Here is a 288,358-nt window from a genome sequence, read left to right as displayed (position 1 = left end):
TAGGATAATATATCAGCACTCAATCTTGTGGATGTCAAGCCTAGCAATGGCCAATTCACTTGGAACAATAGAAGAGTGGGTGACAACTGCATTGTTGAACATCTTGATCGGTTCATGGTTTCCTATTTTTGGGTGGGTGGATTGTAGTCTTCCAGTTCTAAGATTTTAGATTGGAGAGGTTCAGATCATTGGTGCATTAAGCTTGTTATCCCTTCTGCCTGGTTGCCTCAGAAGCCACCTTTCAAATTCCAGCTAATGTGGTTGAGGGATCCGGACCTGTATGGGTGTGTGGCTGATTGGTGGAAGGATGGTAGACCTGCCTTTGGTACTGCAATGTATACTTTTGCTAAACTCCTCCAATATGTTAAGTATCAGCTCAAACAGTGGAATAGGCAATGCTTTGGAAATATTTTCCATGCAAAAAATGCAGCCCAAGCTAAGCTAAATGATATTACCAGGATGATTAGGGAGGATGGGGTGTCAGAATATTTGTTGCGAGAGGAAGCTAGGGCTTTAAAAACCTTGGAGGAATGGGAGCTGAGAGAGGAAATCTTTTGGAAACAAAAAGCTCAGATTGAATGGCTTCAAGAGGGGGATAAGAATACTACTTTCTTCTTCAATTTAGTGAAGGTCAGATGTCATGGTAATGTTATATCTACCTTGGTGACAGATAGGGGGGAGGTTCTCTCTTCTTCTCAGGATATCTCCAATGAAGCTGTGCAGTATTTTGTTTCTTTATTTAGGGAGGAGTCGAAGGGGGACTTGATTGCAGAAGCTCAAGTCCTTTCTTGTATTCCTTCTTTGGTTTCTTTGAAAATAAAAGAGCACCTTATGCGTGCCATAACTTTGGAGGAGCTAGAGAGGATAGTCTTCCAGATGAAAAAAGGTAAAGCTCCTGGTCTAGATGGCTTTTCGATTGAGTTCTTCCATGAATTTTGGGACATTATCAAAATTGATTTACTAGCAGTTGTGCAAGAATCTCAGAAGAATAAGAAGATGCTTCATGCCCTGAACTCTACCTTTATTGCTCTCATTCCCAAGGGGGATGGGGCTGATCAGTTTAGTCTCTTTTGCCTTATCTCTCTTTGCAATGTTATCTATAAAATTATATCTAAGTTGATTGCTGATAGGTTAAAAAAGTGGCTACCATTGTTAATTTTTGAAGAACAAAGTGGCTTTGTGGTGGGATGTCAGATCTTGGATGGGGTGGTGGTGGCTACTAAGACTATTCATTCCATGGCCAACTCTAAAGACAAGGCTATGTTCATCAAGCTAGACATGGCTAAGGCTTATGACAGAGTTCGTTGGTCATTCCTCCAAAAAGTTTTGGGGGCCTTTGGTTTTGGGGAGGAATGGATTAGATGGGTTTTGAGCTATGTGACTTTGATGTCTTTCTCAATTTTGATTGATGGAGAACACTCTGAGCTTTTTGGTGCCTCTCGAGATTTGCAGCAAGGCGATCCCCTTTCTCCTTACTTGTTTCTTCTTCTAGTAGACGGTTTGGGAAGATTGATTAAAAGGAATATAGAAGCGGGCTTCATTCAGGGCTGGCATTGGGGAGGGGGCCTTCCTGTTCAATCATTCCTATAGTTTTTGGATGATACAACTTTGATGGGCATGACTACCATTTAGGAGGCTTCTAATTTGCGCAGGGTGCTAGGCATCTATCTTGTTGCTTTAGGCCAGCTAATTAATGAAGGTAAGTCTTCCATTTTTTCTTCAACACTCTACCATCCATTAAAAGGAGAGTTGCTCATATTCTCATATTTCAAATTGGGAGTCTTCCATTGCTTTGCCTTGGGATTCCTATCTCATTGGGCAGACAGTCTAGAGATTCTTGGCAAATCATTCTGGACAAGTTCTGTGTTAAAGTCACTCATTGGACCCACTGATGGTTATCCTTTGTGGGTTCGGTCCAGTTGCTCCAATCTGTGATTCAGGCTCTTCCTCTCTATAGGTGTATGATTCAGGTGGCACTATTGATTTTTGTAAGGGACCTGGATTCCTTAGCAAGATAATTTTTATGGGCTGGTAGTTTATCTTCAACTAAGTGGAGCCTTATTAAATGGGAAGTTGTCTGTAGCCCAAAACAGTGTGGTGGTCTTGGATTACGGTAATCAATGCTAACTGGTACTGCTTTGGCAGCCAAATTGTATTGGTGATGGTGTGTGGAACATGATCAAGTATGGGCTATAATTTTGACTCAGAAGTACTTTCCATGGATCCCCCAGAAAGATATCCCCCAGTATAGCTTGTCTAGGAAGGGTTTGGTGATTTGGAATACCCTCAAGAAAGGGGTTGCGTTCATTAAAGGTGGCCTTTTCTAGATATGTAAGAGTGAGGCTAAGGCACATTTCTAGCATGATGCTTGGGATGGCTACCCTCTCATGGTTGAACAATATCCTCATTTACACATATTGGCCCAGAGGTTTTGTGAAGTTGGATGGTCAAAGGTGAGCGACTTTAAGTCCTTTTCCCTTCAAGGGAAGATGGTGGAGGCAAGATGGAAGAACCCAGAGGAATGGCTAGTTTTCAATTTGGAAAGGGAGTGTGTAGAGCTACATTACATTCTTTCTAGCTAAAACTATTGCACCCTTATAGATGACGATGTATTGGCCAGGTCCCCTAATCCCAAGGGTTCTTACACTATTTCTTCTGGGTATCAAGAATTGCTCTCCCAGCAACTTGTGGGGGGGAAGGTTCAATGGTGGAAGAAAGTTTGGAATAAGTTTTCTTAGCCAAAGTGTAACTGCTTTATTTGGAGTTTAGTTTGGAATAGATGCTTGACTTGGGACAATATTCAGAAGAGTGGTTTTTCTGGTCCTTCATGGTTTGTTCTCTGTAGTTGTGGAGAGGAAGACTCTAAGAATTTGTTCTTTTGTTGCTCTTTCACCTTACAGCTCTGGCATTTCTGGTGGGGGGTTTGGAGGCACCCATGCATTCATGCTTCCTCCATGGCAGAGTTTTGGATGAGTCTTGGGAGGCCCCCCTCCTTGGCTCCCTTCTTGTAAGATGTTTGGTATGTTGGACCTATATTTCTGCTATGGCAAGTCTAGTTGGAAAGAAATCGAAGAATCTTTCAAAGTGAAAAATTGGAGATTAAACAAGTTTGGCTTAGAATTATGGGAATGATCCAAGAGACTATTAAAGCTAAGAGTGAAATTGTGATGCCACTTGAGAAAAATGGTGTTGAGATGGTCGATAGGTTTGAAATACAGGGAATATCTCCAGTATCAGCATGTGTCAGGAGAGGTAGATGCGCGAAGCAAAAAGTTCAAAGGATGGGGAGATGGCTACCCCCTCCGGCTGGTTTTTTAAAAATTAATACGGATGGCTCTCCTAGGGGCAATCCAGGTCCAGCTGGGATTGGAGGGATTGGAAGGGATTCCTCTAGATTAGTGGTTTTTATCTTCTCAGCTAATAAATGAGTGCAGACTGTTAATAGGATGGAAGGTTTGGCTATCCTATATGCTTTCAAATAGGCCTATGCTCTTGGGTGGTGTAAGGTGATGTGTGAATCTGACTCTTAGATTCTAGTTAATCTTCTCCTTGAGAGGAAGATCTCAGATGTTAGCTGGCAGTTGTCTATGATAGTGCAGCAGATATTACAAGTTAGCTCTTTAATGGAATCAATGTCTTATGCCCATATTCCAAGGGAGTGGAATAGGGTGGCTGATAGTTTGGAAAAATGGGCATTTGAGAATTTAGATGGGGGGAAGATTGATGAGTGGTAGCAGATGCCTTGCGAGTTATGCCAAGAAGTGTAGAGGACTCTTGTGAAGGATCTAAGAGGAATTAAGGAGGGATGATCTAGTTCTTGTTTTTGTGTGGTCTTTGGTGGTTCTTGGGGCTTTGGCCCTTTGTTGTTCTGTAATTCTCTGTTCTAAAGTTTAACAAAGTTTTTACCCCTCTTTTTTCCAAAAATAAAATAAAACTCTTAAATAAATTATTATTAAATTAAATTAATATAAATAAGCCTAAATTAGAACTTTAATCAAATCTTTTAAATTTAATTATTTCGTGCACATTTAAATAACTTTTTAATTAAAATATTCTTTTATATTTTCATTACCTCCACTTATTAATTAGTGTAAGCACTATTATAGCATAGTTTATTATTTAAGTTAATAAGAATAATTAAAGCTCATTATTTAAATGTTACTCTAATTTAATAATTAATAATTAAATAATAATAATAAAATAATATTAAATCTTTAATCTTTTAATATTTTAATTCTATTTTTATCCAACTTCTCAAATTAGACTTTTTATCATATTGTGGGTCATCAGTTAGCAAGTAGTTAAACTTGCAACATGATATAAGCAATAAACATTTATCAACATAAAACTTGAACCTAAATAGTTTGAACAAAAAAATAGAAGTAGTGAAACTTTTGAATATGAAACTTGGAAACTCGTAACATTTATGTACTTTTCTTTTGATTTATGTTTATGCATTATAAATTTTATGTTTTTCTAATGGAATTAGAGATGTTGATCTTTTGTTTGGAGTGTTTTAGGAGATCTATTTCAGTATTTGTTAAAAATATGCATATTGGATCAATATGATTTTTGATTTATTATTAAACCAGAATCATATTGCTCTAAGTTACTGAAAGTTACACATAGTTAACATTTTTTTTATTAGTTTCTTAAATGATCCTTTTGTTTGACATGGTAGATAGTACTCTTTGACTTTTAGTTACCCTAGTAATTGCAGTAGGCTTCCAGGAGTAAGCCTAATTCTAGGGGGATGGATGTAGTGCCCACCTATAGTTTTCTTTTCCATTATATTTACCAAACTCTTTAATGTTTATTTCATGGATGTCTTAGTTTCAAGGATATTATTTCATAACTTGGACTAGAGATATATCAACGATGATCACTTAGTTGACTATATTTTATGTTTTGTTTAATAATTATGGTTACTGGTGCATTAATAATGCTTTAATGATTCATAGTTAATAAATATGATTTCTTTCATAGCAATGTCAGATGATGCTTTAATGATGATTAATTCATATTTGTAACAATGCATTATTTTATCTGAGCATTTGATGTTTGACTTATAATTATTATGGTACTTACCCATACTTGCATGTGTATGGTGTGTGTGTCTATTTTATTTCTTTTTGTCATGTTTGATGTGGTTAAGGGAGGGAGTCGTAGTCACCTACTAGTCAGGATCTACATGATGTACCACTCCTTGTCATTGTCTATTTGGTTTAGATATATTTATATACATGTACATGCTCATCTTTTATGCAGAATACAGGTATCGGGCATCGACTTCCCTAAATTGTCAGGATAAGTGTGCCCTATCACAATAACTCAATGATAAGAATGAAGAGATAATGTTCAGGTCCAATACAAGCCATACTCTAAATACGTGTCTTGCAAGGAGAACTCGTAACTGACTTTCCACCCTTTTTAAAACCCATGAGTTTATCTTATGTCTGTGTAGTTTAATTTTGAGTTTTGGTTTGTTTTGGTAATGTTTCTTTTATGTGGATTTTGCTATGTGATTTATTTGGTAAATGATTTAATTATAATATTTGAGTTAATCATATAATTAAATATTATTGAATTAAAAAGAAAATATTAAAGTATGAGAATATTTAATTAATTAAAAAATTAATTAAATATGTGCTTTAATTTAAAAGTTTTCATTATTTAGAAAATTGGTTAAAGAAAAATTAGAATATGATGATATTTAATTAATTATTAATTAAATTGTACTTCGGTTTAAAAGATTTAATTTAAAAGTCTAATATGAGAAATTGGACAAAAAGAGCATTAAAATATTAAAATATTAAAGATTTAATATTGTTTTATTATAATTATTTATTTAATAATAATTAGATTAGATTTGCATATAAACAATGAGCTTTAATTATTATTATTAATTTAAATAATAAACTATGCTTTGATATAAAGATTTAATATTGTTTTATTATAATTATTTATTTAATAATAATTAAATTAGATTTGCATATAAACAATGAGCTTTAATTATTATTATTAATTTAAATAATAAACTATGCTTTGATTAGTGTTTGCATTAATTAATAAATTGGAGAAAAAGAAAATATAAAAGAATGAAACTTAAAGATAAAGTTATGATTCTAATTAAGTGTAATTATACTTATTTAATTTAATAATTATTATTTAGGAGGTTTATTTGAAATAATAAACTCTAAATAATATTATTAGTTGAATTAATAAATATATTATCAAAACGTTTTATGAATTTATTTAAAGATAACGTCATAGTCTAATTTTGAGCGTGATAATATTTATTTAATTTAATAATACTATATTTAGGAGTTAATTTTTAAATAATTGTTAAATATTATTATTAATTAAGTTAATAAATATTATATTGAAAACGTTTCGAAAATTAACAAAAGAGAGTAAGCAATTATTTAATTAAGTTTATTTTAATTAAATTGCATAAAGTGTGTGCATGAAAATTAAAATATAGTGATTAAAGACAAAAGATTTTTGCATGATTGCATGATCAAAGCTTTGATTTGAGAGGAAAACTCTTTATTAAGAAAATTAGAGCTCATTTTTAAATATACAAGTTTTAGAGAGCAAAATTCAGAATTGGATTAAGAGAATTGTTGAAAGTTTCAAAAGGTTTGGATTTGCATGCATTCACAAATTGTCTCAGAATTTAGCTGTGGTTTTGAGGTAGGGTTTAAAAACTCATTGTAGAATTTTATTGAAAGATTTGTCTACTTCATGTCTTCCTGGGTGTTTGCATATTGCTTATTAATTTATTGTATTGGTTTTGAAATAAAGAATTATGTTGTAGATTTTTTTTTAAAAAGAAAACTTAACCAAAAAAAATTATAGAAAAACTATACAAAATTATTTTGATTGTATTCTTATAAACTCCTTTCTAATATAATAAAAATTTGATTATTGAAAATTGGAAGAAAAAATAATAAATTGAACAGTTAGAGTTTCAACTTTAAATTTGTCTTTAGAACTATGAGATTATTATGAATTTTTCAAATATAGATAAATATTATTTTTATATCTAAAATAATTTAATTGCCAAATTTATCGAAAAAAAGGGAAAAGATGAATTGAGAGAAAAATATATTGTAACTAAACTTATGCATGCATGCGAAAACAAACATGATAAAAATAGAAACTAAGTATAGTAAGGTTACATGCATATAAAAATAAATATTTTAAAAATAGAAAGCTAATTATAATATGGAACTTACATGCATGTGAAAATATATATGCTAAAAGCTAAGTATAATAGGGTTGCATGTGAAAACAAATATGCTAAAAAATAAAAAATCAAGTATAGTATGGTTGCATGATTTGAGAGATCGAAGACATGCAAAAATACAAATTGCATGTGTATTTTTATTTTATATAGTTTAATTTTCAGATTTATTTATTTTTTTAAAATTAATTAATTAAAATTAAATAATAATAATTTATTAATTTCAAAAATTAAATAAATATTATTCATTTAGTTTAAGTGGATGTTATCATTACTGATTCTTTAAGTCTAATTAAACTCTTAGTTGCATATAAATAATTTTATAATTATTAATGCAAAAGGGAAGTTAATAAATAAATATTTATAATTTTATTATATTTTAAGAGAAGTTGTGGTAGAATTCACTTTGTAATCACTTAATTAATAACTAGTTGATTTTATGAGAGAAATACTAAATAATTAAATTAAATTTATAATTTTATCTCTAGTTGCATTATGAATTAAAGGAAAAATAAATATTAATATTAGACTTAAATAAAAGTTATATTAATATTTTAGAAATTGAAATTAATATCAATATTTGAATATAATAATATACATTTATATTATTAATTAAATCATTTATGATTTAAGATTATTTAAATTAATAACATGATAATATTGTATGATATTTTATATGCACAATAAGATTGGATATTTAAATACTTATTATTTTAAATAAATATATCAACATAACAATTTATATTAACATATATATTTTTACTTTATTTCTAAACGCATTCTTATGACTCAAACAAAATTAAAAAAATTGATTGAATTAAATGATGTAGCTGAAAACTATGTGTTTTCTAATATTGTATTTATAATTTTGTGATGTTTATTTTCATGATTGTTTTTCTTTGTGGATTGTATAGTTGGCCAAGTTAGGATGTGAACTAAAAACGATTTTTAAGATTTTTTTTATGATTATTTGAGTGGATGTCATGATGATATTTATGATTTGAATTGAGATTTATGTTTTATGAGCTTTATGTTATTGAGTATTTATGAGAACTTAGGTTTTGAGAACCAATATTTATTTATTTTTTATTGCATGTTAATGAACTGAATTCGATCAATATTATTATTGATGAACTGTGAGCATCACCTAGATCCAATGAGTGCTAAGTGTTCCATTTATTCTCATGAGAGATGGATTCATGTTGAATCACTACTCATGAAACATGTGTCATCGAGTTTGACTCAAAATCACACAGTTAAATCCTGATATTCACATCACAATTTGACTAGCTGTGGAAATCATCTCCTACTTATCAATTGATGAGCTTAAGGGGCTTTCTAATGAATGGTTCATAAGGTACAACACTTGGTGAAGGTTTTGCAAATGGGGTTGCAAGCTTTGGGTTTAACTGTGGAGGAAACTCCGTAGTTAAGCGCGCTCAGGCTGGAGTAGTACTGGGATGGGTGACCTCCCAGGAAGTCTCGGTGCTTCACCCCTGTGAGCATCACCTAGATCCAATGAGTGCTAAGTGTTCCATTTATTCTCATGAGAGATGGATTCATGTTGAATCACTACTCATGAAACATGGGTCATCGAGTTTGACTCAAAATCACACAGTTAAATCCTGATATTCACATCACAATTTGACTAGCTGTGGAAATCATCTCCTACTTATCAATATTATTATTGTTGTATGGGGCACTATTGTGGTTTGTGATTTTTAAGAAGGTAGTCTAGGTGCATGTCTATGGGAGTGGCTTGCAATGAGGGCTAAGGCCCAAAGTAGTTGCCAGGGTAACTCATTGTAAGTTGTGTAACAAGTGATAACATAGTAATTAAAATATCTTGCCTAGCTGTTTTCCTTGAGATACATTAAAAAGATAAGTTAGAGATTTTTCCTCGTCCATGTCTTGAGTGTTTATATAGACTAAGGATGAGATGGAGACGATACCTTGAGAGGTATGACTAGTTTCCTTGTCATCATGAGAGGGTGTTCTAATTCTGCATAGAGTCACTAGGGGGGCGGGGTCTGGAGAGATTGCCAAGGTAACCCTAGAGTTGGCTTATGTGATGACACTCCATAGTATATAGCATGGGTCTCCTTCATAATTTTTTTATATCTGTCTCTAGTGGTGTACTTGTTGGATATTAATTTTGATGGTGTATTTATTGTGAGTTGTTACTCATTGATTATATGTCATTTATAGTCGATAGTTAACTTTTATTAATGAATGATCAGTTATTCATCAGTGGTGTTTTTGTTGATGGAGTTAGTGATTGGTAGTTTACTTTTATTGATGATAGTTGTTATCTGTTGGTCATTGTGTTTGTGACACTTGACATTGATTTTGAGGTGGTTTTATATTCTTGTTCTTGGTATTTGTATGTTAACTTGGTATGTGGTGTTGGTATTGGATGAGTGTCCTTTCAATTTTGATTATCTCTTCTTCTTGAGTAGTTTGTATTTTACCCTTGAGGTAGATTTGGCTATCAGGATTCCTCACCTAGGATTATTTTATGATTTGATTATCTATGTGTGGATCATACATTATCTCTCTTGTATGGTGGGAGTGGGAGCCTGATTAGGTGACCATGCAGTCGGGAGGTAGTGTATTCTTACCATTTGAGTCCCCCTCAGATTGACAGATGTTGGATGCTCCTTGATATAGTGGTACCATTATTATTCTTCCTCTTATCTTGATGACTTCTATTCATTTGATGTATCCATGTATCAGGTGTTTTGAGATCCTATGGAATATTGTATTGTATATTGATATACTTGTATCTATTTGCACATACCTTGTGACATGTGCAATGGATGTTATTCATTAGAAGTGCTTTCATATTATCAGCTATACTTATGCATTTGATTATATGACTATGTATGTGTTTATTCATTTTATGATTATGGATATTGTAATTGAGACTTAAATTTATTAATAAAACTTTCTTAAATGTGACTCAACATGAACGAACCCTTGAGGAATTGAAAATCTATTTGTAATTGATTACGTATATTTGATGTGTATGTATATATTGCTTCCGCATTATTGTTACTTTGATATTGTTTAAATTTTATTTTTTTTAAATTGTTCAATAAAATTTGTAACATATTAGATTATTTATTTTGGGTTCCCAAGCAAGGCATTACAATTGTAAATTTGCCAAAAGATCAGTTGTATTTCATATTCAGTTGATATATGTATGTATGTATGTATGTATGTATGTATGTATGTAGAGGTATTTAGTGCCAGTTATTGAATGATGTTAGTTAGACGAATGATTTTTATGTGGTTTCTAGGGATACTTACTCCATACTTGCATGTGTATGGTGTGTGTATATTTTTTTTTTTATGTTTGACATTTTTGATATGGTTGAGGAAGGGAGTCATAGTCACTTGCTAGTTGGGATCTACACGATGTACCACTCTCCGCCATCGCCTGTTTACTTTAGATATATATGCATATGTACATGCTCATCTTTTATGCAAGTTTGTAGGCAACTAGTATCGACTTGCCTGAATTGTCAAGATGAGTATGCCCTATCACAATAACTCTATGGTAAGAATGAGGAGATAATATTCAGGTTCAATCCAAACCATAGCCTAAATACTTGTCTTGCAAGGAGGACTTGTAACTGACTTTCCACCATTTTTAAAATTGTGAGTTTTTCTTTGTTTGTGTTGTTTGATTCTGAGTTTTGGTCTATTTTGGTAATGTTGTTTTTATGTGGATTTCACTATTTGATTTATTTAGTAAAAGATTTAATTATAATATTTGGGTTAATCATTAAATATTATTTGATTAAAAAGAAAATATTAATGTATGAGAATATTTAATTGATAAAAAAATTAATTAAATACGTGCTTTAATTTAAAAGTATTAATCTAAATTTAGAAGTCTAAATTTAAAAAAATTGGTTAAAGAGACATTAGAATATGATGATATTTAATTAATTATTAATTAATTAAATATGTACTTCAATTTAAAAGATTTAATTTAAAAGTTTAATTTAAGAAGTTGGACAAAAAGAGATAATTAAAATATTTAAATATTTAATATTTAATATTAGTGTATTATAATTATTTATTTAATAATAATTAAATTAGAGTTGCATTTAAACAATGAACTTTGATTATTATTATTAATTTAAATATTAAACTATGTTTTAATTAGTGCTTGTACTAATTAATAAACTAAAGAAAAATAAAATATAAAAGAATAAAATTTAAAGATAAAGTTATAGTTCTAATTGTAGCATAGTTATATTTATTTAATTTAATGATAATTATTTAAGATTTTTATTTTAATAATAAACTCTAAACAATGTTATTAATTAAATTAATAAATATATTATCAAAAATATTTCGAAAAATATTTAAAGAGAGTAAAAATAATTATTTAAATTAAAATATTTTGTAATTAAATATCTAAAAGAGTTGTGCATGAAAAGGTAAAAGGTAATAAAATAACAAATAGTAATTGATCAGTAAGTTTCCTCTCATAATTACACAATCAGAGCCCCAATATAAGGGAGAACTCTTTATCAAAGAGTTAGAGTTCATTATGCAATTACACTAGTTTTTGGGAGCAAAATTCGAAATTGAATCAAAAGAATTGTTGAAAATTTTGGAGGGTTTAGATTTGCATGCATTCACAAATTGTCTCAGATTTTAGCTGTGATTTTGAGGTAGGGTTTGAAAACTCATTGTAAAATTTTATTGAGAGATCTGTCTACTTTGTGTCTTCATGGGTGCTTGTATTATGCTCATTAATTTATTGAATTAATTCTAGATGAAGAATTATGTTGTAGATTTTGAAAAGCAAAATTTATTAATCAAGATGATTGTGAAAAATCTGTAGAAAATTATTATGACTATATTATTTTAAAACTCTTTCTAATATAGGGAAAATTTGATTATAGAAAAATTGGAAGAAAACAATAAATTGAATAGTAAGGGTTTCAACTTTAAATTTGTTATTAGAACTATGTGATTGTCATGAACTTTCTAAATATAGATAAATATTATTTTTATATCTAAAATAATTTAATTGCAAAATTTATTGGAAAAAAGAAAAAAAAAGATTAATTGAAAGGAAAATATGTTGTAATTAAACTTATGCATGCATGCTAAAAATAGAAGCTAAGTATATTATGGTTAAATAAATGTGAAAAAAATATGTTAAAAATAGAAAGCTTAGTATAGTAGGATTGCATGTGAAAATAAATATGCTAAAAATAAAAGCTAAGTATAGTATGGTTAAATGCATGTGAAAACAAATATGTGAAAAATAGAAAGTTAAGTATAGTAGGGTTGCATGTGAAAACAAATATGCTAAAAATAAAAAATAAGTATAGTATGGTTGCATGATTTGAGAGATCAAAGGCATGCTAAAATACTAATTGCATCTGTATTTTTATTTGATATAATTTAATTTTCAAATTTATTTATTTAAAAAATAATAATTAATTAATTAAAAATAAATAAATAAATAATTTATGAATTTCAAAAATTAAATAAATATTATTTATTTAGTTTAAGTGGATATTATCATTATTGATTCTTTAAGTCTAATTAAACTCTTAATTGCATATAAATGATTTTATATTTATTAATGCAAGAGGGAAGTTAATAAACAAATATTTATAATTTAATTATATTTTAAGAGAAGTTGTGATAGAGTTCACTTCGTAATCATTTAGTTAATAACTATTTAACTTTATGAGAAAATTGTAAATAATTAAATTAAATTTATAATTTTATCTCTAATTGCATTATGAATTAAAGAAAAAGTAAATATTAATATTGGACTTAAATAGAAGTCAAATTAATATCTTAGAAATGAAATTGATATTAATATTTAATCTAATAATATATATTTATATTATTAATTAAATCATTTATGATTTAAGATTATTTAAATTAATAACATGATAATATTGTATGATATTTTATATGCACAAAAATATTGGATATTTAAATACTTGTTGTTTTAAATAAGTATATTAGCATAGCAATTTATATTAACATATACATTCTTACTTTATTTCTAAACATGTTCTTATAACTTAAACTAAACAAGAGAAATTGATGGAATTAAATCATGTGGTTGACAATTATGTGTTTTTTAATATTCTATTTATAGTCTTGTGATGTTTATTTTCATGATTGTTTTTCTCTGTGAGTTGTTTAGTTGGCCAAATTAGGATGTGCACTAGAGACATTATTTTGAGATTTCTTTTATGATTATTTGATTGGATGTCATGATGAACTTTATGATTTGATTTGATATGATATTTATATTTTATGAGCTTTATGCTATTGAGCATTTATGAGAACTTGGGTTTTGAGAACCAATGTTATTTTTGGGTTGCTTATTAAGGAATCAAATTTGATCAATATTACTTTTGTCGTATGGGACACTATTGTGGTTTGTGATTTTCGAAAAGGTGGTCTAGGTGCATGTCTATGGGAGTGGCTTCCAATGGGGGTTGGGGCTCAAAGTGGCTGCCAGAGCAACTCATTGTAAGTTGTGTAACAAGTGATAACATAGTAATTAAAATATCTTACCTAGCCCTTTTTCCTTGAGATACATTAAAAAGATAAGTTAGATATTTTTCCTCATCCATGCCTTGAGTGCTTGTATAGACTACGGATGAGATGGAGATAATACCTTGAGGGGTATGACTAGTGTCCTCATCATCACAAGAGGGTATTCTAGTTCTGCATAAAATCACTCGAGGGTTGAGGTCCTAAGAGACTGCTAGGGTAACTCTAGAGTTGGCTCATGTGATGACACTCCATAGTATGTAGCCTGAGTCTCCTCCATGATTTTTTTTATATTTGCCTCTAGTGGTGTACTTGTTGGATATTACTTTTGATGTCATTTATTATTGACAATTGACTTTTATTAATGAATGATCAGTTATTCATTGGTGGTGTTTTTATTATTGAATTTAGTGATTGGTGGTTTACTTTTATTTATGACATTGTTATCTTTTGGTCATGGTGCTTGTGACACTTGATATTGATTTTGAGGTGGTTATATATTTTTGGTCTTGGTATTTATATGTTGACTTGGTATGAGATGTTAGTATTGGAATGAGTGTCCTTTCAATTTTGATTATCTCTTCTTCTTGAGTAGTTTGTTTTACCCTTGAAGTAGTTTTGTCTATCAGAATTCCTTGCCTAAGATTATTTTATGATTTGATTATCTGTGTGTGGATCGTACATTATCTGTCCTACATAATGGGAGTGGGAGCTTGATTAGGTGACTACACGGTAGGGAGGTGGTGTATTCTTACCATTTGGGTCCCCCTCAGATTGACTAATGTTGGATGCTCCCTGATACAGTGATACTATTATCATTCTTCCTCTTATCTTGAAGACTTCTATTCATTTGATGTATCTATGTATCATGTGTTTTGAGATCCTATGAGATATTGTATTGTATATTGATGTACTTGTATCTATTTTCATATACCCTGTGACATGTGCAGTGGATGTTGTTCATTAGTTGTGTTTTCATATTATTAGTTGTACTTATGCATTTGCTTATATGACTATGCATGTGTTTATTCATTTTATGATTATGGACATTGTAATTCAGACTTAAACTTATAAATAAAACTTTCTTAAATGTGACTCAAGGTGAAGGAACCCTTGAGGAATTAAAATTGTATTTGTAATTGATTACATTTCTTGATGTGTATGTATATATTGCTTCCGCATTAGTATTACTTTGATGTTGTTTAAACTTTTTTTTTAAATAATAGTTCAATAAACTTTGTAACATATTAGGTTTATTTCTTTTGGGTTCCCGAGCAAGGCATTACAACAAGGGTCAAAACTCATAGGCGGACTAAGTCACACCCAATCGACCAAGGAAACATCTACACCAAAAAGGGAAACACTCATAGTCTACACTTCACATTGCAGAAGTAGATTGGAGTCACACTAAGAATGCCAACCCAAGCACAGATCCCAATAAATGACCAAGTATATCATGGAGGAATAATTAATCATACTTTAAGACATAATATGAAGTTTTAAACATCTCTAATGGACATGGATTCAATATGTTATGATGGAATTAGGCTCTACTCAAAAAAGGGTATCTAGAACACCAATATTCACCTTTTGAACATGAGAGAAAGTGATCCATGTTTCCAAAACAATATTTCACATTTCCAACGTCCCATATGAGTAAATATTTATTCCTAGACAAGAATAAAGGGATTCCCAAATGAGATAAGAGTTTCCTTGTATGAGATTTCAGGGACAACACAAATTATCTTCACTCTGAAGGCCATAACTTTCACGTCTAGACTTTGATTGACTCTGTTTGAAATACATTGGAAAGCTCTTAATGATACCTACAAAATGGAGATTAGAGATCTCCAAGACTTAATAATTTGAGTCACCACTTAAAATAATACAACATATCCAATAACCTAGAATCTCAATTGCCAAGACATGCAACAAACAAAACATCCTAAACATAAGAGAGAAGGCATGCCACAACCAACATAAGATATGAAATGAAATATGGAATTACACATTTTATACCATTATTACTTCATTTACATGATTTAATTAATGTAACCATATCACAAGCATTTATGAACAATGAAACTGAAAGATTTCCAAAGCAAGGGATCAAGAGTCAATTACCATAAAATAAGTACATGTATTTTTGAATTTCCTTCAATAATAACATCACACTTAATCATCATCTAAACAAGTATATTTTCATTAACACATTTGCAACTATACACAAATACACTAGCATGTTCTCTGCAATATTATCCCTTGTACATACTACCAAAGGTTTGAGACGAACATGATAGAGTCACAACACAATAATAGAAAATCCCAAATGGAGGAATTTTCAATTCTAACAATAAATCACCCGAACATATTATTTCAACAATAAGTCAAGTGCAAAAACTATCACAAAGAGAGATAGAGAAATTGTATGACTAGTCCAAGCAAGGGAAATGACTGAAAACCAATTCTAGCTCAAAGAACATGTGGAAAAATCCACCAGCCAAATAAAATAAGACATCAATAAAGTCACATTACATGTGATGACTAAGAATAGTTACACAAGAGGGGTAAATAATGACACAATGCTAATGAATACATCATCCTAGTACATCAGATAGTACACCACCAATAACCTCATGCATATGCATAATTAAAATTTCCTTAATTATTTTTGATGCAATGCAACATTATGATGTGAAACAATATTGCTACAACTTTCATAAGCTTTAAAAAAAAGCAATTTGGGGCTGTAAGTCATTAACCCAAATGATCTATTGGAACATATTATCACTTTCATAAAGGTCTCACAATATACATTCATTTCTCAATAAAGGAAATATTTCATTACTATAATGAACTAAAATTAAGATTCATTTATTTAATTTCAATGATAATATCACAAGGAAAATAATGTACTCTACTCCATAAGGAGCAACACAAAAGGGCACTTAAGGCCAAAATCATGGACCACACAAGGGTCGCCAACCACTCAAACCCATGAGCAATGACCCACAACATGGTCTAGTATAATTGGATGAGGCTATAACCAAGGGGGTATCATCCATCCCTAAAAGGTGCACGAAACCAAAAGATTTGCTTCCTTCTCCTCACATTACTCAAGCCGCATCTACTAGATCAAAAAGTTCATCCCAAGTAGATATCCAAACAATAAGATATATCAAGCTCACAAGGAGATATGCACACTTGCACAACACAACAACAACAACCATATGAAAACATATACACAAAGATCCCAATGTTTGGACTTGGCTCTAATACTAGATGTAATGCCCCAACTAGAGATCCTTGGAAGCAAGGATGAACATAGACTAATATATGTACACACACAAACACACAAAAGCATGAACACAAGAAAAAAAGAATCACAAGATTGCAATAAAAGATAAAATGCCAACCACCAAAGATCCCTAAGCATTCATCACTTACAAAACATTCATTTAAAATACCCAAGGCATAGTTCCTAAATGATTAAAATATACAAGTTCATTCCAATTAACACAATGATAAACCAAAATACAACCTTCTCAAAAATAGTCAATAACCATTTTTTTATGATCTAAGAAGATGTCAGACACAAAAGGGTATCCAAAACCACAAATCAATTTTCCAATAACTATGGGTACATGTGCACTATTTTCCATATGACCAAACAATTCTTCAAGCTTGTACAAGTTAGGACTGGCTCTTGAATGAGCTTCCCCACAAGTTGTATGAGTTACCTTCTAGACTCGTATGATTCAGCAAAGGTTTGTATAAGCCTTTGAATCCCTATATGATTGAATTCTTATCTTGTACAAGGCTTTGCAATCCATACAACCTCAGGATGACAATAGTGCCAGAGTCAAAATGAAAAAAATAAATAAAGGAGAACTTCTACACTAGGGAGTATCACAATCACAATCAAGTCTAGATGCACAATATATAATAACTAAAGCAATAATTACATGTAATCACATAATAAAGCATCCAATTTAAATAATTTAAATAATTATTTGAATAACCCATTTACATAAATCTACTTAAAGGAACAAGGTAGATATTCATAGCACAACAATCCATGAATCCAAAATGGGTAACTCATTTTCTAATTATTTTAAGCATTTAATAATGGAGTTAGTACAATAAGTCAACAACATAAATGACACATCAACATATAAATCAACATGGTCAAACACATGAAAAACACTATTGAGGGAACCTAGTCAAGTGCAATAGGACAAGTAATACATAGTGAATCTATTGTTCATGGCTCAAGGTAATCACAGAACAACATCATGATACCATATCAATATAGGTAACCACTAACATAAACCTTAGTGAAACCCTCTAATACTTTAAACTCCCATAAATTAGGCATAAGCATAATCAATCTATTGATACAATAACATAATCGAATCACCCCAAGGGTGTAGACAACTCATGGGCCCTAAAGAGACCACTCACAAGGAAAGAGCATCAAAGTTGCATCCTTCTAGATAACTTACAAGAATCAAATGGGAGAAGCACTACAACCCTAAAATATATCATTATTCCTCAATTTCCAAATGTTCCAAAGAATGATAGAACAAAGAATAAACCAAAAAATATTGTGCTATTTGTTGTTATAACTTATAATCCCTAATATTATAATTAATGGACAAATTATTTTCAAGTATCAACCCAAACATGTTTAGAACTTCTTTAGCAAATAAAAAATCAAAAATAACATGGTAAAATAACTCAAATTACATGCAAATAGAAAAAATATTGGGCTTCCCTCCAGGTTTAAAAAGTAGTTTATGAATTAATAGTCTCCACAGGAAGCAGGTGATCTTAGGTTCAATAGGTTTGACCCAAAGGTTGGGATTTTTCTTTTTTTCTACAGATTAGGCTCAACACTCAGGTTCTAAATAGAATTAAGGTGGTCAAGTATGGATGAATCAACAATATTAACATTGTACATATATTTGGTTTTCACTAGATGCAATGGGGTGGAGTCAAGCTAGAAGACTTGGGCAACACACGACTCAAGAGAGAAACAATTAAGGTTGGGGGAAAGGTTATCAATAGCACCTTTGATTAAACACCATGTCTTCCAATGAGAAGGGAGGAAATTAAATTTTTCCTTTAAGTTCCAGCCATTGCATTAGATCTCCATATATGATGATGCCTTGAAAATTTGTAATGCTTCTTTTATTCCATTTTATTATAGAGAAACCTTGTACAAGATACAAAAATTTATCCCCATGTTTGAGATTCCACCATATTAAGTTCTAACCACAATGATATGATTTTGTTTAGTTCTAATTTTGGTCTAAACAGATGTCTTACATGCTTCCAACTTTTTCATATTGATTTAAATGCATTGGACCCTCCTACATTGACATTGATGTCCAAAGTAAGAAGATCATGAATTTTTCATCCCCTTTGAGCCATAGCTCTACAAGAATGTGCTCTAAGTATATTGTTCCTAACTAAGTTCTTTCAAGGTTCATTACCTTGAATAGTTATAGTAATCCATTTAACTACCAATACAATGGCTTGAGTTCTCAAGTCTTTCAAACCCATACCACCCAATTCCTTGCTCATTGAACACCATTAAACTAACAGTGTGGTGTTACTTGCAACTCTTTCTATCAAACTAAAGATAGTCTTTAATAAACTTTTGAATGAATTCAAATTGATTAACACCAAAAAGCCTATTAGGAGGAAAGTATGTTGAGTATGAGGATAGAATATTTTGGAAAATTTGAATTCTACTAGCCAATGTGAGGTAATTGGAGTTCCATTTACTTAACTTGACTATAGTTATTTCTTTAATCCAACAACACATATCGATAATATTTGGATTCATAGAAAATAGGATACCCAAGTACCTCACCACATGATTGGGTCCTCCCCACCTAGTACCAAACTTAGAGCATCAAGTTAGAGTTGACGATCCCATCCCAAAAGGATACATTTGGATATTGAAATTTTGTTATTTGAAGCTTAGTAGAATAAATCTATCTTGACCATCAATAATTCCATATTACTTTATTCTAGTATAAAAAGGACTATTGTGCCACCAACAAATTGAACATTGGATAACTCTTCAATGTTAGGAAGAGATGGGCCTCTAACTTTCAAGCACAGAGACTCATCTATAATGACATAATGAAGAGAGTATTCTATTATGAAAAATAGGGTAGGTTCTAAAGGAAATCCTTGTCTGATTGACCTAGTAAGATTTTAAAAAATTCGCTTGACTCCATTAACCTCCATTGTTAGCCCCAACTAAAAATATAATTGATGGTGGGAGATTGTTAGTTGATAAGTTCTATGAATATATGTAAAAGAGTCATATCAGTTGTTATATTTCCATTGATGTCAAAGTCTTAGTTGGCTAGACATTATGCTAACTCGAGAAAGTACCATATCATTTAGATTGATGAAGAGGATTTGAATAAAGTATCATGAAGACAGAAGTGATATGTAAGGTATTCAATGGGTACTTGAATGAATTGGAAAATGATAATGTATCATTCGTTTTATTTATTTTTATTTAAAATCATGTATTATTTCAATGAATTGAAGAACACAAGCTTAACTGAGTCACAAGGTTAATGAAGGGAAACTATTCATCGAGTGACTATAGTATACCTGAGTGATTGGTAAAAGAGAAAAACATAGTGTTTCCCAAGTAATTTAGTATAACCAAGTTATATCTTACCCGAGTAAGTGTAATGTTTACCAAGTGATAGTTGGAAGAATAAGTTTTGAAAATTGGAATCTGAAGCTAACTTTTGATGGAAATTTGGAAAGTTCAAGAAGGTCTAAAGTGAGAGTCAAATTTTGTTGCAAGATCTATAGCTAAGAAAAATCAAGAAGGATTTGATGAAATAAATTGAAGAAGGATAAGAATAGACACAAAGTTCCATGTAAAGTTATATTTTCTAAGTGTCTAAATTCATTGTATAAAGGAGTTGTGGTAACCCTAAGATCAATGATTTTGATTAAGCAACAAAAGATGGAAGGCTCTGGCAGCATTGAGAAACCTATTTTGTTAGATTGTGGTGACTGATCAGCAAATTACTATACATACTCCATAATTTTGTGGGGTTCAAAAAAATTTTTGGTACTATTCGTAGATTTGCCATTCGTAGATTCGCCACTAAAGTTATGGCTAATTTGTGGCCGACATGTTATAACCCTAAAGCAGTTTAATACTTGTATAAAAGGGCTTAGGGTTAGGGATTGTTTCATAGTATGATGCAAAATTGGTTCTTGCAGTGGTATTGAGTTATAAGGGATTACAGATTGTAATCAGGTTGTAATCATTGGATTGTAATAAGATTGGACTTGTTGTTTGGTGGACGTAGCCTAGGGATTAGGTGAACCATGTTAAATCTTGGTGTCTTGTGTTCATTTCTGTATGATCTATTATTTTTTGTTATTGGTTATATTTTCATGTAGTTTTTATTTATGTCTGTGGTTTTATCCTAACAAGTGGTATCAGAGCCTAGTTGTTTTTTCAATTATCCTCTACAAGAAAGTTTCATAGTTGAGTGGGAGTCTCACGGTTGAGTGGGAGCAATGGAAGATGAGGGTAAGCTTATGGTTGATAGGTTTAATGGGCAGAACTTCCAATTATGGAAGATGCAAATGGAAGACTATCTTTATCAAAAGGATTTATGGAAGCCATTGGAAGGCAAAGCCAAGAATCAAGGAACTATGTCAAATGATGAATGGGATCTTTTAGACAGAAAGGCACTTGGAAGCATTCAATTATGCCTAGCACCATCAGTGGCATTTAATATTACAAAAGCAAAGATGATAAAAGAATTGATGAAAACCCTAACGACACTATATGAAAAGCCCTTCGCTTCAAACAAGGTATTTCTCATGAAGCGTTTATTTAATATGAAAATGGCAAAAGGTGGATCTGTTGCAGATCATTTAAATGAGTTTAATACTATTACTGGTCAATTATCTTCTTTGGGTATCAATTTTGATCAAGAAATTAGGGCTCTCTTGATTTTATGTTCTTTGCCTGAAAGCTGGAATGGCTTGGTAATGGCTGTGAGTAATTCTATTCCTAGATCTAGTACCCTAAAATATGATGATGTGATCAGTATTGTTTTGAGTGAGGAAACTCGTAGGAAATCCTCAGGTGGATCTACATCAGGAAGTGCTTTGAATGCACAAAGCAGGGGCAGAACAACTGAGAGAGGAAGTAACTCTGGAAATCGTGGGAAATCAAGAGGAAAGTCAAAGGGGAAGAGGTCTCAATCGAGAGGACCAAATGACTGTTGGTACTATGGGAAACCAGGGCACAAAAAGAAAGATTGCTGGAATCGAAAGAAAAATGAAGGAGATAAATCAGATGGAGACAAGAAGGCAAATGTGGTAAGTAACAAATCTGAAGAGGATGCTTTTCTTTTGTCTTTAGAAAGTGTTGATGATTCATGGGTTTTAGATTCTGGTGCTTCATTTCATGCTACACCTCATAGAGGTTATTTCATTGATTATGTCCAAGGGGATTTTGGGCTTGTTTATTTGGGGGATAATGAACCCTATCAAATTTTTGGAAAGGGAAAAATTAAGATTAAGTTGCAGAATGGGAATCATTGGCCACTACATGAGGTAAGACATGTTCCAAGGCTGAGTAGGAATTTAATTTCAGCGGGGCAACTCGGTGATGAGGGTTGTGTAGTTACTTTTAATGATAAAAATTGGAAGTTTTCAAAAGGTTCCCTCATACTAGAAAAAGGTGTGAAAGTAGGCACCTTATATCTTTGTACAGGTCATATTGTTCCTTCTACTTTGATTGTTTCAAAGAAAAATGAATGTTCAGGAACAATTGTTGTAGTTGAGTAGGGAGAACAAATAGCTATTGTAGATCTTGATACAGCGCTGTGGCACAAAAAACTTGGGCACATGAGTGAGAAAGGTATGAAAGTACTTCATTCAAAGAAAGTTTTACCAGGTCTGAAATGTGTTAATATGGATTTCTGTGAAAGTTTTGTGTATGGAAAACAAAAGAGAGTGAGTTTTGTAAAGACTGGGAAGGAAAACAAAAAAGAGAAATTAGAGCTTGTGCATACAGATGTATGGGGACCAACTCAGGTATCTTCCCTTGGTGGCTCTCATTATTATGTTACATTTATTGATGACGCAACTAGAAAAGTATGGGTTTATTTCCTTAGACAGAAATCTAATGTATTTCAAATTTTTAAGAAATGGAAATGCTTGGTTGAAAATGAGACCATTAAGAAATTAAAATGTCTCAGATCTGATAATGGTGGTGAGTATTGTAGTCATGAATTTGAAGATTATTGCTCCACTAATGCTATTTGTAGATAAAAAATTGTTCCAAGGACTCCATAGGAAAATAGAGTGGCTGAACGCATGAATAGGACTATAATGGAGTGCACAAGGAGCATGAGGTTGCATGCTAGGTTGCCCTTACACATGTGGGCGGAGGCTATCAATATTGTAGTATATTTAATTAATAGAGGTCCCTTTACTCCTTTGGGCTATGGTATTCCAGAGGAGGCATGGACTGGTAAGAAGGTGAGTTATTCTTTTCTCAAGACCTTCAGTTGTGAAGCTTTTGCTCATATAGACTCTGAAAATAGAACCAAGCTAGAAGCTAAATCAAAGAAAGGTGTATTTGTTGGATATGGCATTAATGAATTTGGTCATAGGCTTTGGGATTTTGAAAATCATAAAATTGTAAGAAGCCGAGATGTCATATTCAATGAGAAAGTGTTGTACAAAGATCTGTTGCAGCAACATGAGAATAAAGAAAATGATTATGTAGTGTTGGATGATATTCCAAAAGCTGATGTTCCAGCCATTCCTCATGATGTGCAACAACCGCAACAACAAATACCACACACACCAGTGAATGTTAGACAGTCAATGAGGCAAATTAGACCTCCACAAAGATTTTCTCCCTCTTTGTATTCTATTTTACTTACTGATGCTGGTGAACCTAAAAGTTATGATGAAGCTGTGCAGGTGGATACTAAGATTCAGTGGGAGTCTGCAATGAAAGATGAAATAGAATCTTTGCTAAAGAATAAGACATGGGATTTGTGCAAGTTGCCTACAGGTAAAAAGGCTTTACAGAATAAGTGGGTTTACAGGTTGAAAGAAGAGGAAGGAGGTGAGAAAAGATTTAAGGCTAGGTTAGTTGTCAAAGGATTTGCATAGAAAAAAGGAATTGATTTTGATGAGATATTTTCTCCTGTTGTTAAAATGACTTCTATTCGTACTGTTTTAAGTCTCGTGGCTACTGAAGATTTGCATTTAGAGTAGCTAGATGTTAAAATAGTCTTCCCTCATGGTGATTTGGATGAAGAAATATATATGGCTTAGCCAGGGGGATTTAAGGTCAAAGGTAAGGAGAACTTATTGTGCAAATTGAAGAAAAGTTTATATGGCTTGAAGCAAGCACCTCGCCAATGGTATCTAAAATTTGATAGGTTTATGCATGAGCATGGCTATAACAAGTGTCATTCAGATTATTGTGTTTATTTTAAGAGGTTGGATGATGATAGCTACATTATTTTATGTTTATATGTTGATGATATGCTTGTAGTTGGGTCTAACATGGATCATATTAAGGGGTTGAAATGCTAGTTAGCACATGCATTTGCTATGAAGGATTTGGGGGCAGAAAAAAAAATCCTTGGTATGAAGATTTGCAGAGATAGGAAGAACAAAACATTGACGCCATCTCAGGCTGATTATGTTGAGAAGGTGTTGCAACGTTTCTCTATGGAAAATGCTAAAGCTGTCAGCACACCTTTACCTAGTCATTTGAAGTTGACTAAGGAGATGTGTCCCAAGACACAAGAAGAGGAGGATAAAATGTCTAAGTTACCCTATGCTTCAGTTGTAGGAAGCTTGATGTATGCTATGGTATACACTAGGCCAGATATTGCACATGTAGTGGGAGTCATTAGCAGGTATATGAGTCATCCAGGATTCGAGCATTAGAATGTTGTCAAGTGGATTCTCAAATATTTGAGAAGAACATCCAATAAGTGTATACACTTTGGGGGCTCTACTACTGATTTATAGGGTTATGCTGACTCAGATTTGGCAGGAGATATTGATACCAGGCAGAGTACTACAAGTTATGTCTTTACTGTTGGTGGGGCAGCTGTGAGCTGGATTTCTAGGTTACAAAAGATTAGTGCTCTATCCACTACAGAGGCAGAGTATGTTGCTGCTACAGAGGCAGCCAAGGAGATGATATGGCTTCAATTCTTCTTGGAAGAATTGGGACATCCTTAGAAGGATAATTATTTGTTCACAGATAGTCAGAGTTCCATTCATCTTGCCAAGAATTCAGCTCTGCATTCTAAGACCAAACACATACAATTCTGGTATCATTTCATTCGGTCAGTTTTGGAGGATGGACAATTAAAGCTAGAGAAGATACATACAAATGAAAATCTAGCAGATATGTTGACAAAGGTTGTAACAAGGGAGAAGCTGAACTCCTCTTTAGCTTCAGTTGATCTTCTAGACTGACCATGAATAAAAGAACAGTAGAGTCCAGGGTGGTTTGATCTAGTGGGAGCCCCATGTGGTAGTGGTATTGCTATAGGATCAATCTCCAAGTGGGAGATTGTTGTTTAATGTGGAGCCTGATCAGTCCCCAAGTGGGAGATTGTTAGATTGTGGTGACTGATCATGAAAGAACTGTACATACTCCATAATTTTGTGGGGTTCAGAGCATCGCCTCGAAAAAAAAAATTTGGTACTATTCGTAGATTTGCCACTAAAGTTATGGCTAATTTATTGCTAATATTTTATAACCATAAAGCGATTTAATACTTGTATAAAAGGGCTTAGGGCTAGGGATTGTTTCATAGTGTGATGCAAAATTGGTTCTTGCGGTGGTATTGAGCTGTAAGGTATTACAGATTGTAATCAGGTTGTAATCACTGGATTGTAATAAGATTGGACTTGCTATTTGGTGGACGTAGCCCAAGATTTGGGTGAACCACATTAAATCTTGGTGTCTTGTGTTCATTTCTATGTGATCTATTATTTTATGTTATTGGTTATATTTGCATGTAGTTTTATTTTTGTATGTGGTTTTATCCTAACATATTTAATGAGGAGAACGAGAAATCTTTAGGTTGTAGGATCAAAGTTGTTGCAAGATGATATTATTGAGTTTGCTATTGATCATATCTTTAAGAGAAGATCAAAGTACGAAGGAGAAGAAGATAAAAGAAGATTATTGAGGTAGGTGAACTGAGCAGTGAAAAGAGAAAGAGGAGTTATACAATAGAGTCAAAGTATAGAGTGAAGGAAGATCCAAGATTGAGATCAAACAATGAAAGACAAAGAAAAAAGATCTGAACAAGCAAAGGTAGTTTTTATTCTGACATATCTCTTTATACTATTGATGTTTAACCATTGTAGCAGAAAATCTCAAAAAATTGAGTGGACCTAACAAGTCTGTGAAATCCTATATGGTAACATTGATTAGTGGTGTTTATAAGTCCTTTAAATCAAGCCATTATTTTTAGTCAAGGACAAGGAGTGATAAGGTCTAGATGATCTTTTGGCGAAATCCTCTAACAAGGTCACTTTAACAAAGTGTATGTAACCTTTAACAAGGTTGTCTCCTAGTAAAGATCACTTCATAAAAGTAAAAAAATTGGGTAATCTGTCCCATGTGTTTTTTTTCTCTTTACATGGTTTCCACATTAAAATCTTGTTTCTAATTGTGTGATTGTTATTTGTGTTCCAATTTTTTTTATATGTTTTACAATTTACTGCAACTCAATAATAGTTAAGATATCACAAGGTAATTATTGAAATTTACAGACAATCAATAATGCAAGGAACAGTTTGATAAGAGTTTTGAAAGAAGTGAATGAATGTATTAAGTATTGAGGTGGATGATTATACCGAGTAATTAAAGTTATTGTTTTTCATGTTTATAATACTTTGACGATGTTGTGATGTGTAAAGAGACTATGAGATAACTAGACATAACTAATTCACCCCCCTCCCCCTCTCAATTAACTAATAATTTGGTATCATAGCTAAGTGCTTGAAGGAAGAAGTTAAAAGGAACTTGAGCTAAAGATCAAAGATTTATAATAAAGAGACACCAAAGTTGAACAAGGAGAAATTTTCTTATGGCAAGACCAAATGAAGTTGCATCTATCTGGGATTGGAGATAATGTCACACATTCATTGCAGAAAGAATACACTACCCCTACTAGTCCCCTGACTGTGGGAAAAATGAAGGAAAAGAGGAATCATAATAGTAGGATTATTGATATTTCATCTGCTCTCAATAATGCTAAATTTGATGACATTAAGAACTATGCCAATGCTAAGAAAAATTGGGATAATCTCAAACTTTTATGTGGAGGAGATGAAAATGTAAGGAGAGCCAAAGCTAAAAGCTTGGGAGGTAAGTATGAGACATGGGAATGAAATAAGGTAAAAATGTTGCACAATCTATGAACCAAATCAAAGATACTATGAGTGCAATTAGAGCTATGGGAGGAGCTATTAATGATTTTGAAATTGAAAGTAAAGTTTTAAGAACTCTTTTGCATGTTCATGATATCAAAATTTTTCTATTCAAGGAGTAAGAGCTATGCCTAAAAATGATCTGACACTTGATGGTCTAGTTAGTTAGTTGACTATATTTGAGTTGAGAAATTATGAAAACAATATGATCACAATGGGAAATGCTTATAAGTTTTCACTAACCATCAATAATTCAAAGAAATAGAAGAAAATGAAGAAGAAAGTAAATCTAAATTCAAAGATGATCTGGATGAGATTGGAGCATTTCTTGCAAGAAGGTTATCAAGAGGTAAAGGTAAATGCAAATGTAAACTTCCCTTGATCTATTTCAAATGTATTGAGGTTAATCACTTTTCTGCTAAATGTTCCAACCAAAGTAAATCTGGTAAAAATGATAAGAAATTTTTCAAGTACATTAAGAATAGGGATTACAAAGACAAAGGAAGAAATCATGCTATATTAAGAAATAAGAGCACACTGAGTCTAGTTCTATGGATGACAAGGAAGTAGTTGAAATGATCTATGTTGCAATCAAAGAAGAGCTAAATGGTGAAAGGTATGAGAATGAAATGGCTCTTACTTCACATTTTACAAAGAATGATTCATGGATTATTCGTAGTGGTTTTTCACATCACATGATAGGTGATCTTAGCAAGTTTGATAAATTTGAAGAAATAGATGATGATGGAACTGTTAAGTTTGGAAGTGATGTTCCATATTTGGTGAAAGGTATAGGATAACTAATGCCAAATGTTAAGATTAGATGTGATGATGCATATTGGATTCAAGGACTTAAATATAATCTTTGAGTTTTGCTCAGTTGAATAACTTGGGAGACAAGCTAAAATTTGAGAGAAGGAAGGTCAAGATATTTGATGATGAAGGAAATTTGATTGCAACGAGAATGCGAACAAAAGATAACTTATTCTACCTTGATCCTATAGTTGATACATGTTTATTTGCTAGAGTTAAGGATGTGTGGTTATGGCGTAAAAGGTTGTGTCATATAAACTTTGAAAATATGGTCAAAATCAGTAGAAAGAAAATAGTAAGAGGCTTACCAAATCCGCAACAACTTGAAAAATAATATGTGCAAAGAATGTCATCTCACTAAGATGAAAAAGTCTAGTTTTTCTAGTAAAGCACACACTTCAAATGATATTCTATAATTAGTGCATACTGATTAATGTGTTCTAATTGGAGTTGAAAGTTACTATGGTGATAGATACTTTACATTGTTTGTGGATGATTATTGAAGGATGATGACTAGAATGTTCATGAAAGTGAAATCACATGCTTTTGATATATATAAGTGGTACAAAGAAAGAGTTAAAAAGGAAACTAGTAAATCTTTTAAATGTTTAATATATGATAAAGGTGGTGAATTAATGTTTGTTGAACTCACTAACTTTTGTGCTGAGAATGGTATCAAAAGATAGTTATATGCACCAAGAACACCACAATATATTGATATTGATGAAAGGTGAAATAGATCTATAATGGATTGTGTGAAGATGCTGATAATTAAGAAAGAGGTCTCTCAGATATTCTGGAGAGAAGAAATCAGTATTGTTTTTTACACACTCAACCGAGTTTAATTGAAGAAAGGAACAGACAAGACACCTTATAAGCTATGGTATGGTTGTACAATGAAGGTAAGTTATTTAAAAATATTTGGAAGTCAGTGTTACATTCATTAAGATGTTAGGAATGGTAAACTTAATGTTATAGGTGATGAAGGTATATTCCTAGGATATCCATCTAAGAGAAAAGGTTACAAATATTGAAAGTGCAAATATAAGATTTGATGAGTTTGTAGAGAGGAATGATCTAGAAAGCAAGAAATAACCTAAAGATTATAATAATTTGTTTTATGTTTATGAAGAGGCGCATGATCCTCTACCCGAGTTACAATACACAGCTACCGAGAACTAGGTAGTGGCACCTAGGTCTCAAATAGTTACCTGAGAACCAAACAATATAACGTGAGCAGGAAGTTGAACTTCTACCTAGTGAAGAAAATGGCGAGAACCAGATAACTGAGCTTGTATTATAAAAATATGTGAGAAAGAACCATTCACCTAAACAAATAATTGGAGATTGAAGTTTTGGAGTGCAAAAAACAAGAAAAATAAGAGAATGTACACTTTTAATGGCTAATTTTGAGCCTAGAATAGTAAAAGTTGCATTGGATGATGAATGTTGGGTTAATTCTATGAATAAAGAGATTGATCAAATTGAAAAGAACAATACTTGGACACTAATACCAAGACCTTCCAACAATAATGTGATTGAAACAAAGTGGATTTTCATGAACAAGTTGAATAAGAATGGAGAAGTGGTAGGAAATAAGGCTAGATTGGTTTGCAAGGGATATGCACAAGAAGAAGGAATTGACTATGGTGAAAATTTTACACCTGTTGCAAGATTAGAATGTGATATTGTTGGCTTATACTACCTACAAGAAGTTTAAGGTCTATCAAATAGATGTAAAATCTACATTGTTGAATAGAATACTTGAAGAGGAAGTCTACATTGAACAGTCTGAAGGATTTGTTGAGCCTAGATAGTAGGACATGATCTGCAAGTTGAACAAAGCATTGTATAGACCAAAACAAGCCCCAAGAGCATGGTATGAAATGTTACACTCTTATTTGATTAAGATTGAATTTTCTAGAACAAGTGAAAATAGTAATCTATATTTGAAGAATGAATCTCAAGATATGGTGTTAATTGCTGAAATACTTATTGATGATATAATATTTGGTGAAAATGATATGTTGAGTAAGATATTTGCTAATTAAATGAGTACCAAAGTTGAAATGTCAATGATTAAAAAGATTAAAAAAATTCATTGGATTGTAAGTGTATCGAACACAAAAAGGTATATATGTCACTCAATCCAAGTATGTAAATAAAGTCTCAAAAAAATTATTGATGGATGAGTTTGAACTAGTCAATACACTCATGGTGACTAGAGTGAAACCATCAAAAGAAGACACTAGTGGCCAGGCTAATCAAACATAATGCAAATCTATGATCAGAAAACTATAGTATGTTTTACATAGTAGACTAGATATTTCCCTATCTATTGGAATTTTTGCAAGGTTTTCATCTAATACGAGGGAAACTCATATACCTACTATGAAAATGATATTTAGATATCTCAAAGGAAGTGAATATTATGATCTATGGTATAAAATAGAGGATGACTTTAATCTTAAAGTCTACCCTGATGTTGATTGGGTTGGAAATGTTGATGATAGTAAAAACACAAGATTTTAGGAGAAAGGCTGATTACATAGATAAGAAAGAAACAAAGTTGTATTTCATAATCTATTGTTGAAGCTAAATATGTTGTTGTTGTAATCAATTGTTCAAATATTCTATGGATCAAACAATTTTGAAAGGAATACAAGAGGAGGTAACCAAGCTTGACATCACCTACTATGATAATACAAGTGTTGTAAATATTTTTAAAAATCCAGTGATACATGCAAAGATAAAGCACATATCCATCAAGTATCATTACTTGAGGGAGAAAGTTCAAGAGAAACAAGTAAGGGTTGAGTATGTGAAATCTAAGGAGCAAATTGTTGATGTATTCACAAAGCCACTACCTAAGGATGTTGCTAAGTACCTAAGAGGTAAACTGGGGGTCCTACCCCTATTCAAAATTCACTAGGTGAAGATGCATGTTGCATTAATTCATGGATGATTTAAAATATATTTTGGAGTTAATGCAGAAGTGTTCACACTTTAAGAGAATTTTTTAAGTTGTGAAGTTAACTGTAAGGAAACTAATGTAAAATGTACATGCAAGGTACAAGGATAACTACAAGGTCTTATAAGTTTCATGACAAAATTTATAATGATGTTTGGCATTGTCATAAAAGGGGTACAATAGCCTAAATGGGGATAATATGTTGAATGGAAGAATACACTGCAAAAGGGGGAGGAGATAGTGTAAGGAAGAGTAGATTAAATGGAGGGAAAGAAAGTGTTATGTCTATCAAAGAGAGATAAAGCTATAGATAGATGAAGATGAGAAAGAATACTGAACCTAAAATGTAAGATCATATCCTAAGGGGGAGAAATGTTAGAAATGTTGAAGATTGTCAAGATCATTTCCGCTCAAGATACAAACCGAGTACTAGGTTGAAAAACCAAAATTGAAATTTTTTATTATTGTCAATGTGTACATTTTAGTATCCTGTGTAATAATTTTTTATGCAAAATCTTATATTATGTGTTTCCATCAATGCTTAAGGCGGAGATTGTTAGCCCCAACTAATAATGTAATTGATAGTGGGAGATTATTAGTTGATAAGTTCTATGAATATATGTAAAAGAATCATATTAGTTTTTATATTTGTTAAATAACTGAGAGGGGGGGTGAATCAATTATCTTTGGTTATCTCACAGCTCCTTCAAACTTTTCATCACCATAAAAGTAACATAAACATTAACAACATTAACTTCAATACATCCAATTACTAAATAGACATATCCAACTTAATACTTAACTCTTACATAAAATTCTTTCCAAACTGTAGTGAAATTGTTCCTTGCATTACCAATTTTCAATAAATTTCTAGTAATTACCTAGTGATATATTAGTTATTACCGAGTTGCAATAAACTATAAAACATGTAAATCAACATGCAACAAAATAAGATTCACACAATTAACACCATAATTTTTAATGTAGAAATCATGTTAAGAGAAATAACAATTGGGACTAGAAACCCAAAAATTTCACTCTTTTGAAGTGATCTATCTTAGAAGACTACCTTGTTAAAGATTACATACACTTTGTTAAAGTGACCTTGTTAGAGGATTTCACCAAAAGTTCATCTAGGCCTTATCACTTGTTGTCTAGGAGTAAAAAGAGTGGCCTGATTTAAAGGAATTACAAACACCACAATCAATGTTCCCATATAGGATTTGACAAACTTGTTAGGTCCACTTGGTGCTTCCAAGACTTTCCACAAAAATGGTTAAATAGTAATAGCATAAAGTGATCTATTAAGAATAATAACTACATTTTTTTGTTTAGGTATTTATTCTTGCTCCTTCTCTATCTTTTACTTACTTGATAAATTTTGTCATCCACAAACTCTTCTTATTCTCTTCTCTCTTCTTTGCTCAATTCACTTGGCTCAATACTTATTTCTTCTAATACTTTCTTTAACAGTTCACACTCATTGCTACTTTAACACTTCAACATAATTGCCTTCTAGCTAGCAACATTAGATCAACTCCATGACCTTTCAAAATAAGTTGAGTAGATCAACAACCTAAATTGTTTTGCTCTCCTTAAATATATTTCCCAATGCTTTCAAATCCTTCCATATTTTTCCACTTAATAAGAATAATTGATTTTAGGTTAACAATTGAATTCCTTCATATAATGAATTTAGACACATAAAAAATATAACTTTAGATGGAAGTTTGTGTCCATCCTTATCCTTCTTCAATTTCCTTCATCAGATCCTTCTTGATTTCTCTCCACCATTGATCTTGCAAGAAACTTTGACTCTCACAATATACCTTCTCATACTTTCCAAATTTCTATCAAAAGTTGGCCTCAAATTCCAATTTCTCAATCTTGTTCATTTAGTTGTCACTAAGTAAATATTACATTTACTTGGAAAACATATAACTTAGTTAGTACCAACTCTCTAAGGAAACATTGTGTTCTTCATCGTCTTTGCAATCACTCAGGAAATGTTGTAGTCACTCAGTGAATACAATCTCCCTTTATTAAGCTTGTGACTCAATTAGGCTTGTGAACTTCAATACTTCTCAACAATACATGATTGTAAAATAATCAAACCAATATTACATAATCATTGTCCATCTCTTTCAAGTACCCATTGAATACCTTACATATCAACTCTAACTTCATCATACTTTCTTCAAATCCTCTTCATCATCAAATGATATGGTACTTTCTTGATTTATCATAATGTCTAGCTAATTAATACTTTGACGTCAATAACAATTTAACAACTGATGTGACTCTTTTACATTTTTAGCATCATTACCTAGAAATCTATTACAATATCAGTTGGGGCTAATAATCACCCCCTTTAGCATTGATGGAAACACATAGCATAATATTTTACATTACAAAATATTATGTAAGATAATCAAATGTATGCATTGACAACAATACAACTTTGCAATTCTAATTCTTCAAACAAATACCCAGTTTGTGTCTTTAGTAGCAACAAAACTTCAACTTCTTTCAACATTACTCCCCCTATAACTATGATCTCTTGTTTAGGTTCAGTCTTATGTCTTCTTTATCTAATTATTTCTCCCCCTTACAATATATTATTACAATCTTTCAACTTAGTTACACTTCTCCCCCTTTGACAAAAATGCCAAAGGTCATTATAAATTTCAATGTGAAACTTATATAACCTTGTAATTACTTGTGTACCTTACATGTACAGATTACATCAAAGTCATCATAGTTAACTTCAAAACTTCAAAAATAGTCCTAAAGTGTGAACACTTTTGTATCAACTCCATAATATATTTCAATACATCCATGAATTGATGTAGCATTCAACTTCACTTAGTGAAATATAGATAGCGGTAGGACCCCCAATTTACCTCTTAGATACACAAAATAATCCTTAGGCAATGGCTTGGTAAATATATCAACAATTTTCTCCTTGGACTTTACATACTAAAGCCTTAGTTGATTTTCTTGACCTTGCTCCCTTAAGTAATGATACTTGATTGATATTTTCTTTTTCTTTGCATGCATCACAAGATTGTTTGAAATATTTATAGCACTTGAGATATCATAGCAAATAGTAACAAGCTAAGTTACTTCTTCTTGCATTCCTTTCAATAGTTGTTTGATCCATACAATATTTGCATAATTGATTACAACAACAACATATTTAGCTTCAACAATAGATTGTGAAATGCAACTTTATTTCTTGCTTATCCATGTGATTAACTTTTCTCCTAAAATTCTCCTTCACTTGTGCATTTTCTATCATCAACATTTCTAAACTAATTAGCATCTTTATAGACTTCAAGATTAAATTAATCATCTTGTTTATACCATAGGACATAATCTTTATTTCCTTTGAGATATTTGAATATCCTTTTCATGACAATCAAATGTGTTTCCCTTGGATTAGAGAAAAAGATTACAATAATTCCAAGAGCTAGGGAAATATCTAGTCTACTATGTACAACATACTATAGATTTTTTCAATCATAGATCTATATTGTGTTTGATCAATTTCACATGTAGTGTCTTCTTTTCACAATTTTATTCCAGTCACAGTAGGTGTACCAATTAGTTTAGGCTCATCCATCCCAAATGTTTTCAAGATTTCCTTTACATACTTGGATTGAGTAATATAGATGCCTTTTGGTATTTGATAGACTTGTAATAAAATGAAAAATGTTATTTCTCCAAACATTGACATTTCAAATGTAGTGCTCATTTGATCAGTAGATGACTTATTCAACATATCATTTCAACAAAAGATTATATCATCAAAAAATATTTTAGAAACTAACACCATATCTTGTGCTTCATTCTTCAAATATAGATTATTGTTTTCACTTGTTTTAGAAAATCATATCTTAATCAAATAAGAGTGTAACCTTTCATGCCATGCTCTTGGGGCTTGTTTTAGTCCATATAGTATTTTGTTCAACTTGTAGACCATGTCCTTCTTTCCAGGTTCAACAAATACTTTTGATTAGTCAATTTAGACTTCCTCTTCAATATTCCATTTAGAAATATAGATTTAACATCCATTTGATATACCTTGAATTTCTTGTATATAGTATCAGCCAATAGAGTCCTTACTCATTCAAATCTCGCAACAAGTGTAAAGGTATCACTATAGCCAATTCCTTCTTCTGGTGCATATCCTTCATAGACCAATCTAGCATTGTTTCTTACCAATATCCATTCCCCATTAATCCAATATTCATCATTCAATGTAGCTTTAATTGATCGAGGCTCAAAATCAGCTATTAAACATGTACCTTCTCTTATTTTTCTTCTTGTTTGTACTCTAGCATTTCTATCTCCAATTATTTGTTCATGCAATTGGTTCTTTTTCACATATTTGGCTAATACAAGTTTAGTTCTATGATTCTCTACATTTTCTTCACCTAGTGAAAGTTCAACTTCCTACTCGAGTTGTATTGTCTGGTGCTCAGGTATAAGATTCTGAGACTCGTTAACTACTATATGATACTTGGGTGTAACTATATGTGATTTGAGTACTACTATCTGATGCTTGGGTAGAGTATTTGGTGCATCATCATAGATATAAAGAAACTTGTTGTAATCTTTAGGTTTCTTCTTGCTTTCTAGATCGTTCTTCTCTACAAACTCATCAAATCTTACATTTGTGCTTTCAATCATCTTGTGGGTAGCCTTGTTCAAACATTTGTAATCTTTTCTCTTAGATGAATATGCTAGGAATATACCTTTATCTCCTTTAACATCAAATTTACCATTCCTAGCATATTTCCAAATATATTGAAATAACTTGCATTCAGTGTATGGCCATACTGTAGCTCATAAGGTGTCTTGTTTGTAACTTTCTTCAATTGAACTCGGTTGAGAGTGTAAATAGTAGTACCGATTGCTTCTCTCCAAAATATATGAGAGACCTGGTTCTCAATCATCAGTGTCCTTGCATAGTCCACAATAGACTTATTTCTCCTTTCAACAATGCCATTATGTTGTGGTGTCCTTAGTGCAGATAACTATCTTTTGATACCATTCTTAGTACAAAAGTTATTAAATTCACTAGACATAAATTTACCACCTCTAGCAGATCTTAAACATTTTAAAGATTTTCCAATTTCCTTTGCAACTCTTGCTGTATACCACTTAAACATATCAAAAGCGTGTGATTTTACTTTCATGAACATTAAAATCATCATCCTTGAGTAATCATCCACAAATAATATAAAGTATTTGTCACCACAATAACTATCAACTCCAAATGGACCACATTAATCAATATGCACTAATTTTAGAATATCATTGGAAGTGTGTATCTTGCTATAAAAACTAGACTTTGTCATCTTACCTAGCTAATATTCTTTACACATAACATTATCAAGTTTTTGTCAATTAGTAAGTCTCTCACTCTTTTCTTTCTACTAATTTTTACCATAATCTTAAAGTTTTCATGACACAACCTTTTATGTCATAACCACACATCCTCAATTCTAGCAAATAAACACGTCTCAATTGTAGGATTAAGGTAAAATAAGTTATCTTTGTTTTGCACTCTTGTTCCAATCATATTACCTTCATCATTAAATATTTTGACCTTCCTTTTCTCAAATTCTAACTTGTGACCTGATTTATTCAAGTGAGAAACACTCAATAGATTATATTTGAGTCCTTGAATCCAATATTTATTGTCGCATATGCTCGTCTCATTCAACATTAGTGATCCTTTACCTATTGAGTATGGAACATCACTGCCAAACTTAACAGGTCCACCATCATCAATTTCTTCAAATTTTTCAATTAGATCACCAGTTATATGATGTGAACAACCACTATTAATAATCCATGAGTCATTCTTTGTAACATGTGAAATAAGGTTAGTTTTATTCTCATACCTTTCATTATTTGACTCTTCCTTGATTGAAACATAGACCGTTTCAACTAATTCCTTGTCATCATCAAAGCTTATCTTGGTATGCTCTTCTAAAGAATTTTAGCATGACTTCTTTCCTTTGTCTTTGTAATCCCTATTCTTCCTTTACTTGTAATATTTTTTGTAATTTCTATCAAATTTTCCCCAGTTAGGACATTTAGCAACAAAGTGACAAACCTCATAACATTTTGAAATAGATCAAGGGTAGTTTACCTTTGTATTTACCTTTCCCTCTTGATAACATTCTTGTAAGAAATGCTTCAATCTCATCGAGAGCATCTTCATTTTCAAATTCACTTCCTTCTTTAGTTTTCTTCTCTTTCTTTGGATTATTGTTGGTTAGTGAAGACTTAAAAGCATTTCCAATCTTAACCATATTGTTATCATCATTGCTCAACTCAAATGCATTCAACCAACCAACTAGACCATAAAGTGTTAGATCATTACCAAGCATAGCTCTTACTTCTTGAATAGTAGAAACTTTGATAGCATAAATAGGTAAAAGAGTTCTCAAGACTTCACTTACAATTTTAGAATTCTGAATGACACTTCCAACAACTCTTATTGCACTCACAACATCTTTGATTTGGTTCACATATTGTGAAACATTTTCACCTTCTTTAATTCTCATTTCATCATACTTATCTCTCAAGCTTGCAACTTTAGCTCTTCTTACATTGTCATCTCCTCCATAGACAAGCTTCAGTATATCCCACATTTTCTTTGTATTAACACTTTTGTTGACATCAACAAATTCAACATCAATGAGAGAAGATACAATATCAATCATCATACTATTATGATTCCTCTTTTCATTCATTTGATTCACAGTTAAAGGACCAATAGGTGTGACATTCATTATCCAACTAATTTGTGACATCATCAATAATACCTAAAAGATGTAGCTTCATATGTCTTTCCATGAGGAAAAGTTCTCCTTATTCAGCTTTGGTGGATCTATTTTATGCATCTTGATTATTTACTTAAGTACCTTTAAACTCTTTCTCTAATACCAAATTGTTGGATAACTAAGAGAAGGGGTGGGGGGGTGTGGGTGGTTGAAACAACATTTCTCGAGTGATTGGTAAAAGAATAAAAATGTAGTGTTGCCCGAGCAAGTCAGTATTAACAGAGTTATATGTTGCCCTAGTAAATGTAATTTTTACCGAGTGACATCTCAAAGAATTTTTTTTTGGAATTTTGAATCTGAGGCCAACTTTTGATGGAAATTTGGAAAGTTTGGGAAGGTCTAAAGTGAGATTCAAAGTTTGTTGCAAGATCTATGGCTGAGAAAATTCAGGAAGGATTTGATGAAAGAAAATGAAGAAGGATAAAGATGGACACAAAGTTCTATGTAAAGTTATATTTTCTAAGTGTCTAAATTTATTGTATAAATAAATTATGTTTCAAACCTAATATCGATGATTTTGATTAAGAAAGAAAAGATGAAAGGATCTAGAAGCATTGAGAAAGCTATTTAAGGAGGAGAATGAGACAGTTTTAGGTTGTTGGTTCAAAGTTGTTGCCGGCTGATGTTATTGAGTTCTCTATTGATCATATTTTCAAGAGGAGATCAAAGTGAAAAGGAGAAGAAGGTAAAAGGATATTATTGAGCCAAGTGAAGTAAGCAATGAAAGGAGAAAGGGAAGGAGTTATAAAGCCAAGTCAAAGTACTGGGTGAAGGAAGATCCAAGTCTAAGATCAGATAGTAAAAAGAGAAAGATCATATATTTGAACAAGAAAAAGTAGTTGTTATTCTAACATATCACTTTATGTTATTACTATTTAACCATTATAGTAGAAATATTGGAAGAACTAAGTGGATCTAATAAGTTTGTAAAATTGTATATGGTAGCATCAATTAGTGGTGCCTGTAAGTCCTTTAAAACATGTCATTCTTTTCAGTTAAGGATGGGGAGTGATAAGGTCTAGATGATCTTTTAGTGAAAGACTCTAACAAGGCCAATTTAACAAAGTGTATATAACCTTTAACAAGGTTGTCTCCTAGAAGAGATCACTTCAGAAGAGTGAAATTTTTGAGTTTCCTTTCCCAGGTGGTTTTTCCCTTAACAGGGTCGCCACATTAAAATCTTGGTGTTAATTGTGTGATTGTTATTTGTGTTGTAAGTTATGTTACATGTTTTACAATTTGCTACAACTCGATGATAACTAAATTATCACTAGGTAATTACTTAAATTTATGAATGAATAGTCTCCATAGGAAGCAAGTGATCTTAGGTTCAATAGGTTTGGCCCAAAGGTTGGAAAGATTTTTTTTCTATAGATTAGGATCAACACTCAGGTTCCACACAAAATTAAGGTGGTCAAGTATGGTTAAATCAACAATATGAACATTGTAGATATATTTGGCTTTCACCAGATGCAATGGGTGTTAGAGTAAATTATTCTTTTTCATTTCTCTTCTATTAAGTTTACTTAGGTGAGCTCATAAATTAGGAGGAATTATATATTTTGGATATTATTATTAGGAGAATATTGTTGAGTCATCCTTTTGACACCAACTACTCTTAAAATGTGACATTTGGTTAATTCCAATTTTTTCACCACCCTTCTAGATTGTAGGTGGATGGTAGGTGGTTGAGTCCATGAGGACTCTACTTCCTCCAAGTTGAGACACTTGTCTCAATCTTGTCCAAGTTTCCTCCCAGCTCATGCCTATATAAACATGCTAGTTATGTGTATTTCATATCTCAAATATATATCAAATATATCATACAACACATTAGGAAATATTGATGCTATTATGCGCCTAAGCATTTACATCATAAATTGGTCTCATATAATTATTATGTCAATTTCATTTTCTATTGTTTAATTTATCTCTTTCAATAGATTCTGGCTTTTATTTATTTTGCACAAATTCTAACATGGCATCAGAGCAATTATTGAAAGATTAGATTATTTTTAGTGGTCTTGGAAAATATTTTATGCTCCTCTCTTGCATTTCTATATGAACTGGAGAATTAGAAAGGATTTATGAAGACACATTAATTTCTTTTGCATATATAATATTTTTATTGATTTGGTGATTGCAACACTTTGAAGGATTCAAATCTTGAGGACAGTGTGCAAAAATAGCATTTTTCTATCAGTGGAGCCCACCTATCTACAGGGCCCACACCAAGTAGGGTCCACATTCAGCGGGTCCCACATCAAGAAGGGCCCATCATCACCTAGCCCACATTGAGTGGGGCTCACCTCTAGCAATGATCACCTTCTTGTGGGGCCCTCTTACAATTTTTGATGATAGTCCCTATCCAATCCTGAATTTTGCAACTTCTGTGGCATCGATCGAGCTCATATGAACACTTTTTCAAGTGTTGTTTGTTAAAGTGCTTTTTTGTTGCTATCTACTTCTCAAATTTGGTATCAATTTTGAGATATTTTGGGTAGACACTGTACTTTAAGAATTTGATCAAAATTGGCCTAATTTGGCACTTGTACTCTATTAGATCCTTGAGTGATATAGTGTCCTAATTGTACGAGTCTCTTATTGCCTCATATTTGAAGTTGTAATTATCAAAAACAAAAGTCCACTTTGGTCCATTCTGGCAAGTGGCAATTGTATATGCACTAAGTTATAAAGTGCCAAATCATTGCATCTTGGGGGTGATTTCTAATCTAGTAAAATTGGGAAGGTGATCTTGTGTTGTTTTGGTTTCATTGGTACTTTCTTCCAGTACAAATGGGAAAATCAAAAATTGAACTCCTGACTCCATATAATTATGAATCATGGAAAAAATTAGTATGGAATTATCTAAAGGAAAAAGGTTACACATGATATGTAAATGAATCTATCACTACATCTATTGATGCTAATACTCATCAAGAATGAGAGATTAATCATTAGAAAGCTCTTGGATACATTTGTTCATTAGTCTCTTTTGATTTACAATTTCATTTGGAATCAGCTAAAGAGGCTTGGGATGTTGTCGCAACTTTGTTTGGTAAAATTGACAAGATTAAGGGTTATCAAATCGATAATGATTTGATGAATTTTAATCCAAAAAGTTTCAACAACATCCTAACTTACATCTCCAAGATTAAAAAATTAAGAACACAACTAAAGTACTACAAGATAATTAAGGAAGATATAAAATTGATTCTCAATGTGATATCCAAGCTTGATCCTGAGTATTCTCTATTTGTTTCTACCTTTCAAACCAATTGGATTTCTATGGGAGTTGCACATGTTGATCCTACTTTTGATACATTTTCAAATCTTCTAATCCAAGAGGGAGTAAAGCTAATTCAAATGGGTATCATCAAGACATCCAAGTCACAAGCATAAATTGCTAGTGAGCCTAAGGTAGAGAAAGAAGTAGGGAATCCTGAATAGAAAAAAAAGAATAAATAGAATAACTAACAAAGAAAACTTGAATCTTCTTCCTTAAATAAGGAATCATCTAAAATGGAAAATCCTACTTGTGCATATTGCATGAAGAAAAGACATGAAGAACATCAATGTTACAAGAAAGACATCGATGAACTCAAGAATATTCTTAAGAAAAATCAATTAAATCCTTCAAGAATGACTACTTGGTCCTCTTCTTCTCATTCCAATGTTACTAAAGGAAAAAATAACAAGGGAGAAATTTAAGCCTTAATTGCTACTCCAATTCATGATTCAAGGGGATGGCTTCTAGATTCAGGAGCTTCTCATCATATGACATCTTCAGAGTCATTATATTCTTCATTTGAGCCTTGTAATGCCTCAACTATTTTGATGGGAAATAATACTTGCATGAATGTGATTGGGAAAGGAACAATTGATAAAGGGGAGGGCACCTTCAAGGATGTATTATGTTTACCTCACTCAACCCATAATCTCCTTTCCATTTATCAACTCACTAATGGGCCAACAAGGAGAATTGTGGAATTCACTCCTAAATAAGTTCTCATCAGAGACTTAGAGAGTAGAGAGATCATTTCTATAGGAGTGGTTAATCATGGACCTTAGATAAACTAATTTGAAGACTTTTCTCTTGATGATGATAGTGATTCTTCAACATGTTATGATCACACTTATAGTGTTGATTCACATATTGAGGAGAACTTTTGCTACTTGAACTTGGGTATTCTCACATGTGATCAAGTTCTTGTGTCATACATTCCTTCTCATTATATTGATATTTTATCTACCAATATTCTTGATGATGCTTGCATTCATAAAACCATGTGTTCAAATGAATCAGTAGAACAATTGGAGGAGATCACTTTATCTTCACATGAATCAATACAACAACTAGAGGAGATCACTTTATCTTTAGAGAAGACTTTTGATTCTTTAAAAGATGTTCTAAATTTGTCCTTGATTCATCTTTTTCAATAGAGTGCCCAAGTACACATCCTCACATGGATCAAGTACCATTAGCTCCTTGTTTTTCACCTTCATCTATTGTGCTCAATCTTGATTGGTTCATGACATCTTTTTTTAGCCTTGACATGGGGACACGTGAGCACATTCCAGTGATCCCATACTTTCTATAGTAGAGAATAAAGTAACTATTGCACTTAACACTTATTAAAGCTTAAGTGGTCTAGGTAGTTAGGAGGTGAGGGAATGTGTCAGTTCATTTTCCCAACCAAACGAATCTTTTATAAGTACTTAGAATATTATTAATGTACTCATGATGTTTTTGGTATGAATAAATAAACCATTTCCTCGCTAGTTGGTGTTGTGGTATTAAGGTGCATTCTATGTTTTTCTCTCACTTTCTATGTCCATCACGTGAGTACACACATCCCCAAAGGTTGATGGTGGGACTGTTTTCATATTTTTCCTAAGGGACGGTGTTAATCCTTCAATGAACCATCTTTTATTTAGTCCATCCACAGGCTTATTGTCAAGTTTTCCTATCAACTCTTTTATACTTCTACTATAAACTTTGATGAGTTCACTCTTTCCTTGCCTTGGTTATAAATCCTCATTATGATTTCATCATTGTCCTTCAGGAGTCTGAATTCTTCCTCAAAGGATGTATGGATATTATTCCTTGTGTTTTTCTTCCTTGCCTCTAGATCAATATACCAGTCAAAGGCTATACCCCTTAGTATGGTAGGGAAGGCTTTTAGCCACTTGGTTGCATCATTTTCCTTGTTGGCTTTCCATATGGTTATGCATATTTTATAGTGGTGTGTAGGGTCCTCTGAACCGTCCCCCATAAACCTAGATAATTTGTGTTTGTCTATTGCCATTATGTTGGCCTTTCTCCCTCTTGGAAAAATACTTCCTCCTGGCAATTTTCTTTCGACACTCCCTCCTGGTGGAATACTTCCTCCTGAGAGTTCCACTAGTAATTTTAGGAGGAAGTATTCCACTAGGAGGGAATGTTGGAAGAAAACCACTAGGAGCAAGTATTCTACCAAGAGGGAAAAAGGCCAACATAATGGCAATAGATAAACAAAAATTGCCTAGGTTTATGGGGGATGATTTAGAGGACCTTGTGTGCCACTGTAAAACATGCATAACCATATGGAAAGCCAATGAGGAAAATGATGTAGTCGAGTGGCTAAAAGACTTCCTTGCTACACTAAGGGGTATAGGCATTGACTAGTATACCAATCTGGAGGTAAGGAAGAAAAACACATGGAATAATATCAGAACAACCCTTTAAGGAAGAATTCAGACTCTTGAGGGATGATGATGAAATAGCAATGGAGATTTATAATACAAGGCAAGGGAAGAGTGAATCTGTTAAAGCCTACAGTAGAAGGCTAAAAGAGCTCATAGGAAAACTTGACAACAAGCCCGTGGATGGACTAAAGAAAAGATGGTTCATTGAAGGATTAACAACATCCCTTAGGAAAAAGATGAAAATAGTCCCACCATCAACCTTTGGGGATGTGTGTACTAGAGCGATGGACATAGAAAGTGAGAGCAAAACATAGATAGTACCTTAATACCACAACACTAATTGGTGAAGAAATTGTTTATTTATTCATACCAAAAACATCATGAGTACATTTACATTAGTCCAAGTACTTATAGAAGGGTTAGTTGGTTGGGAAAACCAACTGACACATTCTCTCACCTCCTAACTACCCAACCCGCTTAAGCTTTAGCAAGTGCTAAGTACAATAGTTACTTTATTCTCTACTACACTTCCTAAGGTTTCTTCCTTCATATTGGGGAGGCTTCATTAATGCACCTTTGGTTTTCTTTCTTCCTAAAGAGAGGAATATTTTTATTCAGTCATGGCACAATTTCTACATCAAACCTAGAGCATCTATCATTGGTCAACTTTCTACATTGAAGAAGGGCTATTATGTTTCTCTCCTTCTCATACTTATTGATAGTATATGCATGATGTTATAATGAGGGGGTCTTGATTATACCTTCCATTCATGGATCTTTTTTTTTTCATCTCTCTTTTTGGGAGAGGGTTTTTCCCATGTGGTTTTCCCTCTTTCTCTTTTTTATGAGAGATTGCATATTTTTTAGTTGTACATGAGTACCTTACATGACTTTTTTTCCAAGACCCATTAGTTATATATTGCATAATAGTACTCCCTAAGTTGCACTTAAGGGGGGGTTTTAGAGTAAATGGTTCTTTTTCATTTTATTCTTCTATTAAGTTTACTTAGTTGAGCTCATAAATTAGGAGGAATTATATATTTTGGATATTATTATTAAGAGGATATTGTTGAGTCGTCCTTTTGACTTCAACTACTCCTAAAATTCACATGTGGTTAATTCCAATTTAACACTACCCTTCTAGATTGTAGGTGGATGGTAGGTGGCTGAGTCCATGAGGACTCTACTTCCTCCAAGTTGAGACACTTATCTCAATCTTGTCCAAGTTTCCTCCTAGACCATACCTATATAAAAGGCTAGCTCTTTGTATTTCATATCTCAAATATATATCAAATATATCATACAAAACATTAGGAATTATTGATGCTATTATGCCTTTGAACATTTACATCAAAAATTGGTTTCATATAATTATTATGTCAATTTCATTTCCTGTTGTTTAATTTATCTCTTTCAATAGAATCTAGTTTTTTATTTATTTTGCACATTCTAACAATGGGATGGAGTCAAGCTAGAAGAGTTAAATAACACAAGAGTCAAGAGAGAAACAATAAAGGTTGGGGGAAAGGTTATCAGGAGCACCTCTGATTAAATAGTATGTCCTCTAATGTGAAGGGGGAAATCAAATTTATGTGTAAGTTCTAGCCATTGCATTAGGTCACCATGTATGATGATGTCTTGAAAATCATTAATACCTCCTTTATTCCATTTTATTATAGAGTAACTGGTGTAGGAGCACACACATAAATAGTTTTTTTTTAATTTTAATTTCATTTCCACATGTACATATGTTCATCATGCATTAGATTGTTGTCAAGTTTTAGTCATTGCCAAGTTGCAGCAATTGCCAAGTACCAATAATTTTGCAGTTTAAACCAAGTTCAGGTTATCCCACATCATGTTAACACTAGTGTTCGTGTGTTATCCCATATTGCTCTATAGTGTGTGTCGAGTTCCACAATGTGTGTCAAGCTCTCTTTCATGTGCCAAGTTACCTAGTGTATGCTCAGTGACTCTTCATGTGCTGAGTTATCCTGTTGATGCTGAGCATCAGTATTTTGGATGTGATTACTGTGTTTTTGTGCAAGCCAACTTGTAGGATTTATTTCAATCATGACATTTATGATAAGATCTTGTCTTGGGATGTGTCTAGACCATTTTTGGGTTGGTTTTTCTATTTTATAATGACCTAGAATGTTTTGTATGTTGTTTTTGACAAGAGATCTTTTGAGTCGACTTTCCTATTATGTAATAATCTAGAATGTTTTGTAGGTCATTTTAGTAAGTATAAATAGAGACTTTGAGTTTATAGTTAGGCAAGTTTTCTCAAAGATTAGTAGAGAGCTTCTTAGATCTTAAATATATATTTTTTATCTGGTCGTAACCCAGAAGGCCTTACAGCTAGGCATGTATGCTCAAAATTTGATGAATCAATAGAAGAAAATTGTTCTCTCTCTCTCTTTGGTGTTGATATCTCTATGTGTATATTGTTGTTATTGTTGTTGTTGTTGTTGTTGCATTTAGTTCCTTCTCTACATCATTATTGGTATCAGAGCTTGGGAAAAACTTTTGAAGTAATTGGATTTTATGTCAGAATCAGAGTTTGAAGTCGAGACATCAAGCATGGTCACCAATGCTGAATTGGCAAAGAAGATGCAAGAACACAAGAAAACTAGTAAGTGGTTATTAGATGAATTTGCAAAGTTGAAGGGCTAGATGGAGAAAGGAGTAAAGGTTCCCTCAGAGCAAGAGGAAGAAGGGGAAGAAGAAAATACCCCTAAGCAGGAGGTGGTTAACTTGCCTACAGATCAACGATACTTCATAAAAGCCCTTGAAAGAGCTAGCAAGAAAGATGCCAAAGGTGACCTACCCATCTTTTCAAGAAAGATAGATGTTGATGCCATTGTGGATTGGATAGAAGCCTTGAAAAACCACTTTGAATGTGAAAATGTAGAAGAAAAAGATAAAGTAAGGATTGTCAAGTCAAAGTTGAAGGGATCAGCTCTCACTTGGTGGAATTTCACCCAAGGAGAAAGGGTCAAAGAAGGTAAGAACATGATAAATTCATGGGGCAAGATGAGTGCCAAGGTAAGAGAAACTTATCTACCCGAGGATTATGAAATCCAACTACATAGAAGGAGACAAAGTTTAAGACAAAAGCAAGCTAGAATGAATCAAGAGATAGAAAAGAAAATAAGATTCCTAATGAAGGAACTTTAAAAAGGGGAAGAAAATTTAGAGAGACTAAAAGAGGAGTTGAAGAAAAATATGGAAAAAGAAAATAGTGATCTAGAGAAAATATCCATTGAGATTTCAGAAGCTTGTGAAGATGGAATAGAGAACTTGGTTGCCAATGAAGAGAAGACTTGTCCATTGGAAGGACAAAATGAACAAATTGATGTTGATATTAAAAGTTTGCAGCAAATAGTTGTCGATGAAATATATGATAAAAAGGTTCTTGAAGATAGGAAAGAGGTTGAAGTGGTAATTGTTGGTGAGCCTTGTGATGAAAATGTTCATAAATATGGAAAAGAGATGGATGTGATGGTTCTTGATGGACCCAAGAGATGACATTTGAAGTTAAGAAAGAAGGTGGTATGCCTATCAAAAGGTCAATAATTACAACAAGGTAGAAGACTCATGATGTAGTTGAGAGAATAGAGAAGGCTCAAATAGTGATGAATTTGTCTCCAAGCATGGAGATATTGTAGCATAAAAACATTGTAAAAAAGGATGCAAAGGTTCCTAGAGTGAACCAAATTGATGAATTGATATTTGATGAAGTCCCATTTAATTTTTCTAATCCATTTATTGAAAGTTTGTAGGAGTTCTACTTGAATTCTTATATGGAAGAGGTTTATGAAAATATGAAAGTTGACTTGGGTACTTCACAAGAGTACAAACAACAAATACCAAGGAATTGGAAGACAAGAAAGATGAAGGACAATCCAAGGGACTTGGATTCTATTATCCCTAGGTGTATGGTGCAGGAGCACCCACATAAAGAGTTTTCTTAAATTTTTATTTCATTTTTTTACATGTACATATTTCCATCATGCATTAGGTTGTTGTCGAGTTTCATTCATTGCTAAGTTGCAACAATTGTCGAGTACTAGTAATTTTGCAATTTAAGTCAAGTTCAAGTTATTCCACGTCATGTTAACACTAGTGTTCACATGTTATCCCATATCACTTTGTAGTGTGTGTTGAGTTTGACAATGTGTGCTGATCTCTCTTTCATGTGCCGAGTTACCTAGTGTATGCTGATTGACTCTTCATGTGCCGAGTTATCCTGTTGATGTCGAGCATCAGTATTTTAGACGTGATTTTTGCATTTTTTTATGTGAGCCAACTTGCAAGATTTATTTTGATCATGGCATTTATAATAAGATCTTGTCTTGGGATGTGTCCAGACCATTTTTGGGTTGGTTTTTCTATTTTGTAATGACCTAGAATGTTCTATAAGCTGTTTTGGGTAAGAGATCTTTTGGGTCGGCTTTCCTATTATGTAATAATCTAGAATGTTCTGTAGGTCATTTTAGCAAGCATAAATAGAGTCTTTGAGCTTAGATTTAGGCAAGTTTTCTCAGAGATTAGTAGAGAGCTTCTTAGATCTTAAATATATATTTTTTGTATCTGGTCATAACCTAGAAGGTCTTACAACTGGGCATGTATGCTCGAAATTCGATGAATCAATAGAAGAATATTGTTCTCTCCCTCTTTGGTGTTGATATCACTCTATGTGTATTGTTGTTGTTGCTATTGTTGATGTTGTTGTTGCATTTTAGTACCTTCTCTGCATCAGTAACCTTGTACCAAATCCAAAAATTTATCCTAATGTTTAAGATTCCACCATATTGAGCTCTAATCATAATGATATGATCTTGTGTAGTTATGATTTTGGTCCAAATAGATGTCTTACATGCTTCCGACTTTTTCATATTGATTTAAATACATTGGACCATCTTGTATTGACATTGATGTCTAAAGTAAGAAGATCCTAAATATTCCATCCCCGTCATGCCATAGCTCTACAAGGATGTGCTCTAAGTAGATTGTTCCTAGCTAGGATCTTTTAGGGTTCATTACCTTGAATAGATCTAGTACTCCATTTAACTACCAATGCAATGCCTTGAGTTCTCAAGTCTTTTAGACCTAGAGCACCCAATTCCTTGATCGTTGAACACCATTAACAACTAACAACATGGTATTTCTTGAAACCCTTTCCATAAGACCAAAGATGGTCTTTAATAATCTTTTGAATGAATTTAAATTTATTAACATTGAAAAGCCTAGTATAAGGAAAGTATATTGAGTATGAGGATAGGATATTTTGGAAAATTTGAATTCTACTGACTAACATGAGGTAATTGGAGTTCCATTTACTTAAATTGGTCATAATTCTTTCTTTAATCCAACACCATATATCAATAATATTTGGATTCACAAAAATGGGATACCCAAGTACACCACCACATGATTGGGTCCTTCCTACCCAATACCAAACTTAAAGCACAAGTCAAGGTTGATTATCCCATCCCAAAAGTATAGATTTGGATATTATTATTTTTTGTCTAAGGTTGAGCAGAATAACTCTAGCTTGACCATCAATCAATTTATATTACTTTCTTCTAGTATAAAAAGGAGTGTTGTGTTGCCAAAAAATTGAACATTAGATAACTCTTCATTGTTAGGAAGAGAGGGGCCTCTAACTTTCAAGAATAGAGGCTTGTCTCTAAGGAGATAATGGAGAGAGTCTACTACTATGAAAAATAGGGTAGGTGCTAAAGGACATCCTTGTCTGATAGACCTAGTAAGATACATTAAAAAAATTTGATCTAACTCCATTAACCTCCATTGTTAGCCTCAACTGATATTGCAATTGATAGTGGGAGATTGTTAGCTGATAAGTGTTATGAATGTATGTAAAGGAGTCATATCAGTTGTTATATTGTCATTGATATCAAAGTCTTAGTTGGCTAGACATTATGCTAACTTAGGAAAGTACCATATCATTTAGATTGATGAAGAGGATTTTCAAAATGTATGGTGAAGATATAAGTGATATGTAAATTATTCAATGGGTACTTGAATGAACTGGACAATTGTAATGTATTACTGGTTTGATTTTACTAGAATCATGTATTATTGCAATGAATTTGAGAACACAAGCTTAACCAAGTCACAAGGTCAATGAAGGGAGACTTTATTGATCGAGAGACTATAGTGTTGCCCGAGCAATTGGTAAAAGAAGAAAAATAGATTGTTTCCTAAGAAAGTTAGCATTAATCAAGTTATATGTTGCTTGAGTAAAGGTAATGTTTACCAAGTGATAGTTGGAAGAAGAATTTTGGAAAATTGGAACATGAGGCTGAATTTAAATGGAAATTTGGAAAGTTCGAGAAGATCTAAAGTGAGAATCAAAGTTTTTTGAAAGATCTACGGCTGAGAAAATTAAAGAAGGATTTGATGAAGGAAATTGAAGAAGGATAAGAATGGACACAAAGTTATATGTAAAGTTATATTTTCTAAGTGTCTAAATTCATTGTATGAAGGAATTTTGTTGTAAACCTAAGATCGACGATTCTTATTAAGTAACACAAGATGGAAAGATCTGGAAGTATTGAGAAACCTATTTAAGGAGGAGAATGAGACATTTTTAGGTTGTTGGATCAAAGTTGTTGCACAATGGTATTATTGAGTTTTCTACTAATCATAGTTTCAAGATAAGATCAAAGTGTGATGGAGAAGAAGATAAAAGAAGATTGATGAGCCAGGTGAACCAAGAAGTGAAAAGAGAAAGAAGGAGTTATATAGTCAAGTTAGAGTATAAAGTTAAGGAATATCCAAGACTAAGATCAGACAATGAAAGAGAAAGAAAAAATATCTAAAAAAGCAAAGGTAGATATTCTAATAGATCACTTTATACTATTAATGTTTAACCATTGTAGCAGAAAATCTCATAATTACTGAGTGGACCTAATGAGTCTGTGAAATCCTATATAGTAACATCAATTAGTGGTGTTTGTAAGTCCTTTAAATCAAGCCATTCTTTTTAGTCAAGGATGGGGAGTGATAAGGTCTAGATGGTCTTTTGGTGAAATCCTCTAACAGGATCACTTTAAAAAAGTGTATGTAACCTTTAACAAGGTTGTCTCCTAGCAAAGATCACTTCATAAGAGTAAAATTTTTGGGTTACTAGTCCTAGGTGTTTTTTTCCCTTAACATGGTTTCCAAATTACAATCTTGTTTTTAGTTGTGTGATTTTTATTTGTGTTGCAAGTTATTTTACATATTCTATTGTTTACCGCAACTCAGTATTAACTAAGATATCGGTAAGTAATTACTAAAATTTAGTGACAGTTAGTAATGCAAAGGAATAGTTTGATAATAGTTTGGAAAGAAGTGAATGAATGTATTAAGTATTGAGTTAGATGATTATATTGAGTAATTAATGTTATTGTTGTTGATGTTTATGATACTTTGATGGTGTTGAAATATTTAAAGGGACTGTGAGATAGCTAGACATAATTGATTCACACCCCCCTCCCCCCCCGCCCCAATTATCTAACAATTTGGTATCAAAGCTAAGTGCTTGAAGGAAGAATTTAAAAGGAACTTGAGCTAAAGATCAAAGATTTATAAGTAAGAGTCACCAAAGCTAAACAAAGAGAACTTTTCCTTATGGAAAGATTGAATGAAGCCACATCTATCTGGTATTGGAGATAATGTCATACATTGGTTGGAGAGTGAATACATTACCCCTACTAGTCACCTAATTGTGGAATAAATGAATGAAACAAGGAATCATAATAGTAGGATGATTGATATTGCACCTATTCTCAATAATTCTGAATTTAATGACATCAAGAACTATGTCAACGTTAAGCAAATTTGGGATAAACTGAAACTTGTATGTGGATGAGATGTCAATGTAAAGAGAGCCAAAGATGAAAGCTTGAGAGGTAAGTATGATGACATGAGAATGAAATAAGGTAAAAATGTTGCACAATCTATGAACCAAATCAAAGATGTTGTGAGTGCAATCAAAGTTGTAGGAGGAACTATTGCTGATTCTAAAATTGTAAGTAAAGTTTTAAGAACTCTTCTACATGTTTATGCTATAAAAATTTTTGATATTCAAGGAGTAAGAGCTATGCTTGGAAATGATATGAAACTTGATGGTCTACTTAGTTAGTTGACTGAATTTGAGTTGAGAAATTATGAAAATAGTATGGTCACAATGGGAAATGCTTTTAAGTCCTTACTAACCATCAACAACTCAAAGAAAGAGAAGAAACCAAAGAAGAAATTGAGTCTAAATTCAAAGATGACCTAGACAAGATTGAAACATTGCTTGCAAGAAGGTTATCAAGAGGTAAAGGTAAATACAAATGTAAACTTCCCTTGATCTATTTCAAATTTAATGAGGTTAATCACTTTGTTGCTAAATGCCCCAACCAAAGTAAGTCTAGTAGAAATGATAGAAATAATAAGAAATATTTCAAGTAAATGAAGAATAGGGATGATAAAGACAAAGGAAGAAGTCACACTACATTAAGCAAGAATAACACATTGGGTCTAGTTCTGATGATGAAAAGGAAGTAGTTGAAATGGTCTACATTGAAATCAAGGAAGAGATAAATGGTGAAAGGTATGAGAATGAAACTGCCCTTACTTCACATGTTACAAAGAATGGTTCATGGATTATCAATAGTGGTTGTTCATATCACATGATTGGTGATCTAAGCAATGTTGATAAATTTGAATAAATAAATTGGGTTTAAGGACTTAAATATAATCTTTGAGTATTGCTCAATTGAAAGACTCGAGACACAAGCTAGACTTTGAGAGAAGGAAGGTCAAGATATTTGATAATGAAGGAAATTTTATAGCAACAAGAATGCAAGAAAAAGGTAATTGATTTTGCCTTGATCCTTCAGTTGAGACATGTTTATTTGCTAGAGTTGAGGATGTGTGATTATGGTATAAAAGGTTGTGTCATGTAAACTTTGAAAATATGGTCAAAATTTGTAGAAAAGAAAAAAGTAAGAGGCTTACCAAAATTGCAAAAAACTAAAAATGCTATGTGCAAAGAATGTCAACTCACTAAGATGACAAAGTCTACTTTTTCTAGTAAGGCACACACTTCAACTGATATTATGAATTAGTGCATATTAATTTATGTGGTCCAATTGGAGTTGACAATTACTATGGTGATAAATACTTTATATTGTTTGTGGATGATTATTGAAGGATGATGATTGTAATGTTCATGAAAGTGAAATCATATGCTTTTGATATATTTAAGTAGTACAAGACAAGAGTTAAAAAGGAAACTAGTAAATCTTTGAAATGTTTAAGATCTGATAGTGGTGGTGAATTTATGTTTGTTGAATTCACTAGCATTTGTGTTGAGAATGGTATCAAAAGATAGTTATTTGCACCAAGGACACCACAACAGAACAGTATTGTTGAAAGGAAAAATAAATCTATTATGGATTGTGCCAGGACACTAGTGATTGAGAAGGAGGTCTCTCAGATATTCTAGAGAGAAGCAATCAATACTGCTATTTACACACTCAACCGAGTTCAATTGAAGAAAAGAAAAAACAAGACACCCTATGAGCTATGGTATGGTCATACACTGAATGTAAGTTATTTAAAAATCTTTGGAAGTAGGTGTTACATTCATAAAGATGCTAGGAATGGTAAATTTGATGGTATAGGTGATGAAGGTATATTTCTAAGATATTCATCTCAGAGAAAGGATTACAAATGTTTAAAAAAATCTACTAACAAGATGATTGAAAGTGAAAATGTAAGATTTGATGAGTTTGCAGAGAGGAATGCTCTGGAAAGCAATAAAGAACCTGAAGATTGTAATAAGTTTGTTTATGTCTATGAAGAGGCACCTAATACTCCACTTGAGCTATGTTTTTCTTAGCTAGTTATTAGCAGTATGAGTTGTATATTTTTTAGTCTTATTTTGGTAACCCCATTGTATGTTATGGGGTTTATCATTTTCATTTATCCTCCTAGCAAGTTGTAGATTTTAGAACCACATGCTCTGCTAATATTTATAGTTTCTTAATGGTATCAGCATGATGTAAAAACTCTTTTATATTATTATAAATCTATATAGGCCTTGTCGCCTTTTGTTTTAATAAATAAAATACTCTACATGAGTTATAAAATAGAGCTACCAAGAACCAAATAGTGGCACCTAAGTCTTAGACAATTATTCTTGAGCCCTAGATATTACAACCCAAGTAGAAAGTTGAACTTCTACCTAGTGAAGAAAATGTTGAGGATCAAAGAACTGAACCTATATTAGCAAAATATGCGATGAAGAACCATTCGCCTGAACAAATATTTGAAGATAGATGTGTTGGAGTACAAACAAGGAGCAAAATAAGAGAAGGTACATTTTAATAGCTGATTTTGAACCTAGATCAATAAAAGTTGCATTGGATGATGAATTTAGGGTTAATGCTATGAATGAGGAGATTGATCAAATTGAGAAGAAAAATACATGGCCACTAGTAATGAGACCTACCGACAAGAATGTGATTGAAACAAAGTGGATTTTCATAAACAAGTTGAATGAGAATGGAGAAATGGTAAGAAACAAGGCTAGATTGGTTTGCAAGGGATATGCACAAGAAGAAGGAATTGACTATGATGAAAATTTTGCACCTGTTGCAAGATTGGAAGGTGTAAGAACATTGATGGCTTATGCTACCTACAAGAAGTTGAATATCTAAGAAATGGAAGTAAAATCAACATTTCTGAATGGAATACTTGAAGAGGAAGTCTACATTGAATGACCATAAGGATTTGTTGAACCTAGAAAGAAGGACATGGTCTGCAAGTTGAAAAAAAACATTGTATGGACTAAAACAAGCCCCAAGAGCATGGTATGAAATGTTACACACTCATTTTATTAAGATTGGATTTGCTAGAACAAGTGTAAATCCTATTCCATATTTGAAGAATGAATCTCAAGATATGGTGTTGATTAGTGAATTTTTTTTTGATGATATCATATTTGGTGGTAATGATATGTTGAGTAATATATTTGCTGAATAAATGAGTAATAAATTTGAAATGTCAACATTTGGAGAGATACAAAAAATTCATTGGATTGCAAGTATATCAAACATAGAAAGGTATCTATGTCACTCAAGCCAAGTACGTGAGGGAAATCTTGAAAACTTTTGGGATGAATGAGTCTAAACTAGTCGATACACCCATGGTGACTGGAGTGAAACTATCAACAAAAGATACTATTGGTGAGGTTAATCAAGCACAATATGGATCTATGATTCAAAATCTACAACATTTTGTACGTACTAGACTAGATATTGTCCTAGTTGTTGGAATTGTTGCAAGGTTTTCATCTAATCCAAGGGAAAATCATATGACTATTGTGAAAAGGTATTCAAATATCTCAAAGGAATTGAATATTATGGTCTATGGTATAAACATGAAGATGGCTTTATTCTTAAAGTCTACACTGATACTAATTGGGTTGAAAATGTTGATGACAAAAAAAAACATAAGTGGTGGAGCTTTCTTTTTAGGAGAAAGGTTGATTACATGGACAAGTAATAAGAAAATTTGTATTTCACAATCTACTAGTAAAGATGAATGTGTTTTTGTTGCAATCAATTGTTCAAATATTGTATGGATTATAAAATTGTTGGAAGGAATGCGAGAGGAGGGAACTGAGCTTGTCACTATCTACTATGATAATACAAGTGCTATAAATATTTCAAAACATCTAGTGATGCATGCAAGACAAAGCACATATCAATCAAGTATCATTACTTGAGGGAGAAAGTTCAAGAGAAACAAGTAAGGGTGGAGTGTGTGAAATATAAGGAACACATTGTTGATATATTTACAAAGCCACTACCTAAGGATGCTTTTGAGTACCTAAGAGGTAAATTGGGGGTCATGCTCCTATCCAAAATTTACTAGGAGAAGATGCATGTTGCATCAATTTATAGTTTAATTATAATATCTTTTGGAGTTGATGTAGAAGTGTTCACACTTTAGAAGCATTTCTGAAGTTGTGAGTTAACTGTGATGAAATTGATGTAATCTATACATGCAAGGTACAAAGATAGCTACAAGGTTTTATAAGTTTCATGATGAAATTTATAATGACCTTTGGCATTGCTATTAAAGGGAGAGAATAGCCTAAATAGGGAGAATTTGTTGAATGGAAGAATGCACTGCTAAAGGGGAAGAAGATACTGGAAGGAAGAGTAGATTGAATGGAGAGAAATAAAGTAAAGAGATAAATTTATAGATAGATGAAGATGAGAAATAATATTGAACCTACACTATAAGATCATATCTTAAGGGGGAGAAATGTTAGAAATGCTGAAGATTGTTAAGATTGTTGCTGTTGAAGATAGAGACCGAGTACCAGTTTGAAGAACTAGAACTGAAAAGTTGTATTGATGTCAATGCATACATTTGATTATCTTATGCAATTTTTTGTGATGAAAAATCATATGTTATGTATTGCCATGAATGTCAAAGGGGAAGATTTTTAGACCCAACTAATAATGTAATTGATAGTGGGAGATTGTTAGCTGATAAGTGTTATGAATGTATGTAAAAGAGTCATATCATTTGTTATATTTTAATTGATGTCAAAGTCTTAGTTGGCTAGAAATTATGCTAACTCAGGAAAATACCATATCATTTAGATTGATGAAGAGGATTCGAAGAAAGTATGATGAAGAGAAAAGTGATATGTAAGGTATTTAATGGGTACTTGAATGAACTTGACAGTGATCATGTATTATCGGTTTGATTGTTTTACAACCATGTATTGTTGCAATGAATTGAAGAACACAAGCTTAACTAAGTTACAAGGTTAATGAATGGAGACTGTATTCATCGAGTGACTATAGTGTTGCCCGAGTAGTTGGTAAAAGAAGAAAAACATAGCAATGCCTGAGAAAGTCAATACTAACTAAGTTATGTGTTTCCAAAGTAAATGTAATGTTTACCAAGTGATAGTTGGAAGAGCAAGTTTGGAAAATTGGAATCTAAGACCAACTTTTGATGGAAATTTGGAAAGTTTGAGAAGGTTGAAAGTGAGAGTCAAAGTTTCTTGTAAGATCTATGACTGAGAAAATTCAAGAAGGATCTTATGAATAAAATTGAAGAAGGATAACTATGGACACAAAGCTCTATGTAAAGTTATATTTTCTAAGTGTCTAAATTCATTGTATGAAGGAATTCTTTTGTAAACCTAAGATCGACAATTCTAATTAAACGATAAAAAGTGGAAGGATCTGGAAGCATTGAGAAACCTATTAAAGGAGGAGAACAAGATAGTTTTAGGTTGTTGCTTCAAATTTCTTGTTGGCTGATATTATTGAGTATGCTACTAATCATATTGTCAAGATGAAATCAAAGTGCGAAGGAGAAGAAGGTAAAAGGAGATTGTTGAGCTAGGTGAATCTAGTAATGAAAGGAGAAAGAGAAGGGGTTATACGACCCAGTTAAAGTACAGAGCGAAGGAAGATCCAAGACCAATATCAAACACTAAAAGAGCAAGAACATATATCTAAACAAGAAAAGGTAGTTTTTATTCTAATAGACCACTTTATATTGTTAATGTTTAATCATTGTAGTAGAAAATCTCAGAAGTACCAAGTGGACCTAACAAGTCTGTGAAATCCTATATGGTAACATCGATTAGCGATGTTTGTAAGTCATTAAAATTATGCCATTCTTTTTAGTCAAGGATGGGGAACGATAAGGGCTAGATGATCTTTTGGTGAAATCCTCTAACAAGTTCTCTTTACTAAAGTGTATGTAACCTTTAACAAGGTTGTCTCCTAGCAAAGATCACTTTTTGAAGAGTGAAGTTTTTGGGTTGCTAATCCTAGGTGGTTTTTCCCTTAACAAGGTTTCCATATTAAAATCTTGGTGTTAATTGTGTGATTGTTATTTGTGTTACAAGTTGTTTTACATGTTTTATAGTTTACTGCAACTCAAAAGACATCACTAGATAATTACTAAAGGTTACTAACAGTTGGTAATGCAAGGAACAATTTGATAATAGATTGGAAAGAAGTGAATGAATACATATTAATTATTGAGTTGGATGATTATTCTGAGTAATTAAATTTATTTTTGTTGATGTTTATGATACTTTGATGATGTTGAAATGTTTAAAGGGTGTATGAGATGATTGGAAATAACTTATTTAACCACCCTACCCCCCCCCCCCCCCCCTCTCAGTTATCTAACACATTGACCTCTACTGTAACCTTAACACCCACCATGAGAGCAGAAACCGTGTGGCAAAAGAAGGGGAGGAATCCCAAGGCCCACAACATTACTTGAATGAAGATCTATTCAAACATGTCATCAGCCTTTTCATAGTTTATCAATAACATCCCAACCTTTTGATATGATTCTTTGGCCCCGTCCAAAATTTACCGACATGTCAAGAGGTTTTCAAGAATGTATCTCCCCTTGAAAAATCCTGTCTAGGTGGGATTGATAATTTTAGGTAGAATTGTCTTCAACCTTATGGCCAAGATCTTGGCAAGAATCTTATATGAAACATTCAACAAAGTAATAGGCCTTCAATTTTTTATAAGGGTTTTGTCTCTTCCTTTTGGGATCAACTTGATAAGACCGACATTAATTTTTGATCCTAGTGATCCATTCTTGAAAGAAAATTGATATACTTCTAGATGCTCTTTGGAGATCCAATCTGTCTTCTTTATAGAATTCCACTAGAAGCCCATCTAGGCCTCAGGTCCTGTCACTGTTTATTTTCATAATGGAAAATCCTAACTTCCTCAAAGGATATAACATTTCTAAGATTCTCAACATTTGTAAGGAGAATTTTTTGGAACTATACTTCCAATCTTGGTTCTAGCTTCTTTCATGTTCATTACATCATCCTTCGATTTAAATAGCCTTCAATAGAATTGGGCAAACACCTTCAGAATGTCCTCCTATGAAGTAATATTGGTCCCCTCTTCTTGGATTAATCCAATATTATCATTTTCTTCCTTGGAGATCTTGATAGAAATAATTGGATCCTCTATCACCTAAATTCATCCAGTTCATTCTTGCTCTGACCTTGGCACCCTGTACTCTTTTAGTTTACAAGATTCTAAGGTTGTTCCAAACTTTAGAGATTGATTCCACAAAATCTACATTAGAGGGACACTATTGTAAGACTAACTCAACATTATGAAGGGAATTGATCAAACAGAGTTACTAGGTTCTGAAATCCTTGGCTTTCTTCTTCCTCACCACCTTAAATAGTGATGTAGGAGCATCTAGTAGCATAAGGGAAATCTTGTATCACCCAAAAAATATGCTTAGTGTTAATTTTCATTTAATGTGTTTATATTTCTAGATACCCATTTTGTCCAAATAGAGATTCAATTTCTCATAGTTCTATTATTAGTTTTTTGAGTTAGTGTTTTTGAGCACCTTGGGATATGTGTCAATATAGAAAATGGGTTATTTTGTAATTAAGTCATAATGATGATGATTTAGAGGTTGTAAGTTGGAGGGATGATTTTACTTGTAATTTCAAGCACTCCAAAAAAAGAATCAGGTCAAAAGGCTCTATGGTTTAAAAATTATTGCAGTTTTAAGTTGCCTAGAGACCTCTTAAGAATGCTTCAAAGTCACTCTTGAGACACTAAATGGCCTTGTGAAAGATCAAAAAATGGGGGAAAATAAAATATAGTCCATAGGAATATAGAGCACTTAGAGAGCTTTCCAAAAATGTAAATAGTTTGTCAATTAGAGCCCTCGATCAAAAGTAATGCCTCCTTGAAGTTGGACTACCATTTCTAGATTCTTCTAATTTTGTACCAATTTATGACATGTCTTCTAGAACCTTTTTCTTTGGTGGTGGATGCCAAATTACATATTCTAAAATGCATTCCTAACCCTAAATCTAATTCAGGTTACTTAAGGTCATTTCTTGCATTATAAAGGCAATTTTTTTGGGGCTTGGGAGAAGGTACTATGAGAAGGGTTTTTCTCCAACATCTAATTATATTGTAAACCCATAGGGAATATAGTTGAGGTTTTTTTTTCTGTAATGAATGTAATGGCATATCATTTCTAATAATAAAAGTTTCATTTCCTATTGTGGGTATTGTGATAAGGTTTTTTCTCCACAATCTGATTATGTTGTAAGCACATAGCACATATGATTGAGTCTATTTTTGTTGTAATGAATGTACTGGTATATGATTTCTAATAATAAAAGTCTCATGTCTTGTTGTGTTCATTTTTTCTTAGGTTTTTCCCTCATTAAATAGATTTTTTCAAGAGTAGGTAATTTGAATCAACATATCAGTTGGGTTGTTAAGTTTAGTAATGGGCTTATTATACCACTAGACAACCTAAGTGGCAATCAAGACTTCCTAGTCATGGAGGAGAGAGGTATTGAGAGAAAATATATTAGGCTTTGCACAATTTTTTTGATGTTGATCAATCTTAGAAAGTACTAAGAGTAGTGGATGATGGTCAAACAAAGAATAGGGAATAACCTTGACATGATTGTCATTAGTAGACATTTTAGGGTAGAAAAATTCCTTGTTGAAGTAGATTATGTCCAAACAAAAATATATTCTCTTTTATCCCTTTTGAAAGTTTAACCAGGTATACTAGATACCCTTTGAATTTCATTTCATCCCAACAAGTGGGTCCACTAGATTAAGATTTCCTAACATTTTATTCCAATAGCAGTGTTCATTCCCCTTCCACTCAAATGTAAGGTTACTTGTTTTGTCCTTGAGTCTTTCTATCATGTTAAAGTCTTCGACAATAACCCAAGGTATGTTGGGTAGATTAGAAAATTCACTTTCACAAATTAATTATTTCATTATGTTATTGGGAGCATAGATGAAAGAAGCAAAACACCAAATTCAAATTCACCTTGCTTGAGGAAGATCCGCACTACTCCATTGCAAGGAGAGCACCACAAATTGTATACATCTTTTTTCCAACTTTTTCTTATGAGTATAGAAGACCCAGCCCCCCCCCACTTACCTCTTTAATAACCGGTTGAAAAAGATACAACATATTTCCATATGCATTTAAGTGAGATGTCCAGAGCAGATATGATGGCCTCGACTTCTTCAAGAAGTAGTAAATCTAAAAATTTGTATGGATGAACCTTTTAACTATATATTTTATGTTAGAGGATTCAAGTCCTTTGACATTCTACGAAGCCATATTCATCTTCATTATAAAGATTTATTTATTACTCTCCATGGGGAGTTTGGAAACCCTTGGAGCAATTGGGAAGTTTTCCTTTATGGAGTTTGGATGGTTTATGATTGGCTGCTAAAAGTGAAGGTCTACTTATTTTCCTTTTAATTATTTCTCCAACTACAAGCACCAAGGAGTCAATCTTCTTTGGTTTTTTCTTTTTCTTATCATCTTTTGCATTGAACTAAAAAATGCCTTCCTTTGGGGGACCCTTACAAATGGCAAGACTCTCCTTCAGCCCCATGGGGGACCCTTGACATTGCACCATATCTTCACACTTTTCCTTAGAACCTCAAGATTCTATAATGACACTCCTAGATTTAGGAATATACTCCTACTGATTGGGGGGAGGTAGTAAGGGCAGGGAGGGGGGATGAATGGCCACCACTGCAAATCCATTGAGTTTCTCCTCAATACTTTACTTAGTGTTAGGAATAGAGTTAAAAGAGGCCTCTATAATAGAATATTCTTTCACTGGAGTGAAATCAGCTCGAGGGTCCTCCAAAGTTTTGGTTGAAGAGATGCTTTAGAGGTGAGCTTCCCTGTTGGGGGAAAGGAATAAGTCTTCCATTTTAGGGAGAGGACTGGTGCTTCTTGACCATGTTTGCCTTGCTTTTAATTCTCTAAAGTGCTAATTATTGTGTATTAAGCTGCTTTGGCACTAGTGTATCCTTCATAGGACCAAGTCCAAAGTCAATATTTTAGATAAACGATAAGGAATCAAGCTCTTCAAGGGGAGAGTAAATATTAAAAGGAGAGGGTGGGGATTTACCCATAAACTATGATTTCAAACAGTATGTATTGATATGATCCACATCTTTAAGCTAGAGACAATGAGAAGAAACATTAGGATTCTTTGCAAAGTTAGGTTCCAAGGATGGCTTCACAATAATATAAGAGAGATTGGGCATCAATTTATGTTTCTGATTGTGAACAGGGATGAGGGGAGCCCTTTTCAACAAAATAGGAAAATCCTTCCTCCCATGCCCTTGTTTCTTGCAAAGATGGCATGCAATCAACCTACCATATATGTGATAGGGCACAAAATAGGTTCATCTTTGAACTCAAGTTGAATATTTTTTGGTGCTTCCATTCCCAGGTATAAGAAAAGCCCTAATATCAGTGTTAGGGATTAGCATATTAGACTGGTCCACTTTGAGAGCCCGACCAAATGGGTTGAGTAATTGGGGGATACAAGTCCACAAGAATGGAGGAATGTTACTAATCATAACCCATCTAGGGCTATAAAGGGCAAGCACTTCCTCATTAGATACTTCTAAAGATTAGGGGAGAACTCTAAATTCTCCATTGAAACTTTACGAAATTGCTTTTCTATCACAACTTTTTGCAAATTAGGGTTGCAAAAGAATAAAATAAAGAGGCCCTTTTGTATCATGTGGTAGGAAGAATATTGATACCCTAATTTGTTTCCCCAAACTTAAAATTGCATCCATTCATTCTAAAAGTTTTTTGAGGGCATTTTATTAATGTCAAGGGAAGAAAATAAAATAACACAACTTTTAAGTCTACTTTTTTCTCTCTATCTAATTCTATCAATATTTGTTCATTCAATTTAATCACCACATAGGGAGAGCTAGACACTTTACCTAAATTTTTGTCTTCTTTTGTTTTGGGTTTGAATGAGCAACCACTGTTGATGAACTTGGCACATGGTGAGATGGTTTGATTTCCCTAAAGGGATTTCTTGAAGGTTGAAGGACTTTGTCCATCCACAATCCTCTCTTCTTGCTGACTTTTCCATAATCACCATGGGGAGGAAGAACCAAACCAGGGCTTTTTGAACAATTGTTAGAAACTAAAGTTTAGGGTTACCATGAATAGTTGGGAAGGAAATCATGGGTGTTTGGGTATTAAAGTAGGTAGTCCCAGGCAATAAGGATGCCATTAATGTTTGTCAGAGTGAGTAGATGAACGAAGGGCTTCGTAATGCCAACTTGTAGAGCCCTTTATGTGGTCTTCCTACGTCCACCTAGTTCATAATAGTTGATCTTTAATTTTAGGTTTACAATAATATTAGGTATAAGTTCATATTGAAAGCTTTCTTCACCTTGTTTTACAACACTCATAACGCAAAAAAAGTAAAAAGAATATAACATATGGAAATGCATTATTAGTACTATTAAAGCCATTAAAGATGTATTTTGCATGAAGAGTCGAAGAAATGCCATTACTATATAATACATCACAAAATAATGAATCATAAAAAATATCCATATAATATACATAAGATGCTATATAAATATCACTGCAGTGTAGTAAAGTATCACGTAAAGAAGAATATAAAAATATGCATGCATTAATATCCCTATGGCTTCCATGTAATGAAACACAAAAACAAAAAATTAAGAATGTATAATTAACATGATAACACGATGTAGGATAAGTAATATGACTAGACAGAAAAATTATGAACAATTAATATTGGTGTACATCATCATAGAAAACATCATCCCTAAATATATCAAGTGAACATAAGTTAGAAACAAGATCTAAGTCACTATCATAGGCCACAAAAGAAATTTTCACCACAAAACATAGTAGCATAGTATTTGAACTTCATTAAGTATGAGGAATCATATTCCTAAAAATGGAAGTGCATAAGGATGGAACCAAACCCTAACTAGTATAAATAAAACATATCTAATAAAAAAAAAGGAAAGATAACCAAAACAAATATCTGGGAGGTGTAAGATTGGTTAGTTGAACCAAAATAAGAGATAAGAAAATATAACACTATAAAATATCTAGGCTAGTTAATTTAACCTCTTCAATCTATTCAAAACTCAACCATAAAAGGAACTAAGTCTAGAGAATTGCTAAAGAGCACGCGAAACTTGACAAATAATTATCAATATTATTATCTTTGTGTGCAATAAAGAATGTTATGTTCTAATGCATGCTTTATAATTCAACTTAGGAGTTTTCCATCTATTCTACATTAATAGAGCTCCAACAAAAATCACGAACTTTTCTCTATTTCGGTTCAACAAATTACTTTAGTGGCCTTGATCCTTAATAATCATGTGATTCATGACCCTATTTTTTTGTTTTTACTTCTAAAAATTGTTCACTTTTAAACACAGAACATATGTAATACCTATAAGCACAACTAGAACTTGCTACAAGTGAGGGATTCCTCATTTTGTTTTGCTTGTAGTCAAGTCTTATGTATTGATTCAAGTGCCTTTGAAGACCATTCAAGAAATATTACATATATTGTAATATTTAGATATTTGTGTTTATGTAAGAATATGCTTTGTGATAATTTAGCCGATAGGCTATAAATTGAAATTTTGACTAGAAAAGTTGTCAATTCATTGGAAAAGTTGTTAGTTTGACTAAAAAATTGTAAATCCTTCCTTTTAATTATTTACCAACCAATTTTTATCTCACTCCACTTTTAACTCTTGTTTTGATATTTATTAGTTGTTATCTCCACTTTTAATTTTTCTTTTTTCTTTTTCTATTTATTTAAAAAATTAATTACTTGTGATCTCCAATTAGCTCATGTTGTGATCTCTATTTATTTAATTTTTGATTTTTTAAATTGATTTAGATTTTAGTTTTTAAATTATTTAATTTATTATTTATATTAGTTTAGTTATTTAAATATTACTTTTTAGTTTCTATGATTTATTTAGTCAATAGAATATTTGTTAGAGACATTACTATTTTTTCATATTTTTCTTATTAATTTTCGTAATTAATTTTTTGATGGAGTTTTTTAAATAATTATTTTTTTATATTTAATAAATTGAATTTAAATAAATAATATTTATTAATCTATTTAAAAGATTTTAGTAAATATTATGTTATTTAAACTGAAAATTATTAATAATCTAATATGTTCACATAAGATTATATTTTAAATCTTCACTTTTAACTATTCTTTTTCTTTTCCTATTTATTTAAAAAATAATTACTTGTGATCTCCACATTAACTCATGTTGTGATCTCTATTTATTTAACTTTTGCTTTTTAAAATTGATTTAGGTTTTAGTTTTTAAATTATTTTAATTTATTTTTATATTAGTTTACATTTAAAAAAAATAAAAAATTCTTTAATTTCTATAATTTATTTAGTCAAATATAATATTTGTCAGAGATGTCGTTATTTTTTCATATTATTATTTTTTATTTCTTTTATTTATTTTTCATAATAGTTTTTTTGATGCAATTTTTTTAAATGATTGTTTTTTCTTTTTTTTAAAAAATCGGTAAGAGGCCGAAGCCAAAGTTAATTATTATTTATTTTGATTAATTATTTCAATTATTAGTTAATCTTGAGTAGATTCGAACCCAAGGCCTCCCAATTAAGAGGCTCATTTTTTTTCATATTTGATAAATTGAATTTAAATAAATAAAATTTATTAATCTATTTAAAATATTTTAATAAATATTATTTTATTTAAATTTAAAATTATTAATAATCTAATTCACATAAGATTATATTTTTAAAATAATTATATTATCGAGTGCCTATCGACTTATCGTTGCAAGCACTGCTAGTTTATCTATATGTGAATAATGTTCTTGTAAGAAACTTTTAACATTTTGAATAGTCTAATTTTTTTTTTTCATTTTATATAACATCCTAACATTCAAATTTGAATATAATCTATTGAAGTTCTTCAATTACTTCTTCAATTCCTAACTTTAAAATCACAAGTATAAGACAATAGATTATAGTAATTTAAAACAAATTGACTTAAATCCTAATAATTTAAATAATCTAAATTTGATTTAAAATTTGAAATAACGATTAACCTAATCCAATTCACTATAGATTCAATCGAAATCAACTCTTTAGATGCAACTCCAATTAAACACTATAAAATTATTAAAAAACAATTGAAAAAGTTCAATTTGGCATCACTCTAGAATACCTTTTAAAAGCAACCAAGCAACCGAGGTCACATAAAGTTAAGTTCAAAGAGTTTAACACGTACCTATGAACGGGTTATAAAGTTAAATTCAAGAAGTTCACCTAGGGGAGAGGACCCGGTACTTGAACACCCTAACTTCACGCTTATCAAAACCTTATTTAAAAATTTCAAATCACTTTCAATTTTTTACAGCAGCTCACTTGGCGAGTTGTCTACTTATAATTAAGGTTTTAAGTCCACATCACTCGTTATGATGCCACATCAGCATGCTTTTTGCCAAATTGTCCAAAACAACTAAAAAAAAAGTGAGATCAATGGTCGTGCATAATGGATACCCGTAGTTGAACAACTGATGTGACATCACATCATTGATTACTTTTTAGATCAAAAGGTACATTTTCATTCATTTTTTGATAATCATCATTGTAAGTCACAAGTATTGGTGCAATGTTGTCAAAAAAAACTTGGACATTAAGTCAACAAGTGTAGGTGTAAAGTAAACAATTTCTATCACAACGATTGGAACCCGTTCAAGTACTGGATCCTCTCCCCTACAGATCTTCGGAAACGTTTCTTTAGGCAGATCGATAAGTAGCTCTCCTATATTTATAGCTCAGCTATCTTAACACAATTTTTTATTGCATGTCTTAAGTGGACGTACATTCTGGATGCACTGAACCGTGAAATAAAATCTCCTCGGTATTATACGCAACACAATTAGTCGCAATTGCTGTCATTCAAACTCTCGAAGCATTCCACAATATGAAGGTCAGTAGTTCCGGCTTCCTGCATTTTTAGGCTTATGTTAAGCCGTTCTTTCTGAACAATTCTGAGAGAAAACCATAAAGTTTGTTAATTTGTGAATATTTAGCATAATTCGTAAAAATTATGTAGAACGAAGGTTTGTTTAAACCGAAACATCAGTTCTAGTCACATCATACTTCATTTATTATCGGAATAAATAGAATTTTTCTTTACCGTCGAGAAATATATTGCGCTTTAATGAAAAATTCTCTCGAGCTGTGAGGACTCCATATTTTGCAATTATTTTGCTGCTCAAATTTTAAAAAAATTCCGCAGGCCTTCCTTTCCGTGTCTCTTTCTTGTGTTTGTTTCCAACCATCCACTCACAATATGAAAACTTAAAAGAACACAATGAAATAAAATTTGAAGAAACCATCATATTTTTTTTATAGGTAAAGGGCCGAATCCTAGATTATTTATCATTTAATTTTTATTATTTATTGAGATTAATTATTATTATGTGTTAAACTCTAGTAGATTCGAACCCAACACCTCCCAGATGAGAGACTCACAATTTACTGTTGTGTTGTAGGTTCTTGCCATTGGAGAAACCATCATTAGTCTTAACAATCGTAGAAAAATATTCTATCTAACGAATACGTTTTGATAGTACTAAAACCTAATCTGACCTAAAACACATAAAGAGAGAAATCCATTAAATCATTAGTCTTAACAGTCGTAGAAAAATATTCTATCTGACGAATACAATTTGATAGTACTAAAACTTAATCTGACCTAAAACACATAAAGAGAGAAATCCATTAATTTTTATAATCATATTTTCAGATTAGGTATTGGGGTTATTGTTAGAACAATATTCTATCAATCAAATACCCTTTGATAGGTACTACAGACTAATCTGATCTAAATACACTAAGAGAAATCTATTTATGGTCATATTTTTCAGCTTAGTGTACGAGGTCAAATCCCCAAATTGAAATATTTTATAAGGTAAATGGAAAGAAATCTGCTTTTGGAGTTGTAAGAGAGTATCTTATGCACATAGTTATCCTCTGGCTTGGTTGCAACCTAAAACATAATTTCAACCAATATTTATATACAAGGGGGCTCACTTTATGGAGAGTGACCTCAATTCAATTTTTGCATGGGTAGATTTGCAAGGCCTTGTTTCTTGATGTAGGGGCATGTCAAGAATTAAGCAATCTTGTGTCATTTCAAAATATCTTCCTTAGTGTTTGTTTGCCTTTAGTATATTTTGCTATGTTGCCATAGGTGTTTTATTCTTGCTGTGGATTCATTTTGTTATAATAATCTTCTAATAGAGTGCATAGAGTTATAGTTAGCTATTATATTGTTATGGTAAATCGATGTTGTTGTAGTTGTATTAAACAAAGGAGATGAAAGCTCCTTATATAGATTTACAAAGACGGTGTTTTTAAAAGAACAATTGTGAACTAAAGATGAAAATAGAAACTACCTAATAAACTAAAGACTAACTAAGATGACCATTATAAAAACATTATAATATTCTAATACCCTCCCTTAATGGTCATTTGTCTTACTACTGTCTTTTGGTCACAAATTCTTCAAAATATTTTGCTGCCGCTGAGACCCTCACTAGATCTGTAAAATGCTATTGACCAAGAAGCCAAAATTTGCCCATAAAAGAACAGGGAAGGGTGCCCCCTTCTTCAAAATGCTTTGCAACAAGAGACAAGAGCCTACCACTGACTTTGCCATTGAGATGAGTCTGCCACTGACCCTTCCAAAATCAGCAAAATATCTGACTAGAAATCATCACAAAATATCCAACCTAAGTTGCCGATTTGAGTTCGGGGACGGATTCGGGTTTGGGGTTCAGGTTCGTGGGTTTGGGCAAATTTTTTTTCCCCATTTGGGTTCGTGGGTGGGTTCGTGAGTGTGTGTATATATATATATATATTTATAAAAGCAAAAAATAAAATAAAAAACTCACATAGTTGTAAAAGTAAAACTAAGTCATTCCATAGTATGAATATATCAATGTTACTTGATTATTGATCAATGCCAAATGCCAAAGATAAACATTAAATACTCACTCATTAATCTATGTTAATGTTGTAAATAAAATCATACATTGAATTACTAAAATGCAAAATGAAATTTCAAAACATAGACTACTTCATCAGATTGATAGATAATAAATTATGACTTAATAAAGTTTGAAACATGGTGATAAATCATAAATGACTCAATGAGCCAATGACAAATGTTTAAACATAGTTTATCAAAGATGCAAATGCCCTTCAAGGGTCAAATGGGTCATCAAAATATAAGGGATCAATGGCTTCATCCTCATCTATATCATTGACATTTTCCTCATCATTGGAATCCAAACCAGTTCCACTAGCTCTAGATGCAGCTACATCCTCCTCCTCGTCCTCCTCAACATCTAGCAAGGCAATTCTAGATATATCTTGGACAGTCATATCCAAGTCAGAAGTCTTAGGTAGTACATCCCACAACTTCTCTAGTCCCTTCTTATATCCTGGATCCTTGCGTGATAGGAGGCACTAGTTGTTGTGAATAAATACCAAGTCCTCTGCTTTCTTTGAACCTAACCGGTTATGCTTCATTGAGTGGATAAAGGAGTATGTACTCCAATTCCGCTCAGCAGCAGAAGAGCTCGCAACTTAGAGAGACAACCAACAAATTTAAAAAAATTAGCTAAGTAATTTTACGATACAATAGGAATTTAAGAGTGCTAATTCAACAAGCTAAGTGGCCATAAGAAAAGGAAAAAAATTTAAATACATACTTGTGGCAAGATCTTAATGGCAAGAGTTTGGAGGTACATGTAACTTTCCCTATGTAAGTACCACTATCCAATGGCATCCAATCTACTTTGGTCATTGATTGCATCAGGTTTTGCATTTTTGCTTGAGACAAAATATACAAACTCTCTCCTAACATTTGATGCCACATCAGGATCATTAAAGAGCCTGTTAAGTGCCCTCTTATACCCAGTAGCAACTTCAAGATCTCTATATGGTGCCACTCTACTAGGAATAGCAAGTATCTCACTGCTATAATATCTAGGAGAAAGTGCATATGCTAGGAGGTGTAAAGGTGTAGTCATCTTGTTCCAATGATGTAGAACAATTTTCTCCACGTTACTGTACAAGGTATTAGGATCCTGCTCTCTCCTCTAAATGACCTAGGATGTCAAATGATGTACATGTAAGTTATCTTGATGTAGTGTTAATAACTTAATTAAAATAAAAAATAAAAATCTCTCAATAAACAAGGATAAAGTATTGTATAAAAATTTAAACTTACTTATTTCATTCTTTCTAGCATGGAATCCATGGCATCATATATGTTCCCCAAACAAGGCTCATCCGTGTCAGCATACCGAAGCATAGACATGATGGGCTCGGTGAGTTCTAATGCATATTCCACCCTATTCCAAAAATCATCATTCAAGATCAAATCCTTTACAGTTTTGGCCTTTTTTGTATCAGCTTGCTTCCATCCACCCCATTTTTTGCTAATAACCATTTGACATAGTGCCTCTTTCACCCTCACAAGTCGTCTAAGGATGATTGTGTGTGAAGCAAACCTTGTTTCAGCAACCTATTACCATATTAATTCAAATTGTAAGTTAATATGATAAGTTGATAACACAAAAATTTAAGAATATGTATTAAATTTTGTAAAGTATGACACAAAAATTAAAATGATAAATGAAGCTAAATAAAGTTTAAAATTTACCTTCAATACTTCCAAGCGGGAGAAAGTTCTGAAAATTGCTTGTGACATATGATGGTTTGTCACAAACATTTGGATTTGCTCACCCTCCTCATACACATCTTTCATCCATTCAATTTGGTTGCCAATTGTTTTCATCACCAAGTTCAAGGTGTGGATAGTGCATGGTGTCCAAAAGATATGCTCATATCATGCTTCTACCAAAGCACTTGCAGCCTTACAAACTTTGGCATTGTCCGTTATTACTTGGACAACATTGTCAGCTCCCACGGACTCTATGGATTCAATGAGAAGTTGGGCAATAAAATTTGCATCTTTTACTTGCCCTTCACAATCAACCGCCTTCAAAAACATTGCCCCCTTGGGGCAAACAACAATCACATTTATTAATGGATGGTTTTTGCAATCTTTCCATCCATCAGAGACAATACTCACCCCCGTTTGGATCCAAGAATCTCTTATTGGTTTGAAGAGGTTTTCTAAATTCTTTCTCTCCTTATGCAATATGGTGGTTCTCAACTTTTCATATCTAGGGGATCGGTAACCATGAGGTGCATCATTTATTGCTTTCACTATCTCTCTCCAATAAGGTGATCTCACTAGATTGAATGAAACACCATTTGTAATGAGGCAACGCCCAATCTTTATGTTAGCAATTTCTCTCTTGTCATTTTCAAATGCCGTATCTAATGGGCTTCTCTTGCGGGATGGTGGTGTTTCTATTTCATCTTCATCCACAGATGTGGTAGGTAGGAAGGGATGTGGTCTATTGGTTGTTTGAGAGGGCGGTGTTGGTGGTTTTTGCTTTGACTTATCTTTTTTTGCCTTGTTGTTCTTTTAACATGCCTGCTTTTTGAAGAGCCGACAACCCTTTTTTACCTCCCTCTGGGGGCCCCTCACACATGGAAATCCCTTGACCTGGTGGACCTATCAAATGATGTTTAACCTGGTAATAGGAGCTTCTATATTGGTTTTGGCAAAAATTGCATTTCCATATATACCCTCCCCCTCCAACACATTGCTCAATTCTTGTTGTATACTTCCACAAAGGAGAGCCTCTATTAATTTTAAATCTTTGGGATCCCACCCCACCCACTGAACCCTGACTACTCATTCTTGGATTCTTGCAATCTATAAAAACAAATTTTAAAAAATATTTCAGAACTTATACAAAACTTGATAAAAATTTAGAACAATAAATATTAAAAAAAAACTAAAAACAAACTATGAAAGAAGCAAAATGAAGGATCAAATGCATACCTGGAACACTCAACATTGATTATTTGAAAGATTTGAGACTCCACAAACAATCTCTACAACCTTCTCTTCAAACTTGCAAAATGGCCACACCAAAATGAGAGAGCAAAATGACAAAGCAAATGAGAAATTAGATGAATGAAATACATCTAATAGGCTTTACTTTAGCGTTTGGCAAAAAATAATAATAAAAAAACATAATTTTAGTGCTTTTTTGGGCCACTTTTTGGCCCCACCTGTCGCGGTTCCACTTGGATTCACCTGGATAACATAATTAATGCATGCGGTAAACATTCGGCATCGTTCCATGCAGTTTTGTGTGGGTTTTGGAGTGCTAATTTGGTCTTGGCGGCGAGGGGCGCTGCTCCTCGACCCCGCCCTATATTGCGATAGGGAGCACAACTAGGGCGCTGCCCCAGGACCCCGCAGGGGCGCTGCCTCTTGACCCCGCCAGTCGTTGCGGATATCAGTCGTGGGAAGTGTGACCAGTTGATGAGACCTGGAGCTGCTACAAGCATGGAGTGTTTGTGTACCAGAGGCACTTGGAGTAGGTGTTGGACGTAAGGCTGTCTTGGTGGATGCATAGAGAGCTCAGGAGGAGTTGATCATCCAGTTGAAGGCAGTTCAGCGACGCTTGACTTAGGGTACCCAGTAGTTGAAAGCAGAGAAAGTGGCACAGGTGGCTATCAAGGTTAGCTTGATTAATGAGATAGTATGGTGTTCACAGAGGCTGCAGATGCAACACATTTTGGGGACTAGTTAGTGTATTCTGTTTTGTTAATCTGTCCTGGATATGTTGTAATTGTATTTTGTAATTGTCATCCGGAGACGACTTTCTTCTTTTGGGGGGGATGATGTCGTTGGTAGAAACTGTAGCCGACAGGGTGTTGTTGTCGGTAAAATTTTTGTAGCCAACGGGTAGATTAGGATTGTTTTGTAGCCGACGGACCCTTCTAGAAGGTTCGGTGGAAAGTATTTATACACCCTCTGGGGTCATTGTAAAGCATCTTATCACGAGTTATATAATCTGTGCGCATATGTGAATGAAGGAGTACTGCTGTTCGTGTTCATTATCTGTGTGCGTTTCTTAATTAACCTATGCGGTAAACAGTTTGCAGACAATTGAGACATCTAATATTCAATTAAAATATCTCAGCATTATCTATTATTCATAGACATACACACACATATAGATATATCACAAATACTTGTAAATAGGCATATCTGATGTTATATCAATCTGCCATTCTACAGCTGAATTCTTATAAATAGGTGCTGAACAATCTTGTGAATTGCTTTAGTTCTTGAGCACTTGGCTGACTTACTTCTGTATTTCTGAAGATGGTGTTCACAGATATAATGATCCGCTGAGAGGTTTGATTGCTTGATTAATATAATCTGCTGAGTGTATTGAGTTCCTTCAAGGATGTTCAATGCTTGAATGATTAAATGCTGATGTGATGTACTGCTGTATGTTTCAGATTGCTGGATGGTGTTCTCTCTATCACAGCCCTCCTTTAATATTTTATAATTCCTTGGGTAGTGGTGTTCTTTGAGAAGGAACACACTCCTCATATTTCCATTTAATCATTTATTTCTTTTTTTCTGTTTGCACCCCTTCATATTTGTTAACAATTTATCTATTGACTATTTTGTCTTGATCGCCATTTTGTCCCAATTGTTGATTAATTATTGTCTAGATTGCTGATTAATTACTGCTATCTTAGTTACTGTTTATGCCTTGATCTCTATTTTCTTTTTGACCAATTGCTGCCTCAATTCCTTGCCAGCTGGTGATGAGTTCCTTCTCCAGATGTAGGGGCATGACTCAAAATCCATAGCATGTTACAAGCAGCTAAATATTAATTAAACATTCCCCAATGAGAAATAAATTGTACTGGCCCTCACAGCCCTGTTAAGCACATCTTCCCTCGAGTCAAGAACCACCATGACCATAATAGGAGGAGATGTGGACTCCAAACCAGCTAAGCAAATGCCATCAACAAATAGGTTGTGTCAATTTGTGAATAGCCATCTGTAACTTTCAATAGTTCATTATGTTGGAAAATCAACATGTGTTTTACTTTTATCATCTGCCAAACATGCTGATATAAATCCTTGAGAATACAAATTCCCCTACTAAGCATGTTGAATTCTGCCACATATACCTTGCCCTTACTCTGAACAAAAACAAACATACTGAGAGGGCATCATGGGGACATACTACAAGAAATCCTCATCATCAACCACACTAAATGATTAAAGCTTTGATATGCATTTTCTCACTTCTATATTACTATCCATTTCCTCCAACTTGTTACAGAAATCCATTATTATCATGGCCCTCAACCATATAATACTGGCATTGACCAACCTCATCTAGACCAATTACTGTCTTCATAAGAATGAGATCCTGCAGTTTTGATAGCAAAATATCTTCTTCAACCTCAAATCAGATACATGACCTTTCCTTCATAGTTTTTTAGTGATCTCAGCACTTTCACCTCCCTTGATGAAAAAGAAACAATAAATCCAGAGATATCCCATATAGTGCATCTCCACAAAAAACCACAAGAGCGAACCATACTTTTGAATACCACCATTGAAATAAATGCAACCAGCGGCATTTAAAACCCTTCCTTCTCATTACAACAAACACCTTGAAAATATTGCACAATTATATAATTGAGAAACAAGATATCAGTTAGCGATCACAAATAAGCATCTGGGACTATAACATACAAATAGAGCCTTAGGATGAATAATTAAAACTTGACCTTTCTCTCCATAGAAATGATACATAATAAACTTCCCACCCCTTTATTAATTCTTTCAATCATAGTTATTGACAACTTATTGACAACTTATCGACGAGGGCCAAAACAAATGGGCAAAAAATTGGGATTAATTGGCAAATTATCGCCAAAAAAATTGGCAAATTAAAAATTTGCTTAAATCTAATTAGAGATGCATTTTGTTTGCAAAATTCAATGAGGAGATGCATCTAAGGAGTCAGTAAATTAGTAAAAAAAAAAGCCTAGTCTAGATATATTTAAATGCAAATAGGGTACAAAATGCCATCCTCATGTTGAATGCTGATGGCTGGTAGCCATAGCTTGAGAGTTTGAACTCGAAACTTTTTGAAGCAAATTAAAAAAAGCAAATTGTCTTTGTAAAATTATAAGTAAATACAAGTACAACATCCAAATAGTCTACATATTCCTCATCCCATTCCTAGCAGCTCTAGTAAAAACTATTGGAGGGGTAGGGGGTCTGGTCCTAGAAGTTTGTTGTAGTTGTGCTTCCTCCTTGTGCACAACTGGCAGTTAACCACCATCCTGAGTGTAGATGATGCTGGCACTAGCAATGACTCCTCATGATCATCAACCTCCTCATCCTCATCATCTAGATGTCATCCAATTCCACTGTGAAGCTACTCCCCTTCACAGCTTGTAGATCTCATCCAAGTTGGTGTTTTCTTTACCTTCCTTCTGCGCAGGCGAAGGTTATATTGCACAGAGACAAGGTCATTGAGGCGTTTCTGCATATCTTGTTCCTCTTCTTCATGGGGATGGCCTCAAACAAGCTCCAATTGAGCTTACAACTGGATGAGCTAGAGGGCTGGGATAGGATTTGGAGGTCAAGTCTTTGCAAATTTGGGACATTTCCACCCCAATTTTGCCACTGAGCATCTGCAAGAATTGCTCTAGATCTCTGCAAATCACCTTTCAAGACATGGAAAGTTTTTTTTTGGCCAAAATAGCGACATGCAACTCAAACAATGCAAAATGAGATTTTGTTTTTCTGTCAATGCCCTATTATTCGGCTATGGGTGATGTTTTAACTGCCTATCGCCAATTTATCGAATATAAGCGGGCAACTTATCGCCAATAGAAATCGGCAATAAAATGTTGGAAATTATCATCGTCAACAAAATATCATGATAAGTTCACTTATTGCCAATAGATCAGTGATAAGTGCAACTATACAACTATGCTTTCAAAAGTAGTTAAACTTAATATTGAGCAATCTATTTTCATGTAGGCTAAAAGATTAGCTGCCTTATTTTGTTTGTGATAACAGCAATCTTCACTTACCAATTCGACCTTTCTTGTCCTTGAAAGCACTTATTCTAAATAGGCCTTCATTTTCTTTTTTGGCATATGTGTCTTTTTCGACATATTTATCATCACCTGAGAGTCATCTTCTATCTTAGTCTCTCATAATAGCCCACCTTATATACCATAGTTAAACCTGCAATTAAAGCCTCCTGTTCACGAGTGTTATTGGTTTTAGATCCAAGATGATGAGGCCTCCCTATCAAGAAAGCTCCTCCCTATTTTGTAGTAAGTACCTTGCACACTCTTAGCTAGGATTGCCCCTTGATGCACCATCAAAGTTCAATTTATTACCAGCCACTAGAATCTTTCAGCATTGTTTTCTTCCTAAATTTTTAGATTCTTTTAATGATTTAAAGGTTACAATATTGGATTTGTCAAGGTCTACAAGTTACTAATTTAATCAACAATTGTTCTTGATGATGAAAATGGTATAATTGTTCTCGATGAAGTGATATAGCATTTGAGAGAAAGGATTTCTGTGGAGACTTTAGTTGGTCAATGATATATGTGATTTTGTACTTGATACTTCCTCTTTTTATTTTGGTTGTATGAAAGAACTACAATTTTGGTTCCATCAAAGGATTCTAATAATATCACATCTGTTAAGGTCTAGAATGAATTCCTATTGCAGAAAAGTTTTGATTTGGAACAGTTCTTGAAAACTTTAACTTGGCTTGTACATATTAAAAGAATTAGTTGCAAAGAAAGTACATTTTAGTCACTAATTAATAGACAATTGTTCTTGATGATGTACATGATATACCATTTGAGAGAAATGTATGTTGTGTTAGACATTAGTGGTCAATGATTCATGACAGTTGTAATTGATATTCATTCTTTTTCTTTTGGTTGTAGGAAAGAATTAGAATTTCAAACAAGTATGGGGAGATGTTAGTAGGAATTTTGGATGGTGCTGAGTCGAAACAACTTGTTATCCTTTGCCATGGACTTCATTCGTCTAAGGTTAAAAGCATATGTAATCTTTGTAGTACTTTGTATTCATTTTTTCTACATCAAGTACTAAATATATGTTTATGCTCACACAACCCAGTATATATGACATTGCTTTTAAGAGTTATGATTTGTTGCAAGTTTACTGTAAAATTACTCTACTAATTCTAGTGGGGTGTTATTTATATTCAAACTTAAATTTTGATAAAACATATAGATGTATAATAAAATATAAATACAAAAAGGCGAGTCTGATTGTGCTTGTGTGAAGAAATATTTCACCAATTTATATATGATTTATTCTTACACATGACAATTATAGGCGATGAAACTATAATTTGACAATCATTCTAACGAAATCTACTTGACTTGTACTTCGAGGTTTCTTAAGTAGAGTTTTTAAGAACATAGCTTTTCTTGACTGCAATATATATAATTCATGGAAAAAATGATAAGAGTTATTATCCTCAATAAATGGGAATCCCCTACTATAATATTAGTGCCAATGGTTGGATGCCATTGTATTTGACCATTGATCTTTATAACTAGAGATAATGTGAAGAGATCGGACTAGCATTCACACACAGTTCATGCTTGAAATTATGTGGATAACACAACCTGGGTTTCATTCCATTGTCTTGTAATGGGGGAAGGAATTCTATAAAATCAAAGGTCATAAAATGTTTAAAATCGTGGGAAAACTTATACACATCAAAAGAATGATCATAGCATAAAATTTGAAGTGCATTTGGCATTATTTTCTATTGACTAGCTCAAACCCAAGAAACAAAGCAGGGACCCGGGTTATTTGAATTTTTTGTAATCTGTAATTAAGATCAATGGAAAATCTAGGAAGCTGTAGTGGTCCAAAATAGAGAATACTACTACGGAGTAGATCCAGGGAACGCTGAGTGCTCAATACAAGATTTTTTCCTAAATATGCTATGAGTAGGCAATACATAAACACAATTTAATTTCAAGCCATTGAATCAAACAAAAATATCATTTTGCAAAACAGTTTGGTCATCAAATTCTTTGTCACTATCCCAACTTTGAGTATCTGTTTTAAGTAAAATCCCTTTAACCGGGGACAAATTTAGGCCCAAAAACTTTCCTTATAAATTCCTTTAAGCTGATTGAACAAGTGGAAAATCAGGCGATAATGTATCTAGCAACTATAAAGGAAAGTCATTTGTTTGTGTTCTCTTTCCACAATGATAAAGCTCGGAGGCCAGATGATTTTCCTGTGGCGTTTAGTTTTCACCAATCATTGTGGGATTTAAAGGCCATAACCTGTCTGGCAACTATCAAGGAACTTTGTTTGCTTGTGTGTTCTCTTTCGACAAGGACAAAGCTCAGAGCCCAGATGATTTTCTTGTGGCTTTTTATCAGTCACTTTGGGATAAAGTTTCATGGAGGATCAAGGCACAAGAAGCATATGCTGAAGCAATAAATGCCATCAAACTTGTCTGCATACCCAAAAAGGCTCAGGCTGAATAATTGGATTAGAATAGGTCTGTAACTTTGTGCCATATGGTCTGTAACTCAAGTATTATTCCCTTACAACATAGGACAGGACTGTTGTCATTATGAAATTGGATATGCAAAAGCTTTATACAAGTGTAACTAGAATATGCTAGGAAAATTACTGGCAGCCTTTGGTTTCCGCTTGTAAAGTATCAGTTTGATTGACATTTGCATAAACTCATTGACCTTTGTTGTCTTTATGAATGGAAATACCAGCCACCGATTTCCTACTACAAGAGTACTATGACAAGGGGACTCCTGAGCCCATATTTATTTTATTGATGAGAGAACTCCTCAGCAGGTTGATCGTAATATATAAATAAGCCAGCGGAATTCATGAAATTCTTGCCATACAACTAGGGTAGTAGCATACAAGCTATTAATCTGCAGATAACATTATTTATTTCTCTCCATTCATCATGAATAAAATAAAGCAAACAAATAAAATGATCTGAATATTTAAGCTTGTCTCAGGTTATCACATCAGCAGATAGAAAACAAGTGTGATTTTTGCCAAATCAACAGTGCAGAAAAAATATCGTAACACCTTGGTTATTAGGTAAGAGACTACCACCAGGATATGTGGGACATTCCTTACAGTCACAACCAGAGTTACTATACTTAGTCTTGACATAGACTTGGCAATATGATTTTTCTCTGTGATTCAAACCCAGGAAACTGAAAATAACATGAAATGGAGAGGTTTTTTTGTAAGGATTCAAAGCTTTTTTTTTATTGATGATAAACTTGGGCCTTTTTATAATTTTATTGATAAAATTTTAATGTTAGACCCCATTCAAGTGCGGGCACAGGGGAAAAATAAAGGGGGAAAGAAAAGCCCTTGTGTTGCCCGGGACCAAAGGACCAAAGGCTCTGATTCTAAAAATAATAAATATACAGATTCCACATTATTATGCAGATATTACATATGAGGAGATAGGGAGCTCCAAACTCATTTATATTCTTGATTTGCTGTTACAACATTTCATCTCTTGGATGGATAATAGCCTGGGAAATCTATATGTAAAATTCTGAACTTATTCATGCATACGCCATTGCATTCAGATTTACATTTTTATTTGCCCTTGATCCTTTTGTACCTGCATGAAATCTTCCCTGCCTTTCACCTAAGATCATCTGTTAGTCTTATCTAGAAGATAACGAAAATTGTTCATGAGCACAAAGCATTTCAAAACATAGCAAGTTGATGACAAATCCTCTAAAATATCTGTAAAACGGGTTAGAGATAAATGCTACTTAAAATTGACTTGCTCTCTATGTGCTATTCTATATTTGTGAGTATAAGCTTTAATAAGACAGTTCCCTGATAATATTTCTAAAAAATCCTCCACTGTATTCTATGGGTAAAAGAGACTCATATAATACCCATCCTTATCTGAGAGAGTCGTAAACCAGGATAGATGAGACCCCATTTTTCATGTACCATACTCTGACAGGAGGTACCAGGAGGTAAGTGATTAAAAGAGTGATATAATTTTTTTTTATGCACCCTCCACTAAATTAACTTCAAAAGCAGAATAAACTAATCAATTAGAAGCTAATATGATCACATTGTTAAATATATGGTTACAAGAATGAATTTGTGCTGCAGGAAATGATATTTTAAAAGATAAAAATTTTAACTATTCAAGTGTTTTAGGTATACAAAATTCATGGATTCTGAGAATATCCATGTTATCAAAACCAAAAGTTCAGAAGTACAACTATAATTGAGAGAGCCTACATCACTTGATCCAATGTCACTAGCTCTATGGTGGGTCCTACACTTGCATCCTAATAGGTCCTTGATGTCGATATAGCCATGATATGTCCTATGTGTGAGTGACAACAATTTCCAAGAGATTTGCTTATGTTAACTCCTCTACCATCATGGCTATTGCCTTTGTCCCAAGATCAACCTAACTGACCTGATTATGATCATCCTTAGTGAAGATGAGGTCCTCAATTGGATGATTCTATTTGATTGTGCATCAACCTTTAATAGAGTGAGACATAGGTTAGAGTCTGGGATTTTGTTGAGAAAGAGATAAAGGTTGCAATGAACATTGACAACATTATTCAATCTCTGCATTGACAGTTTGTTGCACCTCTTGGAATGTATGTGCTCAAATATATTCCAGTTGTGATTGCTTTTTGAAGCATTGTATGGCTGGCTTAAAAAATTTACACAAACCCTTGAAAGAGTTGGCAGTTTAGCACCAAACATCTTCCACTAGCATCCAAAATGAGAATACAAAATGAAATGAACACAATGTCATTGTTGAACATTAACACAAGAAATGTATAAAAGTTCCAACTTTAAAATACATTCTTGATCAACTTTTACTAGTTGCCTTTAGCAATTTTTGAATATACTAATCTTAGAGGCAATCTCTACTCGAATGTTAGTCCGAGTCACATGGAAGAACAATTTGGCTAGGGTTTAGTAATTTGTGTGAAGATAGCTTTAACACAGTTGATGATTTGTTTTGTTCGCTAAAGAAGATTAGAGACACCATTCTATAGTCTATTGAAATGGAGTGTTCTATGATAGTATGGTAGCATGTATCAATGTTTTTATCAGCCTTGAACCTAGGGAGTTTTGGTTTGTTAATGAGATCATGAGACTAAAAGTAAGTGCTAATATAGAAAGTGATGAAATTCCAAAGGTGAGAGCCAATTGTCAAGTACTGTTTGAATTGCAAGAGTTTTCTATATAGAAAATTAAATAAAACATAAGGAATTTATTATTTTAAGATTGCTGAACAAGAAGATGCGATGAAAAGCAATCTTGAACAATTAATCTTGACTTAATGAGGAGGACCAACCTTAGATATTGATTCTATAAACAAATTCATGAGAGTTGTATTGAGAATCACAACATACAGGCACCAGTTATCTATTACGAAGTAATTGGTAAATATTTGTTTAATATTAACAATGATCAATAGATTAATATATACAAGAAGAATGAATGATGTTTCCTTAGGAAACGATTGTAAAGAATAGAAACATTCTATTTTAGCTAATAGAAAACTAACAGTTGTCTACAGGCTAACTAAATATTAGAGACATTCGAATATTTATAATAGATTACAAATAGATAACCATTATCTAATAATAGAAGCTATCTATTATTGTAATACCCTCTCTTAATGGTTAATCTATCCACAACACCAAGTTGTTCATTGAATTTGACAAACTTATCAGGACCAAGAGGCTTGGTGAGAATGTATCCAGTTTGATCCACTATAGGAACATACTGCATGTCTATTGTCTCGTCTTCAACCAATTGTAGTATGTAGTGATAGTGAACATCCACATGCTTGGTTCGTTCATGAAAGACTGGATTCTGTGCTAATTTGATAACGCCTTTGTTGTCACCAAAAAAAGTGGTCTGTCCTACTGGTGACATTTGCATATCCCCAAGCATCCGACGAAGCCAAACAACTTCGCATCCTACATTAACAGTCCCTCTATATTCAACCTCTATGGAGGAGAGAGAAACTGCTTGCTGCTTCGTACTAGTCCATGTGATGACATCAGATCCCAAGCTAAACACATATCTAGAAGTTGACTTTTTATCGTCAACATAGCTTGCCCAATTTGAATTTGTGAAACCACTGAGTCTAGGATTAGAACTCCGAGAGTAAAGAAGTCCATAATCTATAGTGCCTGTCAGTCGACTGGATGGTCCCGGCGATGTTTTTGTAGCTGATGGAATGATTGTTGTCGGTGTTTTGTATTTTGTAGCCGACGGGTAAATAGTTTGTAGCAGACAAAATGTTTGTGGCCGACGGACTCCTCTGGGAAGGTTCGGCGGATAGTATTTATATCCCGTCTGGGATCATTGTAAATCAGCTTTTATCACAGATATTATGAAGCGTAATGCATGTCTGGTATATGCGAATATGATTCTGCTCCATGATGTCAGCCGACTGGATGGTCTCGGCAGTGTTTTTGTTGCCGACGGAATGATTGTTGTTGGTGTTTTGTATTTTGTAGCTGATGGGTAAATAGTTTGTAGCGGACATAATGTTTGTGGCCGACGGACTCCTCCGAGAAGGTTCAACGGATAGTATTTATATCCCATCTAAGATCATTGTAAATCATCTTTTATCACAGATATTATGAAGCGTAATGTATGTCTGGTATATGCGAATATAATTGTGCTATTCTGTTCTATTGTTTGTATTCGTTGATTTCTTTACCAGTACGGTAAACATTTGGCGCCGTTGCCTTATGAATCTGGAAGGTGGGAGGAATGAAGATTAATGCCAAATCAGCTTAGCAAGGTTTGGAATAAGATGGAACCCGTACTGCGCAAGAGAATTTAATTCTGGCACAGCAAGATGAACATCGACGGAGATTTCAGAAGATTGCCGACGGAAACCGGAGCACCGAAGAATTGTTGGAGGAGACTCGGCAATGGGTGGAATTGGTGGAAGAAGCACGGGAGGAGTTCTTGAATTTGTGTTTGCTGAGGGAAGAAAATTCAGACGGAAGAGCATCAACTCGCACGGCTCGCAGTGCCGAGGGAGCACGAGCGTGGAGTGACCTCTTCGTCCGGGATACACTTCTACGGGAGACAACTTCAGAAGATCCTTCTTCTTCACCAAGGTTCGCAGCTGTTGAGACTTCCGGTGTGGGAGTTCAGACCTCCGGTGTGGGAGTTCAGACCACCGGTGTGGGAGTGCAGACCTCCGGTGTAGGAGTTCAAACCGCCAGTGTGGGAGTGCAGACCTCCAGTGTGGGAGTTCAGACCTCCGGTGGGGGAATGCAGACCGCCAGTGCAGGAGTGCAGACCTCCGGTGTGGGAGTTCAGACCTCCGGTGTGGGAGTGCAGACAGTCGGTGCGAGAGTACAGACCTCCGGTGTTGGAGTAAACAGAGCCAGTGTCACAGGACCCAGTAACGCCTCTCTACCAAATTTAGTTGTGATGGCGGGACCCAAAGAAAAGTTGCCGAAGTTTGAGGGCGATGGTACAGCCGACCCCATCTGACATTGTAAGGCATGTGAGATGATCTGGCGGGCAAATGCAATCACAGATGCCAATGAATGGGTCAGGCAATTTCCAGCAACCCTACGGGGGGTGGCGATTGATTGGTTTTCGGATACGGATCCACAAAAGCTAAATACCTGGGATAACATTAAAAAGGAGTTCCTGGCAGAATTTAAACTCTTGCGGGATGATAATGAAATCGTAGCAGAGATTTTCAATACCAAACAGGGGAAGCACGAAACTGTCCGCGTCTACGCCAGGAGATTAAAAGACTTAATAAACAAAATGGAAAGCAAGCCGGTGGATGGATTGCAGAAAAGATGGTTCGTAGACGGCCTACGCTCAAAGTTGCAGAGGAAAATGAAAATTGTGCCATCGTCGTCATATGTGGACGCATATAACAGAGCACTGGACCTTGAAAGTGAACAGAAGACAAAGAAGAAGAAAACTAGCTCCTCTAATTCTGATGATGACAAGCCTGCCAAAGATGATAGCAGCGACGACGAAGGCAACAACAAGAAGATTCGTGCCCTACAGAAGGATATGGTTCGCATGATGGAGTTTAAAAACATGCACAAGGAGCCAAAAGGCAGTGAATTATGGTGCACAGAGTGTAAGACTGACGGTCATACTAAAGGATCGTGTCCAAAGAACCAATTTTGTGACATTTGTCAGATCATAGGCCATTCCACAAAAGAGTGCCCCTTTAACATGAAGACAAGAGGATCTCCACAGGTGTTTCTTACACAAGAGGCTTCCCCATTGGGCAGTAGCGGAAATACGAATAGTGCAGGTGCCACATCCGGAGGATACAGGAATAATAGCAGAGGGCAAAATAACAATAAAAATAATAACAATAATAATGGGAGCCGAAGTCAAACTCAGTATGATGCAAATGGACGGCCGATCGTTCAATGCCGAGCATGTAATTTGTGGGGTCATTTTGTGCGGGATTGTACAACGGCAAACACATCGAAATTGTTATGCAGATGGTGCGGACCTGGTGATCACGAAGATTTCAAGTGTCCAAAGTCTAGAGTAAACTTGATCATTGTCGGCACAGATATAGAAGAGTTTCTGGCAATTACAGGGAGGCAAGCGGAGGAAAAGAGAAAATTGGGGGAAGCGCAGTCGAAAATTGCAAAGGCATCGTCGGCGGGGACATCTCAGTTGAAGGACATCACTGGCACCTTGGCAAGGAACTTCGCAGAACAAAACATTGTACGACAGATCTTACAAACAGAGATATCGGTCAAGATAAGTGACCTTCTCACAATGCCCTAGTTACGGACGGCCATTCTAAATCATGCACCATTTTCGAAAGCAACGGAGGACACAGGAAGGGATAGTAGTGCAACGGCGGCAACAGACCCAATGCTTCTGGCTCTCACGACAGGAAGGCATCCGGCGATCGTCGAGATGGGAATTTTGGGAAAGGTTCTGATAGACACAATTGTCGATGGAGGGTCCGGCATGAATGTGTTACCAGAGGATACCTGGAAGAAGTTGGGAAAGCCGACCTTATGGCCACCTACATTCTAGTTGCTCACGGCAGACCAACACGGAATCAAACCGTTGGGAATCTTGAAGGCGCAACCGGTAACTATTGGAACGCAACCATTTTTATTGGATTTTGTGGTTATTCCATTGAAAAGAAAAGGATATGATGCTATTCTGGGACGGGATTGGTTGGTGCAAGAAAAAGTAAAACATGATTGGAAACGAAATACCCTATCAATAGAGGGTGGAGGCAAAAGATTTACAATTGACCTGCACACGCAAATGGTCGGCGAGGAGGCAACATCGTCAGATTTTGAAAGTGAAGGCGAGAGTGATGACGAAGGAAAGAGGAGAATGGAACTGGACGAAGCAGGAGTATTGAGACTTGACGGAGGATCAAATGACGACGACCTGGACTCGGTGAATGGCCTTAACCATTGGCAGATAGAAGACTACGAATTGTTTTCGAGTTGCAATATGCTAAGGGTCGACGAAGGTGAGAAAACAGAGGAAAATGAGTGTCTGAAGGAATACAGAGCAGCGGAAGAAGGAAAGGCGGTTACGTTTGAAGCTGAGGGGAAGAACATACAGTCCAAACCCAGAAAAAAGAAAGATCCCACCATTTGGTACACGGTGAACGGACTGCACAGGAGGAAGAGAACGCATCGCACCATAAAATTACTTGAAGGGTACTGACAGCAAGGAGAGAAGCTAGATGCGCGACGATCGGAGGCACAGTGGGCAATGGAGGTAACACGGAATAGACATAAGGTGTGGCATGAAAAACTTAGTAGGTTTCAGCCGGGGTAGTTGGTACTCAAGTACGACGGTCAGGATGAAATCAAACAGGAAAGGTTTAAGGCAAGATGGGTTGGGCCATATCAGACCCGGGAGGTCGGCGACAATCGGGTGATAAAATTGGAGACATTAGACGAGCAAGAGGTGCCTCCGGCAGTCAACGGATTTAAATTGCAAATATATGGTGCCAGGAAGACTCCGTCGCTGTCACAGAATGGCCAGCTGACTTTGTCGTTGTTGTAGAATGGCGACGCCTGAAGGCAAAATTAAGGTGCTATCTTTCTATTTGAAAAGCTTGTATCTATTTGTTTCAGATATTTTATAATTGTCGTCCAGAGACGATTTTTCTTTTTGGGGGGGATGGTGTCAGCTGTTTGGATGGTCTCGGTGGTGTTTCTGTAGCCGATGGAATGATTGTCGTCGGTGTTTTGTATTTTGTAGCCGACGGGTAAATAGTTTGTAGCGGACATAATGTTTGTGGCCGACGGACTCCTCCGGGAAGGTTTGGCGGATAGTATTTATATCCTGTCTGGCATCATTGTAAATCATCTTTTATCACAGATATTATGAAGCATAATGTATGTCTGGTATATGCGAATATAATTCTGCTATTCTGTTCCATTGTCTGTATGCGTTGATTTCTTTACCAGTACGGTAAACAGTGCCCTTCACATAACGAAGTACACACTTTGCTACCATCCAATGATTAGCCTTGGGAGTTGTCATAAAGTGTGAGAAGTAGTTGATTGTGAAACTGATATTAGGCCTATTAGCAGAGGTAGATGAGGTTGCCTACTAGTTGCATGTATGTAGTATCATCAATGGGAGGAGAATCAAAACTGGCTGATAATTTGAGACCTTTCTCCATGGGTGTAGATGCAGGCTTGTAATCCTGCATACGAAATTTGTCTAACAAAGCCCTGACATATTTGGACTAAGAGATGAATATACTAGAAGATTGTTGCCAAACCTCAACACCTAGGCAATAATGCATGAACCCAAGGTCAATCATATTAAAAGATTGGCATAAATTTAGTTTGATTCCCTGAATTAAAGACGTTGAACTACTAGTGATGATCAAATCATCCACAAATAACTAGAAGGATGATGTCACAGTCAGTAGTCTTGACGTACAAATTTGAGTCTGAAGAACTCCTCTATAAGCCTTGATCATTGAGGTACTTATCAATTTTCATGTGCCATGCTCGAGGGGCCTGCTTCAAGCCATAAAGAGCTTTCACTATTCTAAGAACCTGATGTTCTTTGCCAACAACCTTGAAACCAGGAAGTTGCGACATGTAGATCTCTTCTCGTAGGTCACCATTTAGGAAAGCACCCTTGACGTCCATTTGATGGACCTTCCAACCAAATTGTGCTGCCATCGCTAGGACTAATCTGATTGTGCTCATGTTTGCAGTAGGAGCAAAGGTCTCCTCATAATCAATGCCCTAACACTGAGAAAAGCCCTTTGCAAATAAATGAGCTTTGTACTTATCCAAAGTATGATTAGATTTGCATTTGATTTTGTAAACCCATTTGTAGCCAATGAGTTTCTTCTGTGAAAGACGATCAAAAGAGAGATAGGTGTTATTCTTTAGCAGGCTCTGGTGTTCAAATGTCATGGCTTGTCTTGCTCTAGAATTCCTTTAGCCTCAGAATATGTTTGAGTTTCAAACACATTGTGAATGTTAGCCATGAGAGAAAAGTTAACAAACTCTTAAGGTTTTCTCTTTTTCTGGACAATTCTCCCATCAATGAGCTCATCATCATAAAGATCAGCAAGTCTCTTAGCCCACCACTTAGGTCAGAGAGGAGAATGATCAACATTAGTATCCTGAGATGCTCTATGATTAGGTTCCTCATCAGAAGAATTTGGATCAAACTTAGGTGAAGTATCTACAAATCTGGGTGATCCTACAAGAGAAGTTGGAGGTGTCTATATAGGGATCATTGGTATAACTAGAGCTGTAGGAGCTATTGGAGCCCTCCCATCAAGTGGACCTAATGGAAGCCTAACTCCCTGAATAGGAGGAAATATGAATAGAAAGAAATGTGTTGTGAGGGGAATATAGGACCTATCCTTAACCCAAATTCCCAAAAGGAATGATCCAATTTGATCAACCACAAGAAACTGATCAATACACAAATGAATCAAACTATGGAGAATATGAAGAAAGGAGGAAATCCTATAATCTACTATAGAAAGTATATATTTGAAATCTTTAATAAATAGAAGACAAATACTAACCTCAAAGTAGGGTGAATCTGGAAAATGCTCATTTCTGATGTCTATGCACAATTTCGGGGAATTCTGTAATTAGCTTCGGACTGGAAATGTTGAGACAGAGAAAACCCAAAAAACTTTTGTCCTTTCGAAGGTAGGTCGACCTTGACCTAGATCGCAAGGCACAATCTTGCCTTGGGGCACAATTGTAACCCAAAAAGTCGACCTTGACCTGCACTACTCTAACATAATTTCTGTTCGCGGATACCACAAGTTTGGCAAAAAGGGTATCCAAATCTGCACTTTAATTTGTTGTTCCACACCTGTATCTGCAAGAAGAATGGTTTTGTTGTTTGGATGAGGGGTTTGCCTTGGTCAAACCTTGGTTCGGAATCAACCTTAAAAATAGAATTGAAATAGAGAAAGCTAGCAAGTAGTAGAAGTAAATCTAACAATGAAGCTATGATGTTCAATAGATATGCAATTGTATTTGAAATGTAAACAAGTATGTTGATATGAAAGCTTGAACGTAACATTAGCAAATGTAAATCAAAATCTCCATGATTATATGCTTGGAATCCACCTTGAGAGAAGAATGAATATATCTAGAAGATGAACAAAGGATCTTGAAAGAAGATCACACCACCATGATGGTTATATCTAGGGTTTTGAATGATGAATCTTGAATGCTTCAATCCTTGTTCTTCAATGGAAAACTTGAATGCTTGAATGATAAAATGCTTGCTCACTTGAAAATGGATGCATGATAATGGATCGTTCGATATAATATCTCCTTATGAAAAGTAGTAGTCGCTCATAGTAAGTGGATGATGGATCATGGATGTCAAAATGAGAGAAGGCTATCTTATATAGAGATTTATGACACAAACTTCTAGAGAAGGCTAACATGGGAGCATTAAATCCCAATTAACCGTAACCACTAGAAATGGACCTAGATTAAATGCAATTTAAGAGTACCATTTTGAAAACTCGAAACAACCAACTTGGAAGTGGGAAAATGTAACTTTCTGAAGCTCGATATCTCAAAACTCCCGGAACTTAAAAATTGGACATGGGGTTAGGGACGAGGTCGACCTTGCTGGTCAGGGTCGAGGTCGACCTTGACCCTTCAGGTCGTCCTTGACCTAGAAAGTCAAAGTCCGCAGTTTCACAGAGAAAGTTGTCAGAAAGAGGCTGGAAATAGAGAGAGAGAAGTAGAACAGGGGGAAAACAACCAAAACCATGCAAAGACCCATTCAAGGCACTTGACATGACTCTAGACCACTTACTCAGAGGGCTAAATACTCTTAACATGGATGTGCTTCCATTTTAAGACGATACACTCCCAAATCATAAGCCTTCATAGGCTAGTCTACTGGATTAGGAACAAGAGAAACATCCGTGAATGGTCCTCGCTGCTCATCAAAGACTACATTACGACTGTACAGGAGATGTGATGTCTTAGTGTGGATCAAGTAGTAGGCTTTGTGAAGGCTATTGTATCTAACATGCATGAGCTCTAACTCTTGGCATCCAACTTGGTGCGTGACGCATCAGGGATTTAAACAAAAGCAAGAGAGCCAAAAATCTTTAGGTGACTGATTCTAGGCTTGCGACTTGACCAGGCCTCTTCCAGAGTCTTACCTTTGACCACCACTGTGGGTGACCGATTCAAAAGATAAACTGCAGTGTTAACTACTTTTGCCCAGAACTTCTTCGAAACATTTCTATGTTCGAACATGGGTCGAGTCATATTGGTGATCGTTCTGTTTCGATGTTCAACTACATTGTTCTATTGTGGTGTGTGGTTAATTGCCGTTTGAAGCCATGAGTATCCAAGAAGCTAGAGAACGCATTAGAACAAAATTCCCCCCATTGTCTGACCTATGAGTAATAATAGATTTCCTACTCTTTTTCAACTAAAGGTATAAGCTCCTGAAATATAGTAAATGCATGTGATTTCTCTTTAAGAGAATTTTCCCACATTTTTCTACTAAAATCATCAACAAACAACAAAAAATATATGGATCCAAGAACAGGAGTGGTCATAGGGTCCCAAATATCGACATGAACAAGCTGAAGTACCTGAGAAGCTTGCCCTGAATCACCACTTGTGAAAGGTATGGGATGTTGCTCCCCACTCTAGCATGCATCACAAACTCCAAGCTATTGGGAATGAATTTCTGGCAATCCGAGGGAAAGCTCTTCCCGAGCAAGCTGAGAGAGATAATGCACATATAAGTGCTCGTACCGTTGATGCCGAAGTGTGTTGACAGAAGATCGTTGAGCAGCCATAGCTAAGTTCCGAGAATCACTAGAATTAGTATATTAGAAAAGACCATGATCCTCAAGACCCACTGCAACAATAGATTGAGTCGCCCTATCAGAGATGGTACACTGATGTGAACTGAAGGTGACATCTAACTGTGGAGAGTGTCACAACAACTGACTAACTGAGAGTAGATTTAGTTCCATCCTTGGAACATACTACACATCGAGGAAAATGAGATTCCTCCCAGCAAACTAAATCTAAATGTTTCCTTTGCTGACAACAATAGACTCTTCTCCACCAAAAATAACAGAATCTGAATAAGGTTGGTAGTCAATAAACTAGTCTCTGCGGTGGGTGAAATGACGAGAGGCACTTGAATCAATGTACCAGGCATACAACTTCACATGATCTATAGGTCTTTTAGCCATGAAGGTGTAAAAGGAAAATTCCATTTGGTTAGGGTGCGTTGCACAGTTTACTTTGGGCTGCAAACCGAATTGCTTAGATTGAGTAGGTAAGCATTTCCAACATTCAACCTTCATGTGACCATACTTGTGGCAATAGTTGCATTGGATGTTCGTTTTCTTGGAGCCTCTTGAAGTAGCAAATGACTTTTGTTGTCTTTCCATTATCCTTCTAAAAGGATTTAACAACAAAGGCTTGCTCTATGGAGGTGGAGCTGAAACTGCTACCGAATTGTTGTTTCCATCGATTTTGTTGCGCAAAAGTGTGCAGAGATCTGTGAACTTTAGATCAACACAAGTAGAAGTGATGTTGAGAGTCTTGATAAAATGCTTGTAGGACTTGGGTAAACTTTTGAGGGTTATGATCACAATGTCCTCTTTCTCCATCTTGTGTTCAATGACAAGCAACTAATCACGAACTTCTTGAATCCTCTTCAGGCATTCTTGGAGCGATTTCTGCTCATCCATGATGATAGAAAACGGAGTGTTCTTGAAAAAGAAGGCTCTGCTTTTGTCCAATGTCTCATGAAGTTTCTTCAAATGCTCCCATATCTTGGCAGTTGTTTTGGCGGATGGAATCTAAGGGAGCTGATCATCAACTACAGATAATTTGAGAAGCATCACCGCCTCCCGATCATTTAGATCCCATGTATCCTGATTAGTACAAGTTGCAGTTGGACATTGTAAAATCTAGAACAATCTGATGAGTATTTCGATATTCAAAGATTGCTAGTATTTGCTACTTCTATGTGCTATAATTTCAACCATTGAATTTTGAATTGCCCTTGAGCAAAATATTAGTTAAAGATGCCATAGCACATTTTTTAGTGAAATAATGTGAAAATCTGTGAAGGCATGTACTTTTAGGTAACAAGATGGAAGACCTAGAAATTTTGAAGGGGTACCTAGAAGAGTTTGAAAAACTCAGAAAGAATATGTTGTCGATTTTTGGATCTGCTGGCTCGAAAATCGAGGTACCTAGAAAAATATGATAACCCAATTGAACTCTCAAAAAATCCATCAAGAATCTATGATAAAAAAATTGGGCCAATAAATGTGGGTTTTCGAACAAAACCCTAGTTGGCAGTCATGGAAGGAAAAACTTGCTGAAAAAATTGGAGATTGCTAGTAAAAAATGTTTGCTTTTGTTTTAGAGATGAGCGTGCATGGATAGATGTTTTTGGAGATGGCAAAAACAACACAAAAATGGTGTATCAGGTGTGCAATTAAGAAGTATCGACTGCAAGAGACATCTGGAAAAAATGTCTAATTGCAAAAAGAAGGCAAAAAACGCATCTAGAAAACACGCAGAAGTACTTCCTCTCACGATTTGTAGATGAATTTTCCAATCACAATTTGCAGACACTCGTATCAAAATCCTAGCCAAATCTAGGTGTCATGAAGCAAATAAGCTATGGAAAAAATAATTTCGAAAGTAAGGGTCGGATAATTTCAACAAGAAATTATTATTATTTTCGAAAAAAATTGCCCTTGCTCTGATACCATATTACGAAGTATTGTTAAATATTTGCTTGATATTAACAATGATCAACTTAGTTACTCGGGTTTGCTGTTTTGGCCCAAGAACCCTGCCTAGGTTCGAACCCGTTTGAAATACTAATCTGGTTCGACCTAGGTTCGATCAAGGTTTGATTTTCCCTGGGCTAGTTTGAAGCCGCAATCCAGAATTCAAACCCGGGCAAATTTTGGCTGCCCAGATCAAATTTGGGACGAAGTTGGGCAAATTTCAGCGGACGGATGACTTTCAAGTTGCTTTTTATAACAAATTATATATTTTTTGAGTTTCGGTTGCCCTAAAAAGTGAATGTAAGTAGGTTATTTTGGCTTCTAACATCATTTCTGGTTTACAAATAGATGATTGTGCAAAAGAAGTTTGTGCAAGGTGGAGTTGGAAGACTGGATTGTTAGCTATATTGAAGTGTTTATGTCTCATTGCTACATTTTTGCAATCTTACAATGGTAGGAAGAGGTAAGTTCTTGTTCTATTTTGCTTTTGTTTCAATGTTTCATAAAGGCTGAAATTTTATTCTCAATAACAATATGTCAATATGTACACAATTTCTCATCATAGGAAAAGGAGCTTCAAAGGGATCTACATCTTCCTCAGTAGGCAATGCCAATATCCTACAAAGAATAGAAACCCCATTTGATTTTCCTTTGTGGACGTATGTGGATATTCTAGAACTTCTTCTAGGAGGTGGTGGCTTCCATTGGAAATGTCGGCGTTGTGATGTAGAAAGAAATAGTTCATATTATCGTGTGGTGGGTCATTTGTGTGGACACCTTGGTAGAGGAATGAAGAAGTGTCTTGGAAAACAAAATGCACCTGTGCCAAAATCAGTAGTATTAAAATATATTGAAGAGCATGAGCAAGTTGAAGAGAGATATGAACTTAGACAAAATGCCATTGATGGTAATAAGAATAAGAAAAGAACAAAAGGAATGAAATCCACCCCAGATGTTGTGATAGAAAATCACCCCTTCTATATTACCTCAACTGCCCCTGATTCTCAAAATGAAGCACCCATTCGACACAAAAGAGAGGGATCACTTGAATCTACATTTCAAAATCAAAGTAGGGGAATTGCCGACATTGATGCGGCAAGATGCTTGTATGTAAATGGGTTATCTTTTAATCTTGTTTGCTCTCCATATTCCAAGCAGATGTTGAGGAGTGCTAATAAAACACCTGTAGGGTATTCAGGTCCCTGTTTTGAGAGAGTACGAACCACCTTTTTGGATGACAAGCTCAAGTTGATTGATGAGCAATTGAAGCCCATGAAGGATTTGTGGATTGAGATAGGGGTGACAATTTTTTCAGATGGGTAGAAAGATGCTAGAAATCGTCCATTGATCAATGTTTTGGCGGTGTCCGTTAAAGGAGCAATGTTTTTAAAATTAGTGGATTGTGAGGGACAAGTAAAAGATGTCATTCATTGCTAATATCCTAATTGAGGCCATTGAACAAGTGGGTGCAAGAAACATTGTCCAAGTCATAATAGACAACGCAAAGAATTGTAGAGCTGCTGGTTTGTTGGTTGAAGAGAGATGCCAACATATTTTTTGGACATCTTGTGCAGCTCATTCATTCAATCTTATGCTACAAAAGATTGGAAAGAGCATTTAGTGGATCAAGGAGATGTATGCAAAAGTTGAGGACATCCAGAGGTTCATCACAAACCACCACATGACTCAAGGGATATTCAGAATGTTCTCACGTTTGGAGTTGCTGAGGGTAAGTAAACTTGAACTCAAGTTAGTTAATTTTAAAAAAAAATAGTATCTTACAATTTCTGATTTTTTGATTATGTAATGATGTGTATTCTTTTATCAAGTATGCATCTAACAATTAGTATTATTTTTGCTCTAGTTTATGTTATAGGTTGTTGAGACACATTTTGCATCAAATGTAATCGTCTTGAGACGACTTATGAAAGTGAAAGAGGCACTTTCCAATATGGTAATCAACAACAATTGGGCTATATGGAGGCAAAGCAATACTGAGAGGGAAACCAAAATAAGGAAGAGGATATTGGATGAAAATTGGTGGGAACATGTGGAATATCTCATTAATCTCACCGCCCCCAACATGATCATGCTTAGGTATGTAGACATGGATAGGCCTTGCCTTCGAGAGATCTATGATGGCATAGACTCAGTGCTTGAGAAGATCAAACAAATTGTAAATGAAAAGGAACAAGATCCTCAAGAGACCTTCTTCAAACAATTGCGAGCAATTGTTATAAAAAGATGGAACAAACAGACCACTCCTCTACATTTGCTTGCTTATGCATTGACTCCCAAATACTATAGCACCCAGTATACTAATCTACCAGGAAGGATACCACCCTATAGAGACATAGAAGTGTCTAATGGATACAAGGCAGCATTTGAAAGACTCTTTCGTGATGATGAAATGCGAGATTTGATTACAATTTGTGGATGCAAAAAATTTAAGTAATGATGCTCTTCGTCATCGGTTTAGGAAGGATGCTCATAGTTGGTGGTACCTCCATGGCCAAAGATGTCAAACATTGTAGCCCCTTGCAATAAAAATGATATGACAAGTAAGTTTAATTTTAAAAAAATTGTTATTAGTCTCCTTTGTCTTCATAAATTGTTAGAAATTCTAAGATTCAAGTTACATAATTTAAATTTTATTTTAATTATTTACATGTCATGTCTTCATAGATTGCTAGTTCATCTGCTTCATAGAGAAATTGGAGCACATATTCTTTCATCCATTTAGTGAAGCGCAATAGGTTGCAATCAAAAAGAGTGGAGAACTTGGTGTTTGTGCATTACAACTTGTGTCTCCTCTCGCACAAGACTAAAGAATACAAAAAAGGGGAGACAAAGAGGTTGGATGTAGATGCAAAGTTGGTGGACTTGGATATTTTTGTTTCTCAGCTTACAATTGAAGACTTTGAAGATTTTGATGCCCATACTATTGTTGTTGGTGCTGATCCCATTGGCCTTAGCTCTATTGGTGAGTCAGCGAATGTGGAAGGACTACGAGGAGGAGGAGAAGAAGAAGAAGAAGAAGATGAATATTAAAATTTTATACATGATGATTAGTTGACTTGAAGTTGACACAATGATACTTGAACTCGTTGTTATGATTCATGGATCATGATTTACTTTTAATGTTTTGAATCTTTGATGTTGAACTTGAAAATTGAAAAATATGATTATATGATCTTTATTCATGATGCTATGATTACAAATGTGTTTAAAGTTTATGCCTATGGTGTTTTTGTTGTTTAAATGATTAACTTAGTTTACATCATATGATTTTATGATACTCTATGCTTCTAGGCTTCATAAATATATATATATATATATATATATATATATATATATAATTTTTATAATTTTTACATGTTTTTGTATGAACAAACCCAAACGAATCTAAAACCCTTTCCAAAATTTTGCCGTACCGGCAAAGTGGTTCTTCGAACCCATATTTCAACCGAACTTGAATCAGTAACTAAGATGATCAATATATTCAAGAAGAATGAATGATGTTTCCTTAGGAAACGATCGTAAAGAATAGAAACATTCTATTCTAGCTAATAGAAAACTAACAGTTATCTACAGGCTAACTAAATATTAGAAACATTCTAATATTTACAATAGATTACAAGTAGATAACCATTAACTAATAATAGAAGCTATCTATTATCATAATATTATCATGGTACCATATATTGTTAATGAACAATAGATGCTTTTTGTAAAGGCAAATGGATACCGATAATTCATCTTGAAAACCCTTAATAATTGAATAAATGAATTCTTGGATAGAATTCAATTAATAAAAGAGAAAGTACAACTTGAGTAGAATATCATGATCCTTAGTATACTTCAAATTAAAATAAAGAGATAGAAGAAGATGATTCAATTTTTACCCATAATTATTTTGAGAAAAGATGAGTGCTTGCTTATTTATTTTTAAAAATAGAATGGACTTTCAATTGTTAAAATTTTCTCATCTTAGAAAGATAGGGATACTAGTTGTTTTTAAATAGTTTGAAAGCAATATTTTGTTATAAGTTTTACCTAGAATCTTTTCGTAACAAAGCGTCGCAATGCTTTGAGCACATTAAATGTAATGAGATTTTGGGTGAAGCTTGGGTTGAAATTTTCATTCAAGTTTCACAGATGAGAGTTCTATGTTGCAATTGTGCAAGTTTAGAAAGTCAAGTAGCAAAGAACATATTTGTTAACTTTGTTGGACGCGACTAATGCTGATGAAAGAAAAGGAGAGATTGTTGGCTATAAGTAATGCTGATGAGGAACAAGGTCAGAATTGAGCTATGAAGTGTATGTAGAAGAGTTAGATCAGTTGTTATGTTGTCATTGATGTCAAGCTTCTTGACAGTGCTAATTCATGTAAGTTGCTAGTCATCTTAATGATAAGATGTTGAATAGAGAAGTGGAAGGTAAAGATAGAAGATGAGATGTAGAAGTAGTGTTGAGTATGTGAACTTAATTGGGCAACTAATGAGTTAGTCTATGGCAGTATAATATTGGTTTGATTATTTTACATGATTTTATGAAGTGTTAAGATGATGTACAAGCAAGTTGTTTTGGTTGGAAAGAAAGGAATGAAGTTGCAAAGTGAAAAGACAAGTAGTTAGTAAGTTGCACTAAGTTAGAAAAGGTGGTCAGTAAATGAAGAGAAAGAGGAAGGTTAAGTTAGAACAGTATTAACCAAGCAAGTTTAGTGATAACCAAGTGCAATATTAATTGAGTAATGGAGATGTTCAACGAAGGAAGAACACAATTCGGTAGAAGAAGAACAATTTATGAAAGATCATGTAAAGGACGATATCAAGTGAAGATTTGGATTATTCTAGAAGATTCTAAGACAAAAGATGAAGTTACTCAGCAAGATCAATGACTGGAATAATTAAGGAAAGATTTGATGGTGAAGATCTAAGACGTGTTTTTAGATCTAAGAAAAGTTGAAGTTCCAAGGTGGAAATGCAGCTGGCAAGGTTCGAAAAACGTTTTACATAGCATGAGGTTTAGTGTATCTAAGTTGGTTGATGATTGTGTGGATGAGATTAATTCATAGAAACCCTAATGATTGAGATGAAGCGGCAAAAATCTGTCTATATAAAGAAGAGACAAGAAGGAGAATGTTGTTGGTCCATTTGCTAGTCAAGTTGGTGCAAAGTTGTTGAAAGAGATCATACTGAGAAGACCTGGAGTGCGAGTTGAAGTGGAGTGAAGAGTTGATGTAATGGCTAGTCAGTAAGCAAAGATATTAGCAAAATGAAGATCTGAACAAGCAAAGTGAGTTGCATATTTATTAGATCATTTCACTGTTACCTCTAACCATTGTAGCAAAAAATCTCTTAACTTAGTGGACTTAATAGTCTTCATTTGTAAATCCTTTTGTAAGGTGACATTCCATTGAATGTTTGTAAGTCCTTTAGATAGGCCACTCATTGAAGGTCAACAAGGTCTAGACGATCTTTGGTGAAAATCCCCTAGATAGCACACCTAGAAAGTGTTCTTGTAACTGTTGATAAGGTTGGCTCTTAGCCGAGCTCACTTTAGAAGAGTGAATTATTTTTGGGTTACAATTCCCAAGTGGTTTTTACCCTATCTGGGTTTCCACGTTAAACATATTGGTGTTAATGTGTGCATGAATGTTTTACATGTTATTTTTTGTTTATGTGTTAAAACTATCATTGTTATTGTAATATGGTTAATGACGTTGATACCTGGTATAGGAAGTATAGGAAGTTTACTGCATAAGGTTGATTAAGTTTACTGCGTTTACCGAGTGGAATTGCTGATAAGTTTAAGTTGGTACAAGTGTGGTGAACTGTTTAAAAGGGCCTGAGGATAAGCACCCCTCTCAGTTATCTAACATACTTTGTGTAACATTGAGATACTACCTCACGGAGTAGCTTTGTTTACTTTAAAATTCATTCTTGCTTTCAATCTTGGTCTTCATTTGAGTGGTTTTTACCCTATCTGGGTTTCCACGTTAAACATATTGGTGTTAATGTGTGCATGAATGTTTTACATGTTATTTTTTGTTTATGTGTTAAAACGATCATTGTTATTGTAATATGGTTAATGACGTTGATACCTGGTATAGGAAGTATAGGAAGTTTACTGCATAAGGTTGATTAAGTTTACTGCGTTTACCGAGTGGAATTGCTGATAAGTTTAAGTTGGTACAAGTGTGGTGAACTGTTTAAAAGGGCCTGAGGATAAGCACCCCTCTCAGTTATCTAACATACTTTGTGTAACATTGAGATACTACCTCACGGAGTAGCTTTGTTTACTTTAAAATTCATTCTTGCTTTCAATCTTGGTCTTCATTTGATGCTGTTAGAAGTACTGTGTTTCCTGATTACATAAATCCATATGTTGATGTATATGTATGGATCTCTGCTTTAATCATGTAACATGCTATTTTCCCGCAGCCATTAAAGAATTATATTTTAAGGTAAACCATATTCATAACACTATGACAAAGTGACAATTATAACAGTTGCTTCACATGAAAAAGAAATTTAACAAACTTATTCAGATGTTACAATTCATCAAGGAAACTAATAAGGAACAAATCTAGTTCACAAGAAATACAGTTATAAACTAATCTAATTCACATGAGATACAGTTTTAACTTCCATTATTATTATCTTTCCACATCTATTATAAACTTTTAGGATAGCATGACGAAAAATTCAAATTGAATAACCTGCCTGACATATATATATATATGAGACAATGATAAAGAAAAGTACAAAAGAATCAAGTAACATATATGTAGCAGATGCCTGATATTATGTTGAGCAAGCCTCGACATTTGGTGGAGAGGATAAGCATTGCCATGGGCTTAACTTCCCAACCATGGACCTTTACTTATACCCATACAATCTCTTTTGAGAAAGGCCCTCTCTACCTGAGGTATAGGCTTGGAGCACCACAGTCCTGCCTCCTGAGCATTCCGATGTTAAGAGTGTCGGCTAAGTAGCAGACAAGGCTATGGATATCCTCCATCAACCTCCCCTTTGTCAGCTAACACTCTGACCTTTGGTAATCACTCTGACAAGCATGCCACTAAGCTACCTTGGCCAAGGATTTTAGTGGGCTACTAATTATGCCCGATCACCCACCTCTCGACTTGACAACAAGAGTTTATATATTGGACAACCATGAGCTGACTCAGTTTTCTTTGTGCATATTTATATTTGGATAACTTTCATTGCTGATTCTGTTTTGTTCTTTCAGGGATATTCTCTTCTCCCACCCCTTTGACTTGACCATTCCGGTCTTATGGGTGCTTCCTAGGAGATCCCGAGATGATATTTAATTTTAGAATAAATTGGAGTGTTCTATATTCAATGTTATTTCATGGCACCACATGCTGATCTTATTTGAGAGGCATATTGCAAACACTGCTGTTTAAGTCAGGATGGATAAAATGCATAATAAGTATTTTGGTGCTTGCATATAAAACACATCATACACAAAATCTGTCAATGGAAATATAAATGCGGATCACTTGCAGTGGTCATGAAAACATCTTATGATTTACGTAACAATAGTATCAGCAAGCAATTTTTATTTGACTGTCTTAAACCCTTTTTTGGCTGATTTTGTTCTCTTGGTATTATTATATTAACTTTTATCTCCTTCCTTGTGATAGTAAGAATGTATATTTTATCATCATTAGTATTTTTTATCATAACCTGTTTATGGAATATTTTGTGATATTACTTCTTGAATCTACAATTTTATTCTTGTAAACTGAACCGAATAAATTTTGTGTGAGATTGTTATGTGTTCGATCCAATTTTCATCTTTGCAAGTGTAACTATTGTAAAATGTTTGATCCAATTTATTTTTTCAGGATGATAACATTTTAGTAAATTTGGCATCTGCAATCGCAAATAAAGGAATCAGTGTGTTTCGCTTTGACTTTGCTGGAAACGGGTAAACTTTAGATTTACTTCTGTTAGGTATCATTTATTTTACAAATTCATTCCTTTCTGTGATTGATTTTTTCTTGTAATCTGTACCGACATTTTTTCAATATCAAAGCAGGTGGTGAAATTTACACATTATATTCATCCATTGCTGATTACTTTTTGTTATATCAGTATGTTTCATTTTTTTAAGAGAATTGCTCCTAAAATTCAATCTATAAATCTATTTATAAATTTGTTTTTTTCCATCCTGAGTGATCCATGTCAGAATTGGGAAGATATGAGCTGATAATATTTGAGAATATGCCATCGATTTTCTCAATTTTGTTTTTTGTTTTTTTGTTTTTTTATTTCTAATAGCTCACTGGGACCCAATTCTTAGTTTGAAATCCCATGGAAATTACTAGCTCCATGAAAATGATATATAGTTTGCAGTCCAATAGCTGTTTGTTGAGGAGCTCGGTAGTTACTAGAAGTCCTTTTGGTAGCACATAGCCTGAACATTATTTGATTCCACAGAGTTGATTAGAGTCCAAGCATATCATATTAATAACAAATTAAAAGTATGTTCTTTGTTGAGAAAAGACTTGAACTTCTTTGCCCTTTACTTTTAAGCTGAATTATATTCCACATGGATCCAGAATAGCCGTTATCATGTCCATAATTAAAAAAGTGAATAACAGGATTATTGAATACAAAAGAGAAACTTTAATTAATAATATCAGTGTTATAAGACATGATTGTGAAACATATTCCTTGTAAGTGGAAATGAGTGTAGTCACATTTTAAAGAGAGAAAGTTCTCCAGCGATCAAGGATAATTGAAAACACTTCAATGGATGGATGAGGAGTGTGTTTATTTATTATTAAAAAACAGCCTCCCTAGGTTTGGAAGTCTATAATTGACCTTGAGAGAAAGACATTCATTATTACTAGTCAAAAGTATAGCATGTAATGTTCTAACGTTTTTCAATGCCAAAAATAATGTAATGTCCTTTTTTTGGGACATTAGAAATATTAAAGATAACATTTATATGATATTAAAATTGACTATGAAAGTGTGGACTCTTATTATAAAGGGTCAACTTAATATTCAAAGTGGGCTAAAGATGACAAGGAAAGATAAGACGAAAAGCCAGGAGGGAAGTCGAAGAGTCATAGCTGTGAGAATAAAAGGAGAAGAGACTCTTTCATTTGTATGCTTGATTTATTATTCAGATTTCAGTTTCTCTCTTGCAAGAGTATTCGGAAAGCTTCAACTTTCAGCCAGTGTGAGGCGTAACCCCTCGTGCCGACAGATAGTGGACGCAAACCCATTATCTGTGGAGAGGTCACTTCAGGTGTCTCGTATGCGCTTTTAGGTTCTTATCTTAGTGTTCCAATCTGACTTTAAATTTTGTGTTTAAGATTGGATTTTGAATGCTGGTTATTGTATTGCTGTTGTATAATGCAATAACGTTGTTTCAAGGAGTTTTATGAGAGTTTACTGGTTTCATTTTGCCGATTTGTAATGCATTTCCATATGCTTGAATCGTGAATCTTATTTTGAGGACGAACGGATTAATAACTATTTTAGAATCTACTGGTTTCTATATTGATGTTTCGTAATACATTTGCTTATGTTAAGTTCTGAATATATTGTTTGAGGAAAAATCAAGTAAATATCCGGTTTGGGATATTTCAATGGCATCAGAGCTTCAAACCTGCCATCCTATTGGGTACAGTTAGAGGTTTCATGTGAGACGAAGTTACAGATTTAGGAATGATTTTCTCTTTTGATCACTGGTAGTTGTGAAGAAACAAAGATTTTCTATTCTGAAATACAACCCATTTATTTCTCAGTGCTACGCAAATATAACATAGCTTTTGTTTGAAGTGTATGATATTGGAGGCTATCAATGGCTCATGGAGATTTGTCAGAAGTGATATTTTTGGCTGTGATTTCTGAGGGTTGCGTGAAGTTTATAAGTAAATGCGTACAACAGGAGAAAAGAATTGGTGACTTGAAGATACCCGACTGGGCTAGCAATGTACGGGTCAATAAGAACAGATGTGAGCCAATGAGCAGATAGGAGAACAATCACTCCATAGCCGTGGTTGTAGAGGAATGCCTTACGTGGTGTAAGCTTCCCTTAGTGGGGGTTTATGGTCCAAGTCAGAATCCTACTAACAGCGAATAGTCACCTGGATTAAGCGTGGAGTTGGAAGTAACTGGCTGACACTATACTCATCTCCATAGTGGACTCACGCAGTAGCAATCATCTACAGTCATCAGCTACAAGTGTAGAAGAATAACGATGAGGCCGAGACACGCAAGTTGGGAATGTTTGTGGGAGATTCTCTGGTGGTATAATGGGACTTCACACGGCAGCAACATTAGTAATATCTTTTCCCAGCAACATGGGTGCCCTCTCATTCAGCAACATGGGTAGTCTCTTTTCAGTAGACGGTTTCATTTATTGATGTTAGACTGTATGTTATTCTACCCATATATTACATATTAGTTACGCTGGTCTTTGCATGATTTTCCTTGATGCGTTGAAGTTTGACTGTCAAAGCAGTGTGGGAAATATTGTTGATTAATTTCCATAACTCGGGTTTTGTAGTTCTGATAAATACTGACATACCAACATTGTAATAGCTTGCAAACAAATAAATCCAATTTGTGGAACAGTTTTTGCAATTTGGTTACTATCATTAGCAATGTTATAGTGACATCAATAGTTGATAATAGACAAGTATGCCAACTATTTGTTAAAATTCCTTGATTAGAAGTCCAACTGCTTTTAATATTTAAGGGGGATTCTTACAGAAATTATAAGAAAGATTATTATACTGGTAAGTCTGTGTAGTATCAACTTATTCTTGAACATCACTGTGTCATTATCTTGAAAACGTTATCATATCTGGGTAGTCGCGGATAACATTGGGCTGGGAAAGATTGTATTTCATTGATGCTCCTTGCGGAAACGTTACTTGGAAGCAATCTTTCCCGTAATGATTGAGCAGATACAAGTTTATGGTCCACGTGTCTCTAGTAGCTAAGTGTAATGTCATGGGAATTGTTGTATTGGGTTCAACAACATTACATTAACCGCTGGTGGACCACCATTACAACACTCAATTATGTAATGCCTCCACTCGTGTAATAACACCAACAGAGGAAGAAGAGGCAGTGTTTTCTAGAAGACACGTATTTCATCAAGCCTAGGATATTTTACAAGGAACCACGTAATAACATCGTTTGGAACCAAGAAGGCAGTTTGAGGAATCACGAAGTAGAGTAGTTTGCGGGTTGAGAATAATAACATCACTGGAGGACGTGGACATTGTGTGACTATTCAAGGACAGTCAGAAGGTAACATATAGTAGAGCAAGTGGCCATTGGGTTTATCAATCTTAGGTTGGAACGTCACCCATATTACTCACTAGACTTTTGACATTCTTCTTCTCTCACCTTCGAATTTTGGGGTGAATGAAGTTGATGTAGCACTATCAGTGCATGAAAAGGCATGCCACTGGTTGAAGACAGAGAAAACATAAGCAAACAAGCAGGAGAGAGTATCGTGAGCTAAAGAAGTTGTAGAATCATATAAGTTTCAAAAAGTGTTATGGAGATACAGCTCATATCCAAATTCTTTACAAAACTATGGCTTGGTTATACCTAGAACAGGCATAATCTCTCATTGAACCATTGAATTCAAATCATTTATCAAAGGCTTAAGGTTCATAGAATCTTATTGAGTTAATCCGTAGACTGTTGAGTTAAATGTGACAAAGAAATCATGCTAATCCAGTGACAGGCAAGCCACTGAAATCTCAAAAAAAGTTCAACGACTGTCAATCATTGTCTACCAAACAGGGTGAATGCAAGTATGAATCTTCAATAAGTTCAAAGCAATAGCTGGTGGGTTCCTTTTCCTCAATCTCATCATTGACTGTGAAAAAACAATCAGATGAAATGTCAACTAAGCGAATTGAATAGTCTACATTTACAGACTTCACAGGGTAGCTTTTTGAGGTGTCAGTTATGGATTCGCACCATTGGTCAGAGCAGCATTGATGGGGTTTGCGCTTAAGGCAAAATAAAAAGTTTAGGTTGTAAGACTTGATGTCCCATAAAATAAGAGAGTAAGTCTCAAGCACTCCTAACAGTGTTACATTAAGGGCCTGGTAGAAAGTTATCAAAGGTAAAAGGTCCATAGACTGCAGATTTGATGTTGTAACATCCCATCCAATGAAGTATAACTCCAAAGGGTTAAAGGAAAATATTTATTAAATACAAAGAGATGGTGGCAAAAAAATGAAATGTCCTGCAATACCACAATACAGGCAACCATCAATATGAAAGTAAAATAAAGTTATAAAGGCACATAAAAGCATGTGTAAAGAATCCAGATCAAAACAAAGACTTATACAATTATATCAATGGAAGAAATCGAGGATTCACTACTACCTAGGAGCAACCAATAGATGTAGTAGCAACAGTTTACTAAAGATCATTTTTTTCTATGCTCTTGCATGCTTTTTTGATAGTTCAAAGTGGAAGATTCATTTCTATGCAGTTAAGGAAAGGTTCCTAGAAACTTTTTAAACATATAAACCTAGAGCTCATTGTAAATAATCATAAATTCTATAATTTGTAATAGTGTTTGGCATGAGAGCAGAAACTCATAGTACAGGATTCACTTCTATGCCCTTCAATGTATCACTTTCCTTGGAATTGGTAAACGTGATTCCAAGTTTTACGAACATGGCAACACAACTTGGTCAAAATACTCACAAGGAGCACTAGGAGAATAATGGAAATTGTGAGTTTGGGAGCAGAAATGTCGATGATCAATCTGAAATAAGGGCAGAAATACTCTACATTTATAGAGAGTATAAAAAAATTTCCACCCGAGTTCAGAACGAAATAACCTTTCAGCGATTACATGGATTTTCATGTAGGGCAGCAAAATGAGACTGATATGACAAAAAGGAAGTATTTGAAACTGGTCCAGGATCTCCTTGCAAAGGACCAGTGCAAAAATGTGTATGAAGAAGTTCCAGTAGACCCAAGACATCTAATTTGAGGGTCTTGAAAAAGAAGAGCAATCAACTACTATTGATTTGCAGCCCTCTCGGGATCACGTAGAAGATGTTACACAAGGTATGTAATAACCCCAACAAGTTATAACTTCTTCAAACACTAAAATCTTCTCTAGTTTAGTGTTCGACATTTTGTCAAACTTTTCAAGCAAGCTCTAATACCAATGTAATATCCTCTTACAAGGAACTAATATGCAAGTGCAATTCTTTTGGTATTTTCAATGCAAATACATGGAAACTAGATATGAAATGCAAAACAATTGACATACAATAATGACTATAGTAATGTCAAAATTTGATTCTGAATTATCACAGCAAAATCATATGCTTATGTAGTACAATGATGACTACTCATAGTTACAAGAGGAACCTGATAATAGTGATGCCCAAGAATGGAAATGAATCAAACATAGATACTACAACACGACATCATGCATGTGTACTGTAGCAGCCAAAATCTATTCTCCAATTTAAGCACAAATAGAACTCCTGAATTGAAGCTCTCCTGAATGCCAAGTTCAATAGATATTTCACCACCTCAAATGTTTGCAACACTGAAGAGTTGACGTTCTCCAATGGTTGACTGAAATCGGAAACCTTAGTTTCTTCTCTCAACTTAATAGCAACTGCAATTCACAATAATCGGATGATAAACAATGAAGCTCTTACCTCTATTTATACTTTTCCTTCACCCTTCTAGAAGGAAATAAAATATTTAATAATTGCATTCTCTAGAAGTTTCTCCCTTTCCAATAATTAATGTGCTTTTAAGAAATTAAATTACTAGAAGTTTCCCCCTTCCAATAATTAATGCACTCGCTAGAAGCTTCTCTCTTGCAATACAATAATTAATTGTGCTTCTAGAAAATTAAATTACTAGAAGTTTCCTCCTTCCAATATTTAATGCACTCTCAATTAATTAAATTAATTAAATATAGTCACCTTTTTATTTTAATTTATTTAATCACTTTATAAGAAATTAATTTAATCATTTTCTCTTTATTTCTCTACTTAGCCTTCGGAGAATGTCAAGGCTAAGAACTCCACTAAGATGCTAAAAAGATGGGGACATTACAGGGTACAAGTTTCTACGTTGGTGATTTGGAAGTTAGCTTTGACAAGTAGGTTGATGAGGTTGGTTGCACATGAGGTAATAGCAGGTTGGAACCTTTGTATGATGAACTATATATTTCTGATGCCTGTGACATGAATTTCGAGGAACAATCTAAGATGGCATTGCAAGATGATGAACCACTTCAACATGACAATAATGAAATGCATACCTTAAAGAACTAGCTAAAGGTTAGTGAAGACATGTTTGTGGCATCTTTGGTACATTATGACAGCACTCACAAGTTGAAGATCTCTATAGGAAGATTCAAAGGGAAGTGGAAGGAGAATGGCTTGTTACTTATTGGCAGATCATCAAAACAACTTTTGAAACTATAAAATTAGATTATTTGCTTTTTGATAGGGATTATATTCTTAAGGTTGCTGAAATACATATTGATCAATCAAATAAAGGAGGGAATGAGATTGTGGAGCTCAATAGAGAGCTTAAGTATACTCATGAGGCGTTAGATGAGGCTCGGATTTCTCTTCAGGAAGTAGAAAATTAGATTAGGATCACAAATCACTCTCGGAAACATGAGGGTAAAGCAAGGCAGGAGTTTTTCCAAGAAGTTATTGATGAACTTGATAGCATTCAACAGACGTATGACCTGGATAGCTGCTCCAAATAACCAAGTACTAAAACTTAAGATCACAATTAGCTTGTAGAGAACTATTTGTTTGAAGTAGATCCTGATTGGACTTCTAATGATCCCCTTTTTGAGATAGATGAGGGAACTCCTTTTGATTGTCATAAAGAAGATGATTCTAATTTCAGAATATGGAATCTTGGCACAGTTCCTAGCAGCGAATCTTGGTCACATGATGAGAGTAATGAATTGACTACTATCGCTTGTCATTGGATCAGTCCAAATATGGTTTCTGATTTCACCCCATATAGGAGTTGGATGCATTTCCTACATCAACCATTGAATAGATCTTGGTGGAGTATTGATGAGAATTACGTTTCAATCACAAGGAACGGTTTTTCAGTTTCACTCTTATTCATAGTAGCTATGTACCCGGAGGTTCTCTAGATTGATGACGATAGTATGGTATTTGATGCACCCATGGTGTTATTCTCAATTTTTGAGTGGCTTGTTTCTTACATCCTCTATTTAGGTTGGGTCGTCACCATCTACTGGGTTATGCATAGTTCATTGATATATTTCTACCTCATCATATCAGCTGGTTATGACAACAGGGTTTGGGATCCAGGTGTTGATAGTATGTATCTATGTCTGGTTGAGGATTTTGTTGTAGTTCTACTCAATTTGAGGCTAGATGCGATGATGATCAGAGTTGTATAGTTTACAGGTGCAACGTTTCTTTGTAGAGTTAAATGGGATCCAGGTATCCAGTTGACGGATGGATTGCAGAGTGACACCTTGCTTCACAGTATAACAGGATTTGTTTTCAGTTTGGGTTGTAGAGCAACCTATAGATTCATATGGGATCCTGACACTAATTGCTTGAGGACAAGCAATTTCAAGGAGGGGAGATTTGTAACGTCCCCTTTTTGGGACATTAGAATTTTTTTTTTTGATAGGTAATATTTATTTTGTATTGATATTGATAAAGAGAGTACATTATGGCAATATGGCTAAGAGCCTTATAGTCTAAACTACCCTTACCCTGCCCTTACAGATACGATTAGATAAACAAAAGACAAAGTATAAACACTCTGAAAGTACAAATCATCCACCCATACATTAAACCAATCTACAAAGACAAAAAAGAGCCACCACCACCCTCGTTTCCGGCTACTTCTTGAACCAATTTGCCACTTCCTCATGAGTAAAAGTTGGGGTTGAGCGGTCATCCATCACCGAGAACCCCTGACTCACCTTGCAGCGCTTTCCATTGCCCTTCTTCCCCTCATCGATAAGCAGAGAGGCATTGACCTAAACTCCCTTTGTTGTGGACGTGCCCTCATGCAAGTGAGATTTTCTTCGCAATCTGATGGTGAATTTGTTGTCCAGGGGCTAGTGTGCTCTTCCTCGGCGTGGTCTTCATAAAGCCTCGTTCATCCTCCTCCGTCACCCAAATGTGCTTAGTTAGGTATTCCATGATCATTTTCCAACCCTATTTTGCTTTGGGGATATGAGCGCCTTGCAGATTTGAAGAAGGCCACACCACCATTGGTTGAATGGAAGAGTCCCGAGACATTAGAAATATTAAAGGACACATTTATATGATATTAAAATTGACTATGAAAGCATGGACTCTTATCATAAAGGGTCAATTTAATATTCAAAGTGGGCTAAAGATGACAAAGAAAGATAAGACGAAAAGCCAGGAGGGAAGTCGAAGAGTCACAACTGTGAGAATAAAAGGAGTCATTTGTATGCTTGATTTATTATTTAGTTTTCAGTTTCTCTCTTGCAAGAGTATTCGGAAAGCTTCAGCTTTTAGCCAATGTGAGGATGTAACCCCTCGTGCCGACAGACAGTGTATGCAAACCCATTGTCTGTGGAGACATCACTTCAGGTGTCTGGTATGCACTTTCAAGTTCTTATCTTAGTGTTCCAATTTGACTGTAAATTTTGTGTTTAAGATTGGATTTTGAATGTTGGTTATTGTATTGTTGTTGTATAATGCAATAACATTGTTTTAAGGAGTTTTATGAGAGTTTATTGGTTTCATTTTGTCGGTTTGTAACGCATTTCCATATGCTTGAATCCTGAATCTTATTTTGAGGACGAACGGGTTAATAACTATTTGAGAATCTATTGGTTTCTATATTGATGTTTCATAATATATTTGCCTATGTTAAGTTTTGAATATATTGTTTGAGAAAAAATCAAGTAAATATCCGGTTTGGGATATTTCAAATAAGAAGACAATATTGGTCACCCATTTATTTGAAGTAGTTATAATGAACCTTGATTAAAGATAAGATAAATTTATTAATGTCCAACAAGAGACCACAAGGGTCTAAGGGACTAAAAAACGTACAACAAGACAACAGCCTGTAGTAGGAGCACCAAACAATGATTGTGAAAAGCGCAAGCAAGAAAAAAAATAGAACTAGAAAGAACTAAATACTCCTCACAAACGAGAAGTAGGCCAGAACTAAGGGATAGGGTCCAGGTGAGGTTGTATCGTAGAATGTTTGAAGGGGCCATTGGAAGAACGCTGAAGCTCTTGAGTGTGTCCTCTGCACAGCCTCATAGATCTGATGTGATATGAAGAAACATGCTCAGGAGGCCACTTCTTCACTCGGGTAGGAGACCTAGGCACGAAGAAAGCGATGGTGAGCTGGTTAGAGGTATGCCTCAACAGAAACAAGGACATCAAGGTATGATCAAAAAGCCGTAAGGTGTCCTGGAGATACAGGGGAAGGCAGTATTTGTCAATGTAGATGAAGAAAGAAGACACAACCCTGTACTCTTTGAATAAGTAGTGAAACCTCCCTCCGATCTCATGATAAGTAGGGCATCGAAAGATAAAATGGGTCTTAGACTCCGTCCCCAAGGGGGTAGAGAAGACAAGGCTTATCCTTCTTATCAATCTCATGGTTAATCTGAATACGTAGTTGATGAAAGCCCATCCTAAAGGATCCTAGAGAGATACAAAGGGCATGAGTCCAACAACGAGTGAGATACTAGGGGCTTACAATAATCCCGTCTTGAATAATCATGTAGTGCTCAACATAGAAGGCCATCTTCGGGGGGAGTCCCCTTGGAGGGTTACTCCATGTCGTGATAATATACTGCCTATAGATATCAAGCCTAACCTGCTCATTTAGCTCCTACCAGGAGGGAAGGAGGTGAGTGGGGCCATCCAAAGAGAATTGAAAGGGGGGAAGTGGTCCATCACAATCCCAATCGAGCCCGAAAGAGAAGAGTCTTGGGCGAACCAACAATGAGCCCTACCAGCAGGATCAGTTCCAACAACCATCTTGGAAGAGCAGTAGGCACAATAAGAACATCTATGATAAACCTCAGTAGAGTTTGTGAAGCCTCAAAGCAGATGGAGAAACCAAACTAAATCAAAGATAGTCCCAAGTCTGAAAGGATGAGCCCCATACTCAACCAAGATATACTGTGGGGAGTAGAACGATGAGATCTAATAATACACTTGATGGAGCCTAAAATTTAATCTCCATTATTGATCATGATAATTGAAACATGAGGTTTGAAGGTATAGAAACAGTCCCTTTAGAAAGTTGTGTTGCCTTTAAGAAAGACATGCCAATACAGTCAGAGATTGAAAATGACAAGGAAGTTTTCCCCAGCATGGACGGGCAAAGATGTAACAAATATAGGATTTGAGAAGGAACCTTTGTGGACCTGGAAGGCGTGAGAGTTGTTGGACATGTGTACCAGTATATAGCATTTGTTATAATTAAAGAAATTAAATCTGTGCACAATAAGAGAGATCGCTGGTGTTTACTGAGTCCAGTGTTGAGTTTTAGCGGCAAATAAAAACAAAAGTATAAGACTCAGATCAGTGGTGTATTAGAAATAAACACATTGTGTCATCATAGACTCCATGGTACCTTCACATATATATGCAGTGCCAGCTATGTCCAGGAGTAATCAAATTTTTATGAGGAACGATGTTCTCAGCAAAAGTAAAACACAAGATACTATATGAAACAGAACCATCAGTTATTCAGCAAAATTCTGGAATGATACGCTGTCTCATTATGGATATCAACAATGTTAAAAAGAAACAAGTGCTTCTATAAACCGGATACAGCAATATATACATATATATGTTCACATAACCCTGTCCATCAGTTTTAGCAAATTGAAATCAAATATTTGAAGCATAGACGTCAGTGCTTATAGGGAGACTTGGTCAATAAGGTGTTAATAAAGGATTTCAATGTCAGGCTTATTGCAGTACAAACAGTATCATATAAATGACCCAGAAATTTATAGTAGTCAGACAAATCGAAGCTGTATGTACCAGAACGGAGATATGCAAAGGCAGAGATACCTTCATTACTTTGATAGGGATTGAAGATTGAAAATATGCAGTTATATTTATAAGACATGGTGTCCAAATCAGAGCATTTTGTAATTGAGGAATAAGACACGTGGATGATTATCAAGGGAAAACATTTGTTCTTTTCTTTAACGAGAGCAAACCGATATTGGGTGATGCCGAGAACTAGTGAAACATGGAAGAGGAGGAACTTCATTGATTGATTATTAAACAAGAAGCATTACCCATGATATTCAACTCTACAGCCTCAGATATTGTGAACGTAGGGAAGGACAATATTATCGGGGGTATATATATATATATATATATATATCATAACATTTATGGAAATAATGTGCGCATGAACCAAGTAAGATTAAGAAGTATTTCAAAGACAATCTCGACAAGTTTTGCAAAGGAATACAACTTCATAGATGTCGAAGCAAAAGACAGGGATGATTTCCTATGTGGAACGATTTTTGAAGTAGTTTACAAATTATAATTACAAAGTCTGTGGTCCCGATATGATTAAAGAATAATGATCATTAAACCATATGATTATTAACCATCTAAAAGATGCAACCATTCATATTCGTGTTTTTTCACCCATGTATAAGTATATGATGTAAATCACAACATATTCATGATTTAAAAATTCAATTTTCGGACATTCAGATATATATTCTCTGAGGAGAAAGTATTTCATATTTTTATTGTATGGAAGGATAAGGAGCTCATTATGACTTTGTCATAAAAATTCTATTATTTTATTTTAATAATAAAATAAAATGTTCTTTGTTTATTATTAAAGATGTGGAGATTTCAATTGTAGGTGAATCATCCTTTGTAATTATTTTCTGGAATTCTGTATACAATTGAAATGTTAGATAAGTGGACATGGTCATTTAGCATTTTAAATTTGATCATCGTAGGTATTGTGAAATATTAAATTGTTTCCATATCTGTGTCCAGTTTGTCTCCCCACTAGAGGAGTTAAAACTCAATTTGGACAAATTTGAGATTGCGTAATATTTTGTTTGTTGCATCTTGATGATTTAATTGTTAGCAGTGTAAGTGCATATGAACTTTATGAAGTTGTACGTAAAAATTCACTGAAGTTGACTCTATTGCCCGGATGAGCAAAGGCACTGGTCTTTCTATTATTGAAGTCAGAAAATCTATATATTCCTTCTACAAGCATCAGATCTATTATTAAAACCTTATACAATTCATTCAATTCACACTTAGTATCCAGTTTCATTTTGATCAAGTTCGAGGACCTTGCCAGTCGAAGAACTCCAGAAGCTTATATTCGCTTTAGAAAAGCCCTGAACCAAGTGATCAGGTTCGAGGAGAAGGTCTACCCGCCTAGGTGTAGCGGAGCCTGAAGTGCAAGGGAATCGAGAAGTATTCCCGTTCATTGGCCAGAATTGATTGAGAAGTCCTATTGGAGAAGTGGCAGGCTCTTGGATTTCCAATCTGTGGTTTTGAGAACCAACAACACCGAAGCTCAGTCAAACTCAAGGAGAGAGGGCCCCCACACAATAGAGTTGTAGAGGACAGTGGGCTAGAGGAAGGAGTCTAGGAGGGACATCTTGGTTGTGGTGTCTAGAAAGTAATGTCTAAAGCTTTGTCTCCCAAGCATAGCAATGGAGCTAAGACCCTTAATCACCTAGGGCTACATATTGGTTCTCATACCGAGGCGGGGACCGAAGAACTTAACCCCCAAGTAAATATAGGAGGATGTGATCTTGACCTCCTCACCCTAAAAGTAGAAATGGAAACGCAAGGTCTTTGAGTAGTTGAAGACCAACACCTGGGTCTTACCCAGGTCACAACCAATTCCCACAAGTCACAAAAGGAAGCCAAATCATCAAGAAGCCATTTGAGCCCCTCTGGAGAAGAAGCCAAAAGAACCACATGATTAATAAATAGTAAAATGGAAATCAAAACTTGGTGTTAGTAGCCGCCATCACGAGGGAGCGAGATGTTCCGGGAAAGCCTCGAGCTCGTCAATGTAGATACCAAAGAGAGTAAGGGAGAGAGGAACATCCTGCTTTATCCCAGTGGTGCTAAAAATAGAGTCAGAGAACCCCTGTGGAGTCCTGAATCTTCCCACAACAGTCTCATAAAGCTTCATGATAGCTGCCAAAAGAGTCTTTGAGATCCCAATGTCTCTAATTTGCCGGAAGACAGCCATCTGAGGAGAAGTGTCAAAAGCTTTGCTAAAGTCAATGAAGTAGCAGTAGACTTTTGCAGAGCAGTGTCGAGCCTCCTAAGTGATAGTCCAAAGAGTCAAAATATGGTCCATGGTCTAAAAATCAGTATGGAAACCAGCTTGGCCCTAGCCCAATAGTGTTGTCAATCAAGCTCTCTACATAAGATATTGTTCAATATAGTGGCATAGAGTTTGGCAGACATATGCCCAATCATTATGGTCCTGTAATTGATGGGATTCAAAGCCGACCCAGACTTGAAGGAAATAATAATTTCCCAAGCAATCAAGACATATCAATGCAACCCATTGAAGGAAATTATGAGCAAAATAAACAATCACAACAACCGTATAAGGTGTGATGATTATGTCTAAAAGAAAATATGTATTCACTATGGTACATATATCGGAATTGCAAATCGGCCATGAATTGGAATTGAATCGGTCACGAATCGACAAATTAAAAAACCCTTGAAATTTAGTGAGTAACTTATTTCATAAACCTTTTATCTCTGATTCGATCCACCGATTCACAAAAAATCGTTTGCTTTGAATCGAATCGCCGAATCGCGTGAATCGTGTGAATTGTCATGATTCTCGTTACTATATGCAAATCGTTGTTCTATATTTTGTCACCACAAAATGTTAGTAACAACACGAAACTTTTTTAAGTTAGTTTCGCGTTTCTCTAAGTTGAATTTGATATTCAATTGTTCATTATTGATTCATCAATCAATTTCAATTTGTATATCAAATTCTTTTACTGAAGGCTTTTGTCAAGTCTTTTTCGTTTTGCTTTCTGTCGAGCCTTTGCTTGATTTTTGAGGCCTTCATCGTCCTTTGTTTTGCTTTTGAGTTTGCGTTTGTTGGTTTTTAATTTTTTGGTTATGCTCATGTCATGGCTTTTGGTTTTCCCTTCGATTCAGTCTAACCTAGAGTTCAATCGGAGTTGTCAGTCAAGAGATATGCCCATTTTAGTGCCTCAAAAGTGGACCTTTTTTGTGCAACAACACAATTAAAAATATGATGTTATATTTCTAATTTGACTTTTCACTTTTTGATAAATATAACTTAAATTCACTTTTTGTTATGTCTTTAAGTTGCTTTATCTTCAAATTTTTAACTTAAAGTGACTATAGTGCACTTTATGTTATAATTTTAAGTTGAGTTACTTTTTAATTATTCACTTAAAGTGACTATATAACTATATAGTTTCAATTCAATTTTTTTATTTTTAAATCAAATGCTCATTTAAATGTTACTTTTAAAATGATATTTATGTATTGTATTTTTAATATGATATATTAATATTGTTTATGTCCCATTTAGTAACATTTCTATGAAATTAAATTGAATAAATAGTTTCCAGTTATTAAAAGTGGACATTTTATATGCAATTACATGTAAAATCCATCAAAAGTGGACATTTTACATGTCTTTGCATATAAAGTTCAACTTGTTATCAAAAGTGGACCTTTTTGATGTCATTACATCAAAAGGTTATCATGTAAGTGGACCTTTTTGATGTAATTGCATCAAAAGTGAAGTTTTCATGTCTTTGCATCTAAAAAGTGAGATGTAACTTAAAATGTGTAGTAGCACCCAAAAAGTGCGATTTTGATGAGATGCATTTTAAAACATGTTTCCTCCCCCAAAAGGTCTGATTTTGCCTATGAGCATATTTTAAAACATGTAATGGCACCCAAAAAGTGCGATTTTGATGAGATGCACATTTTAAAATATGTAAGTGATCCAAAAAGGTCCGTTTTTAATAAAAAAATACGTTTTAATATATGCAATGATACTCAAAAAGTTCGTTCTTGAAGAAGAACATGTTTTTTCCTTCCAAGAACCCGATTTTGATCATAAGTTGAGATTTTCTCAATGGATTTGCATGAGATTTCTTCTATTGGAAGCATTTTTGGTTGGCAATGATTTATCTTGCATTTAAAATGGATTCAATAAGATGATAAACGTTTTTGAAAGCTTCATTCTAGGGCATGTTTTTGGAGAATCAACAAATAAATCCATTTTTAATACATGTTTTAGCTCCCAAGCAAATTGATTTGGCCTCTTTTTCGGATTGCATTACATTTTGGTTCATGTTTGGGTGTTTAATAATCAAAACGTTTTGATCTTGCATCATGGAGAAATACTTCTTTTGCTAAAAACGTCCCAAGCATGTGTTATTCCAAAACGTTGGATCTTGAAGTGTTTTTAGGGCACGTTTTGGTATCTTCTACCAACTTCTCCTTGTTTTCTGCCTTCTCTCATTCAAATTTGTGAGAGATTGAAAGTTTCAAACATTGGAGCATCTTTTCCCTTTAGTTTTGGCACATGTAAGTGGGCTCTTTCTTTCTTGCTTCTAATTCATGCTTATCTTGCTGATTTTATGCATGTAATTACTTGATGGTTGCCACTTTTTAAAATCTTTGCTATGGAAAGTGCATTTTTTCTTTAAAAATTTAGTTTTTATTCATTTTCATGTTTTTGGTTCTTTCCCAAGTCCCAATTTCGAATTTGAGTGTTGAAGTGTATTGCATCTTGGTATGTTTTGAGTCACTTTCCAAAGGTATGTTTTTTCTTTTGTGTTTTGTGCTTTGTGCTTGCTTGCTGGTTTTCTCCACTTAGAGAAATTGCAAGTTCTTTTCCAAGAACTTGAGCACGTTTAACTTCACTCCACTTTCCATTTTATGCAGGAGCATTGTCACATTCCATTTCCATCTTTCCATGTCACAACACTTCACATCTCATCCGACAAATGCAATTACATGTTTTCCATCTCATTTACTATCCGCACATGCATATAATCCCATTTTTCGCTTCCATTTTCACTCATCTCACTTTTTGCATCCACTCGCACAACATGATTACATGAAAAAACTTTATGTGCAATTGCATTTTGAAAACCCATTTTTGACTAAAATACACTGTTTAAAAGGTCAAAAATGTCATGTGCATGTTTTCCCATGTACCTTGACCTTACTTTTCCTCAAAGGTGTCTATAAAGTTCATTTTCCTTCAAACTTCATTCCATTTTTGTCTCACCATATGCATTCGCGCCTTCATGAGCAAATACATGTTTCCAAATCTTTCCATGCTTTGCGCCTCATCCTATCACCCGCACTTACATGTAAAGCGCATCCTCCATCTGCATTCGCATGTCATATCACTTTACATTCCTCATCACATGTAATCCATTTCTGTGTAATGACATCTTGAAAGCTCAAGTCACTTTTTTAAAAATCAGCAATCTCCATTTGCATGCATTCCCATGCGCCAAGCACTTTACTTTTTAAAAAAAAAGGTGCTAATGGAAAGTTATTCCGAGTTTACATTTGAACATCGTCAAAAAGGTTTTCAAAGTGTCCGAGACTCCAGTTTGTGCTGATCTACAAAGGAGAATTCACGACAACTTGAGCAAAAAAAGCGGGATCACATCAAGTTTTCAAATGACAATGGACAATTCAACAAAGAGAGTCAAGCTATCAAAAGACATAACACTGTGATTATCAAGGTGAATGCAGTGGCACAAAATATAGGAACTCCCAATCCCGTGATCATCCGGGATAGCATCATCAAGTACAAGGCCTTTCAGGACAATCCCTAGGATTGTTTCAATTATTTTTTGTCTTTCTTCTTCTTCTTTCATGTTTGTAATTGAAGAGAATGTATTACATGGAAACGTGTAATTACATGTAATACGACTTACATGTGTAATTACATGTAATGTGAGTTGCATGTGTATGTAAAGGATGTAATGCAAGTTGCATGTGTAGTTGCATGTAACCCTATAATTTCTCTTCTAGTTAGACTAGGTCAAAGTTGGTTGAGTTGCTCCCACTTTTTCCTCCACCTTTTTTTCAAATCCTATGCCTGTATAAAGGAGTGCCCCCTCATTGTAAAAATCATCTTTTGTTGTATGCAAGAAAGCTCTGCCACATTTGTGCAAGCATAACTTTGATTGTGTAGTACGAGTTTGGGAGAAAAGTGAATAAAAGAAGCAATTGGATTCAAAGCTTTGATTGGAAGCAACTGTGATAGAGCAAATTAAAAGCTTTGACTATAATTTGTGCCTATTTTCTTGATTCATGTTATTATTGTGTTCAATAAAAGAGCATAGTGATTTAAGAAGCAATCGGAGCTGAAGCTTTGACTAGGAGTGGTTGTGAAAATATATAGCTAGAAACTTTGTTTGTAGCTTATACTTTTTTCTTAATTCGCAAAATAGTCAAGTATTGTTACTTTGAGGAGTCTTTATGCCCTAATAGTAAAGCTTTTCATATAGAAGTACAATCGGACTTAGAGCTAAACCGGCACATTTTCAGCTAGCCTTTGAGTTAGTGAAGGTTTATCGGTATCACTGTTTCCAACTCTTGATAGAAGTGTAGTTAGCGATTCACCTTGCCCATTACTCGCTCCATGAGTAAGTGGATTCTTTCTTGAAAGTTAGGAAAATGGATATTGGTAACACCCTTTTTACAAAATCTCTCGACTTCTTGCTTACCTTGAGTTGATCCAAGGAATGGTGAGAAGGGGGAACCTTCCCTTTAAGGTAGGAGAGACTTTGTCTCACATGCTGTGGATGGTCATCCTATTTTGCGATTGGATTTTTACCCAAAACTGTCAGTTACAAAATATCCACCCAACACAAATCGAGTTAGCTATTAAGGAAAGCATCCATTGATATTTAGGTTATATCTATTTGGGATAGAGAACTCTTATTAGAATTATTATAAAGAAGATTAATCAATTACTTGCCATGTTCTAAAATAAACAACAAATAATGACCACTCCATGTGCATCATCTGTTAAGTCAACATGCAATGTATTGCTATCATATACGGGAAAGTCCTCAATCCAACTGAGAACCTCACTCCAGCTGTAACTACATACACCAAAAATATGAAGAGGTGGTGGGAGCTCAACAATATACGAATTTCCATCAGGAAAGGAATGCAATAAGTCACTCTTCTCAACTCCCTGATACATAACCACCCATGTGAATGCTCCACTTGGATCCTAAGTGAAGACTTTAGTATTGTCCTTGATATCACAAACTAGCTCTTGTTACAGTGACACAATCACTGAGCCACCATGCTGGAAATGGTGGGGCAACCAAACAGTATGTGTCATGAGAGTGAACATCTTAGTAGAGAGCAACTCAAAAAGCTAACTTGCCACACCTCCGTCAACTGAGCAAGTATATATACCGTACCATCCAAATCAGACACATGAGGAGTCCATAAAAATCAAAATAGGCCCAAGAAGATCATCAGACTCCTTTTACTCAAATCTAACCTCATCTTCACCACGCAAGAAGTGCTGAAGCCTATTAGTAGAACTCACCCAAGCTATATTGCTAACTTTGTCAATACTCAGGTCCCAAAACAAACTGGTCTCATATGCATTGGCCATAAGGAGATACAAACCACTGAAGGAATCTGTAACCTCACAACTACATCCAACCTTTGCAAGATCCCTGTAGATGTGTTGACTTTGCAAGTAACTCAACTGGTAGCAACTTACACCATAACCACTTTGTAAACTTGTATTTACGTGAGACCTCGACTACATAGAAATAACCAACCCTTTTGGATACATATCACTATAGTGGAAAATTGACTGGTGCTCTCATAAATAGTCTCCCATAATCACCTGATTTGGATACTTCCAAGTTTGCTACCTCTAATCCCATCTTCTAGAGATGGTAGACCTCCATCCCACAATGGATGATACAAACTTTGAGCCAATCCACACATGCGCCCATCAAATCCTCCACATGTGGATCAGACGAAAAGTGATGAGCACTCCTCATTGTATAGTCACAATGCATAACCTCAACCTCAGTCAATGACTTATCATACGATACTATGTGTCCACTGAATGTGGATGAAACATGCCAATGCTGATCAACCCTCTCGCTATCATCACTGTCAACCTCCTCAATTGTCACATCTGAATGTTGAGCTAAGGTAGAACATGCTAAATTTAATTCCTGATCAAGCTCCGACATTTGTTTTTCTGCCTCAAGAAATGCCTCTAGGATGTCCTTAGTATTCGTGAGCTCGCAAGAAAGGATGTCCACTTCTTCTTCCATCTTCCTTAATGCTTCGGAATAGATTTCTGTGAGATTTAGAAGATGATCATGATCTAGAAGAAGATTCTTCCTTAATCACCTACAAATGCGAGTACTCCTCTTGAGTCCTTTTTGTCTTTTCTCTAATTATTCCCTCCAAAAATCTTTTTCAACTATTTCAAATGTTATCAAAATGTAATAGAGTTGCAACAATTTGATTTCAAATAATTTGAACTAGTAGGTGTATGAGATAAGTTAAAAAATAAGTTTGAAACAGCAAAAACATAGAAAACCACCAAATTCTGCAGAATGTAAGGGACAAAATAAACCTCAGGTTTGCTCGAGTCAGTTTGGGATGGACCCACCCATAGCACACTTGGCATAGGACCTGGTTACTCGTACGGATACCTATGGACCGATAACATAGATAATAATCATGAATGTCCTTTGCTTTAATAATTATCTATTATTAGGCTACTGGAGAGTGGATCAATCATGTTTCAGGTTTAATTAGTTGATCACTTTATATATAGAGATAACGAAGACCTCATCAGTCCATTCTTAGATTTATTTAATCATAAACAATCCTAATAAATTGATATTTTAATAGAAATATTATACACCTACATAAGTTATTCATTTTAATTCTAACATGACTTAATGAATGAAATTAAGATTTAAAACCCTACCAAGGTTCATTTAGATATACAAATATGTATATTTTGGCACAATATCTAGGCATGGTTCTATGAATGAAGGATTAAGCTTGCAAGCTGACACAATCAACTAGTGTGGTGTCTTTGTAAGGTAGTTTTCTAAAGTTTCTGCAAAATTTTGTTATGAATCAGACTTAGATTGTACCTTCTTTATGCTTCTTGTAGATAATCCTCAATATACAGTCTTGAATGAATGGAGGAATATAATCCTAGAAATGCTTTTAACTTCTGCAAGTCGTATTAGGGCAGTATTGATTAAGGAGCAGACTTGTTGTTTCTTGTATGTCCTTAAACTTCAACCACACCCTTATTAAATATAGAGATCAAGGGACATGTCCTTACAAAGGACATGTCCCTTCCAAAGTTTGCTTTGACTCATCTCTCAAAATCAACGACTTTCCATGCAATTATTAGTTTAGTACCTAAACTAACCAAGGTGATTAGTTAGTCCTTAAACTAGTACTTCAAGATAGGCGCTGATATCTATTAAGAGGATAAGACAATGGCTTCAGACCAATTTAATGCAAGATCAGATCAGTACGATCTGTAAATTAGATCAGCATGATTGAAAATTACGAAATTAACACTCCCTCTTAACTTGATAATCTTACTAAGAGAAATCATATCTAGCAACATCAGTTAAGATGAACAAGTAATGATTGATACTCTATATCTATCTGAATCTTCTTAGCATGTGGTATCATTGAACACATGATACAATGTCATATTACTAAATCTGTGATATGACATATCACTAATACTAGTGATAACAGTATTGCAAAGAACACAATATACATGATAAATCCGGAGAACAATTAAATTCTTCATTTATCCAAGTTGTGACTCATAGGTACTGGTATTCCTATATCACAACATGATTCTGAGTTAAGATCTACCAGAACACAAGATAACCTCCGGAGAATAATAAAATTCTTCCTTTATCCAAATTGTGACTTATAGACATAGCAATGTCTACGTCACAATGTGATCTTAAACTCATCTAGATCTTACAGTAGAACTCTATTGTTTAGCACATTATCTAAGAGATTGTTGTCTTTCATAATGTAGTTCATACAATTGTTCATTATCTTAGAGATCGTCACCTCTAAAATAATGAATACAAATGGTGGAGCCCATAACAATCAGTAGCTTGACAATAAAATTATTTTATTAATAATTTAAAGAATACAAATGAATTACAATTCAACCATACCAAGTCTTTTCCTGAAGTGATCTATCTTCACTCAAGAGAGAGGTTTGGTGAGAATATCTGCTGTTTGATTTGCAGTGCAAATGTATTCTAATTTTATAGTATTCCTGTCTACCATATCTCTTACATAATGGTAAGGAATTTCTATATGCTTGGACCTGTCATGGAAAACTGGATTCACAGAAAGCTTGATGGAACTCTGATTATCACAATGAATAATTGTAAGATTCATGGCTTGACCAAATAATCCCACAAGTAACTTTCTAAGCCAAACTGCTTTCCGAGAGGCCATTGTTGCTACAATGTATTCGGCTTCTGTGGAACTTTGTATTACTGAAGACTGCTTTCTGCATATCCATGATATCATTGCTGATCCTAAACTGAAACAACATCCTGAAGTACTTTTTTCTATCCTTAAAACTTCCACTCCAATCCGAGTCTGTGAATCCATATAAATTTAAATCAACTTTCTCATATTTGAGCCCAAGGTTAAGAGTGCCTTGTAAGTATCTCATAATGTGTTTGATTGCAACTAGGTGAATGTCCTTTTGCTCACACATAAACTGACTTGAGGCATTAACAACATAGCAAATATCAGGTCTTATATTTACCAAGTACATAACGGACCCAATCATCTGTCTGTAGAGAGTAGAATCTATGGAAGGTGATTTTGCTGCTGCTTCTTTAAGTTTATGTAGATTAGTCTCCATTGGAGAAGACATAGACTTGCAATTCCACATTCCAAATCTCTTCAAGATATCTAATGTATACTTCTCTTGATTAAGTATAATGATCTCAAAATTTTGTCGTACTTCCAGTCTTAGGAAGTAATGAAGGAGTCCCAAATCTTTCATCTTGAATTCTCTGATTAGATCTTTCTTGCATTGATCTATGAGATGATCATCACCTGTTATTAGTAAATTATCAACATACAGTATCAAAATTACCATATCATCTTTATCCCTTTTATAATATAGATTTGGATCAGCTTCATTTTTGAAGAATCCTAAGTCGGTGAGATTCTTATCAATTATTTCATGCCAAGCCCTTGGAACCTATTTAAGCCCATAGAAAGGTTTCTTGAGCCTGCAAACAAAAAGTTTAGGATCATGAGTTTCAAATCCTTTAGGTTGCTCCAAATATACCTCTTCTGTAATCTTTCCATTGAGAAATGTTGTTTTTACATCCATCTGATGTACTTTCCATCTCTTCGATGCTGGAATAGCTAGGATTGCTCTTATAGAGGTGTATCTGGCAATAGGGGCAAATGTTTCTTCATAATCAATCCCTTCTTTCTGAGAGAATCCCCTGGCTACAAATTTGGCTTATATTTTTCAATGCTACTGTCAGCAACATGCTTTATTTTAAATATCCACTTGGAAGAAACAACAGATTTTCCTTTAGGTCTTGGAACAATTTCCCAATCATCATTCTTCATAATGGATTGGTATTTTTCTGTCGTAACACCCTTCCAAGCTGTATGTTTAATAGCATTTGAAACATTGGTTGGTTTTGATTTAGACAAATCATTCATGTTTGTTGCATAACTAGAAAATCTTTTGGGTCTTTTGCTTTCTCTGACTATTTCGGATGGTGCAACAAACTCTTGTGCTTCCTCTACTGTCTTTGATGTAGGAGCAACTTGGGTTGCCTTGTTATCCTACTCATTTTGTTCATTTTGCATGTTGGTACCGAGTTACCCAGTGTATGCCAAGTGACTCTTCATTAACCTAGTTACCCAGTGTTCGCCAAGTGATTCTTCATTAACCAAGTTACCTAGTGTACGCCAAGTGACTCTTCATTAACCGAGTTATCTAGTGTATGCCAAGTGACTTTTCATTAACCTAGTTACCCAGTGTTCACCAAGTGACTCTTCATTAACCAAGTTACCCAATGTATGCCGAGTGACTCTTCATTAACCTAGTTACCCAATGTTTGTCTAGTGACTCTTCATTAACCAAGTTACCCAGTGTATGCCAAATGACTCTTCATTAATCGAGTTACCCAGTGCATGCCAGTGACTCTTCATTAACCTAGTTACCCAGTGTTCGCCAAGTGACTCTTCATTAACCAAGTTACCCAGTGTACGCCAAGTGACTCTTTATTAATCGAGTTACCCAGTGTATGCCAAGTGACTCTTCATTAACCTAGTTACCCAGTGTTCGCCAAGTGACTCTTCATTAACCGAGTTACCTAGTGTATGCCAAGTGACTCTTCATTAACCAAGTTACCCAGTGTATGCCAAACGGCTCTTCATTTGCCAAGTTACCCAATGTAGGCCGAGTGTTAGCATTTGGATGTGATTTCTGCGAGCCGACTTGCAGGATTTATTTTGTTTGCGACATTTATGTTAAGATATTTTCTTGGGATGCGTCCAGACCGTTGTTGGGTCGTCTTTCCTCTTATGTAATGTTCTAGAATAATCTGTAAGCCATTTTGGCAAGTATATATAGTGTTTAGGCTTAGAGTTAGGTAAGTTTTTGAGAAGAAGATTACAGAGCAGAACTGAAAGTACGAATTTGCAGTTGGATCTTTGAATGTGAATGTATTTGTAATTGAAGATATTTTGATGAATCAATAAAAGTATTTCACTCTACTTCCTCCTGTGGTTGCTATTCTTTGTGTTCGCTTCCATTGTGTTAACTCTTGCAGGGTGGTTTGGATAGCTGGGTGAGCCTTTGGCCCTAATTTTTCACTCTTTGCCTGCGTCAGTCTTAATGGCCCAAAGTGGTCTTTTCTTAGAATTTTGAGTTTCTTCAAGATTGAGATTTTAAATTTCATCTTCAATTTCTTCAATGTTCTCCCTCTGAGACTCAGATTCAATGTTTCCTTCAAATCTAGGTAAGGGAGAGGGTTCTTCAGAACTTAGGGCCCTTTTGAATGCTAAATCTTCTTCAAAATTTACATCCCTACTAAGTTCAATATTTTTTTGATCAGGTGTGAAAATCCTATATGCTTTAGATGTTTCACTGTATCATACAAAAATACCTTTCCTCCCTGAGGGTTTTAACTTAGTTCTCTTTTCTTTTGGAACGTGTATATATACTGAGCACCCAAAAATCCTAAGATGACTTACATTAGGTTTAACCTTACTAAAGACTTCTTTAGGAGTTTTATCTCTAAGGTGGGAGTGAGGACTTCTATTTTGAATATAGACAGCAGTACAAGAGGCTTCTGCTCAAAGATAATATTCTAGATTTTGATCAAATATCATAGCTCTTGCAACTTTTATAATTGTCCTATTCTTCCTTTCTGCCACTCGATTTTGTTGTGGATTATAAGGAATGATATACTCCCTCTTAATTCTCGTTTCTTTTAAAAACTCTTTAAGCAAATCAGAGGTATATTCCCCTTCATTATCAGTCTTAAGAGTTTTAATTTTATGTCTTGATAGGTTTTCAGTTAAGGTTTTAAATTCTTTAAATCTCTTGAGGATTTCTTCTGATTCCTTACATTTTAAGAAGTAAATTCAAGTTTTCCTAGAGAAGTCATCTATAAAAAGTATATAGTACTAGAATCCTCCAAGAGAAGGAACAAACATAGCTCCACATAAATCCGAGTGGATTAATTCCAAAACGTTGTTAGTTTTTCTAGTGCTATCATGAAATGGACTTTTGGTGTTTTTACCTAGAGCGCATTCTTTGCATATGCTTGAGTGATCTTTATTTAGTTTAGGTAAATCAGTAACCATCTTCTCTATAGTTGATAAGGTTTTGAAATTTAGATGTCCTAAACTTCTGTGCCATATTTCGTTTATATTAGCAGCTTCATGAATTAAGGTTTGAATAGGTCGACTAGGTTCTGAATTTAATTCATACAAGTACCCTTTTCTTTGACCAATCAATTTTGCTTTCTTTAATGAGAAGTTCTTAGCCTAGGTCATTACTTTACTGTCCATGAATGCAACATTATGTCCATCATCTTCAAGTGTTGTAACTGAAATTAGATATCTTTTTATTCCTAGTACGTAGAGTACTCCTTTGAGAAGAAGAGAATTACCCGACTTTAGTTTCAAGGTGCAATTTCCAATTCCTTTGACAGAATGTGTTGAATTATCACCGATGGTGACTTCGCCATTAACCTTTTCTAATATGGATTCTAGTGCTTCTTTGTATCCTGTAATGTGTTGAGACGATCCACTATCAATCACCCATGCCGTACTTGAGACTTCATTTGATAGTGTTGAATACAATACACGATTCTCAGGATCATAGTTATCTTCTTCCCTAGTAATATTTGTATAGTTCACTTGCTGTTTAGAATTCTTAGGGCAATTAGATCTGTAGTGTCCAAACTTTTCGCATCTAAAGTATTTTATTTTGGATAGATCTTTCTTAGGTTTGTCATTATTTTGATTACCCTTTTTCTTCTTGAAGTGCTTCTTCTTGCCTTTATAGGAATTTGTGTTAAGAACATGAAGTTCTTCATTTTCAGTTTTCAACTTTCCCCCTTTCTTAAGTTTTCTAGATTCTTTTTGAAGATAATCTCCCTTAAGTCTATTGAAGTCAGGAAGATTGTCTGTAACACTTGCTCCTTGTGCGAATGTTTCCCATGAATCTGGTAATCCATCTATAGCCATCAATATTAGTTCCGTGTCATTAATGATGGTTCCTATACTTGCAAGTTCATCTCATAGAATGACAACCCTTAGGAAGTAAGAATTCGTCGATTCTCCCTTCTTTATTTGTATATGATTTAGTGGCCTTTTTAGTGCGAGAACTCTAGTTGCATTGTTAACTTAATATGTATTTAATAATGCATTCATCATATCAAATGTTGTTTGATCTTTTGTTAGCATGGGTACTATTTCATTTTTCACTCCATCTAATATGATCTGTATGGATTTCCTTTTTCCTTTACTCCAGATAGTTTTATGAGGTTCAATAGTAGGTTGTTTGGATGTTGAATCAACAAATTGTTTTACATCATTTTCTTCAAGAATCATCATGATTCTGAATTTCCAAGCATCAAAGTGTTCTTTCCCATCAAACTTGTTCTCGGGTCTGATTGTGTATGCCATTGAAGATAGGAGAATGATGCTAGATATATATCAAGTCTGATTATTTGACTTGCAAAGCCTAGGTTCGACTACCAGAGCTTTGATACCATGTAAAGTTTTTGCAAAATTCTGTTATGAATCAGACTTATATTGTACCTTCTTTATGCTTGCTGTAGATAATCTTCAATATACAGTCTTGAATGAATGGAGGAATATAATTCTGGAAATGCTTTTAACTTCTGCAAGTCATATTAGGGCAGTATTGATCAAGGAGCAGACTTGTTGTTTCTTGTGTGTCCTTAAACTTTAACCACACCCTTATTAAATATAGAGATCAAGGGACATGTCCTTACAAAGGACATGTCCCTTCCAAAGTCTGCTTTGACTCATCTCTCAAAATTCCAAAGTCTGCTTTGACTCATCTCTCAAAATCGGCGACTTTCCATTCAATAATTAGTTTAGTACCTAAACTAACCAAGGTGATTAGTTAGTCCTTAAACTAGTACTTGAAGATAGGCGCCGATATCTATTAAGAGGATAAGACAATGACTTCAGACCAATTTAATGCAAGATCAGATCAGTACAATCTGTAATCAGATCAGCATGATTGAAAGTTATGGAATTAACAAGTTTTACTCACAAAGAAATCTAGTGCTGCCTTAAATTTCTAAATTATATGCATTTCTGTTCACATTTGCCCTTCTTTCTTCAGTCTATTCTTAAATGATTCCAAAACTGTAAGAAGAATGTATTGTTAACTTCGACTTAAAAGTATGAATCTCAGGTAACAGATGTCATTACTATGTGATTTTGAAAATATTTATTATCACCGTTAATATTCCTCTGCAAAATCATGTTTATGGTGAAGCACCATTTCAATAGAATATATTTATCTTTTCATACCCTAGTGAGGCAAGTGATGATATATATTTTTAATCTGCCTCAATGAGATGCTCAGACATTACATTAATATTCTTTTGTAGTATGTTCGTTCATTGGTCTTTGCTGATTCTGCATTTTACATGAAATCCGGATTTTCTCATTGAGCAAACTGATTTACCTGGGTTAGATTTCAGGGAAAGTGAAGGCCAGTTTCTATATGGAAATTATTGGAAGGAGGCTGAAGATTTGCGATCTGTAATTATATATTTTAGAGGGAAGGAGTTCAAAGTAAACACTATCATTGGGCACAGTAAAGGTAATATCTTATAGCTGAAATCTGGGTATCTTATATTTTGATTATATTAGTTGGCAATTTTGATTACAATTTCGAAGGTGTGTTTCTTTTTGGTCATCATACTCAAAGAAAATGCTATTAGATTCCACAATATTCAAAGACTACATTATCTTTAGAATTTTACAAATTTGATTCAAATTAGAGTCCCTATAAAAATGGTATAATTAGTTGGAGCTAAACTGTGAATTAAAGATGTCATGAGTGTCAAAGACTACCAATAATGTCCCAGTATTTCTCCAAGTTAATGGGATGGGGACAAGTCAATACAGTTTTGGTGACTACATTTTTCTCTTGAGACTTTTGAGAAAATGGCGGGAAAGCTTTTAAAATAACTTACAAAACCAAAAAAGGCCACAATTTTAAAAAGTAAATTCATTATGCTGAATGTGCAGTGACAAAAAAGGGAATATCACATACCGATCTCTATTCCCCTTGGAATCACATGAACCCCCAGGGATTTGTTCCTATGAAACACTGCAAAATCCTTTTTGGAAACTATTTCTGCCTCACCTGAACATCATGAACATTCATTTTCCACGAGTGTTGCTGTTAACTTCTTAACTAAGATGCTTGTGGCTTTGGAAATAAGTAGATTTATAATTAGTGCCTTTGCTTCAATTTTCATGCAGAAGAAAAAGTATTAATTAGAGTAGAGCATCCTTACTGCTGGTGGTGTGAGCTCAAGAATCTCCTCCCTAAATGATCTACTTCTGGAAATGTACTTTGGACAGGTCATTTATCTTACAGTTCAAGTTTTCTGAATTCTTTGCAACTATGAGGGAACCAATTCTATTGTTTGCCATGTATCAGTTTATCTTGATGCATGCATAAATATTTCTATTGTTTGCTGAAGTTTTGGTTTCCTACACATGCAGGATAAAATTTTATTGAATTGAGAAATTGGACCCTAATTTCTAATGTCCTCACCAAAATGATTAAATGGCATGCATCCAACTATTTCCCAATTTTTGTTTTCTTTAAAGATAAAAAACTTTATCTTGATCTGGATTTAAAAATTTACAAAAGAATATGATGTATAATACGATGAGATCTATGCATCAATAGAATTTTATCAGTAGCCTGTTTAAAAACATCCAGCGTCCTTTGAGCATAGTATTCTTCAACTGAAGGGCACTGCAAAGAAATATACCACCCTTAATATCTATGTCTGCAGATGCTTGAAACTATAGTTTTTTCAGTTTTACTCCCATAAATGAAATTATGACACACAAAAAAAAATAGTTGCCATTTAATTGGAGCAATTGCTTGTGTATCCAGTTCAGATGCAACTATTGTTGCCGTGAACTAATCTAGTGAACTCTTTCTGTTCTATCTAGCTTCTGGAATTGCCCAAGGACAATGAAACCAGTGGCAATTTCTGACCTCTTGACAATCGCCATACTACTTACAAAGCTACAAATTTTGGGACATAACTTATGGCTGCAAGATAAGATATTTTTTCAAGAGAAAAATCCCCCATACGGTGCTTTTGCACTCCAGTGGAATATCACTTCTTATTTACTGTTTTAAATGGTATTATGAAATTGGAAATTGTAAATTTATATAAGCACTGTCTTTTCTTCTTAAAGTTCTGCAAGTCATTTAGGTTCTTTCACGGATAGGTACTAGTTAAACTTTTTCATTAATGAAAATATGCATAAATATTAGAAATAAAATTGGGAATGTACTTAAGGATATCTAGCTTAAGAATATATTGCCTTCAATCCCAAATTGTCTCACTTTAATATCTTGATCATTTCACAATTCTATGCATTATAGTTACTTGTTTTGGCCTAAAGGAGATCTTCACATTTGAGGAAATACTAATCTATGTGTTTAAAATTTGAACTGTTAGGGAAAAACTTAGAACTGAATGCATGAAATGAAACATGAAGTAGACTAAGAAAGAACTTTTGACATCATTTACATTATCATTCAAAATTTGACTTTAGTATATGATATCATCACACTGTCTATCAGATTTTCTTACTCTTTGCAGCATTACATCCTTTGCTTTTATGCCCCAGCCAACCTGTAATTTTTAACTGCATTAGGCCCATCCCTAATGCGGATTGGTCCAACGTCACCGAGTACAAATTTGAAGATCAAAAGAGAACTACAGGTAGCATAACAGACAGCTGATGCCCACTGATTCTGTACTGACATTTGGTGTCCTTATGTTGACTAATGAACTTTGGTTGACTGCTCCTTTGCATGAGCTCATTAAAGGCAATATTGCTTTTTTGTTGACCAAGAAGACTATTTTGTTGACCAAGAAAGTTGCTCCTTTGACTATAGTCTGTGATTTGACAAGAAATCGTAGGTATGTCGAGTGTCTGACTCAGCTGGATCTGCTGTTCTTTGTATGACTTCAGTAAATACACTAAATTATAACTGTTGTAAACAGGTGAGTTAATTAACGCTAGAAATCTGTTATACAGTTATAAATGTCGTGTGCCTGTTATATAAATGACTGCTGTTGTGATTCCTTGTTGTGAGAAATGGTTATAGAATTGGTATATTCCCTATCCTGTGATGTGGAACAGTTCTTTCATTGTCAATCTCTGAAATAGAAACTTACTCTTGTTTATTGCATTATCAGAATATCTATATGACCTAAGTATTCGTTGCAATGTAATACACCAAAATTTTGGTATGAAGTTATAGCAAAATAGAAAAATAAATCCTTGTTGAACATGGCTATTTATCCTTCTGTCTTTGTGCCTTTCTTTGTCAATCTTCAAAATTACTGCAGTGTAGTCAAGATTTTGGATTTTATTTCTTTTGGACATTCTTATAGTCTCACCATTATTTTATAAAATTATGAAAAATGTTTAGGTATGTGGTTAACCACTAAGATGTATTTTAATTTCAGGTGGCAATGCAGTGTTGCTTTATGCTTCCAAGTACAAAGATATTGACACTGTTATCAATATTAGTGCACGATATGCATTAGATAGAGGTATAAGGGGCCGCCTGGGCAAAGATTATGAAGATAGGCTTAAGCAATATGGATTTATTGATGTCAAGGATAGATCTGGTATGGTTTTTATAAACTATTCCTTGCAACCAAAAATGTTTTTGAAAATGAACACAGCTTTTAGTTAGATATATATGATGATCTGGTACTAAGGTTACACTCTTTGTCTTTTCTTATTTTCTTCCAGTATGCATCATGTTATTTAGCTTTTGAAATTTCTACATCATTGCTACTTCTCTTGAATTTGTGGATGGTTTTCAAATTTCAGTCTATGTTAAACCCTCAGCAATAAGTATATGGTGTGTGAGTATGATAATATAGGGTGATATAGCATGTGTGCAGTTATGCAGAGAAATAAATCTTCAGGAGTTATTAAAGGTTATAGCGTTGAATATGGTAGGGTAATACCTGCTATGCATAAAATAGCATTTCAAAATATTAAATTCTTGATTTGTACAATTAGCGATCAAATGTTCATTGGAATGTTAGGTAAGATATTTAAAGGATTAGGTTGGTGTTGTGCCAATGTAGCATCCCATCATTTTGGATCCCATGTTCTAATGTCCCCTTTTCAAATTGAGTTGAAGTGGAGATCCTGAAGGCTATCTTTATTCCCCATACGTTGAAAGGAAGATTTGTAAGAGAATAATCTAATAATAGGTTATTGTATCCACATGCACCTAAATTATAATGTTGCAAAATGACAATTTATTATTGTCGTGCTGAGCCAAAAAGCGAATAAAAAAATGTAAGTACAAAATTTTAAATATTCAAATAAAAGGAGTATTAATTACCTAAAAGATAATTAATAATTAAAGGAGAAAAATGAATATTCAAAATAAAAATAAAAATCTAAACTTTCGTTACTTTTTAGTGTTGGCTGAATAAAGTATAGAAAAAGTAAATATTGGAAAAGGAAAATTGATTCTATCATTACTGTAATATCCCCTATGGATATTTTCCCCAAAGTGTCTTTCACAGTAATTTTCAGAATAGAAATAGATGGTTCGTGCAATAAACTTTCAGATTTAAACAACAAATGCTCATACAGAAAACTTCAGAATTTTCTATTATATTATAATATTCAGCAATACAATAGTATGACCAGCAAAGCTCATATAGACTTTTCAGAATATGTTATTGCATTATACATCAGCAATACAATAACTAACATTCAAAATCCAATCTTAAACACAGTTTTACAGTTAGATTGGAAAACTAAGAAAGGAACCTATAAGTATATGTGAGACACCTAGTGTGACGTCTCCATAGACAATGGGGTTGCATCCACTGTCTACCAGCACGAGCGTTTCCGTCCTCAAGCTGGATGAAAGCTGAAGCCTTCCAAAAAACTCTCCAAGAGAGAAATTGAAGTCTAAATCATAACCCAAGTATAGTTGAAATGAGCTCCATCTTCCCTTTTAAGAACAAACAGGTGATTCCTATTTTTGTTTCTTTATTTCCTTTTTAAATAAAAGCCTTTTTCCCCACTTAAGGAAATAAAGTGCACATAGATAACAAAGTGACATCAACAATATCAGAGTAAGTTATAAAGTCTCTTTATAATAAATCCGTTAAATCTTCAGATGTTAAAATCTCCCATCAGATGGACTTGGATATGCACGATTGATAGCTCACCAGAAAGCTCTCGACAAGACGCTCCTAGTCCCACCCTGAAATACCAAGAATGGCGAGTCTGCCAACTTACTAAAAATAGCAAGTGCTTGGATACCCTACTAAGACAATTCAAATTAGCCTGCAACTGAAATTGCTTAGGCCATAAACTGCTTTGACCATATAGAAAACCTAGTTTGCCCATGGGACCAAGGCAAAACGGGCTAATGGCACAACAAAACTCACTAGCTAGAAAAGGGGACATGACAATTACACAATTTTCAAAAACCCTTGTGGAGAAATTTCATTTGACAATTCTTTGAGTATGAAAATTTTCTTGGATCTTTAAGAATCAGAAGATGATAATCTTTTGGTTTTTTACTAATTGGCTTCATTCAATAGAAAAATTTGAGCTTCAACAAAATCACTATAATGAGCCCTACTGGCTCACTCTGAATTTGTGCTAAAGAAGTCTCCTTTTTTGTGTTTGAGGTTTTATAATTATTTTGTGTTTTGAGAATATATGCTTCTATTTTGTTTTTGTTTTTTCAAATATATAGAAATGACAAACTTGAAATGCAAAGTAAATATCCAAAATTCAAATGCTAACTTTATTTGCCATTATTCATTTTGCAAATACTTACAAAACCAATTAAGTCCAAAAAATTATTGAATTAAAGAACCTGGCAATGGAACTACTCGATGTTGATGTTGAAAACTAGTGTTTTTTTTTATCAGCAACATTTCACTTTTGACTGGAGCTACGAACCAGTGAGGCCACAAATCTGGGGGATTTCATCCCTGAATCCAACACCAAGACATGTGAGCATAGAAGCCTAGTAGGGACACCAAGCCTGAGGGCACAACCAACACACCCAACATGGGTCTGACACAAGGTCCATGAGCACTCCTAGCCCAACGACGATCTTGAGAGTTGACCACTGTTATCTCAGTCTCCATCAACGATTGGCTTGAACACCAAAATCTCCATCACCATTAATTCGCCATACACGTGCACCTAACCACCATTACGCACAACAACCAAGGTGGGCTTAACTAACATTTACACTGTTTGGGTCAAGTGGGGATTTGAACCTTGTTTGCACCATTAATAATGCAACCACAACACCACTACACCACAAGATGATCCCCGATGCTGAAAGCTTAACTCTATTCATCAATGAAACCTCTAATTATTCTACGCTGCCATCTGAATGTGGATCGCAGCCCTATGAAATGGAATGCTGCCTCTGATATCTTGATCAGATGCAGAAGACTAACGCTGCTTTTGAAAATTAGATTGCAGCCTTTTATTTGCTTCCAAATGGCTTTAAAATTTGTATGTTCTTGCAGTTTACTTGGACGCCTATGTGTACCTGTCCCTTCTTCCAACAATATGCAGCAGTAGTAATTAATTCTCAACCAAATAGAAAACCTTCTTACTCCAGATCGAACAACAGACCAATATTCAGGAGTGAAACACAATTCATTGGCAATCAAGGCCAATTCAAAGTACCGATTGCATTGGAAGAAATCCCCAATTTCTCCAAACTCCAACGCCAAAAGCCTTGAGCTCACAATTCGTGAAAATGTATGCAATAATAAGATGTTTGATCCTTTCTAAGGAATGCATTTATAACTTTTTAATAACCAAAAGCTTCTTCTACACGCTCAATGCCATGAGTGTTATTGTTGTCATGTCCCCTTTTCAAATAATTAAAAAATAATAATCTTTGCTAAGGCAGGCAGGCCCAAGAAAGTGAAGTTTCGGAAAAAGGGGGTTAATCTTTGGAAACCGTTGGACTAATAAATGAAAATTATTATTAAAATATGTTTCATTAACCTCTCTTGGACGTGAGTGACAGTTATGCCCTCTTTTAAGAGGTTTGGAGGCATTTTGGAGGGATTCCAGAACTTGATTTTGCTCATTTTCTTTGTTATTCTTCAGAGGCTGCTAAACCTGTGGAGAAGGAGACCCAAGAACGGGAGTTTACAGGTTTCCAGGGAGACCCAAGAACGGGAGTTTGCAGGTTTCCAGGAAGGCTAAGGACGGGAGTTTGAAGCCATTCCATGTGCATGCTCATACAGAGTTTCCCTTTGTGCTGAACAGTGCAGATTTGTGGGTTTTGGGGTGTGTTTTTTGTATGAGTTTGGTGTTTTCAGTTGAGTATTTCATATTAGTTTGGGTTGTTGTTGTATTTCAGACTTTAAGGTGTTAAAATAGAGCTGAATATATGTATTGGGACGTGATTAAACTTCTGAGATAGATTATTAGTGTTTTTGTGGTGTTTCCGAGCATTTTTGTGTTAATTTCGGGAGCCCGATGAGCATAGTTTTTGTCCTACATTTGAGAACTGTTGTGTAAAGGCTATATGGATCTGGAAATGTCATTTTGTAGGCTGTTATGCTGTTGAAATTTCTGTAAAAATGTCCACTTTCAGATTTATTAATAATAGGTGAAGCTGTGAAGCTTTTGGCACAATTTCTGGCATACCCGATTTGGGATTTCTTGAGAAATTTGGTGGATCTTTGTGATATTAGTTGTTTGATCTTGAAAATCTGATTAGAGGTTGGAAATATCATGTAAAATCAGAAAAGGGACATTTCAGTGGTATCAGAGCCATGATCTTGCCAGCCTGAGGGTTTGTAGAAGCTTCCATGTTAGTTTTGACAACTACCCAGATCTTGCATGTCATAATTTATGATTGCATGTTGCTTCTAATCAGCTGCATGTCAAAATTTATGGTTGCATGCTACTTCTAATCATTTTCATGTTAGTTCTTAGTGAATTTGGTGGTTGTAGAAGTTTGCATGTCAGTTTTGACAACTACCCAGATCTTGCATGTTAGTTTTGACAACTACCCAGATCTTGCATGTCATAATTTATGATTGCATGTTGCTTCTAATCAGCTGCATGTCAAAATTTATAGTTGCATGCTACTTCTAATCATTTGCATGTTAGTTCTTGGTGAATTTGGTGGTTGCATGTTGCTTCTAATCAGTTGCATGTCAAAATCTATGGTTGCATGCTACTTCTAATCATTTGCATGTTAGTTCTTGGTGTTTGAAGAAGTTATATCCTATTGGGGTTACACTCTACTTTATCCAGAATGGACAGGTATAGTACAGAGTCTCAGAGGACACGATCTTGGACAATTGATATCCAGAGTCAAAATAGTAGAAAGGATGGTTATTTAGACATTCGAGATAAACTTATGAAAATAAGCCATGACATGTCTGAATAGTTGATTGAGCACCACCGTATAATGAATGACATGTTGTCCGACCTAGCTAAGGTGGATAAGTTGACTGGATTTCTATTTGGCAGATTTTCTCATAGGACAGATGACACAATTCCCAAGAACTTGCATGAGGAGTTTGAGAAACTAGCTGATAGCCAGGTAGAGGTCTCAGATTCTACTCTGCCACAGGAGGTGGTGGGAAAGGATATTACACAGATTGATAGTAACAGTCAACTTGATACTCAAATTGAGACAATTGTTTACAGGTCGTCAAAGGGTGATGCCACAGTTATTCAGGATGGTATAGTTACAATAGGCAGTGACTACAGTGTAGTGGGTTCAGATGATGATTATGAGGATGTTGTTGTGCAGGATGGTGAGATACCTGGTAGAGATGAGCAGACATTGAGCATTCATGACTTTGCTGAGAAAGAGTACCAGGCACAGTTAGATGCTTCATCACATGAGGTTGAGGCTGGTAGTACTTCACATGATTTGTCTAGCCAGCCGAAGGTGAACAAAGATAGTATTGTGACTTCATTATCTCATCATGACAGGTATGTGGAGTTAGTTGGTATTGGTCATATTACTCAGGTGAGGAGTTTGCTTGAGTTACTAGTTGATTCTAGTTTACGGATATGGACTCGAGATTGTTATATTGGTGTTTGGGATTCAGTTGACTGGAGATCTTTAACACTTTTTGGTAGCAGTGTTTGTTTGGGTGCTATCATGGATTTGATTAGCAGATTACACGGTGTTGTCTTTTCTTGTGCCAATATCTTGTCTGATGTTGGTATTAGTTTTTATACACCAATGTTGGGCTTTGTTCATATATCCAGTCGGCCATACTTGCTGGAATGTGTTGATGATATTTCATATTTGGCAGTGTGTATAGATGAGCCCCAGGATCATATTGGCATTGATGACATCCAGAAGGATGCAGTGGGCAGTTTTGAAGACTTAGTTTCCTTGGGTATAGAGGAGTTGGACAACAATGCTAATGTTTTTGATACTCCGTATGTTGATATGAGCTTTAGATTTGATTCACAGGATATGGATGGTAATACTCTAGAGACTAGTAACTTTGAGGATACTCCTTCAGACAGTGCATCAGAGGAGGTTTGTAGGAGACAGTCAAGCCAGTGCCACCATGTGTCTAATCAGTTGAGAGTTAGTGACCGAGACATTGCTATCACTTGCCAACATTTCGATGCTGCTCGTCAGTTGTTAGCAGTTTATGGATGGGGTTCTCCTACTAGTGATGAGCAGGGAGGCAGTTATCTTTCCTTGACAGAGTTCCACTCTTTATGGGAGGCTATTCGGATTTTGAGACAGAATTATATGCAATTGGTAGCCGACAAAGATTATCTTATGGAGTGGGGCAGTACAGCATATGATGCATTGTTGGCCAAGGAAGATGAGGTGAGTGAGCTTATTGAGCAGCTTGAGGTGACTTCTGAGATTCTTGAGAGTACACAGTTGGCTTTCAAGGAGTCACAGTTTCATTTGGCTAAGGTGACCATGGAGTTAGAGCGACTACAATCTTTACCTAATTCTATACAGTCACAAGCTGTGGTGTTTGGTGATCCGAGGATGTCCATGGCCGAGATTGTCAGAGCCAGTGGAGATGGGGATGCATCCATCCTTGATACTAACATTGGCATATCAGGTTCATTCCCACTAGAGTCAGGTTCAGTTGAGTTGGGTGTTGTAGTAGATTGTTGTATGCCTGACATGGTGGTGGCCTCTAGTACTGATGGCACAAAGACTAGAGATGTATCAAAGATCATGTGTGATGTTGGTGAGTCGGCAGTTGGCATGGTTCCTGCTAGCAATACTACTCCCTTGGTGATATCTTCGGAGGTAGTAGTCAGTTCCAACATGGTTAATGATCAATTGCAGTTAGTTTCCTTTAGATTACAGTCTGAGCCACTGACTGAGATTGGCGAATTCTATCGGCATTACACTGTGAGGTACGCTCATCAATTTACCTTTGATGACCATGTTGATGAGATGATGATACAAAGATGTACTTTGGTTCCTAGTGCTTATCATCAGTTATGGGATAGTTTGATGCCTCAATATGAGATTTGTGATAGGCATGACATGGTGATAGGTTCTGCAGTTGATAGCTTGATAATATGTGACTTAGAGCAGGAGTTTGGGAGTGATGCTTCAGTGGGTGTTGTTATTGATTCTACTCCTTTGGCTATGACATCTCCTGACTTAGCTAGTGATCAGTCACAGTGGGTTGTATCACTTGTTCATGGTGAGCTGTTGACTGAGGTTGGTTTTTTTAATCAACATTATATTGCAGGGTATGTACATCAGTTAGCATTTGATCCTTTTTTTGAGGAGTTGATGGCAGGCAAATTTGGTTTGGATTCCATTTCTTACTCTTTATCTTGTAATGTCTTTTCACCATCAGTAGTGCATGGGAGTTATGGTTATGAGATAGTGGCCGGTGATTTGCAGAGTTGTGTTGACTATAGGAGTTGTACAGTGTGTGGATTCTCCATACTTGGTACAGTTTCATTCGAGAGCGTTCACCATTGTTGCAGAGTTGGATTGTACATTCCGTATAAGCCAGTGAGATGCGTTGATGGTATTTACTATGTTGGTAGTTTGATTTGTCCACTTTACTTGGGTTCTGATGTTCTAAGAGTTTGTGTCTCATGGGTTTTTGATTGTGGTAGTGGTGATTTTGGAGTTTGGTTGAGCTATAATTGCCAGTTTGATTATGGATTCCTCTTGGTCATATTGCAGAGGATATTGTAGGAGTCTGTGTTAATTGGTAGTAGTATAGTTCATGACTACATTTGGGATCCAGGTGGATTGATTGGTTTATTGTTCAGCCATTGCTTGAGGACAAGCAATGTTTGGGAGGGGAGGACTTGTCATGTCCCCTTTTCAAATAATTAAAAAATAATAATCTTTGCTAAGGCAGGCATGCCCAAGAAAGTGAAGTTTCGGAAAAAGGGGGTTAATCTTTTGAAACCGTTGGACTAATAAATAAAAATTATTATTAAAATATGTTTCATTAACCTCTCTTGGATGTGAGTTACAGTTATGCCCTCTTTTAAGAGGTTTGGAGGCATTTTGGGGGGATTTCAGAATTTGATTTTGCTCATTTTCTTTGTTATTCTTCAGAGGCTGCTAAACCTGTGGAGAAGGAGACCCAAGAATGGGAGTTTACAGGTTTCCAGGGAGACCCAAGAACGGGAGTTTGCAGGTTTCCAGGAAGGCTAAGGACGGGAGTTTGAAGCCATTCCATGTGCATGCTCATACAGAGTTTGCCTTTGTGCTGAACAGTGCAGATTTGTGGGTTTTGGGGTGTGTTTTTGGTATGAGTTTGGTGTTTTCAGTTGAGTATTTCATATCAGTTTGGGTTGCTGCTGTATTTCAGACTTTAAGGTGTTAAAATAGAGCTGAATATATGTATTGGGACGTGATTAAACTTCTGAGATAGATTATTAGTGTTTTTGTGATGTTTCCGAGCATTTTTGTGTTAATTTCGGGAGCCCGATGAGCATAGTTTTTGTCCTACATTTGAGAACTGTTGTGTAAAGGCTATATGGATCTGAAAATGTCATTTTGTAGGCTGTTATGTTGCTGAAATTTCTGTAAAAATGTCCACTTTCAGATTTATTAATAATAGGTGAAGCTGTGAAGCTTTTGGCACAATTTCTGGCATACCCGATTTGGGATTTCTTGAGAAATTTGGTGGATCTTTGTGATATTAGTTGTTTGATCTTGAAAATCTGATTAGAGGTTGGAAATATCATACAAAATCAGAAAAGGGACATTTCAATTGTCCACACTTTTCTCTTAAGACTTTTCGTCAACACAACATCCAATTAGAACCAATAACTTATAAAGTCATTTATTAAGTTGGACTTAATAACTAACTTCCGATATGTGTCATGTTATAGGTGCAAGAGGTCTACATGGAGGTGTTTGAAGAACATAGATTATTTGGTGTGATTAGTTGCACCCTTTATAAACTCTTAAGACACCTCTGTATTGAAGATGACACTTGCTTTACGTTGGAAATATTGTTTTCATTAGTGTCAAATAGAGTTGAACATGATCATTGCCATCATATTGTTGACGTCAAAGAAGGATCAATATAGACAATATTTTTGTCATGATTTGTGTGCATCTTAAATGACCTCCATGGTAGTTCAATGTTATGTTTTTTATGTCCATATTTTTTATCGCTCCTCATGGGTTTTGTCACTCACATCCTATGGAAGTTAAAATAAAATAATAATTTTTGAGGGCCCTTGGCTAGCTGACCAAGCATGATGGATTGCCCCTTCTGGGGATTGAAAACTTAATTTGATTGCATTTAAATGCGCTGACTTCCATAGCATGACCACCACTCTTGGGTAAATAAAAGTTAAAACAATTCTATTTATCTTTGCACTTGACGGACCCCTTTGATGAGTCATCCTTCTTGGGTGAAGAGGTGCATTTGTGTAATTACTCAACAATCGTAGTATTTGCCGATTTCCCCCCCGATTAATCAGGTAAAATTGGTCAGAATAAGTCAATGATTTAATAGATAGATTAATCAGAATAAAACATGTCTAAATTGTGATTAATTGGGATTAATCGAGTCTACCAATTGGTGCCAAAAAACCTAAATGGTGGTAAAAAAGCACGTTGTTTCCTTATTTAGCATCACGCAAACTTGTAAAGGAACCATTCAACTATTCCATGAATTGTCTAAGCATTCAATTTTGGAATCCAACTAATGGGAGCATCATTTGAGCATTTGTGTCTACAGTTGACCATTTTGGAATCTGACGACTGTGAGCATTGTCTAAGCATCTACTGAGCATCGTCGGAGCATAGTGTGAGCATCGTCTATGTTTTCAAGTATTTTGTTTTTTCTAGAATCAAAAGTCTTTCTTTCCTACAAAATTCTTTCTTTCATATCGTAGTCATTAATGAACAACAATTCCATTGCATTTTGCATCTCCTAGCTAAACTAAATCCATAAGATTCCATTTCAATGCTACTATTTTCCTACTATATGTTCCTCCACAGTAAATCTTGGTGTTCATGTGCAGAATAATTATGGATGATCTTTATTTATGTTGATTGTTTACACCCATCATATTGGTTTGACTTTGATTGTTTACGCCCATCGTAATGGTTTTTCAATTTAAAATCCCTAGAACTGTGACAAAACCATGATTTATGGGCTTCCTGGGATTCCCAGGATTCTATCTGAGAGGGGAAGAGTCCATAGTTCTAAGTACTTTGAAAAAACCGAGAGGTCATTTACTAGCTAAGAATTTTATATGAGCTAATGTTTGTCATCTGAGATCTTCACACATCTATACGACGGTTCTAAAAAAATTTAAGAGAATGTGCATCAAATTTATAGGGAGAAAACAACAGCTGAAGTTGATAATGGAGGTTGGGGTGGTGGGTATTGAAATTATTGTTGTTTAAAAGCTATATGCAATGCTTTTGCCTTAAAAGTTGTAAGTTCAAGGCTGACAAAGTGCATTGCAAAATTGATGTGGACTGAATCAAAGCTTATCCATGTGATGAAAGAAAGATCCTTATTTCTTTACTTTATTTGAAGGTTTTGAAATTTAAGTGCAATGCCTAGTCTCTGTAAATACTGATTTCTATTTTGAACATCTCTTTTGCGGCTTATGTGGTTGCCTACATGGTAAATTCCTTCCTGGAACCATGAACTTTGTAATTGAGTGATTTGCAAATTTGCTTTTTTTAGGTTGTGGGTGGTTAAATTGGGTATTGGAAAATGATTTTGGGGTCCATAAATGGTATTTTAGTAATATGGGCTTGCTTATTAATTCATGTAGGAGGTATTGAATTATTTGGATATATTTTATGGGATTTAAATTTATGATTTTCTTTTAAGAATATAAGTTTTTTATTATTAATTTATTATTAAGGTTCAAATCTTGTTTGCATGTTTAAAGGGGTATTTGTAAGTCTTGTATTTCTAGAAGGTCAAGTTACTTGCAAGCTTGGAGTCAATATGCTTACAAGTTTAGGCTCTCGCTTAATCAATATACTCCCTAGGATTTGTTTTTTTGTTGGGTTCTCTTTAGACCATTGTGCTAGTGGACTTAATGTCCTTGTTTAACGAAGCTTAGAGTCGACATGCTTACAAGTCTATAGACGCTTGCTTAATTAGTATACCTATAGGGTTTGTATTTTTGTTAGGTCCTCGTTGAATCATACTTAATGTCTTTGTAATGTCCCCACTTCTAGGGTCAATGAAAACCTGCAAAATAATTGTTAGAACCATAATAATAATAATATAACTCACTATAATTCTCTACCTCCTATCTTGACCCCAACCTTAAAGACATCTCTAGATTAGGTTTCCTAATCCTTAGTCAACCATATTTTGTAGAGTACACCCATTAAGGTTCACATATGCATATGTTGACATTATCAAAATATTCTGACCATTATCTAATTCTCACCTAGCCATTCATACAAGGTTACTCATCTCTCACATTGGCACGATGGCCATTCATGTGAGGATCTCACTTCCTGCACTGGCACTATGAGGTTTCATTCGTCTTAGCCATTCATACAAGGTTACTCATCTCTCGCACCAGCACAATAGCGATTCATACGAGGTTACTCATCTCTCGCACTGGCATGATAGCCATTCATACGAGGATCTCACTTTTGTACTGGCACTATGACATCATGTCTAGTCATTTAAACAGAGACAACTTCATACTCTACACTGGCACATAGCCATTCATATAGTATGGATGCAATTTCTGCACTAGCACTATAGGAAACATAAAAATTATTCTCACATAAAACCTTATAATATCTATCTTTAAATATTATTTGCGTTAAAATAATTTTCCAATATTTAATAAGATCAAACCTCAATCATAAGTGTATGCTTATATATGGAAAAATCATATAATAATATTATAAACTAACAAACATAGCTTTTCCTATTTAATAAAGTGCATAACTTATAATACATTTTACTTTACATGCTCTTCCCCTATATTTTCGGGATTTTTGTCCCTTATTATGAGATGGCCTTATACTTACAATTTTATAGAAGTTCAATACCAACGTAGTATCTTTGAAGGTTTTCTCATGGGTAAGTGAATTGCTTATTACGTTCTCTTTCCAAAGTCTTTATATGTGTTGACCTAGCTCCATGTTTGATCTACTTCTTGGCAACACCCTCATCGTGTAGGTTGGTCATGCTAATTTCTTCTTGTCCCTTCCCTTTTTTTGTTCTTTCTAAATGTGCCCCACTTTATATGTAGACGTAGAAATTAATAAGGAGGTGCGACCTTACCGACCTTTTTAATTAAAGGTCATAATATATGTTGAGTGATAAATATATTTTAATATTATTAATTCAATATTGTGGATCTTTTAGATCTATTTATATTAAGATATTTATTAATTAAGAATATTATTATTTAGATAATATAATTAGAAATATATTCAATACTGTTTAATGAATAATATTTACAAGGGTAGATGAATTGAAGATATATATTTATATATTTTCAGGTATTTATAAGAGCCATATGTCAATATGGGGTTATAACAGCCTTTGTTGGACCAAGCTTAGAGCCAACATGCTTACAAGATCAAAATCTTAATCAATATACTTACAAGATTTGTATTCATGTTATGGTGATTGAGTAAATAGCTAGGTAGTTATGTGATGGTTGTGTGTTTAACTAACCCCACTTGAACATACAATGCTAAAGGCTGAAATAAAATGCTTCCATAGATTTGTCTCTCAATCATAATGCCATGTGAGAAAGACTTCACATGGACTCATTGTACACCAATTGTCGGTAGCACAACAAAGGTTAAGTGTTGTTGGTGTCTGAATGATGTCAATGGTGGAATTTACTGCTTCAAATGGAATTTATCAAAAGAAAAGGGAAATAATAGTACAATATGCAGTCAATGTCGTGCAAATGTTACATGCTAGACCAAAAGAGCTCTCGATGGAATTGTTGAGAACAAGGCAAAAAAAGCAAGAACAAGGATTTAATTAGGTTCTTGTTCTACATGCATTAGGAGGAATCAATTGAATGAAGAAGATGATAAGGTAGAGGGTTTTAGGGAATCTAAGATCAGTGGGAGAACATCTACTATGACATGTGGCCCAAATGGGGTGGAGGGAACATCAATGATTTCTTCGCACCTCATACTATGCTAGGATCACAAATCACTTTGGAAAGTATGGGGTGGAAGAATGCTGTTTATGATTTCAAGATCCTACTATATACTATAAAAGATGTGTGGGAAGAGAATAAGGCAAGCATTAAAAGACATTCTTGCTAAATTAAATCAGATCTATTTAAAGAATTATTGAGCAGATTTAGAGGAGACTTATTAGAAGATCCACAAATAGTTTATGAAGGAGATTGACATTATTATCATGCTTTGAAGAGGCGATACTCAAGACGCAAATTTTGTTCATTTAGAAGTTGGTACCTCCCAAAAAAGACATTTGTGTTTCTTGCTAGTTGGTGCTTAGTGGTGGACATTGGTGTCTACGAAATTTCTAAAGAGAAATTTATTGTTGGTTGGACTTGGGCAATAGATCCAAGAAATCATTTCTCTATGTTTTCCTCTTAGAAAGCATTTCCACATAAATCTTGTGTTTCTTGGTAAATCTTGTGTAATCGCTATGTCATGGCTATTGAATTTTAAATAAGTAAAAGAGTATCCTATACATGGAAAGTCGAGAAGGATTTTGTTCAAACAGAGCTCCATTATTTGACAAAACAAACTATGCCTTTTAGAGCGTAAGAATGGGGACTTATCTAATGGTTGTTGGCTTTGACTTTTGATAATCAGTGTTGAATGGTTATGTAGCTCCATCAACCCCACCAATAGAACCTGCCGGAAAGAATGCTAGCAAAAATAATGCAAAAGTGGTGAATGTCTTTTTGTGCAGTTTATTCAAATTAGAGTTTGTCAAAGTAATGCATTGTGACTTCAGTGAAGGAACTCTGGACAAACTTAAGGCCAAGTTCCAAACCCATTGGAGAAAAATCAAGAGCTTGAAGATGAAAGAAGAGAGCATTTCAGCTACTCCTTCCATGGATGAAATTTTTTAACAACATTTGTGGACTTGATGAAAAGATAGAAGACTGCCCAGTCGTGCAAAAGGCGCTTGAGCCTCTTCCCTAAGATTTTATGCAAAAAATTTAGCCATCGAACAAATGAAGAATCTAGACAAATCATGGACGAGTTATACGGGATCCTCATGTCATATAAGGTGAGGACTGAAAAGGAGAGTTGATCAAAGGGTGAAGCAACCTTTAAAACCTCAGAGAAGAAGAAGAATAAAAGAACTTGGATGAAGCGATAGCTCTAGCAATGAATTTGATGCAAGGAAAGCCCACTTTGTGAGAAAGGCCAAGAAAGAATCTCACAAATACAAAAGTAAGTTAGCCTTCAAGTGTTCTAAATATTTTTAGATAGGTCATTTTGCTACAAAGTTCCCTCAAGTAGAAGATGATAAAATTCTTTCATTGCAAGTGATAAAAACCTTACTTGCAATGACACACATACCATCCGAACATATAAAAATACTTTATTTATTGTTGTGTTTTTAATTTGAGTGGGTTTCAAAGGTCACATTACAAGTCAAAACAAATTTCAAATGACAAAAAAATCAATGCGTGTATTTCAACTTATAAAAGTTGATTTACAATTTATTTCTTTTTAAAAAAGAAAATATAAAGAATAAAGGGTTGTTCTTATAGGTATTATTTTAAGTGTTTGCTTTTAAAACACTACCTCTTACTTGTAATCTAGTATATAAAATCCGATTACAAGTAAACTACATATTACTTAACTTTTAATAGTAACTCCAAAACCCAAAAATTGTTCAAACTTTAAGTAATTCAACTTCAAAACATAACAAAAACATAAAAAACAGTGTAAAATCGGGTATTGGGAAAGCGATTGCAAGTGCAAGTAATGTTAACTTGCATTTTAACTTGTAATGACAATTACTTACAATTACATGCCAAAGATTTTACATTGAAGACAAATTTGCAATGCAACCTTTAAACTCCGAATTCGAAAGAAAAACCAACTTTTAGACACTATAACTTGACAAACATGGAGGTGTAGGACTTAGGGTTGATAATAGATGCCAAGGTGATTGAAATACCCCTTGGAAAGTGTGTTTGGAGCCTAAAAATCTCAAAATCTTGATAGGTTATCTGTAATTTCATAAGTTAAAATTAGGGACAACAGAGATAATAGCTGAAACAAATGTTTGAATTCAATCAAAACCTATAGAATATTTTTTGACAAGCTTGGATGCCTTTATCATCTTTAGCACTGTGTGATGCTATTAGTGATTTAAAATGTAGACAAGCATTTTTATAGTTTTCAAAGGCAGGGGTTTGTAGGCCCTCCCTCTAAGTTAGGTCTAGCTCTAATGTTTTATATATATTTTATTTATCCTAAAAACATTTTCTTTTCTTTTCAAGGGGCATTAGGATGTCCTTTCATCCCCAAGGAAGTTAGAGACTTATTCTATTTGTTTTGTCCCATTAAACTCGTTCATGTTTTCTCTAACTACCAGTTTAACTTATGTATTCCTTGCTATGACATTTAAACCAACTTGCATTATGAATTGTAGACACAATCACCAAATTTTAATCCTTTATGTTGTACTGTCCTCAAAGTGGAAATCTAGCAAAGCAAGTTAAATTGTAAAATTGTAAGATAGACTTTTTGACTATAGTCAACCAATTCTAGTAGATCTACATTGATGTTAGGGGCTATAGCTTATTGTTGGTGCAACTGAAAAATTGTCTTGTTAGGATTTTTTAGGTTGTTGATCGTTTGTTGATGGTAAGGCTACTATTTGGTCTTTCTCTATTTCGTTGTAGTTATTTATTTGAGGATTCAGAATCCCTTTTAAAATCTGTTTCTACAGGGTTTCAAGGCCAATTTATAGCTTGTTTGATCCTTGATAAAAAAATTTAATTCAATTAGCTTAATTCTTTGGGATTTTCCTCTTGGACATCTCATACCACATGTCGTGAGGTTTTCACACCATTGTCCCATTGTAAATGGGGACACACTCTTTTTCGTTTGGCAGTGGGGTAGTTTTCCCAAGTAGTCTTAGTTCAGTCACAATTTTTAAGTCTCCAAGTTGAAGAGATGGGATTGAGCAACTTTGGCTCGCTAGGGAGTCAAGTTAATCAGGAATATGGGTGACAATTGGGCCAAGCTAGTCAAGAACGTGGAAATGAAATAAAAAATATTCTTGGAAAATCCTTGTTCTAGTATCAAATTCATCTTTTAAAGTTAGGAAAGGTTACAGAAAAGAATACTTTTGGAAGTGTGTTGTTAAACAGATTGACCTTTTGATTTAACTCTCAAATGCCCAAATTTGTGAACATCTAGTTACAACAGTTGGAAAGTTGTTTTGAAATGACTAACTTCCCTCTAAATTCCTAGGTATAGCTCCCTATTGCATTGTGATTTGCAATAAATTATGTTTACTTCTAAATCTAAAATGGGGTGTGTTCTTAACCCGAGAACAGGAGAGGTAAACCAAGCTAGGTCTAAACAGGAACTAACTTAGGCAAGAGTTGATATTTTAAGATTGGTTAAGTCTATGAATTCACACATCTTATGAACCCGTAAGGCTTAACGATTCAATAATGCATGCTAACTAAAACTAAATTGATATCAGCAGGAAACTAACCATAGAGATTGAAAGACTGACTTGAAAGAAAAGACAGAAGAGATTTCTCTTGAACCTATGATAACAATACTATTATCTTCGGTTTGCTGCTTCGAAACAAGGGAGTGAAAATCTGTTCATTCCTTGATTAAATTCAGACAAAAGAGAAAGCATAAAACTAACATAAATCAAAATGGAACAGAAAATAATTGACATAAAATACCATTCAATTGTCTTTGCAATATTTAGTATTTCACACCAAAAATTAGCCGACCTTTTATTAATCTTTCAATCTAGTACATATAGGATTACGAGATGACCGTTACAAAAGGCACTTAACTCGGTTCATCTCCTCAGAAATGACAAATGGCAAGGAGCCAATTTGTCCATTACAATTATTACATTAAAATATGAAAGGGGCGGAATATGAATCACTTCGCCTTCTTTCCCTTTTCTGACCTTTGCCTTATAGGCCTTGGCGGTGACAATGATTGGAATTAATTCTTCATGCCTATGAACATGTACATTAGTGTATCTTAAGAGCCACTTAGAATGCTCTCTGTCTAAATCTTTGACAGCATTTAACCGATCCTGTATCTCCTCCATGGCCACGTGTACACACCCGCCAAGTTTTTGAAGCTCGGAAACTCTGTTCCTGTAAAGTTTCTTAAAATTCTGTAACCTTTTATTCAGACTTTTATTTCAGTCCTTGATTGCTGAGAATGGTCTTATAATTTTATAAATATTGAGGAAGTTGACACCTATCTTTAATGCTGATACAATAATGAATATTCAACCTTTGATTGAATGGGAGTATTATTGAATTAATTGCAGGATATAGATGCTTAGAGGAGCAGACTTGATTGTAATTGTGTGTCCTCAAACTGCACCGATAACCTTTCTATATATAATTGCTAAAGGGTATGTCCCTCAAAGGGACATGTCCCTTTCTAAGTTAACATAATTAATCTTCCTATAAGTCGGTGATCAGAAAGATAAACATAATAACATCTAACACACACAATGTGTTAGATTAGTTAAGGATTATCAATCTACTTCTTGAGAAGTCACCAACTCCTAAGGAAAATAATCTAATGCCAACTTAATGATATATAAGGGTAAGAAGAAGAAGTACGGTCTGCACTTTCAAACCTGTAGGTTTTCTGGTTAAATATACTTAACACTCCCTCTTAACTCGATAATCCTATAGAGAGATATTATATCTAGAAACACCAATACAGATGACTAAGCAAGAATTAATACTCTATATCTGTCTGACTCTTCTTACTACGAGGTATCATAGAACACATGATACAAAGTCATATTACTAAACTTGTGATATGACAAATCACTGCTGCTAGTGATAATATACAGGATAAATCTGAAGAGTAATTTAATTCCTTCATTTATCCAAGTTGTGACTCATAGAAACTAGTATTTCTATATCACAACAAGACCCTGAGTTTAAGATCTACCAGAATATAGGATAAATCCGGAGAATACTAAAATTTTCCTTTATCCAAATTGTGATTGATAGACATAGCAATGTCTACATCACAATATGATCTTGAACTCATCTAGATCTTATAGTAGAACTCTACTATTTAGCACATTATCTAAGAGATCGTCATCTCTCATAATGCCTTTTATACAAGTGTTCATTATCTCAGAGATCGTCACCTCTTAAATAATGAATACAAATGGTGAAGCCCATAACAGTCAATAGCCTGACAAATAAAATTATCATAAGAATACAAAAACAATTGAATCATACCTGGATCTTTCTTAAGATGATCACTCTCAGAGAGGTTTGATAAGAATACCTGCTTTCTAATTTCTAGTACTTAAGGATAATGTCTAGAGAATAATTAAATTCTCTCTTTATTCAAGTTGTGGTTTATAGACATCAAAATGTCTCTTTCACAACACAATCTTGAATCTATTCAAGATTTGCCAGTAGTCCTCTACTGATTTAAAACACCAAAAGATCATTTGCTATCACTGCAAATTCGTGCTGGAAGATTGTTTTCTACTACTACAAACTGATGTTGCAAGACTGTTTGCTAAGAAATGCTTCCACACCATGATGTTTATAAAGGTAGGCCCATCAGATGGTTGCTCACTTTAGATTTTCCAGACTCCTATTGGATATCAAATCCTCCGAGCTCCTTATTCAAGGTTGCCTTGATGAGATGTCAGACTCCCTCTGAATCCAAAAATTCTTTCCTACAAGAACATTCTTCAGAAAAGAAAAAAAAATCAAGGCATATACTCTTCTTATAAAAAATACAAATGAAAGATATCATAGACATAAGGTAAAAGAAGAGCTCTAGATACTTATCTTTCCATCATAGCCTTGATGAAAGCTTTTGTACTTTACGAGTATACACCATCTTGACATGGTACACTCAGTTTGAGTTTGTATGACCTAGATCTTGGGCAGTCAACTTGATCTTCTAGTTACTCTCTCTGACATATAACCTTCTTATAAGACGATACTTATGATTTTTTGCTACAAATTCTTTATTACTCGGGAATCGATAAAGCATGGTCTACTCCCTCTGAGTCAAGATTCACCATTGCAGATCATTTAGCTTCTCCTTTTGTCAGGAAGGCATACCATGCTAATATCCATGATCTTAGTGTCACAGCATGATGTCACTTTATTCCCTCTTTTCTAAGAGAACCATTACTAATAATCTGAATGGTCATAAGGTTGTATAGAATGCATCTTTTCTAAGTCCACAATCATTAACACTCCCTCTTGGACTTGAGGGAAGAACAAAAATGCCTTGAGTAAAATGTTTATCTTAATGATCTATAGTCTCATGATGTAATCTTTATCCATGTGCATCTCATCAGTGATTCTATCCATGAGTTATCTTCATTGATGAACTCCCTCTCAAACAAAATAATTGAGTTTGTCTAAGATGATAGAATCATTTGTTCTTATTCCAAGGTTCCCTTTTATAGTGGATCAAACTTATTTTGAATGGGAGTTTCCTTTCAGTAGAGCGACATTTGCCTTACTCACTATAAATTCTCCAAATGTCTCTATATCCTATGATTAATAAAAAATCAGAGTCTCTTATTCTAAGTCTTGACGGGTGCCAAGAAAACTTTCTAACTTGTTGCCATCTCCCATTCTAGAAGAACACGTAAGCAATTACCAGGAACTTGACAAACAATTCCATATACTACTGATGACAGAATGGAATTCATCAATCAACCTAGTAATTCCAATCACTGATTAAAAACACCAAAGCACTGTGTTTGCATCCCAACAACTGCAGATTTTTTTTTATCCTTATATGATAGCAAGGAATTTGAATCTATCCTGCAAATGTTCCTTTCCTGGCACCTGCTATAGGAAGTCTTAGGGTCTGTGATTAAGAGCAGCAGATCCGTTACACCCAGTTGATAATCTTAATACTTATTTAGTTTTCAAGGCAACGAGCTCATATAACTCAGGTTGGCTATTAGGGTATATTATTGGTACGCAAGACTTCCAATTTGCAAAACATCCCTTGCGTACCCATTCAAGTCGAACATGGTCCTCAAGACTTCGTTCATCTCCAATTTATACTTCATTTCAAACACCCTCAACATGTTCTTGGCATCTGAATAGGTGTCACAATTGAAAGCCCCCACCTTCATGGGGAATTCATACCATTTCTTCTTAAGACTCCCACTCAACACATTCACTTGAATGGCTTGCCACACGATCTCAATCAGCACAATCATATCACTAGGATATCGTGGTAGCTTCAAGGGGAAACCATCGAAAGTTGCAAGACGCAAATAAGAAAAGGATGAGAATTGGATGAAATAACTTCCAAATTGGTTGATGGTTGCCATGGCTTCAAGACTGAATCTCCTTTCTAGACATCCCTGTAGCTCCCTACAAATCCTCATAGTGAATGCATCATTAACATTTACATACTCTACATAGCTATTTTCCAACTATAAACATGGATAAAACTCATAAGATTTCATATCATTAGGAAATTTTTCCACTCTTGGGAGGCCTGGCCATAGTTGTAATGAGGCCAACGTATAGATGAGGAAAGATGACATATAGAATGTATTGTAAAATTTTGAGGCACGAAGAGCATTGGATAGAATTTCGCTTACCTCATGAGCTCAATCAATATATTGGGTGTCAAAGCAAATGACTTGCACTAAAAAGAAATATTGCTCAACGAAATTCAAATCTTCTACCTCACCTTGCAATCTGTGTAGGAGGACCACGATATCAATGATCTTTGGTTTGGGGTTGGTCCCAAACAAAGGTCTTAGGAACCTTACTCTTGGCACTTCGTGGTTTTTGGAACCATGTCTGCATGTTTTCTTTCCTCCATATAATCTTCTTTGCGGAGAACTCAGAAATGACTCCTCCAAAGGTCAAGTCCAAGAATTCCTCTTGTTCCGGTACTCGTAGGCAATTCACCACAGTGTTCCTGTCGATTGAAATCAACACTGTGTTATCTGGTAGTACAATCTGCCTTGTCTTTGGGTTGTAATGGTGTATACATTCGTAGATCAACTCCAGAGCTTGAACCACAACCGAAAAACCAACTACCTTTGACCAACCCACATCCTCGGAGCTTCTTAGTGATGGGATGAATCCGCTCAGACTTCACTCTCTTTTGAAAATCCTCCATGTCATAGAAACGGAGAGAGGTATCTGTGAAATTCTGCAATTGGGATTTGATTCCATTCAACCCGTCAAAACCCGCAAATCTGGTTGCCATGGCCTTGAGAATGAAATTTGAATTAAGAAGGTGAAAGGAACAGCTAATGCAACAAATATTGACTTCTTGAAAAAGTTATGCACATTAACAGAATAACAGTTCAAAGAAAAAGTGGTAGTTATTCAATTGTTTATGTTTCCATATATATAGGAGCCTCGATTCATCCGTTGATCTTTAGAATTTGAGCCACATGAATGAATTGAAGGAGATATCCGTTGAAATAGTAAGTGCGAGGGTTTAATGGATATCTAGGGGTCTTTTCATTGTTCCGTTGGCTCAAAGGTAACTTTCTATCTTCCCATAACTTACTTTCCCGTTTTCCTTTAAGTTTCGAGAAGTTACCAATAGAGTACTCCGTGAGAAAATGTCCTCTAAGTTGAATTATGATCATTAACTCTTTTCCATAATGGTTAGATTCTTTCTATTATCATTCTGAGACATTTTATGCACAAATTGCAGATCCAACCTAATCAACGACTTGATTTTCTTTGGAATTCATGAAATTGTCTTCATGGGTTGAAAACCCGCAAAGGAGAAGACAATTTATGTTTCTTCGCCAACGTTTCCTTTCCTAATTGAACTTTAGACCATTTTCCTTTTTGGGATCGGAAATGTCTAAATGAGGTGCAAAGATTCTATAGGAGCCCACTTATCGTTTCTTTTCACTCTCTAAACTGCCTTTTCAGAAAACAAACTTCATGGGTTGAAAACCCACTGAGGAGAAGTTCATTCTGAGTTTTTGGTCGGGGACAATTATGAGAGCCATAACGGATCTTAACATTTTTTGAAGTCATAATTGCAAAGTGAATATTGATTCGCCATAGGATACCTTGCTATTTTTTAGTTTTCGATCCATGTGTATCATTTAGTGCCTTTTGCAGGAAATCATCTTCATGGGTTGGAAACCCGTTGAGGAGAAGTTGATTTCCAAATTTCCACAAGCTTCTATTTCTATTGAAAAAGTGATAGGCCGAAAACAGATATAACTTGTAATTGATCACTGAATGAGTAACATGAATCTCCATCGGACCAGGCACTAACCTACCCATAAGATCACTTCGACAAAAAGAAAAACCACCTGGTTGAGAAATGGGGAAAGGGGGAAAAGGAGAAACCTGATGGAGACTTGTTCCACCTAAAAGGGATTAAACCTAGACTCAATCACACCTAAGAACTCACTCATCTCACTATAACACAAGTATTCACTTTTGCTAATTGACTAGAGAATGAAAAGTGGGGCAACAAAGTGCAATGATTACTGAAATTTGGCTAAGTTTGAAATTTTTTAGGAACATCTAGAATGTAGGATCTCCATTATAGCTTCTAGAGATTTAAAACTACTCTCAAACTCCTGACAGTATATACGTAAAATATAACTTGAAGTATAAGAAAGCAAATATCCATAAATGTTATACTATGTTCTGCCTTGCCGCTTGATCCTGTCATTTCTAACCAGCTCTCAATGAGTTACATAACAACACAATTAAACAATTTTTTTACCTTGAGAGTAGTCCTAAGAGAAGTTTGGAATCCGATCTAGTCTCAGGACACCAGTCTTGACAGCTAGCGAAATTCAACCCTCTCCTTGATTAATTCCAAGACCCTCCAAATTTCCACCCAAGATAAGATGGTTTCCAATCAAGCATGAGGGTTAAATTCAAGTTTACAATTGGTGAAAGAAACCAAGAGGAGTGAATAAATGAATGAAGTGAAGTTTTAGGATTTGCAATCAGATTGAAAGATGCAGATCCTTGGAAAAATCCACTGGAATCAGATCAAGAATGAAAGAAAGTCATGAGAATGAAGTCCAAGATATGAAAATTAAGGAGGCAATAGCTTGATGATCTTGGGAGTTAATTTTTCTAAGTGGAAGTAGTTCTGAGACAACGTCAGACTGCGACTACTTCTTACGACTTTAGTCTCGAGGGACCCCAAAAATCTGCCCCTCCATGCAAAAATCTGGACAGAGTCGAATTCGCTCAAATTTAGGGTCATTTCTTAGCAAAATTTCAATTTCCAATATGGTGGAGTTTGAGGATGAAGTACAAAGATCAACCAAAAGCTGGAGAAAAGTGATCTGATTTCTAAACAAAATGTGGAAGAAAATTAGACTTTTGATGAGTTTGAATAAATAAGTGATGCAAATCAGATTGAGGAATATTGAAGTGAGTCCAAGAGTCGAGTGGAAAACATGAAATTCATGTACAATGGACTGAATTGACAAATGGAAACCAAGCTAATGAGTAGGTAGTCCAGACACTAGGTTGAAATCCTACTGTGTTAGGATTCCAGTCTTGGTTGAAATCCTACTATGTGTTAGGATTTCGACCTTCTATTTTAATTTCCAATATGGTGGAATTTGAGGATGAAGTACGAAGATCAATCAAAAGCTGGAGAAAAGTGATCTGATTTTTAAACAAAATGTGGAAGAAAATTAGACTTTGATGAGTTTGAATAAATAAGTGATGCAAATCAGAGTGAAGGATATTGAAGTGAGTCCAAGAGTCAAGTGGAAAACATGAAATTCATGTACAATGGACTGAATTGACAAATGGAGACCAAGTGAATGAGTAGGTATTCCAGACACTAGGTTGAAATCCTACTATGTGTTAGGATTCCAATCTTGGTTGAAATCCTACTATGTGTTAGGATTCCAACCTTCTATCAGGACGTTAGTCCTGACAATCCCCTAATTTCCACCAGCCCATAAGCGTCCATTTTGACTTTGAAATCAATTTTCCAGTGGATATCCTTAATCAAATTGGCCTTGAGAGGGGTTAGATGAGAGGTAAATCAATTGAAATCAATCAATTATGAAAAGGAAATAAGGGCAGATCAGTGAAAAAATGCAGATCAGAGGTTCATGCCAGGAATTAGGCAAACATTTGTTGGACATGTTGTAACAAGGGTTGTCAACTTAGAAAGTCGTGACTTGAATCCGAAATTCAGTTTTTGATATCAATGCTCGGTTGCTGTTAAGATTGTTTACAAGTAAAGTTTCTTTCATCCAAGTATCACACTAAAATAATGTAGTAGGAAAGGGCAGTTTTATCTTAACATTTCAATCTTGTCCATATCTATCACTATGTAAACTTAATTCATTTATCTTCTTTTATTTTCTAGGTGAGATGGAGGAAGAAGATGCTCGTGGAAAAAGAAAGATTGTGGCAAGATCAAAGGGAGATGAATATGAGAAGGTTCAAGTAAAACAAGGTTTTCATTTTGAAGATTTTGAGTCGATACAACATGAGGGACTTCATCACTTCAAGAATATCAAGGTCAAGAAGCCGAATTGAGAAAATTTCCAAGAACACGGATGAAATGTTCATGAACATGAAACAATTTACGTGACATCACCATCAAACTAAGGCAGGAAAATCTTGTGTCAAGAGATTTTCTCATTACCAAGAGATTGATGTAATGTCCCCATTTTTGCTAGGATCAGAGTATGAGGGATTAGCCTATTATTGTGATCCTTGTAGGCCAATTATATGTGGATAGAGTCTTCTGAAGGAGAGGCTTGGCTATGGGAGGGTCTTGTCTTCTTCACAATTCAGTATGTTCCAGTTCGGTGTTCATTTGACTCAGATTGGACTTCGTTTGGGCTTAGTTTCATGCACCTTCTATTTATGACAAGTTTGGTGATGATTGAGAGGGACCCTTTCTATTTTAGGAAAGTGCATTTGGTCACATGGGGAAATAATAGGTGTGACTCTTGTTTCAGACGACATATTTAAAGGATAAGAATTTTGGGATTTATTTTATATTAGTGGTCAAATTAGTATTAAATTATTAAATGAGAGCTTCTAATTGATAGGTGTATTGATGAAAGCTCTTTAGTGAAAAGTGTGAGGAAAAAGCCAAGTTGCATAATAAAAGAGAATCCTATTGATTTTATAGCTTGGTGAATTTGATGAAGGTTCTCTACAAGGGTTTTGTGAGGACTGATTCCCCTCTCTGATTCACAGTTTGAACTATTAAAAGACATGGTGAATTATGCTTTGTTTACTGTGATTTAATTCTGCAATCAGGACTGATAATTTTGTGTTGTTGTATACCAAATTATCCTTTTATTCGCTGCAATACTTTACCAGTTTGAACGCCATACTTCCAACCTTCAAAGTCTGTTATATATTGTTGTTTTTTGGGGCAATTGTTTGCTGCAATTGCACATTAGAAATCTGCAGGTATACATATTATCCTGGGCAGCCAAATTCCTATCAAGGGCGTGGTTTTTAAGGACTGTGCATTCCTGTATAAGGCAACATTTGCATTTATCAACAGGCCTGTGATTTATTTGTGGGATTCATCATTTTGGTGCTGGCAGGAACATCACTGTCAGGCGTTCATTGTGGCTGCGGTCTACTATTTTGGAGCAGCATTTAACTGTAAGGCTGCATTTGAATTTGACTGCCATTAATGAAGAGAAGGTAGCTGTGGTTGAGAACTAGCAGCATTTGTTTTGGGATAGAATAATAGTACTTTGGTGGCGGGGAATTCATTCACTGCTGCAAGTTGCTACACGCCATTCAAGGTTGCAGGTGCAAATTGTAATTTGGTTTATATGGTAATTGAATTTCAGAATTGCAACCATTATTAGTTGTCATTGTAAACAATTTATATTGAAATAAGGAGTTATAAAGTTGCACCACAACTATTTGATGAAATGCCAAGATTATAGTTATGTGTTTCAGTCATTAGTATCATGCCAAGTGTTTGTAGAAATGCTTAGTGGCTCTAGGTGCATATTGGGATGTGTTGCAAGTGTTTGTCATTATGTCTATTGGCTGTGATGGTTAATTTCAGTCATGTAAATGTTTGCCAAAGGGTGAAAAGTTGGAAACAACTAGTATACCATTTCTATAACAACATTGCATTGTCAAAGCATTCAATAACTTTATTTGCAGCCTACAAACAGAAAGAACATAATTTGAAAAATAAAGTACAGTAAGATAAAGCTTTCATGCAAAGTGTTTGACAAAATGTCAAACATCTAAACGTGTAGCAAATAGGTGTTTGTCAAAGATAGAACCAACAAGGCTTCTTTACAATTGATCAAGTTTAAAAGATAAGCATGTTGAGGTGACACTCATTCATCTTCTGCCAATCACAAAAGGCTCCAACTGCTCGTATCCTAGCACATTCAATTAGATCATGCCAAGTGTACATGTAGAGTCCCACTTCATGTCTCTACCTAACCTATTTTCTCATTGGCTCTCAAAAACATTGTAATTTTCAAATTGGCCCAAAAGGTGGCACCTTCACGTAATTAGATAAGCATTTAACGTTTGTTGCAACTAATTGGATTAAGGTTTTGTTAGATAGATCTTGGCCTTTGATCTTGAATTGATCTTGGTCATCCTTTGTATTTGAACAACTATATAAGGCCAAGATTTCTCATTTGTAACTCATTAATTAGAGAAAAGGAGAGATGGGAGATTTCTTGGAAAATTGTTACAAATATACTATCGAAGTTACTCAATAGTCATTGTTGTGTTGTGCATGGTGAATACTTGTAGGCTTTTGGAGTATTGCATGGTGATCTGCATGTCCTCACTTAGATTAGAATTTTATTTCATGTTGATTATAAATAGTGCCAAGTTGGATGGAAGATATTTTGGATGCATATTTGTTGAACTTGCATAGACCAACCACTAGTTGCTTGCTGATTGTAAGTTTGACTTGCATGGTCAAATGGCATATTTAGGATCTTTAGTTCGATTATTGCTTGCATATTTATATGCATTGATGGATAATGTTAGTGAAATGATAATAATTTGAACAATTTACATCTATGTTTGGAGATCACGCTAGTCTAGTTGATGTTGATGGCTAAACTAAGTCTGGTAGAGTCGCGAAGGCATTCATCATCTTTCACATTCTAGGAGAAGAATAGCTTTCTAAACCCTTTCCCTTTGCAGTTTGTTTAGTTGGAGGAAGTTGAAGTAGTTGATATCTAATGAATAAACAACGTAAGTCCCTTTGTGATTACTAACAGTTCACATCATTATAATTGAGTGCAAGTCCACAATTAAGAAGGAACCTTGGGTTTGTCTCATCTGATCACATGGTCCATAAAAACTCTTTAGCATATGGGCTTCCTTGTTCAAAAGAGGGTTAGATATTTGGTGTATCATTCTAGAATATCAAGTATTTGATTATGCATCTTGTAGTGGCATAAAACTCACACCAACACCACCCACCTTAAAGATTTGTACAATCTTTTGTTGACTCATTGGCTACGAAACCTAATGGCCTTGTGTTCATGTTTGAAGATTCAACATTGTCCATTTGTAAATAACCCGAAAATACTATGCATTGCAAATGTCTGATCAAAGATAAAATGAAAACCATATCTGGTGGACAATTTTCAGTAGCAGAAAATGTAAATTCTTAGAGGATCCGCAGTCAGTATAGCATAGGGAACATAAGTCTGTTGTGACAAGAGGAAAATAAACTATATAAGCCACTTCCAGGTACTAGAGTAGTAGTTGAGGCTACTAAATATAAATTGTTCACTAACTTTCTATGAAATCACTTATATAGAGTAGAAAATTTCAATACCATGGAAGGAATAATGCCTGTGGAAAAAGGACAATAGACTGGTGAATAGAAGAATATTGTGATTTTCCTATGTTCAAACGAGGGATGGCCTCATTTTGTTTGACTTCACAAGGTACAAGAAGTTGGATGTTTGCCTAGAATTAACATGATAAACAACAATAAGGAAAACATAAAACAGATACAAGAGACACACAAAATTACTGTGGGAAAACCATTCTAGAATGAAGGGAAAAACCCAGTCACACAGCAGAAGATTTCCTTTATTGGTCATAAATGTTCAAGTGTACAATGCCTTTCACTTGATGTGAAATATATAACTAAAGAGAGACTCTTCACATTCCAACCGAAGGTCTCTTCAATTTCCAAAACATAACTCTTTATAGTCAAATATGACTCTTCATATTTCCATGTCTTGATGCATGCTGTATGACATGTCTTTATATTTAATATTACAATTTATCATAAATGCCCTTTTCAGCTGAAGGTGACTATAATGGTAATAACGCCCAGAGATAAAGATTTCTATTGCAGCTATAATTTCCAACACATGATAGATGAATGGCTGAATGATATTAAGCTTTTAACAGAAGTGTATAATATGGACTGAACTAAATAGTGACGTAAAATTAACAAGACTCTTAACTTCAACGAACATGGTACTAAAATAAACTGAGAAGGCACGTAATATAGACCAAGCTATATAGGGACAAATAATAACAAAGACTATTTTAGATTGAAGGAACGCACTACTACTCATGCTTTCAATCAAACTTTTACAAGCTAAAAATTTGAACTTTATCCTCTTTGATGGCATGCATTGGTTGTGAAAATGTGTGCATGCTTGCTCATTTTAATGGAAAGAATTGACAAACACGTATCATATTTGTCACAATCTATCAAAAGATGTGAGGTGTTTGAATTGTTTTTAGTAGAGGATAGTATGAAATAAATGAGCACTGCAATTCTTAAATTTAATTAGAAATTGAGTGTCCAGTCCAGCTCTAATGTTTGAGTTATTGAAGAATATGGGACTCCATGTTACTCTGGCGAGTCAGACTATTGAAGATATGAGTTAACGAATCATTTTAGTTGTATGGATCCCAATTGATGTTAGTTCCACTCAATTTATTCTTCAGGCAAACAAGAATTATATAAATTAGAGATATAAATGAATGAAAACCTTATTCATTTAATTAGTCATACGAGATGAGATTGTTTGCTTCATTCTGCATTTGTGATGAAGTGAAGAAAGCTTTGGTCATCTTAATCTCCTCAAATGTACATAACTTAGATACTTTAGTAGTAGTTATATTTTATCCCTTAAAATATATTTGAAAAAATAATCTGTGTAAACAAGCATTAGGTTCATGCTACTTCTTGGTGATGGGTCAAGGGCAGAGATCCAAAACATCGAGAAAGCTTTGGCTCAATCTAATTCGTGATAGCAGATCCAATAGATTGATCTGAAATGTTGGAAAATGTAATGACACCATTTTCATGAGCATCAGAGTTTGAAGGATTAGCCTATCATATGACCCTCGTAGACTATTGTGGTGAAGCAGAGGGTCTAGTTTGGGCAATCTGGAGCTCTTCAAGTGGCAGATGGGAGTGTTTCGCCCTCTAGACTGTTTGTATATTCTGAGGCAGAGCTATTTAGAAGTTTCTAGTTCCATTTTGAGGGACTTACTATTTATAGTATGTCAATGATTGTTGGAGAGGGACCCTTACGATTTGTAGTAAGGAATTGGGATGCACAATGGATATTTTGGTTAACCCCTGGGTTCATAGTGATTAATGACAAAACTCTAATGTTATTATTATTAAAGTTATACTTTAATATTAATTAAATGTATTAAGTGCATATCATTAAGAAATTATAGTAGATTTTATTTAAAAAGGGAGTTATAAGTGAATAATGAAGTATACTTCATATTTTAATATTGTGCATGAAAAAAGGTATAAAAAGAAATTGAAGTAAAGTAAATTAAAGCAGATGAAGAAAAATGAAAATTAAACATTACAAAAGGGCATTTGGTTGTCATTTCATTCATTATGGAATCATTTCAACATTTGTCTATCTTGAAGAAGCATTGGCTTTGAAGAAGAAACCTAGGGTTTCACTATAGATTCAACCTTGGAGAGTGTAGCTCCTTTTTGATTGTGCAAACTCTGATGGCTTAATTCAGAGGACATGTTTATGCTTTATTGGTGAAGAAGTTCAAAAATTTATAAGGGTTTCATTGGAGATTAGAATATTAAAGAGCTAACTATTTGTATATAAAAATTATCCTTTTGCCACAGTAGCTGTGAATAGTGTTTTGGTACAGGAGTCATGAATAATGATTTTGCTGCAGTAGCCGTCAATAATGATTTTGCTACAATACCCATGAATAATGAGATGGCTATAGTACCACCAAGATTCAAAAGTTCTATGAGATTGGGAATTGAGTTGCACTTGTTGTGTGTGGGCTTTGTGGAGAATTGTATTATTTAGTACTGCTGCTATCTATCTCTAGGTTCATCATATTGCATTTGTTCTACATTAGGTGTTATAGATATTACTTAGTTGTAATCAGAATTATGAATGCATCTAATTCAGAAGTTTAAATAACAGCTTTGTTTACTCATATCAGCCTTCTTAGCCTATATGTCATAATTTCCGGTTGTTGCAAGTGCAAGTTGGATTAACTTGGATGCATGGAAAGTGTTTGATAGTATGTTGACTAGCTGTACAAGTCAATTTCAGTCACATTTATGCATGTCAAAAGTCAAGAACATTTATCACATTGATAATCACATTTATCACATTAATAACCCATCTTGCATCATTAGAAGCATTAAAAAAACATCATTTGCAGCATACAAACTCATAGCAAGGTAAACCAAAAGTCATAATCAGCAAGATCAGATATAGTGTGCAAAGTATTCGACTATTTTCCTTGAGCCTCTAATCAACAGTGTGAGGTCAGAACTAGCAAGAGATATTATAGTGGTATCAGAGTGCTTTCCTGCCATCCTATTCGGGTTTGAATTAAATATTCAGAGAGTTCACATTACATCATTGGAATGACCAATGCTCATAAGTGTTTCTACAGCATTGTAGGAAAATCCAGAGAAGAGGTTGACCAAGATGCCATCAAGATAAAAGATGTGAACAGGAAGCTCTTCGACTCTTTGAGGGCTATCAAGGTTTTCCAGATAAATTTAAAGGACAATACTCTCTTCATGATTATCTGAACTTGTTCGTCACCTGCAGGATTGAAGAGATTCGGTTGGTAAGGTATATTCAGAGGGTATATAAGGAGAAAAAATCATCTAAAGGGACTCACTTCAGTCATGGGCATAGTGTGAGCAGGTATGGTAGAACTATTAAATCAACTTATGAGGATCGTTCTACATCTAAATTCTATGAGTGAGTTATAGATACTTCCATAATGAGAAAGAGCGAAATGAGAAGACAGGTGTCAGCTGACTGGATGGTTCTGGCGGTGTTTCTGTAGCCGACAGAATGATGTCCGACGATGTTTCTATATTCTGTAGCCGACAGGGTGATGTCCGGCGGTGTTTCTGTATTCTGTAGCCGACGTCGTCAGTAAATAGTTTGTAGCAGATAGAATATTTGTGGCCAACGGACTCCTTCGGGAAGGTTCGGCAGTAGTATTTATATCCCGTCTGGGATCATTGTAAATCATCATTCATCTACTATTGCGAATATAATTCTGCTATTCGTGTTCATTGTCTGTATGCGTTCATTTTCTTTACCTGTACGGTAAACATTTGGCGCCGTTGCCTTATGAATCTGGAAGGTGGGAGGAATGAAGATTAATGCCAAATCAGCTTAACAAGGATCGAAATAAGGCGAAGGGAAAAGATGGAATCCGTATTGCGTAAGAGAATTTAATTCTGGCACAGCAAGCTGAACGTCGACGAAGATTTCAAAAGATTGCCGACGGAAACCGAAGCATGGAGGAATTGTTGGAGGAGACTCGGCAGCGGGTGGAATTGGTGGAAGAAGCACGGGAGGAATTCTTGAATTTGTGTTCGCCGAGGGAAGAAAATTCAGACGGAAGAGCATCAACTTGCACGGCTCGTAGTGCCGAGGGAGCACGAGCGTGGAGTGACCTCTTCGTCCGGGATAGACTTCCGCGGGAAACAACTTCAGAAGATCCTTCTTCTTCACCAAGGTTCGCAACTATCGAGACCTCCAGTGTGGGAGAGCAGTCCGCCGGTGTGGGAGAGTAGTCCGCTGGTGTGGGAGTGCAGACCGCCGGTGTGGGAGTGCAGACCGCCAGTGTGGGAGTGCAGACCTCCGGTGTGGGAGACCAGTCCGCCGGTGTGGGAGTGCAGACCGCCGGTGTGGGAGACTAGTCCGCTAGTGTGGGAGTGCAGATCGCCAGTGTGGGAGTGCAGACCTCCAGTGTGGGAGACCAGTCCGCCGGTGTGGGAGTGCAGACCGCCGGTGTGGGAGACCAGTCCGCCGGTGTGGGAGTACAGACTATCGGTGTGAGAGTGCAAACCGCCAGTGTGCGAGTGCAGACTGTCGGTGTGGGACTGCAGACCTCTGGTGCGGGAGTGCAGACCTCCAATGTTGTGATGGCGGGACCCAAAGAAAAGCTGCCAAAATTTGAAGGCGATGGTACAGTCGACCCCATCCGACATTGTAAGACATGTGAGACGATCTGGCGGGCAAATGGAATCACAAATGTCGACGAATGGGCCAGGTAATTTCCGGCAACCCTACGGGGTGTCACGATTGATTGGTTTTTGGATATGGATCCACAGAAGCTGGATACATGGGATAAGATTAAAAAGGAGTTTTTAGCGGAGTTTAAACTCTTGCGGGATGATAATGAAATCGTAGCGAAAATTTTCAATGCCAAGCAAGGGAAGCACGAAACTGTCCGTGTCTATGCCAGGAGATTAAAAGACTTAATAAACAAAATGGAAAGCAAGCCGGCGGACGGATTGCAGAAAAGGTGGTTTGTGGACGGCCTACGTTCACAGTTGCGGAGGAAAATGAAAATTGTGCCACCGTCATCATATGCTGATGCTTATAACAGAGCACTGGACCTTGAAAGTGCGCACAAGACAAAGAAGAAGAAAACTAGCTCCTCTGACTCTGATGACGACAAATCTGCTGGAGATGCTAGCAGGGACGACGAAGGTAGTAGCAAAAAGGTTCGTGCCTTACAGAAGGATATGGTTTGAATGATGGAGTTTAAAAATATGCAGAAAGAGCCAAAAGGTAGTGAACTGTGGTGCACGGAATGTAAGACCGATGTTCGTACTAAAGGATCGTGTCCGAAGAACCAATTCTGTGACATCTGTCAGATCATGGGACATTTGACAAAAGACTGCCCCTTTAACATGAAAACAAGAGGATCTCCGCAAGTGCTTCTCACACAGGAGGCTTCCTCATCAGGTGGTAACGGAAACACGAATGTCATGGGCGCTACATTTGGAGGATATAGGAATAATCGGCGTGGACAGAATAACAACAATAACAATACCACTACAAGCAGAAGCCGGATCCAGTATGATGCAAACGGACGACCGATTATTCAGTGTCGAGCATGTAACTTGTGGGGGCATTTTGCGCAGGAATGTCCAACAGCAAATACACCTCAACTATTGTGCCGATGGTGCGGACCCGACGATCACAACGACTCAAAATGTGCAAAATCCGGAGTGAACTTGATCACTGTTGGAGCGGAGGAGGAAGAAGTTCTGGCAATTACGCGGCAACAAGCAAAAGAATACCCGGACCCCGCCGAAGAAAAAAAGAAATTTGTGGCAACACGGGCAGAGGTTGGAAAAGTATCTCAATCAGTAACACCTCCGGACACCACCGGCACTTCAGCAAGGAATTCCGCAGAACAAAACATAGTACGACAAATTTTGCAAACGGAGGTGCAAGTAAAGGTAAGTGATTTGCTTCTCACCATGCCCCAACTTCGATTTGCTCTTTCAAATATGGCAGGAGAATCAAGCCTCGAGAAGGAAAAGTCATCGGGAGAACCGAGTCGACGAAAAGAAAAGGAAATTGTTATGGGAGGAGAAGATCACATGTTGCTGGCGCTGACATCCGGACGGCACCTGGCAGTCGTTGAGATGGGGATTTTCGGAAATGTTTTGACGGACACAATTGTCGACGGAGGGTCCGACGTGAATGTGTTGCCGGAGGATACTTGGAAGAAGTTGGGAAAGCCGACATTGTGGCCACCTGCATTTCAGTTGCTCACGGCAGACCAACATGGAATCAAACTGTTGGGAATCTTGAAAGCGCAACCGGTAACAATTGTTACACAACCATTTTTATTGGATTTTGTGGACATTCCATTAAAAAGAAAAGGATATGATGCTATTCTGGGACGGGATTGGTTGGTGCAAGAAAAAGTAAAACATGATTGGAAACGAAATACCCTATCAATGGAGCGCGGAGGCAAAAGATTCACAATTGACCTGCATACACAAATGGTCGGTGAGGAGGCAGCATCGTCAGATTCAGAAAGTGACAGCAAAAGTGACGACGAAGCAAAGAGGAGAATGGAACCAGATGAAGGAGTATTAAGACTTGACAAAGGATCGAATGATGACGACCTGGACTCGGTGAATGGTTTGTTCCACTGGCAGATAGAAGACTACGAACTGTTTCCGAGTTGCAATATGTTAACGGTCGACGAACGTGACAAAACACAGAAAAATGAATGTCCGGAGGAATGCAGGGAAGTGGAAGAAGGAAAAGCTGCCATGGCTGAAGCTGAGGGGAAGAATATACAATCTGAACACAGAAAAACGAAAGATCCCACTATCTAGTACATGGTGAATGGACTGCGCAGAAAGAAAAGTTTACACCGCAGCATAAAATTAGTGGAAGGGCACCGACAGCAAGGAAATAATCCAGTTGCGCGACGATCGCAGGCACAGTGGGCGACGAAGGTGGCACAGAACAGACGTAAGGCATACAACGGTCGGAATGAAATCAAAGTGGAAAAGTTTAAGGCCAGATGGGTTGGACCATATCAGATTCGGAAGGTCGGTGACAATGGAGCGATCAGATTATCAACTTTGGACGGGCAAAAGGTACCTTCGGTAGTCAACGGATCCAAATTCAAAATATATGATGCCAGGAAGACTCCATCGCTATCACAGAATGGCCAGCTGACTTCGTCGTCGTTGCCGAATGGCGACGGTCAGAGGCAAAATTGAGGTACTGTTCTTTTAAAAAAAAAACAAAAAAGAAAACAAAGGAAAAAAAATTTAAAAAATTTAAAAAAAAAAAAAGCAAGTAGAGGGTTGTCCGTAGGCTCTCCTCGCGGATTGTGCTCCACGGGCAAGATGTTCCACGGACACCTGTCCGCAAGCATTGTCCCCGCAGACACCTGTCCCGCGGGCAGTGTCCCCCTGGACTGTGCTCCACGGGTAGATGTCCCGCGGGCAATGTCCCCGCGGACACCTGTCCCGCAGACTGTGCTCCGCGGGCAGATGTCCCACGGACTGTGCTCCACGGGCAGGATGTCCCATGGACACCTGTCCCCCGGGCATTGTCCCCGCGGACTTCTTCCGCTTGATGTCCCCACGGACTTCATTCTGCGGAGACCCCTTTTCTTCTCTCCACGGGTTTGTCCTCGGTCCGTTGCAAACTCTCCTCCACGGGCTTATAACTCTTTTTTGCGGGCATACAACAGGGTTTCCTTGCATACTTTGTGCCTTCGGTAATAATCCTTAGCAGCAGTGACATCCGTTGTGCAATGGTCGACTTGGCATGATGGATACGAGGTGACGGCGGACTTAGATCTCCACCGCTTGGTGTTCCTTGAAAGGCTTGTCTGTATATTGGTTTTCATTGTTGGAGGAGACGTTTCACCGGAAGTTTGTTGGAGTTCTGTTTCTCATTGAGTTCGTGTAGAAGATGGGTGTGAGTGTTTTTTTTAGCAAGCCAAAAAAAAAAACGACTACAGATTCAAGTTGTTCAGAATAAGTTACAGATGGTGCCAAAGGGAAGGGGACGCATCAGTGGTTGCCAGAAATAGTGTAGAATTGACAGAAAATGACAGAAATGGTGTGTTCCGTGCATTTCTGTGTGGGTTGCGAAGTGCTAATTTGGTCTTGACGGCGAGGGGCGCTACCTCTCGACCTCGCCCTGTACCCGGGGCGCTGCCCCTCGACCCCGCAGGGGGCAACCCCCAGTCGTGGCAAATATCAGTCGTGGGAGTCTGATCAGTGGAGAAGAGTTGAAGTTGTTGCAGGCATGGACTATCTGTGTACCAGAGGCACTTGGAGTCGGTGTTGGCTGGGAGGCTGTCTTGGTGGATGCGTAGAGAGCTCGGGAGGAGCTAGTCATCCAGTTGGAGGCAGTGCAGCGACACTTGGCTCAGGGTACCATGGAATTGAAAACAGAGAAAGCAGCACAGGTGGCGATCAAGGTCAGCTTGAGGAGACAGTATTGTGTTAGTAGAGGCTATAGATGTAACGGGATGAATGTGGAAGTGATGTGACAGAAGCAGATTTTTCTTGTTGTAGTCACTCTGATGATATATTTTGTTTGTTAATTTGTCTCAGATATGTTGTAATTGTCGTCCGGAGACGACTTTTCTTTTTGGGGGGGATGGTGTTAGCCGACTGGATGGTTCCGGCGGTGTTTCTGTAGCCGACGGAATGATGTCCGGCGGTGTTTCTGTAGCCGACGGAATCATGTCCGGCGGTGTTTCTGTAGCCGACGGAATGATGTCCGGCGGTGTTTCTGTATTCTGTAGCCGACGGGGTGATGTTCGGCAGTGTTTCTGTATTCTGTAGCCGACGTCGTCAGTAAATAGTTTGTAGCGGATAGAATATTTGTGGCCGACAGACTCCTTCGGGAAGGTTCGGCAGTAGTATTTATATCCCGTCTGGGATCATTGTAAATCATCATTCATCTACTATTGCGAATATAATTCTGCTATTCGTGTTCATTGTCTGTATGCGTTCATTTTCTTTACCTGTACGGTAAACAACATGGTCTATGCTTCACTTGCAAAAGTTATCAGGGTCTTAACCACCAATGCATAGAAAACGAGTTAAAGAAGCTTGAGGAAGACCTCATTTTGACACATGAATGCATTGAAGAAGTAGCCACAAAGGAGGTTTGTACACACACATATTTACCTTGCAGCCGTGGGCAGAAACCATGGCACATGATACACTCCTCTCCTATTAAGATGCCGCTTGAAGCAGTGCTTGGCAATGGATAGGTAGCAAAGGATGAAGTTTTGGTTGAGTCTCTTGAGGATACTATAGATAGTTATGTTGTAGCTCCTAATTTTCTGTATTAATGACTGCAGTCATAATGTTGAGCTTACTCATGACATAACAGCTACTCGTCGTTAAGGTGTTGGATGTATGGTGTCCCATAACATTGACACTTAAGAATTGGGTGTAAAAAATGAATTATGTGATGCGGATTCAAGTTACTGCAAGTCCGATTTTGCAAATTAGATCTTATAAGATTTACTTGTTGATGATAAAGCTGGAATTTCTAAGGCAGATGTATGGCAAAAGTACTTTAGTCCTTTTGAAGATGAAGAATACGTAGAACAAGAGGGTGATGGGCCTAAACAAAATGCTGAAAATAACTTTCATGTTTTCGATAATCCACGTTTTGAGATAGATGCTGAGATATCCTATGTTAAACCACTTTTTGAAGTAGAGTTGTTGGATGATCATGTTGAGTGACATTCATATGAGGTAGGGGTCCCATATGAAACCAATGAGGGTTTTGAGCTCCCTGAATTTTTTTATCAGCAATTGCTAATGAATGTTTTGATCATTCTATAGATGCCAATTCAGTTTATGTGCTAGGTTTTTCAATTCATGGATCACCCAAGTCTGATTTACAGGATCAGAGGCATGAGCCATCTACTAATTCCATTGATGGGTTAGTGGGAGTGATGAGGAGTGCATTGCCCAAGACTATGACGGTCAACCATTGACGAAGGTTGATGCATTTTATCTTGACTCCATAGTAAGTAGTGCTCATCTCTTCTCCTTTGGTCCACAAAAAAAGGGTTTGATGATGTTTCGGTATAGAGTGGCTCAAGGTTTATACCGTCCATTGTGGGATAGAGAGTTTGCACCTTTAGAAGATAGAATTGAAGGTTGCAAGTACCAGACTTTGTTGTTAGCAAGAGATTACTTGCAAGGACAACAATCAGTTATCCCTCATGTTGTCATGTATCCAACAGGGTTTGCTACTTCTGAATTACAAAGATTTCATACTGATACATGGTTACAAGGTGTTTGCGATGTTAGTAGGCATGATAGTTAGGTTAGCTATCACATCCATGCGGCTTTACTAGGACATTGAGAGATGTGGTGTAGATGATGCTTCTATATGTTCTTATCTCTGCATGATAGGTGGATGTGAGCTAAGACCAGCTAAGACATGTAATTGGGAAACAAGTTATAATTGCAAGTGACCTTTTCACCTGTAACGTAATTTCACATAATCTAATGACAAGTTAAGTGCATTAGGACTTGTAGTTTGAGTAAGTAAAAATTAATTAGGCAATAGGTCAAAGTTTGTTGGGTCTCTCCCGCCTTTCTCTCTCAGCCCCTCACCTACATATAGGAGGGAAACTCATTGTAGTTTTTATCTATTGGCAATACAAGAAAATTCTGGCAATTTGTATATGAACCCTAAGAGTTTCAGCTTGGATGTAAATTAAATTGCTGTTAATATAATAGACAAGTTGGTCTGAGACTTTGTGCTAATCCAAACAGTGATGTGACGATATTTTCTTGAGTTGATTGTGAGTTTTGGTGCTTTGTTCAAAAGGGATTTGAACTCAATTTTGCAGACTTTGAGCTGCATTTTATGTTCAGAGTTATAGTTTGTTTCTAAGTTTCGTCTTGCAGACATTGAGTTGCTTGTCAAATTTGAAGCTATTATAGTACACACAAACAAGGAGGTAACTTATAGACTTTGTGCTGATTTTACTTTCCCAGTTTGTGCATTCAAGGCTGAGTTGCACATGTGCTTCATTGTTGTTCTCAAAATCTCGCAAGAAGCTGCAAAATGACTTTGAGCTTTCATGAGTTTCTTTTTTACATATAATACTGGTATGCTGAAGATCATTCTTACATCTAATTTTATGTTTATCGGAATTATTGCTCCAAAAGATACTTTGTAAGTGAAATACAGTATTTCTTAAAGATTGTATTATAATAGTATACATCTATTTTGAAATAAGTAGTTACGTGTAGTGTTGATTCCAGTAGCAATAAGAGGATGGAGCCTTCCTTGAGAAGCAGGAGAGACTGTCTCACATGCTGTGGCTGGAACTACTATCTTGCAATTGATTATAAAAGTTGTTGGTTGCAAAATATCCGCAATTTTGTAAGTTTTGGTTACAATGACTTACAAAATTTCCACCCTACTAACTGTTGGTTAGACATCCATTTTTGTGAATTCATGGTTGCTCGTGCTATAGGAGTTGGTTGTAAATATAAGGGACACTTCATAGTTCTCTTTTGAGGCCTCCTGAGGAGTGAACTTTCTTTGCAATGGAGATTGCTTGGGGACAAGCAATTTCGGGGATGGTGGACTCTAATGTCCCCTTTTTGTAATGTCCCCCTTATTAGGGTTAGTTTGGGACAATAATGATTGCAAAGAAATTGGTAAGTTCATAATAATTATAATTGAATATTGTGTATCTTTAATAAACTGTCTAATTTGAAATGATTAACATTCATATTAAATATTCTCTATCAAGTTATTGGATCACACTATGACATTCATAATGAGTGCCCTCCACCAAGTTATACTTGGATCATTCCATGAAATTCAACATGAATGCCCTCCACCAAGTGCACTTGGATCATATCATGACATTCATAATGAACGTCCTCCACCAAGCTATGCTTGGATTGTATGCTGACATTCACAACGAATGCCCTCCACCAAGCTATACTTAGATCATATCATGACATTTGTAACAAATGTCCTCCACCAAATATTATTTGGATCATAAAGATTATATTCATTTAATATTCCAAATATCTATTATGATCTAAAACATTAAATTAATTATTTATTCCATAAAACTATATTGATATCTACTAATATATTAGTTACTCTTATAATATCAAATCATTAATTATCATTGTTTCAATTAAAATCATATTTCTAATATTAATAAGATTCAAACTTGAATATTTTTTATAATTTTCTATGTATAAATATGTTCATATACATAAATATATAATAATATGGAAAAATGTTATATAACAAATATATCTAACATATAAAACAACTTTTGTACTCAATAAAATATCTTACCTTTATCTTACATACCTCCCAAGTTCTACCCCCTATGATTTTGGGATTGATTGTTCCTTCTTTCATTTTCGATGGCCTATGATATATGACTTCTTTAAAATGTGTTTTTCCTTGAATAATTTCCATTCTTTTCCATCGGGGAGATCTGATATTTACTTCCAAGCCACTTGCCTTATTTAATCATAATCGCTAAGAGACGTGATGTGTGGGGGTGTCGGAAGTATGACCCTGAGTTAGGGTAGTAATTCATTATTACTTTACTATTTATTTCTTGCATTTTTAGTGTTTTTTTTGTATTTTATATATTCAATCAATACATAATATTTATTTATCGATAGTTATTTAAAATAATATTGTTTTTACTATATAATTTATAACATAATTAATATATATTACTTTATTCTTAATAATTTAGTCATTTCATTGTATATTTCTATTAGCTACATCGATTGAATATTTAATGGTAGATTTCATCATTAGAGGGGGATATTACACTTTTTCATGAGCATCAAAGCTTGAGGGATTAGCCTAGCATTTGACCCTGTAGGCTAGTATGGTGGATTAGAGGGTCTAGTTTGGGCAATCTAGAGCTCTTCAGGTGGCAAATGGCAATGTTGCCCCCTCCGGATTGTTGGTATATTTTGATGCTAGTCTATTCAAAGGTTCTTGTTTCCATATAGTAAGTTAGTGGTTGTTGGAGAGGGACCCTTACTATTTTTAGTACCCGAGTTCAAACGGAATTGAGAGATAATGACTAATGATGAAATTCTAATGGTATAATTAATTTAAAGTAATACTTTAATAATAACTAATTATTAAATGCATATCATTGATAAATTAAGTGGACTTTTGAAAAAAAAAGGGAGTTGTGAAGGATTAATGAAGTATACTTTATATTTTAATATTGTGAGCCAAAAGGGAGGGAAAAGAAATGAAATTAAAGTAAATTAAAGTAGATGAAGAAAAATGCAAAATTAAACATTATAAAAGGGCATTTAGTTCTCATTTCATTCATTCTGGAATCATTTCAACATTTGCCTATTCCGAAGAAGCATTGGCTTTGAAGAAGAAACCTAGGGTTTTTCTGTAGATTCAATCTTGGAGAGCGTAGCCTCTCTTTGATTATGCAAACACTGATGGCTTAATTCAAAGGTCACATCTACGCTTTATTTATGAAGTTCAGAAATTTATAAGGGTTTCATTGGAGATTAGAATATTAAAAAGCTAATCATTTACATATAAAACTTTGTGCTTCTGCTACAGTGGCCGTAAATAGTGATTTTGCTACAGTAGTCGTGAATAGTGATTGTGCTATAGAAGCCATGAATAGTGATTGTCCTATAGAAGCTGTGAATAGTGATTTTTCTACAATACCCATGAATAGTGAAATTGCTACAGTACCCCCAAGGTCCTGAGTCATATGAGATTGGGAATTATGAGCCACACTTGTTATGTGTGGCTTTTATGGAGAATTGAATTATTTAGTACTGCTCAGTCTATGTCCAGGTTCATCATATTGCATTTGTTCAGCATTAGGTGTTATAGTTATTACTTCAGTTGTAATCAGATTTATGAATGCATGTAACTCAGAAGTTTAAATGACAGTGTTGTTTACTCTCATATCAGCCTTCTTAGCATGTATGTCAAGTGTTTGTTATAATTTCCAGTTGCTATAAGTGCATGTTGGATCAGCTTGGATGCATGAAAATTGTTTGACAATATTCCAACTAGCTTTACAAGTTAATTTCGGTCACATATGTGCATGTGAAAGGTCAAGAACAATTAGCACATCATTTCTCTTACATTAATAATCCATCTTGCATTGTTAGAACCATAGATGTGAGTATCGCCGATTAATCGGCGATACGAGATAAAATCGCGATTTTTTGGGGCCGGCGATTTAGTCGCCCCAAAAATCGCGATTTTTTTTTGCAGATTTTTTCCAAAAAATCGCAGATTAATCGCCTAAAAAATCGCCTAAAAATCGCGATTTTTTTGCAAAAAATCGCTCGCGCCCGGCAGTCACATAAAGTGACGAAAAAACATGTTTTTTTCATTATGTTTTTACATTGCTTAGGGTGTTTTGGAGAGGAGAGGATAGAGAAGGAGTTCTTGGCAAGAAATAGGCAGAATCAAGTGCATTTGGAGGCCTTTTGATTCGATTTCTTCGTTACTAGGTAAGTGATTTGAATCTTTGTTTTTTGTTTTTGCAAGAGATTGTATTTTTTTTTCTTGCATGTAAATGGATAAAAATACATTCCTAATTAGTTAGGAATGCATTTGATGAATGTAAGCAAGATTAAATGCATTCATTTGCATTTTTTTCCATTCTAGATCGAATTTATGCTAAAAATTTGCCCTTTCTAAAAAAATTTGAAACCCTAGCAGCTAGTTTGTTTGAATGTTATTTGGATTTCAATTTATTGGTGCTGTTATTGGAATGTTGCTTGAATTCTTTGTTTAACTGTTAATTTTGATCTTGTTATAATTTATTTATAGTTTTTTTTAAAAATTTGTATGTGTAGGCAGCCCGCAGCAGTTTTAAATGGCAGACAAATGGCCATTGACTCCATGCCCCTCAGGCTACATTGGCACCAGGCCAAAGAATGCGAGAGATCAAGCATGGAAATATGCCTATGAAGCACCTGATGAACCAACCAAAGTGATTTGCATTCGATGTGAAAAAGTAATATCCGGGGGCATTTACCGGTTCAAATATCACATCGCAGGGATCTCAAAACATGATACAAATCCTTGTGAGAATACAACAGAAGAAATAAAAAGGTTTGCAAATGCCTTGCTCGCAGCTGGAGAGCAAAAAAAATTGCAAAGAGAGCGGAATAAATTGCATGTCATGGCAGCCATAGCAGAGACCCAGGGCAGTTTCGTTGTCCCAAAAGAGGATGAATGACATGGTCTATGTGCAATATAATCTTAAATTGCGCATGAAAAAGGCGCAACAAGATCCGCCTAGGCCAATCGATTTGGATGAGATAGATCCTTATTATGATTGGACGGCACAAGAGCAGGCTCCCTTATTTACACAGGAGGACATCTCCAATTTGGAGAGGGAGGCCGCGGAGGAGGCTGCGAAGGAGGAAGGGGGTGGAACTGGATATGACATCGATTTGGATGACATCGAGGAGGGCGATGATGAGGATGATGACATTGAGCTTACTGCAGAGGACCTTGACATCTTGCGCGCAGCGAATGTGGAGATACCGACATCTAGTTCTATAGCTACACCATCTCCTGCATTGGCACAGACACAGACACGGGCACAAACCCTGCGGGGTTCTAGTTCTAGAGCTTTACCCTCTCCCGCACTTGCTAGTAAAGTGACTGGGAAGAGGAAGATGTAGTCCTGTATTTGACATTTGTACTTATTTGTAGTCATGTTGATGTGCTTATTTGAACTCTTTACATTTGACACTTTATTTATGAGAATACTTCTCATGTGTTGTGAACTTGTTAGTTGTTAGTAATTTACAACTTGTCACTACTTACTTGTTAGTAATTTACCAATTAATAACTCTTTTTGCATTGATATATATCTAAACATGATTGTTTCTTATGTATTGTTAGTAATTAAGTCATTAGATGCAAAAAAACATTGAATTCTATAAAAAAATCGCATTTTTTTATTAAAATTTAGTGGTTTTTTAGTTCCCGATTTTTTCCCCGATTTTTCCCGATTAAACTTTTTCAGGCCTAGGCGATTAATCTCCTCAGGCGATTTTTACATCTATGGTTAGAACCATTCAGAAAAAATAAAATAAAAATCATTTGCAGAATACAAACTCATAGCAAGGTAAACTGGTCATAACCAGCAAAATTAGACATTATGTGCCAAATGTTCAGCAATATTCCTTGAGCCTCTAATCAGCAGTTTGACGTCAGAACTAGCAAGGGATAATTACAGAAAATAATTTGTCCCTGCAACCATTGGCTTCAAGCTTCTTCTTGATAATTTATCTAGTAGAGAGACCCAGGTTGCCAGAAAACTATTTTCCTATCTAGTTGAATCCACCAAAAACTCCCGTCATTTATTATACTGTGAACTATCTCGCAGAAGCAACATCCCATTTACTTATCAATGCTTGGCCGAACATGTAGACTACTCATATCATGATTTTCTGAAAGAGCATTTTCTATCAAAATACTGTCTGGTCATTTTAATGCTATCCATTCCTTTTTCCTTTTTAAGGGCATGCTAGAGTCAACAATATGAGCTATAACAAACATATGTTGAGTAAATGATGGTGCTCCTAATCCTTTTTTCCTTCATAGGGAACATGTTATATCGTGTGACAAAAGAGAGTTTGATGGATCGGCTTCGTACTGATATGAAAGCAGCAGCTCTGTCTATTGGTAAAGATTGCAGGTAGATTGTATCACATATTTTATCATGCTACTTTTATTAACTTGATTTAACAATGTGCAAAGTGAAGATCCATGTAATAATTGTAAATATATGTATGGTCACATTGTTTTAATCTCTATAGCTCCAAACTATAATATTTTCACATCCAAACCGCTTCTATTTGATGGTAATTAGATTGAAACCAAGTTTCATTGATCATGTCACCGTGCATACAAGTCTGTTATAATTGTTGGTTTGAAAATCTTTCAAATGATGCACATTATCTATTTGAAAGCATTGTTTATATTCAATAAAATAAAATATGTAGCTCTATTATCTATAGGAGGATTAAATTTTAGTATAGCCACACTAGAGTTGGTGATTATAGGCCATCCACTATTTTGGATATATTAGGCCACCCATGGCTACACAATGGTAGACGAGTTACAATTTTATCTCTTTCATCAGCACTTTAACACATAGCCACCTGATTTATTTCATCATATGAACTCATGGGAGCATGGTATGAATTCTACAGCTAATACACAAGGATTTGCAAAATGGAATAACTTAACTTCGTATTCACTAAAATTAAAGATATGGCACATGAGAAAGTATTGGATTCTTTACAGAGGAATGTGTAACCTCCTCTTCTACCTGTTGCCACCTTTAGTAACTAAAGCTATCCAATAAAGAGGAACTGTGATATCGAAGTGTGCTATATATGTTAATAGTTATGAATTTTACTAGACATTTACACTGACATACAGGGCAACTTATAATAGAAGTAAATTGCCCGCAGTTTGTACCGTTTTGGAAATTCCCACATAAATTTGGACTAGCATAGTTGTTTGGCTTGCAAAGGTAAGCTTCTTTTTATGCCTAAGAGATGTGTTGTATTTATTTAATTTGGGTTATCCTAGTCCTGGTCGTTCTCTAAATTATTGTCTTTCAAAACAGAAAAGCAAGTGGAGCCTCTAATGGAATCTTCATTAGCAAGGCTCTTTAATGATTTTGATATCTGCTTTCATAATAATGAGTTGACTTTATAATATATCATTGGTAGAGTGCACTTATTGATTGAGTGTTAATTACTCATCACCCTCAACATGGCCCCTGCTTTATTATAAAGTCAATTTATAACTTTAAAATATAACTTAAATAATTAAACATTATTAGAGGCCTTTAAAATATTAATATCTCATAAAGTACTCATTATTTTGATGAGCTGTTTGAACAAGGGAGTCAATTACTGCATGCCTGTCCACATGATTGCCTTACTAAAAATAGATAGGTCCCATCTTTATCAATCTCAAACTTAATAGAAATAGTAAATATATGAAACTGAGCCCAAACAAAGTCCAATCTGAGGCAAAGGAAGGTGAAATTGGAACATACTGAATTCTGGTGAAGACAAAAACCTTCATTAACCAAGCCTCTGCCTCTGCCTTAGAAGAGCCTCTATCCACAATAATTAGCCTATGAGGGACACAATACTAGGCGGATCTCTCAAATTTTGATGCTCACAGAAATGGGGACATTACAAAAATGTGTCCAGAAACAACGGAAAACCTATGAAGAACTGATCAAGTGGATTTCAGAGATGTAGAGGCATTTCAACATTGAATCTATTGAAAATGACAAGAAAGTGAAGTTCACCCATAGCAAGTTACGAGGACATGCATCCCTCGGTGAGAACATCTACAAACATAGATGAAAACAGAGGCAAGACAAGATTAAATCATGGGATAGAATAATGATCAAGCTAAAGGCCGAGTCTGTTTAAAACATCACAAAGCCTGAAACAAAAATGATCCAATGTAAAAGAATATAAAGAAGACTTCCATAGATTAAGGCAAGAATGATGATGTTGAGAAAGTGTCAAGGTATGTGAATGGTTTAGAGTTATCTATTCAAGTTGAGAGTAGCATGGTCAAGGTGCAAATTGTTGAAGAAGCCTACGAAAATGTCTTGAAGGCAAAGGAGAAACTGACCAAGAAACAGTAGAGTAACCTAAGAGGTAAAAGAAGGTTCTCAAGTGGAAGAGGACAATCTAGTGGTGGAAGAGGATGCAGAGATAAACAAGAAGCCAACACCCCCCAAACAAGTTCCTACACTTGAGAAACTGTGTGAGGTAGAAATCATTGATCAAGAGAGAACAAAATTTTCTCAAAAGAAGAGGCAAGGAATTCAATGGTGCATGTTGCGAATGTGGAGAAATTGGATATAGGACATTAAAATGTCCTTAGATACAATCTAGCATTAGTAAAGGCAAGGAGGCCAAAATTTGTGTGCCCAAAGCAAAGGAAGAAAGTGTACACTCAGCCAAGCATGAAGAAGATTTGGAAGATGGAGAGTCCTTAATGTTAGATGAATTCAATTAAATCAGAAAAGGAGAAAGAATAATCAACACAAAGGAGAAGTTTGTTCAGAATAAAATGAAATCAGGAGGTAAATGTTGTTCAGTCATCATTGATAGGGCATTGCTAACAATTGGGTGTCAAAGGAAATGGTGAAGTAGCTGAGAAGGATGAAACATCGTGGTCCCTAAAAGGTTTCTTGGCTGCAAAGGGAATACCGATTATGAATACGTGAATAGTGCCTAGTAAATTTTCATATACAATATGATAAGAAAGCCATTGGTGAGCCTAACTGCTCTAAGGTAACAAAGAACAAGGAGTATACCTTGAATCCCATGAAGGATAAGGATGAGGAAGTAGAAAAGAGTCCCAAGATTACTTGGTGACTTGGAAACAAATTTTTGAAAGACTTGAAGAAGGAGAAGGCATGCTATGATTTTATTCCTAAGCATGTAGAGGGTAGGACAATAGAGAGGACAATGGAGAAGGAAGAGCTTCCCATGGAGGAACATGAGATTTTAGATTAAATTTCAAGCAAACTAATGGAGTTAGTTGATGCATTGACACTGATGAGGAGCATCATTCATTGTACGAATATGATGCTAGGGATTAAATTACCAAATAAAGCACAATTAAAAAGGACTTCAATGGAGAGTTAGTAGATAAACACCAAAAGTATAGGAGTTGCTATAGAAGGGTTTAATTAGAGAAAGTTTAAGCCCATGTGTTGTGCCTATAGTATTCGCACCAAATAAGGATGGAGAATTCACAAATTCAAAGCCATCAACAAGATAACTAAATGTATATGGTCAGAATTTTAGTTATTAAATGCAAACAAACATAAAACAATGCACAAAGCTAACAAATCCTAATCATACTTTCGATTGAGTGGAAAGGAAGAACTCTACTGCATTGATTTTCTATTTTGATGGTTTTATGTGGGTATTTTTTCTCCAAACATATCTATATTTATCCCTAAATGATTCTAAATGCTAGATGGATTGAATGATAATGCTAATATGCAATCTAGATTGAAAACTAGATGAAAACTAATGGATTTGTATGCAAAAACTAAACTAAATATGTAAACTAAACATGGTATAGCCTTAAACTGTGAAATGAAATGCTATATGAATGCTAAGCTTGCAACTAGAAGCACTAAAAACTCTAGAATTATTTTAGCATGATAACAATGTGATTGGGGAATGGTAAAAAATGCATGGGGAGAGGCTCCTATTTATAGGTTTTAGAGGGAAATGGATAGTTGGGATTCAAAGTTAAAATGAAGGGCTAGGATGAATTAGGATTGATGATGTGGAGGGCATGTAGAAGCCATGTAGGTAAGAAAAGTTGGCCATGCAAGAGGGATATGTTGTTCACACGTGTGAGAAAACTTGGAAGGGATAGGTCATAAATGGCAAGTGGGCAACAGGAGTGGCTCAAGGTGACCACACATGTATGAGTGGCTCAAGAAGATTTTGGGGACAAATGTGTAAGAGGTAAGTGGCTCATTATGGAAGTTTGGTGTTTCAGATTTGGGGGATGCCCTCACACACGAGAGACAATTTTTAGTTGAGTAGAAATTTTAAGTATTGTAGGAATTAGGAAATTAGTTTAATTAATCCAAGATTAATTCATGGGTAGATTCTAGGGTCACATGATGGGTTTTAGGCTAGGATTAAATTAACCTAAAATTGATTAAATTTGGGGTTAGGGTAGGAAAAGAATAATATCCAAATAATAATAAATTTATTTGAATTTAGGCCTGGGAGGAATAATGTAATTAATTATTGGTCTAAAGGGGGAATAATACAAATAATTAATTAAAATTAATTATATTATATGGCTTAGGTATTAATAAAATAAAGATTCAATTAATTACAAGGGTATATTAATATGAATTTAATAAATTCATAAAGGGTAATTTGGACATTTACACTATCGAGTACAAATTTCCATTGCCTCGATTGGATAACATGGTGGAGTTTTGTGATGTCCCCGATAGAGCCCTCACTTCAACTTGCACTAACTGTCATAGTGGTGGTTGTATGACCCTACCACCCGTATGGTCTAATGGCTACCTCCTCATACAATCAAGTAGCTTCTACAACTATATGGTGGTGTCGTATGGTATTTCTTGGCATCATACAATCAAGTTGCTCTTGCACATGGACATGGGTCCTACTTAGCTTTTGCTTCTCACCTGTCCATGTTGGTGTATGACCATTGCTTTCGTATGGTGTGTATGCAACCAACCAATGCCCCTTACTTGTACAATATACATGTACTACCTTGAACCATGTCGTATTATCAAATGCCAAGGTTGTTGATTCCGTATAGAACCATACAACTGTTAGAATCTGAAAAGATTAATAATCTAGAAAACTAGTGCAAAGAGTAAATATCTAAACTATGAATGCAAATGATACAAAATCAAAATAGCATCATAGAGTTAGTCTCCAAGAGAGTAATGCAAATGCTGAAAGCAAAATAGCATTAAGAGGATGCAAAAATAAGAGATCCAAATACAAGTCAGGTAGCATGCTTATATAGGCTAGGAAGAGGGAGGAGGTGGCAACACCAACCAATGAGGAGCAACCATCTATTGGACTAAAGATAGCAAAGTATCTTCCCAAGATAGCTAATGGATGCTCACATGTAGGAAGGTGACACCTCACAACCATTCACCTAATAAGACATGCTTTATTAACCTAAGCGAGATTATTAAAAGTGTAGGAAAAACCTATCAAAATAGGAAAAATAAAAAACTACACTAACAACAACAATGACCCAATCTTCGAATATAGATAATGATTAACTAGAATACTATGCTTTTTGTATTAAAAAACAATGACATCAATCAACACAATATGATGCAAATTGTGAAATTGGATCGTTAATGATAGTGAGATAGACCTCAAATTATAGCACTTTAGATTTCACAAACAAATATTGATGTCAAATACAAATGGTGGAATGATGACCATTACTTGCAACTACTATAGACACAAGGATAAGAAAACACGTGACTGCAGGAAACTGAAGGATGTCATTCAGGACCTAATTGATACTGGCAAAATCGAAGTAGATGGTCACAAGAACAGTGTTGATCATAAGGTTCACAAAGAGCTTCTTCCTAAGTATGAATAGGGGGAAGGGACCAAATTGAAGGGCGGGAATGCCAAAGCAAACTATACATACACAAGCAGTGACAATGTCATTAACATGTTGGAACTCGTCTATGACTCAATTAACATGATCAGGATCAAAGGAAAGAAAGAGTCGTCCACCTCTAGTTCACATGGTCCACCTCCAAAGAAGGTTGTCCTCAAGGGTGTAAATCCATTTGCTACACATCTGCAGTCTTACAGATCAAAATTTGAAAACTCAAATGCAACGACCCAAAATCCACCCAAGGTCGTTATTAAGGGAGTAGGTTCCTCCAAACAAATGATTGAACACCTAAATGCAGTGACTCGCAGCGAAGCCAAGGTCACTAACAAGGGAGTTGACCCTTCTAAACAATCAACTGCTAAAAACATGAGAGCCTCATCTTCCAAAAACACATCCACCATTGCTTTGGCTACCTATAGCCTCGTGGACCAAATGAAACGAACTATGCCCCATACATTTGGAGATTCTAGAGAAGACCCTTCTTGCAGAAAACATCCCTAAGGAAATTGATGTCGATAGGTTCCAAACATGGTAAGTCACATGAATTCACATTACCTATCCTTTTTTGAGGAAGATGACAAATCAATCAACCATCCTCATAATCTGCCTCCATATTGGAGTTGTCATTCACAAACACCATGTCAAGCACATTTTGATAGATGGTGGTGCAAGTTTAAACATCTGTACATATAATTTGATACAATAGTTGGGATGCTTTGAGCATGCCATTAATCAAGAAAAATAACAATTAAGCCATACAATGAAGAGGAGAGATCGTCTAAAGGTCTTGTGGTACTTCCTATCAGAGTGGGACTTATTGAGCGAGATTTTCTTTGTCAAGTATTGGACTTGCCTTTGGCATACAATACCCCACTACGCAAACCATGGATCCACGAAATGTAGGCAATACCCTCAATGTACCACCAATGCATCAAGTTTCCATATAACGAAATTAAGGCCACTATCCTTGGTGACAATACAATCTCCTACAATGCTCTTCGGCAAATGACATATACACTTGTCCCACATAACAGAGCACCTGAGGACTCTAGAGCCACACTAGCAGAGTCTGAAAAGGAATTGAAATTGTTGAACACTGACATGGGGAATATCGACTTGACTCTATCATGTCCCTCCCCATTTCACCGAGGTCTTATGGAAAGCCTTTTGAGGTTATGAGATCAACATCATCAACAATGACCATTCAACAAAGGTCATTTATCCAATCCTCCATTCCTATTTCAGAGGAAAGCAAAGAGAGCTATTTGAGAATGGATTTATAGAAGAGAAGAAACAAAAAAATCGACAAACGTGAAGATCACCTTAGAATAGTATGGGAAATGTTATGAATTCCTTTAGAAAATTGGTTACTCTGGACAAGGACCCATAGGTGATCATAAAGATGCTCTTGTAGAACCATTAAGCACCACTGAAGACCGCAAAACAAAAGGCAAGACTGGTGTGGACTTCTCCACAGCTAGGTTTCAAACGACGACTCACACTAGTCTGAGCTTCTATGAAGAGCCAAATGAATCAGAGGAATTGGAAGAAGTTGAATCTTGTTAGCAATAGATCATGCACCCCCCATTTTAAAACTTTGCAAATCCCAAGGTCGCTCGGTCATTGGTTCCTCCAAAGTCATTACTTATGATGTCGTCATTGCAAATTCCATAAAGCCCACAAGCCACGACCATGCTTTTTGCTTTTCTATTCTTGCGACCTGACACATTGTCACTCTTTCTCTAAATTGATAGCTTTTGACTAAAGCTTCGAAACATCGGGAAGCAAGTGCCTACTTGATGGTGGGTTTCTCAGAGCACACTCATCATGATCTTACCTTGCATTTAATGAAGCAATCCTAGTGTAATCTTGTAAAGGGACATATTCTTGATTTGGGTGTATAATAAATCTTGTCATGGGGTGGTGAAGTACAAGGTTTAAATTTCTCATGTGCCACCCTTTTTAATTAGCTAATTGAAGCGGTTATAAATAAAGTACAAATCCATTCTTTGGCCACCTTGTTCCCTGACTATCATCTTGCAAGTTATGCTAGCTGCTAATTCTCTCCTGTCAAGATGGGAATTCCCGTTCTAGAGGGATACAATAATGAAGAACCTGAGCTCGTGCTCCAGACTGATCTCGCAAAAGCAAAAATGGAACATTTGACATCATCTCCAATATGTTTAGTGCTGCCTAGGATTTGAGAACCAACCATGCCCATTATGAGTGCAACATTTTTGAGCTGGAGGGAGAAAGCGATTGCGTTGAATTAAGTTTTATACTGGCTGAAATGGAAGAAGAAAGGGCCTTGGATTTCATGGTGGACCTTCTCAACCTGCTACATGTGAATGTGGACAAAGGGGTGGAAGATGAAGAAAACACAGAAATGGACCTAGATGGAATCTAGGATGTTACATTTTTTGATAATGTGTAGTGATCCCATTTTGGCAAGTCTATGCAGTTGATGGAGTTAGCTCATCATAGCAACCCTCGTGAGCTGACAGGGTGTTTTGGGGGTCCCAGTTGTGAACTTACTATTTTTAGTAAGTTAATTTTTGGTAGTTGCTATTTATGGCAGTGTAGTTGGTGACTTTGGCAGTTGGTTGTTACCTACAAATTGATTGGGTTAATAATTACATGAGCTCTTATTTAGTTATTTTTCATCAAGTTGCATTATTATAATAATGTTTATAGTTTGGAATATCTACAACGACTTTTACACAATACGTAAACTGAAGTGGCTGAGAATTTTCTTTGTGTGTTGTCTATTACTATTGCTTTTTGGCTATGTTCCTTAGTCTCTTCGGGATTTCACTTAATTAGACACTAGGGGCATGTGGCATGATATTTTCTTAGACTTCTATTTGTGGGTGTGCTTTCGATGATCTTATATGTTTGATACATCAGGTGTTTATAGTAAGAGCCTCTACCACAATTGGAATGCCACATATACCTCTACCTGGTTCATTTGGACACTAAGGTGAGTTTGGAGCTATCTCCTTGACTCTTATCAATGTGTTTGTTCACGCAAGACTGCACTCATGGTTATCTCAGTGCTTATGCCTCAATGTTGTAATCTTGCAACATCAACTAAAAAATTAACCAAGGTCATCTCGGCATCTATGCCTCGATGCATAAGTTAGTTTCCCACATCCTATCTAATAAAGATCATATGCATAACTTCATGGTTACAGTGGCACCAATGACAGTTGTGTGATCCCATGATATCCCAACAATAAAGCTCAATGATGATACTAAAACAGCAATGAGACAAGTCTTGGAGTCTTCATATGCATTTTATCCTAGGCTTGCATTTTAGTCTTTGCATTTTGCATGAACCAAGGTATGCCTTTATCTTGCAATTAATCGAACAAATATGATTCTCATCATTTCTTGGCGGTCGACTGGACATATCATCTTTGATCATCAAATCATCAAGCTCAATCTTCTTCATCCTGCAATCAAGGGGATAATCATGTTCATCACATCTATCTGCTCAAACATTAAGCTTTCAAATCATTTGAACATCAAAGAAAAGCTCATTAAATGCCATAAGTACAGTAATACGTTGCACAATACTAAAAGGAAAAGAAACTACATACATCGGCATCACATATGTAGAAAAGGAAAGTATAAAAATTAAAAGCCATCCATGATATATATTATGCATCAAGCAAAGAAGGCACATGATACACAAATATCATCGCGAATCCAGTAATCTCATATATATAAGAATGTAATTAGTACAAGGTACAATGAGATCCAAAATCTAGATATGTCAAAGCTCAACAAAAAAATTTGAAGTACATCATATATATCAAGAGTACATCATGATCAAAATCTGGATATGCATTTCTATTCCTAAATACAATCTACAAGTGAGGCCTCATGATTGGTTCCCTCCCTCATGCATTGGAGGTCAAGGAGGAGGGACTTGTCCTCGCGTCGATGCTAGCATTGCACCTATTGACTGTGTTGTCTACTGTGAATATGTAGGAACTCTTTGTCCTTGGGGCACCATTGCAATATAAGCTCCATAATAGTAAATTGCTCGAGCGCCATGTGCTCGGCCTCCTAGCGAGCTTGGTCTTTCTCCTGCGTCAGCAACTCCTCTCGCTTGTCCCTCTCTCATGTGAGGTCCTCAATCCACTAATTGCGAAGAGCAATCGTGATCCTAGCTTGTTGTAGCTCTGCCTAGAGAGCTCTCACCTCTGCCCTAAGCTAGGCCACTGTGTCATTTGCATGCTTCTCCTACGCTCTCTACTTTGGCTGCCCTCTAGAATTCTCAACCCTTCGCTGTCGCAGACCCCTATCCACCTGACATTGCACTTGACGCTCCTCTTAGGGTCATCCTCCTCCATTTCCACAACTATACCCATAGACCGCAAAGTTCTCTTCACAACTCCTTTGTTGCCTTGACACTGGAGCCCTACTACTATTGGCTCCGAAAGCCCCTCCTACTCGTGGTGCGGGTGCTCTCCCTCCACCTCCTTCACCACCACTACCTCCACCACCTCCCCACCTCCACCCTCTACAACATCCTCCACCTGGGGCACCTACTCTACCGGATCGATAAATCGAGCAAAGGGATCTACCTGCAAATATCGATGATACTTCCTCGTCATCCCGACATCTGAGACACTTGGTAGCAAATCCCACTAAATGGGTTACATCTCCTACATCTCCCTACGGCAGTCATCGAATGATAGCATAGGACCCCAAACTAAGTCCTCCCTTGGATATCGGGCATAATCCGCAAAATCTACACTCAACCCCTGTTGACAACCAAACTGTCTTCAGACTCGAGTGATACAGAATCTCTTGACCACACTCGAATTTCAACCCAACAATGGGCCGTTGCAAAACATGTAGAAGAGCTCTTCTCGAACCCCTCCCCATCTCTCACACTGCACATTTAGTCGCCACACAATGGAAGTGAGATTATCGAAGCGTTGTCTCCAATAGAATGTCTTCCCCAAGTAGGGCTAGTGCAAGTAACCTGTATAACAGTACACATAAGGTGTGCTCGTTAGTCATTGCATGCTCAAAACCGGTTGTGTAAGTGGGATATGCTCCTAGACCCATATTTCCATCTCTCACATTGCACATTCAATCGCTACACAATGGAAGTGAGATTATCGAAGCATTGTCTCCAATAGAATGTCTTCCCCAAGTAGGGCTGGTGCAAGTAATCTGTATAATAGTACACATAAGGCATCCTCGTTAGTCGTTGCATGCTCAAAACCTGTTGTGTAAGTGGGATATGCTCCTAGACACATATTTTCGATACTAGCACACCGACAGACCAACTCTTACCTTCCTAGTAAGCTACATCATGAAAATTGTTTTACCGCATAGGTTAAATGATTAATGCACATAGACAATGAACAAGAACAGCAGAACTCCTATTATTCACTTATGCCAAGACATTACATTATGCTACATAAGATGATTTACAATGATCCCAGACAGGGTATAAATACTTCCTGCCGAACCTTCCCGAAGGGATTTGTCGGCTACATAACAATACTAATCTATTCGTCGGCTACAAATCTTTACCGATGACATGAACCCGTTGGCTACACAGTATCTACCGATGACATGAACCCGTCGGCCACACAGTTTCTACTGACAACATCATCTCCCCCAAAAGAAAAAGTTGTCTTCGGACGAGAATTACAAAATATCTGAGACAAATTAACAAACAAAATATAGTAACTAACGAACTACACCACATTCGTCCCGTGTCTGCACCTAACAAGTCTCCAACCCACGATGCATTTGTAGCCTCTGCTAACACAATACTATCTCCTTAGTCAAGTTGACCTTGATAGCCACCTGTTGTTGTTTCTCTGCTTCCAACTTCTGGGTACCCTGAGCCAATTGTCGTCGTACTATCTTCAATTGGATGATCAGCTCCTCTCGAGCTCTCTATGCATCCACCAAAACAACTTCACGTTCAACACCTACTCCGAATGCCTCAAAGTGTAACATCCCTTTCGAAAGGCTTGCTCCAGTGCTCTCTCCACCTCTGGCACACTATGCCTGCAGCAGCTCCAGATCTCATCAACCGGTCACACTTCCCATGAGTGATAATCACACTGGGGTCTAGGGGGCATCGCGATAATTTGTCTTTCTCCTTTTCTCTGTTGTCTTTCATGGCAAAGGTTCGGAAAATTTCCACTTTGCTAATTCCCACTTAGAACTTCCTGGAAGTATCCCTTTCTTACCTTAAGACTTCTATTTCTCCCATGGCATGAGAAATTTCTCCCACGGCTTCTTTTTCGGAAACTTCTCCCACGGCTTCTTTTTCTCCCGCAGTGTGGGAAACTTCTCCCATGGCTTCATTTTCTCTCCCACGAGACAATTGTCCACGGAACTGTCAGCAGGACACCCTATCTGCGGGACAACTTTTCTTTTCTTTTCTTTTCTTTTTTTCCAATGTTTTTTATTTTTTTTATTTTTAAATATTATTTTTTACTTTTTCTTTTTTTCAACACCTCAATTTTGCCTCCAAACTTCGCCATTCTGCAACGACAAAGGGAGTCATTCGGACTTGGCCATTCTGGAACAACGACGGAGTCTTCCTGGCATGGTACATCTTCAGCTTCGACCCGTTGGCTGCCTGAGGCACTTCTTGCCCATCCAAGGTCCACAATTTAATTGTTCCATTGTCACCTACCTCCCGGATCTGGTATGGCCCGACCCACATGACCTTAAACTTTCCTGGTTTATTTCGTCTGTCATACTTCAACACCAACTGCCCCTGCTGAAACCTGTTCAGTTCCAGGTGCTTATCACACTGCGCTTTGCATCTATTCTGTGTCACCTCCGTGGCCCATTGTGCTTGTAATTTCGTCGGCGGCCATCCCTTGCTGTCAATAACTGTATTCTTGATTTCAGAACCTTCACTCTGTATTGGTAAAGTTTTTATTAAGCCTGTTCTCTTTGTTTCTTGTGCAAACCGTACGATGTGTTTTTCCTATTGCCGGCACCCTTCTAATATATCAGTGGTTTGTCATAACCTTTTCTTCCCGCGCAGTCGTACGGTGGGATCTTCCCTTTTTTTGGGTTCATACTATATGTTCTTCCCTTCAGCTTCAGCCGTAACCACCTTTCCTTCTTCTACTTCCCTGTATTCCTTCGGGCATTCATTTTCCTCTTCTTTCTCACCTTCATCCACCCTTAACATATTATAGCTCGAAAAGAGTTCGTAGTCCTCTATTTGCCAATGGTAAAGACCGTTGACAGAATCCAAATCGTCATCTGTTGCTCCTTCCAACGACAAGACTCCCTCCTGATCTGGTTCCATACGCTGCCTCCCTTCATCCTCTTCTTCAGAATCTGATGACAGAGCTTCTTCCCCCACCATCTGGGTGTGCAGATCAATGACGAATTTCCACCCTTTGCTTTTAAATGATAAAGTGTTTTTCTTCTAGTCATGTTTAACTTTGGCCTGAATAAACCATCGACAGCCGAGAATGGCGTCGTATCCTTTTCTCTTTAGTGGGATCATGACGAAGTCAAGCAGGAACGACTGTGTGCCAATCGTCACCGGTTGTGCCATCAGGACGTCGAGAGGCTTCATGCTGTGTTGGTCTGCTATCAGCAACTGGAATGTAGGCGACCACAACGTCGGCTGTCCCAACCTCTTCTAGGTATCCTCGAGTAAGACATTCACGCCGGACCCTACATCGACAATTGTGTCCGTCAACACACTTCCAAGAATCCCCATCTCGACGACCGTCGAATGCCGTCCGGATGTGAGGGCTAACAACATTGGGTCTTCTCCACCGGTGACAATTTCCTTCCCTCTTCTTGGTTCTCCTGTTAACTTGGCAGCTGGCGCAATATTTGTGAGTGCCGATCGGAGTTGAGACATTGTGAGCAACAGATCACCTATTTTGACGGGTACCTCAATTTGTAATATTTGGCGTATGATGTTTTGTTCCGCGCAATTCCTTGGTGAGGTGCCCGTGGTGTCCTTCAACTAAGATGTCTCCTCGTGTGTTGCTTTCTCAACTTTCTTTTGTACTTCTTCCAGCCTCTTCTTTTCCTCTGCAGGGTCGGGGTATAATTTTGCTTGTTTACGTGTGATTGTCAACACCTCTTCATCCGTCCCGATAGTGATCAAATTTACTCCAAACTTCGGGCACTTGGCATCTTCATGATCATCGGGTCTGCACCATCTACATAATAATTTTGTTGTGTTCGCCGTTGTACAATCCCTGGCAAAGTGGCCCCACAAATTATAGGCCCGATATTGAACGATCGGCCACCCATTCGCATCGTACTGAATTCAACTTTGGCTGCCATTGTTATTGTTATTGTTTGCATTGTTGTTGTTTTGCCCTCTGCTATTATTTTTGTACCCACCTGAAGTGGCACCATCAATGTTTGTGTTTCCGTTCCCTCCCGACGTGGAAGCTGCCTATGTCAGGAGCACTTGTTGAGGCCCTCTAGTTTTCATATTGAAGGGTCATTCTTTTGTGGAATGTCCCATGATTTGGTAGATGTCGCAAAACTGGTTCTTTGGATAGGAGCCCATTGTGTGACCTTCTGCCTTACATTCCGTGCACCATAGTTCGCTTCCCTTTGTTTCTTTCTGCATGTTCTTGAATTCCTTCATCATTCAGATCATATCCTTCTGGAGGGCTCGGACCTTCTTGCTGCTGCTTTCATCATCGCTGTTGTCTTCTTCGGAAGATGCATCGTCGTCTGACTTAGAGGAGCTACTCTTCTTCTTTTTCGTCTTCTGCTCACTTCCTAGGTTCATTTCTCGATTGTACGCTTTAATGTATGACGATGGCGGCACAATCTTCATCTTCTTCCACAGCTTCGGGTGCAGGCCTTCAATGAACCATCTTTTTTGTAGTCTGTCAGCGGCGTATTTTCCATTTTATTTATCAAGTCTTTTACTTTCCTGGCGTAGACTCGGATAGTTTCGTTCTTCCCCTGCTTAGTATTGTATATCTCTGCTACAATCTCATTGTCATCCCGCAATAGTTGAAATTTCATGATAAACTCCTTCTTGATGTTGTCCCAACTGTTTAACTTTTGTGGATCTGCATCGACGAACCAATCAATTGCGACACCTCATAGGGTTGCCGGAAACTGCCGAAACCCATTCGTTTGTATCAGTTATGCCATTCGCCCTCCAAATCGTTTCACATGTTTTACAGTGTCAGATCAAATTGGCCGTACCATCGCCATCAAACTTCAGCAGCTTTTCCTTTGGTCCTGCCATCACTATTGGGTTTTGTGCACAAGTCTTATTTGGTCCTGCAACACTGGCATTGTTCACTCCCACACCGTGGCTTTGCACTCCCACACTAGCGATCTGCAATCCCACACCGGCAGTCTGTACTCCCACACTAGCGATCTGCTCTCCCACACCAACGATCTGCACTCCCACACCGGCAGTCAGCTCTCCCACACCGGCGGTCTGCTCTTCCACACCAGTGCTCTGCACTCCCACACCGGCGCTCTGCACTCCCACACCGGCAGTCTCAACAGCTGCGAACCTTGGTGAAGAAGGATCTTCTGAAGTTGTCCCTTCCGGAAGTGTATCCCGGACGAAGAGTTCACTCCGCGCTCGTGCTCCCTTGGCACTTCGAGCCGTGCGAGTCGATTCCCTTCCATCTGGATTCTCTTCCCTCAGTGAATATAGGCTCAAAAATTCCTCCCTTGCTTCCTCCACCAATTCCACCCACTGTCGAGTCTCCTCCAACAATTCTTTTTCACTTCTGTGTCCATCGACAATCATCTAGAACCTTCTTCTGCGTTCGACTTGTTGTGCCAAAATTAAATTTTCTTGCACAATACGTATTCCATCTTTTCCCCTTATCTTATTTCGATCCTTGTTAAGCTAATTTGGCATTAAGCTTCATTCCTCCCTCCTTCCCGGTTCATAGGGCAATGGTGCCAAATGTTTTACCGCATAGATTAAATGATTAATGCACACAAACAATGAACAAGAACAACAGAACTCCTATTATTCGCATATGCCAAGACATTACATTATGCTACATAAGATGATTTACAATGATCCCAGACGGGGTATAAATACTTCCCGCCGAACCTTCCTGAAGGGGTCCATCGGCTACATAACAATACTAATCTATCCGTCGGCTACAAATCTTTACTGACGACATGAACTCGTCGGCTACACAGTATCTACCGACGACATGAACCCATCCGCCACACAATTTCTACCGACAACAAAAATCTCGATAAAGGTCACAAAGAAGACTAGGGCCCCAAGCAAAATGGTGTGTTCGTGCCAACATATCCCACAATAATCTGCCCCACCCACACAAAAATCCCTATTGACTTTGGTCAACTCCCAAAACGCAATCAATCAATGAGGCCAATACACAATGAATGGGGTAATCCAGCTCGTAATGAGTCATCATATACTCCCAGGTAATACACTCTAGGATGGTGTGATCTCCAAATATCTCCCTCATCGTTGTAATACCCTCTGTGAGAGTTTGATCAAACTACACCAACAAACATCAGTACAATACATGATATCAATAACAAGACAACGACTTTGCATCAGAGCTACTACTTACCAAATCACCAGCATAGGGGATCCAAAGAATACGATACACATCCTCCAATGTGATAGTAACCTTTCTTTTGGGAAAATGGAAGGTATATGCTCAAAGTGGAAGTGCTCTGCCAACACTATCGTACTAGCTCCAATCCTACTAGATAGGGGCATCAAATGTGCAAATTAGGAAAGTGTCTTTGCATCCACAAAGAACAAACAAAAAATGCATAAGATTTCAAGAAACTATGTATCCAAAAGTGTCATATCATATCTACGAAGCACTGATATTAGACAAGCAATGAATTTGACAAGACGATGAAGCGTAAAACTATATAAAAAGACCATGTGATACAACTATTGACATAGATGTATCATATGATAAACTTCATAAAAGGTTAAGTTACAATCTGCTCTTGTGATACATTGTACTAGCTAGTGCGATATATGGGTATGTATCGCACACTAAACTGCAAGTCTACCATATAATACAACAGGGTTTGGATTTATATCATATGATGGAAGCCTCAAAGCCTTGTGATACAACTCAAATATTGCATGACAAAATGCTCAAAACTGCCCTAAATTGCTAAAAAATGCTTGGAAATCGACAAAATTTGGCTTAATCTTGGTTTACTTACCAGTGAGTCGTACTTTTAAGGCCAATTATGCCTCCTCGAGTGCTCAAATCGGTGTGACTAGATAGGAATCTGTGTGTTTCTCTCTAAATGGGATTCTGAACTCACAAATGACAAATGAACAAATGATTTGAAAATGACCATTGGGCCCCTCATATAGAATTTGACCTAATTTTCAACTATCTCTGATTGACATGAAATTCACAACCCTACCTAATTTTTGACGTTCTGGATCCATTTTGGGGATCAAAATTTAAATCTGACATCATCTAGTCAAAATCATTGGTCAACCCTTCTAGTCAAACACAATTGATCGCTTTTCTACGTCTCACCTAATGATGCAAAATTGATCAAATTTCTTTTGAATCATTTAATTTGACTAAATATTGTTTCTAAATAATTTCGATCAACCTTGGTCAACTCTGGTCAAACTTAATCAAACTAGGGCAATTTCTCATCACCAGGTGGTTAAACTTGGTTCAAATGCTCTTCAAATCTCTCTGAATCAATTCTTAATGATCTTGGACCCTGCCTAATCTCAATTTGATCAACTCAATTTATTTTTGCACCTCGAATTCATTTCAATTTCAATCTTGAGGGGTTAGGAATATTCTATTACCAATCTTTTGAAACTGTAAAACAATCAAGACACTATCGCTAGGGGTATATCAGCTTCATTGAACCACATCAAGTTGAGATTCTTCTATCTTCCGCATGAGTGATTTCATTGCTTCACATCAAATTGCTTAGGGCAGCTGCTTAACCTAAACATGGGCATATTAGTCTCATCGCACCACATTAGTCTGGTAAAGCCTAGTCAATCAAAATCAGTCCTAATGTTCAAGTTCATCACTTCACATCAAGCTGTACATTCAAGTTTCTCTCTGTTGATTCTAGTTCAATCAAGTCCAGAATTGGTGTAATTGATCTTTCTTTGATAAAGTTTGGAATCAGTTTTGCATCGAGCTTGCTAACCTTCGTTTGATCAAGTTTGGAGTTAGTATCTTTCAAATCAAGCTCGCTAATCTTCGTTTGATCAAGTTTGGAGTTAGTATCTTTCAAATCAAGCTCATTGCTCTTTGTTCGATCAAGTTCGAAGTCAATTCATCTAAGGATAGTTCATCACTTCAAAATAACTATTCGACATCGACACTAGACCCTACTATGCATAATAATCCATATTGCATAATTAAAATCCTCATTTAATCATTAAATCAATTTTATCCTAAAGTTTGATCACTCTGTCCTAAGTCTTATTTAATTAAAAGAACCTTCTCCTTTTAATTGAATAATTAAAAAATCCCTTTTAATGTGCACACATGATTCTAATTTCTAAAATCAAATAAAAGAAACTAACTCAACTTTAAGTGCATAATTTTAGGAAACTTCTAAAACAAAGAACACATGGATCATGAATGAAAACATCTCCACCGTTGATCATCTTTGCATCTCATCCATCCATCCAATTTTCTAAAATCTGAGGCTTCTGCCTTAGTTCAAAGGATATCCAAGTCTTTTGCTATCATTATGCTATTATTTTGATTCTTGCATTCTAACTTTGTTAATCATTTAGATTATTTATCACTTGCATGTTAGATTAGCTCACCTAGATTAATCTAAATGGCTGTAATCAATCATCTTTTCTAGTTTTATCTTTCATTCTAGCTTAGTCTTATTTGCATTCATGCAGTTTTAGAGGGTTTTGCATGTCCATTGCATCACCCCGCTTTGAGTCTTCCATTTCATGGTGCACCTTGCAATAGTCTCATTGCTTAATCTGAGAGCAAAAATCAATAGTATAGACTTTGTACGTTAGGAATAGAAAGTTGTAAATCAATTTTTAAAGATTTAGCATATTTAATCTTTGAATGTAATGATTTACAAGAGTATCAGTAGTTTAATTTAGCTAGCACAATTTTACTGATACAGAATGAACACCCACACTTAGCTTCAATAGCATACACAAACTACTCCCAAGACTTCAATTACAGCATCGACTATTCGGTATTGATTCCACCAGTTAAGACGGACGACTCAGAGGTTATGCTAACTATGACTGCATCCCTCAGCAAGTCTCAGAAACAACTCTTTTCCCAATATGCGCTCGAACTCCCTTCAAGCGGAGGATTTCTCCATTTACGTTAGGCTTAGTAACGTAGACCAATTTGACTTTTCCAACCTGTTTTGCTCCACATATGATTCCTTGTTCTGTATTCACTTTGTCCAACCAAGGCTCAAGGCCAACTCGAAGTCAACGTCAAACCTATTAGCAAAATTCATCTCTACAAGCTTCTTCTCCAAAATCACTCACTCAAAATTGACTGCATCAATACTTTCCAAAATCATTAAATGTACCCTCCAGTCTCCTCCCTCTTCCCGAATATTTGTTCCTTCTTCCATTGCCATAACACACAACCCCTTCAGCTCCTGTCATTACCAACCCTCATGGCCCATAGAGCCAATGAGTAACATGTTTTTGGCTGTCTACGTGGACATACCAGTTGGCTAGGCAAAAGAATAGAAACTAGAAATCTCATTAATATTTTAAAATGACCCAGATGATTAGAACTTTTACTACTATTTTAATTTGGGCAATTTTACGTAAGTAATGTCACCAATATACCAATAATGCCATGATCCCCTTTAAGTCCTAAATTAGCACCCTCAAGATAAAAAATATGAGCTTATGACTAATTCCTACTGACAATTACGCAGGGGACATTACATGGCTCCTATCCATCTAATCTATCCCAAATGATTCAAGATTTTCTATTTCATCCCAAACAACATTCCTATATTCTTTCAACGTTTTGTTTTTAGATGCATACTTGGACCTTATTTGGGATATAACAAGTTTTTAATCTCTAATAACATTGAGATCCTTTATACCATGCTTCTCTGCTAATTTCAGACCTATCATCAAAGCCTCATATTGTGCAACATTATTAGTACAAGCAGATAACAGAGTAAAAGAAAATTTATGTCTTCCCAGTAGGTGTGACTAATAACACCCCTCCACCTGATCCTCCTTTAGAACTAGGAGCTTCAAAGTACATAGTCCATAAACGGTGTTCATCAGATAAGTTTTCCTTTTTTCAGACAAAGGTTCAGGTTTTATCTCATCCAATACTAGCTTCTCAACTCTAAATGCATTAATGTCAGTATCTAAGAAATATGTCATATTCTCATCAGGACCAACCTCAATCATATGGGGAACCCTTGACTTTATTAATTTTCACATTTTCTCCGTCTATGTAAAAGGTAGCATATGGCAAATCCACTGCAGATTCCCCCCCTGGATGTACTCCATTTCCTTGACAATAAAACTCCATAATGAGGAGGAATATCCACAACTAACACACTCATTGTCAAGTCTTTGTTAGGATAGGCAGCTAGCTTGTAAGGCAGAGCCTTAATAGTACCTATAATTGGCACTTCCTTGATTCCATTGCTTGACACCTCCGATGTGGAGTATCCACCTTTAAGCCCATAGCTTTAATTATCTTGACAGCCATCACAGTATTTGATGCTCTGGAATCAATCATGTAGTTCTTCAATACCTTCTCATTTATAATCACAGTCAGGAAAAATGGTTCAACACTCCCCAACATGCATTCTCAGTATTGTCTAAATACATCTGAGCAATTTGAGAAGTTAATCCCTCAGATGCATTTCTTTTCTTTTCTTTCTCACTTTCCCCTTTCTTTGCTATAGTCAATTCATCAATTTGTTCAATCTTAACAGATGAAACACCCTTTGCCTAAGCCATAGCTTTCTCCTTGTGTTCATCTATTCTCATTATCTTGAGAAAAGGAACTTTTACAGTCATTTGGGAAAGTAATTACAGCATATCAATAGGGGTATAATGGTAAAATAATTTGTTTACCTGATTTGTCATTTTCTAGTGTCACCTTGCTGCATTCAATTTTCTGTTTCTGATTGGGTTCCTCTTCAGCAGGTGCAGCAAACCTTTCATTAACTTTCATTTTCAATTTTGAAGCAGGGACTGCATCATTTGCTTAAGGACTTCAACCTTCTTGGCCCATACCTTGGTTTTTACTTCTTTGATATTATCTACGTCTTTATTCTTTTCCTCTTTAATATCTTTACCTTTTGGCTTATACTCCTTAATGAACATTCCTGAAACCTTGCCACTCTCATCACCAACTGCTATGTTTCTTAGATTATAGTTACTCCTAGCTTGAGTAACCATATTTGTTGTGATTTGGTCAATTTCTTCATCAGCAGGTCTTCTCAATGAAAGGACACATCACTGTGCTCAACATATAAAAACTTCTCATCTAGTTTGTCTTCACTATCATGAGAAATTTGCTGGCGATACCTCTTAGTCCTTTGCCTTGCTTCTATGACATCCAAGTCGATAGTATCTCCATCTGAATTATCCTCAATCCATAAACATGCAGTAGTAAGGCAATCAGCCTCATCATGTACTTCATCTTCATTTTCACCTTGGGTTTCCCCTGCAGATATCATTTGTGCAACTACACATTCTAAACTATGAGATGATTGATATGCCACATACCAAGGAGCATTTTTATTAACATTTATTGAACTTCTTTGCAAAGGATTAGAGGTAGCCATATATGGCTTTCTCTTCAGTGTCGGTTGAATGGGTTTCCATCCTTCCATTGAGTATTGTATAGATACTTTTGTAGTCTAGGCTGCCTAGTAAAATTAATTAAACACTGGTTTATCTCCACCACAAGCCTCATCATTCTTGGCGTGTCTAAGTTTAATGTCCTTCAAGGCGCTCAATACCTTATCCAACTTATCATCCTCTTTAAGTTTTACAGTAGAGGATTTTTCATTTCTTTCTTGCCTCTATTGAAAAACTTTGGATCATCTCTTCTTCCAAATTTTCCCAAGGCCCTTCTATTACTTTCTATATTAATGGGTACTCTAAATGAATCCCTCAAAGTGTGAGGATCTTTATCTCTCAAGAGTCAAGCCATATTTGCATCAAAAGCATTGAAATAAGTAAACCAACATTTTCTTCTAACCTCAATTCTTGGAACAGCTTGTGCATTGCCTTTTGGAATCCAATGTTGAATCCTGTCACATCATTGTTGGGCATTTCATTTATGTTGTTGAATTCATTCAACATAATGTTTTCAATTTTTCTTATCATTGTATTGCTCCTTACATTACTTTTCAAACTCCTCCCATGAGCCAATACTATCTTTAATTAGACCTCTGAATCAATCCCTAGCATCCTCTACAAGTGAGCGAACAAAAAGCTTCATCACTACATCCTCAATTTCAACCTCATAATCATTCAACGTATCAGTAAACGATCTCAAATGTTCTTCACTAGTAACAACATTGTTACCAGAAAACTTAGTCAATTTATCTCTTAATTCATTTGGAACAACATTTGGGTACTGAGGGATCCCATAAAAAAATAACTGTCTATACCTGTCAATATTGATGGGCCTGCTTTGAAGTTGTCCTTAAGTAGTCTGGATACTGGTACTAGTTCCTTGTCCAGAATTTGTATTTTGTTGCACCACTAGGATTTGGATATTAGTTCCTTGGGAATTAGATGAAGTCACACTAGTAGAATGCGCATTATTAGACTGCCTCAGGAAATGAATGTTTCTCTTCATCTCTGCTGCTGCAACCCACATCTGTGTTTTATGTAACTCTTTTGCAAGAGTTTCACTCTCCTTAGCTCTCTCCAACTCAGTGTCCAGAGACAAACCTTCAACTAGAAGACCTTTATCAGTGGGCTCCTTAATAACAATTCTACTTACCTTTTGCTTTCCTTCACCTATGTCAACCTCATTTACTTGTGTTATTGGTCTAGGTTGAGGAATTAATGTAACCTTAGGCTTATTAACCTTCCATACCTAGGATACAACAAGGCCTTCATCCACTGGCCTAGGATCTTCATAATTTATGGCTTTCAGATCAGCCAACTGCCTCATTAGACTATCCTTTTCAATAAGGGCATTTAAAATTTCAGATTCCTTTTCTTTTTCTCTTTTTCTTCTGAATGCCATCTGTTCTTGTACTTCTCTTCTTAAGGTGTTTATATCTCCAAACACTGCATTTGAATCTGGCAAGGTAATCTCAGATCCAGATGAATCATCTAAATTTATTAAATATTCATCTCTCTGACTCCTAACAAGCACACAAGGAAAATTTGAGATATAACCACAACGAGGAGGTATATCAGCAAAATTTCCCAAGTGATGACATCTACTTCTACTCTGACCTCTCTTTTTTTCAGTGTAACTTGAGTTACTTCCTTATTGTGTTGTGGTTCTTCTTCTTGTGTAGGAGTGTTAAACAAATACTCATCCTAAACTATTAAAGTCAAAGCTCTTTGAAGAAGACTCGCTCATTTCTGGAACAGGATGTAAGGACTTACTTGCATTTGCATTTTTAGGCTTCCATAGTGAGGGAGCATGACTTGATTTTGCATCTTTTCTTGACAGTCTCTTCATTTGATCTTTGGGAAGCTCACTCTCTAATTTCTCTTCTGGATGCTGCTTCATCCAACCTTGTGTTCTTCTTGCTCATTTTGGAACCCTTTAGAATTAAATAAATTTATTTGTGAGCACTAGTATAGAGACTAGAGTCGCTACCTAATTCTAAATTGGGAATGACTTTTATAAATTGTGAAGACTTCTCACAATCTCAAACTCTCTAAAAGGTGGATTTCCACTCTTCACAGGGAACAAACACTGGATAATAGAAAAGAAGACCACAGACCAAAACGAATAGCTCAACCTTTCAAATCACATATAAAAATTCACAACTCTATGCATATTCCCTTTCAAGGATAACTCAACTGGTCAACAGTATTTAAGACTTGCCTAACATAATTTCTTGCTAACTCGTCAATAGAGTCACCATTTTGTTGTGCCCAAAATGGGTTTTATGCTTTCTAGGCTACCAATACACCCTATGAAGATGTCAACTCCAGTTCTGGAAACTATTAAGATGATTGGACTAATTGACAAGAATAAATTATCCTTCTACACTTTAAGTTCTACAAAACCTAGGCGGGTAGACCTTGATTCAATCAACTAATCTTTGTACCACACTTATTCTTGAATCATTTTAGGATACAAATCTCACCTAAGACTCAACAATCAGTAAGAGAATACTGAAAAATGGCTAATAGGTCATTGCTCCTGAATTATTTGTGGAGCATGAGATAATTCCACCATGCTACAAACATAAAAATAAAAGTTGATTAATGAATTTATGTCAAATTGTGACAGAACCAGATACGTATGAAACACATCAAATATATAAATATCACAATAAATTGAAGGATCATGAGATAATCCCGCCATACTACAAACATAAAAATAAAAATTGATTAATGAATTTATATCAAATTGTGACAGGACCAGATACATATGAAACACATCAAATATATAAATATCACAAAAAATTCACCAGTGCCTTATCCAAATTGGGTAAGACAACCTATGAACATAAACCAAGTATAAATGGAATTACTTTTAGTGACTTTTTATCTAAGAATTATTGCATTACAACAATCTTTATTTATAGTTTCAACTTACACTTCTTATAATGATCCTTATTGATGCAGTAGCTTTTTAAGATTTTTCTTATTATTTTAGAAAGTTATTTTTATTAATAACATTGAAATATTATTTCTAATTTCGTATGTTAGTTGACAGTTCATCTCATCTTAATTTTAGGAAGCTTCAGTGAGATAATGATAATGTTACTATAAGGTAATGATGCAGTGTTTTTTAAGGTTTTAATGTTTTTCTTAGTTTATTTAGAAAGTTGTTTTTATTAATAAATTCAAAATTTTAGTTCTAATTTCAAATGATAGTTGGCAGTTCATGGAAAAATCCGCTTTTTAGGAGTTGTTTTAAAAACTATCAAAAATGGCAAAAAACAGTTTTATGAAAAACTATCAAAATGGTAATTTTGGATTTGTATTTAATTTAGTATTTACTCTCATTGTAGAAGAAGAGTAGTTGGATGAATAATAAAGAAGGATTGTAATTCTAAAAAAACAAATTGTGTTTTTTTCTCTGTTATGTTTCTGTTAATTGCTAAGTTACCAAATTCTCTCCTGGACCTAAGAATTCCTGGTTCAATTCTCTCGAAACCCTGGTCCTTGTTAGATTCTGTCAAAAGTCTGCCACAGAGAGCAAATTTTGTTGGGAATTCTCTTAGAGGAACCCTGGCAGAATTCAGACGACTTTTGGGCGACTTTGGTTTCCGGCATAGGTACCTGGACATAATTTCGGGTAATTTGGTTGATAAACACCCTTTTGTTTTCTTCTCCAAAATGTTTTTAATGCCAAATTAGACTCAAGGAAATGATCAAACGCAAATTACTAATCATATTTATTTTGAATTAAATGTTACTTGAGAAGAATCGGGATGTATAAAACTGCCACACGTGTTATGGAATGTATGTAATACACCATATTTCATGCATATAAGCTTACGTGTAGAAAACTATGGATTGAACAAAATCTAAAGAGGTCTTTACTGTTGTTTAATCTGGATCCAAAGTCTTCTTTCTTGGCTTCATCCAGTCTGATCCAAAGCTGTTTAGTTGAATCATCCAGTATGATAAATTGATGTGTGAAGCTTACAATATGGCAACAATCACAACCCTGGCCTTAAACCGGCCTAAAGCATTATTTTTTGTACTTCTAATTTGCAACAGCAGAATGATGTAGGTTTGCTTGATAGTTTTTTATGATATTTGGTCGTCATGGCTGATTATTAATGTTGACATTATTTATTGTGAACTGATACATTAATATGGTGATGTATTTTGTTATGTTGCATTAATATTAGCATAGTGGTGTATAACTTATTCACTGCTGCGTGTGTGTGTGTGTTCTTGTACAAACGAAGCCAAAATGAATCTGAGCCCAACCCAAAAAAATATTGAATGAATTTTGAACGCGAATCTTGAATCCAAATTAGAACCGGCAACTTAGGTTAATTGTCTCAAGAATTTGGGCTGCATCATTTGGTATCAAAGCATATAGGCCTGAGCAAAGGAGATTTTTGTGGTTGTGAGTTTGTGTTTATGCAGGTTGAGAAGGGAAACTAGTTGCCAAAAGACTAGGTAGAGAAGAGAAAAGTCCTAGCACAAAGGAAAAGTAGAATCAAGGTTAATGAACTTGCTTGAACATATGGATTTGTTGAAGTATTTGCAGGCTAAGGATTCAACAAAGAAGAAACAAGAAAATAAAAGAGAAGATAATAGAGGAAGAGGAAGGAGGAAAAGATAAGATGATTAGAGTTGATAGAAATATTAAGAGAAATACAACAAGGATTAGAACTATTAGGAGGGTTGACAGAACTAGAAATGCAAAAACAGTACCTAATAGTTAAGGAGATCACATGGCCTATAAGGAAGATCATTCAAAAGACAAAAAGACAAGAAAGGATAAAAATATTGGGGGAAGATGTAGAAAATGAAATGGTAAGTATACCTATGACGTTTTGACATCAAGCACTGAAGAAGACAATGTAAACATAGTTGCAGATGAGTTTTCTTGTCATATTCAAATACTTGAATTTGATGTTTTAACTGAGCAAGTGGAAATGCATGCTTATAATGAGGTTTCTAATGAAGATGTTGTCAATTTATTTGTTAATGAGGTATATGCATATTTGTGAGGTTATTATGTGAATTGTGGTAATGTAGATTATATAAGGAAGACATAAACGATAGTGTTACTAAGGTATATGCACAAGAAATAGATTTTTGGACCCTAAAAGCTGAGATTGCGCTGAATAGGAGATGGGTTAAGAGAAAGACAGACCCAGCGACAATTGCAATGTTGAAGGACAAATTGTCGAAGAACTGGAAGACTAGAAAGAAGGACCAGACTTGCATTCAAGAAGACTTGAATTTTCTTTTCTTTGGGTCAATAAAATTCCTATCTAGTTCAACGGGAAGCATTATATCCAAAAAAGAAGCATGCATTCAGAAACAACTTGCAGGAGCTGCATTCTTTTCAACCAAAGGAGAATGATGTATCATGCAGTAGCTTTTAGTGGCTTTTAAGACTTTAATGTTTTTCTTAGATTTTTTAGGAAGTTTATATCAATAAATTCGAAATATTATTTCCAATTTCAAATGATAGTTGGCAGTTCATCTTATCTTAGTTTAGGAAGCTTCACATAGAAAATCAGCTTTTTAGGAGTTGTTTTAAAAATTACAAAAAATGGCAAAAAAAACAGTTCTGTGGAAAAACTTCCAAAACTGGTAATTTCAGATTTGTATTTAAATTAGTATTTTCTCTCATTATAGAAGAAGAGGAGTTGGATGAATAATAAAGAAGGATTCTAATTCTAAAAATCTTTTTTGTGTTTTTTTCTCTCGTGTTTCTGTTTATTGTCTCAAGAATTTAGGCTGCATCATCTGAACCAATGCGTCTCACTAAAATCTTATGAAATACTACATTAATCATCTGTTAATCTTTCTACATTAAAATCATATGCTTCTCACTTATGCAAAACTTATGAACCTATGAGTTACTATCAAGCATTTAATTGATCATTGATCAAAGCATGAAAATAACTCATACATTACAACAATGCACTGAAGAATATAAGAACTTTGAATTATATCATTCACAACTCATAAATTGAACACAAAGGAGAGAAATAAGGTGAAACTGTATTTGTATTAATACTTTGTATCACCTCCATCATACATCGTTTAGACATTCGATAAATGGTACTCAAAAAGCTCAAAGACCCTAAATCAAAATTGTATTTGCTCTATACACACTTATAACATAATCATACTAGTTGTACAACCCCTAGACTGAGAGGCTATGACTCTAATACTTAATGAATTTTACAAAATTCTCTCAGCCCCTTCTAAGTGATGTTGGGATTCCTTTTATAGACAAGGAATGCAACAAGCTTCAGATCACATAGGTCAATTTTACAACAACTCCAAAACAAGAAGACAAACAAAACTGAAAAACAATAGGAGAACTGCAACATCAGATCTTAAACCTCATTTTGAGAACTGAAGTAGCAACAATTTAACTTTGGCACCTTTGTCTGTTCATATTCAGAATAACTTCGGTGAATACTGAAGGTCATCCGCTACCTTTAACAACAAAATCAAGATATTTTTTAAAATTATTCTCCCTATTCATATTGATTAGGTGCCAAGTCATCAAACTGCTCAGAAAAAGCCAAAACTACAGAATCAGTTAGTTGAGGCCTTTTTGCCTCCCCTCAAAAGCATCTCCCACCTGGTAACTTCCTTATCCATTGGCCAACTGAATCTCTTGATATCCATCAACTGGGTAACAAATTCTATCCATCAAGCGTCTGTAACTGCTTGTGCATCTGCCATGAATTTGATAAAGTCCACCTCAGCTCTAAATATGACATCAAGCACTTCGTTGGACCTGTGGATGTCCATGTCGCTACTCAAGTATAACAACACTTTTGTGTTCTCCAAAATCATTTCAAATTCATTTACCTAGAAATCAATTGGCCTCAAGCCACCAGAAACAAACATTTGATAACCTCCTACAAAAAATCTTCTATTTACCTTTGATTAACTGTTCCTTCCCTTGAAAAATGAAAGTAAAGAATTCATAGTCATAACCATGTCCTTAGTGTGACTAATCTTCTTTGGAATATCATCTCTATATACCATTGCAATCTCCAATTTCTCCATCAGGGCATTTCCTCCTGACTAAGTGCTGAAAAGTGGCTCAAGAACTGCAATGGCTTGAACACAAACCCCTTCTGCCTCTTCCAATGAAATATGGAAGCCATGGACTATACCTAGTTTGCCCTTCAACATGTGGACTCTATGTTGCAATACTTCCATCAAGGCAGAAACACTTTCCTCATTTGTTGCTTCATCAAGCCTCTCAGTTCTATCTCCATAGCCTTCAAGCTAAATGCTAACAGAATCAGTAAAAGAGATATAACTGGAAATAGGTGCAATATCACCTGGAACATCAGTGACAGCATCTTCCATGACAAAAGCATGTGAAGTGGAAGGAGCATTAGCAATCTTCTCATTTAATTCTTTAATTTGTTCCTCCATAACTGGATTTTTCATCGACTCCTCTTCATATTTCCTGGCAATGGCAATAAAATCATGATGTGTCTTAGCATATCTTTTCTCCAAATCAACTGTTTTAACTTTGTTGAGATATGAAACATGGGTGAGCAAGTCAGCAACCTCTGAATTACCAGTGTTCTCTAGGTCCCAAATCAGTTGGTCACCCCTCCTTTCACCTTGTATATTGACATGTGGCTTTTGAGATGCAGGAGCTAAGGACCATGTTGCCAATGTTTTTTATTTTAGATCGATAACTAATCCTCTCACGAAGTCTCTAATCTCCACTTCTGATCTTAACAATGGATTAGGTTGTCTCCTAATCTGATTAATGATAAAGTAGGCTGAATGTCCCAACCCGATAACAAAAACATTCCACTGTCGTTGACCAATGCTCTTGCCTACTCAACAGTGATATCCTCACTATTAGAATCATACTGTTGCAAGGCTTGCAAAATCTGCTCATTTTGAGCATTCCCTTCTTCTAAATCAATATTTTTTCTCAACACATCTTGCTTCAGTTTCAACAGAAACTTTTAAATTCATCGGATGTAATAAAAGCATCATCTTTCCTGAAAGTTTGAGAAAACATTGTCACGAATTGGATTTGCAAGATGCAAATAAATCTTGCCCACTCCTTCCTCAGGTTGCTCTTCTTAGAGGTTCTTCCTTATATCATGGAAATACTTTCCGTTTTCAACAATCACTGCCCTTGCAGGATCTCTCTTCACAATTGCACTGGTTTGAACAATTTTCTGCCTTTGGGCAGGTGGCTCTTTAGCTGATTCAGCCTCTTCTCCACTCTCAACTTCAAGAATAGGCTGCTAGATGGGGTTTTCTCCCTGAGAAGATAAAACATCCTCTGGCTCTTGTTGTTCTGCAACTGACTCAGGTACTTGTATTTTCATAAGAGCTCAATATTTTTTTAACTTTTTTGAAATAACTCTTCTTTTACAAAACATTAGAAAGTTGGGGTCCATTTCTTTGAATTCCCTTTCAATTCTCATCAGATCACCCCACCTCCTTCTCCTCTCCTAAACAACACTCTTTTCCATCAAATTCCTCACTACATCTCCATCATCCAAGGGTTCGTGATCCAAGAGTCAACTTTTTTAGGGCAATCTTCAAGAAACTCTCAGGATCACAGAACCTAGACATGGCAGTAACCATCCTATACTTCAAAAGAAAACATTCATTTCATCTAAAGCTTTCTTACCAATTGTAAAATCTGAAACTACCCACAGCCTAGGCAGAAAAGTCTTTCCAATGTGTGACTAAATGTTCCTTACCAACCAAAGTCAATTGTGAAATGATTTCAATATATGCTAGCCTAAATGGCACAAATTTAGGCAATACGTGTGGGGATTGTGGGAATCCGTAAACCCTCATTATAGTGAAATTATCAAAGAAATAAATATCCCTCCAATTATGTGAAATAGGCCATTTAGGAATAAAGCGATGGAGCCTCAGATATTTTCTAACTCCTGCAATTAATCTCTCCCTTTTCACCCCTAGCATTTCAATAATAGGTAACACAATCCAATTTTCAAAATATAATAAAGATGAGAGACAAGTACTACCATCCCAAAGCTCGGTTCACATCTGCACTGGAAGTGGCATATCCAATTCCTCCCTTTGCAGAATCAGCACCTTGTCTGTTCGGTCAGCATTGAAGTAGAGAATCAGGTGCATCAGTATAGACTAGTGTTTGAAGTTGATCACAGAAATGTCCTCCTGAATTTCCCCCAGGCCATCATGAATGTACTGAATCAAATACCTGACATAATCACAGTCAGTATTCACCTCAGGATGTTGGATGCTCATAGCCATCATTAGTATGTCTGCAGATACAGTACTGTCTCCATCAAGGCCAAGCACTTTACACAACCCATAGACCGTAGACTACATATAGAAATGGAATGTGCTCAAATCAAATTGCTCGTTAACACTGTCAGGAATTGGCAGCAATGTCCTCCCAGCCCTAGGCATATATCTTCGAAGTATATATTTCTAAGTTTCCTCAGCACATCCTTGTGATTCAAGATATTTCTTTTTTCCCTCTCCAAATCAATATCTGTGCATGTAGCCCCACATATTTGGAAGGCCTCCATAAAGCTTGCTCTGTTGATAGTCTCCAGGACTGACTTATCTTTTCTTCTGATAACCCTAGTTGCAGGGCAATAGGCCTTAGCCAATTCCCTCAATAAATCTACATCCACATAAACATCAGGAACCACCAATTTTGCCCTATTTAACTCCCAGGTGTTGGACATAGGAACACCCTTCACCCCAAAAATATGAAAATATGAAAACAGCAACGTCTTCACCTTAAACATCAACCACTTATTAATCTCGAGAGCTTGTGACAACATAAAACAAATCCTTCAATCAATTAAAATCTAGAACCACCACGTGGCAATCATCCGCCAACTCTCAAGTTCAAATATAATATGCCAAATTATCTCGTGAGCCAACAACCATGGAAAACAAAACCCATGGTTTGTCATAAAAACAGGACACATGGTGATCAGGCCAAGCACTTTACACAACCCAGACAGTAGACTTCATATAGAAATGGAATGTGCTCAAATCAAATTGCTAGTTAACACTGTCAAGAATTGGCACCATTGTCCTCTCAGCCCTAGGCATATATCTTGGAAGTACGTATTTCTTCAGCACATCCTTCTGATTCAAGTTATTTCTTTTTTCCCTCTCCAAATCAGTAGCTGTGCATGTAGCCGCAGATATTTGGATGGCCTCCATAAAGCTTGCTGTGTTGATAGTCTCCAGGGCTGACTTATCTTTTCTTCTGATAACCTTAGTTGTAGGGCAATGGGCCTTAGCCAATTCCCTCAATAAATCTACATCCACATAAACATCAGGAACCACCAGTTTTGCCATATTTAACTCCCAGGGGTTGGACATAGGAACACCCTTCACTCCAAAAATATGAAAATATGAAAACATCAACGTCTTCACCTTAAACATCAACTGCTTATTAATCTCGAGAACTTGTGACAACATAAAACAAATCCTTCAATCAATTAACTTCTGGAACCACCACGTGGCAATCATCCGCCAACTCTCAAGTTTAAAAATAATATGCCAAATTATTTCATGAGCCAACAACCATGGTTAGTCATAAAAACAGGACATGTGGTGATCACTTGCTAGCTCGCAACATAATAAACTCAAGGCATCTTGACCTTGTGAGCTGGCAACTAAAGCTTAAACTTAACTGCTAACCATTCATTCACCAGTTCATGGCTAAAAAATATAACATCAAATTGACATGCAACCTGGCGACAACCACACAAAGACATTGCTTACTCGCGCCGTTAAAAGCATAACATCTTTCAAGACCAGCAACTATGCAACTAAACATTTTGAGAGCTCTCTCCAGCTCCCTGAATAAAATACTCAACATTTTAAAATCTAGAGATCACGCGACTAAACATAAAACAGTGCCCCCTAAAATAGAGCTGCAAGTTAGAGACAAAGCCAAAGACCTGTGTTACCAACCTTTTGACCAAGAAGACGAAGATATGGACTAATAAGACCTCGATAACTCAGACTTTTACTATTTCACAACCAGCCACACTAGGGCAAAAATGAAGACAATAAATACTAATTTCATGAAACCAGACTTAGAACACGGGAAGAACCAACATTTAAAATCATATCTGAGAAACCTCAACATGAAACAAGGATATTCATCTTGACTTAGCCAAATTTTTTATAGTCCTAACAGAAATGACGGAAATCACAGGCAAGTCCATGAAACACAAAAGTAAACTAATTTATCCACAAATCAGAAAAAATATTTTAACTCTAGCATCCACCCTTCCTTTACCATGATAATTCAATTCCTTCTGTACTTCATAACAACCACATACTTTGACTCTCTACTTGTAAGCATTAAATCATAGTTGTGGCCACAGATACTGTATTTGTGAGATGACCAACATAATTTGAGCAAACTGTACTATAACAGAGTAATTACATAGATGAAGTCATGGATACTCTCCTATATCTGACTGTATTTACTATTTGCTAAGTAGAATCTTGGTGATATCATCAATACTTATATACAGAATGGTTTTACTATAATTTGCCAAAAACAAGGTTAAAAAATCATTATTAAGTGGCTGGGCACAGGTACCCATGGGTTTGCCCCGCATATGCTGTGTATATGTGGGTGTGCAACCACAGCATACCCAGTGCGCCTGGGGTGGACCCTGGGTGCACCCAGGCGTCTCTGTACCCAGGCTAACCCAGTGCGGGTGCATGGGGCCAGGTGTAGGAACCCGGCAACTTGGCTTTTAGCCAATCCAAAGAAACAGTAAAAGATTAAAAGTGTCTTTACAGCTGCTCACCACCACCGTCAGATTAGCAGATCAAATCCTTCCAGAAGATAGAATTTTTAAACAAAGTCTGTAATTACAACAGCTTCTGAAAGCATATCACAAAGTATTTGGCCAGCTCCACAAATCACACATTGAATACAATTGAATCCTCTCTCTCCTCTGAGCAAACAACCAGGCTCATTAGTCTTCCAGGCCCTTATTCCATATTAGATTGATCCCACAACCTGTAACAGTTACAATGCAAAATGGTTATTGTATAAGCCAAAGAATTAACAATACTTCGAACACTCTAGGAACAACTACACCATCTTTAGTACAATCATAAGTATTCCCTAAAAACCATTGTAGGCATTATAACAAACAAGGCTAAATTAGAATAGATATCTTTAAATTTGAATTTTTTATTTTCGTCCCTGTTCTTATTTTTAGTGCACCTCGTTATGGTTGTGCTGTATGTTAGTTGTCTTAATTGCATTTTTGAGACTGCTGTATATTTATATGCATTAACATTCTATGTTACACTCAAAAAATTTGTTAGTAGTATTTATCATAGCTTCATTTTAAACCAGAGGATTCCCATGTGCTTTTGTCATGCAAGAGTAAATTCTAGTCTATTTTTGCATCGACAATTTCTAATTATATACTTGATGGTTTGCTATGCTTGTACAGAGTACTGACTATCCATGGCACGAAGGATGAACTTATTCCTATAACTGATGCTTTTGAGTTTGATAAGCTTATTCCCAATCACTGCCTTCATGTTTTAGATGGAGCTGATCATTATTATACCCGACATCTGAATGAACTGGTATCTATTGTCCTACACTTCATAAAAGATTCCTGGGAGAAGTCCAAAGACAAAATAGATTTGGCAGTGCCTTGTTCAAGAAGAGCGAGTACTTTCTCTTCTAGATTGTGATTTGACCTTGGTATTGTAAATAAAACGGACAGAAATCATAGATATTAGAGTAGTTAATGTATCATCTGTTCCCTGACATTAATGATACGAACAAATCAATTATTAGATGATATTGAGATTCTATATATTTAACCATCTAATTCTTTGGACTTGTTTAGACTCTTGTTAGACCTGTGTATTGGTAATACCAATTGCTCCGACTTTATATGCTGCTTTCTTATCACCCTTGAGCTGGTTCCTCTCGAAGGCCGACGTGGTGTTGAAGAAGATATCAATTATCAAGAAAAATGTGCTGAAGGAGAAATACACGTCAAGTATCAAAGCAAGACCTTTGCCCGTGGCTAAAAGAAGTTCCAGCTCTAAAATTGTAAATTTATAAGATAAGGTAATATTTCGACTTGTTTGGACGTACACCTGGAATGAAGTTACTTGGACATCTTTTCAGGTGTATAGAAGTTTGGAGACCAGCTAACTTTTCACAATGAATCATATGATAATTGTTAGTTGTAAATTGTAAATTGTAGGATTGCAGAGAGTGTAAATTCTCTACCATAGCTGGTATTATTCAAATAAGAATAATTTTGTTGAAACTTGAGGTTAGAAATTCTCTGCACTTTTCTATCTGTTCCAATAGGAGAGCTACTATCATACGTTTACAATTCAAAATAATTCCATAATTGCCTTCTATTTCTTTCTCGGCCATTGACTGAACGTTTTTAATTGATCATTTCATAAACTCAATTCATAGGTAATCACATATTCTTTTCCAAAGTAACGCATTCGAAAAATTCTAGTTTCATATATTATGGAAATAATCAGGTATGCTTGAAACGTATATATGTTTTGGAAAAACAAACATGTATATTCATTACTTACAAGGAAATCGTATCATAATTTCTCTTGTATCGTGTCTAAGACAAAATCTGGAGGATAGCACAGCCAATTTTCATGATGATTTTTACTTTATCTGTTTTCCTAAGAGCTAATGTCCAAACAAAAAAGCACCGCAAAATAACTGACTAGCTGACTAGCGTAAGGGCAAAGGAATATAATTCACATGTAAAACAAGCATATCCTTGGTAAGCTTAAGGGTAAAAACTACTAGTTATTTGTTTAAAGTTTAAACTGAAGTTGCAGAATTCTTAGGGAAATCATATTTGATTTTTTTTTTTTTTTGTTCTTTTAGATTTCAACATTCTTTTTAAGTTTTGATTAAAGATAAATTGCAGTTGGCTGGAGTTTTTAAAAAATAATGGATTATATGTCTTTAGAAAACATTTAGAGTTAAGGTCAAAATTAAAATGATGAAAAATTTGAGGTGTTAAATAATTATAAAATTATAGATTAGAGTTTGGGTATTTAAAGAATTGAGACATAAAATGTGCAATTGTTTTAAATTTAATGTATAAGTTAAGTGTCTATCTCCTTATATTTTGAACATCTTCAGTTACACCTTCTTTTCCATCCATACTCGCCTACTTTCTCCAGCACTAACTCTCGTTACTCGCTTTCCACCTTCTTAGGTCTGCTCCCTATATCATACATCTTCTCCCTAGCCCACTTGTTCTTCAAACCTTGAAGTTTATTGATCAATCACATCTCGGTCTTCACTTATTTGTATTTTGTAAGAATTTACCTATAGCAACAATCCAAGATCAAGAGGTCAATGAATCACACAAAGACAAGAGGGACAAGAAGATGGAAGGAATAAATTGTATTCTCCTCAATATGCAATAATAAAACTAACTAAGCTATAATATTGATAAGTACAATGTAGATGTGTGTATTTAAATAGGCAAGGCAATAAGAGATAGTGATAAGAAGTAGATAGCTTATCACCATCATGGGGAGATTTAAGATATTTGTGAATAGGAGAAGATATGATTTGCATGGAAGAGAGACAAGGGAGACCAAGATTGACTTGAAATTGATCAGAAGTAGGAATAAAATGATCATAGTATCCATTACTTTACCACAAAGTTCTACAGGAAGAGAAATTGAACCATGAGGATGATAGAGAAACCCATTGCAAGTTTGAATCCATGCATAATTTGTATCATAGAAATCATTTTGCATTTTTTATTGAAAATATGATCTTCAATTACAACATTCATCATAGAAGAATCAAGATGAAATACAAGCCACCTTAGCAATAATGTAAAGAGGACCATGAGGTGCTTTAATCAATCTTAGCATGATTAAAAAAAAAAAGAAATACAATGTTTAGGTTCAATTTGAGATTGAATTTTAGGTTGGACATGCTCAACATGGTTAACAAAATGATTGGCTTCTTCAACTTTATCATCATAAATGATATGTGTAGCAAAAGAAGAGGGTTGGGAAATAGTATTAGTGGAATGAGATGATAAAGGTTTAGTGTAAATTTGTAAGTTCTGATGAGGAGGTGCAATTGATTTTTTTCCATGATTCACGTCAAGATCAACAAATATGACAATAGAATCAATGAGATCTTGGATAGTATTCTTCAAGGATAACAACATAAAGTGTCATGATTGGTTTGATGATGGTATTGGCAAAAAGATTTGGGATCAAAGGATCTAGGATGAGGTTTAATTGGGTCAACTAGTATGATAGGAGGAAGATTAATAAAGTTAGCATTAAGCAGGTTTTTCATCACATTATGTGAAGATACAAATAATGATTTGTAAGTACAACTAAGTCTAAAGATAAAGGACAAGGGAGTCACACCTTTAGATATTGTTGGAACTTGATCATCCATTGTCTTGTATGATTTATTGATCTTCATGTAGTTGATAGGCTTATGAAACTTATTAGGATGAGATGCAACATCACTCTTTATCAATGGTAACACAAGCCATTGGAGTGTTTCTCCTAAACTGACTCACTTGTAATTGATAAGCACAACATACAATGATGAAGCAAAGTAAGCTCTAACACCGATATTAAAAAGATATGAAGCGTGAAAGTAGTAGGCTTGCCAAGATGTAAAATAAAAATTAAGAGGTTTGTGAATGTGTATGTGAAGAGTTGCATATATTAAGCCCATTAATTTTAGATGTAAATTAGTGAAAGAGAAAGAGGGACCTTCAAATATAACCTTTTGAAATGCCTAAATTAGATTAGGACTACCCAAAGAGGACACAAAGGAGTGACAAAGTAAATTAAAGTCATTTTCCAAGATGGATACTCAAGGGATCTCTTTCTATATAATTTTCTTTCGCTTTAATGTTGTGTAATTAATTGATTTGAGTGTGTATTTAGTGCAAGTAGATTGATCAATTGAAGTGAAAGTAAATGTAGAAGCATATATGATTCCTAAGCACATGAAAGATAAGTTTGAAATATCAAAGCATTGTGAAATGAAAAATAAGAAATTTAAATCACCTTGAGGGTGAATAGGAGGGGCCAAATCAAATCTAAAAAATGATTGCCAAACTATGTCAAAAATTAGAACAACGCTAGATTTGGAACCTTGAATTTGAGATTTGTGGATCCTAAAAATCTGGGAGTCTTTGCTAAGGCCAACTTGGAGGATCCAAGTTGACTCAAGGTCCAGGTCGACCTAGGTTGAGTTCGAGGTGGACCTCAATCTTCTCTGCACAAAAAACCTAAAACTTGAAAGTTTGACAAAAACTTGAAATCCTAGTTCTAAAATCTAGATTTGCTACTTCAAAAACCTATAGATATGCTCCTATACACATAAAAAATGGATTTTCTTTTTGTATCTTTTTTTTTTGGGGTGCAAGGGAGTGGGAATTTCTTCGATCAATCCCTAGTTTATGATTAACCCTAAAATGAGAAATTTTGTAAAAGTAAGACACATGTAAATATGCACCTCACTTGCCAAACCTGTATGGATGAGTTCAATTGCACTATCCACAAATATGTATGAATTCTTGTATGATGTGGAACAATTATGTAGGATGTAGGATGCCTCGACAAATGGAATAGATCTGCAAGTGCCAAATCATAGAATCATGGATGCAAGTATGCTCTTGAATGCTTGAATGTTCATGCAAGGTTGATGAATGAATATCTCCCTCTTTGATGGCCAACTTCGCTCTCTCCAATGAAGAAAGAAACTAGATATTGAGAATAGAATGAATGAAACATGACATGAAAATGAGGGTCTTCAATAAATGTTTGCTAGGTATACTTAAAGTCATTGAATGCACCTTGAAAGCTTTCTTACAAATGAGGGCTTGAATGAGGGTATGAATCTCATTCTCAAATTGATAGCACGAATAGACTTCGTGTACATGAATAATGGATGACCAAATGAAGTGAGCATGCCTCCTTTTATAGTGATTTCAAGATTAAAATTGAAAGAATTGATTGTACTAGGCAAGAAAATAAATTGAAAAACATGAGATTGGCCCAAAATTTTGAGGCAAAATGCCTGGAGTTGAGGTTGGCCTCAACCTCAACCTAGGAGACTTTTTGCATTGGAATATTCTCTATAATTTTGGAATTGGAGAAAAAATAGTTGAAAATGAACTTAAACTCAAAAACAAAGAGGCAAATCAAGCATAAATACATCCATGTTCTAGGATATTGCCAAAATTGGGGGGCTAAAAAGTCTTACAAGGCAACTATATGTTTTTTTAGATGATACAATAAATAAAGAGGAAACTATTCATGGAAATGGATGAGATGAGGGTGTGTGATGAGAACAAAGGAAAGTGTGTGAGCATTTTGTATCAGAGATCAAGAGAAGAATTATGAGTGGAATCTATTGTTGATGCAAGAGCATCCTTGCGGTGTTGGCAATCTTGCATCACCCAAAAATATATTTGTTGCTTTTTGTTTTATAGTTATCTATTTGATAGTTTGTATTGGCAAACACTTGTACATGTTATTTCCATATTTCATGAGCTTGGCTTCATTCGGTGAATATACCATGCACCATTATCCTAAGTGAGCATAATCTTATGTGACAACTGGCATAAGTTATTCTTCATCTTCTTGGGTGTTGATTTCTTATGTTGCTTTTCATGTGATGCCTAGTATTTAATTTGGTGTGTTCTCTATTTAAGAGTCACCTTAAGCACTCTTAGATCTAGGCAGTTGGTTATCGTGTGGACCTATGCCTGAGGGTGCATAATGTTATCTCTTGTATTATGTATTTAGTCATTAATTCATTGAGGTTCGATCCTATAATGTAATGCATGTTTCCTCTTATTGGAGATTGTGAACTCAAGTTGACCTGTGTGTCCTAATGGATATATATATATATATATATATATATATATATATATATATATATATATATATATATAATGTCCTAGAGTCTTGGTAGGACGGAGAAGTATTAAAGTAGTATCATTCAAGAGGATACTTAGAGGAAGCTTGGATAGCGAACTTTGGTCTGTAAACTGGAATTAATTTGGTTGCAACTAGGAAGGCCTTACAATGTGGCATATAATATATTTTATCGTGCGAGTTGTCTTATGAATCAGTGGAATGTATATGGAGCTTTGATATAATTAAAGATAAGTTGATAATAAAGTGTTTCTTGCAATTATATCTTGTGTACTTCTGTTACGTTATATTTGTTGGGGGCTTGGTCATCTCCTTTGGAGACACACCTGCCTTGTAATGCATCAATTGTTGAGGCAAAAAGCCTTGTAATTCATGGAATTATTGTCCATATTGGATACTCATCTTTGTAGATATGTTTCACACCTAGCATGATACAAACCATTAAGTTTTGCCCAAAATTAAAGATAAACAACAATAAGGAAGAACAAAATAGGTATTAGAGACACAAGATATTATCTTGGGAAAACCCTTCCACTTGAAGGGAAAAACCTAGCCATGCCAAAACTTATATCTTTTATTGATCATAAAATGTTTGAATATAATGCTTTTGCTTGATATGTTTGTCACAATGCAATCACACTAAGGTTTAGCAATGGAGGTGGATGGGACAGAATCATAGATGAACTTCCAAACCTTTGTGGCTAACAGGATTTAAGGCTAACCCCCTCGCAGGGGTGTTCATGTGGATATAGGAATAGTTCTAGGTTGTGGCTAATAAATTCCTTTGTGGTGCAGCAACAGAGTGGTTAATTACTTTATTGTGCTAGGAAGAGTTCTTCATTCGACCAACCTAATAAGTGCTTGAACCACTTCCTCCCTTCTATCCTAAAGTTGGAAGTATTTTACATACCTCCCCCTTGCTATTGAAGTAGGAAGTGGTTCAACTAGTTGGAATTGGCCCACTCTGCCTTATTTCAACTTGGTCCAACAAAACCTTTACATTCTTTGACCACAACCCCATCCCCACCCCATCCATTGATATAAGGAGAAAAGGGGTTCTGGTGTGGTAATGTTGCATACTGGTAGTGAAAGAATGAGATTGCCAATGAATTATGGATGCCACATTATCAATCTACATTTCAAGATTACTTGGTTAGTTGGTACCAATTAAGTGTCACAATGCAAGTAGTCAAAGTCAAAATCGTTTATGTCCTCCTATTTGCCATTTGAGACCCCATACTTGCCTACAAACATGGCAAGATAGAGCCCTCGGCAAAACCCATACTAACGCAAATGACCTTATAATGATGGGGCAGCGTGATCCATAGCCTGTTGTCAAGTCGACATCAGTAACAAAGCTAGTGGCAATATCTACAAAAAGTTAGTGAAGCAAGCACCCCCACCAATTCCAGAGCATCTCAGTGTTGTTGTCCTTATTGTAATCTCAAGGTTGTTTCCAATGTTGTAATCTCAAGTTTTTTTTCCGTTTAGTATCTTTGAGTAGTGAGCTATATGTAGTGTGATTGAATGCATGTACATTCCCCTTATACCATTAATAAGTTATTTGTGGTAGTAAATTATCTAGTGGGTTTGATCCCCACTGAGGTTTTTCCACTAACAAGGTTTCCATGCAAATAAATATGGTGTGATGTGTTATGATGTTGCTATCTTTTGTGCACTAATGTTTACTTTTCACTTCTAAAATATTATGGTGATGAGTTCTTTTAAGTATCAAGTTTAATCAGACAATTGATTCATCCCCTCCCTCCCCCCCCATGCCCGAGTTATGAGTATTTCCTTGTTAGTTCTATCAATATGTCCAATAACTATGTCACTATTACCTCAAGTACTATGTTTGGTCATTCTACCATTTATGTTTCATTAATGATGAATTTGGTTATGAAATCAATTGCAAACCTAGGAAGAAAGATGGGTTCAAACTTAGCCTCAAGGATGTTGACACACTTAGGGCTATTAAATAGCTACTTGCCTCTTTGAGTTTTGTCATCAAGATTTGTGTGTGATTGAGAGGTGGGATGTTCTTTACAACCTTTGGAGGAAAATATATTGCTTTTGGGGAAAATAATGCTAAAGATAAGAATAAACTAGAGGAAGCATTTATCAATAAGGTTGAATTTTGCCTTCATTTAAAATGCATGATTAATACTTGGAAGAAGAATTAATGAGGTAAAGATGGAAATGAATAAGATCAAGCACACAAGATTTAGAGGTTATGGTATCAAGACAATATTGAATTGGTTAAGAGGGGAGAGGATCCAATTACTTCTTTCATATCACCAGACAAAAAAATGAGATTGAGATCACCTTGACTAATGGAACCACTAATAACCCATAGGAAATTGGCAAAGCCTTCTTTGAGTTCTGCAAAATCCTCTTTACATCAAAACACAAGCAAGAAAATATGGGTAAAATAGAGTAGTATATACAGACAATCCCCAAAAATAATCTAAGAAATAGAGAATGAATTTGTCTAAGGATATCTCTATTATTAAAATTGAAGACACAATAATATCTCTAGCTAATGTCAAATCCTTGACCCTTGATGGGCTACTTGCAAAAATTTTCAAAGAAAACATTGATTGGATTAGGCAGGTGTGATTTTGTTACTCAAACTAGTTTCAGAAAAGGTAAATACATTGTTGAGAATCTGATCACCAACTAGGAAGCCATGCATTGGGGCAAAAAAGATGAGAAAATTTAGCTATGTGGCCCTTTGTGATTGGTATGATGAAAGTTTTTGTTCTCGTCCGTACTATTGTAGATGGATTGAGATTTTGTTCAGTAACTCCTCTAGTGCAATTGATGTTAAGAGATGCTTGTTTAAACCCATTCAACTACATAGACCAATTAGGCAAGGGTGCCCAAATTTACTGACCTTATTTGTAATTGTTGCTAATGTTTTATTGTATATCCTTAGTAGTTTTGAGTTGGGACATCCAGCAAAGGTATTAGACTACTCGACAACAATATATTACTTAATGTCCAATTTTTAGATGTTACTTCTTTTTTCTTTGAATTCAATGAGAGTAATTTTGACTATATTTTGGAGACAATTTCTTTGGTTTGGCCTTAGGGGCCAACACGACTCCTCAAAAATCAACATTTATTGGTTGGTCTAAACTCCCCCTTGTTTGGCTTGCAAATAAAGGAATGGGATGAGTCGGGCCCTCCGAGGTGTCAGGTAGTTACCCATTTTCTATTAGCCCCTCTTTGAAGGAAATGTGGGAGTGGATATTTTTCTAAGATTTAAAGGAAGCATCTTCAATGGAAAACTTGTCTCATTTCTTTGGTTGGGAGGGTGAAGGTTGTGCAAAAGGTGTTGTTTTATCATGTTATTTATTACTCTTCTACTTGGATATTTTATAACTACCAAGTTAATAAGTTGGAAATAATTTTGAAGACCTTTTATGGCTAGATGGACATGGTAACAAGAAAATACATAATGTGTCATGGGAATTGTGTTGTACTCCTAAGCTACTTGGGGGCCTTGGTCTCTAGTACCTTAAGACACGTGTAATTACTCTCAACACCAAGTAGACTTTTAAGGTTGTCCAAGGGGATGAGCCTTAGAAGGTGTTAATGAGAAATAATATTGTTTGGTGGTGAAATGGAAGGGCACAATAGGATAAGGCCTCCACTTTACACTAACATCCAATACGAGAGAAAGAGGGGCTTCCAAACATAACTCTCAATATAGCCCAAGGTAGATTAGAAAAACCCAATGACATAAAGGGATATCAATGGTAAACCCAAATTATATAAAGGAAGTACACAAGAAAGTCCTCTTTCAAACAATGTAAAGTTTGATTAAAGGTGTGTAAATGTAAATGTGCACTTGAGCTAATTGTTTAAACGAGAAGAGTAAAATGGGTATGGGTTTTAAACGTACGCAATCAACCCAATTGAGATATGAAAATAGGTCTAGACTAAAAAGTCTAATGAATGATAAAGTACTCACCTTGAAATGTGTAAAGCAACATGTCTTTCTGCTCTGAAAATCTCATATGTGAACTTGTAATAAAATTTTTAATTATAGATTTGTGATCACAAGAGAAAACCCAAAAAAAATTATTTTTCTCAAGGCCCCAGGAAGACATCGACTTTGCGGTAATGTGTCTAGATGCTTATGACAAAGTCACCATGTTCTCGAGACATAGTAGCAAAGTCTACCCAACTTCTTCGAAAATGTTGTTTTGAGTGATTTCTAGATTTGTGGTCAAAATTCAACTATCTTGTTCCTACACACATTAAAACTTGGTTTTTATTTTGGTTTGATAAGGGATTTTCCTTGCTCAAGCCCTATATTGAGAGATCAACCTTGAAATTGAGATGTAAAAGTACTAATAAAGAAAATGCTAACATGTAGTAGGATTGAATATATCAAATGAGAGATACAATTACTTTTGTAGATGCAATTGAATTTGGTATGAGATCAAATATGTGAATGCAATAGCTTTGACTCTAAGAAACCAAAAGGAAATCAAAGAAGATAAAAATTCATGTATACGAATGTATGTGACATACCACGTGATGTAACTCACTCTCATCAAAGAATAAGTCAGAAATTAACACAAGATAGATGTTTCAGAATACCATAACTCTTCATTAAAACTTTCGCAACTATTTTCTACCTCTACAATGAAAATAAACACCCACTTATTACAATTTCAAAAATTACCATATTTGGTAGATTTTTGAGAAAATTGGATTTTTCCATTTTTGGTAATTTTTAAAACTCATCCTATGAATCCTAATTTTTCCCAAGAAAATCCCCCAACTAAGGCAAGACAAATTGCCAACTAATCAACGAAATCAAAAATATGATTTTAGATTTATTACAAAAATCTTTCTAAAAAAATTGGAAAAAATACAAAAAGCCGAATTTGGAGGTCAAGATGAGATTTTAGGCTCCTGGAAAAATGTTAAAATGGCCACCTATCAAGCTGAGCTTGTTGGCAATCCAAATAACTCCTAATGCAACTACCTATAAAATTTTAGCCAAAATCCACATCCAAGTCAAAAGTAATGACCCCCGAAAGTAAATCTCGACCAAAACCCACACCTAAGTCAACAACCTTGACCCTCGGATGCCCCTACATCATTCACCCCTGCTTGAAAAGAACACAACTCCTATAAGTTCCAATCCTCAAATTGCTTCCATTTAGGCTCATCTAGCTTTTGCAAATCCCATTCTGTAATCCAAGGTGCTATCTGTCGATGTCAACCCTTCCCATTGCACGAGATATCTGTTGTAGTCACCCTGGCAAGTCTAAACAGTCTTATTGTCTAGAATCTATGCAACCTTTTCTCTTTTTTTGATGGGTATGGTGTGTGTCCAGTCTACCACATCCTCCTTTTCAACAGAGGTATCATCACTATGGAAAGTATACAAATCAGAAATATTAAAAACAGGAGATATATCAAGACCATTGGGGAGCTCTACCTCATAAGCATTATCATTAATCTTCTTCAAAATCTTGCAGGGACCAATTTTCTTATATTTCAATTTATGATAAGTCTTGGTAGGAAACCTATCCTTTTTGAGATAAACCATCACTAGATCCCCTGCAATAAAAGCCTGATACCTTCAAGTGGCACCTATAGAAGCTTTGTACCACTCATTGTTGTCCTTTAACTTCTGTCTTACATCTTCTTGCAACTATAGAGTTGCTCTGCAAAGGTTGCTCCATCATCACTGACTATATCACCCAAGGGAAGCTACACCAAATCGAGAACACCCTGAGGGTTACGTCCATAAACAACTTGAAATAGTGACTTACTAGTTGACCTATTCACTAAGTTGTTATAATAAAATTATGCTTGAGGCAATGCCAAATCCCCTTGTTTGGGCTTCTCTCCAACAATACATCACAACATATTACCCAAACTACAATTGACAACTTTTATTTGTCCATCAATTTGTGGATGGTAAGCACTACTGAACTGTAATTTTGTTCTCATTTTCTTCCATAAGGTCCTCTAGAAATGACTCAAGAACTTAGTATCTCGATCAGAGGTGATCATTTTTGGAACCCCATGCAATCTGACTATTTTAGAAAAGAATAACTTAGCCACCATAGTAGCATCACTAGTTTTCTTACAAGCAATGAAATGAACCATTTTTGAGAATCTATCGACAACTACAAAGATAGAGTCATTACCTCATTGTGTATGTGGCAATCCCAATACAAAATACATACTCAAGTCCGTCCATGGTCCTACTAGTATTGGTAATGGCATGTACGATCCAGTGTTCTGGGAGTGCCCTTTGGCTACTTGACAAATTTGACACCTCTCCACAAACTTGGTGATATCTTGCTTCATCTTTGGCCAATAATACTTATCTACCACCAAAGCTATTGTTATATCCTTCCCAAAATACCCAGCCATACCACTGCTATGAAATTCTCGAATAATATTTTCCCACATTGAGCCTACAGGAACAGACAGTTGCTTCCCCTTGAATAAGTAACCATCTTGCATTAGATACCTTGAATAGTGTCTATGTGCCCATGCACTGGATTCTTCAACTGATCAACAACTTCCCAAAAGTCACTATCAGATTCATACAAGCCTTTGATTGCATCAAAGCCAACCACCTCTGATTCCATGATGGTCAAAAGAACAACTTGCCTGCTCAAGGCATCTGCAACTTGATTCTATTTCCCTGATTTATGCTTCAAAACAAAGGTAAACCCCTGTAGGAAAGAGACCCACTTTGCATGTCTAGTATTCAATTTTTTTCTTTGTGTTCAATTATTTCAAAGTAATATGGTCTGTAAACAACACAAATTCTTTGGCTACTGGATAATGCTTCCAATGCCTCAAAGCTTGCACAATTGCATGGAATTCTATATCATATGTAGAATATTTCTTTTGCACATCATTCAATTTTTCACTAAAAAAGGCAATTGGCTTACCTTATTGGCTGAGTAAAACACCAATGCCCACATGCAAGGCATCATAGTCCACTTCAAACACTTTTCAAAATCTGGTAGTGCTAGTATTGGAGCTTCAATGACCTTCTTCTTTAGGTATTGGAAACGCTCTTCAACCTCTTTGGTCCATGAAAACTCCTGACCCTTAGTGTAGTCTGTCACAGGCGCTACAATGTTGTAGAAATTACGAATGAACTTTCTATAGGAAGTAGCCAAGCCATGAAAACTTCTCACCTTGGTGGTACGATGTGGACTACAGCATTCAAGAATGGCTCAAACTTTCTTTGGATCCATCTTGACACCATCTGCAGAAATGACAAATCCTAGAAAAACCAAGCTTGCTTGCATGAACCTACACTTCTTCAAATTAACATAGAGCTTTTCTCTTCTCAATACCCCCAATATGATCCTCAAGTGTTGCAGATGTTCTTCCCTTCCCTTACTAAAATTTAGTATATCATCAAAATAAACTACTACAAACTTACCAATGTAGGGATGCAACACAGTGTTCATGAGTCTCATAAAAGTACTAGATGTGTTGGATAAACCAAAAGGCATAACCTTGCATTCATAAAAACCATCCCTAGTTTTGAAAGTTGTTTTCCATTCATCCCCCTCTTGGATGCGGATCTGATGCTACCCACTTCGTAGATCAATCTTAGAGAAATACATCGCTCCAACAAGAACATCCATCATGTCATCCAAATGTGGGATAGGAAAACGATACATGATCGTTATCCTATTGATGGCTCAACTGTCTATGCACATCCTCCATGTTTCATCTTTCTTTGGAGTTAATAATGTTGGGACAGCATAGGAGCTCATGTTTTACTATACTAAGCCCTTTTGTATGATCTCAGTCACCTGTTTGTCCAATTTTGCATGTTGTGTTAGACTCATTCTATATGTCGCTTGATTGGGGAGACTTGCTCCTGGAATAAGATCAATATGATATTGGATATCTCATTTTGGGGGAAGTCCATCAGGTAGCTCTTCTAGAATAACATCTAAATATTCTTCCAACACTGCAGTTTCTTTTGGTGGTATAGTTAAGTCTTCCTCTTTACCCTTTTCTACTACCAATGCATAACAGCACCCTGACACTTTAATCTCCTTGACAAGTTCCTTCTCAGACAACATACTTTCAATTTTTCCATCACCCTTGAGAGGTAATAAGACTACCTTAGATCCATCATTCCAGAAGGTGTAAATATTATTTTCCCCATTATGAATAATTTTTTTGTCATACTACCAAGGACGACCCAAGAGGACATGGCATGCCTCCATCAGAATCACATCACACCATAGCTCATCCTTGTAGACCTTCCCTATGGAAAATTTAACAAGGCACCTCTTATCTACTGTGACTTCACTTCCCTTTTTAAACCATGCAATCCGATAAGGATGAGGGTGCTTTTCACATTGGAGATTTTGTGTATCCACCATTTCTTTCAAAACCATATTCTCACAATTGCCTCCATCAACAATTACTTGACATACCTTTCCCCTTAAGGTACACCTTATCAAAAATATGTTGGTTATGAGCCATAAATCATCAATGCCTTTCTCCTCTACATCCTCCTTGGCTGGAATAATCATTGTCCTTCTCATCATGAGACTTTCTCCCATATTCGAAGATACTTCTTGTTTAGATTCATTGTCAACTTGGGCTAGCTTCACTCTGGATGGCCCTCCTTGTTCTCTATCATGCATGTTGAAATTGGAACACTCAAAAGCCTTGTGGCCTTCTTCTCCACACCTAAAACAAGTGAGAGGCCTTCTCTAGTTTTCCCAACCTCTTCCACTCCGTAGCCTCGACCTCATTGAAACCCCCTTCCTCTTTCTTGATTTGGAGGATCTTGCCTAGTGTCTATATTTTTCAAAACCTTGAAAAATCTCTCCCCAACCATTATTAGAACCTCTTCGAAATGGAGTTGAGTTGCCCCTTCAACCACCTCTACTCCTCTTGTTATATTACCTATTCTGCTTTTCTTTAGCCTTTAGAGCTAATTGGTAGGATTCCTCTATACTGTTAACATGATGCATGCTCAGTTCATCTTGAATAGAGAATTTTAGGCCATTCACCTATCTAGCAGCTATGTGCTCATAATTTTCTTGATGATCTATGCGCATGGATAGCTTGTAGAACACATTTGTATAGTCTTGCACTGAAGACAAGTTTTGCTTCAAATTCTGGAATCTATGAAAGAGGGTTTTTGAATAATCCATGGGTAAGAATTTTTCTCTCAGCTTTTTCTCCATCTTGATCCATGTCTTAATCTTCTCCTTGTCATTTCTAACTCGTTCCTTTTGGAGGTGATCCCACCATATCATTGCATGTCCTTTTAGTTTTGTGCATGCAAACTTTATCTTCTTTTCTTCTTTCATAGACTTCTATTCAAAAAATTTCCCCATCTCGTTCAACCAGTCTATTAGTTCTTCTGGCTTAAGACTACTAGCATAGTCTGAACCGTCAATCTTTATTGCTTCACTCCTTCCTTCTAAAGCCCTGAGAACTCTATCTTTATAGCTCATTTATCCTAGTCTTTCATCTACATTTTCTCCTTCTTCATCAGATTCATTTCCTTTGTGTATTCCTTGATTATCTAGTCGCTCATTGATTCGTTCAATCTCCCTCTGCATAACTAGTACCAACCTTTGCATCGGTGTGATGCATCCTCTTCCTCTTCCTCTTCCTCTCCCAACCATCTTACTGCTCTGATACCTAATGATGTAACCCACTCTCGTCAAAGAATAATTCAGAAATTGACACAAGACAGATGTTTCAGAATACCATAGCTCTTCATTAAAACTTTTGCAACTCTATTATGTCTCTACAATGAAAACAAATACCTACTTATTACAATTCTAAAAATTACCATATTTGGTAGATTTTCGAGAAAAATAGATTTTTTGATTTTTGGTAATTTTTAAAACTCATCCTATGAATCCCAATTTTTCCCAAGAAAATTCCCCAACTAAGGCAAGACAAATTTCCAACTAATCAATGAAATCAAAAATATGATTTCAGATTTATTACAAAAACATCTTTCTAAAAAAATGGAAAAACACAAAAAGCCAAATTTGGAGGTCAAGATGAGATTTTAGGCTCCCGAAAAAATGTCAAAATAGGCACCTATCAAGTTGAGCTCAATTGACAATCCAAATAAGTCCTTCTAATGCAACTACTTGTAAAATTTTAGCCAAAACCCACATTCGAGTCAAAAGTTATGACCCCCAGAAGTAAATCTTGACCAAAACCCACATCTGAGTCAACAACCTTGACCCTCGAATGCCCCTACATCACCATGATGAAGGATGGAAGAAGTTGAATGATTGGGAATGATGGATCTCCTCCTTAGAAGGAAAAATCCACTACCACCTTGAAGGAAGAAGCTTGATGCAAGAAGGAAAAACTTGAACTTGATTGCTTGAAGATGATTGAAGAATGCCTTATGGATATATATTCTTTCTCTTGTGTGTGGATGGACTTGTTATTGATGCTCGATGATGAAAATGAATGCACAAGCTGCCTTATATACTAGTTTTCAAGATTGAAAGCAAAGCATGCCAATCTTGGACTAAGAGTAAACAATTGGCAAACATGAGGCACTTCGAGCCCCCAAAATCAAAATTCCTCAAGGATGAGGTTGACCTCTTCTAGGAACATGCTGGCCTATTCCCGGGGGGGGGGTTCCTAGAAAGGGGTCCCAAAGGCCTCAAAGGAGCAGAAAGAATTGGGAGATGATAAAGCAACTAGAAGATATGGCCAAAAAGGTGTTAAAATAGAACCTAAAGGACCATGCCAGAAGATAAGAGATGACCTTGAAATGTGTGTTTGCGTGTGTACACGCACACGTGTGTGTGTGTGTGTGTGTGTGTGTGTGTGTGTGTGTGTGTGTGTGTGTGTGTGTGTGTGTGTGTGTGTGTGTGTGTGTGTGTGAGAGAGAGAGAGAGAGAGAGAGAGACCAAAGCCACACTAAGGAGGGCTAAAAGGATCTAAAAATGAAGTGCACCCATTTGAAGATGATACAAGTATTAATTTATCTAATTCCCCAAAAGGCAGTGATTGGAATTCTCTAGGTTTCAATGACATATTATTGGGGGCTTTTGAAGTAAAATCTATTGGGTCTTTTATCTTCTCCTTTCTATGGAAATCTTAGACTCGGGTAAGAAGACATCTTTATAATAAACAAGATATTGATCACTCTCCAACTAATTCAGTTGTGGAAAAATATTCGCAATGGTGGATTATGTTGAATAAAAAACTACTTGCTTTAACTCAATGCTACTCTTCTAGAATTTAGAACTTTATCTTTTATGTTGGTGATCTTGTAGTATGTTACGATCTTTATTCTTGGGGAAAACTTTTCTCCAAGTTTAGTATCCCTCTCTTTCTTAAGAAAACATAAAATTTGATCTGCAAAGCAATGTGACCCTTTTTTTCTTGGGAAAATTGTATCATTAAGTTAGTGTCTCGATCAATTTAAATGGAACAATGGAAATAATTTTAATTATATTATATCTAAATAGATTTATATGATGCTTAAGGATGATTTTATGACTATACAATGGATAGATGACTCTTATAACTGTTATTGGTCAATATCCAAATGGGTCTTTGTCTTTAACCATTTTTGGCATAGCCCTAGTGAGCTTAAGAGAAAATGTTTATTGTGGCAAGCCTTGCTCAAGAAAGTTATTGTTAGCAAGGTTTTGTCTATTTTTGGCATCTCCTCTATTGTCTATTTTGTGTTCTCTACCTCTAAGACTATTTATTGCTTCTTTTTTAAATTTATTTTTCTATAAGGTTTTGGTTCTTGTTTTTGGGGTCTCACATTACTTGGAAACCTCAATGTGACCTGGCTTGGTTTGATATCTTGGATGGTTTTGTTGATTTCTTTGATGAGCATTGTAACATTTTTTGGTTTGCACTATTTTGTGAAGTTAGTTTATTTTTTCTTTCTTCACTAGATAGTGGGTGGGGGAGGGGAGTAGAGAGGGAGGGGAGGCATGAAACAACTAAGGGAACAAACAGTGCAATTGGTAGTCCAAAAGGAACACACATGATTTTCAAGGTTCAAAGAGAATTTTTATCGAGTTTAATCTCAAACTCACATTCTTATTATGTTGCAGGCCAACAAGTTGCCATAGTACTAGAAATATCTAAAAATCAATTTGTGGCCCTAGTTAGAGAAGGCATGCAATGTTTCCACAATTGTGGGTTACACTTTTTACCATTTTTGACACTAATATGAATATTCTGATAAAACAAAATCACATTTGGACACCTATCATTGCAAAACCAAAAGTAGTTTGAAGATGATGTAAACTAGAGTGTTTTAGATTTCTATGTTTTGATTCAAAATATATATATTTAAATTTTTCTAGAAATTATTTGTATCCATTTTCTGTGAGGCCTCACCCTAACCCATCTTAGTATAGCTAATACATTATTATTTTGATACATTATGACTCGATATGTCGAGACATTGTCAGAGAAACTAAACATTATTATGGTATTTTATCTCATGTGATGTTTTACTTTAAGATGCTTAATCATGTTATTCAATATTTTGTGAGCATGCATATTTATGATGTAGTACAGGAAATGAATGCAGAATTAGGAATATGATAAATACCTTGATTATGCAATTTTAATGGTTAAATACATGAGTAGAAATGAGATAACAATTATTTATATGAAAGATTGATGTTCTAATTTATGTTATTATCCAAATGAGTTTTAGATATATGCAAGTGATTTTTCTCGAGCTACTGACGTGTGACATGAGTGTGTAGGATTATGAGCCAAGAAATCTAACAAAGAATCGAAAATTGACTTTATGTACAGTTTGTGAAAACTAGGGTTCAGTCTAATGAAAGATGTAGACCCCATTGTTGTGTATTTCATTTGTATCATAATTTGAATGTGTGTATCATTTTGTAATCATAAAGTGTTTAATATTTTGTAACAATGATATTATAGTGTCACTTGACACTCATAATTCGTATATGTATATCAGCATGAAAATTAGGGTTAGCCGAGTAACCTATTAATCTAAAATGGACTAGGTTAGTAACCTAATACTAGTTAGTTGGTAATTAGGATTAATTACCCTAATTAGGGTGTAGTGGTAAGTTGGCATTCCTAGGTTTTTTAGAAATTCCAACTACTTTAAGCAATTCAAGAGGTCCTTAAATAGTCCTAGAGGCCAAAATTTATAAAAACTAAGTGCCTGGGGGCATATGCATGGGTTGGGGGCATTTTCCACCACCCTAGACCCTTTTGTTGACTTTTGTGACCACCCAAATATCCCATTTTTACGTTAGTGCAAAAATTGGAACTTCACCTTGAGTTTGACAAGTTTATACTCCACCATAAAGTTTTTCTTAATGATAGGGTTAAGTTAGAAGACCCTAGAAGCCCTTAGTCAAGTCTAGAGTTATTGCAATTTTTAGGCAATTGAGTTAGGAGCCTATTTAGTTGCAAATTTGAGGGAGGAAGAGTGTTCACCCAATATCTACATTTAGAGAGTAAAGTCAAGATTGAAATAGGAAGAAGGGATGGCTCTTCTCAAAATTTTAGTTGCCATAACCATTTGTGAAGGTAGGAATCCTTCAAGCTCATGTCTTCATGTTGTGTTTTCATTTCTTAAGTAGGCTTCTGCATGTGTGTGTATTTGTATGTTTGATGAAATATGTAAGGGGTGAGATTGTGATGGGTTTCTTAAATATTTTATTTTTGTGTTTAATATTTTGATTTATGAGGGAAACTGTAAGGGTTGTGTTCGCATTACTCACCCTTGGACAGGGCAGTAGTGGCCATGTACGAGAGGAGGGCTTCAGTTGGACTCCGATCAGTGCAAAGTCTCTCCTCATGATGAGGAGAGGGAGAGAGTAGGGTGATATGGGCCCCTACTTGTTAGTACAAACCATGTTTGTGTTTTGGAAATTGAGAAGTGAAAGAACGAAAGTTCTTGTGATTACAGCCTCGGAAGGGGCATCTGTTATGGTGTTGTGACTAACTTCTCCTGCCCTGGAAAAATCCACCTTCTCCCTAGTCTAGTTCGTTAATGAATTTGTTGTGCAAACCTAGGATAGGAGTACTTGGTTGTATGTGTACTTGTGTTAAATCTATTTTTCTCCCAGTCAGTTTTCAGTTTCTCCATGGTTACCTTGATGTAATTTGAAGATTTCATAATGGCTACCTTGATATGGAGCCAAGCATGAATTCAAAATTGTTGTTTCAATTCAAATGTATGGGAGACTTCTCCTCGGGATAATGATCCTATTGTAAAAAGTTATTGTTAACCTTATTTTTGAAACGATTATGATCTTGGGTTTTCTTTCCCAAGGGAGTCCTTGAATAAGATGTATGAATAAAATGAATAAGAAGTGGCTAGCCCATGTATGTTGAAAATAAATGAGTATGTTCCTTTCATATGATATTACTTATGATTCAAATTTATATGCATATGTTTATTGGTAAATAGATGCAATGATATTATACAAAGTTATGGAATTTGAATTTTGAACTGTGTTAATGAAACTTGATTTATTTAATTGGTATTTCATTGTAATTTAGTAACTATTAGAAAGAAAGATATTCCTATTCGAATGCTTAAATATTACATAAAAGACTATGCTATAACTCAACCTAGAAAAAAAATATCCCCTTGCCATATAAATTAAATTGTATTTGAAAATCTAATACTTAGAAAAAAATAGACATTGAAAAAAAAAACAAAAACAAAAAATTATCTTTCTTGAGCAAAATGCTCTATGCTCTTTGTATGGGAAAAAATAAGTCCCCTTTTAGAACAGAGTATATTCCCTCAAGATTCCATTCAAAAATCTTGTCATTATAAAAATAATAAGCTTTTGGCAAATATAAAATGTATAAAAAAAATAGATTATAAAATAAATCACAAAAGAAAAGAGAGAGAGAGAGAGAGAGAGAGAGAGAGAGAGAGAGAGAGAGATAAATATATAACTCCTACCTTATCCTACCTAATAAAATTTGCAACATAACTACTATTTCTCCCCGCATGACTTGGTTTGGGCAAAAAGCAAGCAAGTCAAAAAAGAACACCACCTCACCCATACCCTTCAATCACTTCCCACTCCAACTGTCGCCAACCACCACCTTGGGATGCATGAAGACTTTGGAAAGTGCCCACTTCATAGCTGATGTGCTTGACCTTACCCCCTTGCATTGGTGTTGTGCACCACCTATGTGCAAACCTTGGGTTGGTTGAAGTGGGGGGCAGATTTGAGTAGGTGGGCGCTCATTAAAGCACTAAGGGAGGGAGAAAGCATGGCATCACCCACTCACACATCTCCCTAGGTCAGTGTGGGTAGAGTGGGGCAGTGCGCCCACATGGGAGGAGAGGGGTGTAGCTTAGGCATAAGGGGGATTGGGGGGTAGGTTAGGTAGGTAAAGTTAGGGAGTAGGAAATGGGTTGGGGTTAGGGGTAGTTAAGTGTTAGGATATGTATTAAAGTTTAAAGTTAGAATTTGTTATTAGATGTTAAATGTTAGAAGTAGTTAGTAATAGTTAGTGAGGTAATATTAGTTAGTTTTTTTTTTAGTTAGTTAGTAATTATTTTAGTTAAAAGATATTAGTAGATTAGTATGGTTTATTTTGTTTGGATAGTAAGTGATAAAGTTAGGATAGTTAGTGTATGTTAGGATTTAATTAAGTTTTAAGTGGTTAAACAATAATTAGATTTAATTATTATTGTTTTAGTTATCTTAAATTCTTTTTTACTAAAGTATGAATGGAAGTTTTTATTAAAGTAAATCAATTGTCCAAAAAGGAAGTGAAATAAGGATAGTAGGTGTTTGGGTAGAGTTAGTTAACGTTAGATGTTTGTATAGTAAATGGATTAGTTAATGTTAGTTGTTAGGATTAAGTCATGCTGATTGATTTTATCTTTTAGTTAGTATTTTAATTATTATTGTTGATGCTTAATTTAATTCAATTAATGTATATGTTTATGTCTTGTCTTTAAAAGGGGATAGATTTATTTTTAAATGTTTGAGTATTAATTTTAAATATTTAAATATGTCTAATAACCTGGTGAATTTAACCTCCATAATTATAGTTTTGATGAAATTTAATATAACCAAGGACAATTGTGAATTGGTTAAGGCTCAGTTGGATGAACATTTTAATGTTGTATGGGCCTAGGAAAATGAACGTCTCAAATAATTTTGATAGTCAATATTTTCATGATCGTAACCTATTTTTAAAGTTCAACTAGTCTTGAGGTGTTTTGATGAACATTCTAAAAAGATGTAACTTGTTCAACTAGGAGATAGAACCGAAAACACGAAATGAAATATGGAACTCTAGCAAACTTAATGTGTGGTGTAAGTCTTAGTCAAACCGGTATTAACATAGTAGATTAATTAACTTTTAAAAAAAAATTGTGTTTTTGCTTGGGCATGACATTTTCCATCTCCTTTAAAAATTATTTTTTAACAAAAATCAACATTTTTAAAGAATGATATTCACTAGGTACTACATAACCTTTTTTTTCTAAAGGGATAAAAAGTGATTTTTTGAATTTAGATTCGTAACAAGTTAATATCCAATGATTTTATTAGTCTCATTTCATTACATTGAATATTTTGTATATTTTTTTGAAAAATTAAGTGATGCTACCAATAATTTAGACATAGGCTCATTTGGTCATCCCTAATTTATTTTATGTGTGTCAAAATTAAAGTTTTTTTTTTTTTGTTCAAAAGAGGACAAATACCTAGTGCTTACATAGTTTTTAGTTTTTTTGGTTTTCTTCATAAGCATTTAACACAAAAGTTGATATATGGTGAAAAGTCTTTGTTTAGTAAAACAAAACATACGAACTCATAATAAGCCCAATATATATTAAATTTATAAACATTGGAAAGAAATTTGTTAGTAGTACCATCCTACATTTAGGTTTGTCTTGAATGAACTAATTTGATCCCCTCCAAGAAAAAGTCAAAGTGATCCAATATCAACATTTTGATAGGTGTCAAGGAGACTCCTTTGTAGGTATAACTAAGGAGTAGAGAGGTTGTAACAAAAAAATGATCTAAGAGGCTTTGATCCAAACATTATTAACTAATTTCTTCATATGAGATCAAATAAGGCTTAGATCATCATATTTTCTTTAAAATGTATGATTCCAACAAAAACCATGGTGTTAGGTTGTTAATTTATAAATCAGATGTCAAATTTATGCTCACTTTTTAAATCCCTATAAAGACATGCTTGATTAGGGAGAACTTAAATCCATTGAACACTTTATGCAAGATAGACATATCTCCAAAGAAGACATAAAAGAAATGAACAAAGCTCCTAAACTTTAAAAAAATCCTTAATAGTATGCCTCTGATGTTCCCACCAATAATCTTCCCTGGAGAGATATGATTAAGAAAGAGATGAAGTGAGCAATAATACAATAGTATCAAGGGAACTAGTATGTCGCAGTTTATAATTCTAGCTTATGTATCCAAAAGATCTTTTAATCTAATAATTTTGTAATGGCTAGTGAAACTCCTTCATAGCTTAGTTATGTTCCTTTTTATTGATATGGTTTTATAAGTACAATTGATTATGTTGGTTGATACTAATAGACAATTTATTATGATGCAAATTTTTGTGAGCTATTTCTAATACAAACATAAAGGTTTCTAGTCATTATCCAACATCCTTTTGGATAAATAGTTGCTTCCAACTTGTCATCGTCATTCTATATGCTTATTTATTTATTTTCTTGTAAAAATCTTATATATATAATTTGTCTCATCATGTCCAACATACTTACAAGATTTTGAGGGTGATGAAATATGGTAAATAATTTCTCCATCAAGTATATTTTGAATTTTATTAATCGTATTATGATTTTTCAAGGTCAAAGGATCAACACACCCAAATCAACTGCCACCTTCTATCAAAATTCCCTTCTAGATCATTAGAACATTCCCTATAGATGTATAATACAATCATTAATACTAATAATCATTGATTATTTATGGTTCTATTTGCTTGATATATGATTACTAACACTTTCACCTCTCAATATGTTGTTAATACTTTTCTTTGGCAACCTTTAACTTATGTAATATGTAATGTCATCCATGTAATTAAAGTCCTAGCATTTCAGATGCTACTTTGGCCAATTCATCTATAATATAATTGCACTCATAATAAACATGTGAGAACTTGAATTTACTAAATCTTACAATCAAATGTCAAATTAGTTTTAATCACATGTTGGGCTTCCCATAGGGTCCTCTTCTAAGTGTAATTTGTTGGTTTTAGAAGGATCATTTTAAATTTACTAAGATGTGTGTGTGTGTGTGTGTGTGTGTGTGTGTGTGTGTGTGTGTGTTGGGCTTCCCATAGGGTCCTCTTCTAAGTGTAATTTGTTGGTTTTCGAAGGATCATTGTAAATGAACTAAGATGTGTGTGTGTGAGAGAGAGAGAGAGAGAGATTGGATGTTATTTCAGACTCAACTTATATATTTCATGAGCTACTTGATACTCGAGTATTTCATGTGTGCATGATTATTCTTTCAATGATGATGTTTGTATATAGTGATTTCAGTTATTTCATTATGATAGTTGGATGGATGATTTATATGCAATTTCTATGGTTACTTGCCACATACTTGCATGTGTATGGTGTGACATTCCTAATGTAGTTAGGGGAGGGAGTCATAGTCACTTGCTAGTCGGGATCTACATGATCCACCACTCCACACCATTGTCTATTTAATTTAGATTTATACATGCTTGGCTTTTATGCAAATTGTAGATACCAAGCATCGACTTCCCTGAATTGTCAAGATGAGTGTGCCCTATTGCAATATCTCAATGGTAAAGAGGGGAGATAGTTTTTGAGTCCAAATCCTAACTCTAAGCCAATTGTCCTAGAAAGTAGGACAAGTATTTAAGTTATTTACCCTTCTGAATTCGTCAAGTGATGTGAATTCAAGATTTTGACCCTTGAGTTTGATTTAGTACTTTGTCTTTATATTGGGTTTTCTTATTTGGATTTGTGGGTCTGGTGTGTTTTTCAATTAAAATTAAATCAAATTAAGAGTATAATAAATGATTTAATTTAAGAAATTTTTTATAAAGAATAATCAATTTTTTAATTTATTTTTTATTGGTAAATGACCAAAACCTTGTATTGTATTAGATGAATAAATAAGAAATTACAGAGTACTTCATTCAAATGGGCACTAGTAGGAAAGAACAGAGAAAGAAAACCTCCAATCTAGCCCGAGACCAAAGTCCTATATTATACAGATTTAAAAGGAGCATACGTCAGTAAATATGGAGCTCTATCATTTAGGTTAATACATAATTAGATGAAACTATTTATTTCAAAGAGACTTCCAAGAGAAAGGCAATGTTCCGAACATGATGCATCAAGAATCCAACCATGATATAGTGATCTAGCAACCATGTGCATGACAAAACAACTATCTTCCAATGGGGATAAGTTACCAAACTCAAAGTGATAAAAAAAAAGATGGGAGGAAAAAATTCTAGAAAACATATTGAGAAACTCTTCATAACAAAGCTCTTAAGAAGTGATTCCATTTCATCCTAGTATAATTTTACCACACCCTAAAACTCCAAATTCAAAGTTTAATCAAATTATTATAATTGCTTAGAATGCATAAATTCAACCTATCTAATGTCAGGCTTTTATCAACAATATACTAAACATAAACACTAAGTTTCCTATATTGTACAGATGGAATTCATTAGAAAAAGTTTTATATTATGTTTTAGATGTATCCTTATCTTGATTCTCATCCCACAACCTTTTCACTTAACAATTTATACTAAGAGTGGAATAGATATTTGGGGTCCCTTACCTAGCTTGACTGTAATATTAACTAATCATGATTATATTGACTAAATTCAATAATTTAAGATATTCATTGACCCATCTGATTACTATCCTATGATTATGAATATGAGAGAAGTCCTCAACAACCAAACAAACCAATTGCCAACATGAATTCATGCATATTGCCAGTCTAAGATAATAAAGTAAACTATAACAAGGGGATAAATAGACAAAATAGACAATGTGCTCAGCTAATGCATATAGAAGTGCAAGCTAAATCCATAAAATTGAAGGAAAAGGAGAAGAACATGGATCACCTGGCATCATTCAAAACCAAACATACAGACCCAGAGGTTTTTTAAATACCTCACAAATACAAAGTGACTTAATACTTTAACTAAGCCTCCTTCATTAATTATTGCTGGGAAAGTTAAACCAAATCCATATTGCTCATCAATAGTAGCTAAAACCAACAGGATTTGTTCATTTATAAGTATTATCTACAATAGAAAAGATATGGCTCATTCCTAAAAGGCCAAAGAGAAGAAACCAAAAAGGAACAATAGAAGCTAATATCCAAGTCGGGGTTAGGCAACAACTAAACTAATCATAAAATTCATATAAGATTCTAGCTTTACATTTAAGGAACCTAACTACACCAAAAGCTACATCCACGTAAGGGAACAAAAGTAAACACCAAAAGGGTCACTCCTGGGGCCAAAGCTAATACTAATTAGTAATGCTTGTAACATTAAACCTAAACCTGGAAAAGGCTGACATATACAGAATGAGACAAAAAACCTAAACCACTAGAAAGCATATTTATCACCAAGCCTCCTCCTCCATCTAGTAGACCATCACAATGTCTTTAGCTTTATCCACATCATCTGCTCTAGAATTCGGTGGGAACACATACATCGTGAGCTATTTGCTAGACTTAATGAAATTGGGTAGTATGAATTCCAACCTACCCAGATCCTCAAAGTTGATGTCTAGCTCGGTGTAGGCTTCAAATGCTTCTAAAAAGCTAATCAACCAATGCTTGTTAGGGTCTTCACGGACTCCTCTCCATCTCAGTAATAAATTGATATTGGCCTCCATTTTTTGCCATGCATTGAAGAATTTGATATTATCTCTTATAAACATTGATGGCCTCCTAGCAACATTGACAAGCTAGAGCTCCTCTAGTTCGTATGTCATATAGACCTCAGGTAGCAAGATTTGTAGCTTCTCATCTATGCTCAGAACTGCATTTTCCAGACCCACTAACCAGATGAGATCAAAGATGTTATAGCATAACCTAACTATTTCCCCTTTCTCAATATTAGCCCTAGCCAAGCATCCTATAAATGAGCCTATGACTGAGTTATTAGTTCACTAGGTATAATTGTAATTAAATGCTTTCTCCCCAATAGCCCAGGCAATAGTAAACCTAGTAATATCATCTGTCAGATTTAGAATCCTATTCCACCTCTCTTGTTTTACAGACCCTCTAAATACCATAGTCCTCACTTCCAGAGTGTGAAAGAGGGAAGTTGAAGACTCAATACTAATAGAGTACCTATAGGTATTCCAAAGGAAGAACCGTAAAAAAATAAAAATTGGAAGTTGAGCCTTAAATAATAGATGGCAGTGCTCTAGGTACAAGCAATGATTAATGCCTAAAGAAATTAATTAAAAGACACACTGGTTAGACCTAATCTTTAATGATTGTTTTCCTTGATGCCTCATGATTATTAAAAGAGCTTCTCCTTATAGAAGTAATTCTAACAATTGCTTCTTTTAATGATGCGAGAGTGATTCTCTAATCTGCCTAAATTCTAGGCCTAGCTTTTCTAAAATCACTAAAAGTATTTAGTTTTTTTATTCTAAGCTGCTATGTTTATAAAATCTTCTCCCTCCACTCCTTGATTAGCTAACTTATCAGCTTCTATATTACTTTCATGATAAATATGTTGAACTCTAATCTCCTCAAATTGATCAATTAGACTAAGGACACTTTCAATTTTCACATTTAACATCCAACTTGGTGTCTATTGCTTTTTTACTACATTCAAAATAATTTGTGAATCTCCTTCAATGATTAATTTTTTAATCTTCATTTTTATACTTAATCTTAAACCTTCTTTTAATGCCTCTAGTTCTGTTATATTATTAGTTACAATGCCCAATGGTTTAGCTCTTTTTATAGCCATTCACTGTTATCTAATTTCACTATACATCTCAATCCTACTTTACCTGGATTCCCTTTAGATGCTCCATCAAAGTTTAATTTCTTCCACCATGTTGAGGGTGCTACCCATTTGTACTCTTTTCTAGCCATAATATCCTTTTTCAGATAAACTAAAGGGGGATTTATTAGATGATGCTAGTTTTTCCTCATAATCCCATCGCATTCTGAGAATGTCCCTTCGATTTAAATGTATTCCTAAGATGACAATTCGTGACTTTTGTGATGGCTACTTCAACTTTATTGAGAAACAATGTCTTGCTAAATTCTGCATTTTGAAATATTTGTTTGTTTCTCTCCTTCCATATTTCCCACATCATGGTTGTCGATGAGATATTCTAGAATTTATCATAAATGCTAGCTTTATTCTTAATAAGCCATCCCCTGAGAAAGCCCTAAAGATCCCAAGGGAGGGGAGATGTCCAATTCAACATGTGCTTAATCCAATACCAGCAATCTTGTGCAAAAGGGCACTTAAAAAAAATATGCTCCATAGTTTCTAAATTGTTCAAGCATAGGCTACATCTAGAAGGACCTCCAAATCCTATTTTAGTGAATATGTCAGCAGTTTAGGATCCTATTTTGGATTGCTACCCAGAGGAAGATACCTACCTTAGTTAGACAAGCCATATCCCAACATAAATCTAGTAGGATATCAATATTTTCCCACCTTTGTGAATTAATGATAAGGTTTTATCCTAGCTTAACTTTGTATAGTACATCTTTAGATGCTCCCCATATGAGTTTGTCTTCTCGATTATTATGGTTCATCAATCTTTCCTTGAAGATCTTTTCAAGGATAGTTTTATCAATAATTGGTATATTTACATTATCCAATGATTTCCAAGCGCATGTCTCTGTCCCATCAATCTTTACCAAGTTTTTGGTGTCTGAAACCTTGGGACCCCATAGATTGATTAAATCGTTAATGTTGCTTCTAGATATTCCTGAATTAATGATTGAAGGCTAACCATCCCATGAATCTTTCCAAAAAAGTGTCTCATCTCCTTTACCTAAATCCCAAGTCAAATATTTATTGACCAGAGGCTTGCATTTCATCATAAAATTCCAATTTTATGAACCTTTTGGTGGATTTCTGATTCTAAAAAGAGAGGAAGGGTCAAGTGGGTTTAAATATTTGTTATATAAAATTTTTGCCCATTTATTGTCTTTTTCCCTATACATACACCATACTATTTTTGCTCCTAATGCCTCATTTTTTCAGCTGAGATTTTTTATGCCCAAACCACCTTGGTTCTTTGGTTGGCATATCTTATCCCATTTTATTAGTGCTTGCTTCTTTTTTTCTTCTATTCCACTCTAGAAATTTTTTCTAAGTTTCCCTTTCATATTTTAATTAATTGAAGTAGGTAATGGAAGGCAAGAAAGGGGAAAAGTGGGGATAGTTGTAAGAATGGATTTGATTTTAGTTGCTCTCCCTACTTTAGTCAACCATTTTCCTTTCCAAGTCTCTATTTGTTTCTCAATTCTTTCTAGGATGTTGTCCCATCCTTTTTTGTTCCTATTTCCTTTTTCTAGATATATCCCTAAATACTTACATGGTAAGTTACTTTTCTTATATCCCATTCAATTGCAAATATATTCTTCCATATCATTTGAAGTGTTTAAAAAGAAAATTTATGATTTTTTTGCATTCACTGTCATGTCCCCTTTTCAAATAATAATAAAATAATAATCTTTGCTAAGGCAGGCAGGCCCAAGAAAGTGAAGTTTCGAAAAAAGGGGGTTAATCTTTGGAAACCGTTGGACTAATAAATGAAATTATTATTAAAATATGTTTCATTAACCTCTCTTGGACGTGAGTTACGGTTATGGCCTCTTTTAAAGGGTTTGGAGGCATTTTGGGTAGATCCCAGAACTTGATTTTTGCTCATTCTTTGTTATTCTTCAGAGGCTGCCAAACCTGTGGAGAAGGAGACCCAAGAACGAGAGTTTGCAGGTTTCCAGGGAGACCCAAGAACGGGAGTTTGCAGGTTTCCAGGAAGGCTAAGGATGGGATTTTGAAGCCATTCCATGTGCATGCTCATACAAAGTTTGCCTTTGTGCTGAACAGTGCAGATTTGTGGGTTTTGGGGTGTGTTTTTTGTATGAGTTTGGTGTTTTCAGTTGAGTATTTCATATCAGTTTGGGTTGCTGCTGTATTTCAGATTTTAAGGTGTTAAAATAGAGTTGAATATATGTATTGGGATATGATTAAACTTTTGAGATAGATTATTAGTGTTTTTGTGGTGTTTTCGAGCATTTTTGTGTTAATTTCGGGAGCCCGATGAGCATAGTTTTTGTCCTACATTTGAGAACTGTTGTGTAAAGGCTATATGGATTTGGAAATTTCATTTTGTAGGCTGTTATGCTGCTGAAATTTCTGTAAAAATGTCCACTTTCAGATTTATTAATAATAGGTGAAGCTGTGAAGCTTTTGGCACAATTTCTGGCATACTCGATTTGGGGTTTCTTGAGAAATTTGGTGAATCTTTGTGATATTAGTTGTTTGATCTTGAAAATCTGATCAGAGGTTGGGAATATCATATAAAATCAGAAAAAGGGACATTTCATTCACCTTTCCCGATGCTGTTGTATAATCCAATGTAATTTTTTTAAAACCTTTGGTTTCTTCCTTAGAACTACTTCTTGGAAGAATGGTATCATCAACAAACTATTAATGGGTAGTATTTGGTAAATGTTTTGTTATAGTTATGCCTTTAATTAGACCTTCTCCTTATGCTTTTTGGATTGCTCTACCAAATACTTCTACCATTATTATGAATGGAAAATGTGATAAGAGCTCTCCTTGTCAGATACCCCTTGAAATCTTGAAGAATCCTTTAGGGGTACCATTTATTAACAAAGATATTTTTGGATTAGATATGCAATTAAAGATTACATTTATCCATTTTCTGGAAAATCCAAACTTTTCTAGGCATTTGCATAGAAACCTCTAAGTTACTACATCATAAGCTTTTTGTATATCTAGCTTCATAAACATATAGGCTTCTTTATTTTTAACTGTTGAATGTATAGTTTCATGTATGATGGATATTCCATCCAGGATTGATTTACCTGGTACAAACCCAATTTGTTCTTCTGAGATAATCCTTGGAAGCAAGGTTTTAATCCTATTTACTATTGCTTTTGAATAAATTTTATATATTGTATTACATAATGCTATGGGATGAAAGTCTGAAGGTAATTCAGTCACAATTTTTTTGGGTATTAAGGCAAAGAAAGTATGATTAATTTCTATCAAAATAGATCCCCCATTCCTAGCTGCCTCAATTGCCTTCCATAATTCTTCTCCTAATATTTCCCAACATTTTTTAAAGAAAAATGCTTGGAAACCATCAGACCCCAGAGATTTATCTGGACTCAGATTGAAGAGGGTTGTTTTGATTTCTTCTTTAGTGAAAGGTTAGTTGAGATTCATATTATCGTTATTAGTAATTACTTTTGGTATGTTTTTTAAAATTTTGTCTTGCCTAGTTAAGTTCGATGAACCATAGTTATTTAATAGATTCTCATAATATGTGACAAAGGTTTGAGCTATATTTGTTGGGTTATCGATAATACTAGCATTATTATCTTTGATCTGAGTAATAGTTTTATGTATGGTGCTATTAGGAAAGAATTTTGTGTTTTTATCTCCTTCTACAAGCCATTTTTCCCTAGATTTTTGTCTCCTGAAGACCTCTTCTTTTTCTAAAATATCCTTTTCTTGGGTTAGTAGTTCTTTTTCTTTATTGAATTTCTCATTATCCATACCATTTTTGATAATTTCATTATTTAGATTTTTGAGTTCTTCTTCATTATTTAGTTTTTCTTTGAATATATTATTGAAATGTGTTTTGTTCCATTTCAGTATTTTTTCTTTAAGCATTTTAAGTTTTGATACGAAATAATACATCTTTGATCTTATAAACTTGCCTTCATCGCACAATTTCTTAATGTTTTCCATGAATGTTTTATCTAAGAACCACATTTTCTCATTTAAAGGGGTTCAATGGGTTTTTTTGGTTCAATTAATTCAATTTTAACTGAGTAATGATCTGATCCAACTATAGGTTGTATGGAGGCAGTGATAGATAAATCCAATTATGCTAATTTGCCTTTGAAGAAGAATCTGTCCAATTTTTCTATAATATAATTGAAGTCTTTTCTTCTATTATTCCATGTGAATATTCCACTACTAGTAGGTATTTCTAACAGGTTATTAACTTTGAACCATTCTCTAAATTCTATTGTAGCTCTTGAAATAGTCTACGATCCTCTATATTTCTCTTTGAGTTCCAAAATGGCATTGAAGTCACCACCTATGACCATATTTTTCTTAGGATATAACTTTATGAATACTATTTTTCATCCCAAATTTTCTACTTTTTTGTTGTTTGTATTGGTCCATAAACATTAATAAGAATGAGTTGGAGATTATGCTTATTACTGGATACCTCACTCCCCATCCAATTATTATTTGATACTATAATTTTGATATCTACTGCTCTTGTATTCCAAATGATTCCCATACCTCCTGATGCTTTATTTGATTCCTTCATTTCTATTTTCCATTTGCCTAGTCTTCTCCCTAATTTCTCCCCTTCTTCTTTATTTAGCTTAGTTTCTTGTATCAGTAGTATATCTAACTCAAATAGGGTTAGGTTATGCTTTAACATTCTTTGTTTGCTAGGAGCATTCAAGCCCCTAGCATTCCATGCAGTGATCCTCATTGTACTTCAGGAAGGCTCTTCCCCTTCCCCGATTTAAGAACCTCAAATATTGTTTTTTTCTCCTTAGCTTGACCGTCTACTTCTCTTAGTTCCTTTAATGACTTCCTTCCCCTTTTTGTTTTAGATTTTCCACATTTTGGGGTTCTGAATCCTTCTTGATAGATTGAAATACCTAGATTATCTATATTTATTTCTACATTATTTTCTTTTGTGAATTCTTCCTTATCTGCTTCATCCCCTACTAAACCTTTTATAATCTACTTTGTTACTTCATTTTCTTCTTCATCTATGTCTAGATCATTTTCTATACTTCCCTTTTCTCAGGTCTTTGGAGTTTCATTTAATATACCAAATTCTTCCCAGTTTTACAACTCACCAATTTTCTTGTTCTATGTGTTGTCATCTACCTTAATGTTCTTTTCTTGGTCCTCTAGGAAAGCTTCTACTTCTAGAGGTACCAAATATTCCTCTATTTTATCTGCATCCTCTGAAGTTTGTATACCAAAAATATCCTTTCCATCTATTGGTGTCTGCCAAAATTTTAGCTTTTCTTCTTTGCTTTCTTCCTGATTGTTATATTACTCCATTGTTCTGAATCTGCTGCTGGAATTATATTTTCTCCTTCCTAATCTTCTATGTTTTCTATAGGTTTAGTAGTTTCCTCTTTTATGTTCTCCATTACCAAGTTTACTTGTTGATTTATATCTTCATTATTTTCCATACCCTTTCCTTCCCATAATTTATGATTGTTATTTTCTTCTGATCTTTCTACATCCAATTTGTTTGTCGGGTTGTTGTCCATATTAATCCCAATCTCTATTTTTGTATTTTTACTCTCCTCTTTTTCTTGTTCTATTTGATGTTCTCTTAATTCATGTTCCTGATGATATTGTTCCCTAACATAGTCTGATCTTCGATATATGTCTGTAGGAGCATGATCTCATGAGTCATTTTATACCACTCTTGAATGCTCCTTTCTGTTTCTTTCAAAATGTCATTCTCCTTTTGACATATTTTGCATTCTTTTAGAGCTTCTACTGTTGTCATTTCCTCATACATCTCTTTAGTTCTCTTTTTTGATACTTCTAAACATCCCTAGTGCCTTTGATATATACTCTTCTTTTCTGGTGATATTCTTATTTTTTGTGTACTCTTCCCTATGTTGTTTCTTTCTATTGATTCTTCTCCCTTCTTGTTTTTAACCTTATTGAATTCCTTTTTCTTATGTTCCTTCTTCTCCTTTATGTTGATGCTACTAAAGGATTCCTCTATGTTAGAGATATTATGATCCATCTTCAGATTTGGTCTAATAATGCCTTTAACTTCCCCTTCATATTTAGTAAATTCAAGCTCTAAATGGATCTATTAGTTATCATCTTTTTCCTCAATGTCTTTTGATTTGGTTCTACATCTATTAAGAATTTGACAATATTGGTTTTGCCATAATCTAAGTCGATATCTATAAGTTTACCAAGTGATTTTCTTATTTTGATTAAAGTTTATAGATGTTTAATTTCTATTGCTAGATTTCTACATTCAAACCAAGTAGGTATTAAATGTTCTTATTCCTCATTCCAGTTAGGCATCCAAGCATGAAATTTGATTGCATATCCTTTATAATAGCAATTTGATATTGAAACTATTTTATTCCTAATTTCTCTATTTTTGCAATGTAGATAAATCAATAACTTTGAGGAAGTGCTAATACTTACCTATTGTTTGTAGATTTTCTCTAATTTCTTTGTAAAATTTGGTAGGTGCTTACTTGGTCCACTCCAACAAACATATACTTTAAGCTCTGAGCATTCCTTCCACTTTTCTTATGTGTACCTATCACCGATGATTAATATATCAGAGAAATTATTCCAATTGAATTTCCTTACCTTAGCTGACGATGAACTTGTATCAATGCCCTTCTTTTTAGAAGTTTCTTTATGATTAGTCAATTTTGCATATACTTTATTTTCTGGATTGTTTGAATTTCCTTTCTCTCTTTTATGTGGCCGTATGTATACTTCCAATTTTGCTCAAAATCTCGAACTTCTTTTCCTGAAGCTATTTGTTGTTGCTTTTGCCCTAACAAAATGCTATTAACTCTAGATATTTTAGAAGTTTTAGATATTGCATGATTATAGTCTTTGTCAGCTTTTTCTATCATTGGTAATGACTTTGCCTGTCACGCCTCTTCCTTAACAAATCTAATATTTTTGAAGAGTTGTTTCTGCTTATTTTTGTCTTCTTCCATCATTATTCTCTTCTTTTGGGTGTTTTCTGACGCATTTCTTTTCCAATTTCTATTTGATATGACAATCTACCAACCATTGTCATCTTCGCATAGATTTTTATTTAATGTAGTGAGCTTCCTCTTTCTAGCTTCATGTTGTTTAACCAAGGCATTGAAGGTATCTACCTTCGAATTTTCTTTTGTTAATGCTTTGAATCTGTTGTTGATCAAAATACAGGGGATCGCCTATCTTCCTTTCAACCTATCTTCTAGTCAATTTGAAGAGATCCGGGTGGAAATATTAACCCCATTAGGGCAGAGCTTATTCGTCGAGGGTTTCTAATTGAAGGATTGTTTAACATTCGTATGGTTTTCAAGTCTATGAAATACTACTTTATTCGCAATTTTTGCTACTTTTGTATTTTTTGTCATTACAGAGTGCACACAGTTCTAATTTTACCTTAGATTTAAGAATAATCAATTTTTAATTATATTTAATTAATTGATAAATTAATTAAATAAAAGAATTAAATTTAAAAGATTTAATTAAAGTTCTAATTTTGGCGTAATTATATTTGGTTAATTTAATAATCATTTATTTAGGAGTTTCATTTTAATAATAAACTCTAAATATTATTATTAGTTAAATTAATAAATATCTTAAAGACGTCATGTGATTTAATGTGTGTGTGTGTGTGTGTGTGTGTGTGTGTGTGTGTGTGTGAGAGAGAGAGAGAGAGAGAGAGAGAGAGAGAATTTAATAAAGTTTATTTTAATTAAAATGTATTTAAAAATTTGCAAATGAAATCAAAATAAAACAAAATAATAAAAGAAAAAAGATTTGTGTGATTGTAAAATTGAAATCCTAAAGGGAGAAGGCTCTTTATTAAGAAATCAGAGTTCATTTCTCCACACACGGCTTTGGAGGAGCAAGTTTTCGAGAAAGAGGGTTTTCGAAACGACAAGAACTTCTTGCAAGCTCTGAGCATCTGATCAGTTAGCATTAGATCAAGGTAGGATCTTGTTGATTGTTGTGCAATAATTTCCTCTTTGAAATCTCTCTATCTTCTTCATGTTTGTATGCATCTATTTTCTGAATTTAATTCAGGTTGAAACCCTTGTGTCAAAATTAATGTTCTTTGAAAACATATGTGAAAGAATTTTGAGATTGGAAACCATTGTTTGATAAATTTAGGGATTTGTAATTTGATTGCTTGGATTCGGGATGGGGTTTGGGAAAGAATACTAGAGAAAGTAAATTTACAAATTTGATAGTTTCTATTTATGTAAAATTATTGAAAAAATATATATAATAATACAATTGCCACAGTAATTGATAATTATTATGATAATTATATTTTATATGTATAAAAATAAAAATGGTTATTTATATTGGAGGGCATTGTTTCATTTGCTTGTTTTATTAGTAAAATAAATAAATAAATCAATTATAAATTAAAATGTTTTAAGGGGAGCAGGGGCCACCAAATCCCCACCCACCTGTGATTGCTTAAAGTAGTAGGTACTATCATAAGGCAATATGATGTTGTTGCTACAACAGCAGCTGTTGCAGTGTGTGTAGTTGGTCGACGGACCCTAAACACATGGGTTGTTTTTAATATTTATTTATTTTATATGACAAAATTTATTAAATAAATTTTTTATTATAGTTTATTTTAAAATATATATTAATTAATATTATTAGTAATATTATTAATTGAATTATTATATTATTTAATTTAATATTTATTATTAATAATTATATATATATATATATATATATATATATATATATATATATATAATTTTTTTTTGATAGGTAAACGGTCGAGGCCTAGGTTATTTATTATTATTATTAAGATTAATTATTATTATGCGTTAATTGTGAGTAGATTCGAACCCAAGACCTCCCTGATGAGAGACTCACAATTTACCAATGCATTATAGGCTACTACCATATATATATATATATATATATATATATATATATATATAAGTTTATAAATATTATAATTAATAATTAATTATTATTATTAAATTATGATAATAATATTTAGTTAAATAAATTTGTTTAATAATATGTTTTTATTTATTTATTTATCTATTTTATATATAAATAATTATATATTAAAATAAATGAATAGATTTTTTCAATTGTAATTAAGAATTTTTTTTAATGAAGAATGTTATTCTAGAAGTGATTCAATTATTTTATGAAATATTTGTATACAAAAGAAACTTTATTATATTTGTGAACTCAAGAAAACTCGGTTAGATAGGACACTTGAGGAAAATGAAACTGGAACCCAATGTGTAAACCAAACCTATGTGATTTTAAAACCAAATGATCTATGAAACTACTTTTAGTGTGATGCATGGTTTATTTTTACTAGGGTTTGGGTTTGACTTAGTACGTTGACCAGTTAGGATATTTACCAGAAGCTTGGGGGTTTTTGTTCTGTGATGATGTTATAGTTATATTTTGGTCATGATCTTTTAGACCAGACCATTGTGATGTATTCACATATTTTTATGATGAGTTTTGATCAGTTGCTTGTTAGTGCTTTCCAGTTGCTAGTGTAGAATTGAGGTGAACGGTGTGATTTTTCTTGGTGTAACCTTTGAGTTTCAATCAGTTATCTTTTGATGCTTTCCATCTTCTTGTATAAGACTGAGGTGATTATTGTGATTTATCTATAGTGCTTTCCAATTGCTTATAAAGGACTAAGGTGAAAATTATGATTTTATGAGTTGTGTTTTTTATGAGCTTAGGGTAGGTAATCTATGTGTATGTTGGGAAGCAGCTTGCGATGGGGGTTAGAGCCCTAAAGAGGCTACCTAGGTAACCCATTGTAAGTTGTTTTAATAAGTGATAACATTTAATTAAGTGGGTTTAAAATAAATTAATAAGAGTCAAAAATTTTGCTTACCCATGCCTCGAGTGCTAGTATAGGCTAGGACGGGAGTAGAGAGGATGCTTGGTTGTGACCTTGTCTCATTAGTATGCCTTGTCTATATGAAAGGATATTGATGTTGCATAAAGACACTAGGGGGTTGGATTCTAGAGAGGTTGCCAAGATAACCTTAGAGCTCGCTCATGCAATGACACTTACCCACTTACATAGTAGATTTCCTACGTGTCTTTGTTCCTCTAGGTTTAGATGTTACTTTTGTCTTGGTACCTTTGAGATATATTGCTATCAGGTTTTCCTTGACCTAGATGTTGATTATGACTTGTGGATTGATATTTGTATGGGACTTGAGATTATCTCCTCAACATGGTGGGAGTGGGCCATTTAGGTTCCATGAGATTAGGTGGTTGTGTTTCTTATACCATTAAGATCTAATAGTTGGATATCGTTGTTGGATGTACTTGTGCAGTTGTTCTTTTCATTTTAATCTTGTGTTATGATGGATGGTTATATTTTGTTATACGGTATTTGATTATCAAAGATCTTATGAGATGATGTATTTTATTCATAATGTATATTCTTTGAGCTTTTCATACCCTATGACTTGTATAGCAAATGATCATGCATTATGGTTATGCCATGTGGCATCTTATGTAATTATATATTATTGGATTCATACTTGTGGTTTATCTATGATGTTGATTTGTTATGCATCAGATTTAGTATTCTTAAGACTTGTGCATGTGTGGATGGTTTTATGTATGTGAGTTATTGCTTCCTCTATGTTATCTCTGGTTATTATAATCTTCTAAAAAAAATGTTTGGAAAACTTAGTGAAGCTCGAGGATAATTTCTTTTAGGTTCATTGATAGGGCATCACTCACACACACACACACACACACACACACACACACACACACACACACACACACAATATCTCATATATAATTTTATATAGGTTTATCCAGCTGAATCTATCAAACATTAACACTCCCTCTTTGTTAGGGAGGATAAACACGACATATATTGCACCTTTGGTTATATTAGGAATCACAAATTTTAAGGATATCTTTGATCAAAAGATATCCACCATTTTAATATCGTGAGTATTGGTCTTCTAGAATACTAACACATATTATTCACCAAGTACTCAATTAAGGTTTGATATCATGAGCATTGGTCATCATAAATATCGACACATGATATTCACCAAATACTCAAATAAGTTTTGATATCACATATGATATCGTGATTATTCATCTTCTAGAATATCAACATATGATATTCACCAAATACTTTTTGAGTAATGGTCTTCCGTTATGTCGAGATGCAAGATATTCACCCAAGTATTGTGAGTAATGGCCTCCAAAAAATTAATTTGCATGATATTCACCAAGTACTTTGTGTAATGGCCTCTATAACATCAATTTGCAAAACATCCACCATGTACTCAAAATGTTTATAAGACATGTGAACACACAAATTCTCATAATGTGTATCATATAAACATCCACCATGCAAAGTGTAATCTATCATGCTATGTATAGACATCAAAAGATATCCATCATAATAGAAAATTAAGTTATTGTAAGATTAACGTCTTTCAATAACTTTTGTAAATGCAAGATATAATCATTTGGAGGTAGACACTTCTTCATGATGTACACAGGGGAGATGCCCATTAAATCATGCAATCACATGCATGATACCACAAATTTACATGAAGTCAAAACTTTCTCTAATATTGATATGATCAAGATCTTCAAGGAGCAACTAAAACATATCCTCTATCCACTCCTTCAAACGAATGTGTCAAACTCCCTCTGGATATGATATCAATCCTCCTTTTCCTATAAGATCAACATCCTTGGAAAATATCAAGGCTTATAGTATGTATTGAAATAATAAGAGAGAGACTAACATAATACTCAAGGATAATTTTGCATGATGATATAAGATCATTCCAATATAATATAGATAAATATATACTTCTAATATCTTCTGATATATATATATATATATATATAGAAAGAGAGAGAGAGAGAGATTCAATCTTCTATGTATATATCTTTGATCTATGTTTTCACATATTATTACATGTAATAATGTAAGGTGACCATTAAAATAATAATGAAGATAACAAAAATATTTATCTCTCTCCTTTATTATCAACGTTAACTTTATGACGATGTTCCTCTTCACAATAGTTGGTGACCAATCTACTCCAATAAATATTCATTGACATTCATAATAAAATAAATAATTAATACTTACCTATTGTGGCTGACATGAATAAATAAAATGAATGGAACACACATTTTCTTGAGGTCCACTATTTGAGTGGATCAAGGTATCCATGTGAGAATCTTGGATGGATCAAGCCAATAAGGCTAGCCACTTGAAATTTTGATTTCAAGTTTGGTCACAACCCATTCAGTGTCAACCATTTCCATTGTTCCAAGGTTGACATTGCATAGTTATAACTTAATAATTAATAATTAATAAAAATGAAATCCAATCTCTTACCGAATCGCCCCTTCTCATAAGACCATAGATGATTTGATATCTCATGGACCATAGGACCATCAGATGTCACGTCATAATATAGCTATCCTTAATCATTAACTTTATTTTTAATTTTGATAAGCAATACATCTTTGGCATCTATTGATATGTTTCCAGTGAATGACATGAAAAAGCTATGATTTACTACAAAGCCAAATGCCACCTATAAGTTGTATTGGTTTACATCCCATATACTTAGGGTGTGACAGTTTTGGTTCATTCACATAATGGATAATGTCTAAACATGATGCATAGTCAAATCAAGGGCCAACCACTAATATAAGCTCCCATCACATTTTTCTCAAGGTATGAGGTGGGATTGTTGTGTCCATTCATCCAACGTTGTGTTTGTTCAAATCAAATATTTGATGCATTCGATGCCCTGCTCTTAATAAGGTTATTCCATATTTTATTTAACCTATTTTCTATCATCCTCCTTATGTGGGTAGTTGATGAATGATGTGGCAATCATAATCCATATGTCATCTTGGTGTTGATGACATCCAATTGTTTTGCATAAATATCAGTGGTCTTACCTTCATTAAATTTCTTCATTCCTATATGAAAAAATACCTAAAGTTCCGTGTTACTAAATTCATCATATTATGACTATGTTATAATTATTGACACTGCATACTTCAACAAATCAACTCATCTCTTCCTTCGACCTTACACGTGAATATTAGTACATGTCACTACCCTGTATATTGTTGTCTTCACCAACTTCAGTTTCTATTGCTATTGTACATCTCTGCATTTGCAAACTGTATAAATAGTGTTGTGTGTGTGTATCCCTTCCATCTAATTTGCACTTGAGATGATATGGACTCAAACATGATCATGTTCCACAAATTCTTTGACTTTTTCTTCGACATGTAAATATGTAGTCTTAGATTTTAGTGGTCTTCATTTGTATATTTGCAACTTGGCTTTGATACCATGTTAGTTTCTGAAGGATTGCTGCAAATGTACTAAGCTTTGCCTATTGTGGTATGTATTTTCCAAATGACAACAATCTCTTATTATATTGAGAATAATTCATGAATCTATTTGTTAAATATAATAACAAATTTAATCACACACACACACATTGTCATGACTCATTATTTCAACATGTTTTCATTAGAACTTAGTATGTTATTTGACTTTTTGGCTAAGACTATGATTGATTGTGTAGGACTCGACTTGAGTCGAATACCTTTAAAAATTTATTTTTGACATTATTGAATGGGTAATTTAATTTAATAATCATTAGAATGGTCGCAATATGTTGATCTTATGAGATTTTGACATGATGGTTAAAATTGTGATGTCATTTATATGTTTATATCTGATGATGTATGTTGAATGTTTTAAAATTTGTATTTAAGATATTATTTATTTATTATGATGATGACATTACTGAAGCAATGGATGATGTTGGGTTTGTGAGTGTGTAGGTACTGAAGGCGGAAGGGTGGTTGAGGAAGAGGAGTTTAGCTCCTCGGCAGGGTTGGTCCAGAATTTTTATGGTGTAGTTATGCGCGCACACACACACACAAAGTTACTATGTTTTATTTTTAAAATTATTATCATGTAATTTCGAAGTAAGCTCAAGTTAAACAATTCTTAATAAAATAGCATAGGTGAATAAAAGTATGGTTTTGTTTATTATCTAATCTAGTTGAAAATTAAATTCACATGAGCATAATTGGGAAAGAAAAGGCGTTTTTCTTTCATTTACTAAATTGTAATTAATAGTGTTCAATTCAAAAAATTATAAGTTTGAGTTAATAGTCGGTGCTTTTAATTTAACTGAAAGATTATTTATTGTTCATAAAGTCAAGTGAAAGTTTTAAAATTTAAATCATCTTGTTTGTTGCTAAAAATCTAGGGAGAAGACGTGCTAGGGGAAGCAAGGTAAGATGAATTTTTTTTTAAAACCACAAGGGGAGGGGAGATGTGCTTCTAAGGGAGAATGATTTGAGAGGAGCAAGCAACGGTTGTGGGAGAAGATGCAAATTCTGTTGGGCAGACATCTTGATTTTATGGGTATGTGTTTGTTTCGATTTTGTATTTCTCCCAGTGCTCTGTGTAACCATCATGATCAACTAGAAGTGTTTTACTATTGTAGTTGCACTTGAAAAATTAGAAAACATTTTATATTTCCTTGTTTTATATGTTGCTGAAAACTATTTATCATGGTTTGATTTAATGATAAAAACGTATTGCCAGTTATGTTGAGAAATGGCTCAATATTTTGTTATCCATTTCTTATGAGAGATCTTCAATTGTGAGAGGATGCAAGCCATATATGCCATAGCTATTTTAATTGGAAAGTTAAAAAGGCTCTGATTTTTTAATTTGATTGGGACAGGTTTTCATACCAGTTTTAGCTTAACAATTTGAGAGGGAGACGTGATTTATATTGTTGTTTAATGATGGCTTTTGGCATGATAAGTTTCTTCCATATCGTGTCACCCACCTCTGTTTTAATCTTTTTGCAATAGAAAATAGTTTCTCTTGTATGTGTGAATACAAGGAAATATCTTGATTTGTGCTTAGTTTCCTTTGTCCAAAACCAATGTTGTAGTATATTTGGAGGAAAGCTTAGTCAATGATTTGAAATGTTCAATAGGTAGAGAGCATCGAATGAAGTGTTTTTGCCATATTGTTTTGGATCTTTGTTTCTCACACCTAAGTGTGTTTTTCCCATATCTTTATTTAAGTTTTGAAAGCGTTATTTTTGTCTCATTGGGTCAAATGTTAAATCCATTCTTCATGCCTGTGAGATCTAAGATTTTTATCTTACTATGCATTTAATACTTTTGTATTGTAGTCTTGCAAATGGACTAACCCAGGTTTAGATACCAACCACAGAGATCCTATGCTGCAGTTATATTTCAAACTCTAAATTATAATCTTGAGATCTAAAATTAAATCTATGTGTATATATATAATTGTATCTTGAGATACTTTTGTGCATATGTAGGTACTAAATAAACTCTCACCCTTATAAATATTGTCAAATGGTTGTGTTTTAAAAATAAAATAAAAATCTAATAGGTTTGTTTATGATTGTATCTTGAGATACTTTTGTGCATATGTAGGTACTAAATAAACTCTCACCCTTATAAATATTGTCAAATGGTTGTGTTTTAAAAATAAAATAAAAATCTAATAGGTTTGTTTATGAATATAATGTTTATAGTAATTTTTTTTAAAGCTTTAAGAAGTTATTTCATGAGTGAGATGTTACCATATTTACATTAAGTTATATGGGGGGAAAAAATTACTTTTAGGTGGGGTGCTGAATGTGGATCAAAAGAGGAGGGTAGTTAAATGGATATCAAATGATGATTTTGGTTATTCTTTGCTTACTGCCTACCAATCTTTTACACTAAATTGGTTCATGATGCTTGGCCAAGCTTGGTAAAATTATTTATGCATATGATTGAAATGCTTTGGTTATTTTATTTTGTTTTCCCTCTTCCATATCCTTGTGAATGTATCAACTAGACATAGGTGTAAGTAGATTAGATCACTTGGTTACACCTAAATTTTCCAACCCAACTATGCTGAGTTGCTAGCCTACTCATGCTAGGGTTGGGTAGTTCTTCTTCATCAAAGAACCTATGGGAGATAACCACTTCGTGGTTGGGCGGTAAAAGCACCTAGACCACTCTTCTGACTCATGATAGCGGATGGACATTGTTCTGATGGCTTGGAGACAAGACTACATGCAGATGGACATTAAGGTTCGATGGCATGTTTTTTTAAAAATGTTTTATGTTATATATGCTTTATATCATATGATGTATTGATGTTATATTCATGTTCAACGTGCAGGTTGACATAGTTTTGACAAAAGATGTCATGAACTCATATGATTCATTTTCAGCATTTATGCTTTGATTTGTTTATGGTATTGACATGTGGTCAACATTGTATTATCAAATGTATTTAGAAATTTTGGTGTTATGTAGTTACGATTGTGATTCCAGTTTTCTTCTCGACTAGATGTCGATATGTATAGTTTTCATCTGGAATTGGACAATGAATAAAATTGACATTTGACTTTTAAAATTTTATGTTTCCACATCATGTGGTTGTTTGTGTTTGTGGCATGTGTTGTGGATTTCGATTCTTACATGTGGTATCATAGTTGTGTTAAACACTAGGACCTAAGGTCTTTCTGATGTTAATGTTGTGTAGTTTGCTCTTGGAATAGGAGTAATTTGTCATCATGTATTATCTTTTCTTTCGTTCTTCTTCCTATCAATGCATAGCTTCCCTATGCTTATCATCCTCAGCTTGTCGTCCTCGCATTGCATTTTCCATGTCATCCATGTGTTGTCCCTACTGAGTGAGGAGCACCACAATTTGGTCATATTGGTGCTACAGAGTCTTTTGTAGATCCTATGGTAGTAGCTAAACTTCCAATTAAAGCTGGTTATAAGGAGAAACCCTAGATAGTTGACTATGGAAATTAGACAGAGCATTGAGTAGAGCAATGTCTATCCTACAGTGAGTTAGAACTTCCAACTTTTCACATGCAAGTAAATTTATATGTAGCTCCACTTGGGCCATACAATGTCATACTTGGTATAAATTGGCTTACTAAGCATAAGGCAATAGTAAATTGTGAAGATAAGCTAATTGAATGTTTGGATGACTTTGGAAATCCAATAATAGTGAATAGGATTAAGAGGCCAATAGAGCTTAGGCATATTTCAGCTATGCAGATGAAAAAGGCTAAGAGGAAGGGTTGTCAGCTTTTTGTTGCACATGTGAAAGATCTTGAAGATCCTATACCTTCCATAGATGATTACCCAATATTGCAGGAGTTTCTAGATGCTTTTCCTAAAGACTTACCCGAGTTACCTCCTAAGAGAGAGTTTGATTTCTCCATTGATATTAAGCCAGGAGTTGAGCCACAATCCAAGACACCTTATAGGATGACCACCACCAAAATCTACGAAATCCAGGTTCAGTTGCAAGAGTTGTTGAACAAAAGGTTTATTCATCCAAGCGTGTCACCATGGGGAGCACCAGTAATTTTTGTAAAGAAAAAAGATGGAACCTTGTGCTTATGCATTCATTACAGGATGTTAAACAAGGTTACCATAAAGAACAAATATCCACTTCCATAGATAGATGAGCTTTTTGATCAAATGAAGGGAGCTAAGGTATTTTCAAAGATAGATCTATGGTCTAGGCATCATCAACTTCAGATTAAGGATGAAGACATAGCTAAGAAAACTTTCAAAACATAGTATGGGCACTATGAATTTTTAGTTTTTCCTTTTAGTCTTATGAATGCACTGCAACATTCATGAATCTAATGAACAGTGTGTTCCTAGATTGTCTAGATAAGTTTGTTAAAATCTTCATTGATGACATTCTAATTTATTCAAAAACTATGGAGGAGCATGAGGAACACTTGTGTATTGTCTTGTAGCACCTTTGTGATAGGAAGTTGTATGCGAAGCTTACTAAGTGCACATTTTATCAGAAACAAATTCACTACCTTGGACACATCATCACTGCTAATGGAGTTTTAGTGGATCCTTCCAAGATTAGGGCTATTCTTGAATGGCCAGTTCCTCAGAATGTAAGTGAAATTCAGAGATTCATGGGTTTGGCAGGCTATTATCATAAATTCGTAGAGGGATTTTTGAAAATTGTAGCACCTATAACCTCACTACAACGAAAAGGGAAGAGATATATGTGGACTGATGAGTGTGAGGGGACTTTTTAGTTGTTGAAACAAAAGCTCACCTCTACTCCTATTCTTGTGATTCTCAATCCCAACGGGCATTTCACCGTGATAAACAATGCTTCAGGTGATGGTTTAGGTAGAGTGTTGATGCATGAAGGTAGAGTTGTAGCTTATGAGTCCCGCAAGCTAAAGCAGCATGAGGTAAATTATGTGCCTTGTGATCTTGAGTTGGTTTCCATTGTTCATGCATTGCAGAAGTGGAGGCATTATCTCAATAGTAAACCTTTTGAGCTAAAAACGGATCACATGGGTTTGAGATACATCTTTACTCAACCGAATTTGAATGCTAGATAGAGGCATTGGCTTGAATTCCTCAATGAGTATGATTTCGGTATTAAACACATTAAGGGTAAAGAGAATTGGGTGGTTGATGCTCTTAGTAGTAGAAGACATATATCTACTATATCTACTACCAAAACACGATTGTAAGAGTATGTTGTTGAAAACATCACAGGTGATGACCATTATGAGATGGTTAAAACCGCATTGCACACTGATCCATCTTATCACCATTTTGACAAATATAGTTTTGACATAAAGGGTCTTTTGAGATATCAGGGTCATATGCATATTCCCAGTCATGTAGGGTTGAGGAAAATTGTGATGGAGGAAATGCATAGTACTCCTTATTCAGGTCACCCTGGAGTGACTAAGATGGTTGCAAATATGAGGCCACTTTATTTTTGGCCAAGGTTAAAGCATGATGTGACCGCTTTTGTTGCCTAGTGTTTAGAATGCCAACGAGTTAAGGCTGAACATATTCATCCAATAGGATTGTTGTATTCTCATGACATACCAAAGTACAAATGGCAAGTGATTTCTATGGATTTTATACAGGGTTTACCTATGACTAAGCAGAGGCATGATGTTATATTAGTTGTGGTTGATAAGTTGACCAAGGTTGCACATTTTATACTAGGAAGTTTGAAGGATGGATCATTGGCATTGGCCAAGAAGTTTGTGTAAGAGATATTCAGGCTACATGGTGTACATGAGACTATCATCTCTGATAGGGACACAAGAATGACGTCAAGGTTCTAGATGACCTTGAATGCTTCATTGGGGACTCAGTTAAATTTCAACACTGCTTATCATCTGCAAACTGATGGTTAGATAGAGAGGTTGTAGAGGATTTACTTCATATGTATTGCATGGATCATCAATATAAGTGGGAAGAATACCTACCTTTGGTTGAGTTTGCATATCATAATTCTTATCATACATCTCTGGGAATGGCTTCTTTTGAGGCACTTTATGGGCATAAATGTCGCAAACCTATCATTTGAGATAGAGTGGAGGATTGAATTGTGATTGGTCCTAAGATGCTCAGGGGGATGGAAGAATAGATGGTTATGATTTGTGCTCGCCTAAAGGAAGTTGTAGACAAGCAGAAGAGCTCTACGGATAGGAAGCATACTTTTAGACAGTTTCAGGTTGGGGACAAGGTTTTCCTACATGTGCGTTTGCATAAGAGTTCAATCTCTTTTGGCAAGTCTTCTAAGCTTGTGTCGAGATTTGTTGAACCTTTTGATGTTTTGGAGGTCATAAATCCTATGGCTTATCGACTTGCTCTACCACCAACTCTAGCTCGTATCCATAATGTTTTTCATGTTTCATTGTTAAAGCCATATCATCTTGATGCATCTCATATTCTTGATTGGTGTGCCTTGCAAGTTCAGGATCCAAGGGTGGTGTAGGTGTTACCTGCCTGCCTCGTGGATGAATGCACTATCTAAGTGCATGATAGAGACATCTTGTAGTATAAGGTCCAATGGGACCAGTTCTCTGTTGACAATGCTACTTGGGAGGATGTTGATGTTATGCATCAGTCCTTTCCACATCTTTTTACTTAGATTAGTACTTTTTATTGCAATTGTAGTTCCTTTATGATATACTGATCTTTGGATATTGATGGACGTTGGGTCGATGTCTCTTCCTAGTGAGGAGGGATGTCACAACTCATTGTTTCAACATTTTTTATTAGGACTTAGTATGTTATTTGACTTTTTGACTGAGACTATGATTGACTATGTAGGACTCGACTTGAGTCAAATACCTTAAAAAAATTTATTTTGACATTATTGGATGGGTAATTTAATTTAATAATCATTAGAATGGTCGCAATATGTTGATCTTATGAGATTTCAACATGATGGTTAAAATTGTGATGTCATTTATGTGTTTATATTGAATGTTTTAAAATTTGTATTTAAGATATTATTAATTTATTATGATGATGACATTACTGATGCAATGGGTGATGTTGAGTTTGTGAGTCTGCAGGTACTGAAGGCATAAGGGTGGTTGAGGTAGAAGAGTTTAGCTCCTCGATAGGGTTGGTTCAAAATTTTTATGGTGTAGTTATGCGCAAACACACAAAGTTACTATATTTTATTTTTTAATTATTATCATGTAATTTTGAAGTTTGAGTTAAATTTTCTTAATAAATAAGCATAGGTGAATAAAAGTATGGTTTTGTTTATTATCTAATCTTGTTGAAACTTAAATTCACATGAGCATAAATAGGAAAGAAAAGGTATTTTTATTTCTTTTACTAAATTGTAATTAATAGTTTTCAATTTGGAAAATTATAAGTTTGAGTTAGTAGTCTATGCTTTTAATTTAACTAAAAGTTGATTTATTGTTTGTAAAGTCAAGTGAAAATTTTAAAATTTAAATCATCTTGTTTGTTGCTGAAAAACTAGGGAAGAACGATCCGTTAAAAGAAGAACTACAAAAAGAAAGGTGATAACTTTGAGTATGATGACAAAGGGAAAATGTTAAATTAAGAGGGAAGGTAGCATTTGAGGGGGAGGTCGAATTGGAAGAAAAGTGGGGAGACGTTTTTGAAAAAGGAGAGGAGAAGACGTGCTGGGGGAAGCAAGGTAAGATGGATTGTTTTTTAAAACTGCAAGGGGAGGGGAGACATGCTTCTAAGGGAGAACGATTTGAGAGAAGGAGTAGGCAGCGGTTGTGGGAGAAGACACAGATTTTGCTGGGTAGATATCTTGACTTTGCAAGTATGTGTTTGTTTAGATTTCATATTTTTCCCAGTGCTTTGCGTAACCATCATGATAAACTGGAAATGTTTTACTACTGTAGATGCACTTGAAAAATTAGAAAATGTTTTCTATTTCCTTGTTTTATATATTGTTGAAAACTATTTATCATGGTTTGATTTAATGATAAAAACATATTACCAATTGTGCTAAGAAATGGCTCAATATTTTGTTATCCATTGCTTATGAGATATCTTCAATTATGAGAGGATGCAAGTCATATATACCATAGCTATTTTAATTGGAAAGTTAAAAAGGCTCTAATTTTTGAATTTGATTGGGATGGGTTTTCATACTAGTTTTAGCTTAATGATTTGAAAAGGAGATGTGATTTATATTGTTGTTTAATGATGGCTTTTGGCATGATAAGTTTCTTTCCATATCATGTTACCCACCTCTATTTTAATCTTTCTGCAATAGAAAATAGTTTCTCTTGTAGTCTTGATTTGTGCTTAGTTATCTTTGTCCAAAACCAATGTTGTAGTATATTTGGAGGAAAGCTTAGTCAGTGATTTGAAATGTTTGGCAAGTAGAGAGCATCGAATGAAGTGTTTTTGCTATATTATTTTGGATCTTTGTTTCTCACACCTGAGTGTGTTTTTCCCATATCTTTATTTAAGTTTTGAAAGCATTATTTTTGTCTCAATGGGTCAAATGTTAAATCCATTCTTCATGCCTGTGAGATATAAGATTTTATCTTACTATGCATTTAATACTTTTGTATTGTAGTCTTGCAAATGGACTAACCCAGGTTTAGATACCAACCATAGAGATCCTACGCTGTAGTTATATTTCAAACTCTAAATTAAAATTTTGAGATCTGAAATTAAATCCATGTGTATATATATAATTGTATCTTGAGATACTTTTGTGCATATGTAGGTACTAAATAAACTCTCACCCTTATAAATATTGTCAAATGGTTGTGTTTTAAAAATAAAATAAAAATCTAATAGGTTTGTTTATGAATATAATGTTTATAGCTAATTTTTTTTAAAGCTTTAAGAAGTTATTTCATGAGTGAGATGTTACCATATTTACATTAAGTTATATGGGGAAAAAAAATACTTTTAGAAGGGGTGTTGAATGTGGATCAAAAGAGGAGGGTAGTTAAATGGATATCAAATGATGATTTTGGTTATTCTTTGCTTATTGCCGACTAGTCTTTTACACTAAATTGGTTCATGATTCTTGGCCAAGCTCGATAAAATTATTTATGCATATGATTGAAATGCATTGGTTATTTTATTTTGTTTTCCCTCTTCCATATCCTTGTGAATGTATCTACTAGACATAGGTGTAAGTAGAATAGATCACTTGGCTACACCTAAATTCTCCCACCCAACTGTGTCGAGGTGCTAGCCTACTCATGGTAGGGTCGGGTAGTTCTTCTTAACCAGATAACCTTGGGGAGCTAACCACTCCATGGTTGGGAAGTAAAAGCGCTTGCACCACTCTTCTATCTCATGATAGTGGATGGACATTGTTCCGATGGCTTGGAGACAAGACTACATGCAGATGGACACTAAGGTTTGATGGCATGTTATTTTTTTTATCTTTTATGTTATATATGCTTTATATCATATGATGTATTGATGTTATATTCATGTTTGACATGTAGATCGACATAGTTTTGACAAAAGATGTCATGTTCATATGATTCATTTTCAGCATTTATGCTTTGATTTGTTTATGGTATCGACATGTGGTTGACATTGTATTATCAAATGTATTTAGAAATTTTGGTGTTATGTAGTTACGATTGTGATTCTAGTTTTCTTCTCTACTAGATGTCGATATGTATAGTTTTCAACTTAAATTAGACAATGAATAAAATCGACGTTTGACTTTTAAAATTTTATATTTCTGCATCTTGTGGTTGTTTGCATTTGTGAAGTGTGTTGTGGATTTCGGTTCTTACACACATATCATTATTATATTAATTTCTCTCATATAACCATAAGCTTATATCTCAAATATAATGAGCACATATATATACATACATCTCATATATAATTATATATAGGCTTATTTGATTGAAGCTATCAAACATCACCATAATTGTCTTGCTCTAACATCCTATCCACATTTTGGTCCCAATAATGTTGCCATGAATTATTTAATATTGTTTGTTTCCTTCTCATATATATTCTAATTTCTCTTCTAATATCATTCCATTGTAATCTCAAACCACACAAGAAAAACTTCTTTGCCCAAGGTTTCCCTACATGCCTCATCAAATTTACTTTTATCCATCATGTATCTAGATTGTACCAAACAATCTCATATTGTGTGTTGCCATAAATGTTAAGGTTATAGATTCAATCAGATTGATTTGATCTAAGATACATTATTGTTATTGATAAATCATCATTTCCTATCTATACATATTCATGTTAAATAATGTGTGTGTGTGTGTGTGTGTGTGTGTGTGTGTGTGTGTGTGTGTGTGTGTGTGTATTATTATTTTTTGCTAATATACTATTATTAATTAAATAGTGATTAAATCATAAAGACATGTCTCCTCCTATCATATTTATATGAGATTTCAATTTGCATTTAAAAAATACCAATTACATGGCAGTGTTATTACATTAGTAGAAAAAATTCTAGATAGTTCGACATGGTATCAGAACTAGGTGACAAATGTAAACAAGTTTTTGAGAGCAATAGAGGAGCAAAATAATTACAAAGAGTCAAAAGCCAATATTTAATATTTTATTTTAAATGCTTCATAACTTTAGATGGCTAACACAAACACATCAACAAAGGCAATCCAATGTGGCGGACTCAAGTTACGTAGTTCAACAATAACAAAGATCATCATGCCACAGAGAGGGACGGTCATAGACTTAGCATCTTGAATATGAAGAAACATAAAATACAAGAAGTGCTTAATAATGAGTGTGGACAATTTCATATTGGAATATAAAAGGAAATTGAGATGGAAATAAACCTCATTCCATTGGCAGCAAACATGGAAGAAGGCAAGGATATCCACATTTAACAGAAAGGAGAAGGTCAACATTAACAAACAAGAACAAATTTAATAGAGTCCACACATAGGAAAGATAGAGGGAAATATAACATAGTTGAAAAATGACAAGTGATGCATATACACTACCAAACTGAACAAATAACAACAAAAAATATATTATGAGCAGGATATCATAAACAACAAATTGGATAATACACATAAGGAGAATTCCAACAAAAGACAACAATGCTCAAATGATTAGGGGAATTAGAAATAAAAAAATTAGAAGGGCATCAAACAAGAATTTTCCCTAAGATTATATCATTAGCAACGAACAACAAATAAGGATGATATAAGTGGATACAACCAACAATCAAAACCATTGATAACTAGAACAAAGAAAGCAAGACATGTTGTCAATAACAATCGCCAACCATCAATCCATAACAAAAGAATATTCATTAGCAGATCAATCAATATAAGAGAGAATTAAAACTATATCCAATGCATGGAAAGGGAAGGATGAAACAATAGGAGAAAAATATTAAATAGTATAATTTGGAGCTTCCAGGCTTCTCTTGGCAATGACAAAATAGGAGTAGGAATGATACCTCAATTTACATTCAACAGCATAGATATTGGAGTATGTAATCACACTCAGCATCACTTCATACAGTTAGCAAAGCATGCCACTAGAATGGTCACCGACATCTCAACCATAGTCAATAATAGTTACATTTGAGAGAGATCAATTTATATGTGACTTTGTACTACTGATAATGAGAGTGATCAACCATGGTAAGGAACACCATTCTATATCATTGTAGCTAAGAAAAGAGGTTGTGTTTGAATGTAAGACTAAATACATGTGAAAGTCGATAATGTCAAGAACAACAGTCAATTTCAGAGACTTTAATGGCACATGATAAGACTTGCTATAGAAGATTTAATAATCATATAAAGACCAAAATACATTTAATTGAATGTGAAGAATGAAGACACACTACTACCTAAATGTCCAAAAGAAGATAAAATAACCACAAAGGATAGAACCCTCAACAATCGTATACAAAATAACATTTTTTTAATTTTCAAGGATGTAAAACTAGAGGCACTTCTATACATCAGAACTCTCATCGCAAAAGAAGTGATGAATACTTGCAATAAGATGATTCAAATAAGTTAGCAAGTGGTGACAATATCCATATAGATGATTGCTTGTTTCCACAAATGTTTATCTAAAGAATTTTTTCTTTGTGATAGAAGTCTTGGTAAAAGAGATTGGAAAGAAGCTAAAAATATTGGATTGGATAAATACATGCTCCTAGTCAAGGAGACAATCCTGGACAAACAAAAGTCTACAATAGCTGATGAGGCCTGCAGGCCTCATTCTTTAAAAACTAGATAACACTCTTTAAGAAGATCTGCTAGCTAGTGCTACACAGATCAAGCATAGCCATAAAACTGCAAGCCATTTCCACCATGGATTTGATTGCAATGAAGAGTAATCTAGATTCAAAGTGAGAGAAAATGGTCAGCCTGCAACAATTAATTCATCAATCAAGTAATCAATTCAATGTATTCACTCAATCGACTATTGTAATTTGCAAATAGCTATTGACACTATAATGCACTAGGAAACCGTCATCCATGAGATGGAAAGAGATATGTTTTATAGTGATTTTATGAAGAATAAGTGATTCTTATGTTTAATAAAAAAGTTCTAATTGCTCAAACAACAACCATGTTAGAAAAATGAATCACATTATTGGAGCATTGTGACTGGTGAAGATAATGAATGGAGAAAAACTCGTCAGCGCTTGGGAAAAAGAATGAATATCTGGAACAATTCATATGGAGTGTAGTTGAACTTGAATCATTTTTTTTTAATATGGAATTCAAAATTAAGATCTCACAAACAAATCTAGGAACTTAGTCCACGCAAGCACATGAGATACAGTTCACCCTAAAAAGTGAGGTAAGAGCACTCAACAAGTTCAAATGCAAATTGGAGTGTTTGGTAGAATACGTCTATCAACACAATGAGCCAAGCTAGTAACTCAGGGCCCCTTTGACAACGGGAATACAAGTGGAATAGGCATATGTATATTCTTAAAATTTTGGTCAAATTTTCTATTTGGATGCACAAAATTGGAATTGGAATAGGAATAAAATTGGAATACGTATTCCAATTTTGGCCCAAAAATGAGCATTCGTTATTCCAGCTAAATAGATGGAATTGGAATACGTATTCCTATTCCAAAATTTATTTATTTTATAAAACATAAATTTTTTAGTTTGTGAATTCTGCATCAAATTCTGGGTGAACCAAATAAGAATAGGAATACGTAACCTCATTTTTTATTCGAGAATAAGTATTCCTATTTCCATTTTTATATTCCCATAGCTAAATATGCCCTTAATGATCTAAGCTAGCTAGTTAGTGAGTCAACAATAAGAGAGGCCATCGCATTGGGGCCCTGATGCATGCACATTCCTTTCAAACCTATTGTTGCTTACCTTAATATTTTGAAGATTGGCTATGCAAACAACCTTTGCCAGATAAGAGTGAGAATTGACCTTGACAAATTTAGACACACTGTTATACAAATTATTACTTTAAATTTTGAGTTTATAGTGACTGATGGTAGAGTGACACTTTGTATTGATAAAGAATTCAAAGTTCAAGTTACATTTGGGTATTGTGGAATGGAGGATAATTCAATTCAAGTTTCTTATAGAAGAGAGGAGTGGACCTCTAAAAGATCCTATAAAATAGTTTAATGTTGGTGATAATCTGGAACACAAAATGGTTGCAATAGGAAATGCCTAAAAGGAATATGATCTTGCTGACTATTATTGTCATAGCCTATACAACAGCTGTTGGAGAGGAATCTTGGAGTTCAATAAGTCCTGACAAATCATGTTGAGAATATAGAAGTTGATGATTAACAAATTGATATCATTCATGCATGATTGGACTTAATAGTGGCTAAAAACTCTATAAAATGAATGAGTAGGAATTTTACATTGTGGGGGGGATGATAACCAATGTTTCATTCCTATTGTTTCACAAATACTTATATGAATGTATTTTCTGATTTGATGCACAAGGACCTTCATTGGAGTAACTTGTGCAAATATGTATTCTTCCTTAAGTATTACATTTGTCTACTTATTGTAGTCTTTAGCGTATTTGTAATTCTATACATACTATAAAGAGCTATTTGCCTTGATCTTTTCGTTTGTGTTTGGAGATGTTCTTGTAGGAAAAGAAGGTTGGTACTTTACATATGCTACCAAATATTGTGCATACTCAATCTTATGATAGTAGCTTCAAAGAAATTGTGATCTAGAATTAATTAGTCATTTGATGATTAGACTAGATAAAATGAGGCTCTTGAAGCAAATATCTTTGATGATTGAGATTATGAGCATCCTTCTATATTCAGTGGGAGTATGAAACTTCTTCGAAGGCAACGCAAGAGCTTAGAAGATTAATACTTAGAGGAAATCTAGAAATACATGTGTGGACTGCATGATTTTGATAGGCCTACTCTTGTGTGCATCATGAGGAAATATTGACTTATCGAGATTGATATCAAATTTTGAGTGAGTCTAACATGCATCCTTGGGGGAAGAGAGCCTTTAAGGGAGTAACTACTAGACCTAACTTCCTAGGATCATTGTTTAGAGGGATAATTCTAAGATGCAAATCCTTTGTGAATGATATCTTCTCTATGAGGGAGACGTTCTAAGAGAAATTCCTTGTAATGCATTATTCTCTATGAGAGATACGTTGACATGAAAGTCCCTATTTCACCCTCTGACTTGGTTCATGGTGGTTACTATTTTGTGTATGATATGTAATGAAAGGTGATGATCTTTCATTGACATATATAAACAGAAGGTAACCATTGTAAGGTGACGATCTTACAAATGGTAGACCTAATATCATTGCACACTTCATTAAGTTGTTGTCCCAGAGTGTTGGAGATCATGATACTTGTCATGATAGAGACCATGACATTGTGATGTCTTGTTAAGTTATTGTCCTAGAGTGCTAGAAATAACATAACCCATATCCTTCTAGGATATAACATATTCTTTTGGCAGGCATCAAGGATTTGTTGCTAGTGCACATACCAAAAGAATATATGCATGATGAATATCATATGATTGATATTTCTTGTTGAAATCATACTTCGGATTATATTGAAATATGACAACTAAGTTGATGGATTTATGTTGATATCCTTAAATATGGCATTCCATTAATATCATACTGAGATGATATTTCTTCATATACTTGAGAGCATAATGTGTTCTACAAATCATCCCTAGCTAAGAGGGAGTGCTAAGGTTATAGCTTCAATCGGATTGATTCGATCTAAGATACATTATTGTTATTGATAAATCATCAGTTCATATATACACTTATTCATGTTAAATAATATATATTATAGTATAGTGTGTGTGTGTGTGTGTGTGTGTGTGTGTTGTTATAATTTTTTTTGTTAATATACTAATATTAATTAAATGATGATTGAACCATAAAGACATGTCTCCTCCTCTCATATTTATATGAGATTCAAAATTGCATTTGAAAAACACCAATTACATGGTTGTGTTATTACATTTGTAGAAAACAATCCTAGATAATTCAACAATAAAGATCAACTTTTTTTGCCTCATTAATAGGGGTTTTATTGTTATTTTTAATAATCTTCTTTGTGCTCTAATTAACAACTTGATCATAGGCATTAATTACTATATCAAATCAACACTAACAAATTTTCACAATCCATGAAATAGAGTAGACATTATCTCTAGATTTGAGTGTGTACACATTTACATCAACACTTCAAATCACACCCTATGATCCATCATCAAGATGAAAAGATCTGTAGGAGAAAACATTTTTTTTATGCTTTCACCACATCACTACTTGTTTACACTTTCACAATATTTGTTTACCCTACTCTTAATAAGTTCCTAAGAAGATAAGAGACAAGTATCAAATCTAGGCATGTTGTGAGAGGGAAAATTTATCATGATGATTAATCTACGAGATGATACAATGTTAATATTATCATCATATGGTAAGCCAATATCCAATATCAATTGCACACAAAACTAGATTGTCACATAAGAGAACTAATATCTTTGGGACTCTACTAATAGTTTATAAGGACTTCTTCTTCATTGGTGAAGGCATGCTAGCTCATAAGTGGTAAACAAAAAAAGGTGTAATGTACATGTGTGGTTTCACTAATTCTAAATTTACCTATACTATTTTAAAATGGAAACACTTGATTTTGAGACTTTTTATACCTCCTTAGTGTGGTCTTGGTGGCCTTGTCTTCTTCTAAACTTGCTCAAATTTCTAGGTCATGTCTCATTTCTATGCATGGCCCTCATAGATGTTATTTTATTTCATTATCGGCCATATCTTATGGCACTTTCATCATTTCTATTTATTTGTGCACTTTCCCCAATATTTCAAGATCATCCCTCCTCAAGATACCCTCAAGTATACCTGTCCACTAGGTCAATCTATACCTAGAGGGACTTTGGCCTTGGGATTCATGTTGCCTTGTGTGATTGAATTGTTTTATTACATGCCTTGATCAGTTTGATTTGTTTTCAATCCCAAAAAAAGTATATAAGGAAGCTTGGGCATTTCATTTTCATGTGTGAGCATTAAGCATGCACTCACACATGATTATCAAATGAGAATTTTTAACATTTTTTAAGGCATAAAATCAAGCATTCTTTAAGCGTTTCCTTCTTGAATCAAGCTTCTTCCTTCAAGGTGGCAGTAGAGTTTGGATTTTAAGGAGGAGATCTTCCATTCACTTATTCAAGTTATTCCTTTATTCCTTGAGACAAATTATAATCATTCTCATTCATGAGCTTTTGAATTACATAGTTTCCTTTTGGTTTTAGTGTTAAGGCTATTACATCAACATACTTGATTATATACTGAATTCAATTGCATCTACAATGATAATTGTATTCCTCATTGTTATATCCAATTCTACTACTTCCTAGCATTTCCTTTATCCTTATCATCTAATTTGAAGGTTGATTCCTCAATCTAGCTCTTGACTAAGGCAAGCCCTCCTCCAACAAACAAAATCAAAATTTTCTTATTGTAATCAACCTGGATTAATGTGGTTTTCTCCCCCAAAAATATTATGTATTAAAATTGAATATTAATTGATATAATCAACTTTATTTTTATGTTGGCATTACTTTAAATTGTTTCACACAAAAATAACATTCAAGTAGTAATAAATATTACAAGTCCCGTATAAATCATACACCATATTAAAACATTATAATATATTTAACTTGTAATATATTAATCTTGCATTATCTATGTTTAATAAATATGATTTGATTCCTATAAGCATTCTCTGAAAGAAAAGAACCCTAATCCATTAATAATTATCATTATTGATACTTATATATATTTACAAATGCTTATTAAATATAATAATGTGAGCATTAAGAATTATATAAGTAAGACATTAATACTATGAATCATATGTAAAGTCACAACCTTACATACGTGACCTACCAAAGACATATATTAATACCTGTTATTAGGGTTAGGTCACGGAGGAGGAGAGGAAGAATAAGAAGGAGAACAAGCATTCGGCATACCAAAGTAATATACAGCAACACGCAAAGGATATATGAAATAGTGGATACACGTAAGGCCCACATTACACTGCGCGAGTGTAAGGATCTCAGCCAATTACAGTGGGGAACCTTTGATCGGGAACAACACCAAACTGCCGATATCATAATACAGCAGCACCGTAACCTGAATGTGTACAAGTGTGTTTGAACTTATCATTGCAATTATGAGATAATGATAATATAATCATTGTAGAATTTTATTATGATATCCGTGTTTAAATGTATAAAGCATTGTATGAGCTCGATATGTATATTTATTCGCTGACTAAATCCAATGCTTTCCAATCATAAAATTTAATTGATAAGGTACTTTTCCATAAATATTAGTGTTAAGGAAAGATAAACAAATACATGCTATTAAGCATTAAGGAATTATGAAGTAGTGTCAATACATAAATAAATACATATAAACATATCATTGTTATAATGATTTCATTCTATTCAATTAAGGCTATATTTAAATTATCAAAGTTCATAACTTAACCGATCATGTGATATATATATATATATATATATATATTTGAATTAAATTATGATAAAGCAAGAGAAACTTGTATATATTTTAAATTAATATCTATACACGTAATTATAAGTGTTTCACAGTGTTCATATATTAAAAATCATGACAAAGAGGAAATAATAATAAGATAGCATTTACTTAATAACAATTTGTAAATATATGTTCAAACTTATAACTCAGGGAGTCTGATTCACATCTGAGTTATGATTTCTGAGGATAGGGAGTGGTGAAGGGAGAGGTGGAGTAAATCAAAGCACCTAACGGTATCCTCCAGGGAGCCACTTGTAGCTTGTTTCATGCACCCTTTGCACCATCAATCTACCGTCTCCAGTTGGTCATAACCAGAAGGGAGAAAATTTGCTTGCCACTATAAGTGAAACTTATTAAATAAATCAAGTTAATTAACTTGTAAAGCTCAACTCCTCAAATATTGAATGATTAAAAGGGTCCAAGGCATGTTTCATTTAAATGACTTTCCTAACTTATACTAAATTTTGAACCATAGGTCAAAGGTTTTAAAAAGGGGTCATTACACTTATGTACATGAACATGTTATTTGAATTGCAAGTTTAGAATTAGAAACCTAGAGTCATAATATTTCGAGAGATTGGGGGTCAATTATATTTCTATCTTCTAAGAACATGATCGTTAGGCTGAACATATACTTGTAGATCTACAATTTTTAGGTTTTTATGTTTTAGTTATAGATTGGTGATTTTTTGGTCACTTGTACTACCCTTCTTCAAGGTGAGTCATTTTCTCTCTCTTCCCTTTATCTCTCAAATTTGATTTCTTGCTTTATTAAGGTTGTACATGTGTTTCTTGCATTTAAACCAATTAACCCTAAGTGAGTTAATAAGTTTTACACTTAATTAATCAATTCACTTTGATCACATTCCTAGTCTAAGGTTATTGAACATTGCATGAAAGAGGACTTGCTTGCATACTTCCTTAGTACAATTTGGGATTAGTATTGACATCCCTTCATACTATTTGGATTTTTTCTAATATAACTTGAGTTATATTAAGAGTTATGTTTGGAAGCCCCTCTTTCTCTTGTATCGAATGGCTTAGGATGGAGATGTTTAACTAAAAAACTCATCTCATGCAGTTTACATTAGTATTCATTGCTTTCTTTTCCTCCCTAAACACTACCAAATTGAACACATAAGAATCTTGGGATTAGGATAAAGTGATGCAGAATCATCCTAGGTTGCCTTGTATTCCTGCTCATTTTTGTTCATTTTCCCTATTAGTGTTGAGTTCTAGTGGTTGTCAAGTTGTAGTTGTTGTCGAGTGTAGTGTTTACAGAGTTGTTCAGTGTTGGCCTAGTTGTTTAGTGTTGGCTGAGTTATTCAATATTTATCGAGTGCTTTGGTGGTTGAGCATTCCTTCATGTACCAGTGAACCTGATGTTTGTTGATGCCTTATTCCTTCTTTGACTGAGTTTTTCTATGATTAGTTCTTAGTTTGAGCCGACTTGTGTATTTAATTTGGATCATGAATTTAATGTAAAGATCCTATCTTGGGATGTATGCAGACCATTTGGAGGTCAGCCTTCTGTTATGTAATGATCTAGAATATTTTGTAAGTCATTTTGGCAAGTATAAGTAGAGCTTTATGGATTTAGGTAAAGTACAGACTTGGAGAGTTTGGAGCAAATGATCCTAGAGGAGTGAGTTTAGAGTTAGATTTGTAGAGATCAAGGATCTGGAAGTTGTAATCTTTGTATTGGTCATAATTGAGAAGGCCTTGTAGTTGGGCATGTATGCAAATAATTTGATGAATTAATAAAGTACCCTTCTCTCCTTTGTGTTGTTCTATGTTGTGTGCTTCCATTGTGTTTACTCGACAAAGTGATTGGATAGTTAAGTGTGCCTCTGGCCCTAACTATTCATCACTCCTTGCGCTAGGTGATATCAGAGCTAGGTTTTGATCATGGGACCTGTGGGTTAATGTATGCATATAAGTTGATGAATTAATAAAGTATTTGTTGTTCCTTCTCTCCTTTATGTTGTTCTTTGTTGTGTGCTTCTGTTGTGTTTACTCAGCAAGGTGATTGGATAGTTAAGTGTGCCTCTGGCCCTAGCTATTCATCACTCCTTGCATTAGGTGGTATCAAAGCTAGAGGCTCATCTTTGAGGAGATTGGATCATGTAGAACCTTAAGTTGGATTTGGTTGTGGGGTGGAAGATCTATGGATTTGACCTATAAATTGTAGATGGTTACGATCTTTCCAAAATCTGTTTGTCAAGATGGTTCAAGGTAGAGGAAATGTTGACACTCCTATTATGGACATGTTGAGACAAATTGCATCCAGATTGATTGTTGTGGAGATACCCTAGAGGAGAGGATCACATCTTGATGATGAAGCAATGATACCAAACCCTAATCCGAATCTTGAAGAAGATCAAAATGAGGAAAGATTGTTGAGAGTGTTGTCTAAGGCAAATTTGAAGTCTATTGTGGAAGTAGTTCCTTATGACGGAAAATTGGATACCAATGTTGTGTTGGATTGGATCTCTGATATGGAGAAGGTATTTGAGTTTGAAAGTAGTCCCGATAATAAGAAGGTGAAGATTGCAGTAACTAGATTGAAAGGTCATGCCTTATTGTGGTGGGAGCATTTGCAAACTGATAAACAAAGAAGAAGAAAAGAGAAGATCAAAACTTGCTAAAAATGGTGAACAAGGTGAAGAAGAAGTTCCTTCTTATTGATAACCAAGTTAGTTTGTTGAGAAATATGCAAAAATTGAGACAAAAAGACGTGATTGTGAAGGAGTGCACTGAAGAATTATATAGACTGGACATTAGATCAAGACAAGTGGATGACGAGGTTCAGTAAGTTGCAAGGTATGTGAATGGATTGAGATCTAGAATTCAAGATAAAATATTTTTTGTGAAATTTTAAAGTGTGGAAGAAGCATATCAATATGCCTTGAAATATGAAGAGATCTAGACAAGGAAACATGAACAAAGACAAAGAGGTAGAGGTGGTAGATTCCAAAGAGCAAGAGGTAGATCCTATGGAGAAGGTGGCAGATTTGACAATTTTGCACAAGATAAAGGAAAATTTGAATGAGAAACTAATGGGAAAGGCAAGACTAAGTGGAAAGGTGATAATTCTTACATCGGAGGTACTAATTATTATTGATGAAGAGGTAATTCTTATTCTAGAGGTGGTTTTTCATGGTAATTGTTTCAGATGTGGTAAAGAAAGACATAGATGCTTTGAGTGCAAATAATTTGGTGAGAATGAAAATGATAATAGAAATTTTGTGATTCAAGGAGACCTTGAGGGTTCACCAAGTGGACAATTGATGAGGACCCTGTCATAAGGAGAAGTCTTTTCAAGGGCCGATGCAAGATGGCAGGAAAAAGTTGCAAAGTGATTGTTGACAGTGGCAATTCAAAAAATTTGGCATTAGAGGAGTTGGTTACAGAGTTATAGTTGCAAAGGTTGAGACACCCTAAACCATGTTGTGTTTCATGGGTCAAGGATCAAAATAAGTTGTTGGTAAGTGAACAATGTGTTGTGAAATTCAAGATTGAAAGCTATTTTGATGAAGTTTTGTGTGATGTTTTGCCTATGGATTGTTGTCATATTCTATTGGGTAGACCTTGGTAGTATGATAAGCATGTTGTGCATGATGGTAGATTGAATCAGTATACTCTTTGGGTGAATGTAGTGAAGAAAACATTGTTGCCTTTGATTGAAGTTCCTGATGAAGTAAATCATACCACTGTTAGAATTTGTATGGGCAATGGGAAACAATTTGAGAAAGAGATGAAAAAGAACCAAGTTTGTTTTGCTATAATTCATAAACAATCGAGTTGTGGTAGTAATGAATGAGCACCAGAAGATAGTAGAGATCAAGTGACATTAGAAGTTGATAGTTTTAGCCGAATGCCGTAGAAATTGGAAGGTTGTTGAATGAGTACAACGAGATTGTTGCTAAAGATATACCTGACAATTTACCGCTAGTAAGGAGCATAAGTAATTGCATGGATCTGATTCTTGGAGCTAGTTTGCCAAATAAAGCACCATATAGATTAACACCTACAAAGAATGAACTAAACATACAAGTACAAGAGTTATTGCTTAAAGGTTGATTAGAGAAAGCTTGAGTCTGTGTGTTGTACTTGTTGTATTAACACCTAAGAAGAATGGAGAGTGGAGAATGTGTACTGATTCCAATGCTATTAACAAAATAACAGTAAAATATAGGTTTCTTATGCTAAGGATGGATGACATAATAGATTGTTTGAGCGAAGTAAAGTATTTTACCAAGATTGATTTGAAGAGTGGTTATCATCATATCATAATCATAGAAGGTGATGAATGGAAGACTACTTTCAAGATAAAAGATGCTTTGTATGAGTGGTTGGTAATGCCTTTTGGTTTGATTAACACACCAAGTACTTTCATGAGGTTGATGAATGAGGTGTTAAAGAGATTCTTTGGTAAGATTATGATTGTTTATTTGGATGATATTCAATAAGACTAAGGAAAAACACTTTGATCATGTTAGACAAGTATTGTAGAGATTGAAAGAGGAGAATTTGTTGATTAACTTGAACAAGTGTTCATTTATGCAAGAGGAGATAGTGTATTTGGGATTTTTGATTTTAGTTGATGGTTTGAGAATAGATCTTGAGAAGGTTAAAGCAATTTTGGAATGACCTACACTTGAGAATGTAGGTGAGGTAAGATCATTTCATGGTTTGGCTAGTTTCTATAGAAAGTTTAATAAAATAATTTCAGTTATGTTTATAATGCTATAATCGAGACTATGAGAGGAGATAAAAAGGATTTCAAGTGGACACATGGAGCTGATAAGAGTTTTAAGACTCTGAAACAAAAGGTTGTTGAGTTACTTGTATTGGCTTTGCCTAATTTCAATAAGGTATTTCAAGTTGAGTGTGATGCAAGTGGTAGTGCAATAGGAGTTGTATTAAATCAAGAAGGTAAACCCGTTGCTTTCTTTAGTGAGAAGTTGAATGATGGTAAAAATAAGTATTCTATTTATGATCAAGAGTTTTATGCTATTATTAAAGCCTTGAAGAAGTGGAGACATTATGTGATGCCCAAGGAGTTTGTGTTGTATACTAGTCGTAAAGCTTTACAATATTTAAGAAGTCAACATAAGCTAAATCAGAGACATATGAAGTGGGTTGAATATTTGAAGAGTTTCACATTTGTAATAAAGCATAAAAGTGGAGTCAATAATCGAGTTGCAACTGCATTAAGCATAAGACATTCTTTGTTGACTGAGTTGAAGGTTGAAGTTCTTAGTTTTGATGAGATGGAGTTGTATGATACTGACCCTAATTTTTCTAAGGTGTAGAGAGAGTGCAGAGCACCAAATCTATTAGATCAACTAAGTATGATGAGTATTTCATTCAAGAAGGTATGTTGTTCAAAGGAATTTAGTTGTGTATACCAAGAAGTTATATGAGAGTTAATTTGATCAAGGAAAATCATTATCGTGGATTAGCTAGACATTTTGGAATTGATCAAAATATTTAGAAGTTTGTATAAGGATGTTTAGAAGTTTGTAAGGAGTTGTGGAATTTGTCAAGTTACAAAAGGAGTCAGAATACTGGATTGTATACACCTATTTCTATTCTTGAGAAGCCTTGGAGTGACATCAGTTTGGATTTTGTTCTTGGATTACTTAGGACAACAAGAGGGTATGATTCCATATTTTTTGTTGTGGATAGATTTTCTAAGATGTCACATTTCATACCATGTAAGAAGACATCAAATGTTGTACATGTTACAAAGATTTTCTTTAAAGAGATTGTTAGGCTATACAAATTACCAAGAAGTATTATATCTAACAAAGACAACAAATACTAAACTGAAGTTCAGTTCTACATTCTATCCATAGATAGATGGACAGACATAGGTTATGAATAGAAGCTTGGGTAATTTGTTGATATTTTTAGTTGGAGATAAGTTGAGTAATTGGGACATGGTTTTGTGAATAGAAGTACTGGGAAAACACCTTTTGAGATTGTTACTAGAATGCAACCTAGAGGTATAATAGATTTGAGGGATGTTGTTGGTGAGGAGAAGAGAAGTGCTAAAGAGGAATAATTTTTTGGTTTTATGAAGTGTTTGCATGAGGAAGTGAAGTTGAGGTTGGAACAAAGTAATCACAAGTATAAGGAGAATGTTGATAAGTCTACAAGAGATCATGTTTTTGAAGTTGGTGATGAGGTGATGGTTCATTTGAAGAAAGACATATTTCTTGTTGGAACATACAGTAAGCTGAAAATGAAGAATTTTGGACCTTGTAAGATCTTAAGTGTGAGGCCTGACCCAATCCGTCATAGTACTAATGAGATAATTGTATTACGGTGATTTTTAATCCTATGTATTGATACACTTCTAAGACTGTAGGGTTATGTTATCTGCATTTTGATGATCCGCAATTACTTCTACATATTATGACCTAATTGATGCATTTAATGATTCTATTCATGTTTTAAGCTATTGACATTTCTTTAATAGAAATTGAATGGTAGAAATGCTTGTAATGTAAGAATGTAATGTTTAAGTGAAAATTAGAGTTAATAAATAAATAAATTTTGTTATGCATTGAGACCTAACCCGCATACCTAGGAATTCAATAGTTGTGGATTCAACATCTTGTCACAATGATAAAAATAGACTATGAAGCTATTCATAATATTAAATTGACCACGTTATGATGAGTAAAGTTTGATGTTATAGTATTTTGAGCATTTTACATGGAAATCATTAGAAAAAGTAATTTAATTAAAAAGAATGAAGTATGGAACTCAAATGTTGAATGTGATATGTAAGTTTTGATATTTTAATATTTTGAAGGTTATATTTGAAATGATTAAGAAAGGGAAAGTTAATTTGAGATGATGAAATATATGCAAGTCTAATGTTGAATGAGATAGTGATTATTTCACTTATGTACTTATTGTTTACATGATTTTCTTGGACTATTGATGCTTGAGTTTAGTGTGCAGGACTTTGACCATGGGTTTAAAGGGGAATTAAGGCTCAAACTACTACAAACATGACATAGCCAAGGTTGAATCAGTGGAAAAGATTCAAACCTCATTGTAATGTGTTTCACTTCGTATATGTAAATTTGTATGTAGTAGTCTAGTTCATGTATTATTGTAGACAAGTCATTTTTAATGTAATATGTTGTGTTGTGTGTGTCACTTGACACTTGTGTTGTCCATGTGGAAATGCCATGTCATTGAGGGTTTGGCAAGAAGTAACCTAACCTAAACCTAACCCCAATGTAGTACCCAAGTTAACCTCACATAGGAAAATGCCATGAGGAGTCGCAATCGAAGGAAATTCGAATCTGGACTTGGCTAGGGTTTTTAGGGGTCATTAGGTGGTCCCAAAGTGTCTTTTATGTGAAAATAAGATAGCCATGTGATAGTATATCAAGTTAGGAACCTATTTTTGACCATGTGAGTGCCTAGATAACCTAGAGGGCCCCTTTACCCATGCATTCTTCCATCAATTCGAATTTGGAGTTGTCATATCCATGTTCCCACTTAGTCAAAAATAGAAAAGTTGGAGGAGACAAGTTTGTAAGAAGTAGTGGCTTAGTGTTTTTGCTAAAATAAGTTAGTGAGAAGGCTTTATTAGAGGGTCTTGGCCAAACTAGTGGGGTGTCTACCCACTCTCTAATTTTAGAGACTGCTAGGTTTTGGAGGGAGATTAAGGGAGCTCTACTACAACTATCCTTACCATAGCTTGGACCAAGGTTGGTGTCTCAAAACTTGTTTCTTTCTCATTTCTTGCTTTTAGCATGGTTAAACAAATTTGCAAGTGTGAGAGTTCATTAATAGAGTATGCATTTGCATTGTAAATCCTGTGATATGGATTTTTGGGTATTGTGTGAATGTGTGGTGTTCTTGTTGCATTATGAGCATTGATTATGTATTGTGACACTGTGAGAATGTGTGATGTTCTTGTAAATTTCTTGGTTCACCTTCTTGGTTTTGTTTTTGTTGGAATGGAAAGAGAATGTGTTTTGTTCTTTTGGAGATCATTTATTGGTTTTGTTTTGTTTTTCTTCATTTGTTTTGCTATTGTTCTTGTTTGAATGTGAGTGTTGATTGTGATTATGGGTGTGAAGGCTTCAGTCACCCTTGGGAGGGCAGAGAAGCCTTGGGTGAAGGGCATAAGTTGGGCTTGACATTGCAGGTGAGAAAGAAAATTTTGTTTTTACCTCATGATGAGGTTGTTATTATGGAGCATGGGCTCCTTCATGGCCATGAATCTTGTTGTTTGGGAGGTACAAGGAGGTTTGGTGGATGAGGAGAAGATGGTTGTTTTGAAGGCGTTGAGAAGCAATGTAGTGGTAATATGTTGTTTATGTTGTGATGGCCTTGAGAGGCAAAATGTATTGGCAATATAATATTTATGAATTTCTCCTCCTTGAAGAGCCCACCTTCACCCAACGTTTTATGATTCCAATGGTGAATCATTGTGCAAGTCATGGGAGGGTGTTGATTGTGTTTTGTGTTGTGTCTTCATGTAAAATTTTGTGATGTAGGTGTGAAACCCGGTTTGAGCCTTGTTCCCCTAGCGCGGGGGTGGTATCCTTGGAGGCCTATGGTTGGGTGGAAAGCACCCATGGTCCTTGTTGTTTTCTTTGTGATGCATTTGTAGATTTGTGCCCAAGGGAGCAATGGAAATGGCTTGGAATGACCACCTTGCAGATTGATGTATGGATGAGAAAACTTGACGTTGTGCCCCTCCTTTGTGAAGGAGGATTCACTAGCTTGTTCATGTTCTCAATGATCATGATGATCTGTGTTCATGTTACTCATTGTTCATGTCTTTCAATGATCATGTTTCATATGATTTCGAAAGGTCTCGTGTTGTCTCATTGTGATGAAAGGAGATAGTATCATTGTTACCTAATGTATATGTAGAGGAAATAATGGAAAATGTTGTATATGTATGTTCCTTGATAAGATATGATCATGAGTTATGGAAGAGTAGAATGCCTCGGCATCATTGTTCCATTGGATAATTGTGGAAGGAATATGTCAATTGGTAATGTGGTTAAAAGAGAAGAAAGCTACTTCCTATTGTATTTAGTTGTGATTGTGGAATCAATTAGAAAATTGTATACTGTTGTTCTTGTATGTAAATATGTTCTCATATAGAAACATTGATTGTAAAGGAAGACATGTTGAAATCTGATGCACAATTTTCTGCACATATAAACTTTTCTTGTTAGTTAAAGCCAAACCTCACAAGGACTTTACATAGGATAATCCTTGTAACATTATGCAAGGTAGATTTAGCAAAAGTCATTGTAAGTTTCACAATTAGATATTTGATGTAATTCTGGAGAAGTTAAGTAATAAGACATTCTTTCTTATTAGAAACATTTCATAGATTATTGTGAGGAAGTTTTTTTTTTTGTTGATATAGTTGTCTCAATTTGAAGCATAAGTGATGGGCTTGTAAAATCCTATGTTATCACAAGAAAGCATTATATTGTTAATGGAACATTGTATATGCATGGTAGATAATGACTTTAAGAAAATTATCAAATTATTATTTAAATGGAAGGAAAAATTAAATCTAATAACTTTATGATGAAACTCACCACTAGAACTCTAAACCTGAATGTGCACATTTCCTCTCTGGAAAATGTATGGGAGAAAGAAAAATAATGCTCCAAGAATACAGACTAATATAATAATGTTGAACATGTACTTGAACTCCTAGTTGGACCTATAAGTGGTAGAGAATTGATGTAATATGGCCAATACTAAGTGATCACCTAAGCCTTTATCAATCCACAAGATTGACATGACTTATAATCATATATATATATATATATATATATATATATATATATATATATATATATATATATATATATATATATATATATATATATATATATATATATATATATCCCAAGACATGATAGAAATTAATAAAAAAAGGGAAACATTATCTATTTTCAAACTTCACTTGTTTCACTTCATATCTTAATTTCCATGCAGCAGTAGTCTGATCGCCTAGGAAGGCGCAATGCCTCTGCCCAAGACATGGAGGGGATCACGTAATCCTCTAGGCACCTAGGCAATTAGAAAGAAAGGCATTGTTTTAAGAAAACGAGGAGTTGGAAAGTGCTTGGGGAGAGGGAAGTCACGTGACTTCCACCTCTCCACGTTATCTTGTCTCCCACAACGCCTCAAACATAGGCGTCGACTTTTGTGGGAAGTGTAAGAGTGCTAGGTTAGTAACATAGGATGGTTAGTGTACTAGGTTAGTATAGAGTTAAATAAGCAGTTTATTTTGTGGGTTGTAAAATGTTTTGTAGTTGTTTTATGAGGTTAGACATTAGCTTTAAGTATGTCTTAAATTGTAGTAGCATACTATGTAGTAAATGCATGTTATTTATAGAATCTTATTTTTAGAATTGGAATTTTAAATTGTAGATAAGATTAGTTAGTAATGTTGGAAATGTAATGATGATGACTTTAGTTAGGAATTAATTTAGTTTAATTACTTTTAAAATTGTAATTAGTTACTATGGTATGTGTGTGGGTGTTGAATTTATATTTATGATAGAAAACTTAGTAAAAATATAAAAATAAATAAATTTTAAAAAAAAGAAAAAAAAGACTTAATGTATGGTGCAGACAAAGTAAGTTGGTTAGTTGGTACTTTTGGATTTATATTTGTGCTTAGAGAGAATTGGATATAATTAGCTAAAGGCATTCGGTGATAGGATTCATCACAAATTTCTTAGGTTATTATTACCCATGATCTTATCTTTCATTGTTCTAGCTGTTAAAGCAAGATGTTATAGATTCTAATATTGAAGATAGTAAATATCCAACATGATGTTGGATCTCAAGGTGTGATTTGAGACATTGATGTGGCACACCACCAATCCAGAATACACATCTCTCAAAAATTAATCAACAGTAGATTTATAGTGAAATTAGAAAGAAAACTTTAATAAAATGAGAGGATAATAGTCTTAAGGGACACTATGCAAATCCTTAGTAATGATGTTGGGTTAAGTATAGGAATGCTATTAAAACTAGCTTTAAAGACATTAGGAGCAAATGACTTCTAATTTAAAATAGAATGAATAATAAAAAGGGTAGTTAGTATTAATTGGCCAATAAGATGTTTTAGGTTAGAATATGTTAGAGTTTAAAGCTAGTTAGTTTGAATATTTGGTATTGTTATATTGAATGTTGAGGTATTCCTTAGGAAGCAAAAAGAAAAAAGAAAATTGTTGTGTTATTCTTGACAGTAAATTTTGGGCATGACATTAAGGAAGCTTGACAATGGCAATGCATATGAAGTTGAGTTGCCATATGACATGGATATATCTCCTATATTCAATGTTGTTGATTTACATAAGTATCATGAGTTAGATAATGAAGTTGTTGTACCAGACAATTATCTTGAGAAGCACATTAAAGAGGTTGAACGGATATTGGGTCAAAGAGTTGGTAAAAGCACATGAGGAAAAGATTACTATGAATATATGGTGAAGTGGAAGAACAAACTAGTTGAAGAGGCTACATGGGTTTCTCAATCTAAGTTGGATTCAACACAGGTTGTAACATCTCAATGATTCAGGAGAATCATTTCTTTCAAATACGATTGTTTGATGCAAGAGCATCCTGGGTTGCCTTCTATTCCTGCTCATTGTTGTTCATTTTGTCTATTAGTGCCAAGTTCTGGTGGTTGTTCAGCTACAGTTATTGCCAAGTTCAATGTTGACCAATTTGTTCAATGTTGGCCAAGTTATTTAGTATTGATTAAGTGGATTGGTGGCCAAGTGTTCCTTCATGTGTTGAGTGAACTTGATGTTTGTTGATGCTCGGTTCCTTCTTTTACTGAGTTTGTCTATGATTGGTTCTTGGTTTGAGTTGACTTGTGTATTTAATTTGGATCGTGAATTTAATGTAAAGATCTTGTCTTAGGATGTGTGCAAACCATTTTGAGGTCAACCTTCTGTTATGTAATGATCTAGAATCTTCTGTAAGTCATTTGGGCAAGTATAACTAGAGGTGTCTGGGCTTAGGTTAAGTAACGACTTAGAGAGTTTGGAGCAAATGATCCTAGAGGAGCGAGTTTGAGTTAGATTTGTAGAGATTGAGGATCTAGAAGTTGTAATATTTGTGTTGGTCGTAACCCATAAGGCCTTACAATTGAGCATGTATGTGGATAATTTGATGAATTAATAAAGTATCTATTGTTCCTTCTCTCCTTGGTGTTGTTCTCTATTGCGTGCTTCTATTGTGTTTACTCAACAAGGTGATTGTATAGTTAGGTGCGCCTTTGGCCCTAGCTATTCATCCCTCCTTGTGTCATAATGTAAGCTATTCAAACTTGTCCAAAGGTTGAAAAAAAGATACTCAAAATAGGCTTCTAAGGTACCCACAAAAGAAAATTTCAAAATAGAATTATGACAATGGTACTATCAGAGCCTGAGTTTCTACATTGGGAGCTCTGGGTATATTGCAACGCCACTAGTGTTAACTAGTTGAATAAAAATGCAAACCTTAAACTGAAACTGAAACATTATGTAAACTATTAGTTACCTATTTTTTTCATACTTCAACACTTAAGTCTTCAAAACTAAAATTATACTTAAACTGAAATGATAGGTAAACTGAAAATTGAAAATATCTTATTTGCAAAACATGTGTCTTTTATCTATGTGTTTCGGTAGTATGTCTCATGGTTATTTTAGCATCTTGTGTCTTGGATATTATTGTAGGATGGTATCTGGGATGAGATCTTCCGTTAGGGGTCGTAGCCTTGGTCGTGGCAGAGGCCGTGGACGAGGCAGAGATATTAGTGTTCATGAGTCTATCCATGAGAGCCCCATTTAGGAAGAGAATAGGGAAGAGCATGTCAGTGAACATCAGGAAGAGAACCACGAAGAGGGACATGCTGACTCTGAGGAGGTTGATCTAAGGCAAATGATGCGAACCCTTATTGATCGCTTACCTCCTGTTCTTGAGCAGGATAGAGCACACCAGGCAGGACATGAGCATAGACATAGGTCTAGGAGTCCTTAGAGGGATTGACATAGATCCATAGTATCTTCTCAGATGAAGGACCTTCAGAGGTCCAAGATCAAGCCCTTTAATGGGCAAGATTCTGGGTATGTAGCTGAGCAGTGGCTTATTGCCCTTGACAGGATTTTTGCTATGCAGGACTTTGATAGTAATGTCAAAGCGAGATTTGCCATTACCAATCTAGAGTTATTTGGGGCCACTTGGTGGACTATTGAGGAGAAGAAGTTGGGCATTAACATGGGTAGTGTCACTTGGGAGATTTTCCTGGAGAGTTTTCATGAGCGATTCCTACCAGAGGAATGGAAGCAGCATAGAGCAGATGAGTTCCATAACCTGAGACAGTTCACTATGACCGTTGTAGAGTATGAGCGCAAATTCTATGAGCTCATGCCCTTTTCGGGATTCAGTGACAACCCAACATAGTTGGCACAACATTTCATTCGAGGCTTGAACAACCGTTTTATTGGGGGTGTTAAGGTATTTGAGCCTAAGACCCTCAAGGATGCGGTACATCGAGCTATCCTGGTAGAGCAGAGTGTCAACTTTGGGCAAGGGGGTTTTGTGGGAGCGCCTACTATAGCAGGATCTAAGGGCAACCACAATTTCGATAGAATCAGGAAGCCTCCCTTCCCTAGGAGGAATCAGTATTCTCAGCAACATTCTCAGCAGTAGCCTCAGTAGCATAAGGGATATTACCCTCAGGCACAAAGTGGTGGCGGTGGATCCAACTCTAGGATCAATCGCAATGCTCAATGTAATAGACAGAATCAACAATCTCGGCCTGCACAGAGCAGCCAGTCTTTTGCTAACAGGGGTAGCCACCGTGTGGTCGAATGCACCACCTATAGGGAGAGGATCTGGTAGAGGCACGATATGTTATTCGTGTGGACAGATTGGTCATATTGCAGCATACTGCCCACAACGAGCATCTCAGTATTCAGGACCTAGGCCAGCAGCATCTGAGCCTACAGTTGGAAATGCAGGTGGATCTCATAGAGTATTTGCAACGGTGGATCACCGTCAGGCAGACCATCAGGGGACAGTAGTTGAGACTACAGGAGCTATCTGAGGTACACCTCTCTCTGTATTATTTGATTCAGGTGCTACAGATTCTTTCATTTCTCCATCTCTAGTTGATAAGTGTAAGCTGGAGTCGGTTAAGCAAGATCATGGTTGGCAAGTGGAACTAGCCTCAGGCGCTAAAGTTTCCACAGATTCTGTAGTTCATAAATGTGGACTTAGCATAGGAGGGTTTGAGACTTCAGTCGATTTTCGAGTTATTCCTCTTGGCTCCTACGATGTGGTCTTAGGTATGGATTGGCTTGGCTCTCATAGGGCTAGTATAGACTGCAGAAAGAAGACCATTATGTGTCAGGATGACCAAGGGAAGGATGTTGAGATTGTGGGGATACCGAGGCCTATATCCCTACGGATGATCTCTGCTATGCAACTAAAGCGAAGCTTTCGTAAGGGATGTCAGGTATTTTTCGTTAGGGTAAATGAGCTAGATGAGGAAGACTCTACGAGGAAGACCCTAGATCACCCTATTTTACAGGAGTATGCTGATGTCTTTCCAAGTGAGATTCCAGGCATGCCTCCGAAGAGAGACATTGATTTTAGCATTGAGCTCACTCCAGGAGCGGAACCTATCTCTAGAGCTCCTTACCGTATGACTACTCAAGAGCTAAGTGAGTTACGTTTGCAGTTAGAGGAACTTTTGGCCAAGGGTAGTATTTGACCTAGTGTATCACCATGGGGAGCTCTAGTGCTCTTCGTGAAGAAGAAGGATGGTTCTTTGCGCCTTTGCATTGATTACAGACAGCTGAATAAGGTGACAATAAAGAACAGGTATCCTTTACCAAGGATTGATGATTTATTTGATCAGATCAAGGGGGCTACAGTGTTCTCTAAAATTGATCTTAAGTCAGGATACCATCAACTTCGCATCAAGGAGGCTGATATTCATAAGACCGCCTTCCGAACTCGCTACGGGCATTATGAGTTCACAGTGGTACCCTTTGGGCTGACGAACGCTCCATCAATTTTCATGTGCTTAATGAATGGGGTGTTCCATTCCTATCTTGATAGATTTGTTCTTGTGTTCCTCGATGATATTCTGATATATTCTAGGTCCCAAAAGGAACATGAGGAACATTTGAGTTTAGTTTTGCAATGCTTGAGAGATAATCAACTTTATGCCAATGCGGCAAAGTGTGATTTCTTTCAATCAGAGATACAGTATTTGGGACACGTTATTTCAGGTGAAGGTATCTCTGTAGACCCTGCGAAGATCCAAGCAATAGTAGATTGGCTTGCACCCACTACTGTGTCGGAGATTCGTAGTTTCATGGGTCTAGCTGGGTATTATCACGGATTTGTTCAAAAATTCTCCAGAATAGCACATCCTATTACCTCCCTTCAGAGGAAAGGAAAGAAGTTTCTGTGGACAGAAAAATGTGTAGAAGCATTTCAGAAACTCAAAGAGCTTCTGACCAGTGCACCAATCTTAGCAGTACCTGATCCAGAAGGTGATTTCATGGTGTGTACAGATGCTTCCCTTGAGGGTATTGGAGCAGTTCTAATGCAGAATGGTCGAGTGATTGCATATGAATCACGCAAACTCAAGGATCATGAGTTGAATTATCCTACACATGACCTTGAGTTAGCCGCAGTAGTTCATGCCTTAGTGAGATGGAGACATTTCTTGTTGGGACACAGATTTGAACTACATAGCGATCACCATAGTCTTCAGTACATATTCACGCAGCCTAATCTGAATGCTAGGCAAAGGCGTTGGATGGAGTTTTTGTGCAAGTATGACTTTGAGGTAAAGTATATCTAGGGGAAGGAGAATGTTGTAGCTGATGCTTTGAGTCGCAGGAAACATGTGATATCATCTATGACTCTTACTGTCGATTTGAGGTGTCAGATACTTCAGGCACTCCCCACTGATTCATGGTATCTGGAGGTGTGCAATGAGATCAACTCAGGGAGACCCTTGGAGGGTAAGTTTTTAGGCTATGTCCTAGAGTCAGATGGCCTTTGGAGATATTCAGGAAGGATCTATGTGCCGCTACTGGATGAGCTTCGCATATTGATCCTATCAGAGGCCCATCGTGCACCTTACTCGGAACATCCAGGTGTCAAGAAGATGCATGCAGATTTGCGACGTTTATTCTATTGGTCCGGGATGAAGAACAACATTGCTGATTTTGTGGCTAGATGTCTTGAGTGTCAGAGAGTCAAGGCAGAACACCAGCATTCGGCAGGACTTTTGCAACCGAATCTCGTTCCTTCATGGAAGTGGGACATCATCTCTATGGATTTCATAGTAGGATTACCTATGACTCTTCGTCGTCATGATGCTATCATGGTCACCGTTGACCGGTTGACCAAGGTGGCACATTTTGCACCAATCAAGTCTTCCTACACTGCAGCTTCAGTAGCTAATGTCTTCATGCGTGACATTGTGAGACTACATGGTATTCCCCGAAAGATCATTTCGGATAGGGATCATGTTTTCACTTCCGCATTTTGGACATCACTACAACATGATCTTGGAGCGCAGTTGAACTTCAGTTCAGCATATCACCCAGAGACAGATGGGCAGACAGAGAAAGTGAATCAGGTTCTCGAAGATATGTTGAGGATGTACGTGATGGATAGGTAGACTCATTGGGAGGACTATCTCTATCTAGTGGAGTTTGCTTACAACAACGGGTATCACAGTTTTATTGGCATGGCACCTTTCCAAGCCTTATATGGACGCCCTTGTCGTACACCTTTGAGTTGGGATAGTCTTGAGGATCGCATCCTGTTGGGTCCAGAGATGCTTCGTGACATGGAGCAACAGGTGGTGCATATTCGAGAGCACTTGACAACGGCACAGGATAGGCAGAAGAAGTATGCTGATGCACATAGGTCAGATAAGCAGTTTGCTGTGGGAGAGAAGGTTTTCTTGAGAGTGCGTCCGCGAAAGAGTCCGATCCGTTATGGAAAGGGCTCAAAGCTAGCACCTCGCTTTGTGGGACCATTCGATATTCTTGAGAGGATTGGTCCAGTTGCCTATCGTCTTGCTTTACCACCCAGCCTTGCTCGCATTCACGATGTTTTCCATGTTTCAGTACTTAGATAGTATATCCCTGATGTTGTACATATTCTTGATTGGAATGCATTGCAGGTAGAGGACGGGCAGCTGGCTTTGGAGCCAATTCGTATTCTGGAGCAGCGGGAGTTGACCCTTAGGGGTCGAACCATAGAGCAGGTAAGGGTCCAATGGGACCCTACTGATGACTCTTCAGCTACATGGGAGGATGCATCTAGATTACGGGATTTATATCCCTATTTGTTTATAGGCTTCCAGGAGTAAGCCTAAGTCTAGGGGGGATGGATGTAGTGCCTACCCTAGTTTACATTTTCGAGCTACATTTCTGATATCATTGCCAAACTCTTTTAGGCCAATTTATGTTTGATGACTAGTATTATTATTTTAGAGATTATCAGATGATGTTTACACTCAGTTTATTATATGATGAGATTACTTGGTACTCTATATTTCATGCATGTATGATGATTATTCAATGGTTTCAGATATCGATGATGATTAGTTAGATGGTTTATTATTCCATGTGCTTCTTATGGATACTTACCCCATACTGCATGTGTATGGTGTGCGTGTTGTTTTATTTATGTATGGTGTTTCTGATATGGTCAAGGAAGGGAGTCGTAGTCACCTGCTAGTCAGGATCTACATGATGCACCACTTCCTGCCATTGTCTGTTTAGCTTAGAATATTGTGTTTGTACATGCGTGGATTTTATGTAGGTTGCAGGTACCAGGTATCGACTTCCCTGAATTGTAAGGATGAGCGTACCCTATCGCACTATCTCAATGGTAAGAGAGGGGAGATAAACTCTTAAGTCCAAATCCTAAACCCTTTTAGCCAATTGTCCTAATTGATAATTAGGACAAGTATCTAAGTTAAGTACCCTCCGAATGCATCAAATGATGTAATTTTGTGATTATAACCCTTTTGTTTGATTTGGTATGTATTTTTCTATGATGGGTTTTCGTATGTTGCTTTATGAGTCCTTGTTGTATTTTCTATTAATTAAGTCTAATTAAAAAGATTAATTAATGATTTAATTTAATAGAGAATTATTATGATATCTTTATATTTAATTAATTAATTAATTAATTAAAAGAATTAAATTTGGAGATTAAAGTTCAAAGATGAATTTAGAACAGAGTAATATTTATTTAATTTAATAATAATATATTTGGAGTTCATTTTAAAATAAATGCTAAATATTATTGTTATTTAAATTAATTAAATATGTTATCAATTAAGTTCTAAAATAAATTAAAAGTTGAAAGATATTAAATTATTAAGAATTCTTGTTCACATGATCTAAGCATGAGTTTAAATATGAGAATTAAATTAAAAGATTAAATTATAGAAATTAATAATGTTATTTTAATTTCTTAAAAGTGCACATAAGATTAAAGTAATAAATAAATTAAGAATAGAAGTCAAGTGGAATATTAAATAAAATTATTTAATAATTCAACTTAATGTGCATGAAAGTTGAATGCAAAAAGATAAGAAAAGATAATAAAGGTTAATTTGGAGTTAACTGAGTTGTGCAAAGAGTCTTCTCGGGTAAACGCACAATTAGTGCCCTAAATTGAGGAGAAATTGCTTATCACAACTTTGGGGGTTCATTTTTGAGATATACGAAGTTGGATGGGAATTTTTGGGGAGAGACATCTTTTGGAAGCGATTTTCAGAAGGCGAATACCAAAGAAAGATTTTGGGAAGAAGGTTATTGAGAGGAGCGAATTCTCTTACAGTTCCTGGGGATTTCATAATAGCATCAGGATCAGGTAGGGTCTTGTGTTGTTGATTATCGATTAAATACGCAATTATCCTTTCCTGTCTTCTTCGTGTCTGGGGTTTGTAAATCCGAATTCTCTGTGATGAAAGTTTTAAGCTTTCAATATTGTGAATTTATTAATTGTTCGTCAATAATTTCTGTATCCATGGAGGCTGGATGAATTATTAGAACCCTTGTTTTCTTGATTTAGAAATTAAGATTTGATTAGGTAAGGGTTTTGAGTGTAAAATTGAAAGTTCTAATTTTTTTTAAAAATATATATATATATATATATATATATATATATATATATATATATATATATATATATATTCCTTGGAGGATATTGTCTTAATGAAAATTAAATAAAACTAAATATAAAATAAACATTATTTATTAAATATATATATATTTATTGTTTTAATAAAATTAAAGAAATCTATATTAAAATAAAATTAATTTATTTTATACTTTTATTAAAATTGAAATTGGAGATTTGTTTTAAATATTAAAAAAAAAATTTAAAAAAAAAAAAATAATATATTTTGGGTGGGGAGGGGTCACCACTTCCCACACCCCACACCTTTCCCCACACTGCCGCAGCAGGTGGACAGCAGGCCGGTGGGCCTTTAAAAACGCCGTAATTTAATATTACGATTTCTTTTTTTTTAAATTATTTTTTTAATAATTATTTTATTAAATATTATTGTTAGTTAATTTAAAATTTATAAAACTTTAAATTATATTGAAATTATATTGTTTATTAATAATTTTATAAATAAATAAATTATTAAATAAACATCATATGATTCTTTATGTATCATTAATTAATCTTATTAAGGTTTGACTTAATTAGGATTAATTAAATTGAAAATTTGTTTAAGCAAATTTAATATTATAACACCGATTTTAATGGAAGCGTAGATTATTATAATCAACAAGGATTATTAATAATTTAATTATTACCTTAGATTGTTTTAGGACTTTGACTTAAAATCAATTAAGGGTAATTAGGTGTTTCATTTGGAGTTAGGAACGGGATAAGGTTCTATCTGTTTAAAACTTACGTTCAACTGGAAATGGAAACCTCACATTAACGCAATAGTATATTATCAATCAATTGAACTATAAAACTTTTTACTTGAATATAAACACTGGGAACTGAAACATAAACCTTACCTTAACTCAATAATATACTTTCAAATCCAATATCTGAGACTTTGATGTTTTCTTTGTGCTTTGAATGTTATGGGGTTGGTTTAACGTTGATCAGTTTAGGTTGTTACCAGAGGCTCGGGGTTGTGAATGTGATGTCATGATGATTTGGTTTCGATCTTTCTTAACCTGACCATGGTAATGTGATGAAGTGCTCTATGACATGATTGTGTTTACTGTTTGTTATTGCTTTCCAGTTTCCTTGTGTGAAGCTGAGGTGTATGTATTTGAGATACCTAACTTAACCATTTTTGA

The 288,358-nt window shown here is 35.0% G+C and overlaps 1 protein-coding gene and 1 long non-coding RNA gene across 4 annotated transcripts; one reads left to right on the top strand and one right to left on the bottom strand.

Annotated features, from left to right (window-relative positions):
- The first annotated feature begins 66,308 nt into the window (after positions 1-66,308).
- LOC149578856 (putative uncharacterized protein YDL057W) lies at positions 66,309-209,843 on the top strand. Of its 3 annotated transcripts, XM_089832161.1 has the most exons (8): positions 66,309-66,327; positions 66,446-66,561; positions 76,542-76,649; positions 99,831-99,913; positions 127,340-127,461; positions 130,376-130,540; positions 174,983-175,076; positions 208,907-209,843. In XM_089832161.1, the coding sequence occupies exons 2-8, from the start codon at positions 66,556-66,558 to the stop codon at positions 209,154-209,156; spliced, it is 828 nt and encodes a 275-aa protein (XP_089688287.1). In that variant the 5' UTR covers positions 66,309-66,327; positions 66,446-66,555; the 3' UTR covers positions 209,157-209,843. The 3 variants fall into 3 exon arrangements, with proteins under 3 accessions (XP_089688287.1, XP_089688302.1, XP_089688296.1); XM_089832176.1 differs by lacking the exons at positions 66,309-66,327; positions 174,983-175,076; positions 208,907-209,843 and adding an exon at positions 154,936-155,709 and having other exon boundaries at positions 66,349-66,561; XM_089832170.1 differs by lacking the exons at positions 66,309-66,327; positions 76,542-76,649 and having other exon boundaries at positions 66,351-66,561.
- Positions 207,800-210,160, bottom strand: LOC149578855 (uncharacterized). Its single transcript, XR_016364892.1, has 2 exons — positions 210,033-210,160; positions 207,800-208,461 (listed from the first exon to the last, which is right to left on the bottom strand). It is a non-coding gene; the product is annotated as an uncharacterized LOC149578855 (long non-coding RNA).
- Between the last annotated feature and the right edge of the window lie 78,198 nt (positions 210,161-288,358).

The sequence above is a fragment of the Cupressus sempervirens genome, chromosome 1, assembly GCF_028749045.1.
Source record: "Cupressus sempervirens isolate cs-2001-9-10 chromosome 1, ASM2874904v1, whole genome shotgun sequence".
Taxonomy (NCBI): domain Eukaryota; kingdom Viridiplantae; phylum Streptophyta; class Pinopsida; order Cupressales; family Cupressaceae; genus Cupressus; species Cupressus sempervirens.
The sequence above is the reverse complement of the archived record's forward strand: the minus strand, read 5'-3'. Positions and strand labels throughout refer to the sequence as shown.

Excerpts from the sequence above, each read along its gene's own strand:
- LOC149578856 (XM_089832161.1), top strand. Across the intron at positions 130,541-174,982 it reads TGATGTCAAGGATAGATCTG|GGAACATGTTATATCGTGTG; the intron begins GTATGGTTTTTA and ends TTTCCTTCATAG. Across the intron at positions 175,077-208,906 it reads TCTATTGGTAAAGATTGCAG|AGTACTGACTATCCATGGCA; the intron begins GTAGATTGTATC and ends ATGCTTGTACAG.